The sequence below is a fragment of the Oreochromis aureus genome, linkage group 7 (genome assembly GCF_013358895.1).
Source record: "Oreochromis aureus strain Israel breed Guangdong linkage group 7, ZZ_aureus, whole genome shotgun sequence".
In the NCBI taxonomy this organism is placed as follows: domain Eukaryota; kingdom Metazoa; phylum Chordata; class Actinopteri; order Cichliformes; family Cichlidae; genus Oreochromis; species Oreochromis aureus.
In genome coordinates, this window is record NC_052948.1 from 20487465 (window position 1) to 20775822 (window position 288358).

At 40.2% G+C, this 288358-nt stretch overlaps 4 protein-coding genes and 1 long non-coding RNA gene across 11 annotated transcripts; 1 reads left to right on the forward strand and 4 right to left on the reverse strand.

Moving 5' to 3' along the window:
• Positions 1–10650: 10650 nt before the first annotated feature.
• LOC116330473 (catalase-like) lies at positions 10651–21168 on the reverse strand. Its single transcript, XM_039614716.1, has 13 exons — positions 20940–21168; positions 20128–20299; positions 19355–19465; positions 18509–18639; positions 18012–18116; positions 17662–17787; positions 17378–17569; positions 17125–17277; positions 16898–17036; positions 15246–15376; positions 14723–14830; positions 14409–14492; positions 10651–12156 (listed from the first exon to the last, which is right to left on the reverse strand). The coding sequence occupies exons 1-13, from the start codon at positions 21003–21005 to the stop codon at positions 12091–12093; spliced, it is 1584 nt and encodes a 527-aa protein (XP_039470650.1). The 5' UTR covers positions 21006–21168; the 3' UTR covers positions 10651–12090.
• An 11607-nt stretch (positions 21169–32775) lies between these two features.
• syt12 (synaptotagmin XII) lies at positions 32776–61641 on the reverse strand. The gene is made up of 8 exons (XM_031752802.2): positions 61142–61641; positions 48862–48922; positions 48206–48399; positions 46881–47285; positions 41462–41677; positions 39575–39695; positions 38942–39075; positions 32776–34516 (listed from the first exon to the last, which is right to left on the reverse strand). The coding sequence occupies exons 2-8, from the start codon at positions 48905–48907 to the stop codon at positions 34343–34345; spliced, it is 1290 nt and encodes a 429-aa protein (XP_031608662.1). The 5' UTR covers positions 48908–48922; positions 61142–61641; the 3' UTR covers positions 32776–34342.
• A 4722-nt stretch (positions 61642–66363) lies between these two features.
• Positions 66364–169603, reverse strand: peak1 (pseudopodium-enriched atypical kinase 1). 4 transcript variants are annotated; one of them, XM_039614809.1, is made up of 8 exons: positions 169368–169603; positions 167599–167609; positions 152548–152646; positions 119064–119140; positions 89536–93076; positions 79416–79660; positions 72542–73359; positions 66364–69448 (listed from the first exon to the last, which is right to left on the reverse strand). In XM_039614809.1, the coding sequence occupies exons 5-8, from the start codon at positions 92946–92948 to the stop codon at positions 68093–68095; spliced, it is 5832 nt and encodes a 1943-aa protein (XP_039470743.1). In that variant the 5' UTR covers positions 92949–93076; positions 119064–119140; positions 152548–152646; positions 167599–167609; positions 169368–169603; the 3' UTR covers positions 66364–68092. The 4 variants fall into 4 exon arrangements, with proteins under 4 accessions (XP_039470743.1, XP_039470741.1, XP_039470742.1 ...); XM_039614807.1 differs by having other exon boundaries at positions 167410–167609; XM_039614808.1 differs by having other exon boundaries at positions 167300–167609.
• On the forward strand, positions 169577–171008 carry LOC120441104. Its single transcript, XR_005613771.1, has 3 exons — positions 169577–169712; positions 170314–170413; positions 170817–171008. It is a non-coding gene; the product is annotated as an uncharacterized LOC120441104 (long non-coding RNA).
• A 5752-nt stretch (positions 171009–176760) lies between these two features.
• hmg20a (high mobility group 20A) lies at positions 176761–186100 on the reverse strand. Of its 4 annotated transcripts, XM_039615527.1 has the most exons (10): positions 185963–186034; positions 184640–184716; positions 183886–183975; positions 183516–183725; positions 182271–182403; positions 180951–180988; positions 179827–179902; positions 179333–179548; positions 177478–177610; positions 176761–177298 (listed from the first exon to the last, which is right to left on the reverse strand). In XM_039615527.1, exons 3-10 carry the CDS (start codon positions 183949–183951, stop codon positions 177295–177297), a joined length of 876 nt encoding a protein of 291 aa, XP_039471461.1. In that variant the 5' UTR covers positions 183952–183975; positions 184640–184716; positions 185963–186034; the 3' UTR covers positions 176761–177294. The 4 variants fall into 4 exon arrangements, with proteins under 4 accessions (XP_039471461.1, XP_039471462.1, XP_031608681.1 ...); XM_039615528.1 differs by lacking the exon at positions 184640–184716 and having other exon boundaries at positions 179827–179899; positions 185963–186100; XM_031752821.2 differs by lacking the exon at positions 184640–184716 and having other exon boundaries at positions 185963–186100.
• Between the last annotated feature and the right edge of the window lie 102258 nt (positions 186101–288358).

The window sequence follows — 288358 nt, forward strand, 5'->3', positions numbered from 1 at the left end:
CAACATAACACACACCCACTTCCGTAAACAAACACGCCCCATTGCCACTACGGTGAACCACAAAGGACAATAAGCACGGCGTGCAAACATTATAAACAATACAACATCTCCCTTTTTTTTAAATGTCCGCCAGTGACACAGCTGGTATGCATTTCAAGATAGAACATCCTGAGCATGAGGATAAGGAACAGTTTTTTCAACACTGTCATGCGTAAAATTACTGCGGCATGAGACCAACAACAACAATGCAACACGGGATATGCACTCATTAGTACATTTGACATGTTCATCTTTTTTTTTTTTGTCTTAGGGCAGCGATCCGCCTACACCCTTTACAATCACAAGTCAAGGATGACCCTTGGTTTGACCACTCGTCCAGATCTGGTGGTCAGTGCAAGGCTAGTGTCCATGGCTGGTGTTTTAGTGTCTCTAGATGGCGACAGGGGCTCTGCTTGTTGTTGAGCTGCACTATCTGGCTGGGTTACCAGATCGGATGTTGGTGCTGAAGGTGCCGGTGACGCCTTAGCGCCTCTCAGGTGCCGTCGGTTACGCCGTATAGTCTGTCCCTCGCCAGTGCGGATCACGAAAGAGCGGGCAGTCTCTGCAGGTCGGATGATGACAGCCGGTTTCCAGCTTCCGGACTCGTGCTGAAAGCGAATGTGGTCCCCCTGCTGCAGCCTCGGTAGTGGTGCGGCACTGCAATTGTAGTATCACCTCTGATGCTCTTGTCTTTCCATCCATGTTTTTTGCACGACCGTCTGGCTTATGATGCGAGGTACCAGCTGGTATCCGGTGATGGGAAGCATTGAGCGCAGACGTCGACTCATGAGGAGCTGCGCGGGTGACCTGAAGCCGTTGACTGGCGTGTTCCTTTGCTCCAATAGAGACAGGTGGATCTACTCCCTGAGCATGAGCTTTATCCAGAACCGATTTGGCCGTTTTGACTGTTCTTTCGGCAAGGCCGTTGCTTTGTGGGTACAAAGGGCTTGAGGTCGTGTGGACAAAGTCCCATGTGACTGCAAAATCCTTGAACTCTCGAGAGCTGTACTGTGGGCCGTTATCTGAGATAAGCTTCTCTGGTATACTGTGTCTTGCGAATATGGCCTTGAGCTTTTTGATGACGGACCCTGCAGTGGTAGAGAATAGCCTTTCAACCTCAAAGTAGTGGCTGTAATAGTCCACAACTATTAAGTAGTCCCGTCCACGCCATGTGAAGAGATCTGAGGCCACGGCCTGCCATGGTCTCTCAGGAATCTGGTGTGGAATGAGAGGTTCTTTGGGATTCGCTGCGCGCCTCTCCTGACATATGGAACAGTTTTCCACCGTGGCAGCTATGTCCTTGCCCATGCCTGGCCAGAAGAGGGCGTCCCTTGCTCTCTGCTTACTCCTCTCAATCCCCATGTGCCCAGTGTGGATTCTCTCCAGCATGTTGTTTCTTAGGGCTGTTGGCACTATGATTTTGTCACCTTTGAAGATGATGCCATGGAAGTGTGAAATTTCATCTCTGAAATTCCAGAAGTCCAAAAGGGTTTTGGGGCATTTTTTCCTGTCCTCAGGCCAGCCATCATGCACGGTTTGCTTCAGCAGGGTGAGCTGCGGCTTGCATCCTGTTGCAGTCTGTATCTCTGAGAGCTTTTTGTCACTTACTGGGAGGCTGTTTATCACTGAGTGGACCTGGTCCTCCATGCCTTCACTCAGCGTGCTGTCTTGGTCGAGCAATGGTTTCCTGCACAGTGTGTCAGCCACAGGTATGTCTTTTCCGGGTCGGTGCACAATCTCTATGTCATATCTCTGCAGCTGTAACAGCATGCGCTGCAGACGAGCAGGGGCTACAGAGATTGGCTTCTTCAGTATGTGCTCCAACGGCTTGTGGTCCGACTCGACGATGACTCTTCTGCCATATACTATGTAGGTGTGGAAACGCTTGCATCCAAACAACACTGCAAAGAGCTTTTTTTTCGATCTGTGCATAGTTAACCTCTGTTGGGGTCAGTGTCTTTGAAGCATATGCTATTGGGTGTCCGTCCTGCATCAACACAGCTCCCAAACCATACTTTGATGCAGCTACCTGTAGCCGTAGCTCCTTGGTCATGTCGTAGTATGCCAGTATGGGGCCTGGTTCTCTGGTTATGAGATCTTTCATTTGCTGGAAGACTCTGTCGTGATTCTGATCCCAGATGAACTCCAAATCTTGCTTGAGCAGCTGACGCAGCGGTGCGTTCACTTCTGATAGTCGTGGTGCGAATCTGGGCAGGTAGTTCGCCATTCCAAGAATTGTCTCGAGCTCATTCTTATTCTCTGGAGGTGGCATGTCCTTTATGGCCTGCAGTTTTTTTGGGTCTGGCTGGATGCCCTCCCGGGTGAGTTTGTGTCCAAAGTAACTCACTTCTGTGGCGCCTATGACACATTTCTCTGGATTGAGACGCACTCCTCGCTCCCTTGTGCGCTCAAGCATGGCACGGAGGTTCTCGTCGTGTTGCTCCTTTGTCCTGCCAAACACAAGGATGTCATCCACGATGGCTGCCACTCCATTAAGCCCTTCGTATGTCTCATCGATTTTCCTTTGGAAAATGTCCTGTGCTGATATTATCCCAAAGGGAAGGCGCAGAAAACAGTACCTGCCAAAGGTCGTGTTGAAGGTGGTGAGGAGCGATGACTTGGTGGTTAATTGGATGGCCCAATAGCCTGAGCGAGCGTCCATGACACTGAAGTACTGTGCTCCTGCCAGCTTTGGTGTGATGTCATCCAATGTTGGAAGCGAGTAATGGGGTCTTTTGATGGCTTTGTTTAAATCGCGAGGATCAAGGCACACTCTGAGTTTCCCATTACGTTTCTTTGCGACCACCAGTCCGTTTACCCATTCTGTGGGTTCTTTTACTTTGACGATTATGCCGTTTTTCTCCATGTCATCCAACTCCCGTTTCAGTCGTTCCCGCAGTGTGAAAGGGATCCTCCGTGGGGGGCACACGACGGGCATGGCGTCTGGGTCAATGTGTAAGTCGCATTCTCCTGGGAATTTCCCTATGCCTTGAAACACATCAGCAAACTCCTCCATGACGCTTGTGATCTGTACTGACATGACCAGCTTGACTAGGTTTAGATCCAGGCATGCTCTCAACCCTAGGATGGGGGGTGCTGCAGTTTCTACTATGTCAAAGGTCAGCATCTTGTGAATGTCTTTCCACTTGCACTTCAACTGGCAGGTGCCTTTGATGTTGAGTTTTTCTCCTCCATAGCCAGATAGTGTGCGTGTGGGCGGTGCCAAGCTGACCTGCTTGAAACATTTCTTAAACAATCAGGCAGGGATGACGTTAGCAGTGGCTCCTATGTCAAGCTTAAAACTCACAGTGTGATGCAGTGAGTCTACTTCTACGTCAGCGTAAGCCTGTTCATCAGCTTCCCCTTCATTGCACTTTGTTATGGAATCTATGAATAGCTCTGCTTCATCGCTTGGAGTGTCAGGGTTAATAGAGTACACTGGGTTGGGTTGATGTGGTGCTTCTGAACGGCATGCTTTGGCAAAGTGGTTCATTTTATTGCACTTTTTGCACCTCTTCCCTTTTGCAGGGCACTCCTCCTTCTGGCTGTGTGCTTGTGCACATCTTCCACACAACTTTCCCATCTTACTATGATGAGGTGCCCTCCTATGTTTTTGCTGCATACTCTGGCGCTTAGCGGATACTGCATGCGCAGGCGCTGCTCCCTGCAGGCTCGTGTGTGGGTCGACCATGGCTTTCAATTGGTTTTGTGCGATCTCATAGGAGCGTGCAATGTCTATGGCTTTTTCTAGAGTCAAATCTGACCCTTGTGGGAAACTGGTTGCAAAGACAATCCTGTCTCGGACCATTTCATCACTGTTAACATAGCCACACTGCTTGACGAGTAGCTTTAACTCTGTCACAAAGTGTTCAAATGACTCCCCTTCACCTTGGAGTCTTTCATTAAACTTGTATCTGGCAAAAATGGTGTTCGTTTTCGGCATGAGGTACTGTTCAAACCTGTCGAGATAGGTGGTCAGCTTTTTAGCTTCTTCATCAGATAGCTGCCATGTGTTATAAATGTCTCTGCCTCTTTCTCCTACCCACAGAAGAAGATAGCTGCACTGGGTCTCCTCGGGCTTGCCGCTTAGCGGGCCGCTAAACATTAGCTTCACATGTTGTACGAACCTCCGCCAGGCATCGGGAAGATTAGCTGAATCCCAGTCCATTCATGGTGCAGGAACTACCGACGAATCCATTTCGCGCTGTCAGTGGGTGTTTAGTTCGATTTTCTCTGACACCATGTAATATTCTGTTCTCAAACTTATGAATAACACATTCTTAATCTGCTTCGTGAGCCACCGTTTTCTTTATTTGCCGCTCATTCAGTCCAACATAACACACACCCACTTCCGTAAGCAAACACGCCACTACGGTGAACCACAAGGGACAATAAGCACGGCGTGCAAACATTATAAACAATACAACAGTATTCAGGAAGAAAACCAAACATTGCATATATTTTTTATCATAACTCTGGTTTTACGTGGCCTATCAACACAATTTAAAAACTGGTATAAAGTCCACACTTTTTCCGTCAACTGTTCCGTCTGTCCTGCTCACATCTCAAATCAAATCAAATCACCTTTATTGTCACATCACATGTGCAGGTACACTGGTACAGTACATGCGAGTGAAATTCTTGTGTGCAAGCTTCACAAGCAACAGAGTTGTGCAAAATACAATAACGTGCAACAAGCAAAATATAAAAATGGTTAATCTAAAAAGTAATAAATATATGTACCATATATAAAGGTATATACATTACTGAATGTGTGTACTAAATATGTTTTTCTACGTGTGTGTGTGTGTGTGTGTGTGTGTGTGTGTGAGTGTGTATATACATGTTTTACAAATGAAATAGAGTAAACAATAAAATAAGATATATAAAATATAAAATATACAGAGGTAGGTATGTGCAAAACAGTGGCATTAATGTACAGTATGGAGTGCATAATGTTGAAGTTCCAGTAGTGAGGGTGAGGTGTCTATGACGTGTTCAGCAGTCTGATGGCCTGGTGGAAAAAGCTGTCTCTCAGTCTGCTGGTACGGGACCGGATGCTGCAGAACCTCCTTCCTGATGGAAGTAGTCTGAAGAGTTTATGGCTGGGGTGACTGGAGTCCTGATGATCCTCCCGCTTTCCTCAGGCACCGCTTCCTGTAGATGTCTTGGAGGAGGAAGCTCACCTCCAATTATCCGTTCAGCACACCGCACTACTCTCTGGAGAGCTTTGCGGTTGTAAGCGGTGGTGTTGCCATACCAGGTGGTGATGCATCCAGTGAGGATGCTCTCAATGGCACAGCGATAGAAGGTCCTGAGGATGCGGGGCTCATGCCAAATCTTTTCAGTCTCCTGAGAAAGAAGAGGCGCTGCTGCGCCTTCTTCACTGTCTTGTTTATGTGTACTGACCACGTAAGATCCTCAGCCAGATGTACACCAAGGAAGCGGAAGCTGCTCACTCTCTCCACAGCGGCGCCGTTGATGGTGATGGGGTGTGTACTCCTCTGCACCTCCGGAAGTCCACTATCAGCTCCTTTGTCTTTGCGACGTTGAGGGTGAGATGGTTGTCTTGACACCAGTGGGTCAGGGCGCTGACCTCCTCCCTGTAGGCTGTCTCATCACCGTTGGTGATAAGACCCACCACTGTAGTGTCGTCCGCAAACTTCACAATGATGTTGGAGTTGTTAGTGGCCGTGCAGTCGAGGGTGTAGAGTGAGTACAGGAGAGGGCTCAGTACACACCCCTGTGGAGCACCAGTGTTCAGTGTGATGGGGATGAGGTGGTGCTGCCCAGTCTGACCACTTGGCGTCTGTCAGACAGGAAGTTAAGGATCCAGCTGCAGAGGAGCTGCTCAGTCCTAGATCCTGCAGTTTCCTGTCCAGCTTCGAGGAACGATGGTGTTGAATGCTGAGCTGTAATCTACAAACAGCATTCTCACACACGTGTCTCTTCTCCAGGTGTGACAGGGCAGCATGGAGTGTCAGGGCTATGGCATCATCAGTGGACCTGTTGTGGCGGTATGCGAACTGTAGAGGGTCCAGTGAGTCGGGTAGTGCGGAGCAGATGAAGTCCCTGACCAGCTTCTCGAAGCATTTGCTCACGATGGGGGTCAGGGCTACAGGTCGCCAGTCGTTCAATGATGAGATGGTGGAGGATTTGGGTACAGGGACGATGGTGGCCATTTTGAAGCAGGCTGGGACTACAGACAGAGAGAGGGAAAGGTTGAAGATATGTGTGAACACTCCAGCCAGCTGAGCCGCGCATGACTTGAGGACGCGGCCGGGAATCCCGTGTACAACCATCTCCAATGGTTGTACACGTTGACATTAACGTGGCTTCACTCCACATCAGCCACGCCGCTTTGCTAGCTAAAACACCGGTGTCGACACATAAGGACGCTGTCATAGCCTGTCAATGACGTTGATTAGCTACGTACGTACGAATGTGAATCGCATTATTGGCGGGACTATGGGATAAGGTGGCATCGTTCTAATTAGTGATGGTAAATTTGATTCTTTTTACTGAATCGAGTTTTAATGAGTCACTCACCAAAGTGAATCGGGTTTTTTTGAGTCATTTGATTCACTGAATCAGTTGACCAGATAGTGCAAAAAATTTACATTTTCACTCAAACTTAATTTGTTTCTCTTTTCATGTATATCCTACTGCTAAGATGAGTGATTCTAAAAGAAAACAACTATTTTATAGAGCAAAAAAGAGCAAAAAAAAATTCTAAAGGAAACATTTAATTTTGTTTATTTTTATTTTATTAGTATTTTCCTTAAATGTGTCAAATTTATATTTTCTCATCTAAATGTCCACTGAACTGTGAGCCAGGGGGCGGTAATGCGCCTTAACATTGGTTGCCAACTGAGAAGAAGAAGAAGCTGTGAGCCAGGAGGGAAGGGGTGAGTGAGGGCGTTTCTCAATATGCGTACTTGTGCGTACTTGCGTTCTCGTGTACTCGTGATACGTCATCAGTCGGAGACCAAGTACTGTTCCAATTGGCACGCATCAAGCCGAGAACGCGAAAAAGTCCCGGATGTGTTCTCGCTCCGCCCGCTTTATCGAGCATGCATCGGTGTGGACTTGGTACAGCTAAATATCCCAGAATGCATTTCGTCCAAAACTCAACAGCGGACTCCCGGCACATCGTTTTCAACCCCCCGCTCGCGGTCTTCTCACTACTCAGGTTAAAGAAACCCCAGCAGCTGTCTATAGTATTGAGTGTCCACTAAAATAGAAATAAAAGCGTTCTAACATCTCACCTGCTTGTTTTTATTAAGGTATGTACACGTATGTACATGTACACTATTTTTATTAATAGAGGTTTCACTACTGAGGTTAAAAATGATATATAAGTCACTTAGATCACTTCTAAATGTTAATGTTTGGTTTATTTCAGTGTTTTATTTGTTCCTGAGTAAACCGGTTTGGCTGTGATTAAAGTTAAGCTTCATAACATGTTACTCACAGTTAAATTAAGAGGGGACGGCAGTAAAAACTCCGGACCTGTGACATCATCACGTACGCAGATGTTCCAATTGTACAAATCGCGAGTCCGTGCTCGCGTTCTCGGCGGGTACGTACTCACCGAGAACGTGAGTACGTACTCGCGTACTTGAGAATTGAGAAACGGCCTGAGTGATTCGTTCGCTCTATGATTCAGCACAGGAGGGAGGGGGTGAGCGAGTCCTGAGTGATTCGCCACGCCACGATTCAGCACAGGAGGGAGGGGTTAGTGAGTCCTGAATGATTCGCCACCCTATGATTCAGCACAGGAGGGAGGGGTGAGTGAGTCCTGAGTGATCCGCTCGCTCTATGATTCAGCACAGGAGGGAGGGGGTGAGTGAGTCCTGAGTGATTCGTTCGCTCTATGATTCAGCACAGGAGGGAGGGGTGAGCGAGTCCTGAGTGATTCGCCACGCCACGATTCAGCACAGGAGGGGGGGGTTAGTGAGTCCTGAATGATTCGCCACCCTATGATTCAGCACAGGAGGGAGGGGTTAGTGAGTCCTGAATGATTCGCTTACCCTATGATTCAGCACAGGAGGGAGGGGGTGAGTGAGTCCTGAGTGATCCGCTCGCTCTATGATTCAGCACAGGAGGGAGGGGGTGAGTGAGTCCTGAGTGATTCGTTCGCTCTATGATTCAGCACAGGAGGGAGGGGGTGAGCGAGTCCTGAGTGATTCGCTTACGCTTACGATTCAGCACAGGAGGGAGGGGGTTAGTGAGTCCTGAATGATTCGCTTACCCTATGATTCAGCACAGGAGGGAGGGGGTTAGTGAGTCCTGAATGATTCGCTTACCCTACGATTCAGCACAGGAAGGCAGGGGGTGAGTAGCTCAAATGTGCTGTTAGCATGTTAGCAGTGCGATGCTACTGTGAACCGAGGCGCTAATGTCTTGATGTGAGCTTCTACTCAGGGTTTTTTCTTCCAGTTCAGAGCAGAAATTTTTTTGTTAAGATACTGGATGTTGTGTTTTTCTCCACAATTTTAATTACAAGCTAGATATATTGCTGCTAACAGCAACAGGGATGAGTCAGTGAGTCAGTTGGGCTTGTGAATCATGATTCATGAGTCAGTAAAGTGATTCTCGAGTATTGAACGATTCGTTCATGATTCGCGCATCACTAGTTCTAATCCCATACGGGAGCAGCCAGTCACTTACTGACTAACACTGCAAAACTGAATTGTTAAAGTTTTAATTTTAATTTCAATTCAGGTTGGATTTTTTTTTTCGTGCGCAACACAGATTTTCTGTGCGCAGAGACCATGCCAGCAGTGCGCAATTGCGCACGCGCGCAGTTTAGAGGGAACATTGGCTGAGATTAAAGTTATTAGATTAGATTAGATAAAATAAAACTTTATTAATCCCCCGAGTGGGTTCCTCCTTGGTTTTCACACAGCTGAATAAACGTCAAACAGAAAACTGATTAAACAGAAGTGAGATGGTCGAGAATTTATGCCAGTGTCCTGTTATATTTTAGATAGCAAGGAGCAGACGGCTGAGTTTATTAAACTCCACCGAGATAGCGGTGACGCAAAACTGAAGCCTAGAGTGTCCAATTTCACAGCCGTTTACTTCCGGCCTACCCGATCTTCTGAGGATCCGGCCCACGTAGACCGCGAAGGCCGGGTCCTCAGGAGGATGCAGCCCATGAATTTGGACACGACCGATATTTGAAGTTTACACACCCACATTCTCGTCTGAAAATATGTTAAAAGTTTATTTTGTGACCCAGAAAGATTAATAAGAGTAATTTTAAAACTTAGTAGCGGCCGCCATTGCTGGAAACTGGAGTTTGGCTGGGCCGCGCTATGAATTCTGGGATATGGTGGGCCACGAAGGACACACCCGACCCATCCTTCAAATTCGGGGAAAAGGAGGACGCATTTGTCGGCTGCATTCGGAGGAGTCTACGAATTTGGACAGCCTTCGGCGCGTCGCTGTGACGTAATCGGTCTACAAATGCGTCCTCAGGAGGATGCAGCCCATGAATTTGGACACGACCAATCAGTAATCTACGTGAATGATGTCATTTCCTTGTTACCCGGAAGTTGAAGCCCTCAGCTACAAATGCTACAGCTAAGCTACCAGTATTAAATCCAGTCATGAATGCACAGATTGCTGAGTATTTTCAGCGTGACTTCAAAAATGATGAAATCCTTGTGTTATTAGCTGAATCCCATGGCGTTACTATCAGCAAACGTACAGTAAACGTGCGCACTACTCTGCTCCATATGCTTCTGGGTAACAAGAAAGTGACCTCATTCACGTAGATGACTGGTTGGCAGGACTAACTCGAAATTTTGAGAAAAGTAACTTGAAATTCCGAGTTATGTTTCTTCAAATGTCGAATTAATAAGTCAAAATTTCAAAAAAATAACTTGAAATTCCGAGTTATGTTTCCTCAAATGTCGAGTTAATAAGTCAAAATTTCAAAAAAATAACTCGAAATTTCGAGTTATGGATACTTGGGATTTTTTTTGTTTTTTTTAGTGGTGGAAACGGCTTCCATATCCATTACACATGAACATTCACTTCATGTTTCATTCGCTTTATGGAATCTTTCTTCAATTACATTTTATTAGCCCCTTCTCACAAGAAAATTATATTTAGCACAATGCCTTTTAATACAGTTATATAGGATTACTTTACTTTACTTTACTCACTCCACCTAAGTTACTACTTCACACCCTCACACACTAATATTTTAAGTTGGAATCTCCAACAGCTTACAGGTCTTGTCAATTTACACCAAGTGGTGGCTTTGGGAGACAGTGGTAACCAAATCTGACAAAGATATGAGAGCCAAATTGAAATGCCAGTTTGGATTAAATGCTACAGCATCTCATGCACTGCATTGTATAAAGGGACTGGAAGCCTGCACTAGGCTGTCTAATTGAAAAATTGAATTGAAATTTGTTATTGACTTTTCAAGCTTTATCTGTACAGAACAATGTAATTTACCTTCTAACATCACAACCTCCATGTGAGATAATGTAAAATAATGAGTCTGAACATAACTGTTTCCAACTAAAGGTTGTACATAGCATGGAAATCAATTGATCACTTGCAATTTCTTTAAAGAATGGAAGACAAAAGTAGACAAATGATAAACTTTTAATTACAAATTCATTACTACAGGCACAGAATAGATTTCAGATAAAGTTCAACTCCATTGTTAGTTGTAGGCTTTGCATATGAAAGGCACAGAAGACTGTCTTAGTTAATATTACTTCTTGGCTGCATATTGCCACATACCACAATAACATTCAACAGTGGTTCAGCCAAATATGAGGAAGCAGTAACTAGGGCTGTTCAATATAACGATATATATCGGATGACGATATAAAAACGTCTATCGTTTCCTATTACGCTATCGTTTGTTTCGTGGTGTCGTAAAATAAACTGTTTACAGCAATATTTTTTTCATCGTTTTGATGGTCACTGTAGTGGCTATATTAATTTCTTAAAGTTCTCTCTTTCTCTTATATTTAATATAACCACACTATGGACGGACAAGCACCTGTTTTTACATGTTGTCGTTAGCAGCAATGACGATAAAACCATCGCGTAGCTCCGCTGTCCGCTTGTTTTCCGCATAAACCTTTCACAATAAAGCTCAACATCCTGTTGAGACTTTTCAAAATAAACTGAATCACGGGAAAGAGTCTGCAGATAGTTTACGGATGAGAAGCAAAAAAGAGCCGTCAAGCGCTAAAAAATAAACCTTAGACTCAAACTATGAAAGAAAATGGTGGCCCTTACAACTTAAGTCTAAAAATGTATAGTTTCATACATCGGTTAAAACACCGACTCCAGGTAAAGGACGTCCAGCTGGAAACACCTCATGCAAGGTGAGTTGCCCGAGATTCACAGAATTTACAAAAAATGTTAAATTTTTGTGATTTATATCGTTATCAGGACGATAAATGTCTTATATCGGGATATGAGATTTTGGTCATATCGCACAGCCCTACTAGTAACCACAACAGATCATTGCTCATTCTGGGAAATAAAGCAGCAGCAAACCTGTGGTTCATAAAAAATCCAGATGTTTTACCAGTTTAAACTGAGATTTGACATTAAAGCAGATACCAAACATAATTTTTAACAAGTGAACAGATTTCTTTTTAAGTTACAATGCTTTTTAAATTTTCAAGCATCGTAGTATACACACTCTGAGGAATTAGCTAAGATGGGTTTAGGAAATTAACTTAATGCAATCAAACAAAAATTAAATGCTCTTAAATGTATATTAAACTTGATTGATCTAACAATAACTATTCAAAGCTCAAAAACACTGCAGTAGAATCATGGCGACTTTATCTCAACCTTGTTGTGTTGTAGATAACAAGAAAACTGCAAGTGCTGCTGAAAATTATTAGAAATAAACTGCTTGGAAAAACTAAATTAAAAACCAATTAGCCAAAACATTTAAAAACTAGACTGCTAGTATTCTGAACCTTTTCTGATGGCTCGAATAATGGTCCATTTTAGTTAACAGTTATCACACAGGTGCATCTTTTGAAATTTAAGGCGTCACATCTTAGATGAGGCGGTGATGGCTGAGGCTCCAGGACGGCTGTAAACGTGCAAAGTGGCATCCTGAAAAGTGACAGAGTAAAAAAACAAAACACAAATGAGATCAGATACAAAAAAAACAAAAACAAAAAAAAACAGGAGAAGGACACAACACATAACAACAATGCTCAGTAACCAGTGTATCTAAGAGCAGACTACAGCAACCTCCCTGAACAGGGTCCAGTATTCATTACAGTGGTAGACATCCAAGAAAGGGATTCCAGTATGAAAAGTTGGACAGCACCAAGCCCCGACACGATTCATGCCTACTGGCTAAAGAAGCTGACTACATGAGTGTCTAGCAGCACAAATGAACCAGCTACTAGTCAACGAGAGACACCCAGAATATTTAACGAAGGCTGGACAGTGCTGATCCCCAAGGACCTCCAGAAGGTAACAGTCCCATACAACTACCAACTAATAACCAGGCTCAGTACCACATGGAAGCTCCTGTCAGGCATCATCGCAGCTAACATGAAAAGGCACATGGGTTAGAGCGTCAAGCAAGTCATGAGGAGTCAGCTTTATGTTAAGAACAACACCTATGCCCTGTCCGTGATCAGGTACCCTGCTGGGATAATAAAACTTAAAGCACTTTATTGTCATTGTAGTTATACAATGAAATTTGTTTGGTGGCTCACAGAGGCCAGCAGCAATAAAACAAGATGAAGAATGGTAACATAATAACCAAGTAAACATAGTAAAAGTATAAAATGTAAAGTAAAAAGAAGACACTTAGCACAGTAAGTAAAAAAAGAAAAAAAAATACTAGTAGTTGGCCAAAGGAGGAGATAGAAGCCACTGACATCAAGACCAGGAAGCTCCTGACCATGCATGGAGGGTTTCACCCCAAGTCCAGCACCCTGATACTGTATGCTAAGCGGAGGAGGCTGGGGACTAGTGAGTTAGGGCTGCTCGATTATGGCAAAAATGATAATCACGATTATTTTCACTGAAATTGAGATCTCAATTATTTGACGATATTTATTTAACAATAACAATGTATTGAATAATGGCTGTAAAGATTGTCAAAAAATAATACAAAATAGTGTGCAAATACTGATTACAGTGCAAATGTTTGCAATATAAAAAATAAATGAAAAATGTAAACATCTATGTTTAGTGAACTTCAAAATACTGCACAATATTTGATCCACGTCTGACTCCGCGAACCCGTAATGTTTCCACACCACTGAAGTCGTTTCACCTCTCTTTTCAACCAACGGCATTGTTTCTTCAGCAGCCATTATCCTCTCCTCTCCAAATAACTTCTGCTTAGCTTCCCGAGCTTTCCAAGCTTCCCTCGGGTGCTCTTAATTGTTGTGACGCGTGTTCGAAACGCAGAGAGGTGCGCTCGATTTGCCACACGGAGCAGCGTGAGAGTAAAGCACGAGGGAGGTGCTAATAATCGGCTCAGTCATTTTTAATGATCGTTGAAAACCCAGATCGTAATCTAGATTAACATTTGATTAATTGAGCAGCCCTATAGTGAGTGCCATCACCATAGTCCAGAATGAGACAACAAACATCAACGAATATGTCAGGAAAAAGGCCCCAACCCACTGCATGCTCAGTGAATACCTCAGGCAGCAGAAAGAGGAGGAAAAGGAGGAACCATCATGGATGAATAGGCTTCTGCACAGTATGTACCACCGGCAGATAAAGGAAGTGGCTGGCAGCCAGAAATCCTACCAGTGGCTGGACAAAGCTGGACTGAAAGACAGCACAGAGGCAATAATCATGGCAGCACAGGAACAAGCTCTGAGCACAAGATCCACAGAGGCTGGGTCTATCACACCAGGCAAGACCCCAGGTGCAGGCTGTGTTAAGATGCCCCTGAGAAAATCCAACACATAACAGCAGGGTGTAAGATGGGAGCAGGCAGGGCATACATGGAACGCCATAACCAAGTGGCCAGCGTAGTATACGGAAACATCTGTGCCGAATATGGCCTGGAAGTCCCGAGGTCAAAATGGAAGATGCCCCTAGGGTGGTGGAGAATGACCGAGCTAAGATCCTGTGGGACTTCAAGATACAGTCAGGCAAAAGGGTAAGGGCTAATCAACCCGACATAGTGGTTGTAGACAAGCAGAGGAAAACTGCCGTAGTGACAGACGTAGCCATACAGAATGACAGCAACATCAGGAAAGAAGGAACACGAGAAGCTCGAGAAATACCAAGGGCTCAGAGAAGAGCTCGAGAAAATGTGAAGGGTGAAGATAACAGTGGTCCCAGTGGTAATCGGAGCACATATATACAAACATATACACACATACCTTCTTGGCCTCCGCATTGTACTTCTTGAGAAGAGTCTCAACTTTGTTTCCATAGTCTGGATGGACAGCCTTCAAATTCTCGACCTGCAAGACACAGAAGAAAAATATTACAGTCCTGGAGGATAGCAGGTTCTTTAAAAAACACAGTCTCTCCATTTCCCATAAGCCATGAAAAATAAACATTCAGTAAATGCTATTGTAGCATTTTAGATTACATTTATCAATAAGCACAACATGTTTCCTGAAACCTCATATTCCAAAAAGCACAAACTATGAGCGACAGCAAAGTGAGAGACTGTAGTGCTTGGACTCACCATGCGTTTCTGGATGAAGAGCTGGGCTTCTTTTAGAAACCCGGCCAAGTTCTGGCAAAGTCTCTGTCGCTCCTCCTCATTCAGGACCTGAGTGTAGAAGGTGCGAACCTGCAAAAAACACACAGGTTGATCCTCCAGAGGAAAAAGGAACTAATCTGAAACAGATTTTGACTCAGAAGCATCAACTTGATTTCAAGTCTTTAAAAAAAACAGAAGAAAAAAAACCCCCATCCTATTACACTTTCTGTTTATTACTAGTAAGAATTAGCTTTGACTATAGTTCGTTACAAGATGAGGCTGAAGAAACCAAACGAGTGCAGTAACAGGAAGAAAAAGCCTTAAAAACTAAATCTAGATATTTCGATTACCCTTTACAAAATGAGCAACTAGTTCATCTTATCATTCGATCCACTGTTCATATTAAATACGAATTTATGCAGCTTTTTAATATTAGCAAATCTGAAAATGCCTGGACCTCAGACACTCTGTCACACGCCTACAGATCCTGTTAAATCATCAGTACCTGTGTGACATTGTCTTCATCTGAGCTGTTGTAACGAGCAACATCTGCAGACACTTGGAACTTGGACTCCATAAACTGAGGCTGGGTCTCTGGGGCACTGAAGCTGTTAGGGTAGTAGTTTGGAGCGCCACCTGGTGGTCAAACAAAAACAGTGGTGAGGCAGTGAAGGAAAAAGAAAAAACTATTTTGGTAAAAGACTGGTGTCCCAGTTGTATAGCATGTTAGTTGAAAACCATAAGGACAACTCTGATAGTAGAAGACGGGAGTGGATTAGTGACTTACAAGAAGATATTTCATCTACTGAAAGGAGTAAAATATGTTTAAAAGCACACACTCAAACCATTAACACTCGTTTGAGAATGATACAATTTAACTGGATAATGCGAACATACATATCCCCTGTGCAATTGAATAAATTTGATCCTAATATAATTGATCTATGCTATAAGTGTAATAGTCATCAGGGTACACTATACCACTGCCTGTGGAAATGTGAAGAGATTCAAAAATTTTGGAGCTCAGTGTTACAATATATCTCTCAGATCACAACTTCCCCTGTACCGCTTTGCCCTAAGTTATGCATTTTAGGCTTGTACCCAGATGACTGTACTCTGTCGTGTGAGGAAAGAAAAATGGTCGATCTTTGTTTGCTACAGGCCAAACGCTGTATTGCATTATGTTGGAAGAATGTTGGTTGCCCCTCTTTTAACCACTGGTTAAACAACTTAACATCGAGTTTAGCTCTTGAGAAACTGACCTATATTGTTAGAAAGAAGGCTTCTGAATTTTACAACATTTGGAAGATATTTCTAGATCTACTGAGGAGTGGGGATTTGGGGGGCGGTGGGTGAATAAGATAACTAGATAATGATGAATAATGTCTGAATTGCTGTTGGGAATATACTGTGCAACCTACGTTATGATTTTTTTTTTTTCTTTGTTTTGTTTTTTTTTTTTTTTGTTTTTTTTGTTTGTTTGTTTTTAAATTGTATTTATTTGCATTGTTTGCTATTTTAAATTATTTAATTATTCACTTATTTTGAATTTTTTATGATTAACATTTCAATTATTACTATTATTACTACTAGTATTATTATTATTATTATTATTATTATTATTATTATTATTTTAATACCTGCCATATGTTCATTATATTTTTGTGTTGGATACTGTTGAAAACCAAAAAAAAACAAATAAACATATGTTTAAAAAAAAAAGAAAAAAAAGAAAAAGTGAACAAAGACGAGATGTTTATGGAAAAACCATAATCAGTGACTATAGTGATGACATACGTTATTCACACATCTGCCACTGTACAATACATGAAATGTAGCGATAAAATTAATGTTTTAGCGCTAGTTTTTACATTTTGTGCACAATGTAGATGACTGTGGTTATGCATGTTATAAAATTATTTCTAATTATTTTATATAATAAGGGTGTGTTTGGATGACTAAGATTTGTTAAAACTCCATCATTGATCGTCTACATTAAAGGTGATATGCACTTGTGTATATGTCACGTATAATAACAGTTAGAAATAACAGTTAAGAACTCAGTATAAATAAACTGTAACACTACCTGGATTAAAATTACAGGATTACTCAAGATTCATTTCTGAGCCACAGGTACCAGACCTGATCACGTCTCACCTTGGTTGTCATACATGCACATCGGACCATCACGCTGGTAGTTGGCCACACGAGCCCTGAAGGGGCAGTTGACAGGGATCTGCAGGTAGTTTGCCCCCAACCGGTGACGATGCGTGTCTGGGTAGGAGAAGAGGCGACCCTAGACAAAGAACATGGAGGACAGAGCTCAATACCAACCTAGCTTTTCTTCATTCCCCCCTAGCTTGTCAAATCTGCCATAATGTCACCTGCAGCATCTTGTCAGGGCTGGGCTCGATTCCTGGTGGCATGTTGCTTGGGTCAAAGGCCAGCTGCTCCACCTCTGCAAAGTAGTTGACTGGGTTTCTGTTCAGAACCAGTTTGCCCACAGGGATCAGTGGGTATTCTTTATGTGACCAAACCTGCACCACGAATAAAATTTACAAATCACAAAAGTTAGCAACTTATTATTTAGAGACATCCTGTGATATTATGGTTTTCTGTTGTGCAGAACTGCAGTACCTTTGTAAGATCAAACGGGTTGAACCGGAACTTCTCAGCCTGCTCAAAGGTCATGACCTGGATGTAAAAGGTCCAGGATGGGTAGTTTCCATTAGCAATAGCATTGAACAGGTCTGCAATTCCATAATCTGGTTTGGTGGCTGCCAGGCGGTCTGCCTCTTCCACCGTCAAATTCTTTATTCCTTGATCAGTCTAAAAAATTAATTTAAAAAAAAAAAAAAAAATGAAGTCAGAGATGGCAGAACACACAACAGAACAGCTAATAAAGCTGACCTCAGGCAGACCTTATAGTGGAATTTGCAGTAGACACGTTCACCATCGGCATTGACCAGTTTGAAGGTGTGAGAGCCGTAGCCATTCATGTGACGGTGGCCATCAGGCAAACCTCGATCACTGAACAAGAAAGACACCTGCACAGGAGACAAGAGAAGACAAGACCATGAAAACAACTACAAGGGTTTCTGTGCCAATCACTGTCGATGATGACTACAAGTATGAAGACAGCGAGCAACAGTGCACAGAAAGACTCAATTACTTGAAAATATTCTTTATCCTAAATGTGTATTTTAGAAACACCCCAGGTGAAATGACATAATATACTAGACTTTTCAGTATCAGGCTCAGCAGCATCTACCTGATGCAGACTCTCGGGCCTCAAACTCCAGAAGTCCCACACCATGTCAGGGTCTTTCATGTGGGTTTGAGGATTGCGCTTCTGGGAATGGACGAAGGATGGGAACTGCACGGGATTAAATGTGGGACATCAATATAAGACAATGTACAGTTGACTGATATTAGCACAAGTGTTGTGAGGAATGTGTCTCCGGTCTTAAATATCTTACATTATGAATAACAAGCTTGGCTTTCATAAACTGAATTAAACTAAGAGTGGAAACACCCCATGTTAGATATTTAATGTAAAAACAAAAAAAACAAGATACAAAACTAAAAAAAAAATCATCCACTTATGAATCAGATCTACAATCTGTTCCTGGAGGAATTATTTACATGTTAAAAAATAAAGAAAGAAAGAAAAATAAAGTACTGCTGTAACACTACAACTGACACAAAATTATACAAATCTGAACCATTATGGTCTGTCCAGACACATGTGTCCCTAAACCCACTCACCAGCATGGCATCCCTGATGAAGAAAATTGGGGTATTGTTGCCTGTCAGGTCCCAGTTACCATCTTCAGTGTAAAACTTGACTGCAAAACCTCGAGGGTCACGCACCGTGTCTGCAGACCCAGACTCTCCAGCTGGGATATTAAAAAACAAACAAACAAACAAACCAAAAGACAGCAACTCCTCAAAAATCAATGAAGTAATTTGGTTAACTACTTTAGACTAAATTTGGAGGCAGTGTGTACCATCTGCAACTTACAGCCAATAGCATTGTTGAAAGTTACCTTTAATGTCCCTTCCAGTGTCACACAAATCAAGATGTTAAGTACACCACTTACCATCACATGGCCAGCTTCTTACAATGAACACTCCTTTAACAAATAACCACTTTTACTCACACTTTGAATTTAAAAGTTTGGTTTGCAACTCATACCAAAAACATTTTCAGCAGTAAATCATTATCATCATCTTCGATTGTTGCATTTTTCTGAAACATTCAATATAATGTTTTAATTGTGAACATTATTTTCCTATGAATGCATTTCAAATGGAACATTTTTCCCCATTAAGAATTGCCTGAAAGCCACTGATGGTCCTTAGTTACATCAATTTAAGCTGCTAGCTAAAACCCCAGTATTGTCCGAAGCTGAGCTGTCCCTCTCCTGCTACCTGCAAATAACAATCAGTCATACGAGTGTAAGGGCCTAGAGTGCAGTCCGTGGTGCTACTATAGATTTCAATAGCAAGAGTCCAAACTATCACATCAAAAGCTGTGTAAACAGGGAAGAATAAACACCCCCCCCCCCCCACTAAGCAAATCTGTAACCAAGGCGAACAAGGTGTTCTTACCCACAGTGGAGAAGCGGACAGCAATTGGTGTAGTCTTGCCAACATGCTCAAACACTTTGGCTTTGCAGTAGCGAGTGATGTCATGAGTGACCTCAAAGTAGCCAAATGCCCCTGAATAATGGAGAAAAAAATAAAAATAAATACAGATTTTAAAAGACATGTCTGCTAATATAAGCTTCACAAATTTCGAGTTCTTGTATTTACTTTATTTATCATGAGGACAAATCTAAGACCCAAGTTGTTTGTTGGCTCGTAGGCCAACAAACAACAAGTTCAATGTCTGTCCAAAGTCTCAAGCCCTGATCTGTAAAGCCTGTAAAGATTAACAATTGTTCTCAGTGTGGGGAGACCGTGTCAGCAGTGCGTGATTGCTCACGTGCTCAGCTTAGAGGGAACATTGGGTGCGGGTGACAACGCAGATCAACGGGTACGCACAGCTCTCTCTTCACCACGACGAATGGGTACAGCGTCTACTTTACTGCAGCCGCAGCACCAATCTGTCTGCTGAGCTCTTGCTCCCCTCTCCCCTCACTCATGAACAAGACCCCAAGATACTTAAATTCGTCCACTTGAGGCAGGTACACGCCCTGATGCGGGTACTCCACCGTTTTCCATATTTGAGTATTATTATTGGATCAAAATGAAATAAATATATTGTGATTGTATATCTGGCCACAATCCTTAGTTCTAAGTGTGGGCATGAAATGTCTTGCTGTCTTACTGACCTCAAAGCAAAAAAATGTTGAGTGCGTGAATACAGCATAATGCCTTACCTGCCCCTTTGGCATGGACCACTCTCTCTGGGATTCGCTCACGGTCAAAGTGGGCCATCTCATCTGTGAAGACAACATCTTGAACCAGCAGCGGCCCTCTTGGCCCTGCAGTCTGTAAGTTCAATTTGTCTCCCACTGGATGGCCACCGCCTGTGGTCAGCACATCTGGTTTCTAATAATAGATACATTAAAAACAAAACAAACAAACAAAAAAAAAAACACACGTACAAAAAAAAAATAGAAAAAGCATTAAATATATACATCTTGAAGAAAGACTACAAGAACACTAATATGCGACAACTGTCCTTTTCCGCTACTTTAATCTGATGATTCCAGTAAAGAAACAAAATCAGTGCAGTTGCTTAATTACTTAATTAATCAAACTAACAACACGTGATGGCGATTTTGAATGAGTAGTTAAAAAATGCAAACTGTGTTAAGCATAAAAAAATAACACGTGTATACAACGGTGCAGTTTGGCATGTGTCTATCTTACTATTATCTTACTATCATAACAATTACTATGCGCTGTTCAGACGACATCTCTTTCACGGCTGGTTCGCGTGTCTGTTTTTTTAGTGCCCAAAAGGTCTCAGGTCTGTAGTCACCTACTCGATTTCTTTGAAGAACGTTGGCTAAAAACAATTAAACAGTAATGCTAGCAAGTAAGCCCTTTACAAAACAAAGTTACATGTCTGAATATAATCGTCTACTGAACGATAGGTCTCTCGAAAAGCTAGCTTAAATCGCCCATTTCCAATTCAACATCACCGCGCAACCCCCCAAAAATCGATCAAACCGAATGCATAGACCTGAGAGCCTCTATTCGCCTTCCATGTCTTCATTTGGTCGGTAGCTTTGTCTCTGTTGTCAGCCATCTCGACAGCTCAGCGTTTAGACCACACACTATTATCCTGACTCCAGAAAAGAACATTTCTTCTTGGACCTTGCCTGCGATGGTCCTGCCCCTCTTACGCCCCTCTATTCTGATTTGCTCACGGAGTAGCAAACAAAGTTGGTCAGGGGTATGTTTACCACCAACCACTGTAGAAATCATAAACGACATAACAGAGACCCCAAAATAAAGCCAAAACGTCTCTATCGCCCCCTGGTGTGTGGCTGCAGTACAGGTAATAAACCCTACCTCCTCCACCTAGCGGACGTACGGGATTGGGCCAGACTAAATATTTTTTCCCCAAAGATGCTTTCCCCCCCCCTCATTTCTCATAATTTGATTCTTATTACTATCATAATAGAGTTAAATTACACTTCATCATAAGGGCTTTGACAATTCAGCTGAAGTCAAGGAGAAATTGCGCATCTCTGTTTGGGAATGGCAAAGAGAGGCGGACGCTGAGAGGAGATGCAGCGTTTATGTTCCAAAACCAAACTGATTGTAAAGTGCCGACACTACCCGACATAAGGACCCGAAGCCCTGGCGCATTTGTGATGTGTGTTGATGATTGGGGATAAATAAAGTCTTTCTGATTAGCTAGTGTATCGCTTAGTTAGCTAGCTAAGTGATACACAGTAGCGAATTTCAACGCTTTTATTTTATTTGCAAGGAGGCAAAAGCATACACAATGAACATACATTTCTTCAGCTTACTGTAAAGAGTTGCGTAGCTTTAATTTCAGAAAGTGTTGCATAACTTTAATAATTTTTCTATCAAATCCCTTGTGTTTATGGTACACTCTAATATAATATTTACAAAAAAATAGTGTACGGTTTTTCTCCTAATACATCAGGCTTATGTCTCGCCTGTCTAGGTTTTCAACATAGTCATTATTGTATTTAACTTAAGTACTGTCCGTAGAGTCATCATGGGCTGTAGGTCGTCTTCTTAGGTGTTCTCTTTCTGCTCTATTTAGCGATACAGATAGATTTACTTAGTCCCTAAGTACGGTGGCCCTGAGAGGCAAACGGACTGCAACTTCAGAAAACACCTGCAAAAAGAAAAACGCTGCAAAAAGAAAAACACCTGCAAAAAGAAAAACGCTGCAAAAAAACAGCAGTACTACTAATCCAAAATACTCAAAGCTTCATAGAACTGAAACAAACATTTATTTTTAGCTCCATTCTGCTGCTGATACATACTTTAGGTTTCTGAATATTAAACTTATTGCTGCCTTTCATAGTGTGTAACTTGAAGGCCCTGAGTACTTTCTCCCACACTGAAAACACTGGAACGATAAAATTATTTGAACATTACCTAATAAGACTGATTCAGGACAGACAATTAGTTATGTTAAACTTTTCTAGCAGTCCTTCACAAACAGGGAACAGTCTGTCTATTCTCTCCATCTGTCAGCTGCTGCTGGCTCTTCCTCCTCCTCTTCCTCACACACTGCTGAGTTTGTCCTGGTGGATCATCAGGGGTGCAAAGCCTCACAGATGATGTGCAGCAGTGGGTCCCTCAGTTTGTCCTCACTCTGGACACTTGCAGTTGTCACACATGGAAATCAAGTGTGTGATAAGCTGCAGGATTCAAACACAAGTGTAACTTATAAATACATGTTCTTACTTTTATTCCACAATCAGAGAGAAAGAAACAGAGAGAGAGTGCAGGACAGAGACAGGTGACAGTCTCAGGTGTATACACTGCTACAAAACAGCACAAGAGAAGGAGGATTTAGTGTTTGTGTTATTACGAGTGCTAAACAAGAAGAGTTCGAGTGAACCGTCAGCTCGTTCAAACACACGTTAAAGTCCGTTTGGCTCGACACCACCGAACAGAGGCAGCAATATAACATAGGTAACATTAACAGGGCAGTGAATCCTGCTTGTGCCGTCATATTCAGGACTGCAAACCGAGCAGCATCACTGATTTTCAGCTTGTTGTGTTTTTGGATATATGACTGACTTTTAATTATCCATAAAATCATCACATCTTTGTAACATTAAGGTCAACTATCGAACGGCGTATAAAGTAAAGGCTTTAAAACAAAGTAAACGCTGAAAGTACAAACATCGCTAATGTCACAGTAATGTTTTAATGTTCTTCGTTATTAAACATTTGTACATAAATAAGTGACATAATATTCAGTACTTACTTTTAAAAGTTTACTCTTTGGCCGCCCCGCTTCCACTTCTTTGAAGTGTCTCCCAGGCCCAGTGCACTTGTTAGCATGTTTTGGTTCGTGCAACTGGTCCGTCGGGTTATTGTCTCCCCAGAAACATTTCCGTTGTGTCTTGTGTGCTTTTGCAGCGGTTTTCTTTTTGCAGCGTTTTTCTTTTTGCAAGTGTTTTTCTTTTTGCAGCGTTTTTCGTTTTGGAAGTGTTTTCTGAAGTTGCAGTCCGTTTGCCTCTCAGGGCCACCGTAGGGTATGTAAGGACCCCAAAGCGCTTTACACTACATTCAGTCATTCACACATACATTCACACACTGGTGATGGCAAGCTACATTGTAGCTACAGCTGCCCTGGGGCGCACTGACTGAAGAAGAAGAAGAGGCAGCAGCAGCAATCTCAGGTATCGTAGCTGTGTCCAAATTTAGTGGCCACATCCTTCGGAGCAGTGGCGGAGCAGGGGGTGGGGCTTACTGGACTTAAGCCAAGTTGTTCTTTCAGAAGCCCGGGGTCTTTTGGAGTGTAATTTTTTCATAGTTAGATGCCTGGCTGACATCTGTATAAAACAAAAACTACACACAATATTCGAAGCACATAGTGCACACTGTGGGAATTTACGACTGTGCGTAAATCCCCCCTAATATTGGTATGATCCGAGCTCAGACATTAAGTGACTGAGCGAGGGGGCGGGGGGAACTGCTCCCTGCAAGTGCGCTGTTGGAGAAGCGCAGCCAGGCAGACAGAGGAGAACTGAAGTTTGACCAGGTACCAAAGCAAATCATTCGTACTGTACAATTTGTACGTCATATTTATATTATTTGTACAGTACAAATAATATAAATATGACGGTTTATCACAAAAGATTGATGTCAAACGGATCATTTGACCCATATTACGTTACTTGCTCTTAAGTGAATCAACAAATGGCGAAATGAAAAGCTGAACAACAACAATGCTGTTTCTTTAGAGAGTCTTAGCTTACATGTGTGTTTATTTCATATTTTCAGTTGTTACCCTCCATGGCTAAACAAATCGGTTTCAGTAATGTACTGATATACAAGAATGGACATAAGGGGCTTCTTCAAAGAAAAAACTCAGGTAGATGTTATTTTATATATTATGCTTTGTATGTTGTACAATATATTTCTATGCAAAACAAGAGGAATTTCAATACATAGCAGTATATTCACAGTTTAAACCAGATATTTACATACACTTTATGGAAAACACAAGAACATTTTTTTACTGTACAACATCAATTTAGAGTAAACTTGTTTTGTTTTGGATAAATAAATATTGAAATATCTTTTGAATTAGTTAAATGTCAGAATAAAAAGAGAGAGCTGTCTATTTTTTATCACTTTCATCAAATTTAGGAGTACATATACACTAAGTTTATTGTTAATTAATACAAAAACTCCAGACGATTCCATTCTGAGCTGAAGAAGCTTCTGATAGGTTCGTAGAGTCCAGGTGAGTAAATTGGTGGCACACCTGTGGACGCATATAAGGCAAAACACAGAGCCTGTTTCTTTGACATGGGAAAATCAAGAGATGTCAACCAAAACACCAGGAAAAGAATTGTGGACCTCCATAAGTGTGGCTCAATTTTGAATACAATTTGGTGCCATTTACAATTAAGAAATACAGATAGTTTCTCTCTTTACTCTTAAAGTTAACAAATACGTTTTTTATATTTATCAATCTAAAAAAAATAAACATTTAGTCTGATTTGATGTTACAATTAAAAAAGTGTTTGTGTTTTTATCTGAAGAGTATGTAAATATCTGGTTTCCACTGTATATTTGATGATGTCGGTGTTTGGTTTGATTGTCAGCACAAAGAGGGAGAGAGAGGAACAGAGAGAGAGATGGAGAATGAGGACAGAACAGAGATGGAACAAGAGCAGATGAGACACACGTTAGTCAAATGGTTGTTTACCAGAAGTATCACCGTATCATAGGTACTCATGTATCTCGTACCTAGTGTTTCTTTTTAGGTTTGTTAGTGTTCAAATTCTGTATTTATTAAGTTATGCAGGCTTGTTTGCACAACAAGGCTAAATAATTATATAAACTTTTCTCAATCTAAATAGTGTACTTTGGTAGAATTAAAAAATAAGTGTAGTGCAGGTCTATGATGATTTTTAGTGCTACTATCATCTAGTTTTGATTCTGGTTCTGTCTTGGTTAAATCCTAAGTAGCCCTGATTTTGAACTGTTGTAGTCCTGTTTTAATTCCGGATCAGTTCTGGGTCTGGTTGAATTGGGGTTTAGTCCTCGTGTCTTGATACAGCCCTGATTTTGTTCTGTCTTGCTGCTTAATTAAAAAACTAGTTTAAGGTGTCCTGCATATGTCATATATATTTTTCCCTATATGAAGTCATTCTTTTTTTAACAAAACTCAAAACAGAGCCTAATAATCTTTCAGTCATTTCTAACCCCCACCCTCAATCCCACATGCATACTACCCTTTAGGGCTAAGCCCCAGGTGTATCAAATGTCTGCCTCCGCCTCTGCTTCGGAGGTGGCATTTGTAGGCAGATTACGTTACAGCGACGCAACGCAAGCTGTCCAAATTCGAAGACTCCTCCAATGCGGCTGGACAAATGTGTCCTCCTTTTCCCTAGGTGTGAAGGATGGGTTGGGTGTATCCAGAATTCATAGCACGACCCAGCCAATTCCAGTTTACAACAATGGCGGCAGCTACTTAGTTTTAATATTACTCTTTCTGGGTCACAAAATAAACTTTTAAGATATTTTCAGGTGAGAATGTAGCTGTGTAACCTTAAAATATCCACTTGATTTATCAAGACGTCCCATATTTTCAAAAGTGCTCTGACGTTTTTGGAGATGTCTGTTACCCACCAGCTTGAAAGCTAGTCGGGGGTTCAAGGCTCACTAGAGCAGGTGGGAACAGCGAACTCCCAGCACATCGTTTTCAAACCCCCGCGGTCTTTTGCTACTTATGTTAAACATGATATATAGGTCACTTAGATAACTTAAAAATGTTATTGTTTGGCTTTTTTCAGTATTTTATTTGTTTGTGAGTAAATCATTTTGGCTGAGAATAAAGTTATAGTTTCCACACAGCTGAATAAACGTCAAACAGAAAACTGATTAAACGAAAGTGTGAGATGGTAAAGAAGTTATTCAAGTGTCCTGTTATATTTTAGATAGCAAGGAGCAGACGGCTGAGTTTATTAAACTCCACCAGGACAATCTGCTAATTTCATTAAAAGTTTAATAAACTATCATCTTGTCTTTATTTTTAGTTAGCACATACCTTAAACACCAGCTGTAAGCTAATGATAGTTATATAAGAGCAGATGCATGCTAGTGCAATAAGCTGTACGTTTTACGTCCAATGGATGCATGATCTGATTAGTCGAACAATCACAAAAATAATCTGTCAGTAGTCGACTTTCAAAATAACAATTTGTGGCAGCCCTTGTATCGTGTCTCCATCTTTTCAGCATTAGTTATGTTTAAGGTCATTACTTGTGTGACGTTTGTGCTATGTGTTCGAGTGTTAGCTTGGTGTGCAGATGGAGAGGCTGTGTCAGTGAATAGTATTTTAAATGAAAGAATGAAAATGGGTCATTGCCTGATGTCCAAATGCATCCCACCCTGTGTCCTTTATTTCAGAAATTTGCCACACTGCTATCAAACCTAATGTTATAGTCAGTAGCATCGCTACTCATTTCTTGATACCTTCCTTTTCCCTCCCTAATCAGGAGTCCCACTGTGGACAGCCTTCAATAGACAACTTTGCCATCTTCGCCAACATTTTCAGGGTTGTCCATTAGGTCATGGTACCTGGGTACCAGGTCCTTACTATGCAGATTACAGATTTTTGACCCTTTTCAGTCTGCTTTTCAAAAGCAGCACTCCACTGAGACCGCTCTCTTAAGGGTCTATAAGGATCTGTTAATGGCCTCTGATGCAGGAAATTGTTCTGTGATCATTTTGCTTGATCTTAGCGCAGCCTTCGATGCCATCCATCCATTCGCTACCGCTTAGCCTTTTCAGGGTCGCAGAAAGCGCTGGGGCCTATCCCAGCTGGCGAGAGAAGGGGTATACACACACACACACACACACACACACACACACACACACACACACACACACACATATACATATATACGCTTACCTCCTGGAGAGTATTGTTCATTTGACTGGCTGTTGTGAAGTGGTTTCTCACCACTGTGGAAATGATTCTGCGATCATTCACAACTCTTGTCTTCCGTGGATGTCTGGGTCTTTTTGCGTTGCTGAATTCGCTAGTGCTTTTTCTTTCACTGGATGTACCAAACTGTAAATTCCGCCACTCCTAATATTGTAGCAATGTCTCAGATGGGGTTTTTTCTGTTTTCTCAGCTTAAGGATGGCTTGTTTCACCTGCATGAAGAGCTCCATTGACTGCATGTTGTCTGTTTACAGCAAAAACTTCCAACTGCAAGCACCACACCTCAAATAAACTCCAGGACTTTCTTCTGCTTAATTGATAATGACATAACAAAGGAATTCCCCACACCTGGCCATGAAAAAGCCTAAGAGTCAGTTGTCCAATTACTGCTTCATAAAGAGGATGGCATATGTTAAGGAGCTGAAACTCCTAAACCCTTCATACAATTGGAATCTTTATACCCTCAAATGAAAGAGTCTAGAAATTATGTCCATGCCCATTATATAACTATAACTGGAATATGTTTCAGTAAATAGGTAACAAAACAAAACTTGGGTCACTGCCCAAATAAATGTGGACCTATCTCTATAGCTTCTTGTTGCGTAAAATACCTTTAACTTGACACGGTGAACTGAGTTCACAAACAGTGATTCTTGGATTTATTCCTGAGCTCATGTATTGATTTCCATGACAGAATCATTCCTGTTTTAATGCAATTCCACATGAGTGTCCAAAGGTCATTGACATATTAATGTTCAGCCTGGTCCCTTATGCACAGAGATTTCTCTACATTTTATAAATCTTTTGATAATATGATGTACTTTACATTATGTCATATTCAAAACCTTTACATTGTTCTAAAATCCTCCCACAGTAACTTAAGTATTGGTGAACCTCTTCCCCTCTTTACTTTTGAAACTCTGTCTTTCCAAGATGCTCGTTTCATGCTCAAACACACACACATATATATATATATATATATATATATATATATATATATATATATATATATATATATATATATATATATATATATATATATATATATATATATATATATATATATATATATATATATATATATATATATATATATATATATATATATATATATATATATATATATATATATATATATATATATATATATATATATATATATATATATATATATATATATATATATATATATATATATATATATATATATATATATATATATATATATATATATATATATATATATATATATATATATATATATATATACATATATATATATATATATATGCACATATATATATATATATATACACACACATATATATATATATATGCACACATATATATATATATATATACACACACATATATATATATATATATGCACACACATATATATATATATATATATATGCACACATATATATATATATATATGCACATATATATATATATATATGCACACATATATATATATATATACATATATATATATATATATATATATATATATATATATATATATATATATATATATATATATATACATATAGATACTGGAATGCCTAGAATTGTACAAGATCAACAGGACCCTAAGAGCCTTCATCAGGAACTCAATGGGGATGTGGCACACAACACTAGAGGCCAACTCCAAGCCCATAGCACAAGTCACCATCAAGTGCGGGATCTACCAAGGAGATGCTCTGTCCCCACTGCTGTTCTGCATAGGCCTGAACCCCTCAGTGAGATCATTAACAAGACTGGCTACGGATACCGACTACTAAACGGAGCGGTTGTCAGCCACCTCCTGTACATGGATGACATCAAGTTGTATGCCAAGAGTGAACGAGACATCGATTCACTGATACACACTACCAGGATATACAGCAATGACATTGGAATGTCATTCGGACTGGAGAAGTGTAGTCGGATGGTAACAAAGAGAGGGAAGGTAGTCAGAACTGAGGGGATTGAACTACCAGAAGGCAACATTGCAGACATAGAGGACAGTTACAAGTACCTGGGGATCCCACAGGCGAATGGGAACCATGAAGAGGCCGCTAGGAAAGCTGCAACCACCAAGTACCTGCAGAGGGTCAGGCAAGTCCTGAGGAGTCAGCTGAACGGTAAGAACAAGATCCGGGCCATCAACACCCACGCCCTGCCCGTGATCAGGTACCCTGCTGGGGTAATAGGCTGGCCAAAGGAGGAGATAGAAGCCACTGACATAAAGACAAGAAAGCTCCTTACCATGCATGGAGGGTTTCACCCCAAGTCCAGCACCCTGAGGTTGTACGCTAAGCGGAAGGAAGGGGCCGGGGACTGGTGAGTGTCAGCACCACAGTCCAGGATGAGACAAGAAACATCCACGAATACATCACGAAGATGGCCCCAACTGACAGCGTGCTCAGTGAATACCTCAGGCAGCAGAAACCCAAGAAAGAGGAGGAAGGCGAGGAACCATCATGGAAGGACAGCCCCTGCACGGTATGTACCACCGGCAGATAGAGGAGGTGGCTGATATCCAGAAATCCTACCAGTGGCTGGACAAAGCTGGACTGAAAGACAGCACAGAGGCACTAATCATGGCAGCACAAGAACAAGCTCTGAGTACAAGATCCATAGAGGCTGGGGTCTATCACACCAGGCAAGACCCCAGGTGCAGGCTGTGTAAAGATGCCCCAGAGACAATCCAGCACATAACAGCAGGGTGCAAGATGCTAGCAGGCAAGGCATACATGGAACGCCATAACCAAGTGGCCGGCATAGTGTACAGGAACATCTGTGCAGTATAACCCTGAAGTCCCGAGGTCAAAATGGGAGATGCCCCAAGGGTGATGGAGAATGACCGAGCTAAGATCCTGTGGGACTTCCAGATGCAGACGGACAAAATGGTGGTGGCTAACCAACCGGACATAGTGGTGGTAGACAAACAGGAGAAGAAGGCGGCCGTAGTGATCGATGTAGCGGTTCGAATGACAGCAATATCAGGAAGAAGGAACACGAGAAGCTGGAGAAATACCAAGGGCTCAGAGAAGAGCTCGAGAGGATGTGGAGGGTGAAGGTAACGGTGGTCCCCGTGGTAATCGGAGCACTAGGTGCGGTGACTCCCAAGCTAGGGGAGTGGCTCCAGCAGATCCCGGGAACAACATCGGAGATCTCTGTCCAGAAGAGCGCAGTCCTGGGAACAGCTAAGATACTGCAAGAGGGACCCTCAAGCTCCCAGGCCTCTGGTAGAGGACCCGAGCTTGAAGGATAAACCGCCCGCAGGGGCGTGCTGGGTGTTTTTTTTATATATATATATATATATATATATATATATATATATATATATATGTATATGTGTGTGTGTGTGTATATATATATATATATATATATATATATATATATATATCCTTCAAGCTCGGGTCCTCTACCAGAGGCCTGGGAGCTTGAGGGTCCTGCGCAGTATCTTAGCTGTTCCCAGGACTGCGCTCTTCTGGACAGAGATCTCCGATGTTGTTCCGGGATCTGCTGGAGCCACTCGCCTAGCTTGGGAGTCACCGCACCTAGTGCTCCGATTACCACGGGACCACCGTTACCTTCACCCTCCACATCCTCTCGAGCTCTTCTCTGAGCCCTTGGTATTTCTCCAGCTTCTCGTGTTCCTTCTTCCTGATATTGCTGTCATTCGGAACCGCTACATCGATCACTACAGCCGTCTTCTTCTGTTTGTCTACCACCACTATGTCCGGTTGGTTAGCCACCACCATTTTGTCCGTCTGCATCTGGAAGTCCCACAGGATCTTAGCTCGGTCATTCTCCATCACCCTTTGGGGCATCTCCCATTTTGACCTCGGGACTTCCAGGTTATACTCGCGCAGATGTTCCTGTACACTATGCCGGCCACTTGGTTATGGCGTTCCATGTATGCCTTGCCTGCTAGCATCTTGCACCCTGCTGTTATGTGCTGGATTGTCTCTGGGGCATCTTTACACAGCCTGCACCTGGGGTCTTGCCTGGTGTGGTAGACCCCAGCCTCTATGGATCTTGTACTCAGAGCTTGTTCTTGTGCTGCCATGATTAGTGCCTCTGTGCTGTCTTTCAGTCCAGCTTTGTCCAGCCACTGGTAGGATTTCTGGATATCAGCCACCTCCTCTATCTGCCGGTGGTACATACCGTGCAGGGGCCTGTCCTTCCATGATGGTTCCTCGCCTTCCTCCTCTTTCTTGGGTTTCTGCTGCCTGAGGTATTCACTGAGCACGCTGTCAGTTGGGGCCGTCTTCGTGATGTATTCGTGGATGTTTCTTGTCTCATCCTGGACTGTGGTGCTGACACTCACCAGTCCCCGGCCCCTTCCTTCCGCTTAGCGTACAGCCTCAGGGTGCTGGACTTGGGGTGAAACCCTCCATGCATGGTAAGGAGCTTTCTTGTCTTTATGTCAGTGGCTTCTATCTCCTCCCTTGGCCAGCCTATTACCCCAGCAGGGTACTATATATATATATGTGTGTGTGTGTGTGTGTGTGTGTGTGTGTGTGTGTGTGTGTATATATATATATATATATATATATATATATATATATATATATATATATATATATATATATATATATATATATATAATTTTTTTTTTTTTTCCAGCTGTCTTACGGCAATAGGCAGGGTACACCCTGGACAGGTCGCCAGTCTGTCACAGGGCTAACACATAGAGAGAGACAACCATTCGCACTCACACCTTTTCACAATTCAGAGTTAACCTAACCCCATTAACTGCATGTCTTTGGACTATGGGAGGAAACCAGAGTACCCTGAGAGAGCCCACGCAAACTCCAAATAGGAAGACCCCAGTCTGATGGTGGATTTGAACTCAGGGCCTTCTTGCTGTGAGGCAACAGTGCTAACCGCTGTGACACCATGCTGCCCTATAAAAAAAAAACAAAAATGATGTGTGAAAAATTATATATGTAAAACTATTGGTGCCTACCAGTCTTGCGCCTCAGAATCCTAGTAGATGCACCTGTGGTATGTATTTAAAAATCCGGTTTTGATTGGTTCTCAAATCACCAAATTAGAATATTCTAGATGACATGTTTCTTGCATTCAGTCTAGAAATAGATTTTTTAGATGCACCAATGGGATCACTTTTTACCAATCAACTTATCATTGTAACCAGTAAAACAAATAGAAATTGTGTTTTCTTAATCTCATTAAACCTGTTCTCGGAAGTACTCAGAAAAACACAAGAACAGCAATGGCATATCAATCTCCTGATGAAGAACAGGAAACTGATACAATTCTATAGCCAAGATGAGCATATTAAGATGCAACTTCTACAGATGCATTATAGAGGTTTCTCACAAAAATTTGCAATTTAAAGTCATGACGATAAAGTGGTCAAGTGGCTCATGAGTAACTGTTGAATCACTTTTTATTTCAAACGGCATTCACACAATACATTTTATTAATGAGGCACATTCACATCAAATGCTAAATAACTTCATGCATGGCTGAATGTTAGTTACAGCTTCATCAAACTGAATGCCAATGTTGACTGTAAATGAAAATATTGCTTTATTATTTGGCACAGTAGGAAACTTTTGCCCATTACATGACCACAGGTGTGTTCAAAGTGAGGTTATAAATCATAATTTGACCTAAAATGTGTCTGAAAAAAGAAGGAAATCCAAAAGATTGTTAGCGGCTATGTCACATGATAATTCACATTCAGAAGCACTGCTGCACAAAGTTGTAGAGAATGTCTGAGACTGATCAAAAGCCATCTTGACATCCTGACCTTCACAAGGTTCTTGTCACGCTGTCTTCATTTGAATGTTTCGGCATTATTTCCACTTAACACCCAGCCCCGCCCACCACCACCACCTGCTTTTGGCCAGGGATGTTTCTGGTCAGTTTTAACAACAACAGCTATAATGAATGTAACAAGGGGCCAGTGAAAACCACGCAGGATATCAAGATGTTTCCTCTAATGTAAAAGAAACTTTAAACCCATTTCAGGGGGTTAGTACACTCCACATCAAAGGTTAAATTCCCAGAGGTGTTTTAATAACAATAATTCATCAATCACCAATGACATGGGTGTTTAATATAGAGTTGTACAAATGGTGTTCAGAATTTTATTAGTAGTCATAATATGAAAAACATGTCTTTTACACCCAGAAGAGAAAAAGTTTAAATGAAAACAATGTTATACTGCAGTATTTACACCTCCTAATATGCTTATACAATTAGTATTGCGTTAATTGTGGTAAAAGTAGAACAACGTAGCATGATATTTATATGCCGATTACCTCTGATTTACCACCCTGTAACCACTGCTACAAATTACAGTTATTTCACCTGGATAAGAGTACCTGGATTTAAGCATGATTAATACAGAACATACCAAAACCGCTAATGTTAATCAACCACACTATTAACAAATATAAGATAATCAAATCCAAGAGCGCTAATTCTAGAACCGATTCAATTAAGGTACAATCAGTGACTGATGGGAAAAGACAAATGGGTGCTTTTCCTGAAAGAGAAACAACTTCACCTCTCATCCAGTAGCTCAATCTCCAAACATTTACAATCGGCTTCTACCAGCGCACGCACCATGCAGAGGGAGGGAGTGCATCTGCCAAGGCCGGGCTCCTTTTCAAATTTGAAAATAAAACATTTGATCACGACTTTTAAGGCAGCAATATATACATCCACATACTCGAGTCCTCCTCTCACTGCAGGAGAGTCGGATTTCAGACCAATTCCCTTTCGAGGTGAGAGAATGAAGACAAAATAATGAAAGTGAGAGGTGACTAACCTCATTTATAATATACACAACCCAGGGTGATAATGTCTCTGTTACAGAGACATATAACTTATGCAATGTAAAAATGGCAACAAACAAAGGGAGAGTTCAAAGGAATTTGAAGAATTGAGTGTTGTACTCGAATCGGGTCAGGTATGTTCTGAGGTGATTAAATCCTGCGCAGAGGGTGCCACATGGACACAGGCTTCCTCAGAGTTGCCAGCATCTGGTTCCAGTGAGTGATTCCCATCCCGCTGGCCTCAGGGCCAATGATCACGTGACCAAGGTTCTCACCCCGGCCATCGTCTGTGGCCTCCGCCACTGTCACCCTCAGTGAGAGCTCCTGCAGAGCACAAACGTGGTTACATAACCTCTCTAAGCAGGATTCAGCTGGGGTTTTTTGTTCATCTAAATCTTTATGGAATTAGTTAAATACATGTGTCACAACAACAATTATGACCATATCTCGATAAGCTTTTGCACTTTTTCTAGAAGAGTATTTTTGTGGGGGTTGAATGATCCATGCATTTTAAAGGCATAGTTTCCACTACAGGATTTCAATTATGTCACCATCATATATGTAGACCATTTAACAATGTACCTTTCAGTTTGTTGGTTATTCCAGCACTTGAGAACCAACGACTGAACGATTTAAAGAACCACACCAACATACAGTACTGTGCAAAAGTCTCAAGCCTCCCTTCATGGTTTTATTGTTTGCTAGTAAAATTGGAAATGGATGCAAAGATTTATTAAAACTAGTGCTGTCAGCATTAATCTTGTTAAATTGACATTAACGCCATAACCGCAATAACGCCGCAAATCCCCGTTAGCGAGTTAGCTTCCGATCGCCCCGTGCGTAGGGCTGCACGGCGTCAACGCGTTATGTCGTTAACGTCATTTTAACGAGATTAACGCTGACAGCACTAATTAAAACATATACAAACAACAATATTTGGTATGACAACCTTTATTCTTCAAAACATTCTGAACACTCTTAGGCAAGCTTTCCTTTAATTTAAGGAGTCTTCAGGTGTTGGAGTCTGCTTAGGATCACTGCCAATCAGACACTTTCTAGATGGCATTGAATGTTGGATCAAAATCTGACGCTACTTTTCTGCATTTGTAAATCCATCAAATTTTGAAAAGCTCTCAAGCACTACTGGATGCAATATAACCATAAATGATGACATAGCCTCCACCATGTTTTACAGATGACTGTAGACAGTCACTGTCTACACCCAGGACCCTCCACACATACTGACAATGATTCTGACCAAAAATTTCACATTTCTATTCATCACTCCATTAGTCCTGTTGCCATAAATTTTCAGTCCAGGTCTTGCGTAATTTTGGCATTCATTTCTGTTTCTCTTCCTTTAGAATGGCTTCTTAACAGCCACCCTGCTGTAGATACTTTTTAGACCTGTCACATCAGTGTCCCCCACTTCTAAAGTTTACTCATTTTTGAAAGACATACTGCATACCATGCCAAGATATGCAAAGTTTTGGGACAGCTTGTTTGGAATTTCATGTTGCTGTTTTATTCCTGTCCCACTGTGTATATTTCTTATGATTTCATATACAGAAATGAAATGAAATGAAAATGAAAAATTATGGGCTTTTTTCAACATGCGCATATACACAATTTTAAATTGGTTCTCTACCAAGTTGTCTGCTATGTGTAGACACAACACTGGCACATTATTTCAGTTCATTGCAATTTTATGCAAGAATGACTCATCAGTCAGGGAAAGTGGCTTAACAGTAGTATTGTCCCAAATTTCTATAATCAATTCGATTCTGATTCACAAGGTCCCAATTCGATTCGATTCAATTTTGACTCAGTCAAAAATATTATCGTTCTGATCATTTCTCATTAAATATCCATATTTTTATATCTATGTATAAAAACAAAGCTGACACTTGAGAGACTTCATCAGAGGTGTAAGCATCACAGCAGATGCCTGTGTCAAAGTAACTGAGGATAAAACACAGAAAAACATGAAGATTTTCCTTTCCTTACTTTTTATAGCCGATAACCGTCTTAAAAATATTCTGCAGTAGATTAAAAACTGGAAAAAAAACATGAATCAACATATGAACATTACCTGATGTTGCTGAAGTGAAGCAGAGCAAAGTTACAGAGGTTTTATTAGAGACACGGCTAAGCATTTTGCAATTTGGTTTACAATGTTTAGGTTTCCCATAGACCACAAATGCAACATTAATTAATACTGAGCATTATTAGATCTCTAGTAAATGCACAATATATATAGTATTGTCATAGGCCATATACACAGAGACACACTGATGTGTTTCCCTAACAGTACTGGTGTACCAACAGATCTTTAAAAGTAGAAAGACCTTCATAAAGCCTGGGGATCTATTGCACAAGGCCACTTTAAAAAATAGTTAAAAAAAACCCAAAACACACACACACACATCTGGCTTCTTGAAAGCAAAATATTAAGAAAAGGGTGACTCGAGACTTTTGCACAGCACTGAAAGACAATAACAGGTTTACGGTACAGCAAAATGATCAACATGGTATCCCAAAAGGTTGATTCTGTTAATCTGGATGTAGCATTTTCAGTTGGAGAAACGTTTTATCACTCTTCCAAGTGACTTCTTCAGTCTCAGCTGACTGCAGGTTTCCCCAACCTTATAAATAGTACATTTTCACAATGACTAAAGCTAGCCCATTGAATGAAGAATGGGCTGTGAGGTCTTTCCTTGATCATTAATATTCAAATTGCCATGACTGTTGATCAAAACCCACTGATCAATGGCCGTGAGTACCATTCACAGAGAGTTGGGGAATGGCTGCAATCACAGCATTGTAAGATGGTGACAGATGTACCCTTAGGCCCCCTCCTCGATTCAGAGATGGTCTTTCCCTTTTCACGTAAATGGCCTCCTTGACTCCGCGCTCAAACCAGCGTTCCTCCCTGTCCAGGATGTGTACATCCTCATCATTGAAAGAGTGTCCACTGGCCTGTAGGTGTAAATAGACTGCAGAGTCCTGGCCTGACGAGTTAGCGCTTCTGTGTTGTGCCATCCGATTAGCCAGAGGTTGTTTGGTTTCCCAGATGTATGAATCCTGGCAATCCTCCTGGCACTTAACAGCGTACACTATGTTACTCTGTTTGTGTCTGGGGGACCCGATCCTTGGGTGAACCAATTTTTGGTGCAGTGTGTTTTGGGGTTTAAAAGCCACAGAGATGCGGTGTTTAGAAAAAATATGTCTCAACTGTTTTGAGACTCCTGACACATACATGATCACTACGGGTTTTCGCTTAAGCAGCAGTTGTCCTTCTCTCCTGGATCAGCTGGAGCTTTCTTTAGGCACCTTCCCAGCTTTAATAAATGGCCGGCTGGGATAACTATATTTACTCAGGGGCTTTTTGATGTGATGTTCTTCTGCTTCCCTGGCCCTAGTCAAACCTTAAATACTGATCTGTATGGGTAGGTTTACAGTACACATCAACTTTTAAATGCCCACCATTACCGATGGAAATCTCACAGTCTAAGAAGGTTAACCTGCCACTTTTCATATGCTCCCTGGTGAATTTGATGTGTTGGTCCACCAAGGAAATGTGATCTGTGAATTGCGGTACATCCTGAGATTACATTTTCACCCAGGTGTCATCCACATACCTGAATAGGTGGAATTAAGACACAGTTCCAAAAGCAAACACACTTGGTGGGTGCTGAGAGTGGTCCTGTTGCTGAGGTTGGGGTCATCCTGTAATCTCTTATGAACTACCTCTAATGCTTCAGTGACTGGAACACGAGTGATGTTAGTGCCTTCCTCTCCTCCATGCTGATGTTGGATGCTGGGGGATTTGCATTGCTGAGACAGGCCAAAACTTTCGTCTGTAGTTGCCCTGCTGCTACGTCTGCAATTTTGTTGTTTCAATTTGCTGTTTCTGTGGCTGTGATCAGTTCCACTAGCTGGATTTGTCTTTGAAGCTCAACCCTTTTGAAATGATGTTTTTCTCTGCTTGGGTGAGTTGTCTGTCAGGCAGATTTTTAACCCACTTGTCCACATGCCTGATGTAGCATCCTTCTCTCTTCTGGCCGCTGAGGACACTCTCCGTATTTTGCTGTGGTTTCCCATGCACAACAAGTAAGTCAAACTTCCTTTGTTGCCTGGTCTTAGACTTCTCATACTGTACGAATGAGCCTTCTCAGTGAATTCAAACACCTTTTTAAGAGTATTCTCATCTAGAATCATTGTAAGGTTGGGGAAACCTGCAGTCAGCTGAAACTGAAGAAGTCACTTGGATGACTGATGAAACGTTTCTCCCTCTGAAAACACTATGTCCTGATGAACAGAATTAACTTTTGGGATTTACTAACGTGAATGATTTAGCATACATCAAGACAAGTCAACATCGTAGCCATCGGCCTCAAGTTAGCATGCTAATATTTCCCTTGTGAGTGTGCTAGTAAGCTAATAATAATAGCCTTTCTAGACTTGCTACCACCTTTGCATATACATATTAACTTTTGCTTTATTTTATTTGTATACTTATAATTTATTGCACATTTACTTGAAAGCCCTTATCACTTTTACAAGAGGGCACATACAGGATCATAAAACACAGACTGAGATAGATAATAGTGTAACGCCAAAAAGAAGCCTAAGTCCTGTAAAACTTGTGGGTTGTTTTTTTTAAAATTTTCCCTCCTACTAATTTATAATGTTTCCTATTAGCATTTTCTTATTCTGGAAAAGAATAAATCATGGTCTGAAACATACCTGCAGAACGATCGACGGCACAGAGAAGATCATGGCTTCATTGAAAATGGGGTTTGTGTCATCCCTCTTGGTGGAAGTCTTCTTCTTACTGATCTTCCTGCCATCTTGCAACAGATAGACTTTGACAAATGGATCTGATGAAGGAGAAGGAGTGAAGGTAGAGTGAATAGTTTGTAGAGCATCCACTAAATTCCTCATTGGAGACTAATCAGGTAGACTCACAGCTCTGTACACAGAATTAGCTCTGGAGGCGGTGTTTCAGTGTGGTTCACTGTCTCAGGCAGTGTGACCATTATCAGTTGACACACTATTTAAAGAAATTCCATAAAGTTTCTGGGCTTCCTTTCCTCATAACAGCCATCCCTCAAGATTTTCTTCATTTAAAGCAATGCATTATCAGGGACTATAGTCCTTTTACTGAATAAAAATAGACAGGCTGCTGTTATTAAATCAATAAGCATTTTGTTCATTCGCAAGATTTTAGCTTGTTGAGAACGGCACAGATTTAATGGCATTAATACACATGCACTGCACAGCTGACACGAAAACAAAAAAAAACGCTCATGCACACATTTCAGGTTAACTTCTAATGATGGAAAGGAAACAACACTGCAGACAAAAAGCATCCCTGACCTGCGGTGTTCTTGCCATTGGTCCACACCAGGTTCTTGCACTTAGCCACAACCACAGTGAGACGCTCTGCTGTTGGCAAATAGCTGAGAGACAACAAGATCTCCCCAACTGCATCCACTGCCTGTGGGGTCAAACCAGAGCATGGCAGCCATTAAATACAACATCATACATTTCCAGTCAAGGCGATGCGCCGACAGAATGACTGTAACGTGTTGACTGGAGTATGGCGAATCAGAACTCCTACTACTGTGGATTTTATTTAATTTTAAGGAGCTACACACAGTCTTTAAATTCATTTCTAGTTCAGTTAAGAATATATGAAAATGAAAGTCTAAATTACTAAAATTATATATTTATTGCATGCATGTATAGTGTTAGTGCATAATGTATAGAGTTTTGAAACATTTAATTTTTAATTCATCATTTTGTCAAAATGAGTAAATCACGTTTAACAGTCATGCGTTTATTCCTTCTAAGCTGAACTATTGTAATTTCTGTGTAATCGGATTGTTGTAAAGGTTTCCTGAATACCTTTCTTTTGATCCAAAACACCCAAAGATAGTGCTGACTAGAAAGAGAGGTCATATTTCTCTCATGCTGACTTCTCTCTGTTGGCTGAATTGAATTTAAAATCTTTCTCCTCAAATAAAAAGCATTAAATAATCAACCGGATCCCATCTTAATGACCCTAAAGTGTCATATTATCCTAACAGAGCCCTTCACTGTCAGATTGCAGGCTTACTTGTGGTTCCTAGAGTTTCCAAACGTAGAATAGGAGGCAGAGGCTTCAACTCGTCTCCCGTGAAATCCACTCCCACTTTGACTTTGGGAGAGAGACACCCTCTCTACTCTAAAGCTTAGGTTCCAAACTTTCCTTTTTGATAAATGATTTTGTTGTGTTGCTACAAGCTCAGGCTGCCCATGATGCACTAAGCACTCTTCCTCATCCCTCTTTTTACTCCCCTTGTGTTCATATATCGCTGCCACATGTCGTTGACTTCTCCCTCCAATAGTTCGTTTTGTCCTTGTCTCTCTAAGCTCTCATTTTTATCTCCTGTCTTTCCCCTCACTGCCCTAATACTGGTAGTAGATTGGCTGCCCTTCCCTGAACCTGGTTCTGATGCATGCCTCTTCCTTTAAAGGGGAGTTTGTTGTTCCCACAGTCGCCAAGTGCTTGCTCATAGCAGATCATCGCATAGTTGGGATTTTCTATCAAATATTGTAGGGTCTTTATCTTGCAATGCAAAGCAACTGGAGGTGACTGCTGTTACAGAAATGAAGTGTACTCAACTGAATATTAATTATTCATAATTAAATATCTTTAATATATGTGATTATTGCAGCGCCTCACTCCAGGCTCTGTGGATACTGTTCATCGTTTTTTTCCACAGCATGAGGCTTCTCTGATCATCTCACTGAGGACACAGTTTTGCTGAGAATAAATTACATAATATATGTGCTTTACATCACATTTGTCTTTAAATGTTATTGAAAAATATTACACATGTTGAATTCTAAATAAAAAAAATAATGCAGTTAGATTTAGTTTTAGACAAGATTTGATCCAGTGATGAGGTAACAATGATTCTCCCATTCTGTTAAAATGTTGCCACTAAATCTATCATGGTAAATTATATCTATTAGTTTTATGTTGATATTGTCACATAGTTTTCACAATAGAGTAAAAAAACATCTGTACGCTTCTTCCATTTAGGAAGCACCCTCACTGACCTGACCTTGATTCTGTTTGGATCTGACATGTAGTTTTGTTAAATGTCCAGCAGAGGGTGTCAGACACCGCTGTGCTTCCAGAAACGTTGCAAGGACAGAACTTAGATGTTTCAGTTCTAGCATTATTTTTCTGTCTCACTCTCTGTATCAACACACCTTATTGACATCTTGAAGATAGAGCCAGGCGTTGAATGGTCTGATGGTCAGGTCCAAGTCTGACAGCTTGAGCTCTGCTATGCCTGCGCTGATATTTCTCTCGTCAGCATCGATACCAAAAGCGGCAAAGCGAAGGCTGTACTCATCCAGACTGGAAGAATCCATGGGGATGGAGAAGCGCTCATCGAAGATCACCGTGAATGCATTTGTCTGGACCTGTAGGAGGCGGTGGACAATTTGCAGGATTGTATATTCCAATCTCAAAACACACAACGATGCAACAACAATGGAAAATAAACCAAACAGAATGTGCAACTGCACCATACTTCTCAGAGGAATGTGTAATATGTTTGACTAGTCTTAAATACCACTTTTGTAATCTACTTGAGCACTCAATGTGCTTTCTACAACTTTATGCCTCATTCAAACAAGCAGCTTTTTCTACACTAAGTGCTTTCCATCTAATATTCACACTTGGATAGACACATCAGGGAGCAACTTGAAGTTCAGCATCTTGCCCAAGGATCTGATGACATGCAAACTGGAGCAGGCAGGAATCAAACCCCCAACCTTGTAATTGGTAGATGACATGCTCTACCCCCTGAGCTACAGCCACCTGTAGTGTTGCTGTTAAAGAAGCTTACGTGATAAGAGCACAAGGTCTCTTTTTTGTTGATATACCAGAAAAAAATGCTATAAAACCACTATTCATTTCCTTTTCCTTACATCCAGAGCACATTTTAATGTGGAAAACAGCCTCTGACAAGCAAACCACATCATGACTACTTAAGATCAAAGACAGAGGCTGCCAGAGCTACAGTTGTAATGGTAATTTCAAGTCATCAGGTCTTGAGGGGATGTGTGGAAACCGATGCGGTCAGAAGTTACCAGGCAACTAGTAACATAGCAGATTTAATAATAGCCACCCCCCAACTCACACACACACACACACACACCAGTGTTTGTTCTCGAAGTATGAAATCCAGCATGAATATTTTTGCTAAATGTGTCTGAAATAAAAACACTGCAGCTTTCTCACAAACATATCGTAACCGAGATCGCAAGGTCACCTGGGGTTTCCAGTGATGAACAGTAAAACGGCAACGCGCTGTGGCGTGGAGGACATGTGAATTTAGAGCAGAGCAAAGGGTCTACAAATCAGCTGTGCGGCTTGACCTTGGATTGTGCTTCATATCAACCCCCTGAATAGCATCATAACTGCTCAGCACCTGCGGGATCCAGAGAAAAAACTAGCAACATACAACATACAAACCATCTTGAGCAGCCTTCCACCACCGTGTGAGACTGCCTGCTTGCAGTATTAGCTTTATCACTTTTGGGGGCTTACAATGGAGATGTAAGCCCCCAATAAAAAGAGAGAAAGAAAGAGAGGTGTGTGTGGAGGAAGATAAGCGATGTGCACGTTGTTACATGCAACATGACAGGCAAGAAGAACTGACAGCAAATAAATGAGAGGAAAAGAGGGAGAAAACGGGGTATTTGGGTGGGTGGGGGCTTGGGGGTTTTGACAGAAGGCAAAACAAAAGCAGTAACAGCATAGAGAGGCGCTGGAGAAGAAAAAAAAGCAAAAGGAAGCATAGATGCAAGGGGTGGGGGGAGGCCTGCGTGGCCATCGGAGCGAGTAAAGCTGATGTCAGCATTTCCATTGGTCTTCCCTTGACATTAAAGAGGGAGACACTAAAGCTGCTGCATCGGCGGCTGCTCCCGTTATGATCACCGTCAGATCAAACCCCTCCGAACTGCACGGCAACTAAAACTGGGGCACCGACGAGTCCCCGCGGCATCCCGTGTAAGCCTGCACAAAACCACAGCCCCACGACGGAGCGATGACTCAAAGCAAGGAAGAAATGTGTGAATATTCTGGCAGCGTTAGTGCTAAGAGCAGAAGGCGAGCACCAGGTGTAGCAGATGGCGGGAACGACGCCTTGTTTCTTCTCTTGTCAGAACAGTTGCTTCTTACTAAGAGCGTGATGAAATCGTTCTAGTGGTGAATTTAAAGCAAAGCTAAAAATGAAGTAGATTATCAACAAGCAAATGCACCACAAAAGCTATAATGGAATGCAGTACAAGTAAATGTTTTGTTAATGCTGTTAATGAAGCAAGTGAGCAGCTGAAATGATTTAATTTGATTTACTCAGACTGTTTTGGATTGCGATCTGGTGACTGTGGAGGCCATCTGACTACAACAAGCTCGCTGTAATATTCTACAAACCAATTTGAGATGATTCTTTGTAACACAGCACGATATCTTTATGAAAGCAGTCGTCACATGATGGGTAAACTGTGGCTGTGGTGTTTAGATGATGCTCAGTTGCTACTAAGTATGCCAAAAAAATATCCCCCGTATCATTAAAACACCAACAACAGCCTGAAACACTGATTCAAGACAGGACGGATTCATGCTTTCCTCTTGTTTATGCTGACTTCTGACTCTACCATCTGAATGCTGCGGCAGCAATCGAGACTTATCAGACCAGGCAACGTTTTTCTAACCCTCTGTTGTCTAATTTGGCTGTGAATGTGCAAACTGTAACCTCAGTTTTCTGTTCTTAGCTGGCAGGATTTGCACCTGGCCTGGTCTTCTGCTTCTGTAGTCCATCTGCTTCAAGGTTCAGAGTGTTGTCCATTCAGATGCTCTCCTACATAATTTGGGTGTAGCGAGTGGTTATTTGCATCACTGTTGGCTTTCTATCAGTCTGGCCATTCTTGTCTGACCTCTGACATCAACGAGGCATTTTCACCCAGACAACAGCTGCTCACAGGATATTTTCTCCTTTTCAGAACATCTGCAAAGCGTACAGATGGTTGTGCTGGGAAATGTCAGTAGATCAGCAGTTTCTAAAATACAAAGACCAGCGCTTCTGGTTCACAAGCATGTCACGTTTAGAGTCACTTGAATCACCTTTCTTCCCCATTCTGATGTTCAGTTTGAACTTCAGTGGGTCATCTTGTCTTGTCTAAATGCACTAATTGACTGATTAGATACAGTTGAACATCTACTGTTTAAACTGGCTGGTAAGTGTTACACTCCAATAGAAGTCATTATGTACTCCATTAAATGACAAAATGAAAAGTTAATTGAGAAAAAAGAAAACACTGCAGAATGTGTCATCGTGTTATCTTGCTCATCAAATTGCAGTGTCTTTAACGCACTATTCTTCCGAGTGAGATAATTAATGTACATTTATAATTGTTGGGGTTACTGCTCGTTGTAAGAAAGACTTGCCCATTGCAGACATTAAAGACATTAAAGTCATCCTTGATGCAGTAAAAGATGTGAAATCAACCTTCCGACTGCAGTTCTCGAGGGATTGTCCACTCAAGCAAATGAAATGGGCTCTTCCGACGGACAGGAAAGAACTGGCTTGTCGAGCTGCAGGATCGAGCATCTCCTCCTGAGGGACGTATCACTGTCTCTGTCTAAAATTCAGCCAGGTCTGAAATCTTAAACACATTTCAAGGGAGCACAAACTGCCCTCACTGAGCAGGAAGGCTTTCGATGCCACGTTATTCCTCTACGAATTTATCAGAAGCAACTTTTATCTTAAGTTCAGTCATCTCAGCGCTAAGTGCTAATTAGCCATCCGACGAGCTGTGCTTTCATGTTTCGTTTAGCTTCAGTCCTCCAGCATCAAACCCGCTGTTTCAGCAGTCAAAAGCATGAATAAAAAAAGGCCCCATCACATTTTTACACTTTATAACCAGCTAACGAGGAACACCGCAGCTTTCATGATACAGCAACAAAACATGTGTTCGCTACATTACATTAACACAGCTATGTATGATGCTTGCTTTCACGCTTTGATTGACTTGTTAATAAATAATGTTTTTATCTCAAATTTAAGGTTTGGCTGTTATATTACTTGTAATGATCATTTTTAGCCATGGCAGCTGGTTTGCTCTAAGGATCTGCATAAACTTTGCCACCGTGTAAAATATCTCACCAGTGAATCCTGGTTTTACTTATATCATTCATTCATCTGTGGGTCATCTGCCTCCTCTGCTGTAACTCTGTCGTCACACAAGGTCCTCACATCTGTCCTGCCTTCCCACCTGCCGCATCACCTGATGTTCCACATCCCTGTTCCCACTCTGCTCATTAGTTCTTCAGTATTCGCGCTCCACCCTGAACAACTTGACAGATTTTCGCTTTGAGCTTTGGAGCCTTTTTGCCTGTTTGTATTCTGCCTGCTTTTGGCCTTGCACAAAAACCTGAATTCTGTTCTTGTCTGCTTTGTTTTGCTTTGTTTGCTTGCCTTGTTCCTTTGTAGGAAAACTCTTCTTGATTTTTCCAGATTTTCCTGACTTGCCTAATTTAAACTTGTTTTAAATTTTAGATGCTGAATTTTTGTGTTATGTTTCTTAAGTATTAGGAGTTTAAGCATTCATGTTGCCTTCAAAACTGCAAAAACCCACCATGAGTATTGATGAGGTTAATCATGAGGGTGGGGGTTTTTTCCTGTGTTTGAGTGACGACTAAATACTATAGTCCCAAAACAGGGGAAATGCCGGGCATCCTTAGCTACTACTTTCTGTTTAATGCTAATTAGCAAATGCAAAAAAGTAAGTATTTAGAAAACATTGTTTTTTTAAAACATAACAGGGAAAGCCATTCCCCTTATAAAACAGAGTCCCACTTTAAGTATAATTATGAGGTACTGAAGAACAAAAATAATCATTAGCACCTTCTACAAGTGAAAATCCATTGAAAGCCATTACTTAATTCTCCATCCATCCATCCATCCATTCGCTTCCGCTTATCCTTTTCAGGGTCGCGGGGGACGCTGGAGCCTATCCCAGCTGTCATAGGGCGAGAGGCGGGGTACACCCTGGACAGGTCGCCAGTCTGTCGCAGGGCCAACACACAGGGATAGACAACCATTCACACTCACATTCACTCGCACATTCACACCTAGTGACAATTTTGATTATCCAATTAACCTATCCCCTCAAACTGCATGTCTTTGGACGGTGGGAGGAAGCCGGAGTACCCGGAGGGAACCCACGCAAACACGGGGAGAACATGCAAACTCCACACAGAAAGACCCCGGCCTGATGGTGGAATTGAACTCAGGACCTTCTTGCTGTGCGGCAACAGTGCTAACCACCGTGCCACCGTGATGCCACTTAATTCTATTATTTATTATATAAAACAAGTACTGTGAAGACCTTTACTGTCTTTTTTGACATTTTACATTCTAGATGAATTAAACACAGCATTTTGAGATCTCTCATATTTTTTCTCAAACCTTTTGCAAAGCAAATTACCTTGAAATGAAACATACATTTTGTATTCATTTATTTAAACATAATAAATTCTAAGATTTATCTTTCTATCACACAGATTCCATGAGGTCTCCCATAGTATGAAAATACCAGAAGATAAAGGTTTCCTTACCCTTGTCACTCCCACATTAATCTCCTCTGGCCCCAGTGAGACTCTGATGAAGCAGCCAGGGAAGTCGCCTTCCTCCTTCTCCAGCAGGTCTTTGCCCTGGTGCAGGGTGATGTGGAGCAATCCCATCCCCTGGCCTGGGTGCTTGGATGGTTCAAACTCCAGGGTCACCTCCAGCTGGCCAACAGTGAAGTCATTACCGAAGTTGTTGGCAATAGAGGAGATTGAGCTGAGTGAGTCGGTAGAGATGGATCGGTTGAGCTGAGCTATGCCTGACGGGTCCAACTCTCTACTCATTAGCTCCAAATGGCCCAGGTCCCTGAAGCCATCTGGGGTGTCGCCAAGGGCCAGACTAGGCTTACGGCTGGACGTGGTGGAGGTTCGCCGGTGGTTGTTGGCTGCCACTCTCTTTGAGTAGGGGATAAAAAAAACAACATTTTAACACCTCAAGGATTTTTTTCACTTGAGAAACAGGACATGGGAACATCTGATGGCAACTTTTAGGTTGACAACATGAACTTGTCAGCAAAGGATGGATTCAGGGAGCGGCTATACTTGTATTAATTCTAATAATTCATCTGTTATGGTCTTTTAGCTCTGTTATTGGTCTCTACCAACTCTTGAGAGGAATAGCTCGATGTTTAGCAACTTTAATGCACTTTTGTTTGTATGCTAGTTGTTAAATATGTATCATGACAAATTATACCCATGTCACTGTTAAAAAAAACAAACAGTTTTTCCACAAAACTGAGCGTTGAAGAAAAAAAACAAACAAGTATTGGACATAAGCTCTGTTGACATCAGCTGCTACAGAAGAACAAAGTTTATTTGATAGTTAGCTAGTGAGATAGCTATATAGCTAGCTAGCTATCTAATAAACTTTGTTCTAGCTAGCTAGATACATAGTAGTGGCCCTGATTTTAAAAAAGTGATGAAAAACAAAGAAAATAAAAAATAAGGTAAAGTTAGAATAAAAAGTAGACTGAGACTGGGCAAATGAGTTCAAATTGCATTCATTTTCACAGATTTACACTACAATGCTAAGAAACAACTGCAAAAAGTTGTAACACAGAAATATGTGTGTGTTACTATTGATAAAACTAATATTATTAGTGTATTATTCTTAGTTTTGTCAAGTGAAATAATTGATCTTTAATAATCACTGCAGAATGTACCTGTAATAGAAACTGACATTCAGCATTTTTTATGCTCAGTTATATAACTAATCTCAAAAAATCAGATTCTTACTTGTAATCGACAACAAAGTTGCCTCTGCTTCGGCGTGAATCTGCAAGTATTTTTTCTAGTTTTTGATATTGTATGGGTACCTTTTGTCTGACTTCCGAGAAGGAGGTTCCATATTTTTCTTGCAGATATCGATAATCAAAATTGGGGAAAGGAGACGGCGCTGGAAAGGTTCCAGATTTCCACAGTTTCCAGATATTAAGCCCAGCCAGGCCCAGCAGTACGAAAAAGCCCACCAGGTAGATCCCAACCTCCCAGCCCGGCGGGTTACGCACCACTAAAACAGATACACAAAACAAATGCTTAAAGAAGTCCTTATAAACTTCTGTTTCATCTGTAGTTACATAAAGTCATAGTTTGATCATGGCAAACAGACTGGGAGAACACCAGGTTGAGAAGGAATCTCGAACAGCTCCCAGTGACTGAGCACAGTCACAACTGTTACAGGTCTTGTCATTTAATGCCAAGTGGTGGCTTTGGGAGTCAGTCGGAGCACATAAAGTTTTATGTAAATCAGATGGTTGGGAACCAAATCTGCACTGAGCTGGACTCCTAAAAATTGAATTGAAACTTCTTGAGGACTTTGCCAGCTTTATCTGTGATAAGCCAGTTACAGAACAATGTAAACTGCTTTCTAACAGCACTACCTCCATGTGAGATGAGGTCTGTGCAAATATAACAGTGCGGTTGTCGAACACTAATCCACACAAACAAAGTAAGTATAGAAACAATTACTCACCACTCAGATGGTAGCCTGATATATCTCCACTCTGAGCCGAGGACATGGTGCTGTAGCCAGCCTGCAAGAGCCCAACCAAACAATAAGTTTCTTTTTTTTCTTTTTTTTTATATCTAATATGATTTTCCAAACTGTAACTTAAATGACCTTTTTACCGTGCTGGCAATAACCGTCGAGCAAATGTGGTTACATAAACCTGATTTGTGCCACAAGACAAACTACACTATTTATCCTTAATAACTTTTGACATCCGCTGCCATTTCAAAATGCATAAACAGGATGCATGCTTGGTAACACTGGTGCATAACTAGGTTTGGGGTTCATGACCAATGATATATTGCAAAAATTCTACAGTGTTTTCTCATCTGGTCATCAGCAGGAAAACATCCCTTCACGAGTGCCTTCCGGATCCAACACAATAACAAAACAAACAAAAAAAAAGATGAAAGGGGATTATTTTCTGATGAGCTGAAGGGAAATGAAGTGACTTGGTTACATCTTGGTTGGAGTATGGGACAGCTCGTGCTATTAGCTTTAAGCCACTAGCCTCAAGGAGAGAAGATGGTAGGCTGCAGAGGTCTGGTAATTTTATATCTATTTCAATCAACATTTCCAGACCTGGATTTTTTTCAGCCTGTTATCAGGTTTAAATGCTCCCTGAAATTACAGCACTTGACAATCCTCTCACAACACATAAAAAACCTTTGTATAAAAATGTTCACATATATATTAATATTTGCAGTACTCAGAAAGAAAATGCTTGAACTATGAGACATAAATGTGTGACTTTTGTGGTTGTGTGAAATGTGGGAATTTCTAAAAATAAACATGCATTCTTTCCAAATGAAAAGACAAAAACCTCAGGGCTCAGACTTCTGAATGTTATTGCACTATAACTGTATGTGCACACAGGGAAGTTTCTTTAACTCTTCTTGTTCTGCTTTCTGCTGCACCATTTACCCATTATTTTCTGTCATACCAACCCTCTGCATGTCCTCCTTCACTACGTCCATGAATCTTCTCTGAGATCTTCCAATTTTCCTCCTGCCCGGAGCTGCCGGGCAGGAGGAAAAATCCTTTATCCAGTTAACAATAAAAAATATATTACATTTAAATGCTTTTGTTTTTCCTCTAAATAGCAGTAGGCGTTGTTGTCAAAGGACAAAACAACATTTTCTTGCACCCCTCTCTTCCTCTGCAAGCTGAAAAAAAACCCCAACATTGTCACTGGTGCGTGACTCATTCCTCCCCCCTCCTCCTGAGTTTGTTGGAATCTCCCCCATATCTGAGCAGCACTGGGGAAATGGGAGCATTACACTAATGATATAGAAAAAAGGCTTGGAGGGGGTGGGGCAGGATGATGTGTGTGTGTGTGTGTGTGTGTGTGTGTGTGTGTGTGTGTGTCAGTTCTGCTGAGCGCTTTGCAGACCACAGTCATGCTGGCTGACGCAGTGCAGGGTCCACTGACAGCTGCTGATGTGCCATTAGCAAAGCACAGGGAATCTCTGACTGAGAAGGAAGCTCCAAGCACCACCTCCCTATCAGGGCCCAGCATGATTCAGATCAGCTCAGCTCTGCTTAAGGTAACGTGTGAGGGAAGAGGAGGTCCAGAAGCAGCATAAAAGAGGAAGAAGAGGATCAGAGAGTGCGGAAGGGAATAAGAGCGAGAGCAAGACAAGGTCTCAGACAGATTTAGTAAATAACAATAAGGCAGCGTTGGCGTTCCGACGCCTCAGTGGGCTTAAGGCGGCAGAATACCAACAATGATGTCCAGCTTCCTGGGAACAGAAATAGACTACAAAACATGCTCACTGCATTTCTGTGACGAATGTTCACAGGAAAAAATCCAGTTATCATCCAACACAATGGCTCAAGGTTGTTTCTAACCTTTATACACTTAGTAGTCTTTCCTCCTTACCCTAAGGTAAGTAATATCCTTATTATATAAGTACCCAGACTGGGGACAGCTGAGTAGCTGTCCCCAGTCACATTTCACATGTGAATGTGAAATGATTCAAAAGTTAAACAGTAGGAGAGCACAGTGGCAGAAACTAGAGAAAAACTTTCCAAACTAAAGTCCCCCAGAGCTATACGCTGAGGTCTCTCGTCACCACAACAAACAGATGCAGTATCCGCATCACTGCATCCAGGACCCCAATCCATCTGTCAATTTCCCGCTCATCTCTGCCCTCATTCATGAACAACACCGTAAGATACTTAAACTTCTCCAGTTGGGGAAGCAGCTTGTCCCTGACCCTGGAGTAGGCACTCCACGCTTTTCTAACTGAGCACCATGGCCTCAGACTTTGAGGTGCTGATTTTCATTCCCGCCACTTCACCCTATTATGGTGATAAGCTCTTGGTAGTGACCGAAAGAATGACACTGCTGATACAAGAGTGGAAATGAGCTTTCTCCAAAGGCTGGCTGGCCTCTCCCTTATAGATAGGATGAGGAGTTCAGTCATCTGAGAGGGGCTCAGAGTAGAATTGCTACTCCTCCACATCAAAAGGAGCCAGCTGAGGTCACCTGGGTCCCACCAGGAGGAATCCCCGTGGTCAACCCAGGATATGCTGGAGAGATTAAGCTGGAGGAGATAGCTGGGGAGAGGGACATCTTGCTTGGGCTGCTTCCCTGCAAAAATTGATGTGTGGATGAACTGATGGATGGATGGAAGCTAAAAGAAAAAAAAAGTTTTTAACTGAGCCAGTGTGTTTCTGCAATAAGTATAACACAAATGGTATTGCACTGATAAACAAGTGTTCCTGCACCTGGCAGTTCAAGTCTTTGAATTGTGCTTCCTCAGATGTGCACAGACAGGACTGAGTTATGAGTAGCAATAGATCAAGGGGGACCACAGAGGAGCTACAGCACACTGTGCAACTCTATGTCTGATACTATATCTTGCTGGAAGGTAGGTTTGAACCCATGTCCTAAAAAGCATGAAAGAAATAATCTGTGCCCATGCGCATTCATTGATACGTGTCTACCACAGAAGCAGTGTTCAGCTCAAAGGTGGAATTCACATGCATCGTCCTCAACAGAAGAGAATATATACTGGCTTGCGACATTTATTGCTTTTAAAACCACTCATTCCCGGTTTCCTTGTCTCTGTTCCAGCACATAAAATCAGGGAAGAGGGTCTGATGAGGAAGGAATCTTTGCAATAAAGCTGAGTAGCTAGAAAGAGGAAAACAGAAGAAGAGATGGCAGCATATTTCAAAATTGCAGCCTGAACCACGATGTCTTCTTCTCGTTATCAGATGTGCTGCTGTTTCCTTTTTTCGATTTGAGCTGACAGCTTATTAGCACACGGCTGTGAAGGGAAAGGTGAAAGTCTGCATTACAGCTTTCCCGCCGATGTGTCATCTTCATGCCCACATAATCTCGATTCTCCCACTTGTTAAGATTTATTTCACCACTGCTGCAGAGATTTCGCAATCTCATAACTTTCCTCAAACAGCCAAAAACCATATTCTCTTTCTTCACTGCACACAGAGCACAGCTGCTCTGCTCTGCTGAGAGGACTTTAATTACTACAAAAGGCACGGAATGAGTATCTTGTCATAATGTCAGCTTGCAAAAAAATGATTGTTAGCGGCACGAGACTAACGCGATGGAACAGTGCTCGTGAAAAATTGCAAAATATAATTTACTGAAACAGTAATGAGGTTGTAACGAGAAGAATTAAAACAAGCAGAAGTTTGGAGTTAAGCATATAACAGTGTATTCTTCTTAAGCTTCATATCTCACAGTGTTTGGATTTGTTAGGAAAGAGTGAAGATTTGATTTTCCTCCAGGCACTAAGATTGCAGTCCTGATCGGACCCTTATCATTTGTGACAAGAGAATTTGTGCACATGGTCTTGTCACCCACGTATTATTGCTCAGGCTGAATGTGATTGAAACTCACAGCAGTATAACAGCTTTTTGTCAGCCTGGTTACAGTGCTTAAGAAAAACATAGGGTTACTCTTATTTTCCTCAATCAGTGATGAAAGGCTTTTTTATAAAGCAGCAAACCAGGCTAAATGATGACCTTCTAAATTGGTGAGATGCCATTTCCTCCCTAGCTTGCGATTTATCTGCTTTAAGGTGCACATTTGAGAGTTATACCAGGGAGTCAACCTCTTCTGATTTGAGGCTTTCTTTTTCAGTGGAGCTACTGTTTCCAGAATCGTACACAGTGAAGATGAAAAATTATTGACGAGATAATCGACCTCTGTGGGAGTAGCATTCAGGCAGCTGCTCTGCGCTGTGTCGGCATCTGGCATTGAAGAAGTTTCAGTGCCAGGTGAATATTCTTTTTCTTGATTGATCTTTGTGAGTTAACTTAAGTAATTACATCATCCAAATCATTAACATGTCTTTTAGACCCCACTCCTACAAGACTGTTCAAAGATACCATTAATTAATGCTTCAATCTTAAATTTGATCAACCTATCTCAGTTACCACAGGCCTTCAAGCTGGCAGTAGTAATTTGGAGACTTTCAGTCAGGTTTCAGTGCAGTGGTTTGTATCATAACTCTCTATCATAGCAGTTTGTTTAAATAAATACAGAGTCCTCTTTGCAAACTAAAGTTAATTATGGAGTTCCACAGATATATTTTAACTCCTATGCAGATGGCAGAACTTTATTTGTTCATTAAGGTAACACACACACCAATTAGTTAAACTGAAGGAATGTCTAAAGACAAAGACGTGGATGACCTCTAATATTCTGCTTCTAATATTCTGCTTCTAAATCCACTTAGAAGTGAGGTTATTGTACTCTCTCCTAAAAGTCTTAGAAATATGGTATCTATCCATTTCTTCCTGTTAAAATTGAGTTTTTCCTTCTCACTGTCACCAAAGTGCTTTCTCATAGTGGTTCGTATGATTGTTGGGGTTTCCTCTGTTTTCTTTGCATTATTGTATGATATTTACTTTACAGTATAAAGCGCCTTAAGGCAACTCTTGTTGTGATTTGGTGCTATATAAATAAAACTGAATTGAATTGAATTATATGTAATAAAAACTAGGCCTACAGGTCAATGGCGCTTGTTAGCTTCAGTAATGAAAACACTTATTTACAGATATGCATGACTATGCCTTCCAGTGACCCCTGAAGTGCCGCTGCACTAAAACATATTAACAAAAAATACCGTACAAAAAACATCAACATCACACATGTACACGCAGCGTAGACACTATGTTAACAACATAAATGTACAAATAATTTAGACGTAATGTCAACAATGTACACGCGCATGTAACTTAGACATAATGTCGCCATTCGTCTTCAGATCAGCTACTACACATAATATATGTAATTTGAAGGATTTTAGTGTTATAAAACTTATTCCCAAAAGCGATATAGATGTTGATAATCCTGGTACCTTAAGTATTTTATATAGTAAGTTTTATCCAAGTTAATAAATGCATCTAGGAAGAGCTAGGAAACAAAGATATATACGACCATTGTAGTAACATAGTGTTAATAATAATAAAATAAAAATAATAATAATCATTTTTGATTTCTTATGTTATATTGAAAGTATTTTAGGTTCTTGTGTTGTTGTCATTAGTTAGGATTTGGTTGAGTTCTACTGTAGTTTTGTTTCCCACGTCTCCTGAGTTATGTCTTTTCCTGTCCTCTGTGTCGTCTGTCTTGTCCTCAGTGTTTTACTTTCAGTTCTGCCTGTGCGTTAGTCTCTCCCCATTCCATGTTTTAATTGTCAAGCTTGTGTTGTCATGTCTGCGTCTCTCCATGTTTCCTGCTTTATTTTGAAGAGTCTAGTGTTTCCATGTTCAGTGTGTTTTGTTTTACTTCCCTTTGTGGTGTCATGTTCATTTGTGTCAGCTGTGTTTCCCCAGGTGTTTCCACTTCCCTCATTACCCTCCTGTGTATTTAAGTCTTCTGTCTCTTACTGTTCTTTGTTGGGTCGTCTGTTGTTGTCATGTCAAGTCTCGTCAGGTTCTGCTTCTGGTCAGGTTCATGCTCATGTTTCACATCATTGCGTTCCATTCTCCAGCTGAGATTCTTGTTCATGTTTTTGTCACAGTTTTTCATAGTTAATCTTAGTTTATCCCAGTATAGGTGTCCGTTTAGTTTTCCCCTCTTTTTGCTTTGTTTCTTGTTTATGATATTCAGCCACAATAAAGGCTTGCTTTTTGTTAAACCTTAGTTTGCTTCCCCATCTCTGCTTTTGGGTCCGTTCCATAAATACACCAGCGTGTCTCACCGTGACAAAATCACTATGTAGTTTGTGATTTACATTTTTTAGGGCTTAAAAAACACACAATTAGGGTCCTCAAAACAGAAAAAAAATTATAGCACATCCTAGAACCTGTAAAACATACATGAACCGATATGGTGAAGCTTACCTACAATAAGAAAAATACTCAGTTATGAATAATTTCCATAAGAGTGCCCATACTTTAAAAGCATGAAAACCTCACTTTGTTGTTTTGGTTTCTTTGCGGTCTGACCTAGAGCCAAAAACACACACTGTAGCTGCTGCATACAAACCAGGCAGCCTCTTCTATATCTGCATCTGACCCACAAATTCAGCTCAGACACAGAGAAGTAACACACCTGCTCACAGAGATGAAAATGCTACCACTGGATATAACTACGGCACAGCTGCTGCTGCTGCTGCAAACAACAAGGAAGAAAGGAAATGATGGCTTCTCTTAGACGCATATTAAAACAGGCGTGATCAATAAGAACATGGATTTATGGTCTCCCTCTCCCACACAGGAACACACACACAGAGGAATACAAAAAAAAGAAGAGGCGAGAGGATAGATAAACAGTGAAGTAAGATAACTGGGTAAAACAATGAGATAACAGAAGAGGTGATGCTTCAACATAACCAACAAATGTCTGTTTTGAGAAAGCAATAGGAAACAGATGAGCATGGGAAGGGATAAAAGAAGACGGGGGAGGGGGTCGCAGGCCTGTCAGACTCTCTGGTACTCTCTCACTCCCTGGCTCTCCCAATAACTGATCAATCAATTCTGCTTTTAATCTTGCCCAGTGGCTCATAATCAAATTAACTGCCTCCCTGCCGCTTTCTGTGAAACAGTGTGATGTAACCCAACACAGCTGCCTGTGTGGAGTCAGCAAAGTAATATTTGTCCATTCAGTTCCTTCTGTCCTGCCTCCTCGCATCAGTCTGCTTCCAAGCTGGCTGCACTTTGACTTTCTGGTTTGGACGGCACAGTAAAGTAAAAGTAGCCGGCGCCACTTTTTAAAAAGTCAGCACTGGCCGGTGCCAGTGGAGGCAAGAAGACTCTGCGTGTTGGAGCCAGTCAACGCCATCACTCACTGAGTTTAAAGAACAAATCCCCAAACTCTAAACTTTTACAGTACAAAAGCACAGGAGGTCATGGTCATCGTACTGCAGATTTATTATGTGAAAAATGGAGCTGCATAGGAATTTAAACTTGATCTTGTGAGGGATACTTCTTTTTTTTTCCCAAAATAGCTTTTTAAAAATTATAATGCTACTTAAGTAGCTTAATAGGTCACAAGTTGTATAGTCAAATATATAAAAGTATCCAAACTCAATGTACTCATGTGTAATTATGCTTCAGAATCATATACATATTATTGGAGGGACATCAAACATAAGGCCCGGGGGCCAGAATTCACCCAGCAAAGACTCCAATCCAGCCCATTGGACATTATTAGAAAATATGAAGGAGTGCATAGATTTTGAACTTTTAACTGTACTTTCATAATTTGTACAGCTTTTCCTATTGATAAAGATGGCCCGCACATATTGCCATTTATACTACATCAAAATAATTAACTCATAGATAAACGATTGACAGGAAAGTTCTTATTTTTCTGCAGTTAGTGAGTCCAAAGTAAATTAACAAAATCTTTATATTTTATAATTACAAAGTGCAATAGTTACATTCAGAATATACATGTAGTAGAGTGAAATCAAAAAGCAACGTAGTACTAGTACAAGTACTCTTGTGGATTAAAAAATTGATGTATCTCTAGTCCAATGACTTTTGTGAGGTGGCACCAGGAATGGGGGTCAATCATATTTTAGATGGGGCTGGTGTCACCCCATGCCCCCCTTCTTGACACGCCCCTTTTTTCTGTCTATCGTCATCCAGTTAGACATATTCAGACTCAATTGTCTTGGACTGTAACTGGTGACAGTGGTCATTGTTGTGCTTCAGGTGCAAACTTGGGGCTCACTCTAACAGACCCTGCAGCAAGCACTACTAACAGTCTGCCTGCATGTATTCACTCTAGGTACTCAGACTTCCTCCAACAATCCAAAGTTAATCATGTTAGGTTATTTGGGGATTCTACATTCACAAATTCAAGCATGAATGGATGGATGTCTCTTCTGTGCTGGGCTTGAGATGGACTGGCAATCTATCATATGAGTATGCTGTGTGCCATGGTGTCCCAGTGACTGATTGAGTGAGTGTCAAGATGTCTGCAAATCAATTTTAATCCAAAGTAGACTTGATGGGGGGGAGAAGAAAAGGTATTTTTGCAAAAGTAGAATGCAGAGAGCTGTTTGCTTTTCATCTAATGTGATTACCCAGCGGAGAGCTGCTTAAACAACTCTCACAACCGGAATTTGATTTGTCCCCAGAAATTTGGAGGTTAAATATTTTCTCTCATTCTTTGCCAGAGAGAGAAAAAGCTGTGGGTGTTTTGTGATGAAGAAAAATGCAGTCAAATGTCCAAAAGGCCGATATACAGCACAGAGTGGATAAACAGAAGCACTACTCCTGTTTGGTGGAGTTAATGATGGAGTAACATTTGTTAGGATTTTGCCTTCTGTCACAGGATGACAGAACATGCTGTTATTACAGAATCAGCTCAATCATGGACGCATCACAACATAACCACGGTCCTTAAAATTATAGCCTGTTAAAATTTGCTGACTGTTTGCATTTATTCCTGCACCTGAAATGAGTTTTTCCATGCCAACAGTTTTTCATCAGTTTTGTAATCAAACCTGCTGCCCTCAGATTAAAACAGAAAAGCTAATGTGCTTATGTGTGATGTTTTGCTCTCTGTCCCTGTAATTAATTATACCCACTACTTATGAGATTAACCACTTCACAATTTGACTAATAAGGACAGGGAAAGCACTTAGTGCTGGGAAAGTGTCTGCTGGACCTGCTTTAATGTCTCAGATAAAGGTTTGCTCCATTTCAGTAATGTGAAAGTGGGTGGAAGCCTAAATTCTCCAAAGAGGTTAAAGGCTCTGAGCACAGATTTATTGATTAACTCTTAAGGAACTGCACTCAAGTGCAAAATTATTTGGGCAGAAGTAGGTACTTACTTTGAACACTTTTAGCTTTAAACCTATAGCCTGAATGGCCCAATGCTGGACTTCCTGTTTATTAGCATCAATGTTGTATCGCTTCAAGATAACAATGAAGTTAAGCAGCCACTTTTATACGGTGTCAACACTGCTCAAAGGCTGCTAGCTTCTTAGAGCTGAAGTCTCCTAAATCTGATTCATCTCGGGACACTTTATGATTCTCTCTGCAGCCTGCTGCTTTTTGAGGCATCTCCGGGAGAGGTGAGCTCTAGTTACATTTGGCAGCAAAACTGCTCTGACCACAGTCATTCGCCATAAAAAACGAGGCAATCCATTACACGGTCTGGTCTGGAAATATTAGCTGTGATACATTAAGGGAAACCCAGTCCTTGTTGTTAAGAAATACCATTTTGATAATGGCTGTGGGCCTCGGGTGTTACAGTAGCCTCACAGAGCTGGTGTTCGTCTGAGTGCTCTCAGTTTTCTTAATGTAATAACACTTTTTTCCCGAGGAGTTCAACACGGACACGGGAGGTGAAGAGAGTGTGTTAAGGCTGAAAGAGAGAGAGCATGTGTGTGTGTGTGTGAGAGAGAGAGAGACAGGGAAAGCCCATGACAGAGAGGGAGAAAGAGGAGTAGGTGTTAAACGAATGGCTGAGATGATTGCGAGTGCTGGTGGAGGAATCAAATTCTGAGGAGCTCGTATTTCAACTCAGTGATGGGGCAAAACTCCCAGCGACACACACGTCGCTTCACACAGACCTCCAGCACGATTAGGAAAGTGCAGGAAAACACTCATGGAGGAAGCCAGACTAACGAGATGAATCCCCTCATTTCAAATGTCAAAATAAAAGTAAAAAAGAAAATAGGTATTTTAAATCCTCTTTAGATGTTAAGTTCACTTTGTCTTTACTAAAAACACCTCTGAAGTACAGAGAGTCTGCTCCTACACATCTTTTGACTGATACAACAGGGTTCCCAGGGAGTCGGTACAAACAGTCCTCTTAAGAGTAAAAGCGAGGCCCCTAAAGTCACAAATATCACTGCAGAAAACACCAAGCAGGAAGGAGCATTAACTAAATTACTATCTTTAAGGCATAATTATCTACATCATTTAATAGCGTTATGGTGGAAAACATTCAAATTAAAAGCTCAACTTGCATAATTTTCCTCTCTGTGAGATCCTGACATTGTTTCCCAGCCTTTAGTGTGTATCTGTTACCTCCTTGTTTCCCTCAGGATGGGTAATGTTTAAGCTGCTGGCACTTTAGCCAAGTGGTGACATCATGTTTCATTTGAACTACACTATCTGTTTTTTTAAGATAATAATAAAAAAAAACATTTGGAGGAAAACCTGGAAGATTAAAGAACTAACTAACCAAGAGTGCCGCTAACAATCACTGAATTAATGCCATCCTCTTGTTCCATGTCATTCACCATCTCAGCTTGTTTGTCTCTTTTAAAAACACTCATTAAAGATTTATCTCACGAGACTTGGCTGAACCCTAATTTATATCATTTGCCACAAACAGAGATAGGAATTTCGTGACCACGGTACAGAAAGTTCTTTCATATTTCTATCCTACACAACACAACAATTATCTAAGTTTGCATAAACTGTATATAAAAGATGGACATGGCCACTACGACATCACCCACTGGTTTGTAAAGTCCTCATTTGAATTCTTGGTTTTAGCTTTAGCTGTTGCCATGTTATTGTTTTTTGGGCCAAAAGTGACTTTGGCCCATGATGGTGCAGTGCGAGGTTATCAGCTAACACTTGGCATCTTAGTATGAGGAGAATCCATACAGTATGGCTACATCACAAACAGGTACCTGCTAATGACTTTCATGAATAAATTTAATGAACACAAATAAAATTACAAAATTTCACTCACCAAAAATGGAAGCTAAGATTTCTTGTATGCGTTCTTTGTCAGACAGTTGTATTACAAAATGTTCGAAACTGAAAACAATAAATAAAAATTCATAGGAAATAGTGACGGCCCCATACAATAACAATAAAAGGACTAAAACACTGAAACTAATAAAAAATAAACAATAAACCGACATAAGAAAATCTACCTTGAAAAATAAACTGAATTTTTTAAAAAGTCAAAATGAAATACACATTTAAAACTAATATAACATTTCAAAACTACAATAAACTCTTGTTGCTTCACATTTTCCAGTGGGCCATATTGGAGTCCTGGGTGGCCGATTCTGGACCCTGAACCTTATATTTGACACCCCTGCTATAGAGTAGTAAAATTAAACACAAACTGTCAGCCTACTAACTAAAAAGGTTACTTACTAGGTTAATAACTTTAATCCACCTCTGTGAAAGTGAGCTAGAAGGTTTTGCAACAATAATCAACTCCAAAGTATCCCGAACTTTCCAATGATGCCAACGTTTTCACCCCTGCTTTAAATGCTTAACAACAAACGTCTGTCTTAAAGCAACTTTTAGCCGTCTCCATATTTCCACAGCATCCTCACTGTTGCCTTTCAGACCTGCACCAAGTTTTTTTGTTTGTTTGTTTGTTTGTTTTTTGACTCAGATGGAGTTCGGCAAAAGTGGTGCTGCACGCACAGCTCCCGCTTCTCGCAGTGCCGTTTCATATTAATTTTAACCTGTGCAGCCGTGCGCATCTAACCAGTCTCACGTGCCCTGCGCCTGCACTTCAGTCCACTTGCAACGCAAATCAATATTTGGATCAAAAAGCCAGGCAGAGAGATACACACACACACACATACACACACATAGCTACACACAGAGAGATAAGCGAAGCAAATCCCGCCATCCCGTCTGCTGGAATGTATTCACAAGCGTCTCTAATGAATTTAAATGAATCCCCTCACTGCCAGCAAGGAAGCCCGGGAGCAAGGTCCCGGGTCTGGGTTGCATGTTTATGCTCAGCGGGAGCGCACGGAGCTGCTGGCAGGTGGTCGACCGAGCCAGCCGGCCGGAGTATGCACGCATTTCTTACCGGGAGTTTTCTTTTGGCGCAGTGGGGAGGAAGGAGGAAGAGGAGGTGGGGGATAGACCAACTCCACCGCTCTCCCTTCTTCAGGCGGCTCTCTCCATCCGATGACAGCGGTGCCGGTCGGGTTTATCTACACCGGGGAGCTGGAGGGAGGGACACGGCGTTCACGCTGATGATGGTGCTGATAGTGGAGGAGCTGCTGCTGGGTCAGCGCATCCGGAAGCGTTCAGACACGGCCAACCGGAGGAGGAAGAAGAGGGAGAAGAAGAAGAGGAGGAGGGTTTGATGTTCAACTCGGAGGGGTCCGTGTGTCTCCGTCACTGAGGTCTGCAGAAAGCTGCAGCCAGAGCCGCAGATGAACCTCCGACCGACTGCACAAATAAAGTCCCACCCCTGCAGCGCAACTTCTACCTTCGGGCCGCTCGATAGACGCGACCACCGCCTCCTCCTTCAAGGCTTCACAACAGCAGCAGTGGGGAGGACCTGCCTGCTCTACGTGCACACACTGTTGTTACACAACCCCGCGCACGGGGAGGAGGTGTGTGTGTGTGTGTGTGTGTGTGTGTGTGTGTGTGTGTGAGTGAGTGAGTGAGAGAGAGAGAGGGAGAGAGAGAGAGAGAGAGTGAATGAGAGAGAGAGGTACACAGGTACACCCAAACTTTTGAAGTCACCCTCAGCATCCCTCCACAAACCTGACGCCTATGAAAACTCTCCTGCGCCCCCCCCCCCTCAAATGATCAAAATCTGTCTGCTGAACAAACCTCCACCTCCTCCTCCACCACCACCACCACAACCCTGATTCATCTGAGATTTGAGCTGTTAGGGATGATTCAGTGTGAAATTGCATAACTGTCTGTGCTGGAGGTTGGCATGGTGCAGTAATGAAACCTCTGATAAGAAAAACATAGATCAGTCCTCATTTCCCCCAAATAATTCTAATTAAACGATTTTCAACCTTCTGCCTTTGTGCACTCACTACATGCTGCAGTCTGTTTTAATGAGTGAAATGCTGCAAAGACACAGCTCAAATTATATGTGATTTTTTTTAAAAACATTTTAATCAGTTTGATCAGAAAATTTTTCTACTTTTACAAGCCCAACATTGTAATTACAAACCATCAGCTGGTCTTTAAAACATTATTAGAAACAAATAAAAGTGATGCTAATAACTGAGCTGAAAACTAACACAGACAGTTCTTGCTGGAAATAGTTTTCATTCATCTCAGGAGGGCATACTGTTGACAACAGTTTTGCATATAAAATGCTTGAAATATGAAATAAGACCAAAGTCTGAATTTTAAAGGGGACATGCTTCACTCAATCCCAAGTCCTTGAGTCCCACAGTTCAGACTACATTTTATTCATACTGGGCCTTGGCAAAGCTGCATATCTACTGTCAGCTCTCCCAAAAATTAATTTTATAGTCCTTTTAGCAAGCTTTATTCTGATTGGCTGCCCCTCACAGCAGTTGCCCAGAGCTGTGCGTGCTAAAACCAACACATAAGGTGTGAAATTTTCTGCATCAGCTCTGAGATAACAAATGTGCAGGATTTGACACAATATGTGTTGTTTTTAAATGTTTTTGTTTTACATGTGTTAAAGTGTGTACAACACATTCTTTTCGGGTTTTTTAAAGATTCTTTCTAAGAGTGCTAAGAGGCTCTCTGTTCTAATCAACATCATAGTGCCACAATTAGAAAACTATGTTTAAAGCAGCTTGAAGCCATGACATCCAGCTTATGTGAGTTACTATGCTCATGGCCATGTTTAATATGAACAGCTATCACTGGAACACACATGACAAAAGGAGAATAGCATAAAAGATCCTTTTTAATGCACACACGATCACCTTGAGGACCTTCTATTTGCAAAAAGTTGCAAAATCCACTTTTGAATTTGCAAAAAGTTGTGCAAAACCGTGCAAATTCCAGCTAACATCATATAAAATAATAGCTATAAAACCTTTAAATAAATAACAAAAACCATAAAGGACAATTTAGGTGTTTATTCAGCAGTTCGGACAGCTACACTTTAAGAACTTTCCCAATCGTATAATAACTCTCAATTCTGGAGGTGTTGTCATAGCTCACCTGAATGAACGGCCATCGCCGCAGGATCCTCTGAGCACCAGACTGACCTCTTTGATCTCATTCAACTGGATTCAAATGAGCCAAAACTGTGGCTCAAAAATCAGGCGGAAATGCTATGTTTTGATTTTACCACCCATAGGACACACACACACATGCACCCACATCTTTTGTGATTATTCGCTGATACAGATTAGACACACAGCTGTGTGCTGATGAAGAACTGCAAAGTTGTTATTTTGGCCCAAAGAGGTGATTTAATTTGTTTATGTAATGTAAATACATGTACTTGCAGGTATTTACTGCTTTTCACAGCTTCACAGTGGCTTGAATGTGGTACACACTACTAAACAGAGTCAGTCACCAAAGAGATTTGAAAACGCTGCATGCTGTTTTTCTTTAGCATGCCGCCATCTGGTGGCGAACATTGGCAGAGAACTACATCTTCTTATCAGCTGTTTCCTTCAGGGGTCGCCATAGCAGATCATCTTCCTCCGTCACACCAACCCTCTGCATGTCAATACAATCTTCACTCTATCCATCAATCTACTCTGAGGTCTTCCACCTTTCCTCCTGCCTGGTAGCTCCATCTTCTGCATCCTTCCAATACATCCACCATCCCTGCTCTGCATGTGTCCAACCATCTCAGCCTTGCCTCTTTAACTTTGTCTCCGAGCTGCTCGACCTCAGTTGTCCCTCTGATGTCCGTTCGAAAATCTTAGCATCTTTAACTCTGAAACTTAGAGCTCAGCCTTCTGTCTGTGTTTGTCACTTTCACATTCTTCAAACTATACATCATAGCAGGTCTCACTGCCATGTTACACACATTCCCCTTCACTCTCGCTAGATCATATTACAATAAAAGCAAAACTAGGGGGGGGATTTTGCTTTAACTAATTCTGAAAGCTATCACGGAGGCAAGCAGACAGTACCAATACAGGCATTTGGGATAAACAGAAATTTGTTTAAAAAGAAATGTTTATTCCTTAAAACCACTTTCAATGAGGTTTTTAAGTAATGAAAACCTAATTTAAAGACAAACTGCTGACTTCTTTACAGAGTAAAAAAAGAAAAGAAAAGAAAGATGTTTCCAGTTTTAGATTTCCCACTGTAAATAATTTAAAGGCTCATTATCAGCATTGAGCTTGGGGGCTATTCTTATTTTGCTGATGTGGCTGTATCAATTCAGGTCAAGAATGACCTAAAATAAATATTCTGATTTTCAAGAAAAACAATGTAACAAAAACTGTTATGTAACAAAGCGGACTGAAAGACTGAAATCCTTTCTTTTCTAAACAGTTAAATCAAGCAAAAATGACAAAGAGCACAAAGAGTATATATAAAAAACATATATTTATTGTTCTGTTACTGTTGGTTAAATTGAACAACAATAAATGGCTGCAGGCCAGGAGACATACTGTACACATAAAGCCCTGGAGAGCTTCCGTTTTTAGATTCAGTGGCAGTTAACAACGCAAAAGAGAAAACCAGAGCAGAAAGAGGAACAGAAAACAATGTCTGCCGTACTCCAAACGGCGGATGAATATTAGGGTTCAGCGGTGCGTTCAAAAGTCATCCTTCAGCCAAAGTGGTTTTTCTCCTACGCAGGTAACTTTACAAGAGGGGTAAAAATACTGTACATTGTTCTTGGCATGAATGCAACTGAATGAATGGGATCTTTTACAATTGATTCTTTGTGTAGCACAGTGATAACTACTCACCTTGTTCTTCCTCCAAAACATGCAAGATGGAAGAAAATCAAGTAAAGCTTTTAAAAGATAAAATGATTATTAGACTCTAGTGACAGAAATAGAAGTGCTCCGTACGCCACAAAATAGAGTGTGGATTAAAATAGATAAAGGTTATATATATATATTTATACTATATTTAATATATAAAGGCTTAACTCTGAATACGAGGACAGCCGCCAGTGCTGCCCCACACACATTCCTCAGTACACAAACCCTTGAACACAGTAACAAACTTCAACCTGCTTTGTCTCATTTTTTGCTCCGTGGACCACAAAGTTTTTGCACATCTGAAATAAAGTAAATTTGCAGCACCAGTCCTCCAAGTATTAAATTCTGGGATAAAGATATTATTCGGGGTGTTTTGTTCGACACATTAAATTCAATGGTAACACTTTATAATACAGCCGGTGACTGAGAGCATACTTCCCTTGTAATTAAATGGAATTTTAATGTATTTTATTTGAAATGACAATGTAATTATATTTAGATACAAATACTTCAAGATAGGGAACACAGGAATAATGGTGTAACAAGTTAGGTTTTTATAGGAATCAAAGAAATAATTACACTTTAAGTACTGCATAAGTTCTTGGTACTTTATAGAAAAACATTATCTTACGTTGTAAGTACACTGCACTTTCTGGGTCATGGGAGCGGCTTAACCACGCCCAACTTCTAGGTATTTACTGCGAAGGAGATACACGTTTTACTGTAATTAGAGTAGTTTTAAGTAAAGCATTAGTAAAATGGGACAACTGAATAACTGGACAATCAACATGCACGTCAGCATAATGAACATTAAATAAAGGTGTAAAAGGCAAGGTTCAGTCACTCCATAATACAGATACACCCCGAGAAGTAGAGCATACTTATGATGTACAAAAGGACAATATTGTTTGTCTGCAAAACTAACAGGTAATTACACATTGCCTAAAATTAGTTACCTCTGACTTAAAATTACTTACTGTGTAATTTGTGTCTCCTTTCCTGTAAAAATATCTGGAAATTAGGCAAGGTTGAGGCACTCCATAATTGGGCCACGCCCTGAAAAGTACAGAGTACTTATGGTCTAAGATGGGGAAATATTGTTTGTTTTTCTCGCTAAATTTCATAGAAATTACGCAGTACTTACCATTACTTACATTATGATTATTATTTCTTTGTTTCCAGTAAAAATCTAACCTTACCCCCTTATTCTATTATACGACCTTTTAAATATTTGTATGTGGATATAATTACATTGCAATTTCAAATAAAATATGTTAAAATTCCATTTAATTGCAGGGGAACTACACCCTTAGTCACGGACTGTGTTATAAAGTGTTACTGGTTGGGGAAGCTGAGGCTTCTGTACATGTCTTGGTTTTACTGACTCCAGACTGGAAAGTCAATAACACAGAGCTCGTTTAATTCAGAGTGACAAGCAGAAGCATCAATACAGGATTTACTCTCCTACTGGTAAAGGGGGAAAAAAGAAGAGGGGAAACAAACAAGATAGGAGGAATGGAAGCAAGTGTCAGTGGTTGTGTAATTAGTTTCTCTCCAAGATAGAATTTATATATGAAACAAAGTGGTTCAACAAAAAAAAGCACATTTGTAGAGCAGATGAGAACAAATGTCCGTTTCAGTCCACGCAAACGTTTACATTCCACACGCTGCAAAACACATCAGATCCAGCTCCTCAGATTCACAGGAACTTTACTCAGTCTCACCGTGTGCTCCGGGCTCCACCGAGGGGCACCAGCGTTCCAAATGTAAATGTGCAAATGTCATCCGTAATGCAGAACCGTTCAAAAACAACTCGACAAAAAGATAAAACGATCGACAAAGAATAACTTTTTTGCAGTCCCTGAAATATCCCATCCACTATAAGAAGTACTTTCCACTGAACTTTACCTTGCTTCTTAAGTTGCAGGATTGAAATGAAACTGATCAGTTTATGTGCCACAAAACAAAACAAAACAAAAAGGAAGAGAGTATTAGTAAAAGACTGCATAATGCTGTTACCTCAAAAAGAAATAACAAAAGACAGGTATTAATTGCACATACGCCGACAAGAACCCAAACCAGCAGCCAGGGCGGTCGAGCCTTTTCCAATTTCGAAGCGTAAAAAAAAACATTAAATGAAAAGCCAAGTTTAGCTCAGCGTTCGTCACCCACCTCTACAAAGCTCTGTGCAGAAATGTGTTATGATAGATTATTATTTATTTTTTAATTTATTTTGTTAATTTCAACTTCATACTGGCTTTTGAATTTCTAAAAGCACAATGAGTAAATGAGGAAGTCTCAGCTGTGCAAATGTCATGACTAAAATATATTAAATTCAATGTTTAGCCACGTCCTCATGTCTGGCCAAAGCTTGTTTTTCCTCCACTCCCTTCATTTCAAATCCACCCTACACCCCCCTTTTTTCTGATTCAAATAAAACTTGCTTATAATACAACACTGCGTAACAAAGAGTCAAATTATTGGGATGAAACTCTCCAAATTCTCAAAGTTTCCTTTCTAAAATTCTGACCGTGGTGTCCCTTTAGATGTCAGACAAAACTTGCAGAATATCAATACGCATCACCGTAAAAGCTTAGTTATTTCATTTCACACTCCCTCAAACCCTGTAGACAGATGGCATGAAAATGATATTTAACACGGAGTACTCACAACTCTCCAAGTCTGGAGACTTGTCTCAGAAACACAAAATCTTAAAATAATTCTTCACAAGTTTGGTAAAATCCTCAGTTTAGTACTTGTGGAGTGATAAAACTCATGATATGTGAAGACGCGGGGCATTGATGAGGAGAGCCAAAATGATTTCAATTAGCTTGAATGTTTTAGGGCTGTTATTTGGACTTGCTTTGAGAACACAGTGTCTGAAAGCCACGTTTTTCTGCTTTTGATAACCCTGATCATGGCGCCTGGGCGTTTGAGGGGAATGAGCGTCTCGCACGGCCGATTCAGTCCAAGAAGAAAACACAGACACAGCACAAGCAGCTGTTTTGTTTTAGGTGAGCACTGTGGAGCTGACTATTAGCTTACATCACACTTTTAACATCAGCAGAGGGACCACACAGGGGGGATATGTTGGCTCTGTTGCCATAGTAACAGTTGGGCAGAGAAACTCAGAGTGGCTGTGAAGGAGTCAAGTGGAAGGTGTGTGCTGGATGTATTTGAGTTTGGTTCTGTGCTGGGTGCACTGGCTGGTTCTCATTCGGAGATGGGGGATGCTGTTGGGGCTGCTGCAGGATGTGCACCACCCGGCTGAGGGTCTCTGTGGTGGCGAACGCCAGGTACTGGCAGCACAGCCAGTCCTCCAGGCTCACACCACAGGCGTTGTCCAGCGAGCGCTCTGCGAACTTGATCATCATCAGTGTCCGCTTGAGGTCCAGCCAGTTCTGCAGGGTGGCCTCGCGCTGGCTCGAAGTGGCCCCGGACATAGGCCCGGTGCTGCTGCAGCCCAGCGCCTGAAACAAGTCCTCCCGAGGTCCCCAGAGGAGGCACTGGAGGCAGGCCCGCGCCTCGGCCATCCGGATTCTTTCGGAGGGGTTAACGGTGAGCAGCAAGCGCGCCAGCTGCTGCAGCCCCTGTGAGTAAAGTGATCTCACCGGCAGCGGTGGAAGGTCGGCCCAGGTGTACTCCCGCTCCTTCAACTCCGGCGTCTCCTCAAAGGGGTTGGGTCGGTGCAGCATCTCATAGATCAGAATCCCGGTCTGGAACTCATCACACTTGCGGTACTGGGTGGCTGTGATGATTTCGGGTGCCAGCCTCGACTGGTCGCGCAGCGTGCCGGGGTCAGTGGCCATGAGAGTAGTCTTTTGTTTCGCTTGGGAGAAGTTGCTGATGATGAGGCGTGCGGGGCAGGTGGAGTTGGCGGCAGCGGTGGCTGCGGCGCTTGCCCCCGAGCTGCTGCCGTTGCGGTTATTGTTGGGCTCAAGTAAGTCCAGATTCCAGGGGTTGCCAGGTTGGCATTGGACCAGCAGCAGGTTTTCGAGTCGCAGGTCACAGTGGGTCACGTGGAAAGGTTTCATGTGCTCCAGCCCGGAGCACAGCTGCAGTAGCAGCAGACAGACCTGACGCTCATACAGCTCCGGGTTTTGAGTGTGCCGGCTCATGCCTTCCCTGACAAAGTCGGCCACTGTTTGGAAGGGCACCTCACGTGTGATCACCACCACTCGGCTCCTCAAGCGGCCAGCTGTGTTCATGTGACCCGCAGCCGGGACTTCATCTAGTTTCCTATTTGGAGAAGGCGATTTTGAATCTGCCATCTTAGCCTCTTTGTCCTTTACTGTTGGCCCCCCTTCTTCCTTATCTGCTTCTTCCTCCTCTTCTTCCTCTTCCCAGGGCAGTAGGCGGGCAGGGACATCAGCCAGGAAGTGGCCACAGTCCTGCTGGATGTTGAAGTGCACTGGCAGGCTCTGCCTCACTGCGAGGCTGTGGAAAAACTGCTGCTGGGTCTCCTTCACCTGGCTCCGACAGATCTGAAGAAGTACAGATAAATGTCAGAGAAAAATCACCGTCAGTGCAATGTCTTGAATTGAAGATGAGAATTCAATCACTCTAAAGCCATTTTCTTAACTTATTTGTCCATTTACCAGCAATGAAACATAGGGGAAACTTTAATGATATTCTAGTTTTCTTACTGTCACGAAATAACCTTCCGATTCTGTGAAACACAGCAGAAACGACACAAATGAGCCACACTGTTACCCTTAGTGTCAGCAAAAACATCGGCATCGTTCCTTTATTTTGAGTCTCTGTCACATACACTGTCCTGCTGTCAGAAATGCTTACTGAAGCATCGGATGTGTATCGATCCATGGCTAAAAATACACCTCGAAATGCACCCCTTACCCCTGTCAGTGCACAAATTGGTTAAAAAAAAAACAAACAAACAAGATGCTTAGCTGCTTTAGGAAATAACTTCGAGGTTTTAAACATGAAACCTGTCACAGGCGGGGACAGGGTTGTGTATTTTAAGAACAAACACACGGTTGGTTTCAGTCTTTTCATGAGATCTGTTCACAATATGATCATAAACATTGCTTTTACTGGGATTTATTTTTAAAGTAAATCAGTCAATACCTGACCTTTTAGTTATCTTCCTGTAATTCCTATATACTGTGTTTTCATATGGTCGCTGGTAACTAAATTAGATTCATCTCAATGAAATAAAACGGGGTCTACTGGCAGCAGAATTCGCCTTTGGCTGCTGTGGGAGACCTCAAAACAAACAGCGACCTTCTGCAACACCAGGAAAAAAAACCAGAACATTTCAGTGGAGAACTCAAAAACATTTTCTGTTTCTTTCGAAACTCTCTGTCCTGCTCAGTTTCTCTCAAACAATGCAGCTAATGATACACAGAGCCGAAAGAGGCAGAAAGCAGAGCTAAGGCTGTTACAGACAGCACTGAGAGTGTGTCTCTGTCTCCTAAAGCGGTTACAGCCTCCATAGCTCTCATTCTCAATCTTTGATCACAGCACAGTGAGAGGTGAAGCCGAGTCAGAGACAGACTCAGTCTGTGCAGAAAGCATGATGTATTAGATGTCTGGGGTTGAACAACATTCTGTCCCCTTGAAAATGAATAGTGTGGGTTCATTAATAATGATCAAATTTAACCTATTTGTCTTCACTGACGTGCAACGTTTGCAGAAATTACTGTCAGAAATTTAATAAATGTCCCCAAAATACAAAACGACTCAGAGATGTTGTGAGGACAAAAATCGCTAAGTGAGTTTGCTGTAATGCATAAGACTAAACAGTGAGTTGTAAAGATGCTGTTATGAGAAACCTCTGGCAGGTGTCTAACATTATGAATCTGATTTTAGTGTATGTATGGATATATATGTCTGTATAAACATATATATTAATATCTTTAAAAAATATACACTATAAATCCCAATTGTTTTCATTTTCCTCCTATATATTATGCAAATTTCATCACCCCCTGTGACTGCGACATGAGTTCTTTCTTTGTTTCCTGTGTCACTTTCAATGTATGTTTTAAAATCTACAATAAAAATCTACATGTAAAGACGAGATGCTGATTTCTCAAAGTGGCCAAATAGTAACACTCTAAAGATAGAGCTCGACAAGATTTCCATCTTGATAATGAATATGTAAAAATATTGCAGCCTTTTATTAACTGTATATAGCTGCAAAGTAGCTAATAATTATAGTACGTATCAACTGAGTCACCGTTCATATAAATCAAGACATGGATTATGAATTAAAAGCTGAACATGTTTTTATAATACAACAACAACCTCAGTCATTTCACTTTAAGGATTAAACTTTTAATAGAAGTAATAAAGTGTGATTTATGTAGTGATTTATGTAGATTTGATTAAACTCCAACACAGCATGAATAACCGCATCAGTGCACTCCTTTCAGACGCACCCTGTAATTCTTCAGGAATGTGCAGCTTCACTTGATGTTTGTTTGAGCATGATGGCTCATGATGACTAGACCTGCCTACTTCACCTTCTTTGAAGACATCTGCAGATTTTCAAAACTGACACCGTACTCGTGTTTCTGGTTGTAACACAATCCTGCAAGTTAGCAGAAACTCACTGCTTTTATTACCACCTCTTGTCTCCTTAATGTCGACTCTTCAGTGATATGGTAGAGCTTTAAAGCACAGTGAGGCGCTCACCGAATTCTTTGGAGAGCTAAAGTGAGTAATTAGCACAGAAGTAAAATATGAAAGTTCAAATGCGTCATCTGCACATAAAGGGTTAAAGGAAGGCAGGGGCATAGCTGGGCTGCATTCAGACAGAGTTGGGGAAGGTTTAATTGGGAAGTTGGGGCTTGTTTCTACTGCTTCTGGTTGCCTTATTTATAGATGAGTGTCTTTAAAAAAACAAGAGTTCCTCTTAAGCCTGCTGCTAATACGAAGGCAAGGCTTTGAAGCGGTGTGGCGCACAGTGTTTCATATCCTGTGAATAATTTAACCTTCATCCATATCTGCTTTGTGTTTAGCTTCAGAACTCTTCCGGCAAGCTGTGCCCTCAAACCACCACATGCATCTCCATACACACTGAAGACAAAGCTGCTCCTCTCGCACAATCGCACAGAGGGGAAGAAAAAAAACAAACACAACAACGCTCTGGTTTTTATTGCACAAGGTCATGCCCTAAGGGATCAAAGTTTAAGTGCCAATATTTCACAGCACTTCAGGAAAAGAGGGGAGGAGATTCATCGGCATAAACACAAGGATTTTATGAATCTACTGCAAAGACAGCAGCTACCAGAGAAAAATATCTACAATACTTTTGATGTAGCAAGAATTCAAACCAATCCCCCACAACAAATAAACACACTAATTAAAGAAAACTAAGAACAAGCTGAACAAAGAGATGCTGAAATATTTTACTGAGATCAGAAAACATCACTTCTTTTGGGGGGGAAACAGCTTTGAGTGTAAAATAGGACAAACCTTGTTTTTCTCTTTTTCCCCACAGGTCAGTGTTTAAGGTTCTTTCAAGGTTTTAGGGTTTAAATAGTCAACACAATATGTGAAACAAAAGAAGCTGTATTCATTTAACACCAAACTAAAAGGAAGAATCTCACCTTGATGGCATAATTGACCAGTGGGTCCTTGGCATAAGATGCAGTGTAGTAAACGGCATCCCCCGCCTCACAGCAGGGTTTCCCAGTGGTCAGCCTGAAGTGGGACCAGCTTTCAGTGCCAAACCTCAAATGATCTTTCTGGCCAGCCATGAAACGGTCCTCACATTTTGCTGACAGTTTCCGTAGAGTGTCTGTGTGGAGCCCGCGGATCCTCCCCACCACCTCATCCCAGCTGTCTAACCCCCTATAAAGAGCAGGTCTCTGTGGTTTGGAGGCTGCGCCGCCTCCGGCAGCTCCGCGACCCGCGGTCCGACCCCTTCCAGCCAGGGATTCTGAACTTGGGTAGACTCTCTTCTCTCTGCCGGGGGTTGTGCTGGGTGCAGCAGGTGAAGGCTGAGGGACCAGAGAGGACACGCTATTGGTCATGCGGGCCTTGTTGGTAGCTGTGGCAGCTGATGACCTCTCTAAGGAGTCACCGCTCTCATGGTCGTGGCCTCGATGCGGTTCGGAGCTCAGAGAGGAGCTCTGACTAGCTGTTTCCCAGGTGGAGTCCAAGTCATAAAGAGGGTTGGCTACACTAAGGTTGGTGCCCCCCGGTTTAGCTTCAGCCCGAGGCCTAAGGCCTCCCACTGGCTCTTTGCCTCCCAGGATGGGTTCAGTACTGGAACGAGGAACTGCTTTTTTGGGTAATGGCGGCGGTGTGGCTTTAGGGGCTGGCTGCTCAGCGAGGCCTTCAATTTCGATGGAGGCCAGTGTGTCATTGGATGCTTTCATGTTTCTTGGCTGTTTAAGTGGGATCATGCTGGCTCGAGATTTACCTGAAGAAAAGAAAACAGAAAACATGCATACTGCATAAAAAAGATCCAGTTAAACTAAAATTAAAGACTGTTGGGACCCTTCAAATTGAACGGAGGGCGTAATGATATCCAGTTCAATAAGCAGGAAGAAGAACTCCTTCAATTTCCTTGAATTAAATTCACACAATAATCGAATGTTAGTGTACAATAGACTTTATATGAAAAAATTAGCCCGTTAACTCCACAACAATGATCTGACAGCACAGTTATTACCTTAAATAACCTGCAGATTGAAATTTTATAACCAAAACCTAATCACAGTCAATTAAAGCATTTGCACAGATTCAATATTTCACATCCATGTATGCCTTTAAATACTCATCCAAATACTTTCGATATTTTGTCATCACCATTTCTGTGTTTTTTTTGTTGTTTTTTTTACTCCACACTCTGATCAGATAAAACAAATTGAACACCAACAGAAACATCGCTCTCAAGTTGTTTTGGTTTGGAAGGGAGGTGGGGAATCTTTGCCGTGGAAAAAAAATCTGATTTTAATAACTTAAAGACCCAGATATCAGTAAAGGATGCATGAAAAAAAACAAAAAGACACAAAAGCTGCAATTCGATAAAACTGATGAAAAATCCTTCGCCAAAAAAACAACGCCACACCCTTACAGCTAGGGGTTGCCCTTTGCTCTCTGGCGTTTCCAGAGACCCACTGGCTTGTTGCTTCTCTTGAGGACAAAAGGATGACATGATGATGTGTGCGACAGCACGTGATAGAGCTGGTGGCCCTGAGGCCACAAGCTGTTTCTCCAACCATCCAGCTGCCCGACTCAATCTGCAGTCCTGTTCTGTAGTGAGGCTTAAAGAGGCAGCATGGAGAGCAAATTTAGAAGTGGCTTGATGTGACCTTATTTTTTTTTTTTGCTTAGGATGGTGGAAAGAAGGAACCAGAGGGTTGGGAGGCTGATTGGATTCCCTCAACGTTCTGTGGAGTTAACGACCACAGAGGCACACGGGTCAGAGGCAAGTGTGATAAAAGGAAAAGGCGGCAGGGGTCGTGCTGTTTGTATGATGGGAACAAAGCTCCCTGGTTGTTCTAACAAAGTGTGCACGTAAGGTTACGGATAACTCAACGTCGTGGCTTTAACTCACCAGGGAGATCTGAGTTCATGTCTTTCAAAGTCACCTCCTTCTACCAAATTACTTTGACCGTCCCTGAGGCAAATGCATCTTCCTGAACAAATCATTCCTCTTTGTGCAGCACAAATACTACTGATTATACATCGTTAAAATGTATGGGCGACTCCCCATGTGCAAGTCACGCTGACATCATCCTAAGAATGCAGGAAAAGCCTTAAGATAGAGCAGTCAGGATAAAGTAAATGAGTCTTGGTAATCCTCCGTGGAACGAATATATTAAATGTGTTCCTCCACCAATCTGCAGTAATCCATCCAAGAAAGCAGCCGTCTCCCACTTCCAGTCGTAGGGATCTTTTATTGCAGTGTGGCTGTGACTTAACTCAATTACATAAGACTGGGATTTTTTTTTTTTTTTTTTGCATGTGTATGATTAAGCAAATAAATCTTTAAAACTACATAAAAACAATAAAAAAGACACTGTTATGACACGGTTAATGTTTGCAGCTATTAGCAAAGTAGCAACTCTAAATATCAGAATGCTGTACACCTACTGTAAAGGAACAGGGTAAATAGTTATTTGTGCATTGCAATTCAATTAAACCAAGGCCTGTGACAGTGCTTCAACATGCTTGAAGCAAAACCACGATTTCAAAAAAAGGGGGAAAAAAGAAAAAGCTGTGCACAAACATGACTACAAAGTTGATTTTTAATCATTTAAAGTCCAGTGCTGTTAAACTAAACTCTATGACATGTGTCTATCTGTAATAGATGACCGAGTGAAAAATCAATTGAGGATAAAATAGGGGGAAAAAAAAGCATTTTCTTTTACAGTAACACGAAGAACCTGATGTGTCTGAGCCAACTGCTCTGTTACTGCTCTCACTCCAAATCTGAGTACCAGCAGATGTCAGTTCAGAGTCTCTGCTGCATCACATCACACTGTCAACGATCAGTCTGAAAACAGCTCAACAAGTGATCAATATATACACACAAATTAGAGCAATAAAGCTAACTGTTAATATTTGTAATATAATGTGAAAACTCACAAATGCAGGGACTGATCCAACCGTTGTTCTGAAAATATCATATCAGAGCCGTACAGTCAAATTTCCAGGAAACAGCATTCGTCAACATTTTATTCTGACTGGTTGAAGGAACTTGTTGCCATAGCAGAGCGATTGCTGCTCAGCTGCCTCCGAACTAACTCTGACACGTTAACAAGAGGCAAGCGATGGATGGAGGAGGTGGGTAGAATAAAGAGGACCGGGGGGGTGGTGGAATGGAGTGATAGCGGTGGAGTAGGCGGTTAGAGGTGGTAGAAGTGGCGGGTGGGGGGAGAATTTAAAAAAAAAAAAAAACAACAAAGAGGCGAGGGGGCTGATGAACAGAGAAACATAAATATATGACAGAGATGAACACTGAGGAAAACGAGCGAAACAAGCTTACCTCAATTCCACTAACACCTCAAAGTTTTTAGAGAAACGTGGTGCAGTTGCAGCAGCAGCAGCAGCGCCCGGAGGCAGAATGAAACGCTGTTCTCTGCTTCCATCCCTGAGAGTCTGTGAGGAGTCGCCGGTGCCAACAGACAGGCTCAGCGCTCCCACCAATAATGGACATTTCTCACTTAAAGGCAGCGAGCACTCTGCCTCCTACCGCCTGATGCTCTGATTAAAACCCGAGCGCGACTATACTACATGACAGTGAGTGAGTGAGAGAGCGAGAGCACGCGCGAGAGAGACACTTTCATTTAAAAAGTGAACCTGATTCCTCACAAAAAAAAAAAAAAAGAAAAGTGTGAACAGCAAATGTAGCCGACAGTAGTGAAAAGCAAAGCATTGCTAAGGTAACAGCAGGAAAGACAGGAAACTCAAAGCAGGCGTTACACTGAGCGGCTGTGTGTCTTAGGTCAACACTTGTTTGTGTGTGTCTGAGTGTGTGGAAGGCCACACACCTCCTCCTCCCAAACAGAAATGACACGCTGTTCTGTGCGATGTTTGACAACACGGATACACAAACTTCTATCTAGCCCCTCATTAGCAGCATGCAGCAAAGTTAAATTAGGCTGCAGGCAGCTCGCTGTCTGCGTCATCCAGGGAGCTTTTAACACAACCCATCCACAGGGCCCGTGTGCATTTCGAGCTTCACAAACAAAAGCGTGCAAATGCTGCATTCCCAGTTTGCACATGCCTTTTGAAAAGAAAGGAAAAAAAGGCCTAATTAGTACAACAGTGCCAGAGCAACACAAATATTTTGTCACTGCTGAATCCTTAAACAGGAAGACCCATAATTCTCTTTAAACATCACACGTCCACATGTGCGACAATGCAGCGAGGCACCTCAGTTGCGCAGCTGCTCTGCAAACCCACACTCTCTAACCCTTTCGCTTTGTGTTTCTATTTCTTGTTCTCTCACATGCCACTTGATCACAGAGAGATCCGTTTCCCACACAGAGAGCTTCGTGTGTTAAGTGCCCCGACAGTGCTCGACAGCTGTGCCTACCTCTCTGCTATAGAAGCCTGGTAGTGTGCACTTATTGTCAAAGTGAGAGAAAACCTGTAAAGCGGAGCAGCTAGCAACGTTGAAATGAAACCTGTCCATCAGTGAGACACTTTATTATCATGAAGTTACAGGAATGTGATGGATAAAGAACCTATTCAACTTCCTGTTAACAAAGATATCAGCCAATCACATAGCAGCAACTCAGTACATTTAGGCATGCAGACAGGGTCAAGATGACCTAGTGAAGTTTAAACTAAGCAACAGAATGGAGAAAACAGGCCTGAGAACCTCAGAGATGGTTGATGTCGTGGGATTTTCCCACACAACCATCTCTAAGGTTTACAGAGAACCTTCTGAGGTCACAGAAGAATGGCCGGGCTAATTTGAGGTGATAGGAAGGCAACGGTAACTCAAACAGCTGCTTGTTACAACCAAGCTACACAGAAGAGCATCTCTGGATCTACAGCAGCAGAAGACCACACCAGGTGCCACTCCTGTCTGCCAAGAACAGGAAACTGAGGCTACAATTTACACAGGCTCGCCAAAATTGAGCAACAGAAGATTGGAAAAGTGTTGCCTGGTCTCTACTGAGTCTTAATTTCTACTGCAGCATTCAGATGCAAAATTCTGAAACATTACAACATGAAAGCAGGGATTCAGTCTGAACCACTGATACAATAGCTCAGGCTCGGGGAATAAATTTCCTTGGAAGATTTTGGGGTCCTTAATACCAACTGAGCATCGTTTAAATGCCACAGCCAACCTGAGAATTGCTGCTGCTGATCAAAAACGACCATTTCTGATGCATAGAGTGTATGTATCAAATATGTCAAAATAAAAAATAAAAAATTTGTATTTAATATTCTTTTCTTTTTACATTTTTTTAAAAAAATTGAATTTTCTGGCACTTATTTCATGGTTCGGGCATTAAAACGTTTATGCCCACAGTGTGCCCATCCTCTGATGGCTTCTTCCAGCAGGATAATGCTCCATGTCACAAATCTCAAACTGCTTTCTTGAATATCACAGTGAGTTCATTACACTCATTACACTGCGGCGTCCACAGGCAGTCTGCAGCAACTGTGTGATGCTTTCAAATCAATATGGATTAAAAATGGAATCTATGCTACCAAGAATTAAAGCAGTTCTGGAGGTAAAAGGGGGTCCAAAACAGTACTAGAAAGGAGTACCTAAGTGAGTGTATGTTGCCTTGTTCATGCAGAATAACTTTATATTTTTTTAAAAGGTATCGGGGAACAAATCTGCAATGTGCTGGCTGATTTGTTTTTCTGTGAAAAGAACATCAAGGCCTCAAAGAATTTGTTCTTGTGCCTCCCAATTGTTTACCAATGTCTTGCTGTTTCTAGGAAATGGGACAATTTTCAGAGAAAAAATATCCAGAGATATTTTTATGCCGTTTCTTGGCTACAAGAAATGTGATTTAAAAAGGAAAACAAAAAAACTCCCCACAATATTTATCCCATTATCAGTACTGTGGTTAGCCATGTATGCTCTCATACTGTGTGAAAGCAGCAAGGTAGGTAGGTAGGTAGCCCTATTACAATGCTATCAGTCACTCATGATATAGTTTCAAGACAGAGACACAGGATATGAGAAAAGAAAAAGAGTTGGATTGTGATTAAAATGGGATTTATGCAAGTCCTCGGGGTTCTCAGTTTTGATCACCATCAGGAACTGAACCAGCTTCATGAGTAGGATCACTAACCCCAGGGCAAAGATTCTCCCACCTCCAACGAAAAAAACCCATCTTTTCTTTGTAATATGTTATTTTTAGGCACCGAGCTGCAGGCTGTGTGTGAAAAGATGTGTCGAGATTTCGGGCTCCAGCTGTTTTTGCAGAGAATAAATTATGCCTTGTCACATGAGAAAGTGTGCTGATACAGGAAGAAAGTAAAATCAGCCACTCAGGAGTGAAAGAACTGCCAAAACTGCCAAAAACCCCACTTCACCGGTTAGGCAAGCTTACAGCGACAGCAAAAGAGGGTCTTATACACTTACATGTCATACTTTCCTGTTTTTGTATTTTTTTATATATATATACTAATTTGGCAAAGTGTAAACAATGTTGAATTCAATAAGTTTGGTGTATAATCCATATTTTATTTGCAGATTATCTTTCCTCATTACGTTATCTTCAGTTTTTGTGAGAATTGTCATGTGACAAATCCAGAATAAAAATCAGTAGAAGAATGCAATAGATGGATGTGTCTTAAGACATCAGGCAGAAAAATCTGTCACACACAGTCAAAACCTACTTATGTAGACAATTCAATCATCCTGCCTAAGCCTACGCAGCACAGAAGGCACCGTTTTAAATTTCAGGTTTCTCCAGCACAAATATAAACACGAGTTTAAAAAAAACAAAACAAAAATCCTTCTTTATCCATCTTTCATGTTTTCACTCTTACCCAGATTGCTGTAGGTGGCACTGCACTGGCTGGAGGCAGGAGAGTGAGAATAATGAGAGTGAATCCCATCGTCCTCAGGCTCTCCCAGGCTGGCGCTGCCCTCGCTGGCCGCGGCTGTACTAGCAACCTGGTTGGCATGGCCCTCCGCAGCCTCCCCAAGCACCAGCCCCAGATTCACTTTGGCAGGCAAGGAGGTGGCGCTGGGCAGCTCCCGATCCCTGGCGCTGGCACTGACTGGTACCTGGCTGCACATGACAGAGAGAGACATGGCTCATTTCGTTTTTTCATCTACCGGTACATGTGACAGCACTTACTGACAGTATTTTTCCCAGTGCTTCCATTGCCAGACTCGACAGAGTAGCTGGTATTGTTTTAACCTTGTAAGTCTGTAAGTGCTTTTGTGTGAGCTCATGGCATATTCTGGTTCTTTCACATTATGCTGTAACAGCAGATCAAAATGGAGCCCAAAGTCCTGAGATGGAGGTGTAGTTAGTTATGACTCTGTGTTATAAAAATACCAGAATAAATACGATGATGAAGTTTAAAAAAAAAAATCTTAAAATTAGTGTCACAACAAGTGGAGGATCACTCTGTTCGAATCAGCTGGTTGTGTTTGTGGTGCTCCCAACACGCATGTTGCCAACAGGGAAGCTACAGAGCGCCCTCTGGAGGACGAGCAAAGCAAAATTAACACTGGCTGAAGGGCGTTTCTCCCTATTGCTTCCTTACTTCTTACATTTTTATTTATTGACAGTTATAAATAATTATATCAATACAGTAACAATAAATCAGCAAATAGCTTAAATCAGGCGAGATATCGGCAGCACTAATTCATCGTCAAAGCTGTATTACAGAGTACCGATAGCATGACTGTATTAACTCCTACTGAGTACTAAAGGGCTTGAGACATCAATATGTTGATGGGTGTGGCGGCTGATCTGATCCTATTGCCAGACTGCCTCGACTTTTATTAATCTTTTCATGACAAGCTTTTGCTCTTCAAAGAAATATCTGCAAAACAACTCATAAAAGAAGAAATATAATAATATAAGGCTCATATTGGAAAGACAATAGTGCTGCAGAATGATGAATGAGTTGCTTATGATAGGGACTTTAATCTGTCATTCACTCCGTCTATGAAACTGTATCTAACATCTCAGGATATAAACAAAAACACATACGACATTGGTTTTATCTGGTCAGTCTTTTTTTCCATCTCTGATATCAGTATGTGCGCCTCACTCTATCAGCACACTTCATCTTCCTCAGCAAGTGATAAATTGGAGCCAGTGCATCTGTCAGTGGGAGGCTTTTGAAGCTTGATGCGTTTTATATGCAACTACACATACGGCGCCTAAGGGAAGGTGTAAGAAAAAGGCAAAGCAAGTCACAGCACAGCATGATGACATGTTTTGAAGAGCCCTTCATCAGTAGGTGGCTCTGATTTGAGGTGTTTAAGGAGGTGAGATCAGAATATTTCGCAGATATAAATGCCATTATTAACCTTTTTTATTACCATTTTTTTTAGCTTTTTTTCTTTAAACATGTCTACACTAGAACTGTAACATTCTAATGTGTTGAAAAATACGCTAATGAATCCATCCTTCAATTTAAAAAAAAACAACTTTCTGGAACCTATCCCAGCTGACATGGAGCTAGAAGCGAGTTATACCCCGGACAGGCCTTTGGTTCATCAGGCACACAGGGATAGACAAGTACGCACTCTCACATCAACACTTACAGCTAATTTAACACCAATTAACCTGTCGAAGGAAACAGAAGGAAACTCATGCAGGCACAGGAAAAACATGCAAATTTCACAAAGTTTGGAGTTAAGGTAAAAAAGGTAAGACTAAAGAATTACAAAAAAAAGTAACGCTCAGGCTCAAGAACTTTAAAGATACAGTGTGCAAAGTCTCACCACTAAATGTCAGTAGAATGTAGTTTGCAGTCAACTGAGTTTTGTTATAGGGCTGTTACAGGAAAAACAACTCTGAGTGCCGTTCATCTCCAGTGAGTATAGGCTGTCAGTTTGCTGTTTACCTCAGCTGTCAATATGTATCCTCGTCTATTTACTCTCAAGGAGGCTGTAAAATTCAGATGTGAGTGGATGAGTCTGTGAAGCTCACTTCTGACCGATCACAGCGATACTGAGGTGAGCTGCTGAGGATATCCTGAACTTTTCTGTCAGTAATCACTGCAGTTCCTGCTGCTGTTAGTGAAACTGTGTTACTGTCTTTGAAGTGGATCTAACATCGTAGTACTCGGACTGAAGCATATGAAGCTTGAGGGAGGAAGAAGAGAATGAGGTGGAAATGAGAGGAGAGAGAGCAGTGGTGACATAATGAGAAAGAGATGATGAAAATATACCTGTTCAAATGTTAAATAGTCCTATATAGTTTGAAAGAGCTTTCTGTGATCTGTAAATGAAAATTCACTTATAATCCTTACTAGGGAAGTGGCTAGGCTCTTGCCACGTACACAAAACACGTACACAAAACATGTCCATCTATCACACTTGTACTTTTAATGGATTAATTTTAAGTTTATAACAATGTATGAATTTGTTGGAAGGCTTATTTACACTAATCAATGTATATTTCTTGGCACAACATTTTCTTTTATTAATTCAAAAGAAATGACTGTATCTATGAGCACAATGGCTTTCCTTGTAATGGCGTGTTGCTGTGTGCTGTAACACTGCAGTCTTCATTACAACACCAGACAATGACTTCATCATGTGCTAACTCCATTGAATTGCGGGTGTGAGAATTCTGGGCCACATCTGAAATTCACCCATATTGTGTATTAACTGTGATAACTCCACTCACCAAGGCATATTTGGAAGAGCCTGCATAGTAGTACATGTTGCTGTCAAAGATGCAGGTTGTACAGGCAATGTGCCATGTATGTGTCTTCTTAAGTAAATAACAACAACGCACTGGGTACTACGGACAGTATTGCCTTTTCTGGCATAGCAGACAGAAACCAGAAACCATTTGAATGAATTAAAATGTATTATTTAAACTTCACGAACTCTAGAGTTAAAAGGAGTTTTATTATTAACCAGTTAATAGATTAATGAGTAGCATTGTTTTTCTTGTTCTGATTTTAAGTTACAGTGTCAAATATTTATAGCTGCTTGACATACTATCATCGTATTTATTACTTTAGAAGAGAGGAAGAGGAATAACGGCTTTTGTGTGTGTGTGTGTGTGTGCAGTTGTTCTCCTACTGCTGTCAAAAGCAGTAGGAGAACAACTGCACTAACCATGAACAAAACAAGGCTTGTACAATGCTTTGCATTTTAGATATTATGGTGGTGGGGGGGTATATGTCAAATGTTATCTTGAGTTTAAATTTAATGCATGAAAAAGATTCATTGTCAAAAACTATTAAAAAAAATTAAAAGGTCATGAAAGGTTCACACTTGTTTTCACAGCCGCAGGCAATGTCATGGGTGGGACTGGCTGGCAGTAATGTTTGTATTATGCTAAATCAGATGTGTCATTTCCTTTAACTGTAATGTTGATTGCACACTGGCATGACTAATGATTTGTGTGATCATGAGCAAAAGTCCCTAAAGTACAGCTCAAGGGACAAAGCTCATCAAGGGATTTGAGCTGTTTGATACACTGTAGGACACTTTTTCCTGAAACTAAAACTTCTACAGAACAAGCTGAGATTGTTCTAGCCAGCCACTTACTCACAGCTGCTCACAGTTACTCATATTCTTTGTGTGTGCCAATAGTATAGCATGACTTAAGGCCCATGTGTGGCAGGCATAATAAACATAAAACGACACTATGTAGTTTTATATCACAAATGTAAAAACAATTTCAAGATAAAAAAAAAAAAAGGTTTTATTTCAAAGACAGTAACAATTGTAAAAGTTAAATGCTTTCATGAAACAGGTAAGAAGAACAAAAAAAGCAAATGAGTGAAGCTAAATTTCAAAGTCTGATACACTTTTCACCGGGCTGATCAATTAAATTTTAGGTCTAAAAAAACGTATAAAACAAACCTGTCATGGCAGTCCAAGGTCAACCAATGCCTTGTTTATCATCTTAACGTTAAAAATATTTGATATTTTGAGGGGAAAAAAAAGAATTAAACTATTACATGATATCCTAACAGAATAGCATGTTGTGTTATCTTGCATCTCGCTACAGCCAAATGCACTGGAAGTTAATCTGTTTCTTTCTAATTGCCATTCCACTTGTGTTTTGGTGCAGACTCATTGTTCATTTGGAAAACTATTGCAATATCTGACCGTTACACGAAAGAAAAGAGTCATCAAGACAACACGTAGCGGCTCGCGTTTCTGTCTCCACCCTGGAGCGCTGTGTTTGAGGAAAAAATCAGACGTGACACATTTATGATCTGTCTCAGCTGTCTCTTTAGGCTATAAACTCTCCATGTCTCTTTTAAGCATTGATCGATAGTTCCCAAGGTACTATCGTGCATTACTTCTGCACTTACCAGCAGCTGACAGTTAAAATAAAAAGATAACACAATGTTGCCGGCCAACAAGGAATCAAAAAGTAAATAAACTGTGAATAGATGAAGCAATCAAAACTGCACCCTGAAAACTGAGTAAACCAAGACAGCATATAGAACATTGCTGAGGCAAAAAATCTGCTGTTCTGCCTGTACACGCCAGCGTATTCTTATTCTTCCCTGTTTTTTGCTTTGCACAAAGCTGACACTGATTTTACTCAGATGCGGTCTATTATTAGCTTACAACTAGCCATAATGCTGCTCAGAAGAGCACTAAATCACAAAGCAATCTCCAATCTCCACTTCAAAATCCCGTATGAACAAAACATCCAGGGTATGTAAACTTTGAGAGGCCTTGACACAAATACCTTTATGGCTGCTACATGTTCCAGCGGTCAGGACCTGACTTGTTTAGACATCGCAAAGCTGCCTCGGTGCATTTTCACTCCTCTGCTGCGAGAGAAGAATAACGCCTCATCCAAAATGCAAATCAAATTAAATTCAAACCTCTCTTCACCGCTGTGTCAATGTGACTTCAGATGACCTGGCTGGTCATAGGTTACAAAGGTGTGCGGCAGAATAGAGTTTAAAGTTCTTACCCGCTGTACTGGCTCACACAGCTTCCCATCTAGAAACCCTGAACACAAACGTGTAGATGGAATCACATTCTAGGTACAGCAAACCGGGCTGTTGAGAAGAATAAAGAAAGTCTTTTTCTGCATGTGTGCTTTCCTCGTTCTCTCTCCTGCTGCTTCCTCTTTGAACGCTGTTACCTGTCTAAGGTAATGTGTGTTTGCCAAAGCTGAAGAGCACACCCACTGTTCACCAATAAAACTGATTCAAAACCCTTGCAGGCTTAACCCCTCACCTGCCAAGCAATATGAAAGCTGTTAAAATGAACTCTGGAACTGGTTCATAATATGTGAAATTATTTGTGCATGTGTTGTATAGGTTTATAAGAAGACTACAAAAACATGTTACACCTTTTCTGTTAAATGGGTCTTGATATACAGACACAGGAAGTTACCCTTTCTAGGCAAGTAATTAGTAAGGGATTAGTCGCAAAGGTTGCTGTTTTTAAAACCAAATATTAAATTTGGTGTTGGGTGTCTGTATACAAGACTTTTAAATCTATTACCCTGCAGAAGCAATCATTTAAACAATAAAATTGAACTGGGATCAAACAGAGTAGCTCTTTATGAAAACTTCCTATCCTTTTAGTATCAGTCACTAAAACACGGTGACACATTTTCACAACACGAAAGTAATCTCAGGCACTAGGGACAAATATTTAGCTGCTTTTTCCTTGAAAAACAACACACCCTACCACCAACACGCCAAATGAAGAAATGTAGTAGCTTAGTTACTAATTGACAATTTAACAGCAAGGTCCCAAACAACTGCTTATCAGCGTCAGGTGTGAAGAACGGTTAGACCAAAGGTGAGAAGCTTGTGAAGGTTAGGATAGTTAGTGTTAGGATTTATATCATGCTACCTTAACACACATGCTTTTACAGGAACTCTGAGTCGAGGGCATATGTGTTTTACAAGGTGTGTGCATTACACCACTTAAATAAGTATTTAAAATCATTGCTTAATAATCTGGAAAGGCATTGCAAGAAATAGGGAAAAACCTTTGTTATTCTTACAATAAATGAAGAATATATGTAGTGCTGTGCAAAATGCTTGTGTCACCATTTATTTCTTTATTTGCTTGCTTACAAACAGCAAGACTTTCTTGTCATTTTTAAAGTGATCGTGAGCAAAAGCTATCCAGGATTTCATTTTAAAGGTTTTCTTTGGACACTGGCTGTATTTTCTGATTTCTTTTTACCCATGTTTATTGAACCATTAAATGCTGACCTAGGCTGTGTTGTGTCTACACACAACTTAGCCGAGAACCAATTATTGAAGCAGTGTGGGATCATTTTGATGGAGAAAGGAACAACACTAGCCAACACCAAAGGAAGAGCATTGGGATGCCCGTCAAGAATGCTGGAGAACTATTCCTGAGAACTACTTCAGGAAATTACGAGAAAGCTTGCCAAAGGGAGTTCTGGCTGTGGTAAAGAATAGAGGTGATCAGACCAAATACTGGCTTTCAAACTTGTTAGAATTATTTTTGCCTTATATACTGTATTTCCATGACAGTTTCAATAAAACACTGCAGTTATTTTCCATTTTCCTACCAAAATATAAAGAAATGGGGGATAGCTCAAAACCTTTGCACTGTACTGTAACAATAAGTATATCGTCTGGATTTCTGGACTTATTATCTGGACACTCATTGTAGGGAGCAGGAGTGGAAAGCCTTCTCACTTCATTTGAGTAATCCTTTGTGCTCTGTGCAAGCTTTGCTTGGACTAATTACTAGTAGGTATTGGCAACATGTACTGGGTGCTCTCAGTGGGTATATAGAGCACACCCCAATATAGCCCACTGCTGTAAAGCACTCAGCAGATGTGCAATAATATTATCAGAAGCAGCGCACATTTGATTCTTGCACATGTTGTTATAAGGTTAGGCGAGAGATAGAAGCTTGAGCAGCAGAAAGAAAAGAGACAGAATGGGGCTGAGCTTTTGACAAGATGGAGGAGTGAAATATTTAGGAGTTCACAGTGCTTCGGGCTCGAAAGAGAAGATTTTTGAAAGGAAAGCATGGAAGAGGAGATAAAAATTACACTAAACAGAGAAAATAATGGTGGAAAAATATTTTCTCTTCTTGGAGGAAAAGAAAAACAAAACAGGACATGGACAACATGAGGGTGGCATAGATATAAAGGCAGTAAGCAGGAGGCGAATGTCTGAGAGATAAGGTGAGAAAAGATATAAACTGGGTCTAGGTGTGATGCATCTTCAGTAACACTTATGGAAAGTTATTCCTAATAATGTGGGTAGCTGTGGGTTACAGTACATGAAACATATCAAAATGCTCAGAAAGTAAACAGGAGAGGGAACAGTGCTGTTGTCAGTAAGCCTCCAGTAACAGGTCCAATCCAATTATCCATCCATTCTCTGGACCCTATCCCAGCCACCATAGAGGCCTATGGACCCTATGGTAGCAGGTCCAATTATGCAAAATAATTTTGAATGTGCTTTTTTTACTCAGTATTTAAATACAGAAAAAAGAAACCTTGGGAAGCAAGGAGGTCATTCAAATCAAGTCAAGAGTATTTTCTAATATATTACAAAACATTTTTATAAAATATTTTCTAATATATGGTGTTTGATAGGTTGAAAAAAAGAAAGAAAAACAAATCATAGTCAAATCATTGTAGCTGGTGAACTTCAAGCTCAAAAGCATTTTCATTTTCCGTCTCTCAACAAATAGTAAAGAAATATGAAACTTTGAGATAATTGCTTTTTTAATATCTCCAAAGTACAAGCCACATTTAGCTGATTTGACTATTTGTCATCACTACATTAAATGTAAAATTATACAATGCTTCAATTCTGAGTCACAAACAAACTCACAGTTTAGTGCAGAACATACGATGCATCTGATACCATCTGGGTTATCATTTTCCAGCACCATTAGTCACACTGCAGGAAAATTGCCTCAAGACATACTGGGGGCAATGGCAGGTCAAAGAAAAATGCTGAAATTGGAATACAAGAAGACAGCACCTACACTGAGAGGGCTAATTAGTGTGAAAGAGTGCATATGAATGTGGTTGAAGCTTTGATACAGCCGCAGCTTTGACTAGCTGCAGGGAAAACTCAGTCTAAAGTTGGGTTTAATAAATGTGTTATTGAAAGACTTGTAGGAAAACGGAGGGCTACTCTTAAAGAATGCACTGTGCGCAAAGCCTGCTGTGCAGGTAATAGAGGATATTACAGAAGAGATCACACCACAGTGGGCTGGGTAAGTAGGAAAGTAGACATGAGATCAAATACCTCTCAAATCTGTGATGACTGATATGTATGACGGGGAGAGTAGCAACTATGACACTTGAAGCAGCAGCTGATAAAGGCTGAGCATGTTCATATTAAGCTGGCTCCCATGAGCACAGTGAAGGAAACCTGTGTAGGTAATGGTAATACTGGCATAGCACTGCAAAATTATTCATTAATTCACTGGAGGTAACAGAGGAAAAACGTGTGAACATGAGTGATAGATTCCTAGTCGTTCTGCTCTGAGTCTTACACAAAAATGGACATCTACAACTAATTGGATAAGAAATATTAATTTTGCTTTTAATATGTCCCAAGGGTTGAAATCTGTTTGTTTTCTAGTGAAACAATTTATCCTATATGGTTATCCTGTATTAAAAAATCCCACATTCTGTCATAATGCCCACAATGCTGGTATTATTTCTGTTTTTGTACTTTAAGTAAAGAATATACTGTACACCACAACTGTATTAGTTTTTGGTTTTGAAATTATCACATATTTTATAGCAGTTGTTAGCAACACAATTCAACTAAAGGTTTAGTTTAGCTTAAAGTTAAAAAGGTACAATCAGTAGTTTTTTTAGGTTATTTAACACAAAAAAAGGATATTGCACTCATAAATATACATTGATTAGCATGTAATTACATCCTCCAAAAAACCTGATGCATTCTCATAAACTTATAAATTAGTCCATTAAAAACACAAAGGAGCGGAAAATGTCATGTTGACCTGCTATTTCAAATACAGTAGTCTAGATGGACATTGTCATTTTGCCTAATTGCGTTTTATGTATGTGGTTAGAGATCAGCCACATATGTAGTAAGCTAAAGGTGGAGGAGTAGAGAGCTTGCAGGCAATTTTTTATTTCTGTCTGCACCTTCAGATTAAATATATGAAGGATTATACATATGGTTTATCATCGGAGAAGGGGTCTCCTTCATCAAAGAAGTGAAAACATGAAGGGAAATGACAACACCACCAGCATCTGAATAAAACATCATCCTTGTCGATAAACATGATTATTTATTTCTGATATTGACACAGTTACTCACAGACATGTGATCATCCCGTTTCCAGACAGCTGACAACAAGCCAGCTAAACAACGACAGCATGTTATAAGCTAACATTATCCAAGCTTGAATGTCCTAAAAAATTCACATTCCCTCTGACAGTTTAAACTCTCATACAATGTGAAAATGCAATTATTTGCTATGTGTAAAGGTCCAACAATGTTAGATCCACTTCAAAGAAAGTTTCACTAACGCCGGCTAACAGCAGCTAACTGTGCCTAACAGCAGCAAGAACAGCTGATCTTACTGACAGAAAGGGTCAGGATATTCATCACAACTCACCTCAGTATTGCTGTCATCGGTCAGAAGTGAGCTTCACTGACTCATATCGACATGTATCGGACTCATTTGACAAAGTTTTAAAGCCTCTTCCAGAGTAACTACACATGGATACATAGGTCAGCTGAGGTAAACAGTGGACTGACAGCCTATGATCACTACAGATGAACGGCAGCCAGAGCTGTTTGTCAGCACGCACCGTAGAACTCCGTTACCTGCAAACCTACTGAAATCTAGTGGTGAGATTTTATAGAACATGTTTCATGTTCTGACAGAAATCTCAGTATTTTTATTGAAAACTGAAACCACAATTAAAAAACTGCATTTTTAGGGCATTTGCTGGTTTCAGAAGACTAAACAAAAATTTTAAAATACCTTAAATCCTTGCAATTTTCTCCTCCAGCCATGGGTGAGGATGTTGTTTTGCCTGGACTCAAAGGTCTAGGATCTTTGTTTTCGTCAGGTTTCAGTAGTGTAGTTTCTCTGCACTCCTCTACCCGTAGTTCTCCTTCTCCATCACCGTGGCTACTGCCAGTGTCTGGTTTATAGGTGAAGATAATGGTTGGTTTCTGGGTGGGATCTTCTGCTTTTGCCTCGGTGAACCAGTGCTGATTTTGAGCTGGTGGTGGTGGCAGCATGTGAATGACTGTTCCATCAAGCCCGACAAGCTTGCCCTTCTCCTTCTCTTTCTCCAGCTTCTCCCTCTGCTCGTCCTCGTCTTTCCGCCTACGAAAAAAGCTCTTGAAGGAAATCCAGCGTTTAGGTTTGGAGCTTTCTGCTAAAATACGTCTCCCGTCCCCTCCAGGACTCGCTTCACCTTCGCCAGGTCGCACTGGTGAACTGGAGGCAGAGCTCTTGGTCCAGTTTCCAAAATGTCTCTGGAGTATGTTAGAAGCATGATAAGGAGAGGATGTAGATCTTGGAGGAGGGAAGGGGGCAGTGGGCTCAGACTGGGGGCTTGAGAGTGGGGCAGCAGCAGAGGCACTCTGAGACTTAGACAAAATCTTTGAGGGTGTGTCTTTCTTTAACTTGGAAAGACAGCCATCAGTTGGGGAAAAGAGAGACTTGGGCCGAAGAAGGGTCTCCTTAATGGCATCAGGTGGGAGGGCATATAGCTCCTCGGAATTAAAAGTTTTGGCTTGTGCTGATGGGGACTCCGGAGGAGATTGAGGAGGCTGGATGGAGGCCACAATCTGTGAAAGCACAGCACTGGCTTCCTCCCTATGGCTTACAGCTGTCCCAGAAGATAAAGCTAAGCTTGTATTATCATCTTTATTGCAAGCAGCATCTCCACCTGTCTTATAAGTGTGTGTAACAATACTGGCAGTAGTGCTGGCTGCAGGTAAGTTTGCATTTGCAGTAATGGCAGGATTGGCAGGAGGATTTGTTGATGTAGTGGGTGAGAATGTCCCACTTGTGGAGCCCATTACAGTGCTTGCCACAGTGCAAGAGTCTGTAGTGGTTCTAGGTTGTAGATTTGGTGCTTTTGACACTGCTTCAAGTGGAACCTTTGTCTCTTCAAAGGAGGCTCGCTCTGATGTTCCTCTACCAGAGAGAGTTTTCTCTGTTGAGGCGGACTGGACACTCTCAGAGGATCCAATCTCTTCATAAGTATGGCTGGCTACCCTATTACCCATCCCTTTTGTCTGTGGTAGCTCCCCACTGAGTCCCAGAAAGCTCTTATACACAGCTAGGTTATCATATGCACTTGGATTAATAACAATAGGTACCTTGACAGCATTCTTGGCACTGCGGGCATAAGCAGGCTCATCTCGGATAATAATGGGAAAAGGAGGCATGCCTGCATTATTGAAACTGTTAAACTTGATCTCTGATAAATTGGGGGATTTCACAGGTACAGTTCGAGAAGAAGACAGCCCAGCAATGGGAGAAGTGGGAGCTGACTTGTGACTGCAGTGCTGAGTGGTCAGGGCGGAGACAGGATTATTCCCAACGCCTGAATCTATTTTAGGTATCTTTTGGCGAGGGCTTGTGCTTGATGTCCACACTTCTTGGTAACGTATGCTGCCAATCTTCTTTTGGGATGAAGCTGACAGAGCAAAAGAAGTAGGTGATGTTGGCATCACAGGAGAAGACACAGATATTGGGGACGTTGGAGCTAGAGGCTGGGCTGAAGGAGCGCTACTAGATGTCGTAGGGCTTGAAGGCATCGATTGGTTTTTGGGTTTTTGAGAAGAATCTGGAATCTGTTCATCTTTATTGGCCATGGATGCTGAGACATCTACTACAGTGTAAGGCTTACAGATCAATGACTTTTCCAAATTTACTACACGGTATGGTTTAGCTTGCTCCTCTGTGGGACTAAAACTTATAGTGACTGGTTGACCAGGAAGCGCTTGGGGCATTGGCATCCCTTCTCTGCCATCCTGATCCTCTAATCTGATAGCCAGGACAGCCTTGTGAGTTTCAGCTACCTTTAGTGGACTCAGTGCCCTGTTGATGGGTTCTTTTTTTGGAGGAGAAGTGCAGGTGATAGGTGGCTTACAAAATGTGGGCGAATGCAAGCCATTTCGAAGGACACAGTTAGCACTGCTACCACTGCTTGATGTTGTTCGAGAATCCTCCGGTATTGAGGACGATGATTCAGGAGAAGTGGCAGACTCAGAATTTGACAGGAAGCCGCTGCCTTGCATATCATGAGGTCCGTAGGAAATGAGCCCTCCATTGGAATCCACGGAAGGGTAGCCATTTAAGATCTCATCATAGCTATCATCATAGTCCACCGCACAAATTCGCTGTAGTGAGCGGTTGCGAAGCGGCACAGTATTCCACTTTTTCCCCGCAGCAAAGGGAACGGGAGACAACGTGGCAGCACGGAAATTAGCAAATCGTGGTTGTCCTCGCATACGGATTTCCATTGCGAGCAACTCTTCATCGCTTTCATCCCAGCTCTCGTGCTCTTCATCATCATCCCTTTCAGTGTCTTCCTCATCATCATCTTCATCCTCGTCATCTTCACTTTCACTTGTAAAGTCCGGATAACAAAAGCGACCACCTTCTGTGCTGATGATCTTGGTACTGTCGCTCAGGGATACTCGTTTTTGAGCAGTGCTCCCAACCCCACCACCACCACCACCACTACTACTACTACTTCCCATAGCCAGACAGCTTGAAGCTGGTATGCCTCTTTCTAAGGATCGTCGGTATGAACTACTGATCCGACCCCAAAACAAGTCCTTTGAGCCAGAAAGTTGCGTGGGACTAGAACCAGGGCCCAAACCAGCAATCTCTTTAAGCACATCTGTCAATCCACTGTTGTTATTTCCACTAGGTGTCCTCGGGCTAAGTGGTCCATAACCCTCAATCTCATCATTGTCATCCTCTCCTTCATTGTTGTTGCTGGGCCCACCAGGTCTTTTGCGGTTCAGTCCATTGCGATTCCAGACTGTGAAGGCTGATGTTTTCCCCTGCTCTATTACATTTGGTGGTTGCTGGAGATTGCCATCTGAATCAAGTCCTGCAGAGGAGCAGGGCAGCATCATAGTGGGCTTAACAGCGATGGTTGGCTTCTTGGCCACAGGTGGACGGAAGTGTCCTGAGCGAGCAGACCCACTGCCAGTCCGCTGGGAGTTGGTGGTGGTATGGTTAGGGTTGGGTCTGGCACCAGCAGCTGGAAGGTTCTGTTGCTGGGATGTTTGAGGCCTTTGCTCAGAAAGAGGCTTCCCTCCACTACTCTGAGCTAGACAGTGCAAACTCTTTGGTTTAAAGCAGTTCTTGCACTCGCCTGGTTTCCACACGTGCTCTGTGAAGGTGCTGCAGGCCGACATGGCTGCGGGTCCAATAAGTCAGCCCTTTAGGTCAGTGGACAGGAAATCCCTCCATGAAGCTCCAAACTACAGGGAGTATCTGTAGATGAATAATGATTGAAACTATTCAAACGTGGAGGACCTCAGACCTGAAAAACACAACAGGAGAGAAAAGAATACATTAAACTTAGTTCAGTTAGTTGTACATTTAGATTTATTCATGCAACACTGGTAACATTGACTTAACTAAGGTAAAGAGTAGGATGAGGCAGAAAGGCAGAAGCAAAAACAAAACAAAAAATAATCATCTGTGGGAGGGAGAGAATGATTCAGAAAGGCAGTATTTCAATTTCTCCATTAGGTGGCAAACTTTCTCTACTAAGTCAGTCCATCCTACAGGGAGCTGATCTGTTTTCTAACCCAAAATGGTCCTATAAGACTCAGAAAGGCAAGGGGCAGAAGCGGTGGGAACTGAAAAAGGTTATTTCTGTATTATTATGGACTGTTTGAGTCAAGCTTAAGTAAAATGAAGTCACTGATGTTGTTACTGAATCAAAACCCAAAATCCTATGAACTTTTACTCAGATGGAAAATGTGATTCAGCAGAGTTCACACATGATCAGTGTAACCAGTGGCTCTTGTGATACATCCATCCTTCCATTTTCTTCTGCTTATCCAATTCAGGGGTGAAAGGGGGGTGGGGCCTATCCCAGCTTCACAAGGCGAGAGGTGGGGTACACCCTGGAGAGGTTGCCTATCTGTCATAGGGCCAACACAAGAGAGAGACAACCATTCACTCTCACATTCACACCTATTCACAATTTAGGTTTAAAAACTAACTGAACCTCATGCATGTTTTTGGACTGTGGGATGAAGTCTGAGTGCGCAGAAAGAACCCACGCAGGAAAAACGGGGAGAACATGCAAACTCCACACAGAAAAGCCCCAGACTGGACTTGGCCAGGACCTTTTTGCTGTGAGGGAACAGTTCTAACCGCTTTACTATTTGCAGCGCTTCTTCCAATACATATTTACATAAAATTTGATGACAATGAGGGAAGACTGAAGGCTATGGAAAATGCGTTATCAGGCCAGTGAGTGATTTGCACTTAACTGTCAACATTTGATGTTTCACTGCTGAAAATTAGACTGAAATCCACAAAATATCAAAGTGTAAAGCCTCAAGGCAAAACCAAGTAAAAATAAAAATATACAAGAAACCCAAGAAGATACATAGTTGATAGACTTTGGGGTGTGACTGAAACTTATTTTCAAAATAAGCATTCAATAAGACACCTCAGCCTGTTCAATATTAAATCACCTGTTGAAACTGGGTCATTTAATATTCTCTTCACGCTGGACTGAATGCAAACAACCAAAGACCTGAAACTGGCACCGAACCACAGTTATTCTTTTAAGTAAAATAAACTCTAAAAACAATGGCACCTATTAAAAAAACAACCCACTTAAAAAAAAAAAAGATCAGTGGTGAAAAATCCACACCATTCAATCTGTAAAATGACAAAGGCTGACATTTAAAAACTCTGGTTATCAGCACCAGTCCAATTATCCGGTCATATTTATATACTTTTGTAATTATACAACGCTAACAAAAAGTACCAGAGTGATAAAGTCCCTACCCTAGTTGTTTACTAAATACATTCAAAGAAGGAAAGATGGGATTAAACATTTTTCTGGAACCCTTGGTATATTCGGTTAAGCCCCACTTCAATGCAAATCATGAATCTAATGGAGGAAGAAAGACAAAGAAAAAGCCATTAGCATTTAGATGTGCTTTATCCTGATTGACCAGTCCAGTTTCTCACAGCCAATTATAACAAGCTCTGAAATACCACATTAACATCAAATCCATGGATAATAAGTGAAGTGTAACTCAAATAGCCAATTAAATTCAAGCTCAGTCCATGTTTAAATATTACACAGGAATGGTAGGTTACATAATCTGACACAGTTTATGCACCATTTCTAAAACTGGCCTGCCATCAACAGATTATTTTCAAGGATAAAACAAAACAAAACAAAACAAAACAAAACAAAACAGGTAACTACAAGAGAAGGTGCATAAAAAAAATCAATAACAGGCAATGAATTTAGTTCTGACCTTTTGAACTTGCTACCCTTACTTAACAGTGTAAGTAGGTAGTGTGATTTATCTGACATGGTCTGCAAGTTGACTGTGAAACCTTAAAAAATATGCTATTAAGACACACCTGAGCATGATCTAAGAAAAAACAATTTGAGTTTGGGCTTTCATATCCATATTGATGTACATTTGTGTTAAAAATACAGCTATTACTAATGCTGAACTATGGATGAAGGTTTAGTTCCACAGCCTGCTTCACCTTGGCACTGCTGATATAAACAGGATTGTGTGTCTTTGCAATTTTTCTTCCAGGAAATAACATGCAGACCTGCAACTGGTCTTCACAACAGTCCTTGATGATGATGATAATGGGGAATCTTTTGTTTTTTAAACCATGGAAATCAATCAATATAGTTTGAAGCCCCCTCAGCCAGCAACACCTGATTACGTGTTGTTTTCTAAACCAATATTATGTCTTTGGCTGGGATTTAGGAGCTTATTCAGCTTTGCTTGACATAAGGGGTCCACCAATGGACTATTTTAAAACACTTAGGCTGGTCTCACAAGTGAATATGCTTTATAGGTAAAAAGACATCTGAACACAGATTTTGAGATGCCTTTTATTTGGGACTGAATATTTTTTTAAGGCAACCAAATAAAAATCATGCAGACATTCTACAATGACCACCTGTGCAACTTAAAATGCAATATTAACAGAACAATGTTAAGAGAACCTTGGCTTTTCTTCTCTTCTGTCAGTTTATCACAAAAGCATTAGCAAATTAATATTTACCTAATTAAATATTTGAGTATTTTGCATTTTTATGACCGAACTTAGCAGTTAACCAAATAAAGCTGTGGGATGACTCATAGCAGAGCTGATATCAGCAGGGTTAGGTGAATCATGGACGTCAGGTCCTGTACGGAAGGATGTTACAATGACAACACCCCGCCCAGGGCCAGACACAATAAAAGAGGAACTCCTGAATCAAACTCTGCTGACCGAGTCACATTGGGCGGGAGAAGATTTATCCTGTTACACCGAACAGGCTACATCCACACAGGAAACAGTGGCTGTAATTTACACAATATTATTCCAAAGCTGTCACAGTGTGACACGTAGGCACTGTGGCAGACTTTCAAAAAGTAACTTTCTAAAGCCCAAGAAAGCCCAGTGTGTCTGTGAAAGGACCATAATAGTATTTCTGCTCGTTTACAGTGATGGCACGTATCATTGTTTTGTCCAATTCTGACCCTTATACTACCTAAAGGACAACATTATTAGGACTTTGTTTTTTCACATGTGCTTTTAAAAATTGAAAGGACGCTTGCCTTATCTTTAAAGGAGAGCCCAAACACCCCACACAGGAAGGTTATTCATGCCACTGGCATTCACCACTCACAGGTTGTTGCCATACATGAGGGTGGGAATGTAGATCGAACAGTAAATCAACAGCTTCACTTTCATACTTAGACCAGTACAGCATCCGCAATACTGCAGATACTGCACCAATCCGCCTGCCACTCTTCCACTCCCTTCTTCCCTCACTTGTGAACAAAACCCTGAGGCACTTGAGATCCTCCAGCAACTCATTCCCAACCCTGATTTAGCATGCCACTCTTTTCAGACTCAGAACCATGGCCTCAGACTCAGAGGTGCCACTTCTCATCCTAGCTGCTTTACAACTGGCTGCAAACTGCCCCAGTGCAAACTGTAGGTCATTGCTCCATGAACATCCACGAGATCCTGAGACTTAAGGATCTCACTTTTTTCAACAATGCTTTGCACACTGAGAAAATGCGGCTGTTTTTAATAAGATGTAGACCAGGCAGACTTTGTAAGTGCATTATTTCTTCCCTGACAGACAGCAGATGGAGGGGAGAAAGCGAGCAGTTTTCTGTGGAAATCAGGAAAAAAGACTCCTTGTTGTGTTTATTGACTCCAAATCAGCTTGATGGAATTATGAGCAGCAGCTACCAGGGTGCTTTCTAATAAGATAGTTCACTTTTCATTGCTGCCATATTTCTGATCACACTTGTGAGAATTGGGAAATATCCGATATTTAATGCACCACATCCACAAATCCACCAGTAGAAACCACCCGTGATGGTTGTGACAGCATATTTTACTTTTCTCTTCTCCCTCATTAAAATTCTGCTGCTGTTTGATTTTATTTTCAAATCCCGTGAAAGTGGGAGCTAATATGACACTGCACCCAGCAACAAGTAAAACATAGTTGTATGTTATAGATTTTTTCCAAGCAAAACTACTTCCACAATGTAACTTACAAGACCTCCCACCACCTACTGCAGCACACTGCAACACTTTTGGTCAAAACCCTTAAAATTTACTATAAATGTAACACTAACAGTAATAGATTATTTACATTTAATGATCAGAGCATCTGCAATAATAAATCAAACCACTGTCAAGAAGCGTTCCTCTAAACCGTTCGCTCATTTTCATCATAAATAAAAGCTGATGCACAAGGACAAAAACTATAATGAAAAGTATTGACTCCTTCATCAACGAGTAAAAACGAGATGAAAATATTCTGGAGAGATGAGATCCAATCAGAACTGATTAAGTTTTGTAGAAAGGCGGGAAGAGTTTGACCCAATCAGAATTAATCTCCTTGTTTAGTAATGTTGGAGCAACACATTTCAGCAGCCCTCGGGAAACAGTAGAGCTAGCTCCCACACGTGTTTCTCATGAATACGTAACATGTTAACACTTAGGAAGAAAAGACAAGTCAAGGGAAAATAATACTTAAACCAATTAGAGCAACGTTCCCCAGTAAAAACAGGAGAAAATTTTTACACTTTATATTTTAGTCAACCGAATCAACTTTAGGTTTGGCCGACAACAATCTTATATTCTATAATGTTTAACTGACTAAAACCAAAAGACCTTAGATGCCAAAACTAAATGACATTTTTGACAAAAGTCAAATTTAAAATTTGCTTTTAGAATTAACACTGGAAAACAGAAAGACTGGACAGATAACATCAAGAACACATAATAAGTATTAACAAGTCTTTGCAGATATTTGAGAATAGGGGATGAAATAATCAAATATGTAGGTACCAGGACAATCTAGGACAACCCAGGACAAATGAAGCCCCGGATGACTTCTCTTATACCAATTAATCTTTTCGTAAACCACGAAAAGCAGCTCACACAGCTCAACGTGAGGGACACAGTCATTAAAATATAATACATCCGACTTGATGCAGAAAGAAAGAGAAAACCTTTGTGAAACAAGAAATCCCTCTGGCTTATGCAATCGACTTTGTTTCAACATTAACATGATCCTAAATGCAGTTCTCCTTTTTTTGCAGTAAAAGTGTTCCTACTTATGGCCATCAGCCAAATTATAGACATCTATTTTTGTGTTGCTTTCATTATGTAACAGATCTTACGCAACACAGCGGAAATGTGATGAATAACAATACAGCAAATTGGATTCAATACTAATAAAAACAATGATAAACAGACATTTTGCTCACTAACACAGGAATGCTTTCCCCCCCCTCGCTTTGTTTGGGATTATTTTATCATAGACATTGCTTTATTGATGCCATCTTTGTGCATTTCTACTATCTGAATCAGCAGCATTTCCATTAGTGTGGACAGTCGTATTTTCTCTTTCTTAGGAGCTGCTTTTCCATTTATCCAGAATAAAGGAAATAACCACCTTTTCTACCAAACATAAATACTGATTAATAAACGCATAATTTATCTACAGTCTACTGCTGTCTACTCAGTTATTCTCCCCCATCTTGTGTTTTTGTTTATCACCGACTTTCCTTTCATGCATATTTGATGAGGCCAAGGCATTAGTGACAATTTAAACAGATCCCTTTATGTCAGTAAAGACAGATAATACAGGTAATGAAATGCTCTTCATCAAAATTGTAATGGCATCCTAGAAAATTAGATTTTTTTGTGCCTAGAAAGATAAGTGCACAATCAACATAAAGTTGAGACATCTTCTATCTCTAACAAATTGCCACAAGGACACGGGACATCCCTCACTGCTTGTTCGAAATTTGGTTACAGCATAATGAAAATGTTGCCATTTAATGAAGTAGCAATGAATGAAGGAAATCTGGCTAATCTATAGGATGGCTTCATGACTAATTTCATTAGCATAGTTATCAAACAGAACCAAGCATTTCATTAGGAATTTTAAACCAGCAACTCAAACTGGAATTGGAGCACGGTGTGGGTGGGTACAAGCTAGAGCCGGGTGTTATGTGCTGTCTCAGCTCAGCAGAAAACTTTGTCTGCTGTACGACTGTTATTTTGTTTTGGAAACGGTCACTTACATGTGTCAACCTACTGTTCCCTGCTTCACAAATTATCTGTTGGCACCACATATTGCAGCCACTATTACTATGTCTGTAATCTACCAGTTGCCTGCCACTTCCAATGAAACTCAGAAGCGCACTCGGGTCACCTTTTCAAAGAATTTAGGATTCACTGTGAACTGCACATCAGCTTATATTGCAATGATTTGGAAATCACTTAAATCTTATTTTCACTTCTAAATGGCACAGATGCAACATCACATGTTGAAACTGATTTTTTTTTATTGTTTTAGCAAAATTATATGAATTTACTTTATATCTACATTTCACACAGTGTCCCAAATTTTCTGGAAAGGATTTGAGGTTGTGTTACATGTAAATAGAGAATAGATTATTACATAATTACATAGGGAAATATGTGTTTGAGCCAAATCCCCAAATCAAACTCAGATAATGCTCTTTGTGTCTTATAATTATCTTATAATTATGTTACATCTCATAAGAATTATAATGTTTGTTGTGTATGAGCAGCTGCCCCAAAGTCTCCTCTCCACTCATTTCCAAAAGCTCTTCTGTCTCATCTGCATTTCTTCCTCCTCCAGTCTTTTCCCTCGCAAAGTTTTTTTTCTTTGTTGTTTTGTCTTTTTCCCTGTGGCTCAAAATTTTCCCACTCTCTTTTCTCCCTACCCACTCTCTTCTTATTCAGGCCGTTTACTGAAGGCTTTCTTTTTTTCCCACTGTTGCTTTGTCTTCTGAGATATGTAAATCTGTCTCTCTCCTGCCCCGCTTTATTTCAAACAGCACTTCAAGCAGAAGCTGTGAGACTTAAATTATGCAAACCACCACCACCAAACACCAGAGCTACAAGGTGTCCCACAGGCAATCACACCATACAACCCATTGCCAACAAAGACACCTTTACACTTTTACTGTGAACACCAACAACATACCATGACTTGCATGTTAACCCCAAATCTGTGACAAAATGATTATGCATTCACTTGGTGAAAACTACATCTGTGATTACATAACATGTTTTGATCCTTGACTCCACCTGTCCACATGTCTGGAACAAGATGCTGAACAACAAATTACTCCAACTTGGAAGGCCACCAACTTGCTAGAGAGATGCAATGTGCTTTTGAACCTATGTGTTAATGTGTGTCAAACTCAAGAGCCAGAAACAAGCAGTCCTGTCCAACTATGAGCCTTTTTATTTACATGCGTTTTATTTTCAACCAAAACTATTGCAATCTATAGATCAGTTCCACACTGAGTGATTTACTGAGGGACTAATGATTATTTTCAATATTGACTGACATCTGTGATTTAGGAGAAACGTGAACATACAGTACTGTAAAAAACAACAACAACAACAACAACAAAAAACACGTTGAGCTACCCCTGATTTCTTTACATTTTGACTTTCGGGTCATTTTTTTAAAGTGGTCTTTCTGAAACCCTTTCAAAGGTTTTGTTTGGACATTGGCTGCTTTTTTACTCACTTTCAGTCCAATCCTTGTACCTAACAATTTTCAGACTGAGAGATGCATCTGGCTCTGCAGATGAATCAACTGTCTGCTGAAGCCTCATCAAAAATTGTCCCCATGGAAGGGTGGCTGTCAAGAAGCCCTTCTTAAAGAAGGGAAACACGAGGTATGCCAAATTACATATGAACAGGACTGAAAATCAGTGGTGACAGGTTTTATGGAGTGACGAATCCAAACTAGAAATTTCTGGTTCAAATTGTTGTTAATGCAAGGGCAGGAGACAGCTGCAATAGTGAGTATCTACAATCATCAGTAAAACAGGATGTGTCATGGCTTGGGGATGTATTTCAGCCAGTGGTGTTGGGGATCTCAGCAAAACTGACAGAATTATGAAGACAGAAAAACACAGTCTGATTTGGACCCACCATGCAATACCATCTGCAAAGTGTCTGGTAAAGTGACCTCAACCACACACAAAAAACAAGACTGCCTTCAACACACAATGAAACAGTACCAGTCATGGATTGGCCTCTCCAGAACCCGGACCTCAACGTTATTCAGGTAGTGTGCGATCATCTTGAGTGGAACAAAAGGCAGCCAACATCCAAAGAAAAGCTTTAAATGTCCTTCAAGAAGCCTGGAGAACTATTCCTGAAGATTAAAGAAATTATAAGAAATCTTTCCTGAGAGAGTTCTCAGGCCAAAACCAAATATTGACTTTCAAGGTCATTAGAAATGTACAAACTCTGTGTTTGCCTTATATACTATATAAACAATAAATATGTTTGCAAAGGACTCATTAAATTACTGCAGCCATTTCCCATTTTCTAACAAAATATAAAGAAACAGGGGAGACTCAAGACTTTTTTCACAGTACTGTAACATGATGCGACTCAACCATTCTTCTTGCTCAACAAAAAGGTTGCACAATGTGAATCATGGCTAAGAGCAACAGATAAACAACAAACAAAAGCCTCATTAACAAGCCTATTGTCCAGTGAAAATAACGCCAAGCAAACAAATGATATTTAAGAGTATTAGTTCACAACAATGAAGATTTAAAATTTCCACAGCTTACTCTACACTATGCAGATCCCTGAAGACAACAGACAATGTAGAAGTCAGCTAGATTTCTGAAAAAACAAACAAACAAACAAAAAAACACTTCTGTAACGCAATGGTCCAATGGCAGAAGCAACTAGGATGAACAAGGATTCACTTGCATCAGCTCACCTACACACACTCTGAAGGATAAGACAGGGATTCACAAACACCCCCACACACAATCAAAAAGGAGTGGAGGGACAGCTGCCAAAAAATGTAAGCAAATATGATCCAAGGTCACAGCAATTTCAGTTTCTTTATAAAAGAAATGTTTTTTATACAGTCTGTCGGAAAATGTAAAAGCTACATAAGGAAATGCATTGTGGGGCTTTTTGTTAATTTTTTTGTGGTACACAATCCAAATCTTAGCCTAATTAAGACTCATGTGTGTTTCTTTTAATTGTTATTATTTTGTCCACCATGTAAAGTTGACTTCATCTCAAAGGGACTTGTGCTGTCAGTGATTCCTGTCAGCGAGTAGGCCGCAAGACAGTATATCGAAATCTGACAGCTCTATGAAGACAGCCGTGGCTGCTGTCATAATGAGCATTCACAAGACAAAAAGCACACACGCACACACACACTCCCATGCCTAAATGCATAATTCAATCCCATATACCCACAAAAATGTAGAAACTTCAGTGGTGCCACTTGTGGCTTTCTCTCAGTGACAAAAATCTGAAAACAACAAACTACTCATACTGATGATAAACATCAAACAAACCAACGAAGCTTTGTGTCATTAAAAACAAAGACAGTCAAATAAGATGAGGACTTTGAGGGCAGGTTTCTGCTTTACCCCTCTTTTTTAAAAAAAAATTTCCCCAATCAAATCAGTGCAGGGTAGCCGTTCATATGAGATGCAGTGCTGAGTGACCGATGATCTGTGACCATCTGCTCCTCATTTGATAGCAGCAAACACTGTCTGGTTTTGTGCCAGGCGAGATATCACACAGCACCTGCTGCTTGGTGCCACTACCACCAAGTCACAAGCCCCCGTGGGACTGCCAAGTGAGACCCAGATTTGTACTGGGATAAGAATAACTTCTCTAGAGGGTCTGGTGGGATATAACTTTATTTACTGAAATCTACTCTAGGAATGCCTAAAACACTCATCTCAATGTGCGGCCATTTAAAAAACAAAAAAACAAAAGAAGAATAGTTCAAGGAGTCAGTTAAATATGCAGCAAAGCAACACAGATGTTAGCAAAAAGATGAAAATTGATTAGAAAGAAAACCTCTCTCTGGGACTCCTACTTCTTACACTTGAAAGCCCATTTTTTAAACTCCTATCTCACCACATCTCCCCATATATTTTTTTTATTCACCCAATACACCTGAGGCTTCCCTCATCATTGCCCTCCATCAGTCACAGCTGAGTGAACTGACGCACCAGAGATATACTCATTCTAAAGAAGATAAAGCATGTGGGACCTGTCGGAGGCAGCCTGCAAGGATGTCACTATGTGTTTAGCAACCAGTACATCTAAACCAGAGTGGAGCCCAACCAGCCCAACCTCATCGCTCTTCCTGTTACCACCTGCTTGATCCTGACTAAGGTAGACACCGGTGTCTAGTTGTGTGGCTGGGCTAGCTGAAGAGAAGAGGATGCAACAATTCTGTCTGTCTGAATGTGAGACAATAAGATAGAAAACCTACTGTTTGTTAGGAGAACAGTTTAATTTGATAACATTTATGTTGAACTAAAATATAACCAATGATATATCAGCAAGTTTGAATGCAGTCTGTAGGCAAAAGTACATAGGCTCTGGGCTCTGGTTAGAATCAGTGATTTGTTTGATTCATGACAAGATAAAATACTGCCAGAGGTCTTTCAACAAAAACCCTTGTGGGTAGAGAATGTAGAGAATCCATTTTCTTAAAGATATTTTGCCTCAATTTAAAATGTATTTCTTGCCATTTTCTTCACTGCTAATTCAATATATGCTTTTGATAATACATCATTACATCATCCTGTACTGGAGGCAATAATGCTGTTGCTTTTTATTCCTCAGACAGAGGTTTGAGGAATTCCGACCTCTGTTCATACCTGGGATGACGACCAAATATCAAACTAAGGGTAGATGATTTATACAAACGAAAACAGAATCCACCCATTCAAAGACTGAGCAAAGCATTCCAGACATCTTTCTTCCCAGTAACACTTTCCACTTCCTCCTGGGGGATCCTGAGGTGTTCGAAGGCCAGATGAGATATATAATCTCTCCAGCGAGTTCTGGGTGTACCCTGGGGTCTCCTTCCAGTTGGACGACTGAGACCTTTCAACACCGAGCAGCAGCTCTACTCCGATATCCCTTTGGATATCTGAGCTCCTCACCCTATCTCTAAGGCAGAGCCGAGCCACGTTATGGAGGAAACTCATTTCAGTCCCTTGTATTTGTGCCCTTGCTGTCTCAGTCATTACCCAGATCTCATGACTCGGGGTAAAAGCTGGTACATAGATGCATTGGCAAATCAAGTTTTTCATGCCTTTCAGCTTCATCACAAGAGTGGATGAGATGTCTGCATTAATGCTGACACTGCATCAATCTGCCAAGTCAAACTCACGCTTTGCCATTCCCATCACTCATGAATAAGATCCAAAAATAGTTAAACTCCCTCACTTGAGCCAGCCTGTCTCCTATGCTTACTAAAAGATCACACAGTAGACGTTTTACTTCAGGGTCACATTTTTACGTTACTTTTACTGTGATTTAAAATGTATAGTTAGTAGTTTAACCACTAAAATCTACTTCTTTTTTTCAGTATTGCTTTGCTGAACACTCGTAATACAAAGAAGCGTAATATATTTCACTTGATAGTTACTTTGTTCCCCTAACTTAAAATTTGCTTCTAGAAAATAGTTCAAAGAAAGACTGTCCCAAACCAAAACAGAGAAAGGGAAGAACATAATGTTTCTTATTTTTTGATTGTGTGAAAGCCTCACAGATTCAGAGCTTTCAGACCAGTCACACCTACGTTCACACTGCAGCTCTTAATGCTCAAGTCCGATTTTTTGATCAAATCTGATTTTTTTTTGTCTGGTTGTTCACACTACAAATAAAATGTGACAGCAAACGCGCTCTAGTGTGAACGGTTCACGGCCCTCAAAGCGGCCCACGGCCCTCAAAGCGGCCCACATGCGCAAAAGAAGACGTCACACACAACGCGCTCTGTTTGCGGAAGTAAAAATGGTGGCTACAGAGCTAGTAGGTGTTGTTGCAGCAGTTTATCAATTTCTGCACCGTCGTAACCAACAGACAGAAGGACACTGAGAAAAAAAGAGAGCCCGCGCTGTAACAATGGCCTTGTTTGGAGCAGTGGCTGCTACCTCCTTTCTCGTTTGTCTTTTGCGGCGCTGATAATTGCCATCTGTCTTGTGTCAATGATGTAAAAGACGGATTTAATGCGACATGACCATTCAAACAGCAGTCGCTTTCTGAAACATCAGATATGTATCGGATTCAGTACCACATACGAAAGTGACCCAGGTCGGATTTGAAAATATCAGATTTGTGCTGTTCAAACTGTCATACCATGATCGGATATGGGTCGCATAGGTTTGATGCGCTTTCGCCTGCAGTGTGAACGTAGCCTTAGATTTCAAATAAACATATAGCAGGAGAATTTTTACCTTACGGGTAAGAAACAATGTGACTGAAAACTTACCACCAACACAAATGTAAAGATCTACCTCATACTGTTATATCGTTCAATTGCAAAGTCTTCATACATTTAAAGAATATCATGTACAGATAGGGCAATCTGTTGAGTCAAAAAAGGCTTAATTTGGGGATATGGAGACACAGAGAGCCACATAGTAGCGTGACTGTTAAAAAACAGACAAAACAGTCAAAGATGTGAAACCATGAGCACTGAATGGAATAAGAGAGGAAGCGCTTGAGATGTAGAGAAGCAAGGCACCAAAACCACAAGCAGGAAACTCGTGTTAAATTTCTAAATCAGATTCTGCTACACTTACCTCTCCACGGAGAGGCAATGTTTTTCCCTTGAGAAAAGTCAGAATACTGAGGACAGGAGCTCATTTCCCACCCAGAGCACGTTTATTGAGAGGGAGTGGGAGCTCGCTGAGCCTGCTACATAATAGCAGAATAACCAAGGCTGAAAGCTGAAGCCATGAGGAGATGGGATATAGGATTTTCTGCTGCTTTATGGCAGAGGGCTTGAATGATAAGACAGCCGTAGCAGTGGGATAGACAAGAGCAGAATAGATATGAAATAGGGATGGAACTGCAGAGCTCGATGCCAGGAAGTGTGAGAAATCAGGGCACGCTGTTGTTTGTTAAGCCGAGAAAAAGTCGTCGTCTTCTACCACAAGTTCATTAGAGAAGAAAACCACTGTCATATATTCTTTGAGAGCTACATCAAAAGCTTTCAAGATGTTATTTTGGAGGGAAGGAAAATAGGCCACGAAGCACACAGAGCATTACTGTTAGTGATGCTGCAGTTAGCCGATGTCAGTTTTTACCAGGCTTCGTGTTTTCAGGGGCCCATCAACCAGCCAGCTGCAAGGACAAAAAGCTTTGTAATATGACTTATTTCTTGAGGTCAGAGATGGCTGACAAATTAAAGAAAAAATGTGAAACGCGGGAATCGGGTGACTCAGTTTTGCTGTGTTTGGGAGTGGTTTGTTCATTCACAGGGCACAAAGAGTCACTGAATGTTTTGATAAGAAATGACGATGAAAATGACATGAATCATACGTTATGTTTTGAGGAAATGATCAGCCAAAACACAACTGCATGTCTATGGGAAACTTTAGGCCACCATGTTAGACACCACTCTCACAACATAAATCATCAAATAAAAGAATATTTCTTTTGGAGAAATGGTGTTTTATCACTCCCTCAGAGCTCTAGAGACTTAAGGAGTCATCACTAAGGATCACTGAAGCAGAACTTGATGGATCAACACTTTATATTGATTTTCCTTTTCTTCGAGATCCATCGGAGATGAGTCCCTGGAACTCTACTGGAGGGATAATGACTTCCCCAACATTAGTAGTTGGCTCTTCGGCTGCCTTTTGCCAGATGTTGAAGTTTTTAAGTTTATGAGTTCAAAACCAGTTGGTTTTTCATGATGCTTTAATTGCACTAGCCTGGCAACTGCTAGACTGTTGGAGCTGTACCAATATTATTTTTTCTCTTTGACAAACGTACACATCCATTCTCTGGATCTCTTTGTTTCAGTCTTTGTTTCAACCAGTGTAAAGCTAACCTGCCAAAAACGTTTTGCGGTATTGTACTGAAATCTGCTTTTAGGCAGCTAACATATAAACTGACACATTCAGTCCTGCAAATGGGAAACGTTATTGGTGGGTTCTTGTATAAATAATTTTGACAGTTTATCATGAGCTATAACGTCTTGATGCATTCTCAATCATCCAGGAAAGTAAATCTCCAAAAGTTGAATCTGTTCATCTGGACGTAGCGTTTTGTGGGAGAAATGTTTCGTCACTCATCCAAGTGACTTCTTCAGTCTCAGCTGACTGCAGGTTTCCCCAAACCTTACAAACAGTACATTTGCATAATGACTGAAACCAGCCCACTGAAGGAACAATGGGCTGTGAGGTCAGTTCCTTAATCATAATTATGCAAATTCCCATGACCATTGATCAACAACCACTGACCAAAACCCACTGATCAAAGAACACTGATCAATGGCCATGAGTCCCATTCACAGAGAGTTGGGGAATGGCTGCAATCACAGCATTGTAAGATGGCGAAAGATGTACCCTTAGGCCCCTCCTCGATTCAGAGATGGTCTTTCCTTTTCACGTAAATGGCCTCCTTGACTCGGCGCTCAAACCAGCGTTCCTCCCTGTCCAGGATGTGTACATCCTCATCCTTGAAAGAGTGTCCTCTGGCCTGTAGGTGTAAATAAACTGCAGAGTCCTGGCCTGATGAGGTAGCTCTTCTGTGTTGTGCCATCCGCTTCGCTAGAGGTTGTTTGGTTTCCCCGATGTATAAATCCTGGCAATCCTCCTGGCACTTAACAGCGTACACTATGTTACTCTGTTTGTGTCGGGGACCCGATCCTTGGGTGGACCAGTTTTTGGCGCAGCGTATTTTGGGGTTTAAAAGCCACAGAGACCCGGTGTTTAGAAAAATGCGTCTCAACTGCTCCGATACTCCTGACACATATGGGATCACTACAGGTTTTCGCCTGGGCAGCGGTTGTCCTTCTCTCCTGGATCGGCTGGAGCTTTCTTTAGGTGCCTTCCCAGCTTTGACAAAAGTCCAGCTGGGATAACCACATTTACTCAGGGCCTTCTTGATGTGCTGTTCTTCTGCCTCCCTGGCCGCTGTGTCAGTGGGGATGGTGTTCGCTCTGTGTTGTAGCGTCCTGATGACACCCAGTTTGTGCTCCAGTGGATGATGAGAGTCAAACCTTAGATACTGGTCCGTATGCGTAGGTTTACGGTACACGTCAGCTTTTAGATGTCCCCCATTACTGATGGAAATCTCACAGTCTAAGAAGGCTAACCTGCCACTTTTCATATCCTCCCTGGTGAATTTGATGTTTGGTGTACAGATAGTGAAAGTAATGGTTCTGAGCAGCAGTTTCAGCACATTGATGAAGGGCCTTCAAAGAGCAGCAAATGAAGTTCGGGCTTCACTTATTGCCTCCTTTCCTCAGATTTTCTCTGCTCATCCAGGGATTTAAAGTGATGCCCTTCAAGCATTTCTCAGAGTTATCTAAGTACTGGCTCCTTAAATAACAGTAGTATCCAAGACTAATTTATTCACTTAGTTAAGGGCGCTGCTGCTATGTAATGAGTCTCTTTCTCTACAATTATCTTTGGTTAAAAAAATAGAACAAAAAAAAATTACATTGCAGGCCCACTAATATGGATTCATGTTACTTCTGTGGCAACAGTAGTTTAAGCCGTGTCCCTGTAGGTGTAGATGAGCGTGCACACAAGTGTTGGTACATGGCAGCCTTGTTTCAATTTCTCAAGGAAGCCCACTCCAAGTTATGGCTGACTAGCTCCCCAGTTCTGACCAAATTTCAGCTCGTTTCCAGCAATGTGATGCTGCCAAAATGACTTCACAGTCCGTCTCTCCAGTTTCAAGGAGTTTTTCCCGGAAGCATGCCTCTCATTAGCTGCCCAATTGAACTTGTGTCCTAAGTACAGTCAACCATTCATTTTACTGCACAAGTGAGATGCAATTTTTCACCTCTCTTTGTTAACTTAAAAATCAGCTTCAGTCCTCATTACATCTCCTCTGGCATTAATGAGCTGAAATAAACATTAATGATCTCATTGGAAATGGAGGAGTTCCAAAGAAGCATCAGTAATATCACTAGCTGGATCTTACAGTGTCTTTATGAGGGATGTTTATGTTCACAAGTACTGACTCCAACAAGGCAGGCCGAACAAAAAGATGGATTTTCACAGCGACTGGTGAATCCCATTAAAAAGACACAAGTTTCACATAAAAGGATGAATGGCCGAACATTAAAAGCAACCAGTTTAGGATTTATTAGCTAAAAAGATTTATGTGTCTTAAGTGCACTAATTTGGTTACACACCAGTAAGAGATAAATCATTCAACTGATGTTGACATGACCTGCAGAGCAGGCAACAGGGAGAAAACAGCCACTAAGAAAATACAACTCAGACACAGCTAAGTAAAACAAAGCTCAATTACAGGCTTAACTATAAGAGTTATGTTCCAACAAATGAGCAGTACTGAGAGACATGGTATGCAACCTACAGAATGTTCAATAGTCACTTTCACAATGCAAACAAGTTACAGAGCCAACAATATGCAGACCACCAAGGAAGCCAGACAACAGAAAGGAGCAGAGAGGAAGCACAGGCCTCAGTTTATCCACATAATTTCAACCGCAGCTTTATCACAACTGATCTGGAATACCAGCAAATTTAACATCCCGTGACTGCCTTTCATCCTTTATGATTTACTGCAGCATTGAAGATGAACGTTAATGAATGTAAATATAAATTTGACAGTCAAGAAATAACATTATTCTAGGTAAATGCAGACAATGGAAGTGTTAACATAAATCATAACACAAAACATTTAAAAAAAAACCTTGCATGAAAAAAGGCTGATATTGCCTTTTATCCAACCCTCGCATGAGAGAGAACGAAACAGCAACATGGAAAAGATCACAAACAGGATGACGCCAACGGAAGACGCGAAAAACAGGTGATTTACATCTAACAGCATTAATGCGTTGTTGAATATATGAAAACCCTGTTTTTACATGTGTCAAATGCAAAAACACTTACACAGGCAAAACATAGACAAAACACTAAGACTCACTGGGTGACAAACAACCGTACTGAACTCTACGTAAAAATATTGTGTACGGTGCAATGATTAACGTTTAAAGGGAAGTGAATGGCTTTTACTGTGCATCTCCTTTATGGGATTCACGATGCATCAAGGCCCCATTCATGTAGATGTAACTCAAGATGGACTGAGTGTAATGGACTGAGTCCACTTGTAATGTACTAAGCGGCCAGACGGCTCACTCTCTCTGAATTTTGCAGCTGCTACTCTGTGTTTGTGTGAAACTGTCTGCTGCAGCTGGTCTGCTCGCATGAAGACACGTCGAGTTGGTGAGGCACTCACACAGCTTTGAAAGAGTGACAATAACAATGTGTATAAATAACACCGATACTGATCCTGAAGCTGCAACCTCTAGGGATGTGTATGTGTGTGTGGGGAGGATGATAATAATAAAAATTTAAACAAAAATTCCAGTTTCTCTAATGGCCACTTGAAGCTGAATGACCAACTTCAACAATTTAACAAGGCAGTAAACATGTTAAAATAACATGTTTACTGCCTTGTACAGAAAACTGTTTTGGTCTTTACAGCCAATAATAACTCCATAACAACTCATCCAAAGCCACATCCACCTGGTTAGCGTTAAGACCTAAAATTAGGGGCGTGGCTACTTGAGTGACAGCTGACAATTTACGAGCTCATCCATGAAGTAGCAAAGCTGAGGATTTAGTGTACTAGTATTATTTCACCCACAATCTCTTATTAGCAACTATCTGTGAGTGGTTAGCTTGTTAGTTTTGATACCTTAGCACTCCACACTTTGATTCAAACATTGGCTTTACGTTCAGCTTTTAGATACAGTCTGTGTGTGATCCAAGACTAGACTGCGACAGTGCCATGCCTCTAGCCTAATGAGTTGTGGCATCGGCAACAATCAGCGAGACTCAAGCTTCCACTGGGATTTTGTTGTTTTTTTGTTTTATGCTGGAAAAACAGACAGTTGTCTCTGTGTTTCACAGATGTATCTCAGCTTTAAATAAATGGTAGGACACAATCAGGTATTTTTGTGTGTTCTTTGACATAATAAACATTATGCAAGAAGGAGAAAAACTGCAACAAGAACTGCATTTTCAAATCATTAATTGTGAAAACTCCATCTCTAAGAACATGATTTACTTGCAATGTGAGCACACATTTTATTTGAAAATTTACTCAGGAGTTTCTTCAAGGCTAAAGTCTTCACCAGACAGTAAACATGGGCCACATGAGCCCTTTAGTGGTAGGTGCTGACAAATAGATGTGAGCAGTGTGACAAGTTCACCTCATTATGAGCTCATCTCCCATTGCTTACTTAGTGACAGATTTGACTAGGAACAGTCGATGCAAAACGAAATGACAGTGTCAAAACAAAGTCCTCACTCCAAGTAGCAAGGCTCAGTCATTATCTCTTAGCAGTTCCAACTGTCTCAAGTCTCAGTTGCTGTTGTTTACCTTCAATATAGCCACTGGTGACAGGACTAAAGTATTCCAAGTTAGCTGTCAATGTCAGCAGGTTGCTTTTCTATAACAAACGTTTGATTGTTCCCCCCCAAATAAAGCACAATTTTTCTGATTCTTGTATAACTATTTTTATATTTTTAATTTATAACTACTAATTATTTTTTGTATTTTTTTTGTTCCTATGGCAAAAAGTCAAAACACTGACAATGAAAATTGTAAATCAGTGCATTAATCACACTGGAATATTAGTCAATTGGTTTCCCATTACATGTAATATGTTGAAATCTGTAGAAAACTGAAACAAACAGACAGACCCTAACCAATTTCCTTCGGGGTCAAGCTTCAGGATCAATAAAGTTTTATTGAATTGAATAAATTGAGGAGAGAAAAGCAATATAAAAAAACAAGCAAACAAGCCAAAAAAGCAAAAGCACAAGACAAAAAGACAGAAAAGGAGACAAAAAAAACAAAAGGGGAGAAGAAAAAGAATGAAGCCAACAACATTCCTGTGCAGTGTTTGGTATTGTGCAAGCTCTGGGAGAGTAGCTGCAGTCTGGCCTGGGAAAGAGCCACTGCAGGTCCCCTTGGGAGAGCAACCCGCTGGCCTCCAGACAAACACCAGTGGAGTGGCAGAGCAGACATAGCCAGATGTGTGGGAGTGCACAATACAAACAAAAAGAACACATGCATTTAATGGCACACACACACACAAATATACACCCACATCGACTAAATTCTATTGTAAATAAATAAAGCTGAGGGGTTTTTTTTTTCTTTTAAAATAAAAAAGGGAATCATAAAAAAAACATGAAGACGATTAGCTATTTGGAAATTGTTAAACAGAAGTAAAATTAATTGTACAAGAAAGCTGCTGATTATCATAAAAGCTGTGAAAAAATAAATAATGACTCAGAACAGCCAGACCAGCAGGAAGCTGCTATGTACATACAAATCTGCAGCACATGAAGCTTACATAGAAGATGCACTGTAACTGTTTTATTCTAATGCACTAGGGCCAAATAAATATTAATTAATGTTGTTAAACGTTATGTGTTCATGTTATGTGCTTCAAGTAGAATACAGAATGGATACACGCCCCTAACCATCTACTAAACCATCTAAAACTAATAGCATTAACTTCAATAAGTCATTAAACATGGTTTGTTAATATAGATACGGCTGCTTAGTTGTACTTCCAGAACTTCTACCTGATCATATGAATTCTGAATTGGAAAAATTCTTCTTAGCTTATGGAAAAATTCAGCAGTATGAATTTTGTATGCAAGTTCCATATTAGATTCATACTATTTCTCTGTATAATCCCAGTGGAGGCAAAACTATAGAGGACAATGAAAAATAAGTTTGTCTCATTGACTTTTCACTTGTGCTCATCAACAATTAGATATGTTTTTATATTTAGCTTTGTTTAATCAATGTTTACAGGCCAGCTGAGACTGAAAAGGTACAAAAGTTTTAACTTACATTTCACATACTGCTTCTACAAAAAATACACAAAAATTTAAAGCCTGAATCAGTTGCACACAAGCGTAACACTGCAGCTGATTTCCGTTGTAGGTCTATAAATAACAAGCGTTGCATTGGATGATTTCTCCGTTTCACCCACACTGCCACACCGACACGCACATATTCTCTCATACTCACTCACACTCTCCACACTCTGGTGTAAAACTGACACAGTTATTAGCCAGGGGCAGGCTGGTGATAACTGTGGAGAGCTCATGAAGGCTTTCTTTCCCCCTCTGACTAACATGCCCCGCCTGCTTCCACTACCTCTACCATGTGAAACAGAGGCTTGTTGGCACCAGGAAGCAGTGAGGGTAGTATCGTGCTGAGAGCTGGATATCCCTCGGGTGCTAGTGGGGGGTGCGGTGAACAGCAATCTGTTGGGATCACAGCAAATTCTTTTGGCTTCAAGACTGTAACATCACACTTACACATGCTTGCTAAAAGTGCCTTCAATAGTTGCAGCGTTTTGTGGCAAGGCGAGCAGTGAGAGGCAGACAGGCAGCCACACAGCCCCTCCCTGGCTAGCAGGTGAACTCATTTGCAGTAGCACAACTATGGAGTTTTATTTGTGTCAAAATAGGCGCAGGAGACAAAACACAATAATGAACAAATCATTTCACAGCCGCAGGTATTCAAATTCAACAACCTGCACGTGTAAAACTCAGCACAGCTCAGCACAAAGACGCATCACACATTCGAGGGTGTGCTGTGGCAGATTCACACTCACGCAGGCGGCTCTAATCTCAAAGCTGAATTCTGCTTGCTCGACTCAATCTGACTTTTGGTAGCTTGGAGGGCAGAGTCCAAAGGAAGAAGGGCTTAATGTGATTGGTGGCTTTCAAAGCAGTCACACTGCAAGCTCAGTGATTGACAGGTTCAATTTACAGTGTTAAACCAAGTTACACTGCAGAAGCAAATTCAGTGCTATTTTAACCCGTAGAAGAATCTGCCAAAATAACTACCATCAGATATTACCACTGCTACACAGCAACTATCACTGGATTACCTTGGTGCTGCAAAAATCTTGAGGATTCGAAGCCAAGTTCTGCAGCCTCTACCCTCCTGTCCCATTACTCTGTTACAAAACTCTGAAACTAGTAAGAAATTTTGAAATCAGATCAGTAAAGCTTTCATTTCAACAACACTGAAGCATTATACAGTTATCATAAATGTTAATCGGGCCTGCACACATTAACATTAGCTGTGTAAGTATTAGTAATTACCCATTAGAAATAACCATCTAAGTTATCAATAAGAAAGCAACTATAGGCCAATAATAAAAAGGCAGCATTAATGTGGGCGCTAGGCAGCAAATGTCTTCAGTCCTGCTCACTCACTGTTGTACCTCTCTCCTGATTTTCAGTCTAGTTCTCAGTCTTTTCTACCAGTTTCCCTTCCTTTAAAAATGCTTTCTGACAGCCACCCTTCCACTTCTGAGGCTGCATTGAACAGTAGCTGGCTCAACCGAAGGGCCAGATTCATCTCTCAGGTCCTGTCCACATCTTTCCTGGATTTTTTCCTGTTTCTCGTTGATATGGCTTTCAGATACTGTTGATCTGCTGTAGGTATTTTTTAGGCCTGGAACTTCTCCTGCTCTCCACCTGTCCAGTTTCCTCAATTTAAAAAACAAACAAAAAAAAAAAAAAAACACAGACTGCACAGTATGCCGAGATATACCAAGTTATTGATAGTTTCAGTAAATCTTTGGGACCTTGTTGACATAAAAATGCTGTTTTATACCTGTCAAACTGTGTTCTCTGACATTTTTCATAGATTAAACAACAGAAATGGGAATCAATCTATTTTAGTGACAGGCTGGTAGTAACCATACCATACCACCTTTATTTATAAAGCACTTTAACATAAAACCAGAGTTCACAAAGTGCTGTACATGCTAATAGCATAAGTAAAGAAAATTAAAATAAGATAAAATAAATAACTAAATAACTAAAATAAATTAAAACATGTTAAAACAAATTGAGTCAACCCCTCTAATCAGTGCCAAAGGCTTCAGCGAATAAATATGTTTAACAATAACAAAGGATACAAACTGGTTCTTTGGTTGTCTGTTATGTGTAGACAAAACAGTCAGGTGCTATTGCTCACGACCACTTTCAAAAAATTATAAGAACGACTGAAGCATTGGAAGACAAATATAAAGTGAGGGATGCCATCAAAGCTTCTAGAGAGTACTGTATGTCCTTTTCAACTGCTTTCAAAAGCAGCTAGATGTTATACGCAATACATGTGTTAAACTCTTTCTGTGGGGTCCCTATTAAAAAAAAACAGTAATTAATAATAACTACTAAATATTCTGGTGATACAATTGCGTGAGACAAATAATGTATATACAGCAAAGTATTAACAAAAAAGGAGGAAGATCTAAAAAAGCTTACATAAAGCACATATACATTACATGTATGTAAAATGCAGCACTGATTAAAAATGGTTACTCTTGCACAACATGCCTATCCAGACTTTAGTCTTTCTGGAGGACAAGCATTTCCATGTATAGGCTGAATATATAGGAAGCCCCAAGACACAGAAACAGCCTCAAGACAGAACTGAAGCTCCTGGAAAAAACGTGTCCTACTTTCTTCAAAGAACAATTGCCTGTTTCTTCTACAGCGCTCAACTCTGGGAGAAATGAGAAGTGGGGGACAGATTTGATAACAGCTCCCAATTACCATCAATAAAAGAAACTGTGTTTCTTTGAGTGAAGAAATTCTCCCTCTCTCTTCCCATGGTGGTTTTGGACTGTGTTAGGCTGATGGTAATGGGGGCCAGGCTTATTTCACTAATGATTTAACCATGCCTTTGTCTGTTTCTCTGCCTGCTAACTGTGTCCTCTGGAGGATGGCTATGCTAATCCAAAAATCTGGCTTCAGTTTAGAAAGCACTCACAGCTGTTTTCATGTGTTGTGTGAAATCAGGGAGTATTTTTGAAAAGGTGACAGACATTGGTGCAGAAAATAAATAAATAAATAAATAAATCAGGAAAGTAAAAGTTAGAGAAAGAAAAGAGAAAAATATATCTCTGATCAATTTTATCATTTTCAACATTTTCTAGCTTTTGAGGGACAGAGACCTTCGTTTTTTGCAATGTGAGCAATAATCTCTTTCTGTAGCTTTGAGGATGGTGATAAGGCGCGGGCCAAGAAATGATGCTGGCATCTAGAGCTTGGAAGAAAATACCACATCATCCAATTAAACTGAACATAACACCATCCCTGCTCTCAACTGCCAAGTGCAAAACAAACTAACAGCAGCAGAAACTAATGGACGCTGGAGAAGGCGAAGGCATCAAGAGAGGGCTAATGCCATCCTTTGCCACTTGCTTGTCCAGGTAAAATGCACACAGGAAAAAGACAAGAAGATCCCTATGGGTGGAAAGTTTTGAAAGAGACAGTCTGTGTTTGCTTTGTACAACACCTTTGCCTTCGCCTGAACAAGCATTTCCTCCCCTTTGCTTCCTCCAACCAGCCACAAATAGTTTGAATTGGTGCAGTGTGTGAAATTAAGCCTGACGGGTCTCATTAGCAAAAGCCAGTCAGTATTTTTTTCCCCTTGGCATAGCTGAGATTTGGAAAAAGTGTCATTTCAGCAGCAATACTGGAATTTTTGCATTTGCCACATGATTCACTTTTTCTAAGCAGATTTAGGAATTAAGGTCAACAGCAAAAATTATGAGAATTTTTTTTTCACTGTGATTTCTTTTTCTGCTAAAACATGGGGAGGATATTTGTTATTTTACTTGGCTTCCAGCCCACACCTCGTTTCAAAAAAAGTGACCCAACACAGTGTTCATGTAGCCTTAAGGTCTCAGTACAATGCACCAAATAAAAGCAAGTGTTGCAGAGAAGATAAGACTAGTGGTTCTTTGTGAAAGGTCAAGTACAGCACATGAAGCATCTATTGTTATTATCCACACAAACAGTAACATCTGTGGTGGGAGCTGTGGAGATGGAGGCACATGCAAACAGAGCAGGACCTAAACCTGCTGAGACACAGCAGCACAGATGGCTGCTTTTTATCCAGCTGGCACTGAGACATATGGAAACAGAGATCATTAGTGAGGTAATAAGTGCATGACAGTGTTAGCAAAGGTAAGTTAGTCATCAAGAAAAGGCCTTTAACTAGCAAAAAAAATTGGAAAAATATCAGATCAGCGTGTATTACTAAACAAAACACTGTTTCTGAATTTAAGCACTTCCCTGATCGGTCCCTTCCCTTTGATATTTGCAGTTGGTCAAAAGACTCTGTGTGTTTCACCATCTTTAAGCTCACGTAACAGTTGTTATGAATAGATTTTTATGAGACCTTAGTAAGATAATATTTTTATTGCCACAAGTCATAGATTTCTCAGTTACTCTGACTCTGCTCGGATCAGCTGGTTGTCGTGTTTATGGCTTAACAAACACGTGTTGCAGGGAACTTGCTGAGTTCTCTCTGGTGGGCAAAATACACAACGTCAACAGTAACAACATGAGCTCCTAATTTTTCTTTTTAGGTGGTCATCCATCAGCTGTACTGGCATTTGTCAGCAAATAGCTAATATTGGCCGATCTATCGGTTGAGCTCTAGTGCCAAGCACAAGAAATACATACCCATATGTTGACAAAGATACTTACAGCTGTGAAAAATACGTTGAGACCAAATTAATGAAAAAAAGAGAGTTAAATTAACATTTAACTTATATAACTTATCTAAAAATGTAATGTTTACTTTGTAGGAAATCTAGTTTTCATTGTTCTTTTTCAAAACATATGTGCAAAACATAATTTCACAAAGCTGTTGGATAATCACTATTTAATTTTTACTGCAAGTATCAAACTCATCCTAAACAATATAGACATTAAATACAATCCATTTACTATCAAATCAATTCAAAACTATCACAATGTTCCTCCATTTAAAAGGTAATCGGATGCATGAATGCAAAAAGTAGCGGTACCGAAAGGAAAAAGTAAGCTCATCTCCCATCCAACACCAGACTAATTCAAAAAGTGTGTCTAGCACTAAAGCGAAAGATAAAACAAATACTGCTGCATTCATGGCTTCTGAACTAATATAGGCGGAGGAGGTGATGGCTATATTTTAAATACTTTTTACTAGGAGATTTAATTTACCACAGGGGGGAAAAAACAGCAGACATGAGTTATTAAAGCAGAGTATTTGCATCTTCAAGTATGCCCAGAGAAGATCTATATGCCTTCACTTCCTATACATGATACCAATAATCTAATATTCCACTGCGCGCATTAGCTGCTACTTCAGTTATTCAGGTCAGTTTGCACAAAGCCAGTTATGAAAGGAAAAAGTGCTACAGTAGCTGTTATAGATATCTTACATGCTATGTCCAATATGGATAGAGTATTGCACTAATAAGCAAACTGCAATGCTAGGAGCTGTAATATGACAACCTGTAAGTCATCAAGTTGTGAACAGTGGCAGCGTGTATACAGTTTCTGCTTTGAAGAGAGACAATATTTCAGTACAAAAGCAGAACAGAGAACAGAAATAGCAAAACAGTGAAAGAAAAATAAGAGACTAATCACAGAAAGACTTCAATCCGTGGGGAGAAATCGGACTCCTTTGGTATCGACTTGAAGAAGTGACAAAACAGTACCGCAAATAAAACACTGGAGAGGCACACACTGCAAAGGACAAGTCGAGACTTTGGCTTTTGATGAGTTAAAGTGTATTATTCTGTATGGGTTGTATACAACCAAGAAAAGTGCACGAGAAAAACACAGAGAGACAAACAGACCAACACACGCAGTCATTCTCAGACAAACCAGAAGCAAACTCACAGTGCAATGAATCAAGCAGCACCACTGCCAGCCATGGAGTCCCAGTTGGTGATGCAGAGAACAGCTACTGCTGGAACCTGCAGATGACAGAGACACAGAAGGCAGAGAAGGACAAGATAAACAAAATGCACAACAGTGTGACAAAGGGAATAAAGAGGGGTGGGCGACGGGAAGGGAAGACAGACAAAGTCAAACAAAAATGGAGGAAAAGAAGGGGAGAGAGCACTTTGTTGCTTTGCCTAAAGCAGATCTCTAAACAGTGAGGCTCATTTTTAGACCAAGTCATTGTTCTGGCACAGTGTTACAGAGCAGATATCAAATTTACTGGTACACTGATCACCCAGGCAAAGTCATCCAAAAGCCATAGACAACAATCTATTAAACAAATGAAGAAAACACAGTGAATATCAACTCGTTTGAGTGTCAAGTCGCCCCGATGGCTTGTTCTTAGCATCAGTCTCTCGTGTTCATCCTACAGTGGGACAAACACTTTTTAATTAATCTTCTTGTTCATCAGTACAAAAAAGTATGCTGTGGGCATTAAGCTAACCTGTTTTACTGGGCTTTTACAGATATACTGTATGTACTTGACTTTGTAAGCGCTTCAACATGCATGTACAAGTTCATCAAAATATTAAACTGTGGAATCATTTTACTGTTTTTTTCTGTTATGATTATTTATGTAGTTTACAATAAAGCTCTTACATACTTTTTCCCTTCTCCACACACCTTGAACGGAATTTGATACCTCCATTTCTTTATTCTATCGCCCCTATTTAACTGTACAATTTGTTCAAGGTGTTGTATTAGGTGCAATATATGTGCCTGTACTATTTGTTGCTATGCGACTAAGGAAATTTTAGGAAAATAATGCAAAAGCATCCCCCGGTATTAAGAATTCAATCACTATAAACCGCTCCGCAGCAATGCATCCGAGGACAATGCGTCTCTTTTAGGAGGATAAAAATAACAGCAGTCATCTCAGGGGCTCAGCTTTTTTTGTTCATTTATTCACTTTACAACGGAAAAAAAACAATCTGTCAAAAATTGGATGAGGAGAAAAGATGAAGAAAATACCCTCAGATGTTATGCTGTGAAAAAACAGTTAAAATACAAGAGCATACATGTTTGGTATCAGAGGCGAACCTTTGAGGTCACATTACTTTGGACTTAGATGTTTTTTCCTGAATCATAATTGCAGAAATCTCTGAATTGTTTCTACTATGAGGTCCAGTACAACAAAAGACACTAGCAAACTTCAGTATGCTCACTTGTTAGAAAAAAAAAAAACCTAAAAGTTATGACCCAAACTGCTGCATGGGTCTGGGAGTTGAAATGTGGTTCACATATTTCTGCCCATTACCAGAGTCAGGATGCCAAATTAAATAATCCAGCAGACTCATTTCTATGGTTTTAGAAAAGACTTGGTCACATTGGTCAAACTGCATGCTTGTTTACTACTTTTGTGGTCTTTTTCTCCCTTGTGTTACGCTGTCTCTGGTACTGACTGCATTACTGGAGATAGACCAGATGACTGCAATTAGTCTGGTAAGTAAAATAACAGAAAAAAAACAGATGGAATTTGCAGGGATTCAACTTTCAGTCAATCCCATGAATTTTGGGTCAGCCAGCAGCCAATCAGTTATGTCATGTCTGCATGTAAAACAGCTAAAGACAGTCCAGTAAAAGAAGAAATTTTAATAAATCTCCAGGCTTCCTGAAAGACATTTAAAGCTCTTCTTTGGATGTTGGCTGCCTTTTGTTCAGTTCTCTGTCCACATGATCCCGCACGTCTTCAATAATATTGACGTCCGGGCTCTGGGGAGGCCAATCCATGACTGAAAGTGTTCCATTGTGAGTTTTTCTGTCCAGATAGTGTTTTACTGCATTGGCAGCGTGTTTGGCTTGTCAAGATATGCCAAGTTTATAGTTAATAGCTGCTTGGGAATTCATCTGTTTGGGAATTCATTTAGTATTTTTTGTCATTTTAACAAAAGAAATGGGAACAAACTGCTGGTTTTTGTAACAGGCTGTCAGTAACAAAGTGTCTAAACATACAACACTGGTTGATGCCTTGAAGTTGATGCCTCCTTTCTATTTCAATGATTCACAGGAAAGTGGCTGAAAATGACCACCTTAAAATTACATGAAGTCTGGTTAATTAATTGAAAGCAAAATATAAAGAAAACGGATGACTCAAGACTTTTGTATAGTAGTACATATTGAGCATCTCATATGCTCACATGACCCTTGCTTGTTTTTATATCCAACATGCTGTTAAACTGCGTAACCACTGAACAAAGGCATCAACAAATTATTTGCTGACAGGTCAAAAGATTCTCAGTTAATCAGACTCGGATATATCTGGCACAGAACATAGTGTTTTTTTTCCCTGACCTCCCAGATCCCCTTCACCTTTTTGAGCCTACAATCAAGTTCTGAAAGCACAGTTTGCTGACTCACTCTCATTAACACTGTCTGCAGCGAGGCTGGGCTACAGCTCCCATCTGAACCACTAAAAATCAGCAGGACAACAATATATATTGGCAGCAAGATTAAAAAAAGAAAAAAATCTCGAGTAAACAATATAGTGCTTGAGTTATTTAATCTCAACTGTGCCAGCATGAAGCTGGGATTAAGGTGTAAGTGGGTAATCATTTTCGGCACAACATGATGACAACTGTCAACTCTTCTGTCTTGCTCAATCACATTTCAACAGAGCGTTATGAACCAGCGCACTCATTTTGTTAAGAAAATATCCCAAACAACAACACTAGAAACTAAAGTACAAAACTGCTAGGTTTGATGGTTATGCTCCACTTAATTTAAGGGATTGCGACATAAGCCTGCATTAAAATGTAAGGCCTGTGTTTTTCTTAAATATGGTGTGTTCAATATAGTATAAGTCTGTGGTTGGGTACAAAGAAACACAGGAAGCTTTTACACAACAACATGGCTCAGTGGAACACCACAGACAAATCGCCACTTAAATCCTGAGCTTAGCGGCACAGTTGACGCCACACAGGCTGAGAAATTTGCAACTGACACTAAACACGCAGGTCAGTCCGGCTAGCAGCTTCAGTCATGTGAACAGTCAGTATAAAGCATTGTATGGTCCCCGGTATCAGCTTTACTCTTTCGTTCTGTCATCCGGCTCTATGTTGCCTATATTTCCATAGCAACTATCCACAAGTTACTCTGTATGTTGAGCGACAGGGTTGACTGGTCTTGAGCAGATCCCCACAGTGAACAGCCAGTGCTATTCCCAATTTAGGTGAATGGTAACATAGTAAGTGAGCTAGAGCTGAAAAAAAATAAGAGTTCTCATATCAATCATGTAAGAAAACCCAACAGTATTTGTATTTTTTTCTAAAATGTGTTCACAGATTTTATTACAATGTCAAAGACACACCAAATAATTAGTGCAACCAGTGTACAAGTAACTACTGAAACCTGTCAGAACAGTTTTTGGTTACATTCACAGATCTTTGTGGTAAGATGCGTGCTACTGACTGGCCTTTGTGTTACTTATTCAACAGTTAAAGTATTTCTCAAGACTGCAGCTTGAAGAAAGGAAGGTCTGAAACTCTCAATATGACCGTTTCTGTGAAAAATCCTAATCTTTTCAGACTGGCTCCCTTTCAAAAGTTGTCTAAAAAGAATCGCTCAAGATAAACATGTGGATTTTATGAATAAAACCTCAGTGTTTAGAGGCCATTATGCAGCGGAGCTGTTCTTCTGAAGATAATGACTGATTTTCTGCCATCAGCTGATGCTCAAAGGCTTTCTGATCTGGTCTTCTTAAAGAGCATGGCAGCATTTGATACAGCAGAAAGAAAGAAAAACCTCCTTGTTGGCTAGCGCTCACTGAAAAGCACTGGCACAGCTCGAGATGGCTCAAGGCGAGACTTTGGGTGGGAGTTAAAATCACTGAAGTTTGTTTTTTTGAGTCTAAAATCATTCTGTATGATTTTTTTACAAATAGTATTTACAGTGTTTTTGCCCTGTATGTGCGCATATCAAGATGACCTCAAAACTGGAAGGCTTATCAGTTCAAAGACTACTAGATTTATTTCACAGTCCAGATCCAGCAAGCAGGAGAATGTTCATCATCAATTTCTCAATATTGTAGCAGTCCATGTGCAAACTATTACTCGCGTCGATGATACGTGCAGTGTTTTAGCACATAACTATCAAAACGCAACTTGAGTATTTGTGGAAATCTCCACACTCAGAAAAGGGTCACGCAGAACATTTCACTACTCTTTGTTCCCCCAAGTAAACTTTGTCTTCTTGTATTCATCAAATGACTTGCAAATTGAGTAGAAAATATAGTTAATACAAAGCAAAGTTTATGACTGATTTTCTCCTTTAAGCTTTGGTGTCCCCAAATTGGTCATTTGGAGCAATTACAGGCCTGCAGACCTTTGGCATTCCAGCTGTCAATTCACCCCTAAGAAAGTTTCTCCTACACTTCCTGCAGCGCCTCCAGCCAGTTGGATTGGTTTGACGGGCTGTTCTAATGTACCATAGCATAGAGCTGTTCCCACAGCAGCCCAGCTAACGTCAAACTACAGGTCAGTGCTAGCAATTTTATTACAGGCATAATACCAGCTGACTGTTTCTTCTCTGAACAGTTTGTGTACAGTTTAAAGTCACGCTGTGGGCCACAGTCCTGATGTAAGCTCCAACCAAAGGACATGGGAGTGTATTACAAAATGCCTTTGCTGTTTGAGGTCAATTTAATCTCATACAAATTTCTCACTTTACCACCACCCAAAGTCAACACGTCAACATCACCATCACCACATTTTTTTTCCTGTTTCTTTAATGTTTATAAATTCACCAGATAACAGGACATTGGACCCTTTTCTGCTTTTCACTCGTCTCTATACTTTTCCTCCTAACGTCTGAGATCCTTTGCTCAAACCATGGCTGTGGCTGGCTCTGAGCTCTGGATAGCTTCAGTTTTAGCCACTTTGCCTTTGTTAGCCTCTTTAAAATGAGTTATTTAGGTGTCGGTTTAGGTCTGTTGTTAGAGGCTAAAGTAAACCCCCCCACGGTTTACTTTAGCAAACTTTTCCACACACTGACAACATGTTAACATGTGGCTGGAAAACGCTGGAAATCATCCGATTCCAGTCAATGGCCATTAAGTCAGGCATTTCTGTACTGATTAGGGATTCGTGAGAAACATCGCTGCCCTTGCTAGTTGGCACAAGAATTAATAGTTGATTAATAAAATTAGAAAAATTAAAGTGTAACGATTGGAGGTTATTTTAAAGATATTACAATGCCACCAGACAGTAACCCAGCCACGACAAACAACTGAACTTTTCTCTGGCAGGAAGCTGTAAATGACTTCGATGGAAAAGTATGCAGATGACAGTTATGCAAGAAGAAAGAAGGGCTGCTGGTGCTAGCACTGCTAAGGTTAGCCCCACACTCCAAACTAATCTGACACTGTGCATGCAATGCAATACATGATATGAAGAACTGCACATTTCAGCACCTTTTAAAACACCTCTTGATTATTAAGGAACATGATTAATAGCCTTACACAAGCACACATGCCGTATTATTATGAGCAGTATTTAATGTTCTTAATATACTGGCTTCAATTTGCAATATCTCTGTTCTTTTTGATTCGTCCTTTTACTGGTAACAAAAGAAGTTTGACAGTAAATTTCCATCTTATGCAGATAAGGAGCTTTCATGTTATAAAATAAAGGAAGCTTCCTCTGCCCAATCTTGACAGTCACATCAGGTAAAACATTAGCCTTTAATTCACCTGCGAGCCAGCTGAAAATTTTGGGGTTGAATAACTTGTTATGTAGAGTCATTGCCCATTAAAATATATGTAAAGATATAAAGAGTCTGTAACTGTGCACAGGGATGTGGACTGAATTATAAACAAAATTACATCTTTTTGGGGTCAGGCTGTGCAAAATCAGCTAAGACACAGAAATCTGCTGGAGGAGGACTGCGATTATCCAATACACATAGAGCAAAAATAGTGACCAATAAACCACCAAACAAACATCAATCAGACAGAATTAGCATCATGTCTCTCCTCCAAACACAGCTGAGCAAGTACTTTTATTCTTCACATTTGAGCAAATGGTTACTGAATCAGTCATTTCTCCACTTCAACAGAATGTTGGCTTTTTATTTGAAGTTTCACTAAAACTTCATTCATGTTAAAGAAAAAAAACTCAAAACTTTTACTACAGATGCCACTCCCAAGCAGGCAGCAGAGCACTCTGATTAAATAAAGAGGAGGAGACCCAAGGAGCAAAAAGCTCATGCACTTTAATTTGAATTATTTAATTAATTACTGAAATTTATTTTCAATCAGTATATTGGCACTAATATTAAAATCGATTTTACAAGATAAATTCAACACTCAGAAAAAAAGAATATCAGGAGGCAGAACATTAATCTTAATTTTTGACCTCTAAAGCTTACGTTACATGAACAGAAAAATGTAAAGCAGAACAGCAATGAGACACTGAAACTGTGTCTCATTGTGCAACTAAGAAGGCTGCAGCTATTCCAGTGTATAAAGAGCTCTCATTAAAATGTGACCCAGCTTGTCCAAAGCCACACTTCCTTGCTTAATTAGAGGGTGTCCCGTCAAGCACCCAAACTCTCTTTTTTCCAAAAGCTTGACACTCAAGACGGGAGACGGTAATGATGCGCGCTCTGGCTCCCTGCCTTTACTTCATCTGATCTGTCCCTTTGCTCGGCCTCCTCTGTGGATCACCCTGTCCATCTGTGTTTCTGAGCACATCAGCATGCTAGCAAGCCTCTGCCATGCTGAGCAGACAGCAACAGTTGCTGAAGCCTTGGAGGACGTGAAAGAGGAGAGAGTTGGGAGTGAACAACACCAACAACAAGAAAAACTGTGAACTACTTACAAAGCAGTGGTGTTTATCCGGTCAGTGGATGGGCAGACGAGTGAGAGGGAGAGAGAGAGAGCGCTGCATAACTAATGGAGCAGAGATGAAGCCAGTGTATGAATGAGAGAGAAGGGAGGGACGCAGAGAGGAAAAGCTGGAGCGTAATGTGAGGAGCGAGGGAGGGAAGAGGTATGGGGGGTTATGATGTGGGAGCCAAAACAGAACAGAAGAGAGGCAGAGAAAAGGAGACTGGTAGAGGAAAAAGAGAGGACACATATATGACAGTGAGAATGTAATCAGCTTGGCTTTTTACATTTAAAGATGAGAAGGTGGAAAATAGAAAAAATGTGTAGGGTAAAAAAAAATGAAGAGAATGACAGCTAGAGGCAAGATAGACTTGGCCTTTCCCCCTCTTCTTTGAAGAAGTAATTCATATTCAGTCCCCAACGGTCCCTTTTTCCAGGCCAGCAAAGAACTCCTCATGTTGTTCAGGAAGATGATAAAAAAAGGGAAGAAATTAGAGAATGAGGCTGAGCTGGATCCTCCCAGCAGAATTGAATTCCCAAAGAGGCCTATCAAATTCATGATGCCTCTTAACCTTTACATTTTGCAGGCAGGGACAGAGTCGAGCAGCTGTCATCTTCCCCCCCCCACACACACATTGATATTGATTCCGACAAAGGCAACCTCTGGTCTGTTTTACAAATGTAATAGATGTTTCAGTAGCCAAATGGTTTGTAAAGTGAATGAGTCTAGACTGTGAAAGTGATCTCCCCACTCTAAACAAGTACTATAAAATATTAAAAGGCATGAACCAGTGAAGGAAATCAGTAACGCAGAGTAGGACTTTTCAGTTTCCTGAGAATTTGGCAGCCTCCAGTCGCCTTAGTTTCTATAAAATGTATTAATAGGTCAGTTAAATAAGCCATATTGAAACAAAATAACAATGAACAAAAAGAAGCACCACCTCCTCATGCTGGTCACCAGCTTGGTCAACACACGATCACACAGCCTCCACGAAAAACTGTTACCCTATCAGTGCATCAATGAATATAATGGTCTCTGCGTCTTCTCTACACTTTGATCCTGTGATCCGGCTGCTGTAGGCAGAATCTGGACTCATTGCTGAGCATAACTTTCCTTCATGCTTTCAGTTTGCCAACCGCAAATGGGACTGACAGTGAAGGTCAGTCATGGCAGGTTCCTACATGCTGACAGGGTGAGGAAACTGTCCTTTTCTGATGTCTTATTCTTAGGACACCCACTTTGTCTGACAGGATCCTATATGGAACTTGGAGACGGTACTAAGACTCACTCCAACAACCCAACTTGGTTTTGCAGATAATCAGCTTGAAGTTTTCCTGTGGCACAGGACCTATCCAGATCATAGCATGACATGCCTGGAGCAGACACCAACTGACAGCTGTAGCACGGTCCATGCTCACAGGCACCTGATTAGCAGCGCCTGGGGCACAAGGAGCTCAGAACAAGAGTCAGTAGCAGAATAAGCTGTTTGGGATTGGCAGAGAAGATTTGGCAAGTTTTTCATGAGTGCTACCCACATACTCAACTCTGCTGCTCAACCCACAAATGCATTTTCGTTCCAAATATGGCACAATTTAAGGGGAAAAACAGGCTTTGCAACAGGATAAGATTTATTTTCTTACCAAGTTTATATTTCATCGGTGGATTAGAGTACAGAGGTAGGACAGCAACTGTGTTCCAAGGTTTCGGCAGCCTACTAAAAATGTTCTGCCAAAGCATGAGCAACTTTTTTTTTACATTACTTGCAGTAAAACTATAGCAAACCATCTTCCTTACATTGACTAAAAATAAAATAACTTCTGATGATTCAGCAAAGCTATGGATAATTATTCAAAGTCAAACTTGAAACCCATTTCTTCACAAGCAGTAGTCTTAAGTACATCAGCCCCTTTGGCCAAGACCTCAAACTTGATATATGCATGACATACAATATCTGCATGCTTTTATTAGAAAATTCATTTCTAGGTCCAGAAAAGCGATTATCCACTCGACAGCTATGACAGGGGTGTCAAACTCATTTTAGTTTACAGGCTACATACAGTGCAATTCAATTTCAAGTGGGTTAAACCAGCACACCATTGCATAACATTTACAAATAATATCTATATTTAAAAATACTATCTTTATTGTGTATAAAACGGGTGATAAACAGTCTGAGAACCTTTAAGAAAAAATACATGCTAAGAACATGTTTCAGTTTTTCTCATATTCAGTCATAATAAAGAAAATCTGTCATAACTCAAAGAAATGCATCAGCATGACTCCTCGGCCTAACAACGTTCCTCCAAAGTACCATGGCATGCCTTGAGTGATGGAAAACTGTAAAACTGAACATGTGTCAGACCTCTGGCTGATGAAATTAGCCAATGCACCCACTGCAAAATACAGCGAAAAGTAAAAAAAATTATGCCTCAATTTTCTCCAATTATTCAGCTTTGCAAGGCCATAACCACTGACCACTGACACCGCCTCAGTGCAGTGAACTCCTCTCAATCTTCAAGTAATACACAAAACGTCTACTCAATCAGCAAAAAGCAAACACCCACGCTAAGACCATGTTACCACTGGTTTCTCTTTAAGGGTTGTGACAAGGTAACCAGTTGCTTTTACTTCAACATTCCTTGCCAAGTCAAATATTGTCCAAAGAATGGGAAGTCTTCAGCACGGCCATCAACACATCAGCGGCTCAAGAGTCCCAACCCATCAGTATATTCCATCGCCCAAATGCCTAGTTTGCAGTGCTGCCTCCACAGTAACTCATTTTTGTGAGAATTGCAAGACAGTTAAAATAAAGTGGACGCTATGACTGTTTTAAAAGCAAAAAAAAGCTGAGAATTCTGACTGAACATTCCTCACCATTTATATGTTTGTAAGAGAGACAGTTTCCTACCAGCTTTTTCCAGTGTTTAGTCTCAATGGCACAGCGCTACTAATTTAGCTTAAAGAGGCCATTTCCTATTGACCACAAAAGGTACTCTGCATGCAGATGTCAGTGCAGTTGGCAGCTGATGTGGTGAGGTCCACAGGGACCCATCATCTGTGCTCACATCTGGACCTTATGCCTTTTATATTCAAGGGCCAGGGTGAATTTTTAGATAAATCTAAGGACCAACAAGGGCATTGTTTGTAAAGAGAGACAAAAACTGGAACGTATTTTATGAAATTAGAGCAGCTGTAGACATTTTTACAATGGTTTACAGTGTGGATGGGATTTAAGCTGTCACTGAAATATGTACTTTATGGCATGCACTTTATTATGAGATTAATAATCAGTAAATATTAAAACTGAAAGTGGAAAGGAGGAAAACCAAGTAAAGCTCAGCCTTGGCAATTCTTAGGCGTTATTTCAAAGGTTGATCGCTGAAGTAATGGTGTGCAGAGAAGGCAAATAAAAAAACAAAAAAGATAAAGCCAGGAATGGAGCCAGTAGGACAGAAGATTATAAATGAAATTGAGCCACAGAGTTGTCAGTAATTAGACATTCACACAAAAAATGAACAAAAAGAGGAAAAAGAAAAAAAAAGAAAAAAAAGTGAATCGAGCAGGAGGCCTTTGAAGCCTTTAAGGTCACTGATGCTCCTCTATCTCACACATTAGATTAAAGATATCTCTAAGGAAGTATTGCTGGTCTAAGAACTAAAATATGGCTAAGAAAACACTTCTTTTCTTCAATTGACTTCACTGTAGCTGATAACTTCACTCATTATCCCTTGAAAGTCTACTAGGAGTAACTTTTGAAGTTTTTTTCTGAACAGAGTGTTCAAACACCGAGTGCTTCTATCACATTTCAGGCCTGTTTATTAAATAAAATGACTGAGTTTCCATCAGAAGTTGTCTTTGGCCATTTCATTATTATAGGTTCAAGGGAGGTCATCAAATGTCATCCTGACGAATGCTTGTTTGATTAATACTTGTAAGGGAATCTGAACAACCTTTACATTTACTTTATAAACCTTCCAATTACCTCCTTTTTTTCTTTTCTTTCAAATGTTACAGAAACTAAAACAACAAACTTCTAATATGCTGGATTTTTTTGTTTCTATATTTTAAAGCAGATGTACTCCCAAGTTCAGAATATCCAGTGACTCTTGAATTTAACCGTTATACTATAAAGTATTTTAGAGTATAAGTTTTAAAGAACACCTCATTTCTTTACATTTTCCTTCCGAGGAGCCAGACTTTGTCATTTGCTAAAGTGCTTCTGAGCAATAGTTCTCTAGGCTTTCTGAAAGCCTGTTTTTCTTTGGACATTTGGACATCTCTTTTTCCGTGTTTTTTTTAATATTTTGAGCAACTTAACTTTACCATATCCAAACATAAAAAAGGCACCTTAGTCTCGGGATGAAACCAGTGTTGTGTCTATGTATAACAGGCAACTCAGTAATGAACCATTTTTAAATGGTATCTTTAGGCACTTTGTTTCTAGTAGGTAGCAGTTACTAGCATTGTGGGATCATCTCGACAGGGAGCGGTACAAACGGGAGCCAACATCCAAAGAAGAGCTCTGGGATATCCTTCAAGAAGTCTGAAAAACCTTTCCTGAAGCCTACCTTTAGAAACTACAAGAAAGTTTGTCTAAGAGAGTTTGGAGTGTATTGAAGAATAAGGGTGGTTCTACCAAATATTGATTTTTCAAGCGTGTTTGTATTGTACAAAGTCTGTTTCACCTTATATGCTGCATTTCCATTTTTGTTTGCACGTTTCAATAAATCCTATTTTCAAATTGAAATATTAAGAAAGAAGGAGTGGTTCAAGACTTTTGCACAGTCCTGTAAACCAGCCGGTGAGCATATTTGATGTTAAACGGTTTCCAAGAAAAATGCCTGTGGTTAGACAGCATTATATGTATGGCCAACCTGCCATTAAGGTTTACCGCCTTTCATCTGCGAACATTGTGTTTGTATGTGAGGAGCTGCTACTTGCATAAATATTGCTGTCATGTGTGTATTCACACGCAAACACCGTCCTCCCCTAACAGCTGTTTTTCATCACCACCCTCACAAGTTTGCACATCTCCCGCTTCGTCATCCTCATATATCTTCGTGTTTGTGAGCGTTTATCAGAGAGACTGAAGGGGGGGTGGGGGGGGCAAAACTGGATCATCCACTGCTCTGTCCTTCACCATCAGCTGCCCAGTTTCCAGACAGAAAGACTCAAGCGATCACAGATTTGTCATTATAATGACTTCATTTTTACATGTTGTGTTGCAGCAATAAAAGAGGTGATGGATGTGAGCCATGACCCATTCTTTTTTCTCAATGGCAACTTACCCATCACCTGAATAAATCAGTTTTTTTTTTTTTATTGAGTTGTTGGATCATAAAGTCTATTTTAACGGCACAGTGAATAACAAGGTTTAGCTATCAATCAATAATTTCAGGGAAAAAAGAGAGGGAGGGGCTAACGCTTGGCTCGGCTTTGTTGGTTATGTGTACAAGTTTCTCTTGAGAGTACAGAAGGAAGGGTGGACTGAATCTCATAATCCCTCTTATTTATTTTTTTGGCAATTTCTGACATTCCAGAGTCATGATTTGATGGGATTTGGTGAGGCAGTGATGTATTCCCAGGTCTGCTGAAAATTCACATCTACATCCAATGGAGTGTGAGATGCTGTTATAGATTAGTGTGTCCCACTGCATTACAGTCTCGTCAATCAACAGTGGCAGCAAGGGGAATCTGTGGGGGTGCCCACTCTGTGAAATAACAGGTTCAGCTCTTTGTCTTACTGTGGTGTATTTCACCAAAGAATTCCAGTATAAAATAAATCTGTCTCAGTAAAAACATGAAGACCTTTAGTTTTTTTCAATCATGGCCCCAGTAAAGGTTTGAGGAATACTAAAAAAATAAAAAAAGGGGGGCCAGAGTCGACTTCCTCTACTGAGAAGGCTAGAACCTTCAACCCCAGCAGGATCATGTTGCATATGATGTATTACTCCGTGGAGATGAGTGTGGTCTTTCATGCAGCTGTGTGCTCAGACAGGGGGGCGTAAGTATTTGATGCCAACAGACTTTAACGCATCAGGAAGGCTGGTTCTTTTCTTGGAGCTTAACGAGAGACTCTGGTGGATGTGTCTGAGGGGAGCATACTCAAGAGACTTCTCAGCATCAAGCACAATTCCTCTCATCCTATTCATGGCTCCCTGGTAAGACACAATGAACACTAGGAAAAAGACTCATCACCCTAACACTACAGGAGATGTTTTCTCCCTGTGGCTAACAGACTCTATAATCCCTCCAATTTCTGTAGGGGGGGATTTTATAATATAACATCAGGACAGAAATAGCACTACTTTCTCGCAGTACTATAGACTAAAAAAAAGCCCAGCAGTCTTGTAGTTTATAGCATTTTAACCATCTTTTTATTATTATTTAAAGTATCACATTAATTGTACTGCATTCTTGCACTGAGCATGATATGCCACAGGAACTACACGCTGAAGTGATGTTATAAGATACAAATGAATATCAACAATCTAGTATGAACTGCAGTAACTATAGAGGAATGGAAAAATGTTCCAATGCCAGTAGAGCGAGAAGGACGAAGAAACAGTTGAGCTTCTTGGCTTGCTCTCACCCCCTGTGCTTTCCTTTCTCACTGCTGCCAGTAGGCCAGTAGGGATCTTCATTCCAGTTCTGTTCTGAGCCCATCCAGAGCCACTCAAGATAGGGAACCAACCCAGGAGGCAAACATCTTCCAACAATGATGGACGGCATGGATGAGATAAAGCAAGGCCACTAAGAATTCATCCAAAAACAACATGAGAAATAGGAGAATATGTATGGTACGGAGGGCGTATTTAAGCATCAGCAACAGCATTCTTTTTTTCTACACTGTATGTGAAAACAGGAAAAATAGGTTTCAAATTCCACAGCTGTTTATCTGTGGCAGGAATGTCACCCTTTGGCATAGGATCACGTCACATGACGTCTTTGAGCCGTTCTCTGCTTTTTCATAATCGCTGAAAATGTCTGCGAAAGGAAAACGCAGGGCTGAAACTCCGATCCCTGAAAACATTCCCAGCCTTACCCACCCCCTCCCCAAACCCCCGTATGTGCCTATCAGTTTGCAACATTCTTTGCTTTTCCATTCTGCTTTTCTTCTTCAGCTCCACGGCAAATAATTATTAACAGGATCAAAGCATATGAAAGGGCTTCTGCATCAGAGAGGTTGAGCTTGGGGAGCTGGGTGAAAAAAGCGATAGTAGCAAAGTACTGAATTGTTTTTGCCACTATATGCAACCCTGAAAGATTGCATTAACACTTGTTAAAGTCAGAAATGGTTTAAATTTTTCTAAGGAAAATCAATTCCTACTTGTTCTTTGATTCTCATAATATGAATTACCACACCATGTCTCATATAAAATTATCTGATAATCTTAGGGAAGTGGAATTTTTTCTGAACTGAGAAAATTATTATATTGCATTACATTTCATATATGCCACTAGTACATCATTTTTGAGGTAATAAAACTCCACACAAGCCACTGTACAGTAGTACTGAAAAGTAGTAAGAGCACTGAAAATTAATTGAAATGAATATTTTACATGGCCATTGGCGACAAAACCCACTGAATCCCTCGTGCTTTAAGGGGGAAGGACAGTGTTAGAAGGCAACGACTACAGATTAGCTCAGATGACACATTTCCCTGAGCAAGAGGAAGGCATCATGTCATAAAATATTCAAGACAGGGGGATATTTGATAGCCTAACCTGAGTACAGAACATAAAGCTCTAAGAGTGATTAAATGGTGCAATACCAATCTGTGACCATAAAGTCAGAGTTTAAGTATGCATAAATGGGAAACAGCTTAAAAACCCATTATCTTACAAGGAAACAATGAGAGTCTATGAGAAAATGAGTAGGAATCCAAAAGGTACAGAGTAACTTTGAAAAGATTAAGCTAGAGGAGAGATTGTTTCAAAAATATAAATTCAATATAGTCTTAATGCATGCTCAATCATCCAGATAAAGAAATCCCAAAAAGCTGATTCTGTTCATCTGGACGTAGCGTTTTCAGTGGGAGAAACGTTTCGCCACTCATCCAAGTGACTTCTTCAGTCTCAGCTGACTGCAGGTTTCCCCTGCCTTATGAACAGTACCTTGGCACAATGACTGAAAATAGCACCACTGACGAACAACATGCTGTGAGGTCAGTTTCTTGATCATTAAATATGCTAACTGTCACACCATTGATCAACAACCATTGATCATTGGCCATGAGTAGCATTAACAGAGAGATGGGGAATGGCTACAATAACCGCATTATAAGATGGTGAAAGATTTACCCTTAGGCCCTCACTGCAATTCAGAGATGGCCTCTATAGGCTGTTTAGTTCAACGAGGAGTGGTGTGATTTATACATTGGGGAAACCAAACAACCTTGGCTAATCGGATGGCACAACACAGAAGAGCTAACTCGTCAGGACAGCACTCTGCAGTCTATTCACACCTACAGGCCAGCGGACACTCTTTCAATGATGAGGATGTACACATCCTGGACAGGGAGGAACACTGGTTTGAGCACGGAGTCAAGGAGGCTATTTACATGAAGACAGAAAGGTCATCTCTGAAGTCTCTTGGATGAGTAATGAAAAATTTCTCCCACTGAAAACGCTACATCCAGATGAACAGAATCAACTTTTTGGTAAATTCAATATTAAGCATTTTGTGAAGCTCGTTTCCTCTCGCTCATATTCCTGTCATATTACCATTGTTTACTGGAATCTGATCAATTATCTGGTTAGAAAACATCTATACCCTCCTCTCTCATGGAATATAATACCGAATCTGCCAAATCCAATCCAATAAACCTGGAAACAGTCTATCATGTCACATTCTGCAAAACACCCAAAAGTAAGTCTTGAGTGAAGTTTTTTTTTTTTATTTAGTATATTTTTATCTCCACGTTTCGTTATAATTCACTTTCCAAAATAGTGCAGGATAAAACATTTTCAAAATCTGCGAGGTGAAGTCTGTCTGTTTGCTATTCAACATCTCATACATTCTGTGTGGAAAGGAGTGTGTTAGAGCCGACTCTCAATCAAAGAGTCCGCTCAACTGCTAGAAACAGAATAGCATTAGAAATGGATATTAGCACTGATCTCCCAATCTGATTCAATATCTATTTAAAAAGTGCAGAATTGGTTCAGTCCAATGCAATTCAGTTACATAAAATAAATAACAATAAATATTTTGCATAAAGTATTTACATGTACAGTCGAATTTCTTCTACAGGTGACAACGTTCACTAAACTTCCACAGCCTTCTATCTTATAGACAGAAGTAATATCTTCCCATCAAAGACACTCTGATCAGTAGTGCTGGGCGATATGACGATATATATCGTGTGGACGATAGAAAAGTGTCTATCGTGCCATTTGTCTTCTATCGTTTCTATCGTTTCTAACCCTAATTTTATAAATTATTACATAAAATATATCATTAACCCTTTACAACCGGTCGGAGCAGGCACGCTCCGTTTTGCCTAACTATTTTTAAATCCCTGTAGAACTGGAAGGTAGCGCAATAATTTTTTTTTGCATATGAAACTGTAGGAGTTGTACTTACATCTTATTCCATTAGCTTGCCCTAGGTCACGGTTTCCTTCCACATTTAGCTTTGCAAAAATTGCATAAAAAGCACTTCCAGCAACAAAAACAATATTCCAGAAACACGCTTTGCCGATCCAATCAGCTGTTCATAACACTTCCTAAGCTGGAATATAAGTCAGCACGAACTATCGCATGTCCGCCATTACCAGTCCGAAACCGGAAGTGACGTCATTTTCACGGAAAATGTAGTTTTTAAAAGTCATGTTTGACTTTATGCTTTTCTGTATCATTTCTGGGATGCTTAGAAGTCAAATGACACTGTTGGAAATAGTTTATTTTGATGCACATGCTGGTTTTTTTGCAAATTTGCATTATAATATTTATTTTCATGTTTCCTGTAGTATATATAAAATTAGTGTATCTCGAAAATAAAACTATGAAGACACTCAAAATAAATTTCTCGTGGTTGGAAACTATTTTGTGCAACTTTTTGTATTTACAGTTTTGAGGATAAGCCTCTTAAATTTCTAACTAGAAATATATGTAAAAAAAAAAACAAAACAAACGATTTTCAATTTTTTTGTAGTTCATTGCACTTTTTTGCAATTTATGTAGTTACTATGGACTTAATGCATACATATCATTAAAATTTGGGCTATAACGGTTGTATTGATGTATAGCAACTTGAAATGGTCCCACAAATGGCACTACAGCATGTAAAATGTAAAGATAAGCTCTGGCGGACTTGGTTCTATGGTAGGTCTTAAAGGGTTAAATAGCCTGTGGCAAATATATTAGTGTTGTCTTCTCACTATACATACTCTTAACTTTATGCATGAGAAAATAAAGTATAAAAAAAATGATATTTTTTGCAAAGAAACTCCGTCTTGTGGTTTTGCGACATGGTGCTGCTTTACGTGCACCTGGATTTGCGACATGCTTTACGGTAACTCAAAACAAAGACTGCACCCTCTCCACTCGCTGTTTACAGACTGCATACTTTCCAGATGACCACAGGTCAGGTGGTATATCGTGATATATATCGTTATCGTGATATAAAATAATTCATATCGTGATAAATATTTTTTCCATATCGCCCAGCACTACTGATCAGTGACTACAGCCTTTTTTTTCAGTGTATCTCTCATCAGTAATTGTGATATCTGGACTGGCTGTGAGAAAGCTAATCATCCTGGACAAAGACAATTATAGTCAGGTACTAGATACAAGTCTACCCATCAAGACTGACTCATGAAAACACAAACTGAACAAGTGACAGAGAAGCAGACACCCAGGAAAATGGAAGCAAGTGGCCTGATCTGAAAAAGCACTATGTTGAAGGTGGGAAACATTTGCATAGCTTAGGCTGAGAAAAGATCACATCGTTACTCACTGTGGGGAAAAAGGCAAGTTGGTGACGCGCTTAACAATATTTTTACCTTAGTTCATGTGGATTTTACTTTACCATGCAGGAGCTTACATTTTTGGAGATCACATACAGTACACCCCTTTTATGGCACCAGCATTACCTGATTGCAGCAGTGACCTCTTTTAGCAAGATAATACACTCTGTCACACCATAAAAACCGTTCAGGAAGGGCTGGAGGAGCATGACAAAGAGTGCAAAGTGTTGACTTCACCTTAAAATTCCCCTGATAATTAACATCTGTGGGATAGGTTTCAATAACAAGTCAGATCCATGCAGAATCCACCTTGCAAACTTCAGGACTTGTAGCATCTGCTGCTAATGACTTGGTACAAGATAATGGACAAAGAGAGACAGAGAGGGACCTACATCATACAAGGATGGTAGGTTTATTGTTGTGACAATAACAGAGGCTTTGAAACCCATGTTATCATCATAGTCATGTGACATTATTCAGTGTTACAAAAAGCCATCAGAAACATGCTGTCACAAAAAAATCAGCACATGCTTTGTTGTCTGTACTTGCTGACAAGCCCATGCTAAAGATGCACATGCACACAGTATTGTTATTCACAAAAAACTTCAGAACAGAAACGTGTAAACGAGCTGTCATTATCTGAAGTCAAACCCTCCTGATTTGTTTAGATCTTCTCCCTCCCACAGAATTTCTCATTTCTGTGCATTAGTAAAACACTTTGTTTTTCTACATGCCGTTACTTTTCAGAGAAATCAGTCACTGGAAATGCATCCTTCTTCTCAACTTCCACAACAAGGGCACATTTCACACTGATACTAACACTCAAAGCAACAACAGTCGGGAGAGGTGAACAAGAGGAAGAGGGAGGGAGGGATAACAGGAAAGGGGAAGAATAGGTCATGATTGTTAAGTGCAGAATAATGCTCTCTGCAGAGCAGGCTCATGTTGGCTTCCTGCTCTAGCTGATTGCAGCAGGTCTCTGAGGACCTGTGTTAGACCAAATACATGATAAGAACTTCTGAAGGGCCCACTAAGATAGACAAACGCACACATGGAGCAAGAGACGCAAAAAAGGCAGACAGACATAGGGCAGAAAGCTAATCGACATAAAGATTAGAGAAATACAAAGAAATGGCAAACGGGGGAATGAAGAAACAAGGAGGGAATAGTAAAACATAGCACAGTATGGTGCAGACATTTAAGAACAAGAGCCTTGTTTCATATTATTTAGCCTGTATTGCACCATGTGTCTTCTTCAAATTTCTAATTACACACAGTCTTCCCTCTTGAACTTGAGGATGGGTGGCAGTGAACCTCCATAGTTTCACTGCAAGGCTTTGTTAGTTACACCTTGCTACTTCTGAGCTATTTCAGAAGTGTCTTAATTCTTTGTGGCACAGACTCAACAACATGCTGGAAGCAATCCTCAGAGATTTTGGTCCATTTGACACGATAGCATCACACAGTTGCTGCAGATTTCCTGGCTGCACGTCCATCAGGCGAATCTCCCGTTCCACCACATCCTGGATTTTTTTTTTTTTTTGTTTCTGACCATTCTCTGTGAACCCTAGAGATGGTTCTGTGGGAAAATCCCAGAAGATCAGCAGTTTCTGAAATACTTAGACCAGCCCGTCTGGAACCAACAATGAAAAAAAAGAAAACAAAAAAAACCCAAACCAAAAATGTCCCCTAAATCACTTTTCTTGCCCATTCTGATGCTCGGTTTAAACTTCAGCACATCATCTTGACCATGCCTAAATACAATGAGTTGCAATCATGTGATTGGCTAATTTTTTACTTGAGTTAACAAGCAGTTGAACAGATGTACTGAAAGTGTAACTGTTATATGCACCATAAAAGAAATATTGTCCTAGATGTGCAGATCTTCGGCCTCTATTATAAAACTGGTTGTAGGATCCATATTAAAGTAACACATGGCAAAAAGAAAATGAAATGAAAACTGCATCAATAAACTACTCAATGCAAATTTTGTGATTGTTTAGCCAATTGTACCCGGCACACCTGCACAATTGACCGTAAATGCTCAATTCAAACTCCTCAGAAGTGCTGGAGTGCATATTTTCCCAGTAGGAGAAAAAAAATCCACTTTAATTCCACCATGCAGTGTAATGGTGTTTCACTTTTAGGTGGCTAGAAATGGCAGAGACACCACAACGCACCTGTAGCCTCTGGAAAATGCCATGTTCTGTCCAAAGTTCTTCTAAAAACGACTTCAAATTACAGTGAGAGAAATATTCATATTCAGGAAAGTTACCACTAACGACTATTATTTATTACTCTTAAGAAACTGACACAGATTGACAAACATCACGGTATCAGTTTTTGTTTGATCAAAAATGAATCGGGACATTTAAGTTTCATAACTGGAGAAAGGTAAGCCAGACTTCCCACATGTCATCATTTGGCCAGACTTCCTCCTCTGAGTGTCTGGAAATGTGGGGTTGAGACAACACTTTCACAATAGTCAAATATTCATCCACCCATCCATTCTCTTCTGCTGCTGCTTATCAGGGTCGTGGGGGGGTTGCTTGAGCCTATCTCAGCTACCACTGGGCAGGATGCAGCCTGGACAGGTTGCCAATCTGACGCAGGGCTAACACAGAGACTCAGACAACCATTTGCACTCACATTCACACCTATGGGCAATTTAGAATCACCAGTTCCACAATAGTCAAATAATGAATCACAAAAATAAATGGTTAAGATTAGCGGGTCTGCTAAAACAGAGAGTTAATTGTGGAGATGCAAATGTTCCAAACCACAAACAAACTCAAACTAATCTTGCTGAAAAGTGCCAAGTTTGCAGTGTGAGTTTAATAAATGGAGTAATGCATAATCTCTGCTATCACTCTGAATTCCTCATGCCATAAAAACTCGGTCTGCCTGTGACATTTAAACAGGAATGGATATTTATTCCATAAAAGGGAGAAGGACGACAGCTGAGGTGAAAAGCACTGAGAAGGCGCGTCATTATGTCACTTTCTGAATGCTCATTAAAAAGTCACATGGCTGCCTTCAAGCAGAATACTTCACCCTTATGATGAGCGCTAGAAATGTGATGACTGAGCCCTCACAAGAAGCAGCAAGACATCAAAATCCATCAGTGCTGCTTCCAATGCATAGAAATGAAGTCATTATAAGAGTGAGCAAAGGCAAGCCCTGCTGTGTTTTTATAGCCCTGTGCTGCTCACTTCTATTTTTAGGATGTCAGGCCCAAATTAGCTCTTTGAAGTGTAATTCGTAACACTCACAAGGTACCAAATAACGAGTAAGTAGTAGTTATGCTGCTGATCAGCAAGAGCAGGATCATGAATTTGAGCCGTGCTGTAGGCAAACAGAGTAAAAAGAAAATCACATTACATGTGTTTACGTCAAGACGGTAGACAGGCTAGGTAAGAACGCTGTCTTCTCATTCATTTTTAGTATTACATTAGTATACAAAGGATAAGCACTTTAAAAAATACTGCCTCAGATCATTATATTATCCAACTTATAAGTCTAAAGTTGGGTAAGTTGCAAACAACTTATACCACTACCTTTGTGAGAACATTGCAAAAGCCCCTGTATATGCTCATTCTGAGCCTGGAGTGATGCACTCTGATGCTGCTCACACATGAATGCCAGTCTGCAGAGAAAATATTTCAACTCTACCAGCCTTGCATTCCATCAACAGCTGAGCTTGTAAGAAACATGCAGCAACAGGACGCCACAGCCAGAACCACGGATCAGGCGATGAAGGCTTTAAAAGCCAGATCACATTGCAACCTGACAGGTTTTTGGTGGGGGGATTGATAACAACGCCGCCGTGGACTGCGGTAAATTTTTACCCATTTAAAAGTCATGATGAGCTTAAGAGCTGTCGTGTGACCATAATTGTTTGAAATTGACTCTTTAATAGGTGAGTCACACTTGTAGACGCCGCATTGGCACTTTACTCTTGACAAAAATGTGAGAAAATACAGCAAAGCGCTACAAGCCACAGATACTAAGTCAACTGCGTATCTGCGTGAAGAAAACAAAGCTGGCGAGTGAGCTGCTGCTTCTACATTTAGCACAGAACTGCGACTAATGATCCTTGAACTGAATTAATGAGGAAATTAGGCATGCCCCATGCACCACGATATCTCTCAAATATAAGCCCGCCGCTATTTTTGATGTTAGTTTTCCATTTAGTCTTCCTTGTTAAACCCTCAAAATACTGATCCTTACGGTATGGTGTTCTTGACAAGTTCAACCTGGGCAATCCAAACAGTAGCAGGTGGGTAAACGGAGTGGGAGTAGGGGGGATTTCTATTAAACTAGGACAGGGTGAAGAAAAAGTTGGTAAATAGGGGAGGAAAGCTTGTCACAGTCATGCTTATTTACTGTTCTACTTACTAGATGTAATATCACCATCAAAATCAGACTTGCATTAATCTATATCATAGACACAATCTATGACAGTATCATCTGTGTAAGCTACTTTTCTTTATGCCTCATTTTCCTTCATGAAAGCACTCTCCATGAATAAAACTGTAATCATTCCTGTTCTGCTCTATAGACTGGTCACAGGTCTGAAATCACTTTCCCTTTTTTGCAACGCTTACTCTAGACTACATCTTACTTCACTCAAAGTTATTTATATTTATATCAAAGTTATAGTTATTTTTTTCACCTTGATGGGATACTGAATGAGATATTATATTTCTGGTCAATTTTTTTAACCCTGTCCCACTTTTCTCTTCTAAAATAGTTTCTCTCCCGTATCCCTGCCAAGCTCTAAAATCTAATTTCACTTTGGCCATTTGGCATGAGAAGACAGATTTGGCTCTGTGGGCCTTCTGGCAAGAGGTAACACACACCATCTCTAAAGAAAAGGGACAGACTATCAATCCATGGAGGGAAAGTTATTACCTTGTGACACGCGAAGGAAACAATCATAATATTTGCATTTATGAGGTGCAACAGAGGAATTTACCTCTTTCACAGCAGACGTGGAACCTTCTTTCACGATCAACGAGAATTTGTGATCAATGCAGCAGCTTTTTTCACTCTGACTAAAGTTTCATATTCATTTAAATACTTTAGTTTGCCTTTGGCTATTAACCTAAATTGCCAGCGTGGCCTGCAGTTACAAATCTTAACACTGACAGTTAACTTTGCAGAGAGAATCAATGAACTTCAAACTAACTGCTTTGTGTAAATCTCTTTAATAAAGATTTTTCGACTGGAAGCATTAATGGTGGAGGTCGACCCTCAGTCAATATTATTTTGATGGCAATCATTATTATTATTATTGTTATTATCATTGTTATTATCATTGACAACGATGTTGCTTTCCCCCTTCAGCTGGAGATCAAAGAAGTTTGCAGTTATTGATCTTAAAGAGACAGGCCTATATTTTCCATCATTTAAACTGACTTCATGCCTAAGCTGCATCTCAACCAAAATATAAAACACACTGTATGTATTTGATATCAAGACGTTTATATTTTTTTCTCACCGATCAGGGATAACATCATGACAGGTGAAGTGAATAACACTGATACATCAGGGAGCAAATAAACATTTTGTTCTCATAGTTGATGTGTTAGAAGGAGGAAAAATGGACATATGAAGGATTTGTTCAAGTTTAAAAAGAGTCAAACTGTGATGGCTAGTTGACTGGGTCAGACCATCTCAAAGCTGCAGCTCTTGTGAGGTGTTCCTAGTCTGCAGTGGTCAGTATCTATTAAAAGTGCTCTAAGGAAGGAACAGTGTTGAACCAGGGATAGGGTCATGGGCAGGCAAGAAAAACAGACGCATTTTGGGAGTGAAGGCTGCCCCATGTGGTCCGATCCAAAAAAAAGACCTGTAACTGAAATTGATGAAAAAGTTCATGCTGATTCTGACAGAAAGGTGTCAGAATTCACAGAGCATCACAATTTGTTGTGTGTGGGGCCGCAGACCAGTCGGGGTTCCCATGTTGACCCCAGTGTACTGCTGAAACCACCAACGATGGGAGGTGAGTATTAGTGCTAAACCATGGAACAACAGAAGAAGATGGCTTGGTCTGATGAATTTCCTTTTCTTTTACATCACATGGATGGCACCTGGCACCAGATAGTGAGATGCTTTGGGGAATGTTCTGCTGGGAAACCTCGGGTTCTGCCATCCATGTGGATGTTACACATAACACCTACCAAAGAATCTTGCAGACCATGGGAAACTGTATTCTCTGATGGCTGTGGACAATGGACCCTGCCACACAGCAAAAACTATTCATTAGTGGTTTGAGAACCACAACAAGAACTTTGAGGTGTTGACTTGGCCCCCAAATTCCCCAGATCTCAATCCAATCGAGCATCTGTGGGATGTGCTGGACAAGCAAGTCTCATTCATGGAGGCCCCACCTCACAACTTAAAGGATCTATTGCTAAACTCTTGGTGCCAGATACCACAGCGCACCTTCAGAAGTCTGGCATCTAGTGCCTAGCATGCCACAACGTGTTATGGCTGTTTTGGCCGCACAAAGGTGGACCAGCACACTACTGAACCACATTATTGAGAGATGATTATGTTATATGGATAAAACAGGCGTCTTAGAACAAAACAAAACAAAAAAATGGTACAGAAGCAAAATATGTAGACTCGTCAAAAAAAAATAAATCAATTTGGCTAATCCTCCTGTCTCAATCATCTTTCATTGTTTCCCAGTGACACAGCTTGACTGCTAACATCTTGATGACTACATTACCCATCTGGTCCCTGTCTTTGTCAGCGACATCAGCAACACTCATTTTTCACAACTGTCCCTCTTTATTATACAAATAACTGGCCATGTCATAATTGCTTAATCTAAATGGCTGTATTAAACTATGATTGATGAACAGAATTTACCTGATGTGATATTCTTTTATCAGTTCTTCCACCCAAGTTAATCACTCTACGTATTCCATTAGCTTCCTTTAAACACTGCCTCTAGCTTATTGAATTACTAATGCATTGCAGTACATCCAATTAATATTCAGAACCGCTCCTCAATGACTGCATTACTCCTGAGCTGAAATTTCAATCTAAATGAAACTACAGTGACTAAATGCCTATTGAATCTCTGCAACAGTCTGCTACTTTTATTGACAAACAATATAAGTAGTGATTAACTTATACAGTGAACAGTGTGACAGAAAAAAATTATACTGAGGCAAAATTTACATTTCAACCCATACACTCTTAAAGGTACTGTCAGCTGGTTTTTTTAGTATGAAGAGAGAGAAATTGCCTCCCAATAAACTGAAGCATTCTCATAAATAAAAGAATGAAACGATTAAAAGTACTAAGGAGCTGGTGCTGGTCTGTGGAAGCTGCCATGTTGTCTAGCCATCTTGAATACACCGGCTTATATGGACATTGCTGCCAAATCCCAATTTTTTGTATGTGGAATTACCCATGAAACACATTTACAGAGAAAAGCTGCACTTTAACATAAATGTGTCTCTAATGTTTATATAAGCTTAAGACCAGCTTTTGTAGACTATGTAGAAGGTATGTGAGGTTGATTCTGAAGTCAGGACATATGGAAAAAGTCATGTACAGAGAAAGGCATTCACCCCTCACTTTCAATTTTCACATAGCTGTCATGTAATCACAGCTGAAAAAACATGCGACAGAGGATGGGATCACTAGGATCTGGCTGCCTGTAGGGCAACTACAGCAACACAAGCAAATATAGAAAAAGTCCTGTTTCTTCACTCTCAGCACTGCCCATGACAATAACGGTCAGAAGTTACAGTCGCTGATATGAACCAGTATTTTAGTCTTTATAGTCATTTCTTTTGAGACTATAAAGTGTGAGCGAGCCTGCCTCTTCCTTTTTCTGAAAATCCATGCAAGCTCTCGTTTGCCAGGTTTACGTCTCATAGACCAATCTAGCAAAGCCGCTAGCATCTCAGAACAATGTTCCCGGAAAACAAGATTATATGCTTTTAGCAATTTAACTTGATTGCATAACTCTTGGTTGTCAAACTTTGTGTGCCATAACATGCGTTTAGGTCCTACTTAGAGAAATACTGTGTTACTAATAGCTGCTAAATCTCTTCAGACCTGACAGGATGATAGAACACCCTTAAAGGCAGTGCTGCAGCCATTTCCTTATCTAGCCTTGCACATCAATCCCAGTACTGAGTAAATATCAATCATGTATAGGTTTACGTGTGCACATCAGTCCTATGGTAAAATTAAGATTCTGTTAACATGCCTTTGAATAATAGCTGGGGGAAATAATTTGAAAAGTGCATGCTGAAAAATTCAAAAGGCAAAACTTTTAAAGTTGTTCTGCACTACATGCTTCAAAGTTTGCTTTTATTGGCAGTCTTTCTAAACTTTGCCAAAGGCAAATAAAATGTGTGAGTCTCAAAGGCCCAGGAGTAAAAAAGAGATGTTAGCTTGAATCCAACAGATTTAACACTTGAGCAGGCTTGCACAGCAAGAACACATCTAAAGTGTTGAAAACAAGGTTAAGCAGGCCTTTACAAAATGTCAAAATGCCCTCATGTTGAAAGTCTGAATGTGTTAAAATCTCTACAAATTTCAAGTAGGGTAGTGCAGTGTTTTTTTTATTAATTCTGAAAAAATGATATACCATATAGTAATACAGTGAAATGCTGCTCAGGTACACTCAAAGGTATGTTTTAGTTTGTAAGCAGTAAGACTCGATGCTGGTATTTGATAGGAAGGGATTTTGAGAACAGTGATTATTATTTTATCTTTTTCTACTTTACGTTTGGTATGAACTTGTCAGTCCAGAGTACAGTTTCCCCATCCATCTTTAAAACGTAAACCACATAGGCAGAGAAAGAGGACGAACAGCTGAAACCTCAGCCTACGTAAAAAGCCATGCGAGACAAGCTTGACTAAACAGTGAAACAATAGGTGGCCAGACTAAAGGCCTTCAAGCAGATCAAGTTAAAAGTCTTTGGGTAGATTAGAGGATAATAAATCTGAAATATAGATGCCATAACAACATGTGCGGTAACTAGATATGTATTCAATAGTCAGGGGCTTCCTTAGTTTATAACGCAATTTTCATGGCAGATGAGTTTTCAATGTTAATTCTAATAAGGCTAATTTGAATGTTACTTTGCGAGTATATTTTATCCGACCCTGTAAACATGATCAATAAATCTAACCACACAGCTTGTTGTAATAATTAGAGAAATAAGCTGTCAACTGGAGAGTTGGCAATTGAATTCCCTTAACTGTGAGTATAAAAACAAGTCACGTGTAGAGCTGAGGTTTTCTAGCTGACCCTGTACTTTGACTTTTCAGAGTTTCCAGCAGAAATGTTGGAGCCATGCAATGAGGTGGTCATACTGTGTGGCACAGATGGAATAACAGAATGAACACTGTCCAGTTCCCGCTACTTCAGCTGATGGTGATAGTGCAGCAAGGCAACAGTTTATAAGCTGAGTTTACTTTCCAATGCCAACATAAAATGAAAACATGACTGTTAATGAATGTGAATGTCGATCAGCAATGACAAATTTAGCCTGGGATAAATGGTGAATATTGGCAGACCAAAAATAAGATTCACTATATTTAAATACCATTAATTATATGCCATGTAAGCTAATGACACATTCCTTATATTACCAAAAAACTCATATTGCCAGTACTTAGGTGGATCAGCTTGCTTACTGCTGGATTTATTAATCACTTTTTTTGGTTTACTTTCAGATGCAAAAATTAGCATGTAATACAAACAGAAACACAGAGTAGCCAAAATTACATTATCTTTGTGGGCATATCCTACTGCCTACTTATGCATTAGCATAACTTACTCTTTCCATTAAAAAGACGCATAAAAGGTGATGCGTCAGTCTTCAAACTGCTTTGATTCCACCTACTCTTTGATTTTACATGGCAGCCAAAAATTTGACAACAACCTATTTACTGGTTAAGATCTGGACAAATCAATGTATCTGGGGAAAAATGTGACTTGTTAAGGGTAAACTAATAACAGTATGGCTCACAGAAATGAAACAAGTTCATTTATGATATCTAAAAAACGTGATTAATAGTTTCATTGTGTCTGCACATGATCCAGATTTGAAATTCTGAGTGAATCATGCTGTTCAGTTTGTTTTATATTCGTCAAGACTTAGCACCCAATATGTTCATTTTTGACTTGTGTGTACTAAACTATTCTATTACAGAATATTTAAGAAAAAACATGTTTGATTGTGAAATGGTTAGGAGATCAAGTAACACTTTCTGCAGAAAAGAAAAGTGGGGAGCAGACTAAGAACCCAAAACAAGCACTGAAGCAATGAGATACAAGTCTTCACTTCTGGCCAAACTGGCCACTTCTTCTAAACTGATGTAGAGATTGGTTCAGAAATTGGACTGAATTTGCAAGTAGAACTTTGAGGATATTAATAAGCACCAGTATCTGGACAGGGCAAAGTTAAGATCACTAGATAAGAATTATTTAAGTTTTGCATTGATGAAAGGGAATGTGATTCTGTGCGTGGGAAAAATCTGTTTAAGATCTTGGCAACCTTGACTAAGAACTGGGGAGAGCCGTGGCAGGCCGTGAGGAATGATGACCTGTTCTCATGCAATGGCACATTCCTGCCATAACTAAGCTGGAACAGGCCTGGGATAACTATAGCAGGCAGCTTGGAGTAACAGCTTGGTGGAATTTATGGGAACCTACCACCCACTCCTCTTTGACCAGCCCAGTCCATCTAAATGAATCAGTGTCACTGGGACTTAAAGGTTCAAAAACCAATCTGACGTCATTTCAAGGTGAGGAAGAAAAATTTCACAACATGTGGCAAGTTTACTTGGAATGCAAATTAATGGACTCATTTATTAGCTGAGAGATCACTATTTTTTGTGTGCTTTATTACTGTATGATTTTAACTCTGGTTGACAATTTCAAGGTCCCAAGAACTATGATGACGTAAACTCGACAATTAAATTGGACAATGGACAATACTGTTATGCTGTGTTTTAATATAAATGTGAAACAGCTGTTAACTTTTGAGTATGCGACTTATTTCTTACTCAAATGTGCAAACAAATGGAGATAAACTGCTGTGCGGTAAATTACATCTGCATTTTCAAGTTTACTTTACGTTCTTAATATTGGCCCTCAAAGACTTTCATACTCACTTAATAATAGATAAAGAAATGAAGTAGAGAGCTGACCCATAGATCATTTAATATTAATGTTTCAGACATCTGTGAATCCCTTTGCGAAATTCATTCGTGCTCCCTTTTGTGCACTGATGGGAACTCCAACAGCTGCCTGCTTCCAAGGTCTACTTAGTGAGGTAGAGAGAGAGACTGAAAGAGAGGCAGGGAGGAGTGCGATGGGAATAAATGTTCTAGAGGCCTATTAATTTATTGATCTCTGCTGACCTCGACTCCAGTGACATGGTGGACTTAAAGGACAGAATAGCTTTAGCTTTTTCGCCTCCGCTTCCTCAATACATTTCCTGGAAGTTAGATCATTTTGGTGGCTTAATGGATTTAAACCTTATCAAGGAAGACCTAATGGGAAAACTTGACATTGTTTACTTTGAAAGATGGTGGAAGGGCACTTTTAGTGAATATTGTTGAGTGGTAAGTCCAGAGTAAAAAAGTGCAGAATACATTCTAATCCATTTATCAAGAAACCTCAGTGCGGAAATGCAACAATCAATAAGGCGAGCAACTTGAGAGCATCCACAACTCAGCCATTGGATCTATACATGAGTACTCCAAGCCAATGTAGATTTACTTTCAGAGTGCTCAGAAACTCCTCAGGGACTCAAAACTACACTTGGCCTGTGTTCACTACAGGATAATAGAACATTCAAAAGTATTAGGATGAACCCAAATCTTTTTTTTCAGGTCAGCACTGATACCAGTCATGTCTTCAGATGGAGATACTATATGCAATTTCACTTCATACAGATAAGTGTTATGCAACAGATAGAGCTAAGATTAATCTCACATAGTTAATTGACTTTCCAACTAAAAATGGGATCTAACTTCTTTGAATTTGTAGCTGTCTTATTTTTTTATATTTGCTTGATTTGGGTTTACAATTTGGTTCTTAAAGCTTTAATGTCTGTTTAATTAACTAATTTTAACTGCTGCCAGAATAGGCATAAAAACAAAATACCTAACCTCTTGATAGTTGGTCTTGTTGCGGGAAAACTAAAGAATTTCAAAGACTACATCTATGGAGGGTTTGTATCAAGATGCCATTACAAAATCTGTATTATAATTCACCTGTGTTCACATCTTCGGAGACCATACTTTATACTTATGTATACTTGTTTTCATTTCTTTAAACTTTTAAACTTTAAAAAGTTGAACATTTTTAGATTTTTCATGCCCAGTTCCTACTACTGAGCACGCTTTATTAATTGGAAATAAACATAATCTCCAGCAGCTCTGCTAACGCTCAGAGAATAATGAATCTGTAGAACCCCAGAAAATCACGTTAGCGTGCAATTCCAAGTTAACTCCTCTGCCATAGCTACACTAGGAAAAGCTTTCACTCTTTGGGGAACTAACAAAACTTCATAAGGAATATTATAGCTATATAGCTTTTTTTAATTGTACTCGTGGCACACACAAAGCTCTTGGAGATGAGAAATTGAGGCAAGTAAACCAGCAGGATGGACTCAAAGTCAGATTGAGGGTGTTGTAGTTGATTTTTCACTAAATGTTGAAGTTCTGAATGAAAAATAAAAACTATAATTCAACTACAAGAGTATACCTTGTACCTGGCTATTTTCAAAGGAACGTTTTTTTTATTTGTTGTATTACTTAACACTGTCCTATGAATTGTTCAAGCATAAAAAAGGCATTTAACTCAAGAGATGAACCAGTGTTGTGTCTACAAATGAGAGACAACTGAGTAAAGAACCAATTGTCTCTTTAGGCACCTTATTACTAGCAGCCTGTTGCAAAAACACATTTACCCCTCATCTTTAGTTTCTTTAGTTGAATGCATTAAAAAAATAAAAGATAAAATTGTTTGACAGAAATAGCACCGACAAGGTGATCCTTGTTGAGCTATTAGCCAAAAATGTTGAATTGTGTGGAGTGTGTCCTTAAAAATATGGACAAAAGAAGTGAGAGGCCTAAAAAGCCATTTACAGCAGATGCAGACCTGACACAGACCTGAGAGATACATCTCATTATATACTGTATTTCCATGCATGTTTGCACATGTTTCAATAAATCACTGCATCTATTTTTCCCAGCAAAATGACCAAGTGGCGACTCAGACATGCATAAATGCATAATTCCTATCTCTACTATAAAGTTGTAATATCCAGCAGACTTATCTGCTATATATTCATGGGTAATCATTATCGTACACAACCCCCCATTTTCCTCAAAAACTACTAATGAAGTTCCCCACAGGAAGTTAAGTGTGTGTGCCTCATTCAGATACTTCATTCAGGTTAATGGCCACATTATCAGCGAATCAGCGTTTAGAAGATAATTATGTAAAATCCAAGCCTCTCAACTTTCCCCTCCCTAAAGATTCTCTGATCCTCTGCAAGACTAGATGATTTGGGATCTGCTGATGAGATCCTGTGAACACAGAGCTGTGAGTCGTGACTAGCCTAGACAGAGACAAAGGACTGTCAAGACATTTCAAAATGCACACTAATCTTCTGCAAAAAAAAAAAAAAAAAAAAAATGTAGAATTTTGCTAAGGCATCCATTAAGACCTGGCACTATGGCGGGACATTTTATATTCATTTACTACAACAGCTGAACAAAAAGTACCCTGATTTTCTAAAATCTGCCACCATTAAACAATGAAATACTCTGTTTCAAAAATAATGGTGCAAAGAGAAAACTGAACTGCTGTTGCAGTTAACAGAAGAATTTATGTTTGTAAGACACACCAGACAATTTGTATCAAATGTGTCACAAAGCTGAGAAAAAGGGACATGGAAAAATATATATGGCTAATGTGGAAATCCAAAACAGAAATAACAAGTAAGAGCCTTATTATGACAACACAACAATAGTCCAAGTTGTCAAAGTAGAGATGGCAATAGGTACCAAAGAACAAAAACACAATGTCCAAAAATAGCTGCCAGTGCTTTGTTGATGATGTGAAGCTACAATTTTGAAATACCAACACTCATGAAGTCATGAAGTCAGGAAGGATGAAATCACTTCCCAGAAAAAGGAAAATGAGCCAATGCTGAAAGGAATGGCTGTATATCAATTGAATAACTTGGACACAGCTTGAATTAAACTCCAAGGGAGACAATCTTTAACACATAGGTCAACTGCTAATAAAGATTTTCCAAAACTTCTTGAACTTGAAAACTTCCTCACCGTCTCACTCAAAATAACACTGATTTTCAGTGTAGCCCTGGGAATCGGTGGGAAAAAAAAGAAATATGCCTGGACATGTTCTTGACCTCTTCCCTTGGTCATGTGTACGATCACTGTGTGATGCATGCCGGGCCTCTCAGTAAGACTTGGGATGGGCGTGTTTCACTCAAATACAGCTGTGTTGTGGATAGACTTACACTAAGCTACACATAAGCACACCCATACTCACAGGAGCCGAGTTACCAGGGTCAGAATGTTACACAGTTTGAAAAATTTGTCTTATTTGTGTTTCTGTGGCACTTCTGTGTCAGCATGAGAATACTGGCCACAAAAGAGAAGTTTTATGGTGGGGCCACACACAAAGACACTATTAAACGTCAGCCCAGGCACTGAGCGCAAAAACTGAAGCACACAATATGGCGTACCTGTTTGAGCACGTCTAACCCCACTTATAATGAACCACGTTTGCTCGAGATCAGGGATGTCAAACCCATTTGATATTGTGGGCTACACACAGTCTACTTTGATCTTAAGTGGGTCGGACCAGTGAAACTCCCCTTTCTGTCAGCATAAGGAAGTTTAACTACATATTTAATCCGTGAGATATCCTAATATAAGCAAAAGAGTTACAGTTTCAACATTATGTCTCAGTTTTTGAACATGATAAAGAAATGCTGTTGTAGTAAATGAAAGAAATCTGTTAGCACGACTACAGAGAAAAGTCCTGGCATGCTATTGCCCAGACTGTCCTTCAATTGTAAAACAGAAAGCTTTTGTATTTATTTTCCCAAAGCCATCCAGTGGGCTGAATTGGTGTCCGTTTCAGGCCCATTCTGGCCCTGAGGCCTTATGTTTGACCCCCCTGCTCTAGATACAGTGTTGAGTCAGAGCTATCAGAAAGATTATTACATCAATACAACTCTCTCCAGGTGGGCTGGAGATGATAATTCTAAGTCAATAAGGAATTCTTACCAGACTTGGTGATATTTAAGCTCTACTCTTGCTACATTGGTCTGCTACAATTTATTTGTATAGCCCAACATAATGCATGTATAAATGGTATTTACTTGCCAGGGTCAGCAATATTTTCCAACCCCCCAAAATGGACACTTCAGTAGAAGAGTACAGAGTGTCCAAGAAAAAAGACTAAAACAAACTGAAAACGCAGTTCCAATATAATCAATAATGGAGTCCAGCAGATGACAGTAAATAAAAAAACCTTAAGACTTAGCTTACCTGCCCGGCTATGTGGCTCCGCGTGGGCTGAAGTGTTCTGAGGCTGACAAAAGCAGTGGTGTTTCAGAAAAAGCCAAAGGTCGTCTGGAACCAATTTTCCTGCACAAAAGAAAAGCAAGAGAAAAGAAGACAGGTGTCAGCTTAATGTCATCATCACGCAGCCCAGTAAGCTCCTTTGACAAGTCAGATCCCGTATATAGGCTCGTGAAATGGATTTCTGTTTCAAAATGACAAAAAACTGAGGGAAAAAAAAACAAGTTGACAACAAAAACTTTATTTTGATAAAGTCTGAGTTCCACTAGAAAGCAACGACAATTGTGCAGTTTGAAAAGTTTGGATATCAAGAGTTCACAGACAATTTTTTCTCTTCAAGAGAACGGTACGGCACTGAGCGACAGCATGGTTAATAATGCTGGGGGAAGGAATGCGGAGCGCGAGCTGCTCCATCATCTTAATTACAGATAAAACTAACCTAAAAAGTCTGCAATCTCTTAAGAGGAGGCAGGACTCTCGCTGCTATCCTGCTTTTTCACTAAAAGCACCAACACACAGTCTAAGACAAGAAATAAAGACGTGCTTTACTCAACAAGGGCAAATAATAATTAATAACAGTAATAGTAGGAGCAATTAGACATGGTAATAAAATATCTTCTTTGTGCTTTGTGGTCAGTGCCTGTCCACAAAGCACCAAGCTTGGAATGAGGCTGGCAAAACACCGCTCCCTCTTGGTGTGTCATAATCTCCATACGCATTCATATCAACCAGTCACAAACCTCAGCTCGCATCAATTATGCCAACAGACTAAGCCAATCCAAACCCATTCTCCACAACACATCACGTCCTGATTTCTCTTTAAAAGCCATGACTCAACAGAAATTAGACATGAACCACTCCCCTGCCCTAAATTCATCCCTGTAGGCATGGCATTCTGGATTCGCCCACTTATAATGTAGTCTGCTCAGGCAAGAAACCAAGCTATATAAGGAATTGTTAGGGCAGACTTCTGCTAGTGGCTCTAAACTGTTAGAGTGTTTACACTGAAAGCGTTTTTTTGTTTGTTTTGTTTTGTTTTAAGAGGGTCAACTTGCTAAACATGACTAGGCCCTTAATGTATAATCCAACACTAATATTGGTAGAGGGTGGGGGAGGTGAGCGGGGTCGGCCTGTGAGAGCACATGCAGTGAGAGCACATGCAGGTGTGAGTATTGGGAATGTGTCAATATTTGGGGGAGTACCCACAAGTATTTGGTGAACATTTATACTAGGAATTAAGCCACTTTTCTTTAAATAGTTATTACTCTTTACAGTATTTCTCAACTGTAACAGGTATGAGAGGGACAATGAAGGAGAAACTGAGTCTGAGATGCCACAAGTCTCAATAAGTGTGACAAGTTGCATAAGAAGAGCTCCACATATGAATTTAAAAAGGTCAGTTCTCCCCGGGTTTACGTTCGACCACTTCTTTCCTCTGGCTCTAATCGGCAGGGCACTACAGTGTTTCTACAAGGCAGACAGACACAAGGAGCTGCACAACTCTTTATGGCAGTTAAGCAATGGTAATGAGGCAAGAGACAGAGCTGAGCACACTAGGCTACTGCCACTGCAAAGTGTTTTATTGCATCCCAATAGCACTACTGCACCCACTGCTTGTGCTGTGCCTATATTGTAATGGCTCCACAAACATTGATGAATTACTCGCGGCTGATTCCACTACGGACATCTTTCATGCATAACGTTTGGGAAATCGTTACTCTGAGATCAAAACCGAAAGGCTGAATCGACCTGCTGTGTCGAGAGTAGGATTTTTAACAGGTTCCGACATGACAACTCGCATGTTCAGCAGCCGCTTTGATCAAAAGAAAGCTAGGAAATCTCTATGGGAACGAAACATGCCAAACTCAACAGAACCTGAATCAAGGGCTTAGCGTGTTACTACCCCCCATATCACACATGACATTATGGTCTCTGAACGGAAATGCAAAGTTTTAAAGACACATGCATGATAGCTTACAACAATCCTGTGAACAGGATCACTGCAAAAGTATTTGATTTACAGAGACGGGGTGTAAAGCTATGAGGGTTGTCATGATGCTAAAATTTCAAACTCAATACTGATACGCAGGAAAATACTAAAAACCATTTTCAGTACCACGGCGAAGATTTTGATCCCACCCAGCAACAACGGAAGTAATGATGAAGTCACATCTCGGAAAAGTCGACTTGTTAATTTTCAATGAATTTGCCTATTTTTCCCAAGTTCAGCTCGTCCCCACTCTTAGGTTTACCGCTAGAAGAATAAACGAGGCTGAAGTGAGTGGGGTTTGGTTTTTTGTAGTATAAGAGGAAACCCCAGTGCTCATTCCTAAACAGCAAGGTGACAGTCACAGAATTCACAGAATGTACTCACAGTTAGAAAAAAAAGAGAACTTTCATTGTGTAAATTGTGGTGGGAAACTTGAAAAATTTAAAAGGATTTTATCATGATGAGGCTCCTCTGCTCTGCTCTCTATGTTTCTGTGAGAAACTCATGCATCCCAAGGTTTGTTATACATAAAAACTCTACCTTGTTTATCTGTGTTTAACAGGTATTAATTACCCTTCACTTTATGCTGAACAAAGGACCTTGTGCGCATTGTCACCCCTCACAAAACGCCTACCCCGGGGAACAGGGGTGGACTCAAATATCATACAAATAAAACACCAAAAGGACATGTTAAAGCCTTGATTTCAGTTTTAAGTAGGTGTTTAACATTCAAAATAAGGTTCTGTTGTCTTCATGGGATGTGCAGATGTTTGTCCCTTTCTTGCATGTGTTTGTCCAGGGTAAATAGGCGAGGAAGTCACAGGAGGGGCAGCTGACTGCTATGGTCCATGGAGCATGTCTTCAGGCCAAGACCCTGTTCATAAGATAACAACTTTACCATGACCCTCAGAGGAAATATTTAAGCAAAAAGGAGCTCAAATCCAGTCACTCCATAGTGCTAAATGCATTCACCAGGAATAAAAAACAAAAACAAAACAAAAAAAACTCCACTGCAACCTCATTCAGCATCAGCCAGCCACTCCGTCTCTCTGGTAAATGGATTATGTCATGACTCAAGCATCTTGTAACCTAAGCAGACTGTGACAAGTGACTGAGTAGATGTAATATGTGCGAAAGAATAACCACGCAATGCTAAACAATAGGCTGGAATGGAGTGCTACCAAGTAGTACATTAACCATGATGTCATTAATGGGCATCTTAGAGCCAGGGCAGAAAAAGCACCAGATCCGATCCAAGAGTCAGGGCCTTGCATTGTATTTAGATGGCATCGGTCACTATATTTAAATGCGATTCTGCAGGAGGACAGAAAGGGAGCCTGACGTCTTCCATGCTGCTTAATAAAATCCTGTTATCACACGAGATGTTTCATATGTCTTGCTTTCGTAGTATTTATACATTTTTCTCGATCTATGTTCCTTCTAAACTCCCCGGCTTTCTCTAAATACAGTGGGCCCACTGTTCAACTCCCAGGGTGGGCAGCTGGCTCTACATCTGACACATCCAAGGACAAAAGGGAAACTCCAGATTGCCGTGGTGAGGGCAGCCACCCGTGGCAGTGCTCAGCAGGATTCCAGTTGTTTATGGTTGGCACTAATTACAGATTGGGAGACTCACCAAGCTCTAGAAACTTCAGTTGGCACAAAGAAAAGAGAAAACGCGCTTTGACAAGAAAAAACACAGGGTAACCATTAAGACTGTCTCCCCTTGCAGCAAGCCAGATAAAACATGGAGTGATGTAAACTCATTAGGATGGCTGAAAGGCATCAGTCAGTATCGAATTGAAACTCCATGGGAAACGTTCCCTTCTGCATGAGCACAATGTTTTTACATTATTGCTACCGTTATGTAGTTATTAGTAAAGAGCATGCACGTGTGAAGCTGAATTCAGACTATAAGGTGTTGCTAATCAGAGCCTGACTGATACTCTGTTTCAGACGACTTTTGTTATGTGTAGTTATGACTCAATAAAAACATAATATGACAACGCAGTTTAAAAATAATCTTGTTTTGTTGTCAACTTTTTCCCATGTCCTCTTTTTAGATTCTCATTTATGGATGCAGATACCAAATAGCCAATTGCGGTTGATATATCGGCCACACTGATACATATATGAGACTAAGTATCTCATCCCATCTTTTTTTAAAGAGCTCTCCAAAGATCATCTTTCTCACTAAATATGGTTTTCTGCCCAAAATTCACCGGAGACAATTTGTCTCATGCACCAACACTTTAACAGCATAGAGCATCTTGTTAACTGTGTGAACATATTTTCTTTTCCTTTCAAAGACTTGACTTACAAGCTAATAGCCCATTAGGCCCCAAAAGGTGAGCAAGTTTAAAAATAGTATCAAGTTCAGACATAATTATTTAAAGGTACAGCTTATATTAAGTCAGAATAAAAACTTCAAAGAAAGAAATACAATTTTTGAACATAGCTGTTTGTTTGAGCTGACAAGAAAGGTATCGGGAGTCATTGTAGGAAATTAGCAAATCAAACAGAGCGCTGAGTAAAATCCAGCAGACAGTCCCTTTGAAATGTACACTGCAGAGGAATGCTTTATCCAAACAGAGTAGCTCACTGCTTTGCAATTAAACACTCAAGTATGTTACACTCCCCTAAGCTTAGTGCTAGTTAGTTCCATTTGAAATAAGGGAAACTAATTAACAGCTTTTTTTTTTTTTTTTAATTGTAAACATAAAATAATAAAAAAAAAATCTGAAAGTCTTCTTTGTTCTATCCAAATCTTTGATCACATCTATGATGAGTCCTGGAAGGTGAAGCATTTGCTTTTAAGTGTTTTCATCCATTCATTTGGATTCTGGAAATTTGTTTGATGAGCTGTTAATCAAGAAAATTAGTCTGATTTCTAACTAAGCTGAATGCTGTATGGAAGATGAAGCACATTTTTTCATGCACAGACTTAACTTGAGTGAGCTGGCTGGAACTATCTATTGTCAAAGTACATTTGGTGACTAACTTTAGCACTTTTTGAATAAAGTAGTATGAACAAATATGAATAAGTTGGTACGACTGTGTCAGTAAAATAATTCTTGATTTCTAAATGTATTGAAGTCATGTTTACTTTAAATGAGATTTAAATAAAGATTTTGATTTATATCTACCATTAATAACATTATTGCCTAATAACAGTTTGTGTCCCACATCATTACTCATCGCAAATGAAACAAACTTTCCTTTTATCTCTGATCTCCTATTCTACCATCAGCACAGACTCTGTCACATGTTGGTGCAGGTGCTCTACTCTTGTATTTGGAGAGAAAAAGATGTGCTGGCAAAAAGGAGAAATTTGCAAGCCAGATACGCGTGTATGCTCTATTTTTACATCTTTACATCTTATTTCCTCTTCGGCGAAGCGAAGAAAACAAACACTCAACATTTCTAATGAAACTCCTCCTTAATATGCCAAAGAAAACCCGAGGGAGGAACGAACCCTTATGTTTGAGCATCATATTTTTACTTTGATCTCACAATATGCCATCCCAGGACTGAATCCAGACAAAAAATTAACTGCATAATGGAGCTTGTGCTGCTGTATCCTGTTTGCCAGCCACGTGCTCATTGGCCAGTTTGTGCACAGCCTCTGTTCCTGTCAGTCAACAGTCCTCTGGATCATAGCACTCCCAGCTCCTCCTCCTCCTCTTCCTTCTTCTTCTTCTGTTCCTGGCCCAAGTCTAGTGGCTGAATGCCAAAACCTGGGCTGGACACCTACCTGCTATCATAATCACCATGAAATTTCACAAGCAACGAGTCAGTTCAAACACAAAATCTGCAAACTTGCTTCTCTCATCCACCACTTATTCTTTCCCAACATTCTCAGACAGACACGTCACACTCATCTCATCCCCTGCAGACATTTTGCCAGGGGTCCCCGATGAGCTGCTAGCCTGATATAGCTGTGGTATGGGCTGGGGTGTGGGCCAGAGTCTGAAGGAATGGGAGTGTTTGTTTTCTTCCCATTCGATCTTCATGCGATCAAGATCATGTCGCGCACCATGATCTTCATCAAGCCCTTGTACCACCAGGAAGGAGTTACAGAGATTTGGCATGCAATGTGCTAATGAGATCACAGTGTGGATAGGCTGTGTGCGTGTGTGCGTGTGTGTGTGTGTGTACTCAGTGTGACAGAAAATGAAGCGGGGGGGGCTTCGATGAGTTAAAAATGTAATTTGAGATGTGCCCTCGCTCCGCTGGGCGACTTAAAAAAGGGGTGAGTCTGCAAATTTAATTTGAGCAGCACCAACAGGATTATTTGTGGGAAAGAGTCTTGCTGTGTCAGGCAAGGTCAGGCAGGAGATGTTTGTTTACAAGTGGGGAGGTGGTTAATGCTGGGAGGCTTTTTTATGAATGTTGCGTAATGTCTTCGAAATGCCAGGTGACAGAATAAGGTACGATTGCTCTTCTCGCTGTAAAGTGCACAGCTTTTGAAATGCTATTCTGTTTAGTCCAAATATAGTTTTAACTCACAGGACTAAGGAAGGACAAAAGATGCATCATTTATGGGCCAAAGCCAACTTTTACTACCGAACTTGACCTTAATTTGAAAATTTCTACTTCTCAGATCTGTGAGTGAGTGGTCACTCGCTACTTTACGAGGTTTAGCGAGTCAAAAACAGTACTATCCATTGCAAAAGTCCTGCTATACATCCAATGCTGCTTCAACTCTATGATGAGGATTCTTCTAGATATGGTTTGTGGTGCTTATTTCACATTTACTGCACTAAGGTATAATAACAGGATGTTAGGGTTGTGCTAATGGACGATGATGCCGTTGATCGACGATGGTCAAAGTGCGCAGTAACAGCTCGCCAGTCAAGGCGATGTTTAGCTCATCTCCACACTGATGCATTAAACAGACATTATCATTATTATGACAACCATAATAAATTGTGCCTTCCTTTTATCTCGCTTCTGAACTTGCGCGCCCACACACCCCTAAATGTATCTGTGCTGCATCAGAAGTGCGCGTCCCAGGCTTCAGGACACTTTAAAATTAATGTTTTGTGTAAAGTGGCTATACTGATTGATGGACAACATTAAATGAACTTGTGTTCACAAATTACAATAAATATAATTAATTCAAGGCTGTATGTCTTTCAATTGTTTTTCCTCCTGCCCACAGAATCATTTATGCCACTATAAGTGCAAACATCAATGCCAACAAGCTATATGATCACTACATGTAAAACCAGCAGTGGGATGCCAAATAATGAAAATCTTCTTTTTAAATCTTTTATCAAAACCACAGAACAGATCGTTTTTATTGTTTTGGTTCTGTGGTTTCATATTGTTGTTCTTTTATTTCTGTTTTATGATGAAACTTAAGTGCTTTATATTTCATATACTCCTAATAAGGCGGCTGTGTCTGTTTATCCACCTTCACTCTACGATTTCATGTGATAGCAAATGTGATTTTCATGTTACTGAAATCTCATCAATACTGTAATATTGGGCATATAAACTGCCCAGCTATAAATTTTACTACACCGTCCACACCCAAATGGGTCTCTATTTTTGCCAGTAATTTATGTGCCAACTCTACACTATTCACTTTATGATGTGAAAATTGGGTTCGCTGACATTACGTCTCCTTGATGGTCTATTCTGAACAAAATAGTAATAAAACAGTGATTAGATCGTAGAAATGCTACACTGCCAGCATACATTTCGGTCACCCGCTACAGTTCAAGACAGCACTTAACACAATGTTCCCAAAGCCCAAATCAGCTAAAGCCGAAGCAACTGAAGACAAATATTAAAGTCAGTCGGGTTCATTAGTGAATTAGAACAAGATTAGAAACAGCCCATCTGACTGTAAGAGCAAAAGATAGAAAACAGACAATTTCTACATTTCACATTTGAATGGGAACAATTGAGTCATGATGACCTAGTTAAGCGTTTAGAACACTGAAAGAAGGTTTAATGCAGTCACAATGTTAGAAAAAGAAACCATTACATAGCCTGGATTTGTAAAGAGGAACCACGCTCAACGCCCCAGTTCGTCTCATCTGTCATTTATGAGACTAAATAATAGGAAGCGCCTTAAAGCAACTATGAAACTCTGCAAAACCCTGCATCAAAAAGCACCGTTTATAAGACATTTCTTTCTACACGCAAAGCTGTTTCACTGATACCCTTTTTGATATCCAACAAAACCAACTGCAGTTCACCCTGAAAAGTTAACTTTCAGGTTCACTGCTATGGTAAACGAGTCCAACAGCCTCGAGTTATGTCTGAAAGATTTTAGCACGACGTGGAGTTAGTTATTTTAAGATGCAAGGTGAGTCCACAAGAGTTACTGAGGTTAAAGCCTGGCCAAAAGTGCTCTCAACACATTCCAGCAGGCCAGAATTGTTTTGGCACCGCTGCAGCTACAACCCCTCACCGAACCTTTGTCCTAACTCAAACAAATACTTGTGCAGATACATCACCGCAGATTGATGCCCGAAGAGGAGATTATCCTGCCATATACGGAGTTTAATACAGCTCATGTAACACTTCCTTTAAGTCTACACTACTTGGAGCTATTCTCCAAAATTCAACATGAAAAAAAAAAAACATTTAAAAAAAGGAAAACTACAGACGTGGAGACAGAGAGAGCATTTTCCCCCTCCCCCTGGACAGGCTTTGTCAGGGGGCTTTCTGTTTCCCTGTTCGGCAACGCTGGTCCAGTGTAAAACTCAGAGTATCTGTCAGAGCAAATCCCCTAAAGCAGTCACTAGGCCAGCCTGGTGCCAACACTGTCCTAGATCAAAAGCCAGCGCTGAGAAACACTGGTGATGCAGGGGATATTGTTCACCTGCTCCAGAGATGCATGATGACTGTGCCGGGAATGTGTGCACGTGCAGGTGTACAGCACACACGAGCAGGGTGGCCTCAAATGTATCTGCACATCTGTATAATTAGGAACATCAGGTTTAAATTTAAAACATCTTTACTTCAGTTATTTGCATTACCTCTTATTACCCTTCCTAATATAGGTAGGTGACAGAAAGAGGAAAAGCACTCATGCTCTAAAAGCCTGACTCGATTCACAAACAGCAAAATGATATGTTTGCAGTAACACCAGCAATCTTCTATCTTATAGATCACATTCAAACAAGCCAAATGCCAGACTGCATTTTTGATTTATTGGCACAATAAATAACTGTGTGACACAAATAGATTCAAGGAACTCTAGAGAGGTGAAGAAAAAAAAGCCCTTAGTCTATTAGTCTGTGTCCAAAAAACAAACAAACATGTCCTAATCAAGATCTTTGATCAATGATCAAAGAGTACCTCAGTATGGAAGAGTGTCTTTCCTTCACCCTGCCACCTCTAATCTTGAGTGTCAGTTAATAGCAACCTGTAGCTCAGTGGGCAAAGAAGAGGAATGATTCGACATCATGAGAACTGGAGGGAGAATAAATTTACATTTCTGGATTTAATCGTCACACAGAGAACCTGAATTGAATTGTGAGATTGCCAAAGCCAGCGCTATAATTCATCTCAGATTTAATCACCAGAAATGCAGAACTGTGGGACCGAGCCTGGAGGCATTCAGCTTCTAAATGAAATTGGAAACCAGATTCGCCCTGAGATTTTGATCTCCCACTACATATTGTTAGCTTTTATTTGGCCATCTTCCGTCCCAGCCTCAGGCAGCAATTTGTGTTAGTTCTCACAGTGAGGGACGTATAAGGAGCTAAGACAGCAAAGAAGTTTAAAGATTACTTTATTGAGCTTCCTGGTTTGTTTTTAGCATTTCCTTTAATGTTTCAGTTTAAACATAAAGTGCATGTGACATCCTGCACATTTCTTTGACTTGCATCTGAAAATATAGCCCAGTTTGTATATAACACAGAGATGAACGTGGCCAACCAGTCACTAGTACCAAGACATGGTTGCTGGTCCATATAATCCCATAATCACTGCAGAAATACCTGGTAATTCCAAAGGGTTCACAAACTTCTTGCAAGTGTAAATGGCACTACCCTCCAGCCTAGAGCTATCTGACACACAGGAGTGAATTTAAAATCAAAACTGGTATAGCTTTCAGCCTCCATACTGCTCAATTATCATCCATTAGACTTTCCACTAACCACCAAAAGCAATAGCTAATGTAATCTTTTACATGACCCACATGAATCAGCTATTAACTAGACATTAATGAGGCCCTGCATTAGTTTTTACAAGCAGTCAAACCGGTGAAAGGTCTGGAAGACGTCAATAATAAAAGGGGCTTTACGTCACCACTAGCCCTGGTTTTATGGACCCAACAGGACAATAATGATGATGATGATGGTGATGATGATGATGACAGGAATAGTCTATCTCACACTCACTAGTGAGATCAAAAGGAGAATATCTGACACCATTAAATCACTGGTGGAGCAGCTTTAGCCCAATAAGCCAGTTTGGGATGTGCTAAAAAGCCAAACATTTGCTGCTCTGTGAAGAGGAGACACACTTTTGAATCACACACTTTAGCGAAAGGGCAAAGTTTGACACGGGGCAGGCAGCAGCATTACGTTTTAGGCCAAAGTTATGTGGGTCATGACTTAATATAATAGGAAAATCTACAGTAAACTCTTTGTCTGACTGCACCCGTCTCACATTACTCGTCTAATAGATGAATTAAAAAATGCAGGTAATGTGCGTCTGTACAACAAGCAAACATTGATGTTGGTGAAATCTGTTTTATATGCACCACTGCTTCATAATAACAAAAGCTCGGCCGATAACTCGTTAAACTTACATTCTCAAGGTCAGCACTTGAGCTAACAGCTTATCAACAAAGCCACAGCCTTGAGTTTCCCAGATAATCACAAATGTTTGCAAAGTCAACATTCTTCTAAAGGTTAAACGAAACATTTCAACAGTGAGTGAATGGGACCTCAAAATAGAAAACAAAGCCAGTGCAGTAAAGATTAGCAACATTAACATTGCGAATTATCGTTTGAATAATGTTTGAGCACATAAATAACACATGTATGAGGACACCAACTTTCACACAGACTCACACGCATCATCTGTGGGTGAGACTTGAATGTCCCATTTCTAAATGATCCAACACCCAGGCAGAAGTAGAGGCCTTGCGGCTGACATACGATCCAAATGCTGCTGTGATCTTAATTATCCACAGTCTTCCAAGCACTGACTCAAAAAGTGGTGACACTTGAGCAAACTGGAGTGATGACATGTCAGGTCACAGAAATCAGAGAAAAAAAACCTGAAAAATGTCAGTTGTATTTCCAGCTACTAACACTGCATTACTGAATACGTGAAATATCTCTTATTTCATGAATGACTAAAAAATAACAATAGTTAACAATAACAATAGTTCTGCCGTTCATCCAGTAAATTAATTTGAACTTCTTCTGACATTTTCCTACCTGGATGACTCGGATGACATTACACTGACTTTTGGTAAGCGCAGTGATATTGCCTGATAGCTGCAAAATGTACTCAGAAGAAGTCACGACCTGGAGCTGCCAGCATGAATTATACCGAGACCAGATTTCCCAAACAAAACACAATCGGGCTCCAGCTTTGCCTCGATCATAGACAGAGCTGAAGATTTGGAGATGGCTTCTAGCCCACACTGCACTTTATCAGGCTCCAATGACCTTCTAAAATCAGGAGTGTTTTTGCTGTGAAACAGCAACATGGCCAAATGCCTCACACTGTAACAAGGTGAACAAGGACTGTGACATTTAATAAAAAAAATAAATAAATAAAGAGGTACGTGTGAATTTTAAACAAGTTTGCTACTTATACTGGAATAATACATTTTGACCAAAAAAACAAAGATATAAAACTAGATTGTTTCTGTCAACTGGTAGAAGTCTTGACAGCTAAACTTCAGTTCATGCAATCCTGGTAGCAACATATACTTTCAACTAGTTTTCTTGATTGTGTCCACAACAAACACTACACATGCCCGGTCACAGGAAGCGTGACTGCTTCATGGCTCCATTACTCTACTGTTGCCAGGCTAACTTCACCACAGCTGCCTGTAATGTGTGTTGGACTTCTAAGTTAGCAGCATAGAGAAGAAGAATTAAATTAGTTGTTTCAAGTTTGCTTTTTGTTTTTTTTCAGGAATTAGATGAACTACACACATTGTATACTGAAAATGTTACCAGTATGAAATCCTGAGAATGTCACTGATTCTCATTCTGATACTGATGTTTTCCCATAAATTTTGTGTGCTTTAAATAGCAAGTTAAGTACAGCTAAGCCTTTATTTGTGTATGCATGGACAACTGAGTGTGGAATATTGAAATAAATGTTAACAACAGTGGTGGGGGTTTCCAGATCCATTCTGTGAGGCTCAACTTTGGTCACAGAGGCATTGTGGGGGCATCCATGTGCCATCCATGTGACCACAGAGCACATGTGGATCTTGTAAGCAGGCTCAGAAATAGTATAACAACTACTCCTTCATGGTGTGCCTGTCTACAAGAAAGTACTAAGCAAAATTACTTATGTAAAAAAAATATTTATATCCTTATGGTAATCTGTATAAAGATAATCAATGCAGGAAAATAGTCCCAATCACTGATAGACTGTATCATTATTAATACTGATACATGAGTAAATCTTTCACCGTTGTAGCTATATTTGCGCTGGACTGCACTAACTGCTCATCATCAGCCCAAAGTAACTGTAGTGGCACTGAAGTACAAAATGGCATTAAAGTAAATATTCACATGAACCAAAAGGAGTTCAAAGTACTTAAATTAAAAGCTTACTGCCCCCAACCTCAACATATATCAGGAATGCAAAGATGAGCCTGATAAAAAGTTAAAGACATAAAATATAAACCTCACTTTGACATCAAGTCCAGGTTAAAAGCTGCAGTAATAAGATCTGAATCTGGTACTGCTGCTACTTTTATACAATAGGAATGCCTTTGAGCAGTCGTATCTGTGTACATCTCTTAACCCCTGGGTCACACCTGTTACCTTGCTAAACCTTTGTCTCAGAGCAAGCTCAGGGGTCAAGGATCAAAGGTCATGGTGTCACATGACAGTTCCTTGACAGATTTGTTTCAGAGTCCAGTCATACTTATACCTTCTACCATCTGAGAAATGACTTTTTTTTAGGTTCCTGAATTTTCTGCAAAGCAAACACCTTTATAATAACACCAATTATCAGCATTATTTCTTGTAAACTGAAACAAAAACAAACACAGGTTCTAATGAAATGACAGACTAAGGGTGTGAGAATAACTTTCAATTCATGATGGGTTTTCTGCAGTTAAGCAAGGATGACGCATACTCCAAGTCTCTAATACAGACTTAACCATGCAGTTCCACATCACGCAGTTCAATAACATCCAAACAGCAGCACTAAAAGATCAAGCTGCCAGAAGATACTTGAGCTCGATTAAGTCCCACCCACACCGGAGGAAAATGACTTTGTATTGCATAAATGTGCCTCCGTGTCAATTCTGGCTGATAAATGCCTAAAAGCTGCAGCAGAGTGGGATGCACCAACAAAATCGTATAGAACCTCGAGGTAGACATAGGCAAGAAGAAATGAGCGATCAGCAGGAAGAATAAGAAAGCTGTGGGACTGCGAGCAAGTTATTTTCTTACTGCTAAGTCAGACATCTAAATTTTGTGCACACAGCTAACTGAGTTCCAAAAATTCCAATCCTAAACTCCTATGCTCCAACTGGACACAACATGGGCACTCCCATGTTGATTTGCTGTTCGACTTTATGTTTTCACTTAAATATGAAAGACCTCATTAAGGTATAGGTAAAATTGCAATTATGCAGCAGTGTATCTCAGGACGTGCTACGTAACACCAGAGTAATGTAGCACCTGTGTAAGTAACAAGTAATGTGCAATAAACTGACTTTTTCGAATAACATCCAACATTAGGCACCAGGCAGAGCGGATAATGGCACTGACATCAATAAAGCTTCATCAATATACCGACCTCATCATGAGACTCAGATTAATCCATAACATATTTTACTTTAATGTGTTCAGCACTGTCACGCTGCTCTGTACCAGAGTAACGATGTTTAAACACAAAGTTCATTAGCTCAAACTACAGCAATTTATGGAGAGCGAAATCATGTTTGTATGTTTTCAACTTCATAAAACATTTAAAAGACAACACTGTAAACTTCCTATCCAGAGGGATAATATTACTGACCCCGTGAAATGAACAATAATGCAACACATAATCTACTGATGAAGATTCTTCAGCCATTCTGAGTCATATTCTTGGTTACACCTGACTAAAGTTTGCACTGTTAAGTTTTCATACTACAACTTTTTTTTTTTGCAAATCCACAGGCTGTGATTTATTTATTGAGAAAAAAAAACTGTACCAGGATCCACTTAAAAAAACAAAGAAAAAAAAAAAAACAGTATTTGACAAACAAATAGGAACGACGCCCAGTTCAGGTAAAACTCCAGGTCACTGAACTAACCAACAAACAAAGACAACTTTCATTCCAGTTCACAACACAAAAAGATTATGAGACATGTCTCCGAGCCAAAGCATCATCCAAGGCATTTACAAAAAGGAGCCCAGTGTAACGTAAAAGGTCATTTAGATCCCATTTATATCATTTCCAGTTTGGTAACATAGATCAGCACTACACCTGACAATCTGTGATGGGCAAACAGAAAGGTCAAAGGCAAAAAAAACGAAAATGCTATTATATCTTGCTCCAATCACCTCAGCATATAGCCCTACTGCCAGACTGCACCTCCATCAGTCAAACAGCGAATCACAAAATCTCTTGCAGCTCTGTCAACCAGAGAAAACACTATCTTCTTGTTGCTCACCACAAAGAATGTCAGGTATGTTCGCAACTCTGAGACACTGCAAACAATCCAACAATTTTTGTGTTCGCACACTTCAGGAGGGGGGATAAGCATCCACAGGGCACTTATCAGAAGGGAAATCTGAGATCGGCAACTTGGCCTCCCTCTCGTCTGCCTCCACCGGGTGAGGTAACAATCCCAGATGCCCACCTTTGTTGACACTGTAATCAAAACAAAAGAAAGAAGCAAGTAAAAACAAGGACCGACAACCTCAATCCCACATGAACGCACAAAGCAGAGGTCGTTTATCAAGAGCTCAGCGTCCGCTTCTGTCAACTTTTGCTGGCAGTGACTCGTGACACTGAAACAGAAGAATGTTTTACTTTTACAATCAGTGATAAAAAACAAAAAACAAAAAAAAAACCCACCAGACCACTTAATACTTAATTACACTAAAGTAAAGGGTATTTTAAGAAATCTGGCAATTCTTGTTTTCCTCCCCTTTAAAAGTAACGCAAAATCCATGACGATCTTCAAAAACAGCGGGACAGACAGTTGACTCTACAGATAACACACCTGGCTCGACAGATGGAAGGCAAAAGTATCACTTTAAAAAAAAAGGGGTGCTCGATCTCAGTTTTTAGGTAGCAATTTAAGGAGGGTTTTCACAACAGTAGTGGTGAATTCTGTATTATATTTAAAGCTGTAGATTATAATTTCAGCCTTGTGATTAGGCCATATTAAAAAAACAAAACAGAAAAAAACAAGGTGACACAACAAACAGATGCATATAAAAATCAGTCCCAGTGAAATGCAGGACAACAGCATCTATTTCATGCAACACAGGTCCCACTGTGGGGTTTGATTTAAATGGCTAGTTGAGTGGGATACAGCAGGATCAGGTTCTCTTTTCTTTCTTTTGGGTTTTGTTTTGTTTGTTTTTTTGGTAAGATGATCATGTGATCATGAAACCCAGTGTTAACAATCAGTTGAATCTTTGAGTGGGAAGAATGACACACAAACTGGTGAACCGACACCTGTTTATCGGTATGGCAAGGAGGACTCTAGCAACCCACTCACTCCAAACAACCAGGAGGTGATCTTTAAATACATGCAGTTTATGCATTAAAACAGTACAATCTATAGGGGCACTACATGCATGCAATCAACATGCAGAAAGTTGATTTTTCTTTTTAGTTTTGTTGCATATAATCTGCACATAAACCCACGAGTGTTCGGCAGGGAGGAAAGTAACAGTGCTGAGAATAGCGAAACATCCTCTTTCCACTGTGTTTGTTATCCCCATTCAGGGTGGTGACTTCTCTCTCTCTCTCTCTCTCTCTCTCTTTCTCCCTCGCTCTCTCTCTCACGCCCGCGCACACACACACACACACACACACACACACACACACACACACACGATCCCATCTCCCACTCCCCACTAAAAGACCCGTGGTGGTCCCTGGACCCCTGTTTGGTCAGCAGTTTAAAGTTGAGCTCTGCCTATCCCGTTTTGTAAACACGGGCAAGCTGTGCTTTTGGGACGGGCTCAATTCCACACCAGGTGTACGCTAAACCACACACGAGTGGCATCTTTTTGTTTGTGCGTTTGTTCTTAAACAAACTGATCTGTAGCCCTCCACTTCAGCCTTCACTCACTCAACTTATGACAGCAGCAGCAGCAGCTATGTTACAAAGTCAGCACGCAGTCACTGATTAGCTCTCAGTTCGCTGAAGCCGAGCACGGCTAGCAAACTTCTCCACTGGCTTCTCCTCACATCTCTATCCTGCACAAATCTGACATTACAAGACAGAACCGCTAGTTTTTGGGGGGGTTTTCCTCCTCAAAGACACGCCATACCCTCGCTGACAACCTGGAACTTGGGCAGCCGCAAGAAACTGGCGAGACTTGTGGCTGAGACACTTTCAATTTTGCGAAGGGGGGCGAAAAAATGAACCCAGAGCTAACTTTTCCATACCTTTTTGAACGGCGAAGAGCTCCTCGTCGATACTATCACTTCTTGGCAGGCATGAACCCCGCTTCTGACAGCGTCGCCCTCGGCAGGAATAACGACAAAATCTGCCTGTGTTGTGCGACTGTGTGCCGCTCAACTCTTGCCAGTGCCCGTGATTTCTCCCACACCGCTCTTCTCTGCGTGGCTCCAGCAACAGCCGCTGCAGTTTTTTCCACCAGCCTGGCGCGGGAGCGAGCGCCCGGGATACTGGGCTGGCCAGAGAAGCGCGTGAACGCGCAGTTTTCAAGAGAGGCGCCGAAGTGGGAAAAGTGGCCTTAAGAGATAAACAGATCCGTGCGCTGTGACAAGGTAGTACAGATGCACACAGGGTAGTGTGTTAGCGATTGTGTAAAGCTTTCATTTGCCCTTGCGGTTTGTGTTTAGCTTAACCCAAATACACATATGTAGTCTTCAGGAAATCTGACTTCACTTTTACCATTTCTATATCGAGTGCGTGCATTTAAAATAAAGCTTATCTGAATACTGAGCGACTTCACTATAAATGAACTGAAAGAGTTATTTTCAGTAAAGCGATAAAAAAACACCGATGCACTCTGCGAGTCTATTCTCATCTATTATTTGTAGTCCTGCTGTTGTGACATTTGTACAGCGCCATGTCCTTTCTGTTAATGGCAAACACGGTCATTATCGGTGACGGTAAATGATGACGTTACACTTCAAAGCACAAATTCATTTCCAATACTTCATAATCAAAAACTAATTATTCAAAACCTCATCTGTCTTGGAAGGACAGTTTAAAAGGAGGAGGCAAACAGATGGATTCAAAGGCGCCCTGAGTGCGTGCGTGTGTATGTATATGTGTGTGCATGTGTCTGTTTGTGTGTAATAGTTATTGAAACGCGTTGAGTGCAGTTATTGAGTCTTTCGTTGACGTCATTCTTCTCTTAAGGGATGGTGACCAATGGAAAAAAAGAAATCCCCTCCTCCTGCTGCCTTCAGGCCCCCACAGCCAACTGAGTGTTAAAAACTCAACAGATATGAAAACACATGTAAGGACAAATGTGTCATTTTTTTCTAACAGTTTGTACACTTGGCAACCAAGTGTGTGTGTGTTTAGGTTAGAGTATCAAACTTTGGTGTGATAGATTACAGATTAAGGGTTTTGGTTTGTGCCTAACAGAAAGGCAATACTGACAGGGGGTAACATTTGTGGCTTCGGTTTCACCTTGGAGGGAAAATGGTCAATTAACATAACACATAAATAATATCCTGGGTGGCCGCAACCTTGGTTTAATGGTACAGATCACATATTCTATCAGAGAACTTGGGAATAAGAGGAGAACCTGAAGGCAACATACTTGGGGAAAGGAGGAGGAGGAAATGAGCCAGAGGTTGACATGTGGGAATGACTAAGTTTTGTCTTTCTTTCTTTTTTTTCTCATCACATTCCAGACATTGTTTCCTCCTCCTTACTGCCCAGGTCCTGGGCACCGAGGCCAAGGACTTTCCAGGGCTGGAGGAGAGTGAGTATGAATGAATGATGGATAAAAGGAAACGGAAGGATGACTCTGATTTTCTTCTTTTGGCATGTGCAGAGTCACTTTCTCCTTCTCCAATTAAATAAATACAATGAAGCGGCATTGTTTCATCCTTTGTTGCCCCAGGCCTTCTCTATGAGTGCCATGCTTGTCTGAGTAATTTGAAGAAGACGAGCTTGTAAAATTACAAAAAATATTTTGGTATCGCAGTCGCACCCGACTCAGAAGTGTCTTAATGCAAGAAAAAAAAGACACTTCTGTATTTTTTGGACTGCTTTTTATGTTGTAAGCAAAGAACATTTCATCACAGTGGGAGCCGGGTTCAATGAGAGAGTGAGGCAGAGACAAGGAGATGTGAGTCAGGGTCGGCCGGCAAAAGAAAAGCAGTGAAGTTTGGACTGACTCATTGAAAGTAAGTGCACTGTCCCTGATAATAAAGCAGAAGAAAAATGACATGCAACTTTTTTTCTTTTTTTCCCTATTATGGAACTAAAAGAAGCTGACAGACCACACAGGAGAACATCCATCATCGCTGTGAACCTCAGACGCCATTTATCTTGCTACATTTCTGTCTCATACTTTTGCTCGTTACAATGTGTTATTCAAGTAAACCCTCCAGAAAAACCTTTTCTTTTGAAATTTGAGGTGTTATCCATCCCCCGTTACTGTAAACCTCTTACTTCCAGACATAATGAGAATCTGCATCAGCAGATCAGAAACAGACCTTACAGAATGCGTCGGTTCAACTTTTTTTGGCACAAGACGACCGAGACCACAGCTGCAGAGAAGCTGCTCTGCAGCTGACCATAATAAAAGACTTTAATCTCCAATCTGGGAAATCAACAGCCCAACATAAAAGTGATGCTACTGAACCGGTTTGATCATCTGAGCCCGTTTAAAGATAATGAGTAGTATTAGAAGTAAGGCAGTGCATACAAGCATTTCCATAAATGCATACCAGCTCATGTAATTAAGCCAACGCCAGCTTAGCTCAAGCCTGACTGACTGACAAAAGGTAGGCTCAATCTGACCATAATAGTGCATGTTATTATGGGAACAGAAGCCATTCAGGACACTGAGAGCGTCAAGTGCCAGTTCAGCACATGACGCCTGACTCATCCTCTCTCCTCTGAGTCACTCCCTCCCTCTTTTGGTCCAGGATCAGTGGCTCTCTGCTCCTCTCTCCTAATGTCAACCATTCTACGGACTGGATACCGGCCAGCGATGCAGACACTGCCCCGCTGAGGAAGAAGACTTTTTTTATATAATTGTTTTGTATTCCACCGGGTGTTTCTCTGTTAAGACAAAAGACTGGGTGTGATGACGGTGTGGCAAGAAGAGGGCAAAAAGAGACGTCACGAGGGACCGAAGTGCTGCTTATCTGTCCCAACAATTCTGTCATGTCCTAAAACAGAGGTTATCACACAAGGAAGACTGGCTGCTTGGAAATAAGAGGGCAACATGTGAACCTCAAGGGAAAATGTGATAACAAGGCATCACAGGAGCCGCTACCGTCTGCAGTGTATTCCTTTTCCTTGTTGCTTTTACAGCTTTGGCCTAATATCAAAGGGAGAAAAAAAGCTGTAGTTAAGCCCATTATACAAATGAGCTTTGTGATCTACTGCGCACACTGATGCCATGTACATGAAAGGTGAAAGGTGATCCTCGAAGCAAAAAAGGCAAGCAACTCTAATAACATATGAGATCTCAATGGTAACAGAGCTCTGCAAGATCAAGTTTCTCACCCGTAGTATTTGGCATTGCGAATCAGTTGATCATGTTTGTTGACGCTAACAGGCGTGAATGTACACGTGGGTCAACAGGGTTGAAGCTGAAGCCAGTGGGAATGGTGGGAATGTGGATGTTTCCCGAGTTATCTCTTTGGGGGTTTTTCAGCGAGGAGAGGACTGAAGAGAAGACCAAAGCTATACTGGAGAGCTCATAAAGGAAGACCATGCTGTTAAATGGATGGATAGGTAGACGCTAACTTTGGTGACCATGAGTCTTTTTATCTATCGCCACCAGCAGCTCAGGCTTTTCACTTGACAACTGGGAAATCTCAGGATTCAAATTTTGTAAACATTGTTTTATCATACGCGATCCTGAATTCTCCTCTAGCACTTGTAGAAACCTGCAATCAACTGGGATCAGGTTATCTTCCAGTTTGCAAATGTTATCTGGAAATAGAATCTGCTAAGCATCAGTACCTTAACACGGTCACTGTGAACACGTTTATTCTAACATTGCTCTAGTCATAGTCAGGTTAATGTGCAGATTGCTTATGTGCATAAACAACATAAGGTCTTTAACAGTAAATACCCTCAAAAGCTGGCATTTGATCGGCTTCTGGGCTGTAAAATGTCCGACTTTCACAATGACCTGTTTCCAGAGGTGTCTTCACCAGTGCTGTATCGTGTACAGGTGCCAGGAGCTGGACTTTTGCAATGCAGTGGTCAGCAGTTGTGCATTACTAGTTCACTGTATGAAATGACATATTGTCTCTGGGAACAGGACATCTGTTAGGAAAAATGTTGGCTGTGCTGCCATGACACATTATGAAGAGGAAGTGTCAGTTGGCACAAAAGGAAACGGGCATCAGTGAAAGGAAACAGGAAGGGCTCACAATGTAAAGTCAAAAGCTAATATAGTACTATCTTAGCAACTTTAGACTTCATATCCAGGCCAGCTTCACATCAGAGAACAGAAATACTTGCGTTCAATTTCTATAAAAATCGCAATATAGAAGTGTTTTACTAAAAAGGATTTACAGCACAGCCTTCTCCTGCAGCTTAATATGATTATGAGAGGGTAAATTCACAAACACGATACAGATGTGAGCCATTGCCGGGGAATGTGCTGCAGATTGCAATGTAATTGTATCTCTCTCTCTGCAAATTACAGCAGATCTGCTCAGTTCACTTCAGCAATCCAAATCTTTTTGACTTCACATATCAGCTGCAAGTAAATAGGCTTAGGTGCCAGCCAAGTAGATTATAGCAGATTAGCTTCTTGGTTTATGTGTACAGTACACCTACTAAAATCTAGGCTTTTAGACAATGCCAAAGTCAAAGAGTAAGAGTAATAAAACCAGCTGCTTTACCATGTACAGTCATCTAAAGAGCGACTGTCTTCACATCTGACAGAGTGGGTGTTATGCAGCTGGTAAACAAAAACATAATTCAGAACTCTGACTTGTTGCCTGTTTTCCACTTGTCCACTAATCATAATTTAAGGACAAAAAGAATTGTTTTTTTCTAAATACTGCATTTGTTATTTTAAAATCTAAAATCAAAAACTGAGAGACATAAAGTATTCACTCTTTGATGGAGCACTCCAAGTGTGATCAGAAGCATTCTGCTTGTCTAATTATCCCACAGATGTGTCTACAACTTGATTAGTGTGCAACTGTAGCAAATTAATGGGTTGGATATAATTAAATAAGGCACAGAGTATTCCCAGGAGCACTCAGGCCTCAGTAATTATCTGAACCGAAATGAACTCCAAGCACAGAGTCTGGCAAAAACCAGGCCGTGCTCTTTACCTGCATAACAAAGTCCCCAACAGTAAAGCATGGTGGTGGTAGCATCATGCTATTGTGGCATTTCCCTGTTGTATCTTTCTGAAGAATGAATACACCCAAAAATGCAAACGCCCTTGAAAGAAGATGAACTGCTCTTGAACCTAGAGGGCAAAGGGAAGACAACAATGACTCGATACATACAACCAAGAAAATGCCACAGTGGGTTAAGGATAGTGTTTAAGCACCACAAAACGACTGTGGGACACCTGAAGACAAAAATTCAGTTCATAGACTTTCTACATTCATTCTGATCTGCAAGACCGGTCAGTAATAACTTAAACAAAATACTGTATGCACAGCTTTTAGAGACTTGCATTAAAATTTAAGCAGCTATATCCTCTTAATATTATTATAATAATACAGGGAGTGCAGAATTATTAGGCAAGTTGTATTTTTGAGGAATAATTTTATTATTGAACAACAACCATGTTCTCAACGAACCCAAAAAACTCATTAATATCAAAGCTGAATGTTTTTGGAAGTAGTTTTAGTTTGTTTTAGTTTGAGCTATTTTAGGGGGATATCTGTGTGCAGGTGACTATTACTGTGCATAATTATTAGGCAACTTAACAAAAACAAATATATACCCATTTCAATTCTTTATTTTTACCAGTGAAACCAATATAACATCTCCACATTCACAAATATACATTTCTGACATTCAAAAACAAAACAAAAACAAATCAGCGACCAATATAGCCACCTTTCTTTGCAAGGACACTCAAAAGCCTGCCATCCATGGATTCTGCCAGTGTTTTGATCTGTTCACCATCAACATTGCGTGCAGCAGCAACCACAGCCTCCCAGACACTGTTCAGAGAGGTGTACTGTTTTCCTCCTTGTAAATCTCACATTTGATGATGGACCACAGGTTCTCAATGGGGTTCAGATCAGGTGAACAAGGAGGCCATGTCATTAGTTTTTCTTCTTTTATACCCTTTCTTGCCAGTCACGCTGTGGAGTACTTGGACGCGTGTGATGGAGCATTGTCCTGCATGAAAATCATGTTTTTCTTGAAGGATGCAGACTTCTTCCTGTACCACTGCTTGAAGAAGGTGTCTTCCAGAAACTGGCAGTAGGACTGGGAGTTGAGCTTGACTCCATCCTCAACCCGAAAAGGCCCCACAAGCTCATCTTTGATGATACCAGCCCAAACCAGTACTCGACCTCCACCTTGCTGGCGTCTGAGTCGGACTGGGGCTCTCTGCCCTTTACCAATCCAGCCACGGGCCCATCCATCTGGCCCATTAAGACTCACTCTCATTTCATCAGTCCATAAAACCTTAGAAAAATCAGTCTTGAGATATCTCTTGGCCCAGTCTTGACGTTTCAGCTTGTGTGTCTTTTTCAGTGGTGGTCGTCTTTCAGCCTTTCTTACCTTGGCCGTGTCTCTGAGTATTGCACACCTTGTGCTTTTGGGCACTCCAGTGATGTTGCAGCTCTGAAATATGGCCAAACTGGTGGCAAGTGGCATCTTGGCAGCTGCACGCTTGACTTTTCTCAGTTCATGGGCAGTTATTTTGCGCCTTGGTTTTTCCACACGCTTCTTGCGACCCTGTTGACTATTTTGAATGAAACGCTTGATTGTTCGATGATCACGCTTCAGAAGCTTTGCAATTTTAAGACTGCTGCATCCCTCTGCAAGATATCTCACTATTTTTGACTTTTCTGAGCCTGTCAAGTCCTTCTTTTGACCCATTTTGCCAAAGGAAAGGAAGTTGCCTAATAATTATGCACACCTGATATAGGGTGTTGATGTCATTAGACCACACCCCTTCTCATTACAGAGATGCACATCACCTAATATGCTTAATTGGTAGTAGGCTTTCGAGCCTATACAGCTTGGAGTAAGACAACATGCATGAAGAGGATGATGTGGACAAAATACTCATTTGCCTAATAATTCTGCACTCCCTGTATTATGATACTTTCATGATATTTTTGGAAAACAGGAGAAAGATTTCAGTGACACTTGTGTTTGCATTAGGATTAACAAAGTTCTTTCTTATCTTAAATATTTCTAAACATGCATTTTCACTCTTCATGGTGGTTTATTAAATACAGATTGCCCCATTTCTAAACAATGTGTACAAAAAGTAAGTGGTCTGAATATTTTCTAAATCCACTGTATAAACTACACTAATGCTAAAAGATACTTGAAAAGCTTGAAGTTAGGAATCTAGGGCAATGGTGTCTTGTGTATTTAGCTCTGATGTCAGAGCAAACATGGTATTCCCCATCATATCACGAACCTCTCCAAACAAACTGAAGGCTTACGTGATGTAAATACATTTATTGAAAACACAACAACTTTTCACACAGAAAAAAAAGAAAACAAGAATGGCACATTTTTCACCTCAACAGAGCATGAAAGAAAGACAGTCTCTTCAACAGTATGTCCTGGGTATGTAAATACAAATCCACTGACAGCACATCTGATAATGACTTAGATATTGTTCTGGAGGTTGCTATAAACAGACAGTGAAGACCAAACAGGAGCAATAACAACAGAAAAGTGTTGTAAATATTCTCTGATTACTTTATAAAACAAACTATGGCTATGTTAATAGTGTGTGAAGAGGGTTTACAAAAAAAAAAAAAAACAGAAGTAAAAAATAATAAATAAATATGAGACGCTACATTACCCTCGCTTGTATCACTTTAGTAGAGTAACAAAAGTTGTTTTAAACTCGGCTGATATGACAGATCAACAAGAAGATTGGACGAAAAGAGGAAGGGCATAAACCAGGAAGGAGCGTCTTTTTAATGTCGCTGTGAGTCAGTCCATTGCATCAGCTGAACTTGAATCCAATTATCTGAGTCAAACAGCAGTAAAACACATGATTAAAATTCTTCACAGCTGAAACAGGAAAAACATTCAACTATGGGGAAACAGAAGCACAAGAGTGGCCTATACATGAACTAGGAGAGTAAAGTGAAAATTACATCAAGTAATTTGTAGAAAAATCTAAATTGGAATGGAGGTATCTCTTACCTGTCCAAGCGGTTGACCACCTCTCTCACAGTGTTGATGAGATTCTCGTGTTCTTGAGGGTTACTGACAATGATGCTATGGAGCTTCTTCATGTAGGAATCAATGGTTTCAAGACTGGGTGTCTCTCCACTGCCTGCAGGCCCACAAGAGTGTGTTTTTCAGGTCAAATATGTTCACAGAACAGCACAGATATGACCAAAGATGGCTCTCAAGCAAGAATAGATGACACAAGCAAGATTTATCACATCGTAGTAGGACGACTCACACGACACGGTCATGCTGGACACTGTTGACTTTACAAAGTAATGTCAAAAATGCTTCTGAATGGATTCCTGCATTTCCAGACACATGCTAATTCCCCAAAGTGACCCTCATACTAAACCATAAATTTGGCTTTGTTACAACCAGAGTCCCAACGACTGCCACTAGCAGAGGTGCAACATACAACAGTAAAATCTACAAACATGAATTGAGCAAGTTCTCACTCACGAGACCTTACAGTCTTTGTTCAGCTTCTCAGAGACTAGACTTGAGAGTGTTTTGCAATCAACTTTCAGTGCTAAGCTCTTAGGAAATAATTCCAGGAGTGTTCTGACTATTTCTGCTGTTTGCAGACTCAGTGTCTCTGCTGTGAGAAAGACATTCAAACAGGTGTGGGAGAAAACTGCCAGGAAAACATCACGGCTGTGAACTCAGCACAGACTTTAAATGTAGGTGAAACATGAGTAAAGACAGTGGGAGCAAATTCCATTTCAACAATAACTTACATTAAAATAAAGAACTCCCTGATTCCCAGGCTCATTACAAAATAGTCTACAAACAGGAAAATTGAGTTAGTCGTGTTTAAATGTGTGGATTAATAGAAGATTCTGGAGCTCTAGGAATAAATAAATACTTTGTCTATGTGTATGTATGGTTCACCATCTTCAACCGTGACTGTAGAACTAATATCTTACTACACTGGTTTGTGTGTGTCGAGGGATGAAATACTGTTAATGGATCTTAAGTCGATACCAGTTTATGATGTGCATTCATCAACATCACACTGAGCCCAAAAGTTCAATTGCACAATTTAAGAAATAAAAGCAGTGGATTTCTATCTTCTTTTTTTTTTCATACAAAGAAGAATCTTGATTTACAAAAAGTCATTTCATTTACATCCCAAAAAGATGAAACATTAGTTCCCAAAACTAATGTTCCCAGTCTGAAGAGGCGTAACGGATGAAACAAAAACCTTTTATCAGCAAATATATGACAAACTGCAGAAATGCCCAATAAGCCATCTAGGATGGTAAAAAGCCAATTATTAAATTTGAATTTAAAGTTACTGATAAGTCAATAAGATTATGTTTCTTTTGGATCAAGTTCACTTAAGCCCCTTTTCCATTAGTACCTACTCGGATCGATTCGGCATGGTTCGCCACGTTTGCAGGGTTTTCCATTAGGTACCAGGTACTTTTTTAGTACCTGCTCGGCCGGGGTTCCAAGCAATCCAAACAGGTACTAAAATGTGATGTCGTCAGAGTGCAGGTCACCGATTGGCTGGTCAGTAGCGTCACTCGATGAGTCGTGAGAGAAAATCAAAAATGGCAGTGTTCCCCCAAGTGTGACGGAGAGCTACAGATCGAGCAGCAGGTATATATTCGGTTCGACGTCCACCTTTGTTGTAGCGTTTGTGTCTGCTATGGCAACAAGCATGCAAACAAGGTACTACTGGGTTGTGATGGAAAACCAGCCCCAATCCGTGGGGACTCGACCCAAGTAGGTACTAATGTAAAAAGAGCTTTATTAGCGCAATCTTTGTTTGACACCTTTGTGAATGCAGGATCCACAGAATACCACTGGGTGTTCTCACCTGGCAGGGGTATAGTGGAGAAGCTAGAGCTGAGAGCCTGGCGCAGGGTCTCCAGGTGTTGGTGAAGGAGCCCGTTGCGTCCCCTCTCCTGCATGACGTCCCCTTCCAGCCTCTCTACAGCTCCGCGCATGCTCTCCACGTGCTTCTGCAGGGCTGCGTTACGCTCCTCATACTCCATGTTTGTCTTACGCAGCTGCCGCAGCTCAGCTTCACGTGCTGTTGAGGGAAACGTATGCAGAAGAAAGAGAACAGTGGTAGATCACAGGGGGAGCTCTGGGGCAGATGACACATCTAGACATAAATTTTTCATTTGTTCTGAGAGTTTAGGACATCAGTGAGTTGCAAGAGGAGCTATTTTAGGACAGTGGCCATAAAGTGTGGTGGTGCTTTAAAGTAGCGAAAGCATGTGTTTAGAAACTAGACAAATGGACACAAAGTTTAAAAACAAATAATAATTTTAAAGAAGGCAGCAGGTTGGGATCGAGCTCTTTTACCTTTGCTGTGGTTTAGAAACTCCTCTGTGAAGATCGGTATGTCAAACACAGTTCTGTCCTTTCCCTCTGCATCCTTCTGTTTATAACCAGAGACAGCAAGACAGAAGGAGATAAGCTCAACTGTGAAAACACTTGGCCACGCAGACTGACAGCAAAGAGGTGGTCATTTATCTAGCTGGGCTGTGTGTGGGTGGGTAATTGATTTTATACCTAGCCACCGGGGAAATACAGTGATACAGTATAAGAAATGAGGAGGTAGACGTAATCTCATCAGCGGTGCTTCTACAATATTAAAGGCTCTGAAATGGTTTGCAATAAATTTGCAATAAAATACATTTTGAAACAGAAGCGCAAGACGCAGCACAGCTTTAATCCCCTCCTCTAAAAGAATGCATCATCTTTCCTCATATCTTAACATAATGACATTAATGCCTAATCCTCATTAAATCCAAAACACTATTCCCTCAGGAATCAGTGATTCCCAGTCAAGTCACCTTGGCTATAACCCTTCAGAGTGTGCTGGAAGACTTACAAAGGAAACCTCTTAAACACATGCAGAACTTAATAAAAAAGAATTACACAGTTACTACAAGGCAAGCGTTTGGATCAAAAAACACAGCACCAAAGAGGATTAAGCCAGTTTTAGTCACGCAACAATAAGCACTTAACGCACAGAGCAAGATGAGGGCAAACAACCCAAGAAGTTTCCTGGGTGACAAAAGCCAGAAAACACACACATATTAAGAAAACTTTCAACTATTGACTAATTCTCTTTCATTTCATGCTATTACAGCTTCCTCATAAATACTAATAAAGAGACCATGATGGGAAAATTACATTAGCACCAATATGGAAAAACTAAAAATAATGTGATTCACAAAATGCCACATTTGCTTCATTTTTCTGTAAACACACCATGACCCCAACATTTCTTCTGTTTGCTTTACAACCGCTAAAATGCTGACTAAGTATATAAAGTGCTCATGTCTTCCTCTTTACTCGACAATGATATCCCCCTCAACATAATGAGTGATCTTATCTCGTTATTAACTTTGTGTTTGAAGTGTTTTAAAAGTTAGAGTCAGAGTACGTGTGAACGGACGGGGACGGAAAGAGTCACTGACCTCGTGAAGGGCCTCGTTGGTTACCTGGTGTCCGACATCTGGAGTGGAAGGAAAGAAGGAAAGAGGACAGCCGATGATTCATTTATCTGGAGAGGTGTGTCTTTACCACAACACAAACTGACAGAGTGAACCAAAGTAGTTCAAGTAAGGACAGAAAAAAATCCCCTCACTGCACTTTGTATTGTGAATCACCGGGAACAAAGCAGGGCATCAAGTTCAGATCACGTTCTCGTATTTTTTTTCCAAGAGCACAGCTGTTTGTGTCGTTAACATTTCTGGGATTTAAAAGGAGAGAGCTGAAGGCGAGGTAATGCCGACCTTATGTCAAGCAAGCAAAGCAACGGCCTCTTGGCCTTAACTTGAACTGTTACTCATGATCTCAACTAAGAAGTTGCAAAGTATTGTTTTCGATTTTTCCGCTGAATGAGGAAAAAACAAAGAATTTATTGTGACTTATTTTTTACTAAATACTGAAATATGTTCAATTACTAAACTGTAAGCAGAAATATGTTAGGGGTCTCTGTTAATCAGAAAAGATTTGATTGTTTTGTTTTGTCACAATCGACTTAATGTGTATGCATTATTAGCATTTTTATTCATTTAAGCAGAAAATCACAAAAGTATTGCTGAGAATTAGTGTCTGACTGATATTAGCTACTTACTGGTATATCTGCATTTGTATTTTTAACATCCAATAAATATAATACATTTAAAATTTTAAAAAGGAGAAGGGAAAAAACACACTTTGACCATGTTACGAGTGTTAATGTTGCGTATTTTGGCTAGGGAGTGTTAGGGAAATCTGTTTATTTTCCTCTGTATGTGTGTGGAAAAAAGAAAAAGATATCAACCAAAAATCAGTATTGATATCAGTCTTATAAATCCTATATCACTCAAAAAAAAAAAAAGACTCTAATGAGATATGATTTTACAAAGAAAAGCTCTAAATGATCATTTGGTTCCCTGTTCCAGGACTCCTTTAAAACTCAACATTTTTCTCTCCTGAAGAGAAATTTCAAACTTCCATTTTGTGTGATAATGATTTTAAAAGACAAACAGGAACTGCAAGAACACACTGACTGCTTACTGTACGGTATGATTTTCATTAGATACACGTTTATGTGAGTCATCCTGTCTGGAAGGGATTTGCGCACCAAAGAAAGGCTGGATTATCCAAATATCATCAGACAAAGGAAGTAACTCACTTGCCAAAAGCTTTCAAACGGCAGACCCTAATGGATGGTGGGCCACCAGCCAAACTTTTTATTTTCAGCATTCGATGCCAACTAGCCACCCTGCTGTTTTCTGACCAGATCTCACCTCCCCTGTGCCTCTTGCCCTTCTGCTTCTCCTGGACCTTCCTGGTGAAATGTTTGTAGGCCTCCGTCTTCTGGTACTTCTCCAGCTCTCGCATGTAGCGCTCCTTATCGCGCTCTGCCTCGTCCAAGTATCGCTGCAGAGACGAGAAACAAAGGTGAGAAAAGCCGGGGAGACTTAGACGCAAAGGCTGGAAATAAGATTTGTGCAAAATATGATGGAGGAGGATTGTGGGTTAGATTGTGAGATGAGTGGGAGTAATTATTCCTAATCAGCATGAATTCTTTTCAACAAACTAAAAAAAAACAACTGCAATTTTCCAATATTAATAACTTACATTCGCTCAATTCATGGAAGGGAGAAAAAGCATCTTGTAATATAATTAGTAGAAAAGCTTATTAAACCATCTCCATTCAGAGGTCTCGTCCCAGCGTACCGCCTAATCAGTCTGAGCTTCGACTCTGTGTGAAACACATCGCAGCGAAGTTGCACATGCTCTTTGCCAACTTTGGAAAACAAAACATGTCCAGACATTTCAAATATTCTCTGTAAAAATAGCAAGAAGAAAAACTCCCACACTGAATAGTATAAATACTTGATTAAGAATGAGGATTTTTCTTCTTTTTTCTTTTTTGCTAACATTTGTGAGCTGTTCATGTGAGCTAAAGGGACTCCAAAATGATTACGGTTCTGCTGGATCTTTAAATGTGCATCTTAAGCTCAGTGGTCCGTCTATAGATTGGGACTGGAATAAAAAAAGTTAATCTGGTAAAACAAAACTGCAAATGCTTCTATCATAAGACGATGCTCGTTTCTGCTATTCTTGTATTGCAATTGAGGGCATCAAGCTACGATCTGTTAGAGGCCGTCAGAATTTCTTTGTCAGCTCCAAACACACGGTTGCTATGGATTCTAAGGGAACTTTTTCCCTAAGCCGTTTTTGTGCAAAGTGAAAAATTACATGATGCTTTGCTGGTTTGAGGTATTGTTAAATCTGGCAAGGGATATTCTGTGTTGGCAGGTTCCAGATGAATATTGCTTGCTTCTGCTCTCTTTATTTTCTTCCACTGCTTTCTCAAAAGCTGCACTCCATAGCTGGACGTGAGTGAAAACATAGAGATTTATTTTTAATCCTTTTGCAGGTAATCTTAAAACAGATGGAAAGAAATGCCAACAGAAATGTTTGACACATGTCTCTCCGCCACTGTGGGCTCACTGTGTAATCCTGTCTCGAACTTCTCTGCTGACCTGCTTCTCCTCGGGGGGCAGCTTGCTCCACTCGTTGCCCAGCATCCTTGTAATCTCTGGAAAGGGCACGTCTGGACGCTCTGCCCGTAGCTGCTCCCGTCTGTCGTTCATGAAGCGAACGTAGCCCGTCAGGGGGGCCTTGGGAGCGTTGCTGTCCTTCATTGGCTTCTTCCTCTTCCTCCCCTTGGTCCAGCTGCCACGTCGGGGTTTCTGCGAGATAACGAAAACAAACATGTTTTAAAGGTTCACGTAGGAGTTCTACCCTGACGTGTACTGGCAAGACTTTCTTTCAGTGTGAACTGGAATTTTTATTAATTTATATGTATTTTTTTTAAACATGTCATTCGATATCTGTGTGTTCACCTCTTACCTCATCTCCATTTCTCTGGCTGTTGTTGTCAGCATTGGCTGCAGGTGAGCCTGTCTGCTCATCCATGACTCTTACGAGGGAAGATTAGATCTGGAGGAAAACACTAGATGTTAGAACAAAAAACATTTCACAACAGAAACGGCCAATAAACTATTTTTTAAAAATGAATATACGATCTCAAAAGGCCAATGTTTAGTTAACCTAAAGATTGTGCCATCTATGGCAGTCAGGTGAAAAACTAGGCCATAGATTGCTGCCCAAAGGTGGGTTAAGCATTTTGAGACTGATCGGCTTCTTGTCCAAACTCCACCCAGGCTTGGCTGCAAAACAGTCTCTTGGCCAGCCTCATTTCCTCTAATAGAAATGTCTTGCTGCTATCAATCACAATTGAGCAAGTAAATGAAAAAAGAAAAACACAACACATTCACTTCTCAAGCACTAACGCAGCCTATTTTTAACAGCAGCAGTGTGGCAGTATTGCCTTAAACTTGGAGATAAGAGAACACCACTGAACGTGCTAAAACACTCTCTCAATAAAAGCACACTCACTCACTGAATATCAGTGCTTTAAAAAATGAGATTAACTGGAATCGCCATATTTTTGGAGTCTCTAACCCACTTGAAAACACTGCAAAGCATCGGTGCAAAAAACCCCAAATGAATGGCAATAGCACCAAATTAAAACCTGTGCTGATTTGGGCAGCTGCAGCCCAGGTTGAGCTGTAAATATAGGAGCAACATTGTACATTTTAACCTTTGACCTCTCCTTTGACAACATGGGAAATACACCTCTTCAGCCTGGATGTGGTTTCTGCCCTCTGCCATTAAATACTGTGGGAAAAGTCACAGAGGAATTAGTCAGTCTACCACAAAAAGCTCTTATGGAAAGCCCCCAGAAAAGAGGGGTAAGCCAGGGTTTTCTTTGTTAGACTTTTTTTCAGACCCTGAAGAAGTGATAATAAAATCCAGTGATTCTGCAGACTTATCCCCCATCTGTCATCCAAGGAAGCTTATTTGATTTTACTTTAGGAGTTCTGGGTTAGGTTGTAAGACGCTGGGTTTGACTATGAAAAAAAAAACTCACTAAAAAGCAAAAACGAGCACAGAAAAGACTAAACAGATGCTCTGTGTAGCAGAAAAAGGCTATGCCACAGTGCCCTCTGCTGGACCTTAGCACATGATGCATGACTCAAATCTCTTTTCTCCAGATAAAATGGTCCACTATCACAATCTGTGAGATAAAATATGAGGTTTAATAGTTTCACTTTTTACACGGTGGCATATTGAAGCAGTATGTGATCACCATAAGGCATATACCAGAGTGCGCTTTGTCCTTTATTATAGTATACAGCTTTACTTTGGTACAAGGAGGTATCTAGGCCAACTGATGTTTCTATATTTTACACAGCAGCAGCTATAAATTATTAGACACCGCAGGATGCTGTTGGGTTAGGTTAGGTTTAGGAGCTCTCTGTCAGTCGTTACGACGTTTATGTATGTGTATGTGGGATCTTCTCTGTGTGATAATCAACCATTAGCGTTTAGCCATTAAAGGCCTAACCCCTGAAGTAGTATGTTTAAACAGTAACACGCTAGGCCAGATAGTGATTAGACTTACATTTAACTTATGTAGCTAGATGTTTATGTGGGCTATTATACTGATGTATCGCTAAAAATTAAATAAATAAATAAATAATAATCCATTTGGCCAGCAGGAATAGCGAACTATACTGGCTGCTACATGATGCTAACATACACTTGCTAAGCAAAGCTAACTTCAACAGCTGCGACAGGCAAACCTCACTCTTGGGCTGTGTGTCAGCTGAATGTCAATCAATCGACATAAAAAAGGGAGACATATTCAAATGATAATTATCAGAAGTAACAAGCTAACACTAATACATTAAACTTCTTAGCTGATTGCGAAGTGTGCTCCTAGCTAGCATTAGCAAGCCATTAGCATGAAGATGGGTCATCGAAAGCCTTTGTTTTCATTTAACCTTGACATGTGATTTGATACATCAGGAATCTAAATATTTTATGTGGATATAACGGAAGCCATTGTGTGGAAACCAACCTTAGATAACGCACCCTCTAGCTGGAGCTGCCCAGAATATTTTCCTAATCAAAACAATAAAAATGTCCACTCAGATAGAATCGCAGCAGATAGACAGAAAGCATGGGGGCTCCTGATGTACTTAGTCCTACTACAGACGGTTTTCCCTACGCGTATGATTTGATGTTTCATATTATCAGTGCTTTTTTGGCAGTTATGAGAAAAGCAATGTATTTATAGCGCAATGCGACTTTTCTGAATATATATATAATAGGCAATACATTTATAAAATTGACTGTAACTGGGTGGTCTCTGATTCCACCCATGCAAAACAAGCACCAGAAAAAAACAGCATAAGAAACGAAAATTAGAAAATATTTTCTACGTGATGTCTTTAAAACCCCCAAAAGCTGATTTTCTTTGATTCTATACAGCGAACGGCTCTATGCTTTCTAATTCTTGGTCTCATTTTTCTTCGTGTACCCAACCAACCACCCTCATTTAGAGCGCTACCTCCCCCTACGGTTGAGTATAAGCATTACATGTCTTAAATGGATACGTTTTTCAAAGTCAAATCTCTTGAGAAATTTCAAGCCTTAAGCCTTACTAATCAAACACGGGAACAAGCTACAAACCAGAGCTTGTTAGAAGTATTTAATGGATGAGATGAAAATCTTTTTTCTGATTTGGGCTGCAGTTAGGAGTCTTTAATCTTTTTGTAATTTATAAGACAATCCACATTAATTCAAGTACCACTGTTATTTATTTTATTTAGCCTTTATTTAACTAGGAAATCCCTCGAGATTATTCTCTCTTTTGCAAGGGAGGCCTGTCCAAGATGGTACACCATTGCAAAGTTACAAATTATAAATGAATTATAACTCAGTACACATAAGAGGAAATAAGCAGGTCAAAGTTAACATAACAGGAACATAATATAAAAATAGAATGAATAAATACATAGAGTCCAGCTTATGAATAACACTTGCACTCTTCAAATGCAGAAGACTTTATAATAGCGCTGAACTCTCCACGGGAGACTAACACATTCAAAAAAAGAGAAGTTTGCACTACCAAGTTCAGAAGAAATCCTACAGAGGAGGGCAAATTAGTAGCTGCTGTTTTAGGAGTTTACACAGATAAGAAAGGGTGTACAAATATACCAGTGCTGTTTACCAGCTTAATGAGGGACAAGAAACCAGATTATAAAATGATATTATTATGAAATGTAAAGTGCAGAGAAGGCAGCATGTATGTAAATGTGTGAAAGGTAAAGGTGAGCATAATCAAGAGAGTATAAGAATGCACAAGGTGCTCTCTAAAGCATAAATACCTAAATATTTATTGGTTGATACTCTTTCAATAAAGTCTATGCCTAGCAAATAAAAACAAACATTTTGTGAGAGATCTGGACGTGTTTTCTGGAAAGCAGCATTATGCAATGATGATGCAAGCTACATTGTAGCCACAGCCACCCTGGGGCGCACTGACAGAGGCAAGGCTGCCAGACACTGGCGCCACCGGGCCACTGACCACCACCAGTAGGCAACAGGTGAAGACTGTCCAAGCCGGGGCTCGAACCGGCAACCTTCCGATTACAAGGCGAACTCCCAACTCTTGAGCCACGATCGCCCCGAGAGAGACATAGACTGCTTTCCAGGTATTATTATTTTCCAGGTATTATCATATTATTCTAGGGACTCAGATTAAAAACAGCCGTAACAGGCTCAATAATAAAATCAGCTGCATGCTTGAAAAGATAAGTATTCAGACTGTCAGGTCTAGATAACCTTTTTTGGATCAGTGGATTTCAAAGCTTTGCGAGTCACCACAGTCAAAACAGGTCTAAAGACAAAAGGGTTCTTTGAAAAGGCAAGATGACATTCAAATCAGAACACAGACACTTTGCCACATTTGTATTAAAAACAGAATTAGCTGTTCATTAAAATGTCCAACAATGTCAGCTTTACTCTTAATCTCAACTCATTTAATTAATATATATTCAGACAGGACTGGAGTAGAACTGGGAACATGCCAGTAATTTTATCTGATTCCAAAATTTAGAGGGATTATTCAGGTTTTATGACATTGTGACTTTGACTTTTGAGTCTTAGACTTGAAAAAAGTTACATGTGAAGTTATTACATTACACTAACTGTTAATATAATTACTTTATAGATCAAGTAAAAATACCTGTTCCTCAAGATTGTTAAAAATACCTTTGAAAAGCAAAACAAGGTTGTGTTTGTTCTTTGTAACTAAGGGTGGATTTGAGTACACATCCACGTAGGTGTAGATAAAATCACAACTTTCTCTGTGGGTTAATGTGGGGTGTTCAAACAGTCTTGGTGTGAGAAACAGAACTAAAACCTTCGCTAAGATGCAAGATAAAAGCGTGTGCTTCCGAGAGGGAGAGCGAGACAGGGAAGGCTAATGCGCTAATTCTTAATTAACAGATCGTAAATCGACACCCAGGCAGGAGTAAACCAACTGTAGCTGCAGTCTAATTAAAACTTTGATTGTAATCTCACTCCAATTATCCTGAGGTAATCCAACCCAGTTCTTCGGCACAGATTGGGTGCATCAAGCCACCCGTTAGATTTTTAGAAAAGAGAGTCTTTATTTATTTATTTATTTATTTATTTATTTATTTATTTATTTATTTATTTATTTATTTTACAATATCTTGTTCACACAATCACAACATCAAATTCCAGGCAATATGAGATCTCTAACATTTAAACACTATGAAGTTTAGAATCTATTTGCTGCTATTATTTCAAAAAGAAGTTTTCATATTAAACAGAGCTGCCTTGATTTCTAGTGTAGCTGTTGGTTATCCCGTTGTACCCACAGAGGTGCTGTAGCAGCAGTTACACTGACAAAGTGAGCTTGTCCTGGCAGGTTAAAAAGAGGAGTAACAGCTCTAAGTCAAGTGTCTTGTGGGTACATCTCATTCAGAGCCTGCTGTCTGTGGCAAAACTGACATTTTTGGGTTTTTCTGCAGTGGGATTTTTCCCTGCAGGAAAATATTGAACACTAGTGCAAAAACTCTAAGTCCATGCATCTCAAACCAAACTCTGACAAGCTACACTAAACTGGTCAATGCAACACGGCCAGAAAAGTTGTTTACCATATGAGGCTGTATTTTTTTTCTCCACTCTGGGATTTAAAATAATAATGACAATGAACACACAAAAAGAACTTGATATTGGCGAGGTTGGAAAAAGCGTCCGGCAATAAAAATGGCAACTCTACCAGCAGATATTTCATATCCTAGGTCTCTAACAGTCATGAATTTTATAAGAGGTAGCCTTGCTATGTAGAAACGTGTTTGTCACTAATTGGCTGACTTGGAACACAAAAGTGTTGCTTTCTGACTGTTCGGCTCCAAGCAGTGTCTGCTTCATTGGTGTGTTATTTTCTCCATTTCTTTCATTTCTTTTCTTTTTTCTTCCTTTTTTTTTTTTTTTTAATAATTAAACATCTGCGGCCACTGCATCGTGGGCAGCGGCACAGCAAACAATGCTTGGGAAATGGCAAGCTAGGTTCAATCAGTTCTCAATTGAAGACTCTTCAGATCCCAGCAGGCCTCGGGGCACAACATCACAGCTGTCCCCTGCGCTGTTATTCACTTGTCATGCCATGCCGAATCATCTGGTCCCAGCCTGAGACATTTCAAGCAAAGGAAAGGTTTCCGGCAGCCACTGGCCCATCTGTGTGCCGGTCATATGTTCTTCCCAGCCGGCCTGGAAAGTGACAACGCTGTGGCGCCCACATTGCATGAACAAAGCCCCTCTTAACCCTCAGGATGTCAAGGATGGTAGTGACACATGATGTGCCAGTGATGTGAAAATAACTGGCCAAGCTGGTAACTCCATGGATCAAACATCTAAAAATGTCTGCATGACTAAACAGCGAGACCATAAATAGCCGCAATTCTAAAGCGCATTAATCTGCAATGAGTGTAACCAGTGTACTTAACCCATATGGCAATTTCCCCAGTACACGAGTCCTCGCTAAACCGTGAGACACTGTACTATTAAAAGACATCTGCCTGTATGCTGGAGAAAATGTGTAATTCCTTTTGTTTATCTCTATTTTGAATCAGCCTTAAATGAAATAATAAAAAAACAGCATCCAAACTGAAAAAAAAGCATTTTGCTTCTTAATGTTTAATGGTAATGAATAATAAAATGAAGGAACCCAGCAAGTTACCCAGCATTACAGACTAATAACACTGTGTAGTCACAGTGCCGTCAAGTGTGCCTACATGTGGACGCGCGAGTGGCGCATTGATTTCAACACGGACGCTAACAGCACGCGGAATAACGTTGATCCCCGCACCACATCGGCCCCATCGGGCAGATAATTGGCTTCGATTTTTCAGCCACTTGCTGCATACATTTGGATATTAATGAGAATAAATTTGCTGCGGTTCCTTCATGCCTTCACGCTTTAAGATATGCAGTTAATATTGATGCCGCCGTGTGTTGTTTGAAAACAAGTGTGCCAACATATGCTAAGTAATGCATTCATTAGCTTAGTTAATGACCTCATCAGCATAACTGGTTATGCTTCAGTATGATGGCGAGTGTGGCAGGATATTGGGCAGCTCAAGTGCCACTTGCCTCTTATGCACAAACACAAAGCACAGCTGCGAGCATCGCTAATATGAAAGAAACCAAGTGCTCAGAGGACATCGGGGCTGTTGCATCGTCCTGTTGCTATGCAACCGTCTAATTAGTCTTAGGTAGCTATCCTGAAGAATCAAAGTGGTATAATGTTGAAAATAAGAATGGTTTATATGGAAGGGAGTGGGCCCGTGTTGACCTCACTCTGAGAACAGAGCATGGGGAGGTTTCTTATCGCTTTCACTGCTGGCGCGCTGGGCAGGATTTCATAGTAGCCGAACGGTCTGCCGGGTGATCAGTGATTAGCACCTCCCTCCCTCCCCCCTCGTTAAGCTAATCAGCGAAACTACCTGAAAAAAGGCCTAGATCCTTATAAAAAAAAGTCATATGCAATCATGAGCACCAATCATGATCACAAAGGTATCTCCAAACTGTCATTATCATCATCCCTAGATCCCTCTTCATCAGAACGTGTTTGTTCCTCTTTCAGGACGCATTTCCTGGCCTTCGTGAAGAGAAGGTAGAAAAAGTTTACTTTCTCCCCTTGGAACTATTTTCACAACTTCTGAAAACATTTTACAGGAATGCTAATTTTACCTGAGCCAGGAAGGTTATTAAAAGGATGCAAATGATGGACTTCACAGTAGTATGCTTTCATAGAGTGGTGGGCAGTTGCTCTCATAGGAAGAGCTCAACATTTTTGGGATGCTTATTTATTTTCTTCCCAAGAGTGAGATGAGATCAATGCCACTTTCATGGCCGTGTGTCAACTGAAGCTACCGCTAGACAGTGATTAGCTTAGTCCAGTGGAGACACTTCACAGAAGTACCCCGTGGACCCATTTAGTCCTGTTTATGAAGAAAGTTCCAGCTATAAACTCTAACCTAAAGCCATAAATAATCATTTTCTTGCCTTTAAAAAAAATATAATGTTAACCAGTAAGTTTTAGATAGACAGACCTTTTCTTAACCTTCGAGACTGTGAGGTTAGCGCTTGCTGTACTAGCCTTCTGTACTCAGCACACAACCTTTTTTTTTTATTCCTTTAAGTGTGAAACTATTACGTTAAAAAACAGCTTTTTAGCAACAGGTCAGCTTATACTTTGACCTATTCTACATTTTTCTCTTTTATAATAAGATCTTTCAGCTGTTTTGAGGCTACATCTTAAAAAGAAGAAGCTAGAAGTGCATGCAGTGAAAAAACACCCTTCACTTTCCACTTAAATACAAGTCTTACACTGGACTCCACCAATCTCTTTCTTGACTGTACACCTACCTGACGTTATGATGATATTCCTGATAGAAACACACATTTTTATTATGATTTAGCATCGCAGCATCTTGTTTTGAATGCTCAGAACACTTCTTAAAATTTAAATTTGAATCTGCTGCCCTGCAAATCACCACTGCAATCAATTTGCATTTCAAACAAGTGCACAAGTTCAGCAGAGATACTACATAAGAAGAGCTACAGTACAATACTTCAGCGCATTTCTGAGAAATGAAGGGGAAAAGGGCTTCTCGGAGAGAATTTAATTGGCTTTTTTTTTTTATCACAATAAAGGAAATATAAACAGAAACTATCTTGTAAAAACCATCTGCATGTAAATTTGAAATGCACACATGTCAAATTATCACGCCTTGATGATTAACACAAAGATGATCTCCGCACTTTACTTATAAGAAATTTATTCCAGCTCGCCTAATCGCGTGCATTCCAAGCACCTCGCATTTCATAGAAATACACAGAAGCAAATGAAATAAGCCAGATAAGACCTTTGCTGCGAAGCAACCCAGAATTCAAATGATGGCTTCAAAGCGACTAGACTGCCCTTTGTAAAGAGCTAAAGAGGGGAGAAGAGGTGACAGTGGATAATAACTTGATGTATGACGCTTCTGCTGCGAGCTTTAAATGTCTTATCTAAATTCATACACAATGCTTCTCCCCGGCCGTGTCGCGTTTATCATTTGCGTTGCGCCACCTGGCAGATAATGGACAAAAGAAAATCAATAAGTAAAAAAATGTTATTGAATGAACACTGATGAATGCATTCTGCTCTCACACATACTGTAGAGACCTTGGGGAGGTCTTGTGCCTTTTTCTCAGCCCCGTTCACAGGGCACGTGCAACATTAAATGCATTGCTGCTCTTTGGATTAGGAAAAAAAGGATGTTATGCACAAAATAATACAATACTCTTTACTTACATGTACAACCTCCCGTGCAAGATGTGAAAAAATTATCCAAAATCTTAATTTAAACATAAAAGAAGGTGTGAAAAGCGAAGTGTATGATTGTCATTTTGAAACAGGGCATGCTGTTCTTTACAAGTAAGCTTTTGCAGTGTTAATGTGAAAGGCACTATATTCAAACAAGAGTCTTAGCCTTTAATTACAACAAGAACGCTGCTGCTCCCCTGACTGACATGTAACGGTGAAGTGCTTTTCAATCTTGTACGAGAGGAAGAAAAGCTTGGTGGTGAGGTACCGTTTATTTCTTTTCCTTCTGCCTGGAACACAATGTACACGAAACGAAGAACTGGCAAAAGACATGTCACTGTGCTTTGTTTTATTCATTTCATTAAAAAAAGAACGCAGGCTGGAAAAAAATAAGTAGTACCGCTACTAAAGTTCAGTCAGCGCGTTACCTTTGATTATTGTTTTTCAGCTTAATTATATGAAAGAGACCTTTGAAAAGGACTAGCGTGAAACGTGTTAGTTCAATAAATGCGTAACATTCTTAGAGAAACAGTTTTTTTTTCACGTGTTCAGCACCAAGCTGCGTATTGTGACTGTGACAGTTTCCAGTCATGGGTGTCACATTGGATCAAAGACATGATTACATTCATAGAGCATTGGTATGTGTACCATTCTGCATTCGCTGCATAATCTGAACTCTCATAGTTCAGCTTTTATTGACACAGCTGTTCCAAAATGTGTGGCCCTCACTCACTTCCCTCCCTTGTGTGACAGTGATGGACAGGTCGTGATGAGGAAGGTCAGCAGCTGTGTACTTTTGTCATACATGTGTCTACACTTTGCTGTGTTACAGACATTTGTACTCAAACAGCACAGACATAACATACTGGAGTCTTTTGGGATCAGCTGCACATATTCATCACATCCTTTAATGTACACGACGGACGTGGAACACAGGGCTTTGTAGCACCTGATGTGGCTAAACACACTCCTGCTGAGATGCCTGTGACAGAGTTTGATGTACATCCAGTGCACTGACATGGAATCAGGTCTGCATGGATGAATGCACAGTTCATCCGTTTGGGGATCGTGATGCGCAAGGTAATAATAATGTGTGTTTGAAACAGGACCTTAACATGGGATAAAATGTGGCTGTTTAAAAAGCTGCAGAATCAGGTAATGAGTCTCTGTGTGTGAATAACAAGTGGTAGCTTTCAGTCCTGAAAAACAAAAATGAAGCCAGTGCAAAGAGCCAGAAACTGTAGTTTCCTGGCAGGGCCACTTAAGGCTGGCTCCAAAGATGTCCATGTTACAATGCCCAGCTTAACAGTACTAAAAAGCATGTTAAAGGCCTGGTGCAAAAATGGTTTTAGCCTTTCTTAATAACATTATGGTGGGTGAATTTTTTTAACTCTTTTTGGATGGTGGTAAAGCTTTAAGTTAGATTGACAGTGGTATGCAGACACAGGTGTATAGCTGGTAGCTGATTCCTGTCATGTCACTCCATTAAATCAAGTTACAAACGTTTGTAGAAGTATTTTCTTACTCTAATAGTTTGCACTGATTAGCATGGATGTGTTGAACCTATACAATTTATGATTGCAGTTAGCAGCATAGCTGCTAACTTAGCATTAGCACTCCACCCGCTCATCAAAATAATAAAAAAGAAATATGGCAGCCAAAACTGTAGTGATGATTGTGGCAAACACCAGTTTGCATCATGTTGGCTATTTACATTTATAGAGTCTATAGTTACTGTAAGGGATTCCTCATGCTCCATTTCATGATTATAATGTCATAACAATAATAGGAGCAACTAGGCACTCAAACTATGAGTGCAATTCCTCTAAGGAATTTAAATGTATTTTATTTGAGATTATAAAGTAATTATATTTATGTATTAATACTCAAAGTAAGCTATAATACTAGCATACGGGGGTGACAAGTCAAGTGTTTACAGGAAACAAAGAAATAATCAAACTGTAAGTAAATCTAAGTATTGCACAAGTATTGTAAGTAATAAGCATGTGCAATAACATTTCCCCTTCATACTTTGTAAGTATCCTTTTTGGGGTGTGAGACACATGAAGCCATCAATTGGATTAATCTTGCCTTTTTACATCTTGTGGCGAGGTGTGGTCTGCGGTGCCGCTGCAGGGGAGGCAGAACCACCTGAGGGGCATCCGCAATCACGCCTCGCCGGCTTAAAGTCTGTACGTGGTCCTGCTGTCGTTGTTGTTGTTAGTGTGTGTGACTGCGAGCTAAAAAGCTGTAACAAAATTACATTTTTGTTATATTTTTGTTATATTTGTCATTGTTATAAAGTATTACCAAGAAAATGCATATTCTTTGGAAGGCATCTGAGCACACAAACCTTAAAATCAGAAAAATAAAAGATGCACACAGAAATGTCTGACCTAAAGTCAGTTTCAGTTCTTTTCAGAGAACATGACTTCAGTTAAACTAATTGGATGTTACATGTGCATGAGAACACTCGACTTCTGTAACTTGTGGCATTACAACGGGGGTGGGATCAGTAACACTGTGTGGCTGGGCATGTGTTTCTTCCCCGCTTTAATCTCTTTCTCTTTTCCCTCTCCATCTCTTTGACCTCACTACCAGCCTCACTTTTGTCTCTTTCTCAACCTTTCTCCGCATCATCCCCTCTTCTTTCTTTCCCCCGTCTCCTCTTGCCTGCAGCAAAGTCTTTCACTCCACGCCTTGCTCAAGGCTTTGTGCAGTTACGTGTTAGGCTGGCTGGTTGAAGATGCAATTTAATTAGCAAGTCAGGCGATAAATTACCTCTGCAATTAAAAGGCAGACCCTGTTTTTTTTGTTTATGCCTATAGGGAGAGCTCTCTAAACAAACCACGGCTCTCTGTGTGCAGACACGACACTTCACTGATGAGCACACACGCGGGTTTAGTGTGGCCGAGCGCTTCTCCAAGATGATGTAAATACAGTTGTGAGTGGCCTTCTCCAAAGAGCCAAGCTCCATTTCCTCCTGTCTTGGTAACAGACGAGCTTTATCTTGTGTTACAGAGCTCTGGCTTTGGCTGAGGCCCAGGAAGCACCGGGGAGAGAACACAGAGTTGACTTCAATAGCCCACACACACACACACACACACACACACACACACACACACACACACACACACAATGAAATGTTCATGTAGAAACTCACAGAATACACATCGATGCAAAGCAGTCCAAAGATCCTTGGTCTTTTACTTTCTGCTGATCAGAGAAGACTTTCAAAGGTCAACAGTTCTTCACAGGCCTTTTGTCTATGAAGTAGGTACTTTGAGAGGACTGCTGAGTGGATCTCAAACGATTGTTTCTTTTCGAATGCTTCTTGTGAATTAATAATGATGATGATTCATGCTCCAAGCACTCCTTTTGAAACCAACTGCAAAACATAGAATTATTTCCTATGAAATTTGCTTCATGAATACTGCATTAACACTTCTCTTAAACCAAAGTACCTTTGTCTAAACCTCAGCAGAGACTAAAAGACGTTTGCTTTAAGATTAGTCAGTTCAAAGCTGCCAGGTACTGAGAGGTTCTCTGTGTAGACGGATCCAACAAATGACTAATGAACACCGAGATCAATGCCAGGGTTCCTTAATTCAGTCATTGAACCTGCTTAAAGAAGCTCTAATTTTTATAATGATGTATCAAGTGACAATATAAAACCAGTGTCGGCGTTAATGGGGTCAGGTTTGTTGAACCCAGACAGTTAACACACAAGCCTGACACTCCCACTCAGCTTTACTGAGCTTTCTAAACAGTTTTAGCTTGTTGTTCAGCTGTCCAGACAGCCACCGTACGGCTCTGTTTGGCTCTCACTTCTCTTGTAAGGTAATTTGGGACCATAGCAAGGTGCTGTTTTCATCAAAAAAACAAAAACCCCCACTGTAGACTACCTGTCCACGACTAAGTGGCAAGCAGACACAGACAGTAACAAAGTGGTGAACACAGTGTAGCACTCAGAAACTAAAGAGCCAGCTATTTCACTCAGGAGTTGGCACAGACCAAAAAAGAGAGCTCAGGGGGAAAATGAAAGCTGGGCTGGAGCCATGTCAGGTGGCCGCTGACGTGACTAAATAATTGCTGCATGTTTAAATATGTGACCGTTTTCCAAGAAGTTTGTCAGACTAACTTAAAAGGTCATGACATGGTAATATTTTCTTGTCAACTTACTTCTGTTTCTCCCACCCGACCGAAAAGATAACCGCTGGCTAATAACTTGTTGCTCTTTTTAACCAACGAACCAAACTGTCAGGACTAGACAGGAAGGAAGGCTTGAGGTGATTAATGGGTTCAATAACAAAACGAAATCCAGCCCTGGAATAGTCTTAGCCCATATGCAAAACCTCCAGTAAATTCCCTTCAGTTTTATTCAGCTGATGGCTGAATTCCTTGATTTCCGTTTACTACGCTACTTTTGCCAATCCTCTGATGTCATTATGTTATTCTTGAAGCATTTTTTCTGGAAAGTAGTGCATAATTAAATTTTGATGTCTTTTTTAAGGTCGTAATACAGTTGGTGAGTAAGGATATAATACAAAGGAATTTCAGTGTATTGTATTTGAAACTACAAAGTGATTATATTTACCTACAATATAGGAATAACAAACACTACAACAAGGAGTAACAAATCTTTAAAATAAAAGTAATTTTAAGTACTGTGTAATTTCTACATCTTAAAATTTTAGTACACTGTATTTTTTGAAAGAAAAAAAAGCAAGTTAGACTTGCCTTCAGCATTATAGGTCTGGACATTTGAATGGTATTTATTTTTTCTTGTGAGTTGTTGAGGAAGAAAACTATTTACTAGAGCAGGGCGATATGACCAAAAATATTTATCACGATATACATTTGAAAATTTGCGATAACGATATAACTGACGATATAATTGACACTAGACAAAATACTTTACAACTCCACAACTTTATTAGTGCAAAAAACCCCATCAATGTATTTTCACTTAAACAAGCAGCTGTTTTTTTATGTGCAATAAAGTTATATAAAAATGTAACAGTGCAAATTCCTTGCTGACAGTTTAACCAAAAGGCATTTCCAGTGGAAATTGGCTGACATATCCTCAGCATAACCATGTATAATATCCACAAAACTTAAAAAGAGGTTATACACACACAATACGGTAATATTATGTTGAAGCACAGTACGTATCACTCCGCGAGGCGCCTGTGTACGATAGCCGTAATGCTCCGACAATCCATCAAGCCGTGCAGCTCAGTAGCTTAGCAAAGTCGCACTAAAACATTTGACAGATTTTCGGAGCCGTGTACCACATAAAATCGTTTCGAGGTCAGTAAACACAACCAGAATTCATACACATAAGGCGCACGGGATTATAAGGGCACTGCCGATTTTCAGAAAAATCAAAGGATTGATTTTAAGTGTGCCGTATTTTCCAAACAACACGGTAATAACGACGGCCCGCTAGCATGCGCTACCAAAAATAGTGCTTTGTTGTGTATCTGACGGACTAAAAGCTAAACCAGTTCCACACCACTGAAGTTGCAGCATTTTTACAAACCAGTTCTGGTTCATCCGTTTCATTTAACGATCCACTTTCGCTCTTCTCATTCTGCGTCGCCGCCGCCATGTGTATGTAAACATAGGCACTGCGCATGCGCGTTTTACCCATATTCTATCGCGATATTTCATTTTCCTATCGTTGCCCAACATTATACCGGTATTACCGTGAACGGTATGATATAGCCCAGCCCTACTATTTACTACCAATAGCACCTTTAATCAAATCCATAAAAAGGTCAGCGTATTAAAGAAAATACAGTATATTGTCTCATGAGCCCAGGATAACCACAAGCTCAACATCAGCATTATGGTAAAGCAATCCCTATGAAATGAGTATTCAGAGTTATTTCAGACAGATGGGTAAAACAAAATGTTCATAGTTTTGAGATTTGAGATTACATTAGAGTGTTGCTGGATATCACAGTTTTGGAAAAGTCAGTCATATCAAAAAGCAACTTTTCACATGATGCAGTCCTTAGATTAACTAAGTACACCCTATGATTGAGTAGCTTGCAGAATCACCTTCATACAGAAATAACATGACGTAAGTGTTTTCTGTATGAATTTGTCATTTTTCAGATGTTTTGGAGGAATTTTGTGCCAGCCTTCTTTCTGATCATTGAGGTTTGGGGAGCATTTGTTTATGCATGTCTCTTTTAAGGCACCACTACAGCCTTTTAATCAAGTAGAGCTCTGGCCTTTCACTGGAACACCTTGTCTCTTGTCTTTTTCAGCCATTCTGCTGTAGATTTGCGTAGTTAGGGCCAAGCTGTAGCTGTCAGACAGACGGCCTCACATTTGAATCTAGAATTCTTCAACACTGTGCTTAATGGTTTACATGTGTCTTTGTCCTGATATGCTGTGTCTGGTTGCGCATTAGCCCCAAATATCTCGATCCCAATTGTGTGGTTAGTTCAGATGTAACTTTGAAAACCTAAGCTGTGCTGCCATGTTCTTTTTAGAGAGAAGTTTTCTTCTGGCAGCCCTTCCAAACAAGTTCTACTTGTTCAGTCTTTTTCTAATTGTGCTGTCACAAACTTTAACTTTTAACATGCTAACTGAGGCCTGTAGAGTTTGAGATATAGCTCAAACAGTTTGCAGTTTGCCTGAGCATTGTGTGATCTGACCTTGGGTTGACATTGCTGGGATGTCCTCTCCTTGGAAAATTGTGGCATTGTGCCAACACACACCTGAAAACTCCTGAAAACATCCAAACTTCTGCGTATAGATTGTGTATTCAATTAGCCATGCAAGTGTGAGCACCTCTATCTAAGGGATGCCGTAAAGGTTTACTTACTTAATTTTTTCACAGGACTCTAAGTTAAGACAGGAGATGGTAAAGTTTCATGGGAAGGGAACTATTATTGGAATTAGTTGTTGTCTACAGAGATCCGACCTCTATTATAGTGGGATGCATATCACTGATTTTGAACACAAAATCAATCATTTTTCTAAAAGGACTCCTTGGTGCTTACACAAAGTCAAAGAAAGCAGGAGAAGAGCCAACATAGAACTGAGATCAGCACTTTAGCGCTCTGTAGTGCTTCACAATGCTGTATTGAATGGACGCCTTAAGACTCAACATCTGTCATCTCATATATGGCCAGTAGCTATTTAAATCATCTCCCAATTGCGAGCATTTGCTTTAGATGGAGATTTGCGGAAAATATAGCCAGTCATTATGATTTGACTAAAGGGCCGCCATTATGTCGAGTATCATGACCGGTGTTCTCACACTTTCTTCTGTAGCTCCGAGGAAATCATGTCAGACTTATCGCCGAACAATTAATGAGCGGGAGATACAGCGTCCAGGCACACGTGACGGCTGCACGATGAAAGAAATAAGGCACTAAAAAGGCTGGGCTTTGTTCAACAGAGTGGGAGAGCTGAGGGTAGCGGAGGGCGACTGGAAAAATGAGGCAGCCTTTACGAAATAAGTCTGGGTAATCCATCAGATGCCAGGGCTCATTATGGCTGTGGGTACACCATGAAAGAGAGCCCTTTATCCGGGCTTCCTGTTCTTATTAGCAACACTCAAGGAAAGGATTGTAGCAGACCCTCCTTCATCCCCCACCTCTGTTCTGCGTGTGGAGGAGGGGGGCGCTGCTGACACAGAGAAGCAAAGTCATTCTCTGGCCTGCGTTCCCTGGCCGGCTCTGTGGGCAGGCCTGCCAAGTTGTGAGGATAAGTGTGTCTGTGTACGTGTGTTGCGGTACAAGTGTGTATGTGTGCAAACACGTATCCGGGGAGGCTCGGTAGTCACTGTCGGAAACCTTTTTGCCAGCTGCAGCACATCCTCCCCTTCACTGACGGTAACCGAATCCAAAATAGTCACAGCTATTTTAAGCCACTCGTTTTCAATGTGGTGACACAGAAATTACCGCTGTGGTTGTGGGTAACTCAAACACAGCCATCTGCAGATTGTTACATTCAAATGAGTGCATTGTGATCTGAAATTTTACAGAGCATAAAAAAAATGAAAACGGCCACAAATCTCGGCTCTGCTTTGTAGTCACTGCAGAGATTTCTTTTTTTTAAGGGTGAAAAGGCAAACTCGTTCAATATTTAGCGTTCTTCCTCATCCACCGTGACTCGCAAAAACTGCTGAGTGCATACGAATATGTTGATCCAGGATGCTAGGACACATCACAAACATTGCGAGAATGACACCTGTTACACGGCGAGGGTATTGGACCCTTGAGAAGTCAAATTGCTCACGGGGTAGTCAGTCGGGAAGTACAGACAAACTTATGAGATGACTGCATGAAAGATTACAACCAAGTGAAAGCCAAACTATTACTGCTTAATCAACCATTACGTTTAATCTCCTTCTCATTGAAAGTGCTGCATACCAGTGGGGCTGCGAGCTGATGCAGTACTTTGTGAGTCCAGTGGGGGACAGTAGGTGACAGTGGTGGTGGTGGCAATTGCCTGTCAGTGCTGTCCAGCTGAAGGGCAGCGAGGGCTGTGAAACATCAAGGAATTCTGAAGTATGGCAGGTGGAGCGAATAATACAATGAAAGGGGAAGAGAACAAAACGGTACAAAGACAGCAAATTAGCCCATCTCCAAAGATGAGGGGCTTCAATTATCACAGTTAGAGACTGGCTGACACTGTATGAGGGGAGCCGGATTGAACTTTTCAAAGAAGTAGAGACACAGCGTGAGGGTCATTAAAAAGAGGGGCCGCCACTTGACAGAATGAAAGGTGGCAAACAGGAACGGGCTCGTGCACGCTGGACATTGAGGGCTCTTTAGTGGCACACGAGAAGAGAGGGAGAGAGAGACAGATAGATGCCTGAGTATGCAAGCATAGCAGCGAGTCTTTTGACATCCCCGTGCTGCCCCCCACCCCCCTTCTCTCCAGCCTCTCTGCAGGCTCTTGGATTGTGCTTTAATCAAAGTGGCGGCCTGCAGAGGAGTATTTGGATTATTTGGACACAAGGACACTGTGTTCAGGTCTCTGCAAAAGCAGGAACAGCCTGAGCTTCCACTATAAGCAAGGAGGAAAAAAAAATAATAACACACAAATAAGCACCGCAGCCTTCTGTATATAATTATATGGATATAAATGAGGCTTTTTTTTGGTGAGTGCGTGTGTGGGTGTTCTGTTTACATTCAAACTCGGTAAACACCTGCCATGGCGTGCGCTCCCATCAATACGGTCCCATCATCTGCATGTCAAAGGTTACCAAACAAGCTCACGGCTGAGCAAGCAGTGGGATCAAACAGAGGAGAGCAGGAGGCAAATCAGTTGACTTCTCCCTCCCCATACACCACCCACCACACCCCCCCAGACGGGATGACTAGTGACAGCAGCTCACAGCCTCCATGCAAAACGCTCACGACGAAGGACCACGCCGGGGCAGACGCACAGAGTGACATGCGCATTGCCGTGCACCGTGCGCGTGCGGCTAATTGGGGCCTGATGAAGAAGCCCAACAATGAATCGGCAGCTGAGGATACCGCCAGCCAACACAAACGGAGTCAAAGAATGGCCCTACAGATGAAATCTCCCCACAGGAGCCTTTTCTTCAGGTGCTGGCACAGATGAACATGAAGGGCTCTAATTAAGGGTCATTTCCTGCAGGGGGGGCTGGTGATTGTGTGGGGGTGGGCGAGTCAGTTTTATTCTTTACCCAGTCCAACATGCAGCCAGGCGACTTCATTTCCATTCCTTTCTGTGCCTCGGGCCTACGTGCTTGCCCTACTTCACTCCACAAGGTGCTCTCAGTCTGGTTAAAGTGGATGGGCAAGCCTGGAGGACACGAGTTGGGAGAGAGACAGGGAGACTCTCCTTCCGCATGACATTGGGAGTGTGTTCGAATTTAGCGTTTTGGACTTTGGGAATTGATTTTATTATAGTAGAATTGAATGCATTAGCAGCAGTTCATTGTCAGTTCAGGGCTTCAGTGTCTTTTGATGCTCGAGCAACAAATGTGAAAGCGATAGCTTTGTTGACTCCCCTTAGAGCTGGAATGTCCTTTGCACCTCAGCGCGACCTCAAAATCATTTTGGATGACCTAATTAAAAAAAAAAAAAATTGCACACATACTGAAAAAAAGGCTTTGTTATCTGGGTGAGTGGCCTTCACAGCTCAGGCATTGATATCCACGCAACCCTGAATTTATCCCTTCTATTTTCTCGGTACTCACCATTCTTCCGAGCACAAAGCTAATATGAGCCGGGCCTGACAGTCACTACAGCGCGTGGAGGCATTTACATAAGCTTGTGTATACGACCATTGTGATGATAATAAGCATGTGATCTCCTGTGTCAGCGAATGAGAAAAACATCTCATCCATTCAAATAGATATGTCAGCCAAAGCATTAGCCTCCCCTATAATTGGCCACAGAGGTCATCCTGGCAAAGCCGAGAGGCGACATTTAGTGTGGCACAAGAATTTGTTGTGCTCATTCAGCCACCCTCTCTCTCCCCGACAGACAAAACTGCTTGGTTGCTCGGTGCGAGTCGCAGTGTCTCGTCCAAGGGTCGTGTTTCTGTGTAAGATTTCTTTAATGGCTTCCATTAATATCACTCATGTCTACTGTCTCTGTGGAGAGAGATGCATGCGGCCCGTCTCCTTTTAATGCATTGTTTGTGCACTCTGTGGGAAAAGGGTGTGACAGTCGGTCCAGAGGATTACAAACTGACATCAAAACTGGACCTTGCAGGGGTGACACTGCCATTTATTCTAGCTCAGATTATTATTAATATTATTTTTGGGGGGGACGCGTGTGGCTTCCTCTTTTTCACACATTTGTTTGGAAGTGAACAAACAAAGAATAGAAACTGAGAGAATGAACTGACGCTGAGATCAACTGTACCAAACAAACCGAGCTGTCAGAATTATACAGTTCATTGCTGCTACTTTTTACCCTTCTGCACATGGTATATCCATCCATCCATCCATCCATCCATCCATCCATCCATCCATCCATCCATTCATCTTCTTCCAGTTATCCAATTCACAGTTGAAGCGAGTCTGAAGCCTAGCCCAGATGCCATAGGATGAGAGGTTGGATGCAGGAGGATGGACAGACTTCCAGTTTGTTGCAGTGCTAACAGAGTGAGACATTCACATTCACATCATCTATGGGCAATTTAGAATCACCTGTTAACATAATGCTATTAACTACAAGTCTTTGAACTGTGGGAGGAACCCAGAGTACCTCGAGAGAACGCAGTTCTCAGTTGCAAATATGGGTAGAGCATGCAAACTCCACATAGAAAGGCCCTGGCCAAATGGGACCTTCTTGCAACAGTGTCAACCACCACACTACCATTGCACTGTTCCACCCCAGACTCTACAATAATACTGAGAAAACCCCAACAATCAGATGACCCCCCCCATAACCAAGCCTTTGGTGAGAGCGGAGAGGAAAAACTCCCTTTTAACAGGAAGATCTCAGGCAGAATCCGACTCAGAGATGGGCGGTCATCTGCCACGACTGGTTGGTGGTGAGGAGACAAAAGACACAGTGGAAATGCAGAGTGGTTCATAAACACAGAGACAGTGTAAAAAAGCTGAATGAAGAAGAAATACGCAATGCGTCATTTGAAGTCTCCAGCAGCCTAAGTCTAATGCAGGGTAACTATGTGAGGGTTCAGGGTCACCTCATCCAGCTATAAGCTTTGCCAACAAGGAACGTTTTGAGCCTAATCTTAGTACAGAGGATCTCCCAAATCAGCCAGTGGAGCCAGCTCCCAAACTGTGAGGTGGTTCCACAGAAGAGGGGCCTGAAGGTCGAAGGCTCTGCCTCCCATTCCACTTTTAATAACTATAGGAACCACAAGTAAACCTGCAGTCTGAAAGGAAAGTGCTCTGTTAGGGTGATATGATACTGTGAGGTCTTTAAGATTAGATGGCGCCTGATTATTCAAGATCCTGCACAGTATGTGAGGAGAAGGATTTTAAATTCAGTTCTGGATTTAACAGGAAGCCAACAGGGAGCTTGCTGAACTCTTCCCATTGAATAAAATCTTCCCATATTTTACAACGGAATAGCTTCTTTCCTTTGAGGTCTTCAGATCTTGTCACTTGATTTTTGAAATAATGGAAGTGTTGTTATCAACACTAGAAAAACTTCAAGTAGTGACCTGCAAATTAAAATTTGTAAGATTATAGTCTGGTAATAGCAAGTGTTCCTTTACACATTTCCTTCAGAAGCACAGCTGAGGAGTCAGTGACGTATCTGTTTACTGTGCAACAAAATAAACTCCCATTGTTTTATCAAAGACCGAGGGTGTAATTGCATGACAGGATTTCATGCTGTGCACAGCACAAATAGTTTTATTCACAAAAGCAGAGCTCAGTGCTTCCAACAGGAGTTGGTTACCTTACTGAAAAGTTGGCACTGGCTTACAGCAGCTCACTGTGGCTAATGCTGCTTCCTGCTGCATTTGTCCCTTAAAAACTAGTAAAATAAATAACAAACAAAAACAAAACATAAAATCAAATGCAGTGCACATGGAAAAATAACAAATAAAAATAATGTTCAGACATGATCATGGTTAAACTTGGTGCCAAGAACTTTTTTCTCTACGAGTTAGGACAGTCTGTGGTTCACCAGTTGAATGGGTTTTTATCAGAAACTGGTCTTCTGTAGCAATAACTTCATTTTGTTCTGGCATGGCAGAAGCTAAGTCAACATTGAAACTGATATAAATCTTCTATACTTTTTTATAGGGATCTGTGATGTGTTGGTACTGCGGTTGCACAATAGCATATTTGCATTACCAATAGAAATAGTTTATGTAAAAGTGCTTTTATATTGCCTAATGTTGGAAATGCTAAAAGTAATTCCAACTAAAATTGGGTTTGTTTGAAAGTCATAAGAACTATTACAAAATGTAAAAAGAAGCACTCCAACAGCGTAAACCTCCACCAAGGCAGCTCAGTCTCTGGGCAGTGTTCACTTTTAAGGGCCCTGGGTTGTATTTTGTATATTATTTTTTATATTATCCATTACCCGCTCCTACATATAGAATTATGTAGGAGTGGGTAATAGATAATAGGTATTGAATAACTGGGCATGAATGACTTGAGCTTATTGTATAACATATAAGTAGGCAGCTCATACGCTTTTATACTTAATAAATAATACCTTTTTTTAAGATATGTGATATTTAGAATCCCCATAAAGCAGTATCATTTCCTAAATGTTGCCAATACAAACAATGGCAGCAGCATTTTGAGCATAGTTTTAATGATAAACGACATTTCATGAAGCACTGACCTCATTTAACCTTGAAGAAGAGGTCAGGAGTTCAATGTAATGTGATATTGAGAATCTCTGTATATCATTCCTTATGTGCCTATATGTTGTCTATACAAGCAATGGCAGTAGGAAGCATAGTTTTAAATGGCTCTGTACAGCATTATTAGTACTTTAACCCTCAGACTGACTTTAAAGGAGAATTTAGAGGTCAGATGTGATGCAATTTAAATCTTTTTATGGTACTTTCTGTATGTTGACTATACACAATACATTTGGAAGAATCATGGTTTCTAAGACTTTTTTGTCAGTTTTTGAGAAATAAATCAAGTTGACCTTGAAAACTTTGAGGGATACATTTAAAAAATTTTGATCTGTTGTGTTTGCAGAGTGAATGACATGCACAAATGCACAAAAACCCTACCAAGAACAGAACCTCCATAGGAGAGGTGTTACACGGCTACTGAATAATCTGTTGAATGATTTTTCAATAAATGATACTTATGGATTTTTCCATCCTCTGTCTTTCTGTTACAGCATCTCAACCCTAATAGAGAGATACTACATGCTAGTGGAGACTAATTATCCAAACTCACTACAGTTGCACTGATTACATTTCATCTTCTTCATTAAATCATGTGTCCAGTTTTTCTTCTGGCACATATATGCATGGGAATTTTGTCCTCTCTTTATCCTTCAGATGGAGTATCTTAGGCATCACTGACTGCTATTTGACAAAACTTTGTGGACTTTTCAGGCAGTTCCAAAATTACACTTCTTGACCAACAACTGGTGCTGCAATTACAGGTCAAAAGAAAGTGACTTATTTGCTGCTGATTTCTTCAGTGGGGGAGTATAACATTTGCAGAGGACAAATGTTACTGTCGGCTGTTGCCTTGTCACTTTTTTTTTTGTCCTTTTTTTCTCCACAATCATCCCACGGTGTAATGCACCCAACTGTCATCATCTGCTCTCAGCACTTTAAACCAAACAGCAAGCGGAAAAAGTGTGTGTGTGTGTGGACACATCTGAAAGAGAATATTTATGCTTCCAAAGCAGAAATGAAACTCAGTGCACTCTCAGTGCTTCTAAAACTCTGTATTAATTCACGTTTTATATATTTTTTGTGCTCAGGATTATAAATTTTTAAAAAGTATTAAACGGAACAATTCAGCATATGTTTGCAGTTGTTTGTGAAGGGATCGAGCAACCTAGCCGATGAGTAATTAGGATAAACACTGTTCTCGTGTCACAAACCAAAGCCTGACTCACTCACTCCTTACTTTTTCTTATGCAAGAATACACACAAGTGTTTATTTCTTCTCAGTAGGAGTTATAACAACCTCCTCAAAGGTGACAAGAAAAAGTAAAGTCAAAGTCACGCATATTCTAATTATACTGGAAGTGGATGCACAACATACAGTGGCATACAGTGATTACTGCTGTTCAGCTGGTTCCGGTTCACTGTGATATACATCGATAAAATTCTGCTCGGAGCCTTTGTGTTGCTTCATCCTCTTTATGTAGCAATCAAATCACCTCCGAGTCTTCTCTCCCAGCATGAGTAAGGAAGAACATGGGACTAAGATTGGCCTCCTCTCGCGTTAATGTTACACCTCATCTCTGGGCATGGCTGGAGGCAACAACATGTTTTCTACACGAGACGATGAGAAGGGAATGCTGATTTTTATGCAGATGAAAGGGGGAGCACAGACAGACCTCTCCCTAACCTGCCTTCTAATGGCATTAGCATATTTGCCCAGGGCTCTTTTATTTATCTTTGATAGAGTGTTATATCAACTTCTCCCTCACGTCCAACATTATATACACATACCTCTAAACAGTGGGGATATTACTAACTGATTGCTCCTAGTACTGGGTGAAGTTGCATTGTTTCTTGGCGTACTGGCGTCTGAAATGACTGTTTGTGGTTGTCACATTTGTCCTTCAAAGAAGAATGAACCATATTGGCAGTATCCATCAGGAAGTAAATTTGTTTGGCAGATTTGCAATACTAGACGGAAAAAAAACTATTTAGCATGAAGTCTCATGAGCAGCCATCCAAAGTAGTTAAAATATTTAAATACCTAAAAAAAATTATGACAGAACTTTCTTGGCATTTCATCACAAGATTTTTTAAATACGCCTCGCAGTTAAGATGTTCGTAGATTACGAACTCAGTCATATTCAGCTCATTTCAGAGAAATCTTGTTCAATTGAATTAATCATGTTTTTCTTTCAGTTTCTCCTCTAAAATAAGAAAATGATGGCTTAAGTTCACACTGAACCACTATAATCAACAGGAGATTATTATTTCTAGCTTTGTTTAATTTACAATTGGGTATGCTCTGCTGGGACTTCTCCATCATTTTATATGTGTATGTGAAAATTAGCGAATAGAATAGATTAGATTAGGGAAGACTACATTACAGGTCAGAGAACAGGCATCTCTGACAACAGTGGAGTTGGGGAAGAGGCGGGTTGCAAAGTGGTTTGCACTTGCAGAGAAACATTGGACAAGCTAAAGGAGGTTAAACAGTTTCCTCACTCAATGTGTTAGCTATGCTAAGTTAGCTAGGCACAGCTAAGCTAAACAAGCAAAAAGATTTATCGCAAGCATTCATTTAAATAGGACTTCGGTAACAAAATCACAAAGTACTTCAGAGAAAAACGAGAAATACTAAAAATTGTTTAAAACGCTGATGCCACAGTTTGTACAGTGTAACGGTCCCTGTTCGGGCGCCACTCTGTCTGGCAAGGAAGGAGCAGCTAGTAGGTCCAGCATAGGTCCAGCGGGCATGTTGTGTGGAGGTTAGCCGGACAACTCGGAGGCCAGTCAGTTAAATAGAACAACAGACGTTTATTTGGCGTTAACAGAACAAGATCATATAAGCCAGGTCTCCAAAGCTCTATCCTATTAGTACATACATGTGCCGGGGTTAGGTAGTTGCCGGCACCAGCCCTTTACAATGGTACGGTCTCTCTAAACAGATGCACGGAGAGCAGCATGCTCGGCTGTAATGGCTGCCACTACACTTACACTAGGAGACTCTCCAACTACTACAATATTAGGACGACACCCCCTAGTGGTGCTATACCATAATAAGGGTTGTCACAACAGTCAGAACCCAAATACCGGACACAAGCAGACTGAGTAACAATGAGCCCTTTATTTAAAGCTGATGATAAACCTGAACCATTGCCAAAGTGCAAAAGACAAAAACAAGACCAAAACACAAACAGACATGAGAAGCACAGACACAGAGGACGTCTATGGAGTATAACAGATGGACTCATAACGACAAAGAGGAAGACATGAATATTTATACACAGAGGGCTGAATAGGGAAGGCAGCAACACACAGGTGAAAAAAATCAGGACGATCACAAATACGGATGTAAAAGTGAAAGAAGTCATGACAGAAAAACAGCCTTCAATTTATAACAGGAAACAACCTACAGACAACCAGTAACCACAGACAAGACTCTCAGCAGAAACGACAAAGAGAGAGGTACACCTGATGACGACAGCATAAACACAGAAAAATGAGACAGGAAGGAACAGATGTGGTAATACGGAGGGAATTAATCACACAGGAAATAACCAAATCAAAATAGAAGCTGGAGCTGGATAAAGACAGAGGACCCAAAACAGACTAGAACAGTAGACCATCTAACCTCATCAGTATTTCATTACTAGAATGGAATTGCATTACAACAGGAATTATACCTGTAAAATATAAGAATGAAAAAAAAATCAAACACAAGAACACAAAAAGACCTAAATAGAAGCCCAGCTCATTAAGACATCAAAATTTCACTCACCAAAACTGGAGACTTTTGGTGGCCTTTGGTCCAGAGACAGCTGTGTTTATCACTATTCTTTTAACACTGACATCTGATAGTGATTTTCATCCTGGTCCCATGGACACAGAGATTTCCATAAATTCTCAGAACTGTTTGACGATATTATTAAAGACGATGAGATGTTCAGAATTGTCACAATTTTGCACTGATGAACATTATTCTTTACCTCTGAGAAACTCTGACGCACTGAGATATTCTTTTTATACTCAATCATGTTACTGACCTGTTGCTATTAAATCTAATTAGTTGCTAAATATTCCTCCAACCTTTCTTTTTTAGTACCGTTTCCTTCCCCAGCCTTTAGTCACCCCATCCCACATTACTAAAATGCTTCAGTTTGAATATTTGATATTTAAAAATCTTCTATTTTGACTAAAATAAAGATTTATAGGATTTGGAAACCATTGCATTCTACTTTTATTTACATTATACACAGAATCCCAACTGTTGGAAGCTGGAAGTTGCTATTCTGATCTCAATGGGCAGACTGTTCTACAGTTTGGGAGCTCGGAAGGCAAAAACTCAGCCCTTCATCTTCATTTAGTAGTTGAGATCCTTGAATAGCCAACAGATTAACATTTACCAGTCTAAGTAAATGCCAAGGCAAATAAAATATTAGTAAGTTGTTGATGCACATTGAAGCAAAGCCATCTAATGCTTTAAAATGTACTATTAAGATTGTAAAATGAGTAAAGAAGAGTGTCAGCTGACCTGCTGGGACCGTAGGGTAGTATTATAATATGATAAGGAAGTCCTTAGAGATGTCTAGAAAGATGACCATATATTCTTAATATGTGAAACAAATAAAGTTCTGTTTGTGCCTATACCAGTCAAAGCTAATTCAGAATGTTGTGAGATTATAAAACGGTTATAACACTTTTGGAAGTGCAGAGAAGCAAGACCTTCTTCTTGAAGGTTGTCTCAAATCCCACAAGGTTTCTGTTTGCTCTTTTAGAGCACATTTTGTCTAGTCTGAGGGACCTCCAATCCAATCCAATCCAACTTTATTTATATAGCACTTTTAAAAACAACAAAGTTGACCAAAGTGCTTTCCAAAACATGAGTAAAATAAACAATAAGATATACAATAAATAAGATTAAGAAAGTAAAAGATTAAGAATGACCAACAGCTGACTAAAAAACTGACTACAAACTGACTCTGATAATACTCCTAAAAAGCCTTTGAAAAAAAATGTGTTTTTAAAAATGATTTAAACCTTTCAAGTGTTGGGGCTGACCTAATATGGAGGGGCAGTTTGTTCCAAAGTTTGGGGGCCACAACAGCGAAAGCTCGGTCCCCTCGGTGTTTCAGTCTCGACATGGGGACAGCAAGGAGTGACTGGTCAGATGATCTGAGAGACCTTTGTGGAGTGTATCGTGTAGAAGGTCTGACAGGTAAGAAGGAGCCAGGCCATTTAAGACTTTAAAAGCAAGCAGTAAAATTTTGTGTGGATCTTTCTTACTTTACTCAGGCTCAACCTTAAAAACATCCTGATTATCTTTCACATGCTACCTCAGATTAAAACCTTTGCACTTGTGTGTTAAAAGGAACAAACCAAGGTGATTTGGGACTCTGATAAAGCCTCCCTTTATCAGCTTTCTGGGTAGGTCCATCTGTGCAAAGACTCACAACATACCATTATATATCAACCCAGTGGAGGTAAATGGAGTTTGAGCAGACCAGGACAAGACATATTGATTTTTCTTTTCAAAACAAGTTTACTAAAAATCACTTGGTCAAGGCTAAAATCTCATTTGTCATCTATAGCCTGCATTTAAAAAAAAAAAAAAAAAAAATCAAAGATAGATAGAAAAGAAAGATACTGGCAAGAAAAACTAGAAAAACAGAAACATGACATTTGCATGCTGGAATCCCACTGGATAGGAGCCACTGTCCCTATTAAAACTCCATCATGTTTATGTTAAACACGACCAAGCTTTGAGAATAAAGACTTATTTACTGTTGTTTAAAAGGTTTTGACATGAGTCCCTGTACACATATTCACTGACTGAAATGCTGAATTGTTGAACCTTTAATTAAGCTGTGCTCCAATATTGGAAAAAAACGGTTAGATGACCTAAAAGTCTTACATTAAGAATATGGAATTCAGGAGTTCAGCTGCGTGAGACAATAAGAGAAAATACCACACTCCTCCATACAATATTATGTAGACGGCAGCATAATCCAACTGTGGTAATGAGATTCTTGCAGCAACAGGGTGCGTCTGAATGTCAGGCTGACATATTACTGAATAGGGGTGATATCCACTGAAGGTTACTGAATGCTAAACAAAATTTCCAACGCTCAGCATGGCTTACTCATCATGCTGTTACAGTTGTTCAGCTACTCACACGGTTGATCCCAACACACCATCTGCCACGGTTGTCAGGGAGACCGGCGCGTCTCCCTATATACCTGGCATTACCATGCATCCCTTATCTTGATTGTGTCTGGATGTGATTTATCCAGATTACCCTTGGACCTGACATTAATATCTGACTGCAGCATTCTGACCAAAATCAGATTGCTCTTTTCCTTCACAACACTCTAATTCCTCTTTTTTCTTCTCCCTCTTCTAATAACATTTAACCCTTTGCAAATCTGTTAAATCTTTACATATATATGGTTTCTTTCACATTGCAAAACTTCTAAACTAAAAGATATTTTTTGGTATATTTTGGATAAAGCTGAGGGAAAAAGCAATTTTATGCAATATTATCTGCAGACAAACTCTTATTTTCTGAAAATAAAATTGCACCATAAATATAATATGATTTAATAAGAGCCAGTAGACCGTATATTTAAAAAGGCCACAGCCTCCTTGGTGAGACCCTTGGTCATGTCAGTGTTTTGACGCTGAGGACGCCACACACTCACTGATTAACAGCTTCAGCGATCATAAGTCAAGTCAATGAGAATAACTGGAATAATTTTCCTTTGTAATAGTTTATAAAATGAGCATCGTCTTATTTATTAAGACCTTTAGGTGCGTCCAAACAGTCTTTAAGAAAGTGTTGACTGAGGTCACATAGTGTGGGAGCCAAAAGGAGAGTTGTATGGGACTAAAAGTCTTGTAATCAAAGGAGTCGCCCCCTGCTGGTAATTAAAGAAATTGAAGTTTAAAGACTTTAGCTTCGCTTTCTTAGACCTGGAAGTTGCGTCCCAGAGCCCAAAACCAACAGAAATACTCTTTGTGCTCTAGGACCACATAACACCACAATACACACACCAGAGAACACAGCAGGTAACCCCACACCACGCTCTGAAATTGTAATGAAATGTATTGGTGCTGTGTTAGCAAGCTGCTTACTGTTTATAGCTAAGAGACTTCCTCAGATTTCGGAATCATTCAGAATCCACTAGGAGATCTTGAATGTCAAAATGCTTTAACTTATAGCAACAGACATTTGAATATTTCACAGATAATGGTATATACAGGCATATTTAAACCTAACAGAGGACTTATACTGTGTTAAGACTGAGCAGTAGGTATGCTGTAACAACAGACTCTTCTGAGACACTGTGTTGTAGCTCATTCAATAACCTGATGTGCATCTCCCTCCACACTGCTAATGATGCAACCAGGTCAGGTATACATGCTGGCAATGGCATTAGCTACCTGTGTAAGGCACACCACATGCTTTAAATAGATTACAAAATTCACAAAAACCTATTTCTGGATCTCAAGAAAAAGAAAAAGAATATTTTTGTTATTTTAACATTTTTTGGAAGCAGATGAAAATAACAAGGAGGTCTGTTCACATGTATAGGAAATCATTTTCAACTGGGGGGACGCCGACTCATTTCACCCTTAACCCTTAGTCAACATAAATCCTCTGTACAATTTTATGTTGATGCTACAGGCTGTAAACATTTCTGCTGTAAACTTGGGCTTTTTAACATTGAAGACTATGTTGCGTGACTCCATTCAGGGAAATACAAAATGCTAAACAAGATTATATTAATTATTAATGCTTGACCCCTACTTGACCCCTGTGTGTTTACACCAGCTCTATTTCTTTTAAGAAAACAGTGTCATACAGCAAATGAAACAAAGCTGAATGACATTGCAAAAACATAGAGCTCACTGACTGCTTCTGTGAGAAAAGCTACTCCTACACACTGTTTCCCTTGCAGTGAATATATACATACTGGACATTGAGTTACTTTTAAAGCGTGGGCGAATCAAAACAAGAGGTGGAAGTCTTTCTTTATGGTCAAATCAAACAGTCGCTCTTCCTTTCTATCTGGTGTGACACAAACCACAACAACAATGAGACATAGATGAATTCTTTTCAGCATAATGAGAGGTGATAGTACACAATGTGCCTTGGTGGACATTCTGTTAAGTGTCCGTATCGTGACGGTTTTTATTTGAGTCTATAGGGAATTTCCATTTAAATAGCATCATTAAAAATGAAAGGAAAGAAGCAGGAACAAATGTAGAAAAACCAAAACACTCGCTTTAATGTTGAGCTTAAAATAATTTTATACCAAGCATATGCACGACCTGGCATCAAATACAGAAAGAAATGCATCCTGGTAATTTAATTGGACATTCTTTTAGTTGAGTTGCTCCACAAGGATCACCGCATGTGGATACAATTTATGAAACGGCTCACAAGCGTAACCCTTCTGATAAAGGAACACATTCGGAGGCTAATGAGTTGAGCTGAGTTAATGAATCTCTCTAAGATGTATTGTTCACACAACCATGTAAGTGCACACGTGCAAAAGCCACATTTTTGTAGTTGATGTTTATGTATAAACAACAGGAATTCCAAAGAGGGAAAAGGAAAATACGAACAACCCATTGCTTTCAAAGAATAAGTAATGTTATTGACTGCTTTAGATGTACATAAATAAACAGGACTGCATGCAGAGTAGGTGATGAACAGAGGAGTAGAAGTAATCTAACATGCAGATACAGTCTTTCTGAGCTCTGTGCTTCTTCTCAGGCAACATTCTGCCGCACGATCTGATATCGTCGTCTTGGTGTTGTTCCCAGATCATCATGAAAATGTTGTTCCAGGATCAACATTGCAAGTGACCAATCAGAATGTTGTGACGTCATAGTTTTGCGACTTTGGGAAAAACCGCCGTAAAACAAAAAACTGTACTTAAGCTGCGAGAAACCGCCTCTGTCCGCCGATCAACGGACCCTGACCCTAATCCTAACCCTTTAATAAACGGTAAGCAGAATTGATATTGTCCTTGCAACATTGGAATTTCATAAATGCACGAATGGCTTGGCGCGCAAAAGAATAACGTCACAACATTCTGATTGGTCACTTGCAATGTTGACCCTGGAACAACATTTTCATGATGATCTGGGAACAACACCAACACGACGATATCAGATCATCCCATTCTGCCTGACTTCTGCAAGGGATTATTTTGAGAAATGCTTTGAGAAGCAGTTGCATTGCAAGTGTATCTACGTTTGGAAATTTAATTAAAATAACTTTCAAAAACTCATCATGCTTTTTATTAGTTCAGACTAAATCTGTCTATTGATCTTCCTGCTTCAAATGCCAGTACACAGATTGGGTCAGTATTAGAAATCTTTGCATCTAGTATGAAGTAGACTTCAAAATGTGCATATATAAAGTTGTGGTAAAACAAGGGTGTATGTCCATTTTTTTTTATTTTTTACAATTGCAGAATACACTATATTGCAAAAAGAATTCACTCATCTGCCTTCACACACACATGAATTTGACATTCCATTTTTAATCCACAGTTTCAACTCTTCCTGGAAGGCTTTTCACAAGGTTTAGAAGTGTCTTTATGGGAATTTCTGACTTCTTTTTGAAGCACAGTTGTGAGATCACACACTGAGCTTGGACTAGAAGGTCCTGGCTCACAGTCTCCACTCTAATTATACCAAAGGTGTTCTGTCGGGTTGACGTCAGGACTGTACAGGCCAATCAAGTTCTTCCCCATCAAACTTGCTCATTCATGTCTTTATGGACTTTGTGCACCGGTGTGCGGTCATGTTGGAACAAGAAGGGGCCATCCCCAAACGGTTCCCACCAAGTTGGGAGCATGAAGTGTCTTGCTAAGCTAAATCATTAAGAAACTAAGGGGAACCAAGGGGGTGAGCACAACTCTTGACAAACAACCCCTCACCTTGATCTCCCTCCACCAAATTTCACACCTGGCACATTGCAGTCAGAAAAGTGCCGTTCATCCAGCAACCACTAAACCCAGACTCGTCCACTGAACTAAGACAGAGAATCACTCTAGACACATCTCTACTGCTCTAGAGTCCAGTGGCAGCACGCTTTACACCACTGCATCTGGCATATTGCACTTTGCATTGCATTTAGTGATGTAAAGCTTGCTCGGCCATGGAGAACTTTTCCATGAAGCTCTCTACACACTCTTCTTTAGCTAATCTGAAGGACACCAGAAGTGGGGAGGACTGTAGCAACTGACTGCAGCCTCTGCCCACTGAGTGCCTCAGCATCCACCCTGTGTTTTACATGACCTACCACTTCGTGGCTAAGTGGCTGGAATAGCCCCCCAAACGGCTGACTGTGAAATATTTAATACTGAGGAAATCTGATGACTGGACTTGCTGCACTGGTGGCAACCTATCATGCTACCATGCTGGAATTCACTGACCTCCCTAGAGTGACCCATTCTTGCACAAATGTTGCTAGTAGCAGTCTGCATGCCTAGCTGCTTGACCCCATTCAGCTGTGGCCATACAAGTGAGTGAAACACCTGAATTCAACGATTTGGATGGGTGAGTGAATACTTTTGACATTATACAAAGTTAAAGGGTCACAACAACTGTTTTTGATTTCTTGTAGTCATCAACACATCATTACAGTGTCCATATTGCTGATCCTGGACTTGTCCTGGATGTACAGTATAAAACAAAAGTCTTCTGCATTTCAAGTGAGTTGCTTCTTTAGAGTTATTCACCAATTTAATACAAATACACAAATAAACCTGCAAATTCCAACCTCAAAAATTGGAGAGCTTATAAATGTAGAGCTAAAAAATCCAAAGAGATATTATAAATCTGCTTCATTTGCCAGAGCCCTATTTTAAAATAAAGTAAATAGTTTGCAACTGTTTAGGGTGCACACGAGCTAGCACAAGAGAACTCCAAACCTCCAAACTTTGCTGAAGTGTTTGTGGATTTGACGGCTGTCCACTACCCCCTGATGTTTTTCCATCACAGATGCATTGTTGCCTTCAAATATAGGCTGCTCTTAAAGGGATCTGTTTGAAACTGTGTAGCAGAGGTCATATGGTCAGTGACCTCATGATAGCCTCCAGTTTTTTAGTCTTCCACCATTTTAATCGGTCATCCATTCAGGCTTGCACCTGCTGAGTGCTGTTAGGACTGAAATTCTGCCTCAAGGCCAGTGTTGTTGCAAAAAAAAATCTGATGACCTGCTCACCTCTACATGTTGACAGGTTCTTTGCTGCAAATTGCCTTTTAGCAAAGCACTGCTAGCGATTCTTGTTTTTAACACTGATTTTTAACAGTGATTTAATTTCATTGGTGTATGTGTTAAAAGTAAACAACGCTAATCTTTATCCACCCACTTGTCAAACAGTAATTACCACCACTGTCATAGTTTTGCTGTTATTGTTAGTTCATCCATTAATTTTAGTTCATGCTGCTCTGCCTTTATTTTCCCCACTAATTAGTTCTTAGCACACCTTTCTCAACTCGTCACACACAGAGAAACGGGCAGGAATTTAGCTTTTAGAGAGATTTCTCAATATCCATGGTTAATTCTCACATACTGTTCATATTCCATGCCTTCATAGTATGGTTTGGGCCAATTTTGACCTGAACCATACTATTTTAACTTTAAACTACAGATATATTTAAAATGTGTAAATAGCCTATCAACATTAATAAATGGTGATTGATCCTTAATACTGTTTCAGAGAGTAGGCAGAGTCTATATTTTAAGCAGTTCACAGTGCATTATTTAAAATCGTACAGCACACATTCCTAGAGAAAAAATATCTATTACTACCCAACATAATGCACTGTTACATAACAGTAATAATGAAATAATTGTACTGTATTTACTGAAGGTGAAAATGGCAAGAAAATTCTGAAACTGTTGGAATTTATTATATATTAATTCTTAACCATAAAACACTGTCCTCACTCTATGTATCCATCCATGTAGTATCTAAAAGTACCAGTATTTCAGTATTGGTCATTACAAACTAGTCTGTACATTCAAAGCAGTGAAATTTTGAATGTGTGGGATTTGTACAGGTGTTTCCCACACTCACTGAAATAGCACCTCAGGTGCTACGATAACCCAACCCAACCGCTCTGATCTCTAATTTAATGATATAAGCTAGCTCAGGATAAATAGATTCCAGTGCCTTACATTTAGGTTATCTTATTACAATGCAAGTGCTTAATGCATTTATAGTCATATAGTGGTTTTCTAGTCTTAATGACCACATAAAGTGCTTTTAAGTACACATTATATGTTCATACAGCACATTATCCACCTGACATTCATGGCCAGTTTAGAAATTCACAAAATAAGCTAACACACATATCTTTGGACAGTGGAAGAAGCCCAGATGGGGTTTGAACAAGGTACCATCTTGCTATGAGGTGACATTTCTAACCACTGCACCTCTGCCACCCTATATCAGATTTCATCTCTGTTTCAAGGCATCACTTTCCAAGGCACCATCTGACCTCTGAATGAGCTCTGTTCCTTATGTGCACAACATATGATCACTCCTACACTGTTTTACTATTTCAGACCATTAGCTGCCATCTCTGTGGGAAATTGGGGAAATGTGGAGTGAACACAGGCAGTTCCCATGACAATGTCAAGGCCTCCCTTGAAGTCTGTCACCACTGCCCCATAAAATATACACACAGACATGACATGTACAGCTGGTTAACTCTCTTAGTATAACTATATTGTCCCCAGCCACAAGATTTTGCACTTTCTATCTTAGCTCACTTGTGTTTTATACCCTGTTTATGTTAGCTTTTTTTTAGCCTTATTTAATTAGATCAAAGCTATAATTTTTTACTTTTTCTTTTGTTTTACTTTCATCATTGTAAAAAAAAAGAAACAACTTTCAATAAAAGTGGTATCTGGTTTATCCTTCCTTGGTTTTTCTGTGTCCTGTAATCAAAACCCTGACAATTCTAAATGGAAGGTCTTCAACATTTAAAAATAAATTAAAGAAGTATTTAAAAGAGTAAAACAAGAATGCATTCAAACAAAAGTTTTAGGAAACAAGGGTACATTATAGAGATGTGCAACATGTCCCTTGCTTAAATATTACGAAACTAGAGGAACAGTTAAGACAGAATAAAGCTGTGAGTATAACTGGATCTGAAGAGGAAATTACATAAATTACAGTATATTACAGAAGATCGTGCAAAAATTTAAACAGTATTAGATTTGGACTTGTCAGATAGTGGGCACTGGCCTGTCTAGCCCACAGGCGTCAAACAGACTTGCCCAGCTCCTCACTAGATAGCTCCGAAAAATGTAAAAATTGCAGAAATAGGTGATAAAATCTTGTAACCTTTCCTTATATTTTGAATTGTGCTTTGATTCATTAAGACTTGATTGCAGGAGCTCTGGTTCAAGATTCCAAAATGCTGATTTCATCTGAGCCAGTGGTCCTAATAATGAACTAATGCTAATAAAGAAACTACCAATAACCTGTGGCACCACACCAAAGTACCAAGACGGTTAAGGCCATGCAAATGTGTCTCTTTGATTTTCCTGAGATATCTCATACTGTTTGTCAGCTTTTCAAAGGGCTAGTTCATTAAATGTGAACATATTTCGAATGTACTTGTACATCATTAATTTATGCTGTCACTTGAAGCGAAAAAATAAATCCTTGTAATTGCTTCTCCCTAAAAAAAGTGATTAAAAGTTACCTTCAGGTGAGGTGTGGGTATGTGTAGGGGTATCTCCAGGTGAAATAAAATTGCTCTAGCTGATGTCAGTGTCTACAATTTTTGTAAACTTAATATTTAAAACTATATGTCCATTGTGTGTTTTGTACATATATTGCAAATGCATCACTCGATCAGTCATAAACTCAGTTTTTAATTGCCAAACCTGATGGAGATTGATCCGTGCTCTAGTTTTTACTTGAAAGATATTCAATGTGTAAGTACCTTAGAGTGCATTATTTAATTGGGTGGTATGTTGAGGTCAATGCGGCTTTCCATTTGAGAGCTTCCAAATTAAAAATGTATCACAAGTGAAACTATGATTACTATGTTTACAGCAGTGAAAATCCTGCAAACCCACCAGTTCATTAAACCTCTTAACCCTCCGGGAAAAAAAAAAAAAAAAAAAAAAAAAAATTCAGTGCTTTTGAAAAGGTCTGTTTATTGACGCGATGATTTTACATGTAGAGCCTCTGTAGCATCAGAGCGCTCCCACAGTGAACTGTGTCGTTTCCAGGAATATTATCTTTAATATTTATAAATGCGATGCAAACAAGAATAGAAATGGGAATGTCTACCAACTGAGTAAGAGAAGGTAGTTCAAGTGGGAAGTGGATATCTGGTGTTATGTGTTACTCTTACTCTATCAATGGTGACAATTAGAGAAGGATAAAACACATTCAGCTAAAAAACGTGTATTGAAACCAAAATGCAAAAAAACAAAACAAAAAACAGATTAAAATGCCTTCTAATGTCATTTTATTAAAACAATATTTGGATTTGTGAGAGGTGTTTTAGTGCCCATGTTTATCAGGTAGGTTTTGTTTTGAACATCAAAAAAAGGTTGAATTCGCAGATCTTTATGGAATTTACTGGTGTGCTGCAGTGTGATCCCAGTGCAAGATGTCACAATTTTGAGAGGTGAAACAAATTAAGTCATTTCTTCAAATAAATTATAGAAACCTGGAGACACACATTGATGTAATATTGCAAACTAGTAGGGCATATAAACTGCATGAACATTGCACTTTTCAATATTATTGATAGGTCTGAACTTTGAATGCGCAGTAGAACTGAATTACCCACAGCTAAATCTTTGGGATATTTCAGACACTGAGTATATGGCCTCATTTCTGGAGCTGGACTTAAATATATATCTGGAAGAAACCCTTCCTTGAAAAGTCCCTTGCATCTTATACCCTGCAGTCAGCCAATGTTTATTCTGTGGCAATGAGTTGGTGCTCCATATCTGTACATATCGACCTCCCCAGGAGGACTGCTCCTATCGTCTCAGCGACACGCCACTCCAAGTCAATTAAAAGTGGACTGGAAAGATGGTCCAAAGAAAGTGCAGAGTGACAGGAGTGACAGCTGGATTGAGAGAGTAAGAGAGAAGGAGAGAGAGTGAAAAGAGTTGGATGGAGTGGTGGACGAGTAAAAAATATAGAAAGGAGATAAGGAAGAAATAGCAAGCATAGGAACTGTCTAAGGTAAAACACTGGAGGATGAAGAGGAGACTTTGGAAAACAGAGGAAAGGAAGGGAGGGTAGGACACAGATGACGATGTGAGAAAAGGAGAGAGACGGCAGCGGGTGTGAATTCACAGAGAGTTTAGAGAGAGAGACTCTGTTCTTAGGTTGAACACACACTGAAGCCTCAGTCTGCTCCATCAGAGAGGTCTTTCTCTGCTGGGGTAAAAAACTAGCCAGCTGCTGAAAAGTGGGAGAAGGGACAGGATGGAGGGGGAGGATGAAGGGAAGGATGGAGGGATCTGAGATGGACACTGGAGGCAGCGCTGGCACTCATCCTTTCCTGGCCCTCTCTTTGCCCCCAATCTCTGCATTCTCTCCTTTTAAGCTCCTTCCCTCTTGCTTGCCTCTCCATCTCTGTGCCTCAGTAATAAGCATTGCCCTCATCCAAAACACAGTTCTTTTTGTTTGTGGGACTCAGCCCGACGGATCACTGTGGGAAGGAGGAAGACGCTCCGGAGTCGCCAAATCCCTCTGAACAGTCTCGCCAGCTGTCATTTTCTCTCTCTCATCATGTATATAACTCAAAATGTGATGGTTAATGATCTAATATTTTGGCATTAATTAGCACTTGCCTGAAACACATCTTTTTTCTGCAAATGTTTCTTCATGTTTCTTTGGATATTTGGTATATTTTGCCATTTTTGGTTTGTGGAAGGGCAGGAAATTAGTCTTAAGGAATAGTTTATCTTAAATACCTAATTTAGTTGTGTTAATTCACTTGTCTGACTTTCAGCTCTACATTACTTCTATCAATTATTCATGTCATTAACATTATTGCCAGTGAAAGCTGTTGATCATCTTGTTACTGTGCTAGGAATCCTTTTGCTTTATATATCAATTGCAAAATTCCCATCGCCCAAAACCTTAATGGGATTCTCTGATTTTCCCATTAGGACCATAAGTCCTTCTCTAATCTAACATTTGAATTAATTTTTTTTTTTACATGCCTTTTTTTTTTTTTTTTTAATTTTCTCATCACCATGATGATTATCAGCCTCTTGAAATGCTTGATAATGTTTTCTTGCTCACCGCGATTTAAGCAAAGGTGTTTGCAATATATGAACAGTCACGTTTTGCTAGTTCACATTGCACTAATGATGACGTAGAATCTTCACAATCCCATTGCGCCAACATTTCCACTGCCCTGAGCGAGGCCTTCAGAGCAGCTACTGAGGAAACATCAGGGTTTCAGAGCTGGGGCTGTTCCAGTGATCATCATGGGGAATGTGAGGTGTTTGAAAAAAATACTGATGAACTCAGTGAACTGATTAACACCAGAGGGAACACAGTGAGTGTAGTTTGACGTGCTTCATGGAGTGTTGCAGAGTTATAGTGAGATATTGTCATATTCACACTTTTCGGGACCACAGTGTGGTTTCAGCTTTATTGGTGGACAGGGACGTTAATCTGAATGGTACGAAGAAATTTAGTGAGATTGCACTAGTTGTGACAGAAAAGAGGTATAATGCTGGATAGCTTTCTGTGAAGGAGTATTTCTCTGACCTGAATATTGAGCTTCCTGCTGGTGGAATGCATCCATATTATTCATATCAAAGGATTCCAGTTTGAATAACACTGTTTGGATTCCTCCATCAGCTGACACAGAGGTCATCTGAATAACTGTGGCTGAGGCGAATTGCGATAGCTCCTAATGGTTAATGGTAATGAATTCATTTCAGATTTATGCTCCTTATTATATTATATTTAAATTTTGATTATTCACTTTTTGAACTTTTCTTTTTAATTGACATACTACTTAAGAGTTGTATAATATATATCTCTAAAAACTATTGTGTTCGATGATATTTTATTTATTTTATTGAGCTAAGTTCTTTTTCATGTTTTGGCTGCTGTGGCACAGAAATTCCTAAACTTTTAAGGTGAATAAAGTATTTATTGTCTTAAATGCACTTTAAACAAGCCCAACATGCTGTCATTGTCTTGGCGCCAGACATCATGGAACATTACCAGTGACCATGCTTCATGCTCTGAAGGGTCAGAGCAGTTTTAGCAGCATAACAGAGACCTACACAATATTAGGAAAGGGGTTTGATTGTTGTGGCTGATTATGAAAAGTATTTTTTCTTGATCATTTGTTTCATTTCAGAATTTCAGTGTAACCCATAACTGAACCCACAGCCCACATCCTTCAGCTTTGACAAGAGGGTTGTTTGGCTTCTCAGTTCAGGTTGTGTGCAGTGACAGCTCTCGCCACAGCTGCGCCTTGCCTGCCTTGTGCACCTTGTTAGTTTTGTGGTGGGAGTTTGTGTGAGTTTGTGTTCACACCAAGAGTCGCTTTAACCCAAAGTGGATCTTTCTCTTCCTTCTGCCTTTCCTCCTGGCTTGGCAGGCTGCACTCCTCCAGGCGGGTACTATTAAAGGCTCTGGTGTTAAATATTTCATCATCCTTTTAGTGTATTTGTTTGATGATGTTTATGTTTACATATGCTTCTTAAATCTTTCAAGTGAATCTACTGAGAAAATGTTTCTTTTCTTAATGTCTCTTATTTGAAGCAACTTTCTAAAAGTCGATTTATTCCTTTTCTTAGCTCTGCTCATCTTGTTGCAAGAGATTTGTATGTTAGGCTTTACATTTTGGCGTGAATTATTGTAAGCCTGTGTATTGGTTATTAAGCTTAGTATTAATTAGTGCTTTATACTACATCCACATGAACTATTCATACTAGAACAACTATAGGGTCCCCCTCCAAAACAAAACACATTACCATAATACTAACTGAAAGGGATTTCAGCTTTTGGGCATAATAGTAATAATAATCATATATGAAGTTTGTAACAACTCTTATTATGATATAGCACTGCTAGGGGGTATCGTCCCATTATTGTAGTAGTTGGAGAGTCTCCTAGCGTGAGTGCAGCAGCAGCCATTGCAGCCGACATCTGTTTGGAGAGACGTTACCATTGTAATGGGCAGGGCTTGTTCTGTTAACGCCAAATAAAGGTCTTTTGTTCTGTTTAACCGAGGGGCCTCCGAGTTGTCCAGCTAACCTCCACACCACTTGTCCGCTGGACCTGCTAGCCACTCCTTCCTCGCCAGTTTATAAGGTACACAAAGCAAAACTTTTACCAGAAGGCTTGGATTGTGGGCTTTTCTGCAAGTTCTGTCATGGTCCCCGTGCCTGCTCGGCTGGCCCTGTGTGGCTACATGTGTTGTTTTTGCCTCTCTCCTCTCTTCTCTCCCTCTCTCTCTACTCGCTGCCTGGGCGGAGCTCATAGTGGGCTCCCGCTCCTGGCCTTCACCACCTGTAGGCAATCACCTGTGGCTCCTCACCTTGTTTGCTCTCGCTACTTAAGGCTGTGACTGAGAGCATCTCGCCGCTGGACTATTGAGTAACGCTCGTCAGTGCTACTTTAGCCTCAGCCAGTTTTTGAGCTCTCTTCGTGAAAGTTTTCCATGTTAACTCTTGTTCTCTGTATACAGATTTCTCGTGCTTGGTTTGGAGATCTGGACACCTAAACCTGTTCGTGAGTGCCGTAGTGAGAGTGGCGCGCGTGAGGAAAGGACCTTTCCAAGCGCGCCGCCCTGCCCGAGTGGGGTGGAGTAAGAGAGGACACTTTTCCCGATTCTTCCCTGTACCCCTGGGAACCCTGGCCCCCTTCTCCTTCACCAGTGTATAGTGCACCAGGAGTGTGTAAATAAAACCTGTTTTCTGTGATTTCAGTCTGCGCCGAGTCCTCCCTGCTCCCTCGTGACAAGTTCTTGTTACTTACAGACATTTTTTCTACTCTTAGTGAGAACTGGAATTGCTTGTACACAACAAGACATTCCAACACACATCCATACAGTCCCTTATTGGATTTGACTTGGACATGGATTGGACTGGTGCCCCACTGCTCTCACAATTTTTGCATGATTCTAAATGAGCTTTTGGTGTGGATGGGAGGATCAGTGTGTAAGCTCTATAATTGGTTGGTGATCTATCTAGGGTTTACCTATACCTCTCACCCAGTCACAGATAGGATAAGCTCCAACACAGCACAACCCTGGTTAGGTAAGTGATCAGGATGAAACTTTTGTTTAAGCAAATACATTGTAATTAATAAAAGCTATAAATGTATCAGCCTTTAAGCTGTTAACTGATGGACAAATCTTCTGAGGGGAACAGATCAGCCTTCTTTCACTCTGTGTGACCACTAACCATCCCCACCACCTGACCGACATCTGAGGTCTTCATGCTAACCCTCTGAACCTCATAGCAGCTGTGGCTGATTTGCAAGATTCTACCACTACCTCTTCATTATATGAAGGATATGATGATGAATGATGACCTTTAACAATTAACTTTCAGTCCACTGTTTAGCTCCACAGCTAGTTATGGTATATGCTATTTTAGCCACTGTTAGCCACTGTTAGTTGGTGTTACCACAGCTTTATTTGAAGTGGCTCTAACATCATCAGATTTGGACGCAAGTGGATAAACTCTCATATGATGTGAGAATGTGATCAACCTGTTCATCAGTGGAAAGGTGTGATTTTTAGGGCAAACTAGCCTAACGTTAGCTGGCAAAGTGTTAGCTTATAACCAGATGTCATTGTTGTTGCTGAATTGCTGTCAGCAGCCGGGAGATGAGAGGGCTGCATGTCTAATCAGTGACAATAAGCAACTGCAACAATAGTGAGAATAAATAAGATTGTTTATGCCATTTTTCTTATTTTAGAGCCCAGACTTCAGTTCAGGTGATGAGGCTTTACGTGGGTAGGAAGACAAGGACAAGGTGGAAATGAGGAGGAGAGAGTCCCAAAAGGTTGGACGTAACGTTTTCAGTGGGAGAAACATTTCGTCACGCCACGTCACGAGACTTCTTCAGTATCAGCTGACTGCAGGTTTTCCCAACCTTATAAACAGTACATTGCACAATGACTGAAACTAGCACCATTGAATGAACAATGGGCTGTGAGGTCAGTCCCTTGATCATTAATATGCAAATTCTCATGACCATTGATCAACAACTACTGATCAAAGACCATTGATCCTTGAGGAGGAGAGAGGAGTGGCAGAAGATTAAGAAGAGAAGGCGAAAGACACAATGGCAAAGAAATCATGAAAATATTAATGTGATCTCTAAATTAAACTAACATCTAACTGACACTTTTCAATAGTTTTTAAGCTAAATTTAGGTGTTTTCTGATTTTTATGACAGGTGGTCCAGTACATTTTTAAATTTCCCATTAATTCTTACATTATTAAGACTTTATTCAATGTTTCTGAATGTCCATATGTTTTAAAGTCAATAGTACCTAACCCCTTTAAACTATACTTTGTTAGAAAGTGATACTCAGTATGAATACATGGCTGACAATAGGAAAAGTGGCAGTACTTTAAATCTGTAGTTGACTAAATTTGTCTCCTTACTTTCTTCCTCTGCAGGTAACTAACACATGACAACACATGAAAAACATGAATTGATTTCCTGCTTTCAAAACAGCATTGTTATGCTGAAAAGATTTCTAGCCACCTACTGAGCTGAAAATGTCAAGAACGAACAACCAGAGAGTGATGCATAAATCCTCAGCAGCAACAGTGATGGCGGCAATACGGTGTCACTTTTGACAAAATGCAGATCTCCTGAAGGCATGACCTTGATGTCATTGTGCTGGGCAATAATGGATGCCACAGTGTAGCACTGGGGGGAACCGTACAACTCATCGCATGTGTGTTTTGTTCAGTGCCTCACAAAACCAAATTCATGTGTGCAGCTGTGAATGATTGAGTGTGTATATCCCAGAAAAACAGACTAATACCTAGGAGGCAGAATGCAGTGTCGGAGGATTGCGTGTATGTGCACGTGAGTGTGAGCGGGTGTGCATGTGTGTGTTTATTGTGAAAGTGTGCTCAAGATGACAGAGCAGCGGTCCCCCAAGGAAACAAAGATACCAATAGCCATCACTGCAGAAGAATCCTCAGGGACACAAGCTTTCTCTGGCACTGTCCATTCCAGCTTCTCTTTCTCCAGTCTCTGGCTGGAAACACACATACACACACACTTAATACACCTGTCTCACCCTCTCTCATCCACCTTTCCCCCCCCATCTCTCTCACCCAAGAAAAATCTTGCCATAGTCTTTCCACATCACGCTCACTCATTTCCGATTACCAGGCAGGTAGCTGCCGTTCCGAGACAATAGCTCACCAAACCTGATTACCTGTTCCCATGGAGCCAGTGGGAAACAGATGAAGTCTGAGGCGCTGAACATGGGCACTGGCTCTTGTTGCTTAGGGTCTGTCTCATTTATCAATATGGACACACACGCCTCTGTGGGGAAAAATACTAACATGCAATTTTGACTAATTTCTGTTCAAAGTTATTTTGAGAGAATTTCTGGTTTACAACACAGAGTTATGAGAGAGAAGAATAAATAAATAAACTGGATTAAGAAGCATTATGAGTTGTGATGTGCCCCTTCTGCCTATGGCATATTGTAGTAGCTTTTTTCTTTTTCCAAGTGTTAATGAACAAAGGGACACGTTTGCAGAGAAAATGAAGCTCTACATTTACTCTGGCAGATGCTACATGCACATTCAACGTGTTTTCATTCCCAGGTCGTCAAATACTGCTGTTCTTTCAGAAAACCGAGATATGCACAAGGTGTCCTTTGGGATCGGTTTCTATGCTGGGAGATAATAGTCCTGTTTTAAAGAGCAATGAAGCCCATATTTGCAGGCTAGGCGAGTGATAGTGGAGTCACAAGTTTCATTTCATTTTCACTCAGATTAGTTCATTTCTATTTTATTTTAAAAACTAAAAACCACAGCAGCTGTATACAACTTTTTATTGTATTTTCATGTATGTTTGCACATTTCTATAAATTGCTCCACCAATTTCCTAAATTATAAAGAAAGGAGTGCAGTTTTAGAATTTTACATTTCAGGAATTTATGTGTGCATTGTGATGAGACTATTCAATTCCCTTTCATTTATATAATGCAAAATTACAACAGTCACCTCAAGGCACGCTACATTGTAAGGTAAACACCATACAACTATAGAGACAAAACCTCAGCAAACAGACAACCGGCCGATGAGCAAACACTTGGTGACAGTGGGAAGGAAAAGCAACCTTTTAACAGGAAGAAACCTGGCAGAACCACACTCAGAGAGGAGCAGCCAACCAGCATTTGTTGGGGGTGAGAGAGGACAAAAGACACAAACAGGAAAGTGAGCTTAAAAACTTTGCTTTTAATTATTAGTAATTCATTTTAGAGTGGTTTATAAACACACAGTGAGTGAAAAGAGCCGAGTAAAGAAGAAACACTGGATGTTAGCGTCAATGTGTAAACTCTGTCATTGACTGGTAATCTATCTAGGGTGTACCCTAAAATTAATCTGCAAGTACTTGGTACTTAGAGAACACTGTTCTACTCTTAGTGAACAGAGAATTTACTTTTACACAACAAGCCACAATCACCTCTATGTAATCCTTTTTTCTATGCTCTTAAATGTTTTTTTAGTCATTGACACACACACCAACACACACACATAATGGATACATTTGAAATCAATTTGGAATTCAATATCTGGTCGACATGCAGACTGGAGCTGGAAGGCTGAACCACCAACCTTCCAGGTGACTACCACCTCCTCAACCACAGCTGCCACAATATTTGCATTTTTCAAAATCAGCTTTTAGTGTGGTTGTGAGCATCAGCTTGTAAGCTCTGTTACTGATTTGTGACCCATCTAGGGTTTACCTATACCTCTCACCCAGTGACAGATGGGATAAGGTCTGACGCAGCACAACCCTGGTTGATTAGGAATATAGACGGATGAATATTTTGTAGCTCTTCAGGAACAGGTTAGTGTTAGAAATGTGAAGTGGAAACTTCTGCAAATGGCAAATTAATGTTGTACCTATAAGACAAAGTAAACAATGCTTGAAAATAAACTTTTATTTAAGCAAATAACTTGCAATAAAAAGTATAAATGTAGCAACCTTTAAGCTGTTAACTGATGGGCAAATCTAGTAAGGGGAACAGATCAGCCGTCTTTCAATCTATGTGACCACTAACCATCCCCACCACCTGACTGACATGTGAGGTTTCATGCTAACCCTATGAACCCATAGCAGTTATGGCTGATAAGCAAAATTCTACTACTGGTTCTTTATTAAATATCTCTGTATACACTATATATTAATGTAATAGCAACACTTACCATAACGATAAATGGTGTCCTCATAAAAAACACATTTTGTTTCTTTTACAGAGAATTTCCCTTCACTGTTTACATCTCTGAATAAGCAAATGATGTCAATCTGCAACTTCACTGTGATAAAAATTGCCTTCTTTCTGTTGTGCCACCTGAAAATTCCAGCTCAGTGGCACATTTGGCGTAGTTTCAGACATGATACTACACAAGGTTTGGTGCCCTTTCCAAGTTGAAAACATATTTACGTATAGATTAAATGTAACCCAGTGTGAGTAGATGTGTGGCTAAGAGAAAGGGTTTCTATAGCAACCTTTAGAGCTATGATAGATTGCCAGCACACGTACACACACACTTACGCACACTCTCCTCCAAAAAGCAGCATCCACACACACAGTTTCTTTGTTCGCACACAAACACTGCAACACATTGCCCACACGTGCGCACACACACACACGCACACACACACACACACATGCACACACATTTTAGACTCAGCAGGAAGACCAGACTGTATTTGATGACCGAAAGCACTCATGTTGAACCAAAGAAGTGGCTCTTCTGTAGAGGCAAGAACAAAAAAACCCACAACAATGCCACAGTCTCATTCTATAGGCAGATATGGGGTACATCCCATAAGATAGTTACTGAAGTGAGAAGAGAGAAATAGACAGAAGGTGTGTTCTTCTTCTCCTAATTTGAAAACATGAGCCAGCAGCTGAGAATTGGACAGAAGCAAACAACACCATCTGCATGAGAAACACGTGTTTTCTCTTCCGCTCACTGATATTAATCCTCTCACTGAATCCTTAGTTATGACCAATAAACAGACTGTAGTTTATTATGATTAAAAAAAATACGCTCGTGCGGTCAGATGCCGACCTGTACTGATGCGCTTCATTAATATTGATGTCACCAATTCCACTTGGGTTCTCTAGGAGCAAGAACTCAAGGATATTCAGCTTTTACCTACCCTATCAAGTCAATGCACTTTGCCTGCTTGTCAAAGTATACACACATGCATAAACAGGCACAAGCAAAAAAGCAAACACCCTTATCTCTCAAATATTGCACAAATCCCATAATTACAATGCTCATCACAGTTCCTCTGTGTTCCTTGCTGTTAATCATATGAATTATAATTGCTTCATGAATATTTTGAGGGGAAAAGCAACCTGTTTTAACCTAGGGTGAAATCTTCCTCTATTTCAAGGCCAATTTACCTGAACAACCCCCCACCCGCTTCTTCTCCTTGTTTCTTCTTCTTTTTTTTAAACCCCTGTAGCTTTGACTCAGAAGTTTAAAAACAAAGTAACTATGAGAAAAACAAACACAACAATGGCTTTATCTATCACAGAATGGAGTAAAGATAAATTAACGAAGGTGCTTAATATCACTTTTTTCTTCTTTTTAGTCAAAATGGCACTGAAATACTCTTCCATGTTTAGTCTCAGACAGAAAGTTTATAAGGAAACCACAGAGTTTGTAAAATCATAACAAGCTTGAAAGTCAGTATTTGGTATGACCACCTTTACTCTTCAACACAGCCTGAACTCTCTGAGGCAAGTGTTCTTGTAATTTCTTTAAGTAGTCTTCAAGAAGTTCTCCGGGCTCCTTGAAGAACCTTTCACAGCTCTTCTTTGGATATTTGGAGCCTTTTATTCCATTTTCCTTTAAGATGAGCCCACACTGCTTCAATAATGCTGAAGTCTGGGCTCTGGGGAAGTCAGTTCATAACTGATCGTGTTCTGCTGTTTTTCTATCCAGGTGTGATTTTACAGCATTGGCAGTGTGTTTGCAGTTATTGTCACGCTGAAAAATGAAGCTGTTATCCATCAGATGCCATTCAGCTGGTATTGGTAAATCTAAATCTATGGTGAATCTAGTGGTTCTTTTCTGCATTCAGAATTCTAACAATTTTGAGAAGTTCTCCAACACCACTGGCTGAAATGCTGCCCTGAACAAGGGGCAGAGGCGCCATGATGTTTTAAACTGTGTTTTCTGGCTATAGATACACTTCTTGCACTTCTCTCCTGACATCCTCCATATAGAAATCGATTAGAACCAAAATGTTCAAATTAGGATATATCACTCGACAAAATGCATTTCCGCTGATTTTCAGTCCAGTTTTTGTGTAATGCCTTTTCTCTCTGTTCCCCATCCTTGGGAATGGCTTCTTGACTTCTGCTCTTCCACTGATACCATTTCAGCTAAAGATACAATTTAAAACTGCTTCTTTGCTGAGTTGTCTGTTAAGTGTAGGCACAACACCTGTTCATCCATTGTAGAAGAAAAACCATTACTCTGAAAATCGTCAGGCACAAGGGCCTTAGTGAGTGAAAAAAGCAGTCAGCATTCGTAGAAAAGTTTGAAAGACCTTCAGAAAGCCTGGAAAATTATTGCTCAAGACCACTTTAAATAATTACAACAACGTCTAGCTCTTTGGAAACAGTATGCTACTTAGCACTGATTAGAAGGTGTCTGTGTCTGTGCCTGTGTGTTGCTCCCATACAGTTTATGCCTTCAGCTTGCTAGTCTTAGATAATAACTTAGCACTTCAACTTCCCTCCAAATCTGCTCACTATCAGACCAAAACACCAACATGGTACTGAAAAAAAAATCCTAACACTGTGGCTTCAAAATCCAGAGTTCACAAACCAGTGGGTGGAATTACAATGATTACAACTATATTTTAGATACACGTTATCTGCTGATTCAGAAGTCCCAGGGCCAGATTTACTAAACAGAGTAAAAGAGCAAGTGAACATAAACCACTAATAGCGATAATAAGTGTAGTTAGTTTAAAAGGTGATTTACAAAAGGTTTGTTGTTTTCTAAAGACAGTCAGTTCATTTCAATATCACATACCCAATCTCCCAAGAACCAGGCAACCAGGCAACACACACCTGTGTGTGTGTTTTCCTGTTTGTGATCTATATGTTATATATTGTCAAAGTTCATGCAGCTGAATTCATGTAAGTCCACCACTAAAAACAGTCATGATTAGAGCACATTTGATGAGATTGTGGTGAGAACTGGTGAAAACAGGCAAAAAAAGGACCATGCACTGTCCATGGTGCTGAAATGATACCAAAATACAATTTGAATGTATTAAAGATTTACTAAAATAAGTTTATTAATGTAAATGAATTGATCCAAAGAAAAAAGAAAGAAAAACAGCACCTTCAAACTACAAAAGCAATTAAAACATCAAAATAAATGATGGGCTGCTATAAAGACTTTTCATGGAAGACATCTAGTCAGAGCTAGAAGAAGTTTTGTTGCTGCTCTGACTACATGACTCCTTTGGGTTGGAGGTTGCAGATCATCTCTGAGGCCTCTGAATTAGGTGGCTTGGTGATCTTTTTTTTTTTTTTTTTTTTTTTTTTAATAAGATGTAGTAATCAGTTTGTACCCTTGATTTAAATATTCATTCCCTATTATGTGCCTTGAGAAGGAAACTCCCAGAAGTTCTCTAACATGAAATCTTCTCACTGCTTTGTCCATATAAATGCTGACACTTTTGTTAACACCAAATCCCAGTCTGCACTGGTGCAACCTGTTAGTAAATCTGGCCCTTAATCACCACGATCACCTGAGCCAAACCCAGCTATAATATGGGATGAGCTGTGAAGGCAAAACAAGTTGTTCAGCATATGTGGCAAGCCTGCTGGAAAAACCTCGACTTGGCTATCTCACATAAACTGAGGTGATGACCTCAGCTTTTAAATTTACAAGAAAGACAGCAAAAATGCTCAGGAGATGTTTAAGTGTTTTTCCTACAAAACTCAAAAGAGAAGCCAGAGAAACTAACCCAGGAGACTGAAGATAGGGGTGGAAGAGTGAGTAGTTTTCTGACAGGAACATGGTTGGAGAGTGATTGGTTGGCAGAGCAGGGGAAAGGGTGAGTTGGGAATGGCTGGTGAGAGCGAGCGTGCAGGCAGGGTTGAGTGTGACCTGCAGGAAGGTGAGATGGTGATGTCTTTGTAGTGAGCGTAGCATAAGCTGAGTATGGCTGGTAGGCAAATAGCTTTTGAGCTGGCAGATGAAGGAAAATCTGAGGCACACGGAGAGAGAGTGTAAGGAAGAGCACTAGGAACTAAACTTTAAACTAAGACTGACCTGAGAGCAATCTTAGGTGAGTGCAGGTGACGGAAACATTTGGCAAAGACTGAGGGAGACGCTGGATTTCATATACTGCCGAAGCAGATGAGTAGATGATGTACATGTCTGCCAAATCAACAAGCACACAAACAGTGAGAGATGGAGAGAATGCAAAGAGTATGCAGACTGTTGTCAAAAAAGGAGTGATTTAAAATATATTTTGTCTCATTTACACCTTGTGTGAAATATGTTAGGCACAATGCAGAATAACTTATAGTAAGGGGGAAATGTATAGGTGTGCACTGATTAATTGAACTGACCAGTTAGGTTGAATAGAGTGTTTTATTTAAATTGATAGTCTGCATGTCTGCAATTTGTATGTAATGTAGCGTGTTTTTTGTACCTATGTTATGTTTTTAGGCTGTATAATATTCATAAATGCCTTGTTCTTCCACATTAATAACATTTCTTCTATGTCTCCATACATGCATATTTAGGGCTGAATGAGGTTTTCTGATCATTCATATCCAGTTATGGTAAAAAGACAGTACACCCTTTTTCATTTCTGAGGTTACCATAATAAACATGATTTAATCTTCTCCCTATAAACAGCATGGCACCACAGTTACAGAAACAATGTTCTTTGGACAGCACTTTGTACGAACTCCCAAGCACAGCGGTGGAGGTGTGATGATTTGGGCTTGTTTTCCAGACCTGCAGTCACTGATATGGCCATGAATTTCTCTGTAAGTACTCTGTAAGTATTCTAGAGTGAGACCATCTCTTCAACAGCTCAGCCAAAACTGAGTCATGCAACAGGACAGTGATCCCAAACACAGCAGCTAATCTACAACAGAATGGCTGAAAAAGAAAAGAATCAAGATGAAGAGAATCAATGTCCCAGTCAATACCCAGACCTCAACCACATTAAAGTACTGTGGCAGGACTTTAAGAGAACTGTGCATTAACGAAGGCCCACAAACCTTGTTGCAGATTGTTGCAGTCAGTCAAAATCCCTTTCTAGTGTAGATTTCTTGTGTTAAGACAACTTGCATCACTTCAAGGGATAAAACGAAGTTGAACTGCCTCAATGACAAAAGTTTATTTCTGGACTTTGTGACTGGTGGTTCTAACAGCAGCGCCACGATTTTTATATGCTGGATTTTTTTTAAAACAAATAGATTTGTAGATTTTAATGGGAGAGTTTTGTATGTTTGTGTGAGTGTCTGTGATCTACATATATCACGTACAATGCTGTAAAGTCGACCAGCATCCGTCCACAATGATGTAAGAGGTGGATAAAGTCATAAAGGTGATTTACAAGCTATTGAATCATGGGGTGGACTGAGTTTTTCACACACTGCTTCTGCCTTTTTGGCTTAGTTATCATAGTAAGTAATTAATATGACAGTGTAGCATGTCATGCTGTCGGTCTTTGAAGGTTGTATTTACCTAATCTTAAGACCTGTTAAAAACTAGGTGATTTTTTATATTTTAATATGTAAAACTATAAAATTTAAAGAGGGTGTACTTTGTTTTTATTGTTACTATATATGCTGTTTATATTCACAAAGGTATTTGGATACAATATGTATGCATATTAAAGGACAACAGTGGCAGATCTATCTTTGTCATGTATGTGACATATAAGATTTTGTTCTTAGTTCTGTAGATACAAACATAAACGTATATAAAACCGTTCTGCTGACAAATCAGTGTGAAAGACCTTTGCTTTTGATCAGTCTATTCCAACTTCATTCTCTGGCTTAATTCAGTTAAGAATATAATGAATTCATTCTACCACCATCGCTTCAATATACAGTTTTCTTTCTTTGCATGAGGCCCTGCATGAGAAACAGCTTGCAACTTATTATTTCAACAGGGACATTTTCAAACCGTGGATGGATTCACTTGATACTGAACTGAACAGCAGGAGCTAAAGACACATAATGCTGTGGGTGAAGGGCATGGGAGGTAAAAATGAATCACACTCTCCTGATTATTCTGTGTATCATTCTCCAGATGAAGGAAACAAACGTGTATTAATAGAGGGCTGCAGATCCCTTCTTTGTATGTATCAAGTGGGGTGTACGTGTTTGTGTTTGAGTGTGATGTGTGGGGTTGGGGTGGGTGGGGGCTGCAGGAGTCCTTTGAGTATTCAACACAGCTCTTCACAATCAGTCAGCCATGCAGCACACGAAAATGCTCATCGAATAGTTTGAAGGTAGATATAAGCATGCAGACAAGTTTTGACTTTTGCTTTGATGGTGTATGCCAGGGCCCTGCCCGTATCCTGCACTGCACTGACAGACCACCACCAAACACCAGCAGGCACACAACCTGACAGTTACTCTCACTAGCTTTGCACCTCAGCTTGTGTGAAGCAGCACTCAGTCCAATGTGAGAGGTTAAAAGCAAGCTTTTTTGTACCCGTTGGCAGTCAGATGCAAACCATCTGTAAACACATACATATTGATGCGGCATTATATAATGTGATGACTGTGTATATGCCTAAAAGGTTGGTAAAATTTACTATTTCTGTACTAAATGCTGCATCACTACCCCTGTTTTTACAAAATACACAGTTTTGACAAAAAAGGAATCACAAGCGACCCGTGAGAAAACTACAAATAGCATTGTTCTGCTTGGGACTGAAATCACAGAATTATGTTGCTAAAAATTGCATTACTCAACAGTGAGTAAAACTTATCCCAGAGGAAGAGGCTTTAGACACACCAAGCAGGCAAGCACATTGCCTTCCATATGGCTGTGTAGTGTAATGATGCACATGCAAACAGCAGGCTTTGCGGGTCATGGTGTCGGAGGCTCGGGGGGAAAAGATTTTATTCCAACCTGTATTTATTCAGGGTTTCACAGGTGCACTTTTCAACTCGCTCATCCTGCACATTCATGCAGCTCAAATCCGGACTGCTCTGCAGACACAGGCGTTTCTACTGCCAAGTGACTGAGTTAGGGAGGGTTAACAACATGATAGTTAAGGGCAGGTCTGTGGCAGTTTTCTGAAAGGATAATGTGCAAAATCTTTGTAAAGATTTAGAAGGGAGTGCTTTTAAACTTCTGCCTATGCTCTTCACTGGGTGAAAGCGTGTCAAACAGTGATCAATTTTAAGTACAAATGGTAATTTCATTAAAGTGCCTCAGTTATTTTAGCAATGTGAAGTAATGTAGTGCATAATTTTAGTGCATTGTGTTTTATAGTGCATAATTTTATATTTAAAAAAGAAAATTAAGAATAAATTTTAAAAATCAACATGTTACCGGTCCACTAGAAGAAATCAAGCACAGGACACTGCATAAAGGTTCATTTGGATTTAATGAGTGAACTTCCGAGGGAGACTGGGGACATTGAGTCCGAATGGACCATGTTCAGCGTCTCCATTGCCGAAGCTGCTGCAGTGAGCTGCGGCCGCAAGGTGGTTGGTGCCTGCCGTGGTGGTAACCCCCGAACCAAATGGTGGACACCAGAGGTGAAGGGAGCCACCAGGCTGAAGAAGGAGTCCTATCGGGCTTGGTTAGCCTGTGGGACTCCGGAAGCAGCCGACAGGTATCGACAGGCCAAGCGGAATGCGGCTCGGGCAGTGGCTGAAGCAAAAACTCGGGTGTGGGAGGAGTTCGGAGAGGCCATGGAAAAAGACTTTCGGACTGCCTCGAAGAGATTCTGGCAAACCGTCAGGCGTCTCAGGAGGGGAAAGCGGTGCTCTGCCTGCACTGTGTATAGTGCTGTCGGAGCGCTGCTGACGTCGACTGAGAAAATTGTCAGGCGGTGGAAGGAATACTTCGAGGACCTCCTTAATCCCACTGACACGTCTTCCGAGGAGGAAGCAGAGTCTGGGGATGAGGGGAATGACCCGCCAATTTCCGGGGGCGAGGTCACTGAGGCAGTTAAACAACTCCTTGGTGGCAGAGCCCTGGTGTTGATGAAGTCCGCCCGAGTTCCTGAAGGCTCTGGACGTTGTAGGGCTGTCCTGGTTGACACGCCTCTACAATGTTGCGTGGAGATCAGGGCAGTACCCTGGACTGGCAGACCGGGTGGTGGTCCCCATCTTTAAGAAGGGAGACCGGAGGTGTGTTCCAACTACAGGGGATCACACTCCTCAGCCTCCCTGGGAAAGTCTATGCCAGGGTGCTGGAAAGGAGAGTTCATCCGCTAGTCGAACCTCGGATACAGGAGGAACAATGCGGTTTTCGTCCTGGTCGCGGAACACTGGACCAGCTCTTTATCCTCTCAAGGATACTTGAGGGTGCATGGGAGTTTGCCCAACCAGTCTACATGTGTTTTGTGGACTTGGAGAAGGCATTCGACCGTGTCCCTCGGGGTGTCCTGTGGGAGGTGTTGCGGGAGTATGGGGTGTCTGGCCCATTGCTACGGGCCATTCGATCCCTATACAACCGTTGTAAGAGTTTGGTTCGCATTGCCGGCAATAAGTCGGACTCGTTTCCGGTGGGTGATGGGCTCCGCCAGGGCTGCCCTTTGTCACCGATTCTGTTCATAATTTTTATGGACAGGATTTCTAGGCGCAGCCAAGTGGCGGAGGGCTTTCACCGGTGGCCTCAGAATCTCATCTCTGCTTTTGCGGATGATGTGGTTCTGTTGGCTTCATCGGGTGAGGGCCTCCAGCTCGCACTGGAACGGTTCGCAGCCGAGTGTGAAGCAGCGGGAATGAGGATCAGCACCTCCAAATCTGAGGCCATGGTTCTCAGCCGGAAAAGGGTGGAGTGCCCACTCCGGGTCGGGGATGAGTTCTTGCCCCAAGTGGAGGAATTTAAGTATCTCGGGGTCTTGTTCGCGAGTGATGGGAGAAGGGAGCTGGAGATCGACAGACGGATTGGTGCTGCGGCTGCCGTGATGCGGACGCTGCACCGGTCCGTCGTGGTGAAGAGGGAGCTGAGTGTAAAAGCGAAGCTCTCAATTTACCGGTCGATCTACGTCCCGACCCTCACCTATGGCCACGAGCTGTGGGTAGTGACCGAAAGAACGAGATCGCGGATACAAGCGGCAGAAATGAGCTTCCTCCGAAGGGTGGCTGGCCTCTCCCTTAGAGATAGGGTGAGAAGTTCGGCCATCCGGGAGGGGCTCAGAGTAGAGCCGCTGCTCCTCCACGTCGAAAGGAGCCAGTTGAGGTGGTTCGGGCATCTGACAAGGATGCCTCCTGGGCGCCTCCTGGGTGAGGTGTTCGGGCATGTCCCACCGGGAGGAGGCCCAGGGCAGACCCAGGACACGCTGGAGAGATTATATCTCTCGGCTGGCCTGGGAACGCATTTGGTGTTCCCGGATAAGCTGGAGGAGGTGGCTGGGGAGAGGGAGGTCTGGGCTTCTCTGCTTAGGCTGCTGCCCCCGCGACCCGGCCTCGGATAAAGCGGATGAAGATGGATGGATGGATGGAGTGAACTTTCAAAAATAATTACAACAGTAAATAGAATTTAAACTAAGATGACAAGAACATGAACTTAGGTAAGTGAATCAAGTTAGGTAAGTCTCTCCTTTTCCTTTACAGGGTCACTTTCCCACAGTGTTAGGTATAATGCAATCCAAAGTAACACTTTACTACTGTAAGGACATTACATTTTTCAGTAATGCAGTAATATAACAAGTTATTGTGCTAAAGTTAGTCATCACATTACAGTTATAATAATATCTTGCATTACAAAATTCTTTAATTACCTGCACGACAGACGGATCGAAATTAAAAAAGTAACATCAAATGTACATTTTTTTCCCTGCATATTTGTGCTAAAATCAGCTGGTTTTGGAATATGTTGAAGGAAGAAGAAAAGGAGGAAGAATCACTGTGTTCATATGTAAATACTAAAAGAAATGTCACACATTTCCATTAGAACTGGGAATTAGGGAATTGTCTCATTGTGGTTAAGTTATTAAAGTGGCCAGCAATCATGTGACAGTGCATTTCAGGTCATTTCACGGATTAATGGGAAAGTAGTGTATTTTAACAACTAACTTTCCCCAGCAAGTAATTAAGCAATGTACTCCCATTACTTTAAAGAAAAGTAATATAAAATGTTTGCTTACTACTTACTTACTTAATTTAATGTCCTCCAGTCTAGGTATGAAACCAGCGAGTGCCAAGAGTGAGATCAGGTAGGTAGACGGATGTGACAACTATCTGAAAAACATCTCTTTCTCTTGTCCTTCTGATGTTAATAGCCAATAAATCTCATCTGTTGTTTCTCATGTAAATGTACATCAATGTCATCCCAGTTTTTGGTGTTATTAATCAAATGACTTACTTCATATTATTGTAACAATATTTTGTAGGATTTAGTGAGTTGATCTGCTCCACTCTATTAATAGCATAAAATCTGAGTGGAAACAATTACAAGGGAAGTAGTAGTATTCTAACCAGTGGTCACCTGTAAGTGAAGTTGATACATATTTTTCTAGTTTCTGTTGATGTAAAATATCAGGAAAATGTATAAAAAATGATCTTCTAGATGGCTTCACCTGAAATAAAAACAAAACAGAACATCTATACATATTTTAGTTTTTTTAATAATGGTCTGCAAGAATGATCTGTACACATCTGTGGACACTACAGATGTGCGCTACACTGATAAAAAAAACAACCTTAATTTGGTGACTAACCTTCTGATTCCATTCAACAGCAACAGCTCTTTCTGCCCCTGTGTTTATCCATTTGTCTCTCCTCTCTCCGAGTTTTCCTTCTCAGTAAATCCATCAGTGAAAACCTGTCTAAACTTTTCTTTTTCTCACTGGTCTTATTTGTTCTATGGCGGCTCAGACTCAATCTCATTGTTTCTTTCTATCAGCTCATTGGCTCAGCCTCTGATAGTCTGTCTCCCAGAATATTTCACATTACTTTTTTTTCTTTTCTTGAGTACCAAGGGCTCTCACTCTTGGTGGGATAAAAACAATCGCACTCAGTCTGGCTTTTTAAACGAACAAAAAGCAAGGCTTGAGGAAAATATCTTGATCTTGGGCAACAGTAGCTTAAAAATGCTGCAATGTAAACCATTTGGTGATTGGTAGTGTTATTAGTTTGTTTCAGGAAAATGAGTCAGGCAGCTGAACCAGTTTGGTAAATTGGTCCTTGAGTCTGGCCCTGGTTTATTCCAGATCACTGTTTTAAATCATGATAAATGAGTTGGTAGAAGCTGCAATGACTAGACATATACACTTCAAGCCTCCTACTGCATCTAGGGCAGTTAGCTGTTCACAGTAAAGAAGCTAGAGGGAGCTGTGGGTGTTTAATACCTACAGTCAGACTTCTTCTCTGCCTCGCTCTCTCTCTTTCCAATGACACATAAACACATACACTCAAACGTACACACACATTTACACACAGATGCTCAGGTGAGTTATTAATACCCCGTGAGCGGCTCACAGATTGGAGTCTTCCCGGGCTGTTCTGACATGTAAAATGCAGCGTCTGGAGTCCGCTGTTTGGACGCTGAACAGAACTAAATGGAAGCTTTTAAGTACACCCTTCAGCGGCATCTAACCAATGGAACGAGACATTATACCCACAGCCCAAAGCAGCGAGTGGCTCACTCAGAAGTGCATGTATTAACACTCTATGCACTAGGCGCCCTTGCCCGTGGTAGTGAAGGAAAACCCTGAGCGCTCTCATCTCAGACGGTGACTGACAGTTCAGCTTAGTTCAGGAGTATTGTATTCTGAGTTCATGCTCATGTGGAATTTCAATCCTGAGACAAATCAATTCAAGGCAGAGTAAATTAACATCCAATGTTCGCGGAAGCAGGCGTGTCAGAGCGACCTTTTTATCTGGGATTTTACAGGAGTTTTGGTCTTTCAGGCATCATGAAAAATGGCAAAAAAGTGTGTTTGGTCAGGTTTTTATGGCTCTTTTGTTATCTCTTGTGGCAGGTTGAAAAATGATAGGGAAAAATCTGAAATGCAAATCCATTCTCCAGAGTTTCCACCGGTACAGCAGTCATTCTTTGTTTTAAATCAGATAACTTTTCACTTTTTTTCCCCATTCCCAAGCATGACCAGACAAAATGGTGTCAACCTCTTTGAAAAGTAAATTCTCCTCCAGGATGTGTCACAGAGGTGCCTCACATCCAGATAAATATATAGAACACACCAGACAGCCCTAAGCTTTGGCCATTGTCCTTGTGGCGCACGCCTACTCACCAACTGCCATTGCTCATTGAGCACACATAATATTCCCTTACTTCCCAGAATTAAAAAAAGAAAAGAAGAGGTTTCAAACCTTGCCTTTATTTGTAAGAATAATGCATTACTTTCCCCCAAACAATTGTAAACACTACATGCCACGGCAAACAATCGCCTCACCTCAGCTATGAATGTGGCATTAATCTAATTATTTACATATCAACAGTCTCACATGTTTGATATTTTCTCTTTATGCTTTTTTGCACTCTGCTGCTCATGTGCCGTTTCTGCTCACATGTAACAACAACATGTGAGTTTTCAGTGTTATCCAGTTTGAATGGAGTCAGATCTGTAACTATATGGAAAATGACAGAGTTTTTGTAGAGTTGCCATAGTGCCACAACTTTAAATCAAGTTATGACTGAAGTGCAGACAGTTATCTGTAAGGCTTTAACAAAAGGTTACCATTTTAGTCATTACTACACAGGCATTTTTATACACAGTCCCACATTTTCAATGAGTGCTTTATACCACTTTGTAGACATCTCCATTCATGAACATATCTTTTCTAGACTTAATAGACTTGTAGGGAATAATATTCTTTCCTCTTTGAGAGTGTTCTTGACTTGGTTAGATGTTGTGAAAAAGTTTTTGTTACCCAAGGTTACTTATCTTTTGCAGTCTTTTAGGCCTTTTGGTTTTTCTACGCTGAACAACACCTTCCTTTTTTTTAAAAGAATGTACCAAATTTCTGATATGACCAATCATAAAATTACTGCTATCTCTCTGATAGGTTTATTTTATTTTGTTTAAACCTGATAATGGACTGAGTGTTGAACAGAAACCAAATGTAAATTCAGTACTTGGACTCAGGTTAATGACATAAAGTAACTGTAATGCAATTACTGGCATTAGTCCTAATGCATTACATTAGTGCAACACTGAAAAATGTAATGAGATTACAGTAAGACTATATAAAGTAGCTCATTACTTAGCGTTACAAAATAATGCAGTACTTTGTAAGGCAATACTGTAATCATGTTATAGTTACAAAATGTGTCATAGTAACACCAAAACTGTTACTCTGACAAACACATAACACTTATAGGCCTTACTGCATAACAGAACATTCTGGCCTATTTAATGCTCAAAACATAAATATAAAATTAATTTGACAAACAGAGATACTGTAGCTTTTGCACAGGATCAGAATTCCAAGGTTAGGAATAAAAACCACGTAAGGGGAAAAAAAGGTCAATGTTCACTGTGCTGCTTCCAGGTCCTGGCCTCTGAGTTCCGCCCCTCCCTCCTACTGGCTGCTGATGTATGTCCCTGTGCTTCATGCCATTGGCTGAAGTCTGAGTCTGGACGCTTTATAAGCTGACTGAAACTACACTTCGGGGACTTTGGCCGTTTTTGTGGTTGCTGAGATGTCAGCTGTTTGAGTATGCTGCTACCTTTGGTTTACCTGCGTGTTTTATTGTTAGGCTTATGTTTCTGGCTAGCTTGATTTTGGTTCTTAACTCAAATCAACTTATTTGACCCTTGTTTCTATACCTTTTGTTATTCTGCCTAGAGGACGCCTGTAGGGGAGAGCTGCCGTTTTCTTTTGATATCCACCCTTTTCTCCTGTTTCTCCTTGGTTGACAGGAAGCTGAGTTGTAGGTCTGCAATCTTTTTGTTCGGCTAAGTTATTCAGTGGACGGGGTTTTGTTTTAAGTTAGGGCTGTTTTGTTTGTTGTGTTGGCCGTGGCTCTCCCTGAAGTTAAGTACGCTTCCCTGTTAACCTGTCAGCAATAAAACAGTTTTTTCCAACTCATCCAAACAGCCTCCCTGCATTTCTCTTTCTAGTTATGTCACACCTCCTCACTCCTTTGACCTTCTCTGGATATAACAAACCAGCTACCTTTAACAAAATAACCACTGACCTAGGTAACCACAGAAGATTATGCCTAATAAATGAGTCCTGTGACCCATTCTGTTTGGATAGGACGGAAAAAAGGCAATTTGTTTGATTGACTTGGATGGTTAGTTGGGAAATCTGTACATTATATGACAGATTTATCACTTCTAAAAAGGTTAAACTCTGTTGGATTGTTAATCTTTGGTCTGTTAATTTAATTATAATTATAATTGTAATTATAAAGAGACAATTTCATGAGGACTACAAAAAGTCCTTTATTTACTATTAAATATCCATCCATCCATTCGCTTCCGCTTATCCTTTTCAGGGTCGCGGGGGGCGCTAGAGCCTATCCCAGCTGTCATAGAGCGAGAGGCGGGGTACACCCTGGACAGGTCGCCAGTCTGTTGCAGGGCCAACACACAGGGACAGACAACCATTCACTCACACATAGTGACAATTTCAATTATCCAATTAACCTATCCCCACAAGCTGCATGTCTTTGGACAGTGGGAGGAAGCCGGAGTACCCAGAGGGAACCCACGCAAACACGGGAAGAACATGCAAACTCCACACAGAAAGACCCTGGCCTGATGGTGGAATTGAACTCAGGACCTTCTTGCTGTGTGGCAACAGTGCTAACCACCGTGCCACCGTGCTGCCCTACTACTAAACTACTATTAAATATGTCCCACATATTATATTTGCAGAAGCTTTTCCTGTTTTTTTTTTTTTAGTATACTTTATGAAACATTTAGAAAGCTTCTCCTGACTTTGCAAAATTTGTGCTCTGACCAACAGCAACTGTGATTTGTCTCAGCACATTAGACACTTTAATGTTTCATACAGGCCCAAAAGAAGCAGCTCTGTTCTGTGGGAACACAATCTAAGCAGCATTTCTGCAGCAAACAAACAAAGCAGTGTGAACAAGCTTTGAGTTATGTATTGTAGTAGAACTTTCTTCTTTATGCATTTGAAAGCATTCTTTCTTTGCCAGGCAGCTCCTTTTTAAGACTTAAGAATGTAGTTTTTTCTGTGCCGCTACAGGCAGGATTAATGCAAAGCGTACAGCACGTTCCTTATGGACGGCACGTTCAGTCCATTCATCCACAAGTTGTTTGGATCAGGCTGTGTTTAGGTAATGTTAGCATTTGTTTCTTGGGTTGCAATTTAAAAAACTATCACTATTCTGTCTTTTTTTTAAATTTTGTATAGTAGTTTTAGTTCTCTGTGTAGTGCACCACAAAGTTTTTATGAGTTTACTCGTTTCATGTATTTTGACACCCCATCCAGTGACATTGTAAGTTAGGGTAAGGCACAAAGGCTGTGGTATATCTGTCCTGTCTCTGTAACTGTACAAATAAACAGAAATCTATGAGTTTCAGTTTGGATCAAGCCTTTTGACTCATTTACAACCTAAATGTTATTGATCAGAATGCACTGTAACGATGGTTATTTCAGTGCCCCAAATTCCACATCCATGTAAGATGGGTTTGGATGCTAGTGAAGTTTTCTTTATCCGAACAGTGAGACATTCACAGCTCTAATAGAGCCTGTTTGCTTTCTGTGTTATCTCTTGAGGCAGGTTGCTGCATGATGCAGTAAAATGTCACATTTCTTACAACTGAAATGACTGGATCTAAATCCGTTGAATGGGATTTCCACAGGTACCGCAGGTGTCCAGGGCTTTAAAAAATGTTGAGTCTATTGCACCAATACATCCACGATAGCTCACAAAGGTTCCAGATACTGAGCTTAATTCAGAAATTATCTGTTTATTCTCACCTGCAGATTACTGACCCATTACACAAAACATATTTTCCTAAAATTCTGCGTGAATATAACAAACATATCGCATTTTAGCAACATTTCATCATAGTGTGACACCTAATAGGACACGGATGCTTGCATTTTTGTGGTCACATTGTGTAAATGGGGGGATTTCAGTTCAATTTTCCACAGAGGATGAGGGCTAGAGATCATTTATCAAATCCAGATACAGCAATCTTCTACTTAAAATCACAGTGGTCTTGGAAAATGAAAAAAAAAACCCAACCCAAAACTGACAATACCATTTGTGCAAAACACAATGTACTAAAAGAGCACAACACTTATTGTTGTCTGGGCTGAAAGGGGCTAACGACTTCTCACTATTGAAGCACCATCAGACAACAGAACATAGTTAGAGCAAGGGGTGCTATTTGTTTCATCTGTCCTCTCAGTTCACCACCATTCATCATACAGAATAGACTGAACAACTATCAATGTATTTTCAATAACAAGGAGCTGGACTGCCACAACAGCACACAGCCAGGTAGTTTTTATGTGTATTAAACAGAAACTGCACAGTACAGCAGCAACGCTGCATACAGGCACAGACACACTTTTCCTCTCGGGTATATGATCACCTTGCCATTGACCTTTCCACCTTCCCCTCCTTTCTCCCCCTATGTTTCCCTCAGTCATGACGGTTCACAGGGTCAAAACAATTGAACAAGCTGCAAGGCACATGTTGTGCCACTATATAACAATAATGTCAAGTCACAGAGCAAGGTAATAGAAAAACTTCAGAGCTGCTAACAACCCATAATATAATGTTACTGCCCTGTTGAGAGCTGGAAAAGCAAACTCAAAATCCATTTCTTGCGGCTCAACCTGGACGCTGAAGCACTGATGTCTGATGTTTTCCATGACACAAAATCTTGTGTTTTTCTTCCAGCGCAACCTGGCCGGTCCTTTCTTTTTCAGGCTCATTTCCGAGTCTTTGAGGCAACATCAAAGAGGAAATTGTTGTGGAGTAAATAAGTCACATTGCATCAGTGGTGCAGTAATGTGTTTCTAATGACCGTCTAAAATGAGAAATGCTCTCATATTAAGCTGAAGTAATTAATAATAGAAAAAAGAAAATGACAAGCAATGAATCAACACAGGATGTGATATAGATTGATATAGCAATATAGACTTATGCTGATGTTTTCCTATGAGACACTAAAGTACTAAAGGGTCCCCATTACGTATCATGTGTTCTGGTAACTAAATATAACAGTGACGCCAAGTCACTTTTATTTCGTTCTTGTATTTTGAACATAGATTTACTACCTAGAAACCTTGGATCCTACCTTAGCATTAAACATTTGTTGATGTTACTTTGACATTCATTAGCCACCTAAATACTTTTGCAGACCAAGTTAACCCCTGTGGCAGTGTCCCGATGCCAGGGGCATAGAGCCCGAGGTGTTGACACGGCCTCCAAACTCTCCAGATCCCATTCCAATTTTTCCGGATTTCAGTGAATGAAGCTGGAACCACAGAGACCCCAACCTGCAACCCGAATGACCCATAGGACCCTCTGTCAGTGTTGCTGTGCCACATACCCCCCTGAGGTCCTGCTTCCATACACATATAAGTCAGAGACGTCTGACATAATTGAAACAAGTTAGACCTGCGTAATTGGTATGGCATCTATTTTTTCATGCCTTCATGGTATTTTACTGGGTTATATCATATTATTATTGATTAATATTTCAACAATGAAAAATGGGTGGTGATGACTGCACATCCAGGGCTGCAGCACATGCAATGGAGCACCAACAACCAGGGGTGTAGTAAGGTGGAAAAGGGATATATAAGGCACTTGGCAAAACCACTGTAGTTTGATTCTATGTAGTTATATGTATATATATATATATATATATATATATATATATATATATATATATGTATATGTATGTATAACTGCATTCACTACATGGAAAGCAGCATTGAAAGCAGGCTACTGGTACAAGCGCTGCTAGTGTTAGCCCAATTGAAGGTCTGCTGGTTGTTAGATCAGCTGATTAGTCTGAATTTAAAGTTCTGTTGAATGAATGAAGATGATAGTTGAGGGATACATCTCCCTTCTTCCATAGATTTGTGTTAAATGACCCACAGACATTTGTGGTATTTGCAAGAAAAAAAAAGTCCTTTTGATTCAAAGGTCAGATGTACCCTAATAAGGTTTGGCTGACCTCATTCTAGTCTGAAGGCAAGTATAAATATATTCATACAGGGATTCTGATATTTGTGTTTGCTGTGAGTGGTGGGGTCTGATTTTTCCCCCTTTTTTTCTCGGCTCAACAGTTAGTTTAACTGAGATGTTGGCTTTGATGTTGCCTTTGCATGGCTGGGCTTTAGACCTACTGTTTTTTATGCTTTCATGCTTTGCCTCCGCCTGCTCCTTATTTCATGGCCTCTGAATCTATGCCAACAACAAGCCTTTCAAAACCAATTGGGGCCAAGCATGGCACATATATCATATTCCTCAGCCTTATTTTAAACAAATAGCCTTGTGAGAGCTTTGTTTAGACTTGGCAGTATACCTAAAAATTCCCTAATCTAATAATATGTGTGTAAAACTGGGCCATGTTATGTCAGGCAAGGGAAAAAGCAATGCATACATGGTGGAAAATGACACGTGTATGTCAAAAATGCTTTGTGAGAATTTCATGATACTAGGGAAAACAACATAACCTTGACTTACGATTTAAAATAAGGAACAAAACAATAAGGCAGGGAACATAAAACTTTTTTGACTAAAGTCTTCTGGGAGGTTTTGGGTTTATGAGAAAAGCCACAAGCTGTCATAGTCTGGGTCTTTTGACCCAGACTATGACGTATTTTGAGTTTCATGCCTTTTTGTACTACTATGTTCTTGTGTTTATAGTTTAGGCTTCAGTTAGTTCTGTTGATATTGAGTTCTGTTTCCCTATTTAGTTCTTGTCTGTCTTGGTTCCTCCCATGTCTGTCTTCTCTACTATGCTAGTTATAGTGTTGTGTCTTCAGTGTGGAAGTCTTTCATGTCCCCCGTTTTTACTCTCCCTCACCCTTTGTGTGTCTCAGTGTGTCTTTGTCCTTTGTGTCCCTCTCTGTGTGCCTGTGTTTATGTACATGTGTCCCTTTCCTCTTTACATGTCTCCTCCCTGTGCTCTGTTTCTTGCCTCCCCCGTCTGTCATGTGTATCCATGTATGTTTCTCCAGCCCATCATATCTAGTTTCCTCTTTCTCGTGTCCCCTGTGGTTAAGTTTCCCTCTCCCTTGCTCTGTCTCATGTCAAACTTGTGCATCCAAGTTTACATCTCCATGTTTCCTGTTTTATTTTGAAAGTCTTGTGTTCCATGTTCAGTGTGTTTAGTTTTGCTTCCCCTGTGGCGTCATGTTCATTTATATCAGCTGTGTTCCCCAGATGTTTCCCTTCTGTGTATTTAACTCTTTGTTTTTGCATTCATCAGGTCCCAATCAGCCCAAAAAGCAAAGAGAAATTAAAAATGCATGCCATGAACAAGTTTGGTTCTTAGGAGGTTAAATTTGGCCTTTATCCCTAAATCCTTATTTGCCACTGACATTCTTGTTGACTTCCACGAGTCCTTTTGTAATTTCAGATCTGGTATTAACATGACAGGGTTATGACGCCGATGTTATCTCAACCAACTAAATACCCACATGTGTTTACACTGCATCTAATGGACTGCAACAGCCAGAGGCCTCTGATATCAGCTGGTGCAGCTGTTTGTATGTGACAGCTGACATCAGTGGACTGACTCACTGACAGTTTGTGTAGTCGGTGATGTCACCATCAACACAACTAACTTTATGGCAAAGTAGCCCCTCGGAGCAATCTTGATTTCCACCATTTTCCTCTCTATTTCTGTTGTTTCTGTCCTCTCTGTGAGCATCACATTAACTAGCAAGAAATTAAACTGACATACACTCACATGCTTTATTTACATGGTAAACATTATGAGATATTTTGTGATAAGTTGTAAATGTCAATTTTCTTGTGAATATCTTTCCTCTACATTTGAACTTGTATGTTTTTATTGTGTCTCTGTTTGATATATGGTTTTAATAGTTACTTTTTTATCACTGTTTGTGTGCCTAACAACACATCTCCTAATACACCATTGATGTTTTATAGCTTTTTATGTTTGGTCTCTGAGATCTCTGATTTGCCTTATGATGATGCGGTGCGTATGGAAAAGCCAGTGTAAAAGCTTTAAAAGTAAAATACCCATGTTTAATGCATATTGTAAGCCTAATGAGACATTTGTATCATGTGAAGATTTTGCACGCAAATGAGGCCCTTCCCACATTTGCCTCATGCAAGGCATTTTATACAAATGGTTTATATTAAAAATGCAAAAATGGTCACTGTAATGAGTCTTATGAGACACACAGTGCATAACAAAATATAAACAATTGCCAATTTTTTTTTTGTGTTTCATGTTCCTTTTCCAGGTTTCCATATCTGCTTAGGTAGGAGTTAGTGTTTGACTTTTATGGATACTACTTGCTGCTTAAGTTTGTGAAATTATTTTTGTCATTGGCATTGTTTTTCTGAGGGGATATAATTGTCTGCTGGTTACTTTTGATCACTGTTATAGTATTTTACATCAGGATCAGGCTAGAGCTGTTGTGCTGTTTTTTGTTATTATTATTATCGTTAACCTTATTAATATTAGTGCCAGGGTTTGGGGGAATTTCACAATCATACTCCTTGGTCACCATCTTCACTACTCCTCAATTACTTTTACATTTTCCAGGGTGATTTTGGACAAGTCATACATACCTAGAGCTAGATTTCTACTTAGGAAAGAAACATGACATGGAATGACATGATACAGTATGATGAGACGCCTGGTGGCTGTGGCTCAGGAATTTGAGTGGGAAATACTAAACCCTGAGTTGCCATTGAAGTGTTAGTGTGTGCAGAAATGTTAGACAAGGTGCTTAGGTGTAGAAAAAGCACTTGTATAAATACATGTGTGATTGGATGCACAAGGCTTGCAGTAAAAAAAGGTTCTAGTAGCCTGCTAACGTAGAAAAACGCTGTAAGTCCATTTTCGAATATGAAGCTATACATATGCTCCATGGTGCTTTGAGCTAAATTAAATGTCAACAAGCAAACATGGAAGTGCTAACATGCTGATGTTTAGCAAGTAAAGTGTCTGCTATCTAAGTCTAGTGCTAAAATGTGCCTATTAGCGCTAACTAAAGAGTACAACTAAAGCGAACCATTCTGCACATCTGATATGATTCAAATTTAGGCATGATTGCTGTACAATATTACAACGAAGCAAAATTTATCACAAGTTTTTGTATGATTCTCATTTTGTCTTAGACCAAAAGTAAGTCTTACCAACTATTTTTTGTTTAGATCACTGAAACCATAAATACAGTGTCAACACCAAACTCTTTTGGTCTGCATTTAGTGATTAAATGAAACTATTAATAATCTCCAGACTTTTCTTTACTTTTTGTCTTCTTTTTCCTCTCTTTTTCTTTCTGAGACAGTCTAAACTGTCATCTCACTATCTTATATATATATGTATTCATTTATTTTCTTAGTTATATTTTACTTTCTCCTAGGCAACACAAAGTATTGTCTAAACATTGGAAATGTGTTAATCTTTCTAAAAATTAATTATAGTTTTATGTTTTCTGCTGACACTAATGTGCGTTAACTATTCTGTAATTACAACAGTACATATTCTTTCTTACACCTATTATAGCTTTTTCAATGTTTTGATGAATTTTCTCCCTCCTTTTATCGTTGCTTAAAACTTGTAACTCAGTATATGTACAGATCCATGCTGACACCCTGCCATTATCTTTGTTTAATTTCTTATTGTTTTTATTTTTATATCTTATTATTTAATTTCTCATAACTACTCAAACTCATGTCAACATAATGAAAAATTATTGAATCATCATCACCCCCATATTTGTCATATTTCTGCCCACTGCTGCTACAGCCTGTGAACATTTGTTTATTCTGTATTGATGGTTTGAATTTTTTATTGCCTAGAATTGCATTCCCTCTCACCACATTTTTCATTTACAGACACACACATATGCTTTTACACACACACACACACATTTCTAAATTAAAGTAACTCAACTCTATCTGTCTTGTTGTGTTGTTTAAAGAAAAAAATATTATTTTTATGGCACATGGACAGCAGAGCAAATGGCCTTTATTTCTTTTATTGCCAGCTACCACAAATAAATCATCCAGCAACCACTGCACGGTGATCCGCAGGCTCCAGAATCTTGGTTTGCTCCAGTCTAGACTTGCATTTCTTGGGGTGAAGTTGATAAGTGGTGTGTGGAAAACTAAAAGTTTTCAAAGAGCGCTGGAGTCTCTGCTGGACAAAGAAACAGGCTCTAAGTGGCTAGCTCTCCCATCCATGCTACTTTCCAGTGGTAGCTAGCAAAAAGCTTTAATCTTATCTTTAAACATGATGTGGTGTGTGAAAATACGTGGCTTGTAGAGTTCTGCTTACTCTTTATGGAAAAACGAGAGGACAGGACACTATAGTCAAACACTTACCTCTTGAGGTATAAAGTAGTAAAAAAAGGTGTTATGGTGCTAGCTAGCTAGCCTGCTATCTTCAGTCACGTCTACCTCCACAAAACAAGATGGCAGGCCAAAACACTAAAGCATTAGAAAGAAGCTCCACATTCGAACGAGTCCTGGTTGCTAAGTCCAACTTTTATGCGCAGCCTTTGGTTTGCAGCCTTCTTGTCCTTACAAAGGTAAGTCCTTATATTTGTTTTTTTGTTGCGATCCAGTATATTGTGTCTATGCTTTGGTTTTGGGTAGTGTTTGTGTGCTTGGCACTATGACTGACAATGCACTGAGGGCATTTGTATGCTTCTTTTGTGCTTGTCTTCTTGTTATTAGGGTTGAGCTTCTGTTTATCTTGGCAGTTGAATTTTGATATATTCAGTGCAGTGAAAACAATTTTTCTTCACATATTTAGCTAAACAAAACATTTCAAACAAAACAAGGGCCCCTTGTGACATCTCGCTGCAACCTTATTTTTTTTTTTCAGGATGATCCCCTTGACTCTTTTTCAGCCAGTGTTTGTGTGCCTAACAACACATCTCCTAATACACCATTGATGTTTTATAGCTTTTTATGTTTGGTCTCTGAGATCTCTGATTTGCCTTATGATGATGCGGTGCGTATGGAAAAGCCAATGTAAAAGCTTTAATAGTAAAATACCCATGTTTAATGCATATTGTAAGCCTAATGAGACATTTGTATCATGTGAAGATTTTGCACGCAAATGAGGCCCTTCCCACATTTGCCTCATGCAAGGCATTTTATACAAATGGTTTATATTAAAAATGCAAAAATGGTCACTGTAATGAGTCTTGTGACGCACAGTGCATAACAAAACATAAACAATTGCCATTACTTTTTTGTGTTTCATGTTCATTTTCCAGGTTTCCATATAGGGCTGGGCTATATCATACCGTTCACGGTAATACCGGTATAATGTTGGGCAACGATAGGAAAATGAAATATCGCGATAGAATATGGGTAAAACGCGCATGCGCAGTGCCTATGTTTGCATACGCACATGGCGGCGACGGAGAATGAGAAGAGCGAAAGTGGATCGTTAAATGAAACGGATGAACCAGAACTGGTTTGTAAAAATGCTGCAACTTCAGTGGTGTGGAACTGGTTTAGCTTTCGTCCGTCAGATACACAACAAAGCACTATTTTTGGTAGCGCATGCTAGCGGGCCGTCGTTATTACCGTGTTGTTTGGAAAATACGGCACACTTAAAATCAATCCTTTGATTTTTCTGAAAATCGACAGTGTCCCTTATAATCCCGTGCGCCTTATGTATGAATTCTGGTTGTGTTTACTGACCTCGAAACGATTTTATGTGGTACACGGCGCTCGAAAATCTGTCAAATGTTTTAGTACGACTTTGCTAAGCTACGAAGCCGTACGGCTTGATGGATTGTCGGAGCATTACGGCTATCGTACGCAGGCGCCTCGCGGAGTGATACGTACTGTGCTTCAACATAATATTACCGTATTGTGTGTGTATGACCTCTTTTTAAGTTTTGTGGATATTATACATGGTTATGCTGAGGATATGTCGGCCAATTTCCACTGGAAATGCCTTTTGGTTAAACTGTTACATTTTTATATAACTTTATTGCACATAAAAAACAGCTGCTTGTTTAAGTGAAAATACATTGATGGGGTTTTTTGCACTAATAAAGTTGTGGAGTTGTAAAGTATTTTGTCTAGTGTCAATTATATCGTCAGTTATATCGTTATCGCAAATTTTCAAATGTATATCGTGATAAATATTTTTGGTCATATCGCCCTGCTCTATTTCCATATCTGCTTAGGTAGGAGTTAGTGTTTGACTTTTATGGATACTACTTGCTGCTTAAGTTTGTGAAATTATTTTTGTCATTGGCATTGTTTTTCTGAGGGGATATAATTGTCTGCTGGTCTCTTCACCCTCTCTGCACCCTTGAGAAGGCTGTAGGAAATGTAAATGTAAATCAGCGTAATCTTGTATGCAGCACATTCACATAATTATTTCTCTGTAATACTGCCTTCATGGATACTCAGAGCTTTTTTTGACACATGGGGGAGGCCAACATACTCACATTTTCCCTACAGAAACATTGGAAAGATTTCACTCAAAGCAGCACATTGACTGCAACAGCTTATTTACTGCTTTGGCTTTGACACTTTTGAACCAATGTACTGACATTCATCTTTGCTTTTTCACTTTTGTGTGCTTTATAATATCGCTGCTGGACCTGCTTTACAAATCTTAAATGGACAGTTATTTCAGCTCTTGCCTGTATAGTGCTGTACGTACACACACGCTGTATGCTTTTCCAGGTTTTTTTGATAGATGTATGAAAGTTGAATGCTGAAATATTTGGCTGGCCAAAGGTTTAAACATTAAACTTTAGGATGGCTTTGAGCACAGTGATGCCTGCAGCACCTCGCTTGGGTAAGTGGCCATTTGATACTTTTGCAAACATGATTGATTATTTTTTTTAATTTGTTTTCACTCATGTTCAAGCTTGCTGATGTACCTAATGTATGTAGTCATGCCTGAGTGTTAAACATTTCACCTGTGGTTGTTGGAGCATTCTTTTAGGTGGTGGAGGGTTGACTTTTGTTCTCTGAATAAGTTATATTGACCATGTGGCTTTGGGGACTGTAGTTTTGTAATATATTCATATTATTTTACCGTGCAATTGACTTGACTACAGAAACTCAGCACCTCAGTTCAGCTATTGTCCCAGACAAGGTAATCTTCATAATTTTTTCCCTTATACTTCATATTCAGTTTGCTCAATGCTCCAATTGAAAATGTTGCTTTAGGAAGTATTTGTCACCTGATATTAGCTGCCATGTGGAGTTTGCAGTGTGATGTTTGAAACAGCTGATACAAAGATATAACTTGATATCCAGAGTAACTGTGCATCTTTTGTTAATCTGCATGAGCTGATGTCATGGATTTGCTTTGTGTTTTGAATGCTTACAGCTTTAAGGCTGATGACACTGCTTTGCTTGCTTTTATGCTTTGCTTTGTGATAAATTCTGCTGCTGTCGTATTTTTCACGATGTGTGTAGTGGTTTTTAATTTCGGGGTTATTTGATGTTGTGGTAGAGCTTAATAATCTTTTGTTTGTTGTTTGGATTGTTCTGGTTGTGACTGGACTTGTGTTTTGATAGTGCAGTGTGTTTGTATGAATATTCTTGTGTGAGTGTTAAGTACATATTTCCCCTGTGGTTGTTTCTAAGAGTGTTTATGTGTTCACTCAGCGGTTGCCTGTTGATTTCTGTTTCATCTAAATTTTAAGGAATGGTAACATTGTTGATAATCTTTCAAACAGCTCATTCACATAAATGCTTCCTATAACACAGTCTTCTCTGAAAGTGAATATGACTTATCGTATTAAACATGATAGGTTTCCATGTGTCCACATGCATTTTTTCACAAAGTTCCCATTCAACCAGCTATTAAACATGGCTTCAGATGGTGAATGCTGGCTTTGCTGTTTTCTCTGTATTTCGGTTCCATCTTACAACAGAAATCTAAGCCATGACATTAAAATCACCTGCCTAATATTGAGTAGATCCCCCTTATGTTGCTAGAACACCCCTGACCTGCTGAGGCATGGACAAGAGGATCCTTGTGGCTCTGCTGTGTTGTCTGTCAGTAGGCCAATTGCACAGCATCCTTTGGGTCTCATCGGTTGCACAACGAGGCCTCTGTGGATCGGCTTGTTCCCGCACATCCCACCGATGCTTGATTGTACTGGGATCTGGGGAGTTTGGATGCTGGCTCAATACGTTGGGCTGTTTGTTGCATTCTTTGAGCAGTTTTGTGTGGTGTAACGCATTGTCATGCTGGGGGAGGCCACTGCCGTTGTGGATTGCCGTTGCTATGGAGGTGTGTGTTTAAGTAGGTAGAATGTGTCAAAATAACATCCACATAAATGCGGAGACCAGGATAGTATTGCATTGTAAGAGATGTATTGAGATCACTGATGTTATTCCACCCAACCATCAGTAGTTTCACAATGAGACTGAAGTAAAATTGAAGCACCAACATGTGACATTTGTTGACATTGAGCAGGATTCCATGAGACGCACATGAACAGCAACCAACCCTGAAAGAGACTCAGGCAAATAAATATTTAGATATATACAAATTTGTATGAAAAAGAAAAAGTAACACGTGTACAGTCTTTCCTCACCCCCGTCTGCGTCTGAGAGTTAACCACACCCTCAGTTGCAGAGGAGGGTCCCGCTTCATTTCCCATTTCTTTGCTTTGCTTCCAGAGACAATGAACTCACCTGTTGGTAATTGTCTGATTTGCAGTCTGCTGTTTAAGACAAAGGAAATCCTTCAGTTGTTGTTGGCGCCTTTGTGAGTATTTTTGGCATTATCTGGTTTTTGTCTTCACCTCACTTGTGTTTCTTTGCTATGCAGGAATCCTGGTTGTGCCTGAGTGGGTTACTGAGAGTGAGAGCATTCCCCTGTGGAGAGATTATTCTGTGGACCTGTTTGTGCTTTAGCCCTGGACCCTGTTCATTAGTTCACTGTAAATAAACACACCGTCTCCGATCCCCCTGAGTCCTGCACATTGACTTCAATATGCACCATTGACTACGACGTTCTAATGTCCACAATTTAACTTTCACACCAAAATGGAACATCTGACTCTGTATATTCCATGTATACAACCCATAATGCATTGTGTTGGTGACAAATCACAATCCTGAGCTCTGTACTTCTGTCTGTACGCCTCCTATATTTTACTGGGGTTTGCCCTAGGAGCACAATGTTATATAGCAGAATATTGGGCTATACTGGGAGTATTTTTAATGACTGTTACTGATGCTGATATTTGCATCTGACATATCAGTTGATGTACTTTTTCTTTCAGACACATGAAACATAAGCAGATTTGCATAACATTTGTTATGTGTAGGTATTTATGAGTGCCTACTGAAATAATATCACAATGCAGTTTTATAATATTTTAGTTTTATTATTGCAAAAATGGAGTCCTTGTTTACACTCTGCTCAGATCAGCTGTGTTGTATTTGTGGCACTGTCTTTTGGTGGAAAAACCATGCAAAATCCATGATCATAACATGGTTGATGGATGTTTCTCTACCTTTTAAATGTTTTATTTACTGGCCACTATAAATGCAGACACCAATATATCTGAGAATTGCTAATACGTATATTGGTATAGCTAATTGCTAGCTAAAATATAGATTTCCTACAGAAGACATTACCAGGAAGATGGAGTACTGTTTATACTGTGTATAACTTAAACGCATAGATGACTTTGCCGAACCAAACAACAAAGAATTTGACAGACAAAATAATAAGTAGTGAACACTTTTGAATACATTTTTTCCTCATAAATGTAGGCCAGTCCCTCTCAGCCTCCTCAATAGAGCTGCCACTATAATATCAGCTCCCAAATATCAGCTAAACTCTAAAGAGTAAATCCCCCAAAAAGTATATACTTATTAATTTTAGCTTGAAACATTAATTTATCATTAACTCATAAAGATACAGTATAAGGTAACAGATTGCCTGGTTTCCATTACAGTTTGTGAGATGTTGTGAGTCTTTAACAGTTACAGATATGACACATTTGTACTACTCATGTTTTTCATGTTTGCTAATATCATACAAGCATTTATTCTACTTGTTCAGATGAACCCACGGCTGGAAATGGCACGATAACACCCAAATGGGCCTTGTGTCCCGGGGAGCTGCAGGGGTGACACTGAGCAGATTCTGTGAGGCTCCAAAACGATACAGACTTACAACCACAGTGAAGTGCCCGAGCAAGGGGAAAGCAGAAGAAATCCTCTTTCTCCTTTTTCCCTAACACAGGACTGAGCTGGCAGTAGTACAAGGGTAGGATAAATGGAAGTACATCAGAGTGGAGGGATGAGATTACCCTGGTTGGGATTTGGATTGGGACTTTGAGGAAATGCTGAAGGTGGGAGTACAGAACTAAAGTTCTCACCTAAGCTCCTGCATGCTGGAGGACCGAGGTCGGCTGAAGGATGAGAGAAAAGCCTGAAATATAGAAAGTTCCTATCATTTTCGATGTAGTCTGTGTCGAGAAAAATGGTGAAAAGCATTAAATGTGTTCCAGTGTGCATGTGCACGTGCAGTACCCAGTTAAGTTGCTACGGTAAAGTGCGATATCTACACTGTATGAAAAGATATTAAAAGCAATTATTTGTGCCCAATTAGACATTTTGTTGGTTGCATTAGTTAGAATTCCCTTGCTGATACACACAATTAGAAACACTTTAGCAAACCATTTAGAGTGTGTCTGTGTGCGTGTTCAAATGAATACATCTTGGAATATTTCATAGAACAATTAAGCTGTCCTCTTAGACTTTTGAGGTTTGGGTAGTTACAACAATAGCATGCCAGCCTCACTTTCTGACCTCACGACCCTGCTGTTGGTGCAGTGGAGATTAGCGAATGGTAAGCTTAACAATATTAAAAAGGCAACACTACAGCACTGTGCAGAATACTAACAGCGAGTCCTGTGCTACATTAGCACCCTCTCAAAGAGTGGGTATCATTAAATTTTTACAGCTCTTCAGCTTTTGTCTCGGCATTACAGCTTTTGTCACTTGAAGTAACAAAATACATCACAGAGCAGAATTTATGTGATGTTTTTTTTCTTTTTCTTTTTTGTACGCAACTTCTTTTAACCACATGCAAAGATCTGACCTTCTTCAGCAGCTACTGCAATAAGACTGCTTGTCATTTGTGTGTTTTGCTTGATGTTTTTGTATATGGTATCGATTTAGGGATTGTCTCCCTCCTGCTATGCTTAAAAACACAATTCAGCAAGATACTTTTCACCTTAAATCAGCGGGTTGTTAAAAGTCGTTACGAAGACATGTTCTGAGCATCCTGTTGTCCGCCCTCCTCTTTCCTTAATATGAAATGTTGTCTTGCCTGTTGTAGTTGTAATCGCAAGTGCAATGCTTGGCTTGTCCTACTGTGATAAGACATTTTTTTTTGCTGCTTTGGTCTCTAATCTACAGTACTAAGAACTTCACGCTGTGTCCTGAATTTTTGCAGGGAACATCATTTTACTCTAAGTATAAGAAGAGAATTACTACAACTGGCATGGTATTTACAAGGGAATGTGCTTGACATTTCATTGAGTCTTGAGTCAGTTAAGAGCAAAAGTTTCATTCATTTACTTTTCCTCTTTTACACTCATGTACTTTTTGCTGTCAGTAGGATGTGACAGACTGTGCAGACTGCCTAAAAGCAGACAGTCTGAAAAGTTATAAAGGGTAAATACTGTATCATTGCTCTACATTTCTTTAATTTAATTTTATGTTAACAAACAACAGAAAGCAGACCGCTATACACACGTAATACCATTAAACTCTATTGGAAACAATACCCATGTAAGGAAGAATCCTTTCATTCAAGCTTAAAATCAGTAATGTCCAAGTCATTTTACATGTTTTTTTTTTACTTTGGGCCTGACCAGTGGAAAGTAGTTTAACTGCACATTTAATTCCCGAGATATCTCAATATAAGAAATAGAAGTACAATTTCAAAAGTACATCTGAATTTTCTCTACATGATAAAGAACTGCTGCTGTTGTTAATGAAAGAAATTTGTCAGCACAACTTTTTGGGCTTAAATTGTAAGATATTATTATTATAAGATATTAATGTGTAACTTCTGGTAACTTTTGTGGAATTATAAAGCAGACATTTTTGGTTAATTCACAGAATTGATAAAAATACAGGTTAAAGTCCAAAATGTATGCCCTCCTTCACATTTTCTAAAGCATTCCAATGGGCTGTGTTAGAGTCTTTGCTGATTTTTGCCCCTGCGTTTTATGTTTGACACCCCTGCTTTAAGTGTTCTAAAACCTCAACTGATTAGTACGGAGCTAAGAATAGTCAGGTGAGATTGTAGCCTTTATGAAAAAGCCAAAGTTAACTGCTGTCGTATTGTACCTTCATTTAATTTGCAGAACTGTAAACCGATGTATATTTATTAATTTACTCATTTGTGAACTCAGAATGTTATCAGCGGTATGTCGGTGATGAATTTTCTAAGGGGAACAAAGTGTTTTAAAATGATGGTGCTTTGATCTTTCAAGAGGGACCATTCGCAACTTGTCCCTCTCTTATCACTGACCAGATTGCATTGCAGAAATTTGTAGAAACAGAGACAAAAAAGGCGAAGAAAGTGGCACAGAGGTGGCCTCCTAATTACCGAGGAAAAATGGTTATTTCATGGCTGACTTTAAACATTTATATGCTCCGTTCCTACTGTCAGCATGGGAGCGAGGAAACTACATTATGTAACAGCCTCAAAACGAACCTCAGTTTCTTTTCCTTTTCATGCTTAAGAGTTCGTAGATGCAATCAAATAAACACGGGGACTCTTACCATAACTTCTAGGAAAATAGGGCTTTGAGGAAGGATCTTGCAAGTGCATCAGGTGCCTGTATAGTCATTAAGGATCCGTTTCCCTTTGGTCGTGGAAAAACTCTCCATGAACCTAGAGTGGGCACGTTAAAAAAAGTAAACGACTACATTTGAATTGTAGATACTTTTGATAAAGTAGAAAAATACCATGAATTATTTATTTCATCATGACAACGTTATAATTAAATGCATTAACACAAAATAGTCCTCTTTAATTATTCAACTCCAGTGTTTTTCGTGAAGGAATGTCATGTAGTTTGTTGAAAACGAGGAGGTTGCATGCATAACTGAGCAGCTGTATTTCCATAATAGGATCTAAACTGTATTCAGAGCAGTAGAAGGTTAAAAAAATACACAAGAGCGAGATGATGATTTGTGTGGGGCCTCCAAAAACATAATATCTACTGCATATCCGAATTATTTTTTGCCACCAAAATGCAAATATTTCAAAGAGCTAGTCAAAAGTGGGAGCTCCAGGCTAAAGATTCTTGCGTCTGCTTTTGTAACAAGATAATTGCATTGTTTGGTATAGCCTTCAGTGTTATCCACATCATGGAAATATGCTTGTAGACAAACAGACACTTGTCTCTTTCAGTTTTACTCGTGCTTAGAATTATGCAAGGTGTTATTTTCAGTCTTGAAACATCCAGTTATTGAGTGATTACTTGACAATTATTGCACCCACAGTGAAGATATTCCCCATCAGATCCTGACGAATAGCTCTCCCTCTGAGAAGGCAGATGCCATTGAATCTCATCCCTTTCACAAAGATTTTGGCTTAAATTATGAGACAATAAAATCAATTACCTACATCAGAACATTCAATCATTGGCCTAATTGCGGTTAATTTAATGCCTCAGTTGAAACCGATTCTATTTATTGTGCAGCTGTGAATTAATCAAATGTAACTGGCCTAAAGGAAGAAGCCACAAGAATTGTGTGTTTGGGGTGAAAATAGCTAAGTTTTCTGTACAGTGAACAGGCCATTAAACTTAGATTCAGCCTTAACTTTCCCAATAAGCCCCAAGCCTTTGAGAAGGGTTATGTCCTCGAAAGTCGAATCAGGATTTCTCCAATTCGATTGAGTTGTTAAATCATTTATCCAAATAATGTGGAATTTGCCATCTGAGGCGCTAAACTCTACATAGCAGTTTAGTTTAAGTTAGATGATCTAAGATATATGATTATGTGTCTGAATTAGGGCCGGTGTTGTGAAAAGTTGGTAACTCTAGTGCGTAAGAACTGGCGTCACCAGCACACAGCCACTGTTACATATCTGTGACTGTAATCAGCTATAAGGTGTTTTACTGTACAGCTATTTAGATATTGTGTACACAATTTGCTGCACATAAGAAAGGGAATTACATAAGAGCCCATGTCAGTGTATGCCGTGTTTATATCTCTCTGCTTGCCACTCATTAGTTGGTTCAAGCAGTGCAGCTTAGAATACTTTGAAGGATGACTAGAGTGAAACACAGCAGCAATTTAAAAAAAAGTCTTCTTAAGAACCTTAAAAAAATAACTGCAAACCCTCAGAGAAAGAAGTGCCATATCATTTCTTGGAGTAAAAAAGGGTGAATATTTAAAAAGACTATGAGAGGCATTCCTTCAACACACCTCAAAATGTTAAAATCTAGATGATAGAGCACATGTGAAATGCAATCAACTTATCTTGTGGTAGTAGACCTTTTTCTGGTGATATTACGCTTACTTAGAGTAACTGTGCTGTTGCTCCAGAGTCTTGTTCTTCCATTATTCAGTTTCGAGTATTTAGATTCTAATCAGAGCAAACAGCAGGTATTGTATGGCATGTCTTGTTCGCTATATGAATGCAGCTTGTGTGTGAGACTTTGATGTAACATGCCCCAAACACAACATGTTATATCAGTCCTGGGTGTTTTCACGAGTACAACAAACCACAAGCCTGTCTAATTGTGCATCTGTAAAACCACATTTTCCTCCTCCAAATGTCTCATGTCCCAAGTGTCTCTTTAATGAATTTCTCAAATTATGTACAGCTCAAAAATCTATGTACTCATATGTATATGTAAATCATAGTGAATGTAATAATAGGCAAACAACATTGACAACTAACTTTTTCTTTTCCCTAAAAATGTCAGCTAGAGTAAATAGCCTGTATTATATAAGGATTTGTTTGGTCCTGTCAATGTTGGAACTAAGCCACTGCCACCACAGCTGTTACTCCACTGAAAGTTTGAAAGTTCAAACCGTCCATGATAAAGGACTATCTTCAGGTAAGATCACAGATTGCACTCATCTCACACTCACACCGAGTAGCTAATGATAAAACAGCCATGACTATTTTGTTTCCATCTATAATGCAGCAGAGTCGGCTAGAGTGTTTGCCTGACTCTTGCATGCTTTCAACTTAGATTGCAGAAGCTTTCAGAAAATCTGTAGCCTCCAGCATCTGTCTCATTGTTAGTCTGCCTCTATTTTAAGTGTTTTATGACACCAAGCAGTTGGCAGAGATGGAGGGAAGAAGAAATATCCTGCTGCTGAATAAATGCAGAAGATAGAGGAGCACCGTTAGCTATTGTCCACACAGAAATGGGATTTACACAGGCTTCAGTGAGACTGAAGGAAAGAACTGTCATGAGCACGATCACGAGCCACTGTTTGTGTTATTATACTCACATTTAATAAATAAGTCTTTCTGTCTCAAGTTTAAGATGAGACGCTAACTGTGCAAAAGTATTGAGACACCCATCCAATCTTTATGTCGACCTAGAGCCAGTGGTTTTGAGCAAAAAGTCTCGAGGCTTTGAGAAGGTCTTTCAAAACATATCTTTGGACACTGGCTGCTTTTTCATTTATTTTCAGTCCAGTCTTTGTACGTCTCCATTTTCAGAGGAATTATTTCAGTTTTTTATGCTACTTAACACTGACCTATAAATCATTCAGTCTAACTAAGTCAAGGAAATTAACCGTACTATGTCTACACATAATAGACAGTTTAGCAAAGAACCAGTTTTCAGTTGTATCTTTTGGCACTTTGTCTCTGTTACTGTTTTGCCTGTGGTAAGGCCATTTAATTTATTTAGATAAATCTACAAAATTTCCAAAGATAATAGAGTTTGTGTGAAGCGTGAATCAAAATATTTTTGCACTACAATTCCAAAAGCACTATTAGCCTGAACACTTGGAATTTTTGGAATGCTGCACAGTTCATCCTTAAAAATATTAAGCAAAAAAGGATAAAAGAAGAAATGGTAGGCTTAAACATATTATCAACAGCATCTGAAAGCCATATCGTTAGAACAGGAAACCAGCAGAGACCTGACACAGGACTTGAGATTTGCATCTGACCTTCAGTTGACCTGTCTGCTGTTTACCGAACTCTCATCAGACATGGTCTCAGTGAAAGAGGCTGAGAGATCACAAATTACACAAGAATGGTAATGTGTCTTACGCAGTGATAAAACTGAATTTGACATTTTTGGATTTTTGGTTCAAATCAATTTCTGTGGAAGAGGTCAGGAGAGAGGTACAACAGCGAACGCTTACATCCGTCTGTAAAACATGGTGGAGGCTCTGTCATGGTCTGGTGTTTGATGTCTTGTTAGAACTGATGGAATTATGAATACAGAAAATTACCATCATATTTTAATCCACCATGCAGTACCATCCGGAACATGTTTACTTTCATTTTTTGGCATGACAGTGGTCCCAAACACACTAGCCAATGCAGTAAAATGATAACTGGATATAAAAACACAGTTATGGACTTGCCTCCCCAGAGTCCAGAACTCAACATTGTTGAAACAGTATGGGATCATCTTGACAGAGAATGGAATAAAAGGCAGCAATCATCCAAAGAAGAGCTCTGAAATATCCTTCAAGAAGTCTGGAGAACTATTCTTGAAGACTACTTAAAGAAATTACAAGAAAGCTTGCCTGTGAGAGTTCAGGCTGTGTTGAAGAATAGAGACGGTTCTACCAAATATTGACTTTCAAGCTCGTTTCAATTGTACAAACTCAGTTTTTGGCTTATATACTGTATTTCCATCTACATTTACACGTTTCACTGCATTTATTTCCCATTTTCCTAGAGAATATAAAGAAATGAGGGGGTGATGCAAGACTTTCACACAATGCTGTATATCTAGAACTTGATTTATTATAAACGGCACTTTAATCAGTTCAATATGGGGTTTCATAACTCAGGATACTCAAGGATTTTCTGCCAATCATGTTAGTCACTCAGAAAATCACGCTGTTAACAGTTTGTGAGATCAGCGGAGCGCTCGCTGAAGCAACTGAGCTCACTTTGGTTTGCACTTTGAGAACTGTCCCGCTGAGGTGTCCCTCCTTCTATCACTTGTGACGCAAAACCCTTCTCAGAGGAGTAATGACTTTTTATGTGGCATATCAAGGTGACTGATACTTAAGTAACAGTGCTGACAAATACGGGCCAACATAAACACAAGTCAAAAGAGCGACTTCCCAGCTGAGAGATGCTGAGAGGCTGCCTACGTCTTGGTGGACAGACAACATTAACAAACCCACAATGTGTTTGCCCCAAAACGTGACAAAGGGGTTGTCTCTGTTTTCTGCAGTGGTAGCAGTCATGTTGGTGCTGTAGGTGCCAGATGGCACAGTCAAATAGAATGCGTGGACTAGTGAGTAACGTAGGAGACTGGAAGTGTGACATGATTGAATAAGAGTCTTAGATATTATATTGTTCTGCAGTGAAAGCAGAATGCAGCTGAGTCAGTACCACCTCCTACTTTTAGACTATGTTTGCTACAGTATACAATTATACAGTGAGGCTTACTATACCTTCTATGGGTAATACCTTAGTCTATAACTAACTGTAATCCCTGTGCCACAATGTATCTATCATAAGCCATATACACCCAGATACTGTAAAAATTACATTCTATAAAGAAATAAGGGATACTTTACTTACATTTTAATCTTGCAGCCTACAGCAAAAATTCAATCTGGGTTTGTTTTACTTGAAAGAAACCTTATGTTGTGTGCTGACTGCAGTAAACTAAATCAATGACCTACAAAAGGCAAACACTTTTTACAAATCTGACTGATGGGGTGGCGAGGAGTCCAAATTTTAATTAACTTTTGTTTCTTAGGTTGAAGCTTCATTCCCAACACTGAAAATAGGGTAGCTTGCCAAGGACAATCTTATAGAAAGGTCATTTTAACCAATAAGTCAAAACTGGACCATCATCTAACAACATTTTTTGATGAGCTAATTTCAAACTAACTTAATTTCATATAAAAAAGAAAAAAGAAGAAAGAAATGTGTCTGTAGGAAACCTGAAGTCGCAGATGGCTTGATTTTGTTTCTTTAGAGGCTTGTCTAAGTTGCACACTCAGGCTGAGGGCATAAAATCATTCAAAATGAGTGAAGGTGCATGACGAGGTCAACATGTTGGTTTTTTTTGGGCTTTGAGAACTACATGAAAGAAAAAGGCAATGAGTTCATTATCTCAACAAGGATGCCTGCTCGTTAGTACAAGAACGCATAGCTTGCTATTAGCACCAGCAATCTGGTCAGAGTCATTAATTTCATGACGGTGTGGGTAATTTTGCACTGAAACTGGAAGAGTAAAGATGAAGCAAAGATGGCTCACACTGTGCTTTCCTGGATGTTAATAAATGTTTGACAGGCTCCGTGTGTTTAGAGCTTTAGTGTGAAATTTGAAGAGAGCTGATGGAAAAGCTATTTCGAGGAGAAACTCGTTTTGAATAGAAAGTGCATCATGTTATAAACTCCCATGTTGATTCTGTGTAGCTAATCAATAATTCTTAATAAACCCAATATTGAACAGTTTGTCACTCTGTAGATCAGACATATAAAATGTGACTTTGCATGTAACTAGTGGTTGGTGTATTTTTGAGGAAACCTTATGTTTGTGTATGTGTGTGTTAGCACAAAAACTGTATGAAAGATACTAACTTATCACTGTAATCTATGGTAAGCTAAAATTATTAAATAAATAATAGGTTAAAGCGGCTAATAAATAAATAGTTGCTTTGATGACTTCCATTAAAATTGCAGTGCTGTAGCCCTTTTGATTTTTGTAAATGCTGATGCGCAGAGATGAGAGGAAAGGACACACAAAAAAAATAAACCAATGCCGAACAGAAGGTCTCTGAGCCACAGGCAGATGTTAGTGCTGCTCAGGAGATTGATAAGGACATGGCAGTGATCAAACTACAGTATATTAGGAACTGTTGCTTTGTTTATCTGTTGACTTTTCCTACATCATTTGTATTGTTTTGCAGATATCGGCCTGTGTGACAGCACAAAAGCTTAGCTACTTTGGCAGATTCATTACAGATTCCCACAGCACATCACCATTCTTCCCACATACCATATTTAGTGCGATATTTTTTTGTTTGTTTGTTTGGCACAATTGGCCTGAAAGTGACTTTGCTTTGATATGAACTATAATCAAATACAATGCAATGTGCACTGCCAATGATGTGTGCATCGCACAGCTAAAAAAATAAAAACAAAAATCCTCTTTTGCCTCAGTGTTTGACTTTGATAGAAGGAAAAAAAAACTTTAGAAAAATGGTATAGTAGAACGCCTGAAGTCACTGGAGATTGTAGTTAAGAGTAAGTGAACCACATCATGACTTCAATGTGCTACTTTTATTAAACCACCCAGGACAGTGCTGGCCCTGCGCCAGAGGAGGGCATAGAGGGGTGGTGGTAGTTGGGGATGGGGTGTTAGTTTAAAGCATTGATGGAAAGAGCAGCAAAGACAAAAATCAATATTTGCAGGGTGGATGAAAATTCCCTCAGCTTCCAAGCTGGTTGTCTGGAGGAGTTTGGCTGCCATTCTTCCCTGCTGTTTTCTTCTCTGGGTGTCCTTTATCTCTTGCCAGAATCCCTCATTTGCTGTGCTTATTGAAAACCAAGGGAATCCTCAAGAGGTGAATAACATGCATTTGGGAATTCTACATCCATCACATGGTTTGCAGCTACAGTTCTCCACACTCTGAGCAGTGACCTTTTCTATTGTACCTCATTAGTGCCATTGTGCATGTGAGTTTTAGCACTGTACGTGTGTACCTGTAGGTTATTGATGCATCGGTGTCCCAGTCACTGCTTCTGTCACCCTGAGCTGATATATGAGGGCCTACTTTACCTCCCGCTCCCAAGATCCTTTGCTGCCTCTGGCTAATTTTTCCACTGTGTATTGATGTAGAGACCGAAAGACCAGTGTCGGTCATGCCCTTTAACCCCACCCTTTAAAGTATGGAAGCCAGTGAATTGAAAATTTGCTGGCTTGTTGTTTTTACTACTGCATGAAGTGTAAGTCTACTTGGTGTTGATAAATTAGACTATTAATAACAACGGATGCACAAGAAAATGTTACTGAGCCCCTAAGAATAAGCTCAAGGAACTGTGAAACAAAATATATCTGTAAATCTGTTCCCAATGCTGTCATCTCTGTCACACGGAGGCTTAGCTAGACAGCACATGTTACACATCAGTCATGGCCCTCTGCTTCATTTGCAATGAGGCAATCAGTCAAGATGTCCCAGTGAGCACGTGTCAACTGGTGGCAGTGATGGTATAGGCTGGCGGGGGTGAATTCTGAGTTTTTTGCTGGATAAATCATCACTGGCAGCTCCCAGCAGTCTCTGCCAAAACACTTGGCCTCAACAACAAGCCAGTGCATCTATGTAGGCCTCCTTATTGGATAAGTTAAAACATCCCAACATCTTAATTTCATATTGACACAAACTCAGCTGTGAAGATAATTGTAGATTTGTTGCTGTGCACACTGAAACAGAGAGAGCGGGAGAAGGCAAATGGAGAGCGCTGGAGTATTAAATCTGATTAGCCAATCAGATAACCCCTGTAAAGCAACATTTGTGTCTGGATGCAATTGCCATTTTGTGCTGAATGTTTAGCCACATAAAACCTGCTGAAAGAGCAGCACAGCATATTCTGATTGCATTGCATTCTGCCAGAGCATGTAAGAGCACTTCCAATCTACATTATGCTATTAGCAATTTTCATTATGTTATATTCTTCCATGCAGTCTTCTGGATGTAAGCAATTTGGTCACATCAGTGAAATGAGTTAGAGCCATGATTTGTTTTAACTTTAAGCAAGTCTGTAAACTGAAGCCTGTAATACAAAGTAGAATGACACTTCAGATTTAATCCACACTGACTGTGTCACTGTGGCAACCTTTGCTATAGACATTGCCTAAACTAATCTGGATTAGGTTATGTTTGAAATAAGAGATTAAGATATATAAAACACCTACAGGCGAATCAATTAATGTTTCACTATTCCAGGAGATGCCCTCTGACATCAGTGTATGAGGGACTTTTTCTAAAGATCTAAAGATCTTTGCCTTTCCCTGTTACCCATCACTAAGAAACATAGGTTATTAGTAGTGTTGTGGAAGGTCATACTACAGCAGAGAAGCAAGACATGAGCTGTCATAAAGACATATCTGATGACTGGAGGCACAGAGACAATTGTCACTTTTTATACAGGAATCTTATCAAGTACCTTATTGGATAAGTCACCCTTACATTTGACGGCGTCCCATCTATTTATTATGACAAAATGTCCCACATCCAGTGGAATTTCCCCAAATCATATTTTCTGAGAAAGTGCTCCTGCCAGTACATTTCATCCTTGTTATTGCCAAGCTAAATATCATGAAAGGTGAATATGTCCAAAAACCAGCTGTTTTGCCAGATAAACTGTCTTTATGGCAGAAATGACCTTGGGAGTGCATCTTAGGGTGAATATGGCTAGTTGTGATAATACTCTGGATATCAAATATGTAGGATGTAAGACAACTTGATTAAAAAAGGATAGAACCAATCAACTACATGTTTCATTAGAGAAAAGACACCTTAAAAATACGTCCTGTCCTACTTTTTCCCTGTTGGCTTCAACAATTTTATTCTCCATTAATAGTAAGTATTAATAGAGCGATATGATCTGAAAACAGAGGGTTGGGAGATACCACCAGTTCTGTTTCTGATTGTGGTCATATTAGTTTAGCGTGACTATATTAGTTTAGGGGAGAAGCCTGAGCCTGACAGCTTATTGTGTGGTTCTTTCACCGTCTTCTCCCATCTATCTTATTTGTGTTTAATCTTTATAAGTGATTATATTACTGGTTATGTTGAAGCAAGTTCAACATAAGGTATGGCGTTGCTTCCAGTGTCTGAAGAGTAAAATGTCTTTCAACTTTTAGTCCAATGAGGAGAGATCACTTGGAAGAATTGAACATGATGGAAAAATGAATGTATTTGGTGATGAGACTCTGATGACCCATCATGGCAGAAAGGAATCCGAGTGGTGAGAGGACTTAGGAGAGAACCCCCCGGAGTCTAGACGCTGGCGGTGGTGAAGATGAAGACTGAGGCTTGAATGGAGCTGTCGCTGAGGTGTCTGATGTGGAGATGGGGAGGTGGCGGGTTGCAAGAAAGACAGCCTGAAAGGGAGAATGACAGAGAGCAAAGATTTTAACCATGCAAAGTAGAGGCTGGTTAGCTCAAAGAAGGTGGGCGAGAGGATCATTGGACTAGAGTAATGATGTCAGTATTGAGATTGACAGCATGATAGACATGTAGACATGTAAGACATGTAAGGAACAGAAAAGCAGCTGAACACAAAGAAGAGCAGGCAGAGGAGTGATTACAGATCTTCCTTATTGAACTTAGGCAGAAGCTTGTTTTTTTCCATTTAAAAGAGTCAACAGTTGTTGAATAGCTGCACTGGACTGATATTAGAGAAAACCGTGCTGAACAAGACAAAAAAAATTTAAATTTGACAAGTTGAGGTGGATTCTGAGTGTGCCGTCACTCTTTTCGCAACAGAAGACTACAGTCTTGGCATTCAGCAGGTCTCCACAACTGAAACTGACTCACCGGACTTCTCGCCCTGATCGTGAGACATCACCTGATTCACGGTCCTTACTCTCTTACTTCTGCCATTTTCTCACAGACTGATTGAACCCATCTTTCTGCCTCCCTCCAGCTGGTGTCTCCACCACACACCAGATGGCTCAGATTGCCTGAAAAACATTTACCCTTTCAGTCTGAACGTGACAGAGTCTTTGCCAAGCATTCACATACTTATCACCAGTATGGAGGTGGCATAGTGGCTGAGTGGTTAGCACTGTCATTTCACAGCAACAAGGTTCAGAACTTGTTTCTGTGTGGACATTTTTAATCTTTGCCTTGTGTTTGTGCCGGTTTACTTACACCAATAATGTTGAAGATCAGACAAAATGTGCCAGCGCCTTTGCAACGATTGCTCTGGCCGAAATAGACTGGTACAAATTCCATCCCAACTTGTAAGTAACAACGAGAGCAAACGCTGACACAAGGGCATTTGAGCACAGGGTATTTGTTGATTCTGACTGACACAGAGCAAGCATCCAGCATGCCCAAACAACCCGGATATCCATTGGCAGTCAATGTCTCGTTTGTCATATTAAAAGAAGGAACAAAAAATATTGGTTCAGCTATGGTTCAGCATTGATTGACTGATGCAGGAATCACTCAGCCAGAAAGGACAAACAAGGAGTTGTGTGTGTGTTTTTCCCTTACTAGCACAAAAAACAATTCCACACCAAAAGGGTCAAAAGCAGCACAGTGATGGTACTGCAGTCAAACAATTTCACTGTATCTCTCTTTAAATCTGCACTTCAGCCATTTGGAAGTGATTTAATATTGAATCTGAAAGAGAACTGTTTAAAAGTTTAATCTGAAAATAAATATTTTAAGGATGTCTTAGGTGGTAAAATTAGCCATAGGCCTTTGTTTGTTTCAGAATTGTTTCATATTGAGCAAGTTATATAATGACTAAATCAATACACAAGAAAAACTGAAATCATACTTGAAGAATATCAGATGAATGGATCAAATCAGTGAGAGAAGAATAGAAAATTAAATGAATAAACCCATAAGGAAATAATACAAAAATTATCTATGAGAGAATTTTGACTATTGTTGTATGTTTTTTAAATTGCTTCTTGCAGATTATTAAACTAGCAGACACTGGAACACCTAAAAGAAGATTACTTGAGAGCCCACAGTACCTTAAGGCCTAATTATTCTTCTATAAAACATTCTCTGTTTCAAATCCACTTTGGAAAATAAACTAACAACAACAACACATGGTACACACTGTTGCATAGAAACAGACACAAAAATGGGGGAGGACAGAGAAACATCCAAAAGTGTAACACCTTTATTTACCCATGGCATGACACCGGCCGGTGCAGGACACATAGGTTAATTGTCTGACCTTCTCTTACTGTCAGGCCAATGGGTGAAACAAAGACACTCTACCAAGACCTAATCTGTGTCGGGATGGTAACGTTCAAGCCTCAAGCTTTTAATTACATCTGTGAGCAGCCGGAATAAGAAATACATTTAACAAACTTGGTTTAGCCTGCTACTCAGATAACTACTTTTACTAAACACAACTGGTTTTCAAATGGAAAAAAAAAACCCCGAGCAACCTCGCATATTTACAGGGAGTGCAGAATTATTAGGCAAATGAGTATTTTGTCCACATCATCCTCTTCATGCATGTTGTCTTACTCCAAGCTGTATAGGCTCGAAAGCCTACTACCAATTAAGCATATTAGGTGATGTGCATCTCTGTAATGAGAAGGGGTGTGGTCTAATGACATCAACACCATATATCAGGTGTGCATAATTATTAGGCAACTTCCTTTCCTTTGGCAAAATGGGTCAAAAGAAGGACTTGACAGGCTCAGAAAAGTCAAAAATAGTGAGATATCTTGCAGAGGGATGCAGCAGTCTTAAAATTGCAAAGCTTCTGAAGCGTGATCATCGAACAATCAAGCGTTTCATTCAAAATAGTCAACAGGGTCGCAAGAAGCGTGTGGAAAAACCAAGGCGCAAAATAACTGCCCATGAACTGAGAAAAGTCAAGCGTGCAGCTGCCAAGATGCCACTTGCCACCAGTTTGGCCATATTTCAGAGCTGCAACATCACTGGAGTGCCCAAAAGCACAAGGTGTGCAATACTCAGAGACATGGCCGAGGTAAGAAAGGCTGAAAGACGACCACCACTGAACAAGACGCACAAGCTGAAACGTCAAGACTGGGCCAAGAAATATCTCAAGACTGATTTTTCTAAGGTTTTATGGACTGATGAAATGAGAGTGAGTCTCGATGGGCCAGATGGATGGGCCCGTGGCTGGATTGGTAAAGGGCAGAGAGCTCCAGTCCGACTCAGACGCCAGCAAGGTGGAGGTGGAGTACTGGTTTGGGCTGGTATCATCAAAGATGAGCTTGTGGGGCCTTTTCGGGTTGAGGATGGAGTTAAGCTCAACTCCCAGTCCTACTGCCAGTTTCTGGAAGACACCTTCTTCAAGCACTGGTACAGGAAGAAGTCTGCATCCTTCAAGAAAAACGTGATTTTCATGCAGGACAATGCTCCATCACACGCGTCCAAGTACTCCACAGCGTGGCTGGCAAGAAAGGGTATAAAAGAAGAAAAACTAATGACATGGCCTCCTTGTTCACCTGATCTGAACCCCATTGAGAACCTGTGGTCCATCATCAAATGTGAGATTTACAAGGAGGGAAAACAGTACACCTCTCTGAACAGTGTCTGGGAGGCTGTGGTTGCTGCTGCACGCAATGTTGATGGTGAACAGATCAAAACACTGACAGAATCCATGGATGGCAGGCTTTTGAGTGTCCTTGCAAAGAAAGGTGGCTATATTGGTCGCTGATTTGTTTTTGTTTTGTTTTGAATGTCAGAAATGTATATTTGTGAATGTGGAGATGTTATATTGGTTTCACTGGTAAAAATAAATAATTGGAATGGGTATATATTTGTTTTTGTTAAGTTGCCTAATAATTATGCACAGTAATAGTCACCTGCACACACAGATATCCCCTAAAATAGCTAAAACTAAAAACAAACTAAAACTACTTCCAAAAACATTCAGCTTTGATATTAATGAGTTTTTGGGTTCATTGAGAACATGGTTGTTGTTCAATAATAAAATTATTCCTCAAAAATACAACTTGCCTAATAATTCTGCACTCCCTGTAATCTAATCACAAAAAAGCAAAGTATTCAGTGTAGCATCATGAGTGTGAAAAGAAATCAGTAAATTCCTACTTTGCAGTAGGTAGATGGGGAAAAATGATAAATTATATACAAATTGATTTTTTTTCAATATAAAAAATATATGATCATCATAATTTCTATTTTATACATTATTATTAAGTGGTTATTTTTCTACATTTCTATTACCAAAAACTTTCCAGTGTAGATGGCATTTGGAATTTGTTCATGCCAAGTTATACTGTTCAAAATAGAAATTGTATTCTTAGATGTGACACTTAATTTGACAAATGCATATTGTATATGGCAGCATTATTTATGCTATAAGCCTAATCTGTACTGCATGTATCTGAGAATATTTCTGATCATATAATCCACACATTTCCATGTACTTCTGTGGTCTATGTACCTCACTCTCTTGCAGATGTGAACTCATATGTGTGGCTTGTGTATATGCTGACAGTCCAGCTTGTGCAGGAACCTGAACGCTATTATAGGAAAGGCTGTCTCTGCCAGTTGCATGTTAGTGTTTTACACAGTGCTTCCATAAAGACCAAGCAATTTATAATGACGTACAAGATATACTCCATCTAGTGTGAGAAATATGAACATACGAAGAAGATAATAGAAATGTGATAATTAAGGTGTTCTGCAGAAATTTAAGGGTACCTTGATATGAGTCGTGCGAGCTGACCTTGGTCAGACATCTTGATACTTCAGACTTGTAATGGGAAGAAGTGAGGGATGGTTGATAAAATAGCTGGCTTTCAGCATTTGCCAGATCCATTATAATTTGAAGAAATGATGGCTTTTATGGAGTACTTTTAGTCCACTTTCATACCGCTTGAGTCAAGATAAAAGAGCCTTTCAAATCTTCCATGGAGAGATGATAGCAGGACAGTAATAGAGGTTAACACTGCTTCTTTCACCAGGTATAAAGAAAATGTACAAATATACTGTAACAGCTATTACCTTGAAATTAAATATATCAATGTGTTGTTGTTTATATCACAGCCTGTAGCTGCCTTGTGTAGAGAAATTACATAAAATCCCAAATTACTAAAATAAAAAAATATTTGTCTACATATTTTTGTCAGAGAAGTAAGAACTACTGTCCACATACATTTTTGATATAGGGTCATTCATCAGGTTTTGCTCTTAGTACCTATGGAACCAATTAAAGGAAGTCCTTATGCCATAACACATAATAAAATGTAGAGAAAAAGGCTTTGCAGTATCTTGAGAAAGGCTTTTATGAAGCTTTTTAAGTATAGTATGGAAAAACATTACTAGTGAATTAAGCCATGAACTCAATCCTATAAACACGTTTGGAATAAACTGGAATACTTAACCAGTTAATCACTCAGGACTTGTGACTGACCTTAACCACAATGTTGAGGTTGAGTTCCAAATTAATGAAAGTCATCAACATGGTTTGTTTATGTACAAAACTTAAATTTAGATGTATTAATTCAAATGTTGTAGTTTTCAGTACAAACACTGCATGGGCATTACTATATATATTTAACGCCAGCAAAGTGTTTACAGTGTTAAAATGCTGTCATACAGTATTGAATGACAGACTCATTGCCTAGTGACTTCTTTATTTGGTGGCAGTGTGCCTTATAACGCCTATAGCAATGCACAGAAGGAGGCAGGTGGCCAGCGACCTCTGAAACAGGTCCCTCTGGATGCTGGCTGATGACAGTAAAAACATGGACAGGAATTGTATTAATCAGATGCTATAGCCATAATGTGGAAAATCCAGCATCTGTCTGAGCTTTATATAGAAGAGCCTGGGGCATGATAAACCTGCAGTCATTTGAATGGCACAAAAATATGGGCTTGAAATGCAACACTCTTCCCCTTGTGAATAGATCTCCCAGGCTCCCTTTTGCCTTTTCCTTCCCTTCTCAACATCTCTGCTTAATTTTACTTTCCCTCCAATTTCCTCATTTGCTGTCTCATATACTCTCATGGTCTTTTTGCCTGCAGTTCCTGTCTTTCATCTTCCACTTACAAACCAATTGCCTGGGCAGCTACACCCCAAATCCATCTGTTTTTTTTTCTTTTCTCTTTTTTTTATCCTCCCACTTCTGCATTCACTCGACCACTTGACTTGTCCTTCTGTCATGTCCTAACTCTCAACAGAGACTCTGAGGAGTCTCTAGGGATGCGGCATAGCTCTCAGAGTGGGTAGGTAAGGTGCAGGTGAAAGAATATAAATAAGTGTGTGTTTTCTGTTGAATGACTAATAATTTGCTGAATACTTAAGGTTAAATTTCAAGCCAGATAGACAGGGGACATCACAAGACATTTCAGTGAAAAATGCTAATGAACACCAAAGTCAAAGAAAAATTTCAGTTTCATGCATATGTAGTAACTATATAATCTAGAAATAATATTATTATAATGTTGATTTATTTATTAGTCATAATAATCACACACACAAAAGACGCAAAGTTGAATTCTATTCTATTCTAATTCTATATTGTGGCTTTTAAATATAGAAGAAAAGGAAAACAATGGTCTTTGTTTATATGTCTGTTCTGGAACAAATGGTGAGCATTTCAAACATTAATCATAAAACATAAAACATATCTGCAAATATGTTTTTAACTTAGCCAAATTTGGGTAACTCATATTGGTATGCCTGTGATTGTTTTTCGATTAGCATTAGCTAACTTTGTTGGCTAATGCTAACCAAATGCCCAAGCAACACGATTGGTCAGTTTAGTTGACCCTTGACCAACATGAATGATGACGTAGGAACAATAGTCAGATAGTCAGATAGTGTGCATTACCCATGTTAGTGACTAAAGGCAGAGTTTCCATCTACTCCAAAAGTTTTCTAAAGGACCCACAGATAAACTGGGTGCTGTAGTCTAACATGGCCGTTTTTTGTTGAAATTAAATTTACTCACGCAGTACGTAGGTTAAGAAAGTTTTCTCTGGCCCTTGTTTTGTGTTTTTGCAGCCCACTGCACTTGCATAATAGTGTTTATTTCTCCGTGCCTGTTGTGTAGCCTCACTGGGATTGCACTTAAAATACTTTTTCTAAAGTCTCAAAATCGTTAACATTTTACATCTGATACCCAAAGCTTAAAAAAACATAACATACTAAAAAGATCCTTTATTGTTTTTACCTTTGAGATAAAAACATTTGGGCTTGATACAACTGTTCCTGAATAGTCTGTTACTAAACTATATATGCCATTTTTAGGCCACTGAGATTGCTTTGGGCCTCATTTGGAGTATTTGACAGAAGGATATTGTAACTTTTGACAGTTATGTTTCTAACAGAGGGCAAAAGTTTGCTTTAAACACTTTGCATTAAATGGTTAATAGCTTCGGAAAGAAACAGGACCAAAAAAAAGGTCAAGAACCGTTGCTTTGCATAGTCAATAAGCAGGACTTCTGACAGCATTTCTTTCTCTGTGCCTCACCACTTGAAGCTTTAGAAAGTTGGAATGTCCTCACTCCTCATTCTGTCACTTCCTTCTCCTCTGCTAACAGTTGTGACCTTTCATCTTTACCGTACCAATAATTGCAGTGCCTCAGGTACTGAGCTTTAACGGCCACAGACGGAAAGAGGGAGAATGAAAAGAAAGGTAGAATGAGCCAGGGAGACAAGAAATAGCTGTTACCCAAACCCTGAACAGACTACTGCTGCCCCAACCCCAACCCCTCCTCAGTCTCTTGTCTTCTTTTTTCCCCCACACTCACTCCTCTCCCCTCATCTTTTCTCATTTCGATTGAAGGCTAATGTTCAGGTGCCACATGTCTCTGCCTCGTGAGCCCCATGCGAGTTCCGATTTGCCCTGTAGCACCAAAGACTTCTCATTTCACGGTGGAACAAAAAGGGTACACTCACAAAACAAATGAGGAAAAGGTTAACATATTCTAAGCACCTTATCTACATTAAACAACGACACGCCGTCTCGTCGACACAGGGCGGCTATAAGACTGAACTTCAACAAGCAGGCAGCATCCTGGCTGCTCTCGCTTACTTAAATTATGCGCTCTGAAAGAACTAATGCAGTGACTGTTTTCCCTTGCCAGTGGACCATAGTGAGCCTATTAAAATCACATTGCTTCTAGTCTTCCTCTATAATGTGCCTCTCATTAAAAGCCCATGGCGGCATTAAATGAACAGGCCTGCAGATAATGCTATGAACTCATGGATCTGATGCGGCTTGATTATGATATCAAAAATGGCCCCCTAAACACCATGACCAACTATATCAACAGACAATGAAGGGATTCATCAACCCTATCAGACTTGAGCTCATTTCATAGAGCGGCTTCAGGAAAATCATGAGCCAGTCTGGGTCACGCTGCATTCAGCCTCTGCACAATTGCTGTCGTGATTTGAGAAATGACTACAACGTTTTGAAGGGAATGATTACTCACTCCAGCATGTGTGGATACTTGCAATGTACCTTGTGAGTAGAAATGTGTAGAACGCCATGGTCCTCGCGCAGCAGTTGGTTGTCAGGTGGGCACAGTGCTTTTATTGGCATTGACCTGTGAAACAGAAGAGCACAGGTTCCCTTTTAATTCTATACAAAGGGAAAGTGGGAGACTCGAGTTACGTAACGCAGAGTTCAGATAATGCAGAAACACAAATGTCACTCAGCTGAAAGAAAAAGCTGCTTTTGAGACTGGGTTAATTTTATCGCATTCATCTCAGTCCATCCTTGCCTATGAAATTAAAGCACCGCCCTCATTGATTCTGTTATGGTTTTTTTAAGCTTTATGCAGGTAATTTCTTAGTGCGACACAGAATAAATATCACCACATCTTTAATCTCTTTGAAATCCAAATCCTGCTCAAAAGTGACTATAAGGAAAGCCTAAATGATTGGAGCAACTTTCATTTATCGATCAGGAGCAATACTTTCAGCTGCACTGACTACTTAAATTTACAATTTAAATATAATGTAGCCTTTTCTTTACTGAAAAGAGAGGCATTGCAAGTTTCTTATTAGGGGTTTAGACAGTTTGAAGGAACCATGACAGTTTGCTTTGTTTTCTCAGAACTCGTTTGACTATTCAGCATCCACAGGAAGTAAATTATTGCCCTTGTCTGCGATGGGAAATGGGGACTTAATAACAAAAACAACACATTATTAAACTATGCAACTTCAAATATCAAAAACTAAAATAGAAAAGGCACTAATTTTGAGAATTTATGTTCTGAGTTTACCACCATTAATCCCCAAACAAAGTCAAAAGCATCCCTTCTCATCTTTAGTTGCTTTGTACATGTACAGTTCAACTAAAAATATAGTGCTTTGGTAAAATATTTCATCATTATTTCTTTGTTTGTTTGTTTAGTTTTGTAGAGAGGTACATGTAAATGCCTCTGAAGGACTCTCCTCTCGGTTATTAGCATTTAACCCACTATATAAGTAGGCACTGGTGATAAAACAGTACAGATAATTATTGTGAAATAACATTTTCGTCGATAGAATGTCAGACAAGGTCAATATAAAGTTGGTAGAACACATTCCATCCATTGATTTCATGGGCAACACAAAAGGCAAATGACAATGAGTGCCACCCCAAACCAATCATGTGGTTGGAACAGCCTTAGAGCCAACAAGGTTGATGGAAACAGTGTAGGATAAACAGCCGGTGTCGTGCCAAAATGATTGTGTGCGAAAAAACCCCCAGAAAAAGATTTTTGCCAAAATTTGATTCCTCATATTTTAACTGTTGTAAATAAGTTGTTGTTGGCCTATAATCTCAACAAGATCTCAAACAAATCTCTCATAAATGATATCAAGTCATTTTGACCCAGAAAGAATATTCCCCTGACAAGGTTGAAGCTGCAATCTGTTTTTAGAAAGGTGATGTTTCTCCAGGTAAAAAATGTGTTTCACATCAAAAATGTCTTTTTCAAGAAAGATTTGGTCAAGAGGGGCACAGAAATTGGAACATGTATAACATCACACTTCTATAAAGATATTTTAAGTGGCTAAAATGTACTGGATTGATTATAATGTAGTTGCAATAATACAGAGTCATAAAAATACTTGCAAACAGATAACTTCCTTTTTTTCTATATAACCCCTTGGTTATATATTAACTACAGTCTATTTTCCAATATAAAAAAAGATATTAGACATTAACAGAAAAGGACATCACTTTTTGAAGCAACACTGTCAGTATATAAACATTTGCACACATGCAAATGTTGTAGTGTAGCTGTGTACATCAGAACATTAGGGGTGTGAGGGAGGTAAAAGACGAAATCGAATCAGAAAATGTAAATGAAAACACGCGTTAGTGAATATGACACCCCAACGGACACGGAGCAAGACTAAAAAGACAAGACGAGTAGCATACACTGCTAACTGTCTCCAAAGCATGTTCATGAGGTTACGCCACAAATCGTCTGAATCTGAAGCAGTGCCATCGTTGCACAGTGCCCAGATAACAGTTTACCTGTATAATGTAACACACACACACACAAACACACAAAACTTTATGGTCCTGGGCACTTGCTCCTGAACCATGCCCTATAGGAAAACCAAGAGACTGAATGACATCAGTGCCTTCTTCTGTGGAGCAGTTGAAAGAAGAAAAAGACGATTAATATCTAGAAGAATTTAGTTTTCCATTTTGTTCTCTTGTAACACCTGAAGTGTTTAACTGATCAGAATTAAGATATTAGTTAATTATATATACCAGTGTTTTTTTTTAAAATTTCAAATACAGTTGTATGAGGTTCTACAGTACAGTACATACGGTACAATCTTATCGCTTCACTCAGCAGCAAAAAAGAACCTTTAAGCTTGACTGAAATAGTGATTTGATATAGATCAATTTCAACTGATACAAAAAATCATGTGATATTTTTATTATCATACTAAGAGTTTTTCCATAATGCTCAGTCCATATTGCTATACATGTTACATGTTCTTACCCCTTTTTTTGTAATATCACCATAATGAAAAACAATAATTTGTCAGTGAAATAACAAAGACATGGCAAAGCTGAAATGACCATCAGAGACACAAAGCCTTTAATGGTATCAAAATGCTCTTCAGGTCGAAGTCATTGTTGGCGTTTTCCTTCCTTCTCTTTTCTAGCTCAAGATTAAAATCAGTTATCACTGAGCCAAGAATGCAAATTGTTCATGATCCAAGCAACTGAGGGAGTTAAAATCTTATGGAGTAATGCAGTATATATAACATATCTACATATAGCAGTAGATTTAAATTATTTTCTTTGTAGAAACAAGTGTTTTGGACCATGGCTGAGCCCCTTCACATTTACCCTTCAAAGTCATCGGCCCAACATCGCTACATCCATCATTTATAAGAATATATAAATAGGTTTTACAAACTGTTACGTCAAATAGCTCCAGAGCAATTTCATCATTAAAGCATATGAAACATTGTAGATTATTATTATATGATTTTTTTCACTGGGTTTCACTTAATATCAATGAAATGTTCCCATAAGATGTTTTCTAGATCACCGCTCATTTGCAAAATTTAATAGCCGTATGCAGGAGAGTGCTCTTACAAAAAAGGTTTAACTGAGTACACACTAGCACCTTCAGGGCAAAAGGTTCTCAGCCTTGTTTATTTTTTTTTAAGAGTCTGAGGGATTATATCAATAACGAGCCTACTCTTTACCCTCTTTGTTTTTCTTTTATTCAAGTGCATGAAAAAAATTACTTTTGCCTGTTGCTGGTGCATGCTTATGTGTGCACCCTGTCTACAAATAGCTTTTACTGCATCATGAAAGTTCCTCAAAAAATTTTCATTAAATTATCAGCATGAGGCATTTAACCTAACAAATGTGTTTTCCAAATAACTATTTATCAGCGTAAACCACATCAATCTCCTCTCAATGCAGCTATTCTCTGCAATTATCATTACTGTGTGCACATTTGCTAATAATTTATTCGGTAACTTTATGTACAGCTGGGAAATATAAACAACCAGAGCATGGTAATGACCTCATTAGTATTTGCATTCAGAAACCCTGAACAGACGAGTTTTCAACAGAAAACTTGTTGGGTAAAACGGAAAATGGCAGAAATATGACAAGAAGACCCGTGGCATGGAAATGATCACGAAGTGGAGAAAAGAAAAATGTTAATAATGGCAGAATCAGAAACTGCCTCTGGAAAAAGACAATAGACTGATAGACAATACATAAGATCCTAATTAGATAGACTTTATTTCTGTGGCGCACAAAATATGTAGCTTATTCTGCTGGTTCCCTTTCGGCCATTCTCCGGATTTTCTCTCCAGCGGCCCTCGGGTCAGAGAAATGTCTGTGATAAAATGTCATGATGAAAACAGAAAAATGTCACTCTTGTTAGTACTGAAATGCAGCTTGAAATTTAATTCTTGTTTGCCTTGCACACGTTTCCCCAGACACACAAACACATAGATCTCTGACCTATTTCAATATTAAAGAAAGAAGAAATCCTTGTTTGCCTGACTGTGCATGTGCAGACATTCACATGCTGCCATAGATGCAAACAGATTTTGCATGAACATACATGCACGCATGTACAGATAGAAGCCAATGGTTGCAACAGTTAAAGGGCACAGAGACACGAGGAGAACACACACTCTGCAGACAGCTGCAGTTTAAACAGACTGAATTTAGTGAAGAGGAATTTATTATGCAGATGTTTTTAAATGACACGAAGACATATATAGGTTAGAGAGAGACATATTGAAGGTGAAGATGGTGTCTAGAGACTACAGCTTGCTGGCTGGCAGAGTTGGAGGGATAGGCAGAGCTGGAATAAGAGTTTTAATGAGAGTTATGAAGCATACAGGTTTGCTCGACTGTATCCTTTATTGCTTTGAGAAGTGATATAAATGTTAGTGCTTGATATTCAGTGTAATTGTTTTGGCTTAAGCCACACTTGAGAGTAATTCTACTGATGGCAGTGTATCCAACTACACAACACTTTGAGTCATATGAAGTTGCTGCATTGAAAACTTTCCTAAGTCCTCAGAGGATGAAACCTGTGGTGATCCATCAAGTTCTCCTCTGGCGCCAAATGAGGTTAACATTTATTGTGAAGAACTGCTGGATGGGTTAACATCGATATGCATTTGAAATATTTTTTCTTATCAAAACAAGTATATTTAAAACATATATCACTACTCCACTGACACAGTACTTTATACAGACAGTTATGATTTTCAGTTATTGCCCCATTATCATGTGATTTACTAACTCTTGTAGTAAACAGCCTGGTTGGCAACAGACCCTATTTTATTCATACACAATAGGCTACCAGGATCTAGAAACTGGCTCACCTTAAATAGAATAAAGCATTAAAGTTACTTCCTGCACTTTCTTTTGAGATCATATTCTCTCCCCTTTTGCTGTTACTCTTAAAAACCTGTAGTTTGTGTGATACACAAAACTTATGGATGTATGTGTCTATTTAATATTACCAGAGTTGGCAGACACGACACAGTTTATTCAGAAAATCCAAAGACTACATACAATTTCAACCCATCTGTCGCACGGCCTGGAAATCCACAACCGGATTCAAGTGGGATGTACACAGCTCTTTGAGGGCAGACAGAGCAATTAGATGCTGAAAAATTATGTTACTACCTTAGCTGTTGGTGTCATTGCTTCACCACTTTTGCTCTTTTTTACAGGAAGCGAGAGACATGGAAAACAATGTCTCTTTTTGAGGCCTTTGTTAGAAAATGTGTATCCCCCGACAGGTTGGTGAGTGGTTTTGGGTGTTTGCTGCTGATCGCTGGTTAAACTCATCACAAAGGGTCAGCCCAAAACTTTCTTCAGTATAGTTTTGGGAATCTAGTAGTTTGTGTGGAACATGCCAAACTGTCTCTCTGAGCTGTTGTGAAGCTTGCAAAAGTGCGACACAAACTGAAAACGGAGAATATTCAACTTCAGAGTAAAATTGTGACTTACTAGTGGGACTTTTGCTTTCAGGGCAAATGTTCTCCATTAATGCTTTGTCATGCTTTCCATCATTACTTGGAATGGCATTTGGGACATATTTCATGCTAGCCACTTGTGACCGTGGGAACTTGTTAGCAACCACAGCAATGATAGGGAGATTTTTGGTACAGCAACCTCTTAGCAATCATTTTCATGCTAGCAACTGCCAGGAAGCACTGGCGACTATGCAGGACTACTTGGGAAACACACATTTTTCCCACAGAGCCAATTATCAACAGATCTTTATGCCCATGTGACTAAGTCCATGTCCAACTTAACTGTCTATTAACAACTTTCATCCCAATTTCCTAAACAGTTTCCTTCATTATACTAGCTTCAGCCAACTCTTCAACCTGGTGAACCAAGTCAGACTATAGTGTGACTTTAAACTAGGCGGCAACAATAAATACTCCAAGAACTGCAGAAGTACATACCAAACAGTATTATATTCCCTACGAAATACTAAGACAATATTTTTGTTTTACCATAAGTCATTAGAAGGTTATCAGCAAAGTCCACTCATTCTGATGAGTGTGCTGGTGGTTATTTCAAAAATAATATTCATAATTATGTAGATATTAGTCCTCTAAAAAGGTAGTTTAAGGGTTTTTTCCTACCTGTGCTGGAGTGATTAACATGGATGAGGCAGGCCTGAGGGGTCATTCTGTGGTGAACTTAAGCTGCACTCACATTGTTTTGATTCAGTTATTTTGTTATGTGTTAGGGGAGAAGGTAATATAGTTTCCTCAGACAAAATTAGCCATTTGTCAGCAAGTTTTAATCCATTTTTGGTTCGCTGTAATTATGGCTTGTTCTTTGGTTAATTGCACTGACAGTCCCTCAAGAGATTCTGATATTTATTTATTTTTTTCTTTTTAGCTAATGTTTTTTTAATGACTTTGAATGAAACACACTTCATGTGAAATTTGAATCTTAAGTTATACGTCTACAAGGCACCTTATTCATAAGACATCACAGCTATGATATGAGCATATTTCAAGTGTCACTTGCTTGACCTACGTTGCTTCCCATAAATGGGACATTCTGCCTCCAACCAGAAAACATTCTAATGCCATTCTCCAGGCTTCAGTTCATCTCCAATATAAACCCATGAACTTTTCATCACTCGCTATATCCATCATTGTATACACGCAATGCTTTAAGTGCTCAGTCTTGCTGAATTTTTTACCCTTATAGCAGAATGTTCTAGCTAAAAGGTAACTTGATTGCCATTGGCATGGCATCAATGTTTCACAGGTAGTGACAGCATTAGACTTGACACTTACACTTACATCCTCTTCCAGTTTTTCCAGATGACTTGTTTTATGTGTTCTCATGAATATATTGTGTTCACGTTTGCACATTCCCACCTTATTAAATATGTGTGCATGTGTGTATGGGCATGCAGTGTGTAGAACAAAGACAAAATAAATGTGTTAATTTGCTTCCTCGCAAAGATCAATGCCCATAAAGCCCTGTTCTTTCACATCATAATGCTAACTGATGCACTGTCTAGACAAGTAAGAAGTATATTCTGTGGAAAACGTTAAAGTGTGGTTTCTGTCTAACAGTTTAGGGTGAGGAAGTTGTTGACACGGGAGAAATTCTTGCCCTTCTAAAACGTCAAGCCTCTTAGATGACAGCATGCTGCAAAATGTGCGGTTTTTGTCAGGCCAAATTGTAGCTATCAAAGCTACTTTCATGGATTTGCTTTTCAAAAGCATGTCTGTCACAGCTTTGCTGACACTGATGCACTTCTCATGGAGTGTCATTTGTGAGTTTTTATTCTTGATTAAATCACTATTTGTTCAGAGTTCGAGTAGGGAAAAACAAGTCATTTGCATAATCTCACCCTTCTGAAACACACACTACTTCCTAGCGGCTTGTCTGGCCTGAGAAGTGATAAATAGTAGGAGAAAATAAGAGCCATACGATGAAGTAAATATAGCTAAAAAAAAAATCTCAGGCATTTGAAACAAATCAGACAAACAGGAATATTTTCATTTGCTGATTTAAAGCTCGGCAGATTGTTGTGGATGTCAGTGAAACCAGTATCCACAGCCCACAACTGAAATTCTAAATAGCTAATAGCTGAAATTCTCATGTTATTCTTTTCAAGACTTATGCAAATTCTCCAAAACAAATTCATATACACAGAAATAGCAACTGACAAGCATATGCATTATTCCATGGAGCGTGTATGCCCACATTATATGCAAATGTTCTGGACCGAGTGTATGTGTGCTGCATATTTCCTCCTTGTACCAGACTCTTCGTGTTCTTTATTTAACCAGAAACTACTTAGCTTTAGTGATTCATATAAGCGAAGCAATAACCCTCACTTCTGTCAGAGGACTTACTGAATGTTTATGGTGGGGCCAGTTTTACTGACTGCTACAGACCCGCCAGCGCCGATGCCAAATTCACAGGCTTAATACATAGATCAAAAATCTCCAAGGCAAGGCGCCTTCAGCAACTCACAGCATGCAATTAGCAAAGAATAACAATGCCATGTGGCGTGTAATTAGCAACGGGGGATCAACCTCTTCCCCACTTATTACCGCAACCTGACCTCACCAAGTACCAAGAAAGTCAATTTAGGAATGAAAAGGCAGCAGTATCACCAGAAAAGCTGTTCACATTCATAAAGCCTTCTGACCTCAAGAGGCCCTGACCAATGGAACTGCTAATAAAGTCAACTTGTGAAAAAAAAGCCTGCCATTTCCCTGGCTAATAATATGTTTATGTAGAGAGGCATTTGTCTAATGAAGCAGTTTTAATTGCGCCTTCCCTTATTGTTTGCTCTCCAATTAAATCCACTTTGGCTAATCCTAAAGAACCTTGGCCATATTTCCCCAGACAAAACGCAGCTGTTGCTTAATGCTAGTTTTCACATTAACCTCTTGTGACCTGGTCCTCAGCAGTACTGTTGCTCTTCACCAAGCTAATGCACATTTGATGCGTGTTTTCACTTTTATACAAAATACCTTTATATTTTTATTTATCTTTATACCTGCAATGAACCTTCAGAGTCTGGAAAGGGGAAAAGGAGGCATTCAGCATAAAGCAGCAAAGATGAACACTAGCCATCACCCATCTCATATACTGTAGTATCAAGTGTATATTGCTCTTAGGAACATGATGATGATGAATGTTGGCAGCAGTGTCACAGTGAGTGTAGCTCTCGTTCTCTCTGCAAGACATACACCACGAAAAAGATGATGAGAAAGTTTGCTGCCACAACCTGGCAACAGGCTGAAACGGATAAATCTGATGTGGCTGGATTATTTGCATTTTTAAAAAAAATGTCACTATAAATTCTAAATCGTTTTCACAAAACCTGCTTGAAAGCAATATAAAGCTGGTTTTAGCCAAACAAGTAGTTAAACCCAACTCCCTTGCATGAGAGCATGAAGTTAATCCATTGTTGATTCCAACTTTAGATAAGCAGATTTTCGTACTGGGATACTGATAATACTTTTGTGCTTTTGGAAAACGACTCAGCATGTTACTCAGGAAATATGCTTTGCACCATGAAGCTGCCTAAACTTGTAGTTATCTGCAGCTTAAGTCTCTGACTCGCCTTCTGCAACCCCAATGCACTAACTTGTGCTTTTTCCACACTGTGCAGTGAGAGTGTGGGTCACAAGCCTGCAACTCGCTTTGCAGTTAAGCTGTCAAAACAAAGTCTAAATTAATTTATGTGCTGAAAGGTTTTTTGTGTGTAGCATCTGTTTTACATACACGGCATAAGGAAATGTGCTGTTTGCATCCCGAAGTTTACAATTATTACCTAAAGTATCTTCATAAGTCAAGTTGTACTGCCATCCTTTATTGTTTTCTGTCTTTTTGTAATTTTTGCATGAAGGCTAAAGAAAGGAAAAAAAAAATCAGGGAAAATGACAAATGAAGCACTTAAATCAATCAATGCAAATACATACACACCAGTGTATGTAAATATCAAAAATATCAGCAGAAAGTTGGTTGACAGCACTAAGTATGTGGTAGTTAATGACCCTCATATGGCCTAGCCTTATAGATAATATAGCGCTTTTTATCACTGAATAGGTGAGTGTAATGGCGAGCATGGCTCAGTCCATGTCCAGACTTGCTTCTTAATTGAAAAGCTGGATACCCCCCGTTGCCCACCCCACACACACTGGCAGCAGCGCAGACACAGTGACACTGATATTCTCTAGACACACAAACTTACGCAGACACATGCAGCCGTATCAGTCATAATTAAACTGCTTCCCTGACAGGGCCTCTGAGATTAAAAAGTCTAGGGGAATGAATTTCGCTGTCACCTTCAGCAAAGGGCAGTTTTCAGACACGGGGAGACAGAGACAGAACTCCTCTGTCAGATCCTTCCAGCTGCAGCCAACCAGGGGATTAGACGGCTAATGTTAATGGGGTAAAGGCATCCTGCAGAGTCACCAGGAGCCAATATCCTCCCTCCTCTGTCCTGAAAAACCTGATAACCATACAAAGATGTGTGAGAGGTCCACCTTTGATGATTGCATGACTGTCCGTCAGGCCAGAATGGCAGGACTCACACTGGCATCCAAGGAGTGGCACAGACCCAGGCTGAGATAATCATAGTTTCACTGGAAATGAAACATACAGAGCACTGCACATGATTATATAGCTGCTGTTTTCTGTAAAACCGTTTTGGAATTCATGATAATGCATAATATCCTTTGTGATGTTTGGGTGAAGTAGGAGCTGCTGACATTGTGGCTGTAGGTACAT

Coding starts and splice junctions, on each gene's coding strand:
- LOC116330473 (XM_039614716.1), bottom strand. CDS start 21,005: ATGGCTGACAACAGAGACAAAGCTACCGACCAAATGAAGACATGGAAG. Junction 18,117..18,508: donor TCATCAGGGATGCCATGCTG/GTGAGTGGGTTT, acceptor AATCCCGTGCAG/TTCCCATCCTTCGTCCATTC. Junction 17,037..17,124: donor GCCCTGACAAGATGCTGCAG/GTGACATTATGG, acceptor TTCTTTGTCTAG/GGTCGCCTCTTCTCCTACCC.
- syt12 (XM_031752802.2), bottom strand. CDS start 48,907: ATGTCCTCGGCTCAGAGTGGAGATATATCAGGCTACCATCTGAGTG. Junction 47,286..48,205: donor TCTCGGAAGTCAGACAAAAG/GTACCCATACAA, acceptor CCCTACTCAAAG/AGAGTGGCAGCCAACAACCA. Junction 39,076..39,574: donor CAATGGCAAGAACACCGCAG/GTCAGGGATGCT, acceptor CTCCTTCATCAG/ATCCATTTGTCAAAGTCTAT.
- peak1 (XM_031752804.2), bottom strand. CDS start 92,948: ATGTCGGCCTGCAGCACCTTCACAGAGCACGTGTGGAAACCAGGCGAG. Junction 79,661..89,535: donor GAAAATTGCAAGGATTTAAG/GTATTTTAAAAT, acceptor TGTCATGTGCAG/CCAGGTACCAGTCAGTGCCA. Junction 73,360..79,415: donor TGCCACCTACAGCAATCTGG/GTAAGAGTGAAA, acceptor TCTTTTCTTCAG/GTAAATCTCGAGCCAGCATG.
- hmg20a (XM_031752821.2), bottom strand. CDS start 183,951: ATGGATGAGCAGACAGGCTCACCTGCAGCCAATGCTGACAACAACAGC. Junction 183,726..183,885: donor GCCAGAGAAATGGAGATGAG/GTAAGAGGTGAA, acceptor GTTATCTCGCAG/AAACCCCGACGTGGCAGCTG. Junction 179,549..179,826: donor GTTTCTAAACCACAGCAAAG/GTAAAAGAGCTC, acceptor TTCCCTCAACAG/CACGTGAAGCTGAGCTGCGG.